This window comes from Heterodontus francisci, chromosome 3 (genome assembly GCF_036365525.1).
Source record: "Heterodontus francisci isolate sHetFra1 chromosome 3, sHetFra1.hap1, whole genome shotgun sequence".
Taxonomy (NCBI): domain Eukaryota; kingdom Metazoa; phylum Chordata; class Chondrichthyes; order Heterodontiformes; family Heterodontidae; genus Heterodontus; species Heterodontus francisci.
The window spans coordinates 174,440,046-174,728,403 of record NC_090373.1 but is presented as its reverse complement, the minus strand read 5'-3'; the positions used below and the strand labels follow the sequence as shown (position 1 = coordinate 174,728,403).

Here is a 288,358-nt window from a genome sequence, read left to right as displayed (position 1 = left end):
GGCCCAGCGTCCTTTTGCACTGCCTGCCTTGCACAGGTCATGAAATGCAGGGCAACTGCGCCATGAGTGGGACAGACCGCACTTACCACACAGCTTGCTTGCTCTTTTCGACCTCGTTATGGTGCCGATACTGTTGGCTGCACTTAGTGCTTGTAGGTGCTGTTGTCCAGCTGCAATGGCTTCATACTTCCTGCCATCTTCCAACAGTGCATCGATGCCGTGTCCTTTCTTTTTCCCCCAAGAGGTCCTTCTGAAATGTCTCAATGGGTGTTGATACGATCACTAACTCCATTATTCAGTCTGACAGCTCAGCTTCTGAGAAATCGCATTCATTGCCTTTACTACAGCATCTGCTGATGAACTGGTCTATTGATTCCTGTGGCTGTTGCTGGTATGACATCAATTCCAGGCGGTGAATTTGAAAATTCACTCTCAATCGGAGCTGATCTTCCAGCATTTTCCATATCTTTGCGGGATCTTTCTGGTCCTGTTCAGATAATCCAGAGGTATTGATTCTGTGCAATTCCTCATTTCCAATCACTATAATTATTTTTACAGCCTGTTTTTCTGGTTCTACAATTATGTGGTCTGTAATTCTTTGTTGGAATAGTTTGAATTCGGATAGGATATCCAAGGCTTTCCAGTTTATGCTGGGACATTTGATATCCATGTTCCTGCTGTTCTTTTTGCTTTAAGACTTGCTTTAATACCTTACACTGTGACTCTGTACTGCTTTCCCTTTTAAAAAATTCTCCTCTTTAGACTGACTGGTTTGATTGACAGGAGCAGCTTGCCTGTTTATCTAGTTTCCAGCACTCTATTCTGTCTGTTTATTCAGCTGTGCAATCAGTATTTCAAGTGCTTTTTTTTGCTAGGATTTGTTTATGCATCCATTCAATTGGAAACATGCTTGAGTGGTTTTATGAGTTTTTTAAAACTCTGGCTGAGTGAATGAAAGCTCTTCATGCTGGAGTGATTTAATGGGTTTTTTATAGCTCTAGCTATGAGCTGCGTGAATGGAGGATTCCCATGCTTTTTGCTGTTGGATGCCTCCTGTAATGGCACGGACCTCATCAGCTGGGGGAGCCTTTGAAAACAATCGATCAGCCCAAGATAGGGAATGTGTTTTTCTGTTTTTTTCTTTTACTGAGCCTTTTTTAAAAGATCAACTTTGCAAGCACCTCAAAGCTTTTTTTTTAACTGGAGGTCCTGAACCGATGGCATACCTACTCACCCAATCACAGTGATTGATTTGCAACCTGTCGTTCTACAGTGGAAGTGAGTTTTTTTCCTTCCTTACACTGTTTGGCCCAGTGTTTCTTTCAATTTTTTCTCTTTCAGCTGTAGGAAGCTTTTAAAGCTGTTTTTCTGTGGTCTCCAACCTTGGATCTTGTCTTCTCATCACAGCTGGCACCATGTAATGAGAAGCTTTTATGTTGGCTGATGCAATATAAATGAGATGCATGGAGTTCAGCTGATTGAAGATCTCAAACAGGTTTATTAACAGCTGACAATTATATACCGTGCAGAGCTAACTATTTACAGGACTTGCCTCTTGGTGTTACAGAGTGAGACTGGCATGTAGTCATGGCCATATCCTGGTACTTAGTGCATTAGCATACTAAGATTTTAAAGATACATTACTCGTAAAGGCAATCACACAACGGTAACAGTGCATTGAATCATGTAACAGGTTTTCAGGCATTACCAGATTATTTTTAACAGTAGGTTACTGGAGGGAAAAAAGCAGGAACTCATATATTCTGCTCTTGCCCTGAAATTATCTCTTACAGATAGTTTTATTTTTCAACCATGTCCTTTATTTATATGTCATTGGTCAAGGTAGTGTAGCAAGATTCAGATTACTCAGTTCATAAACTGATGATCAGGCTGTTGTATGTACAGTAATTAGCTTTGCCTGATCTTCAGCCAGCTACTTAATACAATGTCTGACAAGCAGTAGTGTGTAATGAATGAAGAGAAAGAAAAACTAAATAAGCTGCACCTCAGCAACACCCCGCCACCAACACCCCACCCACCCCAAAAAATGATCTGCTGGGTGAGCAAGGACCTGTTCTGGTTGTAGATGTGGAGGCATCATTTTCCTCAACAGTAAACTACCCCAATATCTATCATCATAGAGCAGCTCCAGCGCTGAACTGATGGATGGTCTGTATTTCAATCTGCATCCTGGTCACCAATACAGCACCAAAACCAACCTCAGCCAGAACACAGCAGACCTGCTTGACCCCAGGCAAGGTTTGCCAGCCTGTAACCATCACCCCCGTCACCAACCCCCCCACCCCTATCTTTATGACTGCCTTTAAGAGTGATGTTGTCATGGTCCTGTAGTTTATTTTTCGGGAATATGCGGCTTGCCTTTAAGGCTTGCAAAGGATCAGTATTGCTTTAAGAACCACCTGGTTCTTCTTCAGCACCTTTTAGGGCGGCACAGTGGCGCAGTGGTTAGCACCGCAGCCTCACAGCTCCAGCGACCCGGGTTCAATTCTGGGTACTGCCTGTGTGGAGTTTGCAAGTTCTTCCTGTGTCTGCGCGGGTTTCCTTCTGGTGCTCCGGTTTCCTCCCACATGCCAAAGACTTGCAGGTTGATAGGTAAATTGGTCATTAGCAATTGCCCCTAGTATAGGTAGGTGGTAGGGAAATATAGGGACAGGTGGGGATGTGGTAGGAATGTGGAATTAGTGTAGGATTAGTATAAATGGGTGGTTGATGGTCGGCACAGACTCGGTGGGCCGAAGGGCCTGTTTCAGTGCTGTATCTCTAAACTAAACTAAACCAGCAAACCTCAGGAGTTATAGGAAGGTGCATTTTCGTTGCCTTAGAAACAGCCATTTGGAGACTGTGATTCAAAGGGTGCATTCTCATTACCATAGATACAGCCACTGGGAGTGAGAATTAAACGATGCATTTGTTACAATTCAATTTTGAATTGGCTTTTTAGTTGAAGACAGTTTGTTCTAACAGAACACAGACTCAGAGGACACAGACAGCTGTGATGACAGCAACTGGAAAAAGAGCTCTCAACCATTTAAACTGAAGGAAGAGAAATTTAAATTGTTTATTATTATTTCTCAAAATTCTAAAAAAAAAGTCAAGCCTAAACAGAGATCTCTGGTAATTTAAATTGAAGAAAGGGAAGTTAGACTGTGACAATCTTTTATCCCTCAAAAACTCTAAAGTCAGCTCGATTCTATTGAAAGTGTTTGCAAGTCATTAATTGTTGAAATTCGTTGGCGAAGGAAAGCATCACCTACTGCTAAAGTTAGACTACAGACTGTTCTACCGTGGAAGAACCTTTTTTCCTGCATCGGACAACTGTGAAGACTTCAAGCACCATTTTCTGAGGGCTTCAAGCAACATTCTGTGAGTACTTCAAGCAACATTGGACTGTAAATTTGAAAGGATTCTATTTTTTCTATTTTAAATGTTGTTTATGCCTTCATAGTGTTTAAGAATTTAGTTCTTCAAGTTAAAGAGTTAATTTGTTGATTTAAAGATACCTGGTTTTGTTAGCCTCATTCAGGGGTTAATAGATGGTACAATTTGGCTGGGTCTTTCTTTAATTTGGAAAGTTTTAAATTATATGTTAGGCGATCTGTGGAGCGACGGGATTGAGTTATCAGTGCATTTCTCCCACCACAATCAGAATTGTATATTTTGATTGGGGGCTTTGACTGGGCGAGCGATCAGTCGTAACAGTGTCACTTTAAGATCTTAGTATACTAATGAGCTAAGTACCAAGAAAATAGTCATGTGACTCCAAGCCTGAGTCACTCTGCAACTGTAACACCTAGAGGAAGGTTCTGTACTGTATGTAACAGTTAGCTGTAATAAACCTGTTTAAGATCTTCAGCATAATTGGCAGCTGTGGTGAGAAGACAAAGTCTAAGTTGAAGACCACAGGTCAAACCGCGCGAAGTTGTCCTGCATTTCAAGACCTGTGTAAGGTGTGCGGTGCAGAAGGATTCTGGGCCCGCCTATGCAAGAAATCTGGCTCCAAAGATGCAGCTAGAAGGCATAGTTGGACATAAACAAACAGACAACAGGTGCAGCAACAGGGGAACGGCAGCAAGGAGAGCACCAGAGACCTGCTTAAATGCAAGCTGATGCACAAAGCCGACCGGAAACAAACCTAATACAAGACTCAGAAAAGAATGATTCTCAGTCAGAAGATGAGCAGGCTTTCCACATTGTGAACCTGACACATCATGTTGATGAAGTCAAGCAATTAGAAGCTTTTGCTGCCATCATCATGATGTACTCAAAGAAAGCTGGCAAACATTAACTGAAGGTTAAGATTAACACCAGAGCTACTGCAAATATCCTAACAGTCCGAATCCTGAAGGATATGGACTCGAGTGGTTGGAAATCAATGATACAACTGATAACTGCAAAGCAATCTGCATACATCAGGTCACCCATCCCTTGCAGTGGCACAATAACAATGCAATGTAGCAATGGCAAGTTGGCATGGAAACCACAAATATTCTACCTCGTAGACACAAGTGGACCAGCAGTGGCAGGACTACCAGCGTGTAAAGACTTCAGTATCGTGACCATCCATGAGGTCACCAAGGTACCCATTACAGCAGAAGAGACCAAGGCTACCCGCATTGAGTCAGTCCACAACCGACAACAAATGTACCTGGACAGGTTCATTGCCACAGGAGATTTCAAAGGCAATGCCGTACTTCACCTCAGAGAGGATGCAATTCCGTCAATCGACCCTCCCAGAAAGTGCAGCGTGCACATACAAGAAAAGCTTAAGCGCAGGTTAGATGACATGGAATGCAATGGCATGATCCATTGTGTGCATCATCACATAAACTGACGCAGCTCAATTATGTGCGTACTGAAGAAGGATGGAGCAATCAGTCTCGTATGCTACAAGTAAAAACACACAACATTAGATAACATCAAAATGAGTTATACAGTATATAGATTATAACATTTATAAGTATAGAAGCTTAAGAGTCCATATATTGTTTCGGTGGTTTGTCAACTCTTCCAGATCTGATCTGGATGTCACCCTTGGCTATTTTGGGTTTTCAGTCATGTTGTCAGTGTGTTGGTTGTTGTCCTGTTGTTCCATTTCACCCTCATCGTTGGAATGTGTTCTTTCGAGTCACTGTGCACAATAGTTGGTGTCAGTTCTTTCTCAACACCGCTCTGCTAGATGTTGTAATCTCATAGTACCTAGGCTCACTGCATACTTTGCATACCTCTGCTGGTAACCATGTTCTCATTGTGGGGTGTATGACCCTGACCTTTTGTTCTATGTGTAGCTGAGGTAGTTCCACTAATAATGCTTATTTGAGAAACTCAAACATATACTTACTTGTAGCATACGAGACTAATCTTTGGAAAGAAAGGGGATGTTGTATGATTGCCTTTAAGAGTGATGTCCCTTTAAGAGCTTAGTATGCTAATGAGTTAAGTGAAGGATGTAGTTATGTGACTCCAAGCCTGAGTCATTCTGCAACTATAACACCTAGAGGAAGGTTCTGTAAATAGTTTGTTCTGTACTGTATATAATAGTTAGCTGCAATAAACCTATTTGAGATCTTCAGCATAATTGGACTCCATGCATCTCATTTATGTTGTAGCATAAAGAATTCATTACACCGCCACCTCCAACATCAACTCCAACCCTATATAAATATGTTGGTACATGTGATTAACCCATGGAAAATCTATATATCAGTCACTTTTAACCTGTTTTTTGGTATCAAGAAATATGGAGCTAAGGTGGGTAAATGGGGTTGATGTAGAGATCAGCTATGATCTATTTGAATGGCAGCTTAGGCTTGAGAGGCTAAATGGCATACTCCTGTTCTTATATTTCTATACTCTTTGTATGCACAATATCATATTGGTGGCAGAGCATATAGTAGTTCACTTCTCACTGTCATTGTATTCTCTTCTGGCCAACTTTGGCAACTTTTTTATTTATTCATGCAATGTAGGGCACCACTGCCAAGACCAGCATTTATTGCCCATCCCTAATTGCCCTAGCTTGGCCATCTCAAAGGGCAGTTAAGAGTTAATCACATTGCTGATTGCTGAATAACAAATTTACCAAAGAAGTCTTACCCCAACCACTTCCAGCTAAACCAGGTTACATGGAAGAGAAAGACAAAGGACAGAAATGAGGAGAGCAGCAGAAATAGTGTGAACGTTAATAATTAAAATGATCCACCATTATAATTAGAGTCTGGAAAAAAATTTAGTTATTACAATGAGCAGTGTCAGTAACATGCCTTTTATTAGAATTAGAACATTACAGCGCAGTACAGGCCCTTTGGCCCTCGATGTTGCGCTGACCTGTGAAACCATCTGACCTACACTATTCCATTTTCATCCATATATCTATCCAATGACCACTTAAATGCCCTTAAAGTTGGCGAGTCTACTACTGTTGCAGGCAGGGCATTCCACGCCCCTACTACTCTCTGAGTAAAGAAACTACCTCTGACATCCGTCCTATATCTATCACCCCTCAACTTAAAGCTATGTCCCCTCGTGTTTGCCATCACCATCCGAGGAAAAAGACTCTCACTATCCACCCTATCTAACCCTCTGATTATCTTATATGTCTCTATTAAGTCACCTCTCCTCCTCCTTCTCTCCAACGAAAACAACCTCAGGTCCCTCAGCCTTTCCCCGTAAGACCTTCCCTCCATACCAGGCAACATCCTAGTAAATCTCCTCTGCACCCTTTCCATAGCTTCCACATCCTTCCTATAATGCGGTGACCAGAACTGCACGCAATACTCCAGGTGCGGTCTCACCAGAGTTTTGTACAGCTGCAGCATGACCTCGTGGCTCTGAAACTCGATCCCCCTACTAATAAAAGCTAACACACCATATGCCTTCTTAACAGCCCTATTAACCTGGGTAGCAACCTTCAGGGATTTATGCACCTGGACACCAAGATCTCTCTGTTCATCTACACTACCAAGAATCTTCCCATTAGCCCAGTACTCTGCATTCCTGTTACTCCTTCCAAAGTGAATCACCTCGCACTTTTCCGCATTAAACTCCATTTGCCATCTCTCAGCCCAGCTCTGCAGCCTATCTATGTCCCTCTGTACCCTACAACATCCTTCGGCACTATCCACAACTCCACCGACCTTAGTGTCATCCGCAAATTTACTAACCCACCCTTCTACACCCTCTTCCAGGTCATTTATAAAAATGACAAACAGCAGTGGCCCCAAAACAGATCCTTGCGGTACACCACTAGTAACTAAACTCCAGGATGAACATTTGCCATCAACCACCACCCTCTGTCTTCTTTCAGCTAGCCAATTTCTGATCCAAAGCTCTAAATCAACTTCAACCACATACTTACGTATTTTCTGCAATGGCCTACCATGGGGAACCTTATCAAACGCCTTACTGAAATCCATATACACCACATCCACTGCTTTACCCTCATCCACCTGTTTGGTCACCTTCTCGAAAAACTCAATAAGGTTTGTGAGGCACGACCTACCCGTCACAAAACCGTGCTGACTATCGCTAATGAACTTATTCTTTTCAAGATGATTATAAATCCTGTCTCTTATAACCTTTTCCAACATTTTACCCACAACCAAAGTAAGGCTCACAGGTCTATAATTACCAGGGCTGTCTCTACTCCCCTTCTTGAACAAGGGGACAACATTTGCTATCCTCCAGTCTTCCGGCACTATTCCTGTCGACAATGACAACATAAAGATCAAGGACAAAGCCTCTGCAATCTCCTCCCTAGCTTCCCAGAGAATCCTAGGATAAATCCCATCTGGCCCAGGGGACTTATCTATTTTCACACTTTCCAAAATTGATAACACCTCCTCCTTGTGAACCTCAATCCCATCTAGCCTAGTAGCCTGAATCTCAGTATTCTCCTCGACAACATTTTCTTTCTCTACTGTAAATACTGACGCAAAATATTCATTTAACACTTCCCCTATCTCCTCTGATTCCACACACAACTTCCCACTACTATCCTTGATTGGCCCTAATCTAACTCTAGTCATTCTTTTATTCCTGATATACCTATAGAAAGCCTTAGGGTTTTCCCTGATCCTATCCGCCAATGACTTCTCGTGTCCTCTCCTTGCTCTTCTTAGCTCTCCCTTTAGATCCTTCCTGGCTAGCTTGTAACTCTCAAGCGCCCTAACTGAGCCTTCACGTCTCATCCTAACATAAGCCTTCTTCTTCCTCTTGACAAGCGCTTCAACTTCTTTAGTAAACCACGGCTCCCTCGCTCGACAACTTCCTCCCTGCCTCACAGGTACAAACTTATCAAGGACACACAGTAGCTGCTACTTGAATAAGCTCCACATTTTGATTGTTCCCATCCCCTGCAGTTTCCTTCCCCATCCTACGCATCCTAAATCTTGCCTAATCGCATCATAATTTCCTTTCCCCCAGCTATAATTTTTGCCCTGCGGTATATACCTGTCCCTGCCCATCGCTAAGGTAAACCTAACCGAATTGTGATCACTATCACCAAAGTGCTCACCTACATCTAAATCTAACACCTGGCCGGGTTCATTACCCAGTACCAAATCCAATGTGGCATCGCCCCTGGTTGGCCTGTCTACATACTGTGTCATAAAACCCTCCTGCACACACTGGACAAAAACTGACCCATCTAAAGTACTCGAACTATAGTATTTCCAGTCGATATTTGGAAAGTTAAAGTCCCCCATAACAACTACCCTGTTACTCTCGCCCCTGTCGAGAATCATCTTCGCTATCCTTTCCTCTACATCTCTGGAACTATTTGGAGGTCTATAAAAGACTCCCAACAGGGTGACCTCACCTCTCCTGTTTCTAACCTCGGCCCATACTACCTCAGTAGACGAGTCCTCAAACATCCTTTCTGTCGCTGTAATACTCTCCTTGATTAACAATGCCACAACCCCCCCCCCTCTTTTACCATCTTCTCTGTTCTTACTGAAACATCTAAATCCCGGAACCTGCAACATCCATTCCTGCCCCTGCTCTACCCATGTCTCCGAAATGGCCACTACATCGAGATCCCAGGTACCAACCCATGCTGCAAGCTCACCCACATTATTCCGGATGCTCCTGGTGTTGAAGTAGACACACTTTAAACCAGGTTCTTGCTTGCCAGTGCCCTCTTGCGTCCTTGTAACCTTATCCCTGACCTCACTACTCTCAACATCCTGTACACTGGCACTACATTTTAGGTTCCCATTCCCCTGCTGAATTAGTTTAAACCCCCCCGAAGAGCACTAGCTAATCTCCCCCCCAGGATATTGGTACCCCTCTGGTTCAGGTGAAGACCATCCTGTTTGTAGAGGTCCCACCTACCCCAGAAAGAGCCCCAATTATCCAGGAAACCAAAACCCTCCCTCCTGCACCATCCCTGCAGCCACGTGTTCAACTCCTCTCTCTCCCTATTCCTCGCTTCACTATCACGTGGCACGGACAACAACCCAGAGATAACAACTCTGTTTGTCCTCGCTCTAAGCTTCCACCCTAGCTCCCTGAATTTCTGTCTTAAATCCCCATCTCTCTTCCTACCTATGTCGTTGGTGCCTATGTGGACCACGACTTGGGGCTGCTCCCCCTCCCCCTTAAGGATCCCAAAAACACGATCCGAGACATCACGAACCCTGGCACCTGGGAGGCAACATACCAACCGTGAGTCTCTCTCGTTCCCACAGAACCTCCTATCTGTTCCCCTAACTATGGAGTCCCCAATGACTAATGCTCTGCTCCTCTTCCCCCTTCCCTTCTGAGCAACAGGGACAGACTCTGTGCCAGATACCTGTACCCCATTGCTTACCCCTGGTAAGTCGTCCCCCGCAACAGTATCCAAAACAGTATACCTGTTGTTGAGGGAAACGGCGACAGGGGATCCCTGCACTGCCTGCTGGTTCCCTCTCCTTCCCCTGAAGGTAACCCATCTACCTACTTCTTTTACCTGAGGTGTGACTACCTCCCCATAACTCCTCTCAATAACCCCCTCCGCCTCCCGAATGATCCGAAGTTCATCCAGCTCCAGCTCCAGTTCCCTAACGCGGTTCTCGAGGAGCTGGAGTTGGGTGCACTTCCCGCAGATGCAGTCAGCAGGGACACTCTTGGCGACCCTTACCTCCCACATTCTGCAGGAGGAACATACAACTGCCTTAAGCTCCATTCCCACTGTTCTAAATTCCCAACAAATCTACTGAAAAACCAAAAAAAAAATGTCAAAACTTGTTAGGTTAGCAATCCAACGGACAGAACTTCTTAAATAAAAGCTTACTTTATCGTGAGTAATTGTGGGGATGGGAGTTCCATTACACCACAGTGTATTTACTTTGGATTGTTTGGTATTTTATTGCTTTTGAGGAAATTAAAAAGGAAAATTCATTATGCAAACACTGATATTTGAGACCATGTTTGATTGGGTGTTGTGTCACATAAACACAAGATATGAAACATTATTCCACTCTACATGTTCTATGTTCTATGTTCTACATTGTACGGTGTGCCACATATATGGCACTTGACACATTGCTTTGTTTTCCTCCCGACATTTGGCTCCGTGGTGGAGGGGAGCGGGTGGGGGTGCCGGAAGATCAGAGTGGCAGCAGCCTGCCACGGAACCCGACACCACGATTGCCATGCCCAATCTTCCCGGCAGAAGGGAAGCTCCACAGCGGGCCTCCGCCACTCTGCAACAAGACCTGACTTTACATATTTAAATTAGCTGTTTGCATTAATTAAAATCTAATCCTCAGCGATCTTACCCGCAATCCTGAATCTTCAACGCGACAGGTGGCACTCACGTGCCTTCACTTTTCCGTCCAGGGAAGGGGCCTCTCTGCATTTGTAGTGTAGTGGGGGGGGATTAGGGTGAACTCTGCATTTTTAGTGTAGTGGAGGGGGGAGGAGTGAACTCTGCACTTTGTGCAGTAGTGGTGGGGGGAAGGGGTCAACTCTGCACTTACTGCAGTTGTGGGGAGAAGGAGTCAACTCTGCATTGGTAGTGTAGTTGAGGGGGGAATGGGGCTAATATGTATTTTTGCTGTAGTTGAGGGGGGAATGGGGCTAATATGTATTTTTGCTGTAGTTGAGGGGGGACTGGAGGAAACTCTGCATTGGTAGTGTAGTTGAGGGGGGAATGGGGCTAATATGTATTTTTGCTGTAGTTGAGGGGGGAATGGGGCTAATATGTATTTTTGCTGTAGTTGAGGGGGGACTGGAGGAAACTCTGCATTGGTAGTGTAGTTGAGGGCGCCAGCACCTGTGCAGAAACAGTTGTCGCCATTGATGGCGTCGACAAGGCCGCCCCCGCCATGTTATGTGGGGGGAGGGTGGGGGGGAGGTGGGTGCGGCCGCCCTGCATATGATAATGAACCACCGGGCAGCATGGCAGTGCGTGGCCTGTGCATACCAGCTGCCATTTTTTATGCCCGCCACCACTCCCGGCGACAGGATTACAAAATCCAGCCCATTATTTCATACGATACTGACTATGAGTTCTTTCAATAGATTTACAGCCTGTTGCAAAATGGTACATTCTACGATCCCACAGTTTCAATGGGGAGCCAATCTAACAGGATACACAGGCTTGGAGAATTGAGCTTCCCACAAAAGCAGAACACTGCAGATGCTGGAAATCAGAAATAAAAAGAGAAAATGCTGGAAATACTCACAGCTGGTGCCTCATCCAGCATTCAATGGCACCATGAAAGAGTGGAGGCATTTAAAGAGGTGATGAGCAGGCCACCATCATGCCAGATTCATGTTCTGCCTCCTTAGACCCTCTGACTGAGGAACCACCATGCAGCAAGGCCCTGTGCCAAAGGCTGATCCTGCAATGAGGGTCGGCATGGACGCGGTGGGCCGAAGGGCCTGTTTCTATGCTGTACGATTCTATGACTCTAATGACACTGGAGCAGCAGCCTCTGGAGGAGCCCCTATGGGCACCTGCACAACGAGGACCAAAGCAATGGACATTTCAGCCGCAAGCAGAGACAGGTGAGCAGGCTGCCTCCACCTCACCCTCAGCCACAAGGGGAGCACCTCGCAGGATGCCAAGTGGTTAAATGAACTTTCTGGGTCACGTGGGTGATGATTGTTGATTGTGTGTGTGTGTATGTGTGTGTGTGCTCTTTGTGTTATCCATTATAACATTAATAATTATACCAACAAGCAGACTTAAGTGTTATCACTGCTTGATGTAAGGCCATGCAGTGAAGGCTGGATGTGTGGGTGTTGTTGTCAAGCTCAGCGAAGGTCTGTTTTGGGGGATACTGTTGGAGACCTGAGGTTCATTCTGTAAGAGTAGCAATGGGATTATTTAGAGGTGTGTGCTTAATGGATTATTTTTCTCACTCATGGAAGGGGAATGACAGAGCCATCTGTCATAAAATCTGAGAGGCACTGAATTAGCGTGGTCCTTGAATCCCTGCCAGCCTGCCGATCGCCGTAAGCCTTGGGATGGCCTTGGCAGACTTTCTCTAATGTCTGGTCACCGGGCTCCTCTGCAGCTCCCCCGTTGTCCTCTTCTTCCTCCTCCTCATCCTCCTCCAAGGAAGAGTGGCATTCCAGGTCCTCTTCATCCAGCTCCAGATCTCTTTGTATTGTCATGTTATGTAGTGCACAGTAGACAACCACAATACAAGACACCCCAATATAAAAGCAAAATACTGCGAATGCTGGAACTCTGAAATGAAAACAGAAAGTGCCGGAAATAGTAAGCAGGTCTGGCAGCATTTGTGTTTTTTCTTTTGTACAGAGCTGCTCATTATTCTGCCATTAGCACTCTCTCTGGACTCATGCTTTGTATTTCGCTACAACTATTTAGCACTCCATTTGCATTCTGCTTCATGACATCTCTGTCATTTAATCCCTCCCCCCTCCAGCCTATCACAGTCCTTTGTTCTTGCTCTTCTTCCGCCCTCCCTCCTTTCACTTGCTCAAAGACGGTTACATTTCTAACTTTTGCCAGTTGTGATGAAAGGTCACAGACTTGAAATGTTAAGTCTGTTTCTCTCTACACAGATGCTGCCAGACCTGCTGAGTATTTCTGGCACTTTCTGTTCTGATATAAGACACCCTGGCTGGTTCATACTGGAGGCCACCACCTGACAAGGCAATGGAAGCGCATCTTCAAGATACCAATGGTCTGTTCAAAGCAGCTCCATGTTAGCACATGACATTGGTTGTAGTGGCTTATTGCATCCGTGGCTGGGGATTGGATGGGTGCCAGTGAGGGATAACCTTTAGCATTCTTCAGGGGATAACCTTTATCCCCCAGCAGCCACCCATGGAGTCTAGATGGTGACCTGATGATTTCTGGGACCTGGGACTGCGGATGACAGTTGACCAGAAAGCGTGCGCATATCTGCAAGATGTGCTTCCTGTGGTCACAGACCAGGGGACATTCATTGAGTGGAAGCCTTTCCTGTTCAGGAATCTGGCTGGCTGGTGCCTTAATGATTACAGGGACAAAATCAATGACCCCCTGGACCTGAGGGAATCCAATGATGTTCTCAAAGCCCAATGCCTTCTGTGCCTGTGCTGGTCCATCTGTCTGAAAATGGATGTAGTACCCCACCCTCTGGAAGAGGGCATCCATGACCTGCCTGATAACGTGATGAGCTGCCACCTGCAAAATGCCACCCAGGTCCATAGCTGATCCCTGGAATGATCCAGATTCACAGAAGCTCAGCATCACAGTGACTTTGATTGTTGCAGGTAGGGGACTGCCATGGGGACTGCAAGGCCTCAGCTCATTGTTGACAAGAGCACAAATGTCAGAGACCAACTGCCTGGATAGGTGCACTCTCCTCAGGTACTGGCACTCTGTCATTTGCAGGTAGCTGACTCTTGAGCGGTATATCCAATGTTGTGGCTAGCGCCTTCCCGCTTGCTCTATTCCCCTGGCCTCCTACTGACCAGGAGGATGTGTCTGCTGATGCTACTCTCTCCAATGTCAGAGTAGTCTGCTCCCATCTCAACAGCTTCACCTGCCGTTCATTGCTTTACCAGGGTTTTCTCAACCCACCTCTGATGCCTAACTGATGCCAGCAGCCTCATGTCCCTCTCAAGAGTCCACGCACTCTCTTCTCATAAAAATCAAATCTCTCAGCTCTCGCGATGGCACCTCTGTGCCAATGCATGAGCAACTGAGTTTAAATGTCCCATTTTATACAACTTTTCCACACGGCAGTCATGAGCACTAATGGCTGTGTTCCTTGCAGCTCTGCTCAAACGTGTCCAAGAACTTCCATGTTCCCCACCCTTGCCATTTGAAAATTCCTAAATCTTGCTCGCCCTTCTCTTAACAAGCTCCACAATGAGATCAACAAGCAATTAATTGGAGACATGCGGGTTGACACTCCCCCCTCCTGCGCTCCCTTTGATAATCTCATTGTGTCACTGTGGCAGCGGGAACCAGTAGTACCTTCTGAGTGCGTGATTTTCCAGGCCTGCACACACCTGAGCTCGCCCACTTGGGCCACTGAAAATTCAGCCCCATTTTCTGCTTCGCACTATGTTGAACTAGAATTTCTAAATTCAAACTAAGGCTGCCTCTTTCTCTCATTAAATTGCCTTGGACAGAGTGAGTGCAGCCGACAATAACATTAACTTCCACTTATATAGACCCTTTAAAGTAGTCAAACATCCCAATGCACTTCACAGGAGCGATTATCAAACAAAATTTGACACGTTACCACATTAGGAGATATTAGGGTAAATGGCCAAAAGTTTGGTCAAAGAGAATCATAGAATGGTTACAGCACAGAAGAAGGCCATTAGGCCTGTTGTGTCCGTACTGACTCTCTGCGAGATCAACTCAGCTCGTCCCACTCCCCCGCCCTTTCCCCTTAGACCTGCAAATCATTTCTCTTCAGATAATTATCTACTTCCCTTTTAAAAGTCATGATTGAATTTGCCTCCACCACATTGTCAGGCAATGCATTCCAGATCCTAACCACTCACTGCATAAAAAAGTTTTTCATGTCGCCTCTGGTTCTTTTGTCAATCACTTTAAATCTGTCTCTCGTTCCGCCAATGGGAACAGTTTCTCTCTATCTCTCTGTCCAGCCCACTATGATTTTAGATACCTCTATCAAATCTCCTCTCAGCCTTCTCTTCCCTAAGGAGAACAGTTCCAGCTTCGCCAATCTATCCACGTAACTGAAGGCCCTCATTTCCGGAACCATTGTCATGAATCTTTTCTGCACCCTCCCCAATGCCTTCACATCCTTCCTAAAGCGTGGTGCCCAGAACTGGACACAATACTCCAGTTGAGGCCACACCAGTGTTTGATAAAGGTTCATCATAACTTCATTGCTTTTGTACTCTATGCTTCTATTTATAAAGCCCAGGATCCCGTATGCCTTATTAATGGCTTTTTCAATCTGCCCTGACACCTTCAACAATTTGTGGACATAGACTATCAGGTCCCTCTGCTCCTAGACCTCTTTTAGAGTTGTATCCTTTATTTTATATTGCCTTTCCTCGTTCTTCCTTCCAAAATGTATCACATAACACCTCTGTGCATTAATTTCATCTGCCATGTGTCTGCCAATTGCACCAGCCTATCTATGTCCTCTTGAAATCTATCACCATCCTCCTCACAGTTCACTATACTTCCAAGTTTGTGTTATCTGTAAATTTTGAATTTGTGCCCTGCACACCCAAGTCTAGGTCATTAATATTGATTAAGCATGCAGTGATCCTAATACCAATCCTTGGGGAACCCCACTACATACCATCCTCCAGTCTAAATGATCGTTCACCACTACTCTCTGTTTCCTGTCACTTAGCCAACTTCATATCCATGCTGCCACTGTCCCTTTTTTTCCATGTGCATTAACTTTGCTAACAAGCCTTTTTATGTGGATTGGAAAATTATGCACAGTGCCTCCAGAATTTCTATCCTTACTTCCCTCAGTATCATTGGATGCATCTGATCCGGTCCTGGTGACTTAACAACTTTAAGTACAGCCAGCCTTTCTAATACTTCCTCTTTATTAATCTTAAGTCCATCTGGTGTCTCAACTACCTCCTCTTTCACTACGATTTTGGCAGTATCTTCTTCCTTAGTAAAAACAGATCCAAAATACACATTATCTCAACTATGCCCTCAGCCTCCATGCGTAAATCGCCTTTTTGGTCCCTAATCGGCTCTGCTCCTCCTTTTACTACCCTTATACTATCTATATAGCTATTGAACACTTTTGGATTCACTTTTTGTTAGCTGTCAGTCTCTTCTCATACTCTCTCTTTGCTGCTCTTATTTCTTTTTTCACTTGCCCTTTGAACTTTCTATACTTAGCCTGGTTCTCACTTGGATTATCAACCTGACACCTGTCATACAGACCCTTTTACTGCTTCACCTCACTCTCTATTTCTTTTGTCATCCAGACAGCTCTGCTTTGATTGTCCCACTTTTCCCCTTTGTGGGAATATGCCTCAACTGTACCTGAACTATCACTTCTATAAAGGCAGCTCATTGTTCAATAGATTTCAAGTTACCTGGGCCAGCTCTGTTCTCACCCCATTGAAATTGGCCCTCCCCAATTATTTTTATGCTAGTTTGCTCCTTGTTCCTTTCCATAGCTAACCTAAACATTTTAATACTATGATCATTGTCCCCTAAATGTTCCCTACTGACACTTGACCCACCTCATTCCCCAGAACCAAATCCAGAAATGCCTCCTTCCTCATTGGGCTGGAAACATACTGATCTAGAAAATTCTCCTGAACATACTTCAGAAACCCTTCTCATTCTGTGCCCTTTACACTATTACCATCCTATTCTATATTAGAATAATTAAAGTGCCCTATTTTAACTACTCTATAGTTTTTGCACCTCTCCGTAATTTCCTTGCAAATTTGTCCCACTAGTTGATAGCCTATAGAATACACCCAGTAGTGTAATGGTACCTCTATTGTTTCTTAGCTTCAACCAAATAGATTCTGTCCTTGACCCCTCTAGGATATTCCCTAATACTGTCACCACTTCTCCTTTTTAACCTTTCCTGAACATCTTGCATCCAGTACCCAGTTTTTGAGCCAACTAGGTTTAGAGGAGCGTCTTAAAGGAAGACAGATGGGGGGAGAGAGGTGGAGAGGTTTAGGGAAGGAAATCCGAAGCTGAGGGCTGTGGCAGCTGAAGGCACAGTCACCATGGTGAAGAGAAGAAAATTGAGGATGCTGAAGAGGCCAAAATTGGAGCAGCACAGATATCTTGAAAAGTTGAAGGACTGAAGGAGATTATGGGATAGGGAGCAGCTAGGCCATGGAGAAAATTGAAAACAAGGAAGAGAATTTTAAAATTGAGAAGTTGTGACTTATTTGTTCAGAAGTTCACTGTGCCCTGAAACACTTAGTAGTGTGAACTGAGGCTTATAGAGTGCCCATTACATTGCAGTGTCAAAAGTATATGTATCAATAAAAAGGGTAATAAAGTCAGCCATTTCATTCTAGTTATTTCTACAAACTTCCCTCAGTAGTAGCAATGAACCTGTAATTGATCTTTTTGTGAGTCTTAAAAGGGCAGGCAGATTAAACACGGGTCTATATTAGCAGTAATTAACATATTGTGCTTTACATGGTATAATGCTCCTGTCGCTAGAATACAGTTTATAATCTCTCTTATTGTGAGCCACACAATTGGAGAACCATATTGACTGACATTTATGCAGTACGGAGCAAGTGTTGCACCATTGGAGATGCTGTCATTCAGATCAGTTATTAAACCTAGGCCCCTCTCATGTGGGCCCAGGAGATCCCACAGTAAAGGCCTACTACCCGAACCGAACCTGACGGGACCCGATGACATGTGTCGGGTTCGGGTCGGGTCGGGTCGCTCTTCCGGGTCTGGCTTTCGGGCTCGGGTCGGGTCAGGCCGGGTCCAGGTCGGACATACAAAGTAAGTATTGCATTTTGCTCTGCTGGTATGTGTTAAAAGTAAAAAACCTACCTGAGCTGGGAGTCCGGGATATCAAGGAGGGAAACACTGAGTGTGGGTAGTGAACGTCTCTACGATATCATCACGGCTCGTGCTGCAGATTTGGAGTTGCAAGGTAGGTAAAGGAAACATTCCAGTGGTTGGGTCGGGTCAGGGTTGGGATCGGGTCAGGTCGGGCTCGGGTCAGGTCAGGTCGGGCAAAGGCAAAAATGGAGGGACTCGGGCCGGGTCAGGCTCGGTTCCAGTGTGGTTTTGTCGGGTTTGGGTCGTTTTTTTTCCCTAACCTAAGCAGGCCTTTATCCCACAGTACTATTTGAAGAAGGGCCAGGGAGTTTTCCTGGCATTCCAGCCAATATTTATTGCCCCAAACAATTCCTAAAATAGATAATCTGGTCATGTATTTCTTTGTTTTTTATAGGATCTTGCTGTGCACATATAGGCTGCTGCATTTCCTTCATTCATTACATTTTGAAAGTGCTTACCAGCTGTAAAGTGCCCTGAGGCTGTGAAAGGTGCTACATAAATGCAAGTTAGGGTAAAAAATTAGTCCCGTTCCTTACTCATTCAATTACATCAATGAAAATACCACTGAATAACACAATATGCAACAATCTGTAGCCCTATATAATAATATATAATGAACTTTTTCCTGTAGTTTGCAATACAAATCAGCCGGCTTGATTGGAACAGAATTCACCACCTTAAACATGCATCCCCTCTACCACAAGCACACCGTGGTTGCAGTGTGTACCATGTACAAGGTACACTGTAGCAACTCACCCAGGCTCCTTCAACAGCACCTTCTAAACCTGCAACCTCTTACCACCTAGAAGGACAAGGGCAGCAGGCAAGTGAAAACACTACCACTTGCATGTTTCCCTCCAAACCACACACCATCCTGAATTGGAAATAGATCACCTTTCTTTCACTGTCACTAGGTCAAAATCCTGGAACTCCCTCCCAAACAGCACAGTGTACCTACACCACATGGACTACAGTGGTTCAAGAAGGGGGTTCATCACCATGTTCTCAATGGTATTTAGCAGTGGGCACATCAAATGAACAATTAAAAATAAATGTAATACTTTGGTAAGGTCTTCTGTCAAACTTCGCTCCTTTTAATGAGATGCCGGAAGCTACAATAGGTTCAGCCTCTGCTAGCAAGATATCAATACTAATATATTTTATATTAAAAAGTCAGTACTCCACAGTAATGTTATGAATAATGTTTGATGCCTGTCAGTGAATTTAATACAGTTACCACTCTTGAAGTTCACAATATTATCTGAACCCCTCAAATGAATCTTGCAATCAACTATCAGGAATTAAGCAATAAAAACAAGAAATGCTGGAACCACTCAGCAGGTCTACAGCATCTGTGGAAAGAGAAGCAGAGTTAACGTTTCAGGTCAGTGACCCTTCTTCGGAATTAAGCAATATCTGTTTATTGTACCGCAAAGTTAAAATGTGGAGCAAGGGTTATAATTGAGTCATCATTTATTTATAATAAGAATGATTAATAAAATAGTTGAGTCATGGACTTTGACCTTTCAGGAGATGTAACTTCAGTCATAAATCTCAATTAGCAACCATTACACATCCAATTGCTCCAAATATTTTTAATGCAAAAGAATTTATGACTGTTTGTGATCCCATTGTGATACAGCTTTTTTGTGCAATAGGGCTTAAGTGAGAATGTGTGGATGTGGGTGTTTAAGCATGTGAGCATGTTAGTGTGTGAGGGTAACATCCCAAACAAAATGACCACTTCTCATAACCTAGCATAATACAGAGTATGTGCAGGTTACAGAATCATAAAATTAAGTTCAACTTCATTATCCATCAACAGATATCAGGTGCATAGAAAGTTAATTTCCTAATTGTAAATCATTTTAGTACTAGCCAACATTATTAAGCGTGGGCCTTTCACTGGCCATTATACCAAACAGCAGCACATATGTGTTTATATCGACAATGAAACAGGCATTACTTTCAGCGGGTACTGAGAAAAATCAGTTAGATACCTCATTTAAGGGGGCCATCATATGAGTGCCATGATGGATCATAAGAGTTGCTTTTCTTTTCATTCTTTCATGGGATGTATGCATCACTGGCTAGGCCAGCATTTGTTGCCACTCCCTAATTGCCCTTGAAAAGGTCGTCGTGCGCCGCCTTCTCGAACCACTGCAGTTGTGTAGGTACACCCACAGTGCTGTTAGGAAGGGAGTTCGAGGATTTTGATCCAGTGACAGTGAAGGAACGGTGATATAGTTCCAAGTCAGGATGGTGTGTGGTTTGGAGGGGAACTTACAGGTGCTGGTGTTCCCATGCATCTGCTGCCCTTGTCCTTTCAGGTGGTAGAGGTCGCAGATTTGGATGGCGCTGTTGAAGGAGCCTTGGTGAATTGCTACAGTGCATATTGTATATGGTACACTGCTGCCACTGTGCGTCAGTTGTGGAGGGAGTCAATGTTGAAGGTGGTAGATGGGATGCCAATCTAGCGGACTGCTATGTCCAGGATGGTGTCAAGCTTCTTGAGTGTTGTTGGAGCTGCACTCATCCAGGCAAGTGGAGAGTATTCCATCACACTGCTGATTTGTTCCTCATAGATGATGGACAGACTTTGAGAAGTTGGGACGTGAGTTACTTGCCTCAGAATTCCCAGCCTCTGACCTGCTCTTGTAGCCAGTATTTATATGGGTGGTTGAGTTCAGTTTCTGGTCAATGGTATCCCCCAGGATGTTGACAGTGGAGGATTCAGCGATGGCAATGTCACTGAATGTCAAGAGGTAATGGTTATGTTCTCTCTTGTTTGAGATTGTCATTGCCTTGTGTGGCACAAATGTTACTTGCCAATTATCAGCCCAAGCCTGAATATTGATCAAGTCTTGCTGCATTTGGACATGGACTGCTTCAGTATCTGAGGAGTTGTGAATAGTACTGAACATTGTGCAATTATCAGCGAACATCTCCACTTCTGACCTTATAGTGGAGGGAAGGTCATTGATGAAGCAGCTGAAGATGTTTGGGCCTAGGACAGAACTCTGAAAAACTTCTGTAGCAATGTCCTGGGACTGAGATTATTGGCATCCAACAACCACAACCATCTTCCATTGTGCTAGGTATGACTCCAACCCGTGGAGAGGTTTCCCCTTGATTCCCATTGACTCCAATTTTGCCAGGGCTCCTTGATTCCACACTCAAATGCTTCCTTGATGTCAAGAGCAGTCACTCTCATCTCTGTCCATTTTTGGATCAAGGCTGTAATGAGATCAGGAGCTGAATGGCCCTGGCAGAACCCAAACTGAGTAACAGTGAGCAGGTTATTGCTGTGTAGGTGGTACTTGATAGCACTGTCGACAACATCTTCCATCACTTTGCTGATGATCAAGAGGAGGCTGATGGGGCAGTAATTGGGCAGGTTGGATTTGCCCTGCTTTTTGTGGGTAGGACATACCTGGGTAATTTTCCACATTGTCGGGTAGATGCCAGTATTGTAGCTGTACTGGAACTGCTTGGCTAGGGGTGTGGCTAGTCTTGGAGCACAAGTCTTCAGTACTATTGCCGGAACGTTGTCAGGGCCCATAGACTTTGCAGTATCCAGTGCCATCAGCCGTTTCTTGAGATCACATGGAGAAAATCGAATTGGCTCAACATTGACATCTGGGGTGCTAAGGACTTCAGGAGGAGGCCAAGATGGATGTATATGTATTACAGATCCATACAAAGCAAGGAGCCCCAGGTTATGTCTCTACTGAGTTAACTGATAGGGTACAGTCATTACCTTCAGAGTCAGGGTTTGGGAGTACAAAACTGTCCAGAGTTTCTGCTCTCCCATGATCACCCCGGAGTTCTTTGTGAGTGTGCAAGTTGAATGAGGACATAATTAGGCTGGGGTGCAATGTTTGTCACAGTAAATAGCAGAATGACAGTGACTTTGTGATGAGATTCCACCAAGGGGTCAACAAGGACAGAAGAATAAAAATAGAACTGTGTAGATTTCAAAAGAAATTGCTGCTTTGAGAATCGAAGAGGAATTAGCTGACTGCAGCATATTGTGATTTTACACACAAATGATGTGATGACTCACAATGACATAAATTACATCTTTGCACCACAAGTGGCATCATTGATGGCATGTTGATGAACAGAGCTCAGAAAGCCAGTAGACACCTTGTTGGTACTTGTGTTACAAAAGTAACAAATCCTAGAGAGAAAGCAGCAATGCAAGAAAGAAGAAATAAAGGACTTGCATTTATATGACCCCTTTCACGACCTCAAGACGTCCCAAGGTGCTTCACAGCCAATGAAGTACTTTTAAACTGTAGTCACTGTTGTAATATAGGGCAGCCAATTATGCACAGCAAAGTCCCACCAAAGGAAATGAAATAAATAATCTATTAAACTGTATTTTGGTGAGGTGTAGACATCAGCCAAGACATTGGGAGACATTCAGTAACAGTATTTATTAAGGAGACTATTACAGTGCTGGAGAGAAAGGATGTCCTAGAGGGGTCAAGGACAGAATGTATTTGGTTTGAGCTAAGAAACAATAGAGATACCATTACACTACTGGGTATATTTATAGGGCATCAACTAGTGGGAAAGATATAGAGGAACAAATTTGCAAGGAAATTACGGAGAGATCCAAAAACTATAAACTAGTTATAATGGGGACTTTAATCATCCTAATATAGACTGGGATAGTAATAGCATAAAGGGCAAAGAAGGAGGAGAGTTTCTAAAGTGTGTTCAGGAGAATTTTCTACATCAGTATGTTTCTAGTCCAATGAGCAAGGTGGCATTGCTGAGTTTTGTTCTGGGGAATGAGGTGGGTCAGGTGGATCAAGTGTCAGTAGGGAAACATTTAGGGCACCGTGATCATAGTATCATAATGTTTAGGTTAGCTATAGAAAAGAACAAGGAGCAATCCTTTGGGGGATGGTCAAGTTCAATGGGGTGAGATCGGATCTGGCCCAGTTAAAATGGCAAAACTGTAACGGAACTATGGGTTGCTTTTCAAGAGTAGATGGTTCAGGTACAGTTGAGCTACATTCCAATGAGTAAGAAAGACAGGACAAAAAAAAGCCAGAAATCCCTGGATGGCAGAAGAGATAGAGAGTAAGATGAAGCAGGAAAAGGATGTGTGTGACAGATTTCAGGTTGATAATACAAGTGAGAACCAGGCTGAATATAGAAAGTTCCGAGGGGAAGGGAAAAAATAATGAGAGCAAAGACAGAGTATGAGAAAAAACTGGCAGCTAACATAAAAGGGAATCCAAACGTGTTCTAAAGGCATAGATACAGTAAAAGGGTAATAGGGACCAAAAAAGGCAATTTACACATGGAGGCATGACTAAGGTACTAAATGAATACTTTGCATCTGTCTTTACCAAAGAAGAAGATGCTACTAAAGTCATAGTGAAAGAGGAGGTAGTTGAGACACCAGATGAGCATAAACATTGATATTACAAAGGCTGGCTGTACTTAAAGTTGATAAGTCACCAGGACCAGATGAGATGCATCCGAGGATGCTGAAGGAAGTAAGGATGGAAATTGTGGAGGCATTGGCCATAATCTTCCAATCCTCCTTAGAACCCGGGTCGGTGCCAGAGGTTTGGAGAATTAAACATGTTATACCTTTATTCAAGAAAGGCTGTAAGAATTAGCCCAACAACTACAAGTCAGTCAGTTTAACCTCGGTGGTGGGAAAGCTTTTAGAAACTATAATCTGAAACAAAATTAACAGTCATTTGGAAAAATATGGGTTAATAAAGGAAAGCCAACATGGATTTGTTAAAGGCAAATCATGTTTAACTAATTTGATTAAGTTTTTTGATGAGGTAGCAGAGAAGGTTTATGAGGGTAATGTGATTGATGTGGTGCACATGGACTTACATACGAACATACGAATTAGGAGCAGGAGTAGGCCACTCAGTCCTTCGACTCTGCTCTGCTATTCAATAAATTCATGGCTGAACTGATTAATCCACATTTCACCTACCCCTGATAACCTTTCACCCCCTTGCTTATCAAGAATCTATCTACCTCTGCCTTAAAAATATTCAAAGACTCTGCTTCCACTGCCTTTTGAGGAAGAGAATTCCGAAGACTCACGACCCTCAGAGAAAAAATCTCTCCTGATCTCTGTCTTAAATGGGCGACCCCTTATTTTTAAACAGTGACCCCTAGTTCTAGGTTCTCCCACAAGGGGAAACATCCTTTCCACATCCACCCTGTCAAGACCCTTCAGGATCTTATATGTTTCAATCAAGTCACTTCTTACTCTTCTAAATTCCAGCAGATACAAGCCTAGCCTGTCCAATCTTTCCTCATAAGACAACCCGCCCATTCCAGGTATTAGTCTAGTAAACCTTCTCTGTATTGCCTCCAACACATTTACATCCTTCCTTAAATAAGGAGACCAGTACTGTACACTACTCCAGATGTGGTTTCACCAATGCCCTGTATAGCTGAAGCATAACCTCCCTACTTTTGTATTCAGTTCCCCTCACGATAACATTCTATTAGAATTAGAATTAGAACATTACAGCGCAGTACAGGCCCTTCGGCCCTCGATGTTGCGCCGATCTGTGAAACCATCTGACCTACACTATTCCATTTTCATCCATATGTCTATCCAATGACCACTTAAATGCCCTTAAAATCATTAGCGATAGTCAGCACGGTTTTGTGAAGGGTAGGTCGTGCCTCACAAACCTTATTGAGTTTTTCGAGAAGGTGACCAAACAGGTGGATGAGGGTAAAGCAGTGGATGTGGTGTATATGGATTTCAGTAAGGCGTTTGATAAGGTTCCCCACGGTAGGCTATTGCAGAAAATACAGAAGTATGGGGTTGAAGGTGATTTAGAGCTTTGGATCAGAAATTGGCGAGCTGAAAGAAGACAGAGGGTGGTGGTTGATGGCAAATGTTCATCCTGGAGTTTAGTTACTAGTGGTGTACCGCAAGGATCTGTTTTGGGGCCATTGCTGTTTGTCATTTTTATAAATGACCTGGAAGAGGGTGTAGAAGGGTGGGTTAGTAAATTTGCGGATGACACGAAGGTCGGTGGAGTTGTGGATAGTGCCGAAGGATGTTGTAGGGTACAGAGGGACATAGATAGGCTGCAAAGCTGGGCTGAGAGATGGCAAATGGAGTTTAATGCGGAAAAGTGTGAGGTAATTCACTTTGGAAGGAGTAACAGGAATGCAGAGTACTGGGCTAATGGGAAGATTCTTGGTAGTGTAGATGAACAGAGAGATCTTGGTGTCCAGGTGCATAAATCCCTGAAGGTTGCTACCCAGGTTAATAGGGCTGTTAAGAAGGCATATGGTGTGTTAGCTTTTATTAGTAGGGGGATCGAGTTTCGGAGCCACGAGGTCATGCTGCAGCTGTACAAAACTCTGGTGAGACCGCACCTGGAGTATTGCGTGCAGTTCTGGTCACTGCATTATAGGAAGGATGTGGAAGCTTTGGAAAGGGTGCAGAGGAGATTTACTAGGATGTTGCCTGGTATGGAGGGAAGGTCTTACGGGGAAAAGCTGAGGGACTTGAGGTTGTTTTCGTTGGAGAGAAGGAGGAGGAGAGGTGACTTAATAGAGACATATAAGATAATCAGAGGGTTAGATAGGGTGGATAGTGAGAGTCTTTTTCCTCGGATGGTGATGGCAAACACGAGGGGACATAGCTTTAAGTTGAGGGGTGATAGATATAAGACAGATGTTAGAGGTAGTTTCTTTACTCAGAGAGTAGTAGGGGCGTGGAACGCCCTGCCTGCAACAGTAGTAGACTCGCCAACTTTAAGGGCATTTAAGTGGTCATTGGATAGACATATGGATGAAAATGGAATAGTGTAGGTCAGATGGTTTCACAGGTTGGCGCAACATCGAGGGCCGAAGGGCCTGTACTGCGCTGTAATGTTCAAAATTCTAACAAAGGTTGGCGAGTCTACTACTGTTGCAGGCAGGGCGTCCCACTCGTGAAAGTATCGATTTAAATTAATTGGCAAAAGAAGCAAAAGCAACATGAGGAGAAACTTTTTTGTGCAGCGAGTGGTTAAGGTCTGGAATGCACTGTCTGAGAGTGTGGTGGAGGCAGGTTCAATTGAAGCATTCAAAAGTGAATTAGACTGTTAGCTACAACGGAAGAATGTGCAGTATTACAGGGAGAAGGCGGGGGAGTGGCACTCGGTGAATTGCTCATTCAGAGATCCGGTACAGACATGATGGGCCGAATGGCCTCCTTCTGTGCTGCAACAATTCTGTGATTCTGCGATTATCGGCAAATTTACCTACAATACATTCGGTCCCTTCATCCAAATCTTTGATATAAATTGTAATTAGTTGAGGCCCCAGTACTGATTCCTGTGACACTCCACTAGTTAGCAGCTTGCCAACCTAAAAAAGACCCATTTATCCCTACTGTCCTTTATCCATGCTATTATGTTACCCCCTACACCATGCGCTCCTATCACACATCATGTCCTGATCAGAGAACTCCTGTAAGCTAATGATGCTGCGCTGGTCACTCATACAGAAACTCAGATACAAAGACTCATGGACTGCCTCTCCGTGCCTGTAACTTGTTCTCCTTGACTATCTCTCTTCTCTCTCTTTGGCCTCCTTGTCTCGAGAGACAATGTGTAAGCGCCTGGAGGTGGTCAGTGGTTTGTGCAGCAGCGCCTGGAGTGGCTATAAAGGCAAATTCTAGAGTGACAGACTCTTCCACAGGTGCTGCAGATAAAATTGGTTGTCGGGGCTGTTACACAGTTGGTTCTCTCCTTGCGCTCTGTCTCTTTTCCTGCCAACTGCTAAGTCTCTTTGACTCGCCACGCTTTAGCCCCGCCTTTATGGTTGCCCGCCAGCTCTGGCGATCGCTGGCAACTGACTCCCACGACTTGTGATCAATGTCACAGGACTTCATGTCGCGTTTGCAGACGTCTTTAAAGCGGAGACATGGACGGCCGGTGGGTCTGGTACCAGTGACGAGCTCGCAGTACAATGTGTCCTTGGGGATCCTGCCATCTTCCATGCGGCTCACATGGCCAAGCCATCTCAGGCGCCACTGGCTTAGTAGGGTGTATATGCTAGGGATGTTGGCCGCCTCGAGGACTTCTGTGTTGGTAGTACGGTCCTGCCACCTGATGCCACGCATTCTCCGGAGGCAGCGAAGATGGAATGAATTGAGACGTCGCTCTAGACTGACGTACATTGTCCAGGCCTCACTGCCGTAGAGCAAGGTACTGAGGACACAGGCTTGATACACTTGGACTTTTGTGTTCTGTGTCAGTGCGCCATTTTCCCACACTCTCTTGGCCAGTCTGGACATAGCAGAGGAAGCCTTTCCCATGCGCTTGTTTAATTCTGCATCGAGAGACAGGTTACTGGTGATAGTTGAGCCTAGGTAGGTGAACTCTTGAACCACTTCCAGAGTGTGGTCGCCGATATTGATAGATGGGGCATTTCTGACGTCCTGTCCCATGATGTTCGTTTACTTGAGGCTGATGGTTAGGCCAAATTCATTGCATGCAGCCGCAAACCTGTCGATGAGTCTCTGCAGACACACTTCAGTGTGAGATGTTAATGCAGCATCGTCAGCAAAAAGGAGTTCCCTGATGAGGACTTTCCGTACTTTGGTCTTCGCTTTTAGACGGGCAAGGTTGAACAACCTGCCACCTGATCTTGTGTGGAGGAAAATTCCTTCTTCTGAGGACTTAGATGCATGTGAGAGCAGCAAGGGGAAGAAGATCCCAAACAGTGTAGGTGCGAGAACACAGCCCTGTTTCATGCCACTCAGGATAGGAAAGGGGTTTGATGAGGCGCCGCTATGCTGAATTGTGCCTTTCATATTGTCATGGAATGAGGTGATGATACTTAGTAGCTTTGGAGGGCATCCAATCTTTTCTAGTAGTCTGAAGAGACCACTTCTGCTGACGAGGTCAAAGGCTTTGGTGAGATCAATGAAAGCAACATAGAGGGGCATCTGTTGTTCACGGCATTTCTCCTGTAGCTGACGAAGGGAGAACAGCATGTCAATGGTGGATCTCTCTGCTCGAAAGCCACACTGTGCCTCAGGGTAGACATGCTCAGCCAGCTTCTGGAGCCTGTTTAAAGCGACACGAGCGAAGACCTTCCCCACTGTGCTGAGCAGGGAGATTCCACGGTCGTTGTTGCAGTCACCGCGGTGACCCTTGTTCTTATAGAGGGTGATGATATTGGCATCGCGCATGTCCTGTGGTACTGCTCCCTCATCCCAGCACAGGCAAAGCAGTTCGTGCAGAGCTGAAAGTATAGCAAGCTTGGCACTCTTGATGATTTCAGGGGTAATGCCGTCCTTCCCAGGGGCTTTTCCGCTGGCTAGAGAGTCAATGGCATGACTGAGTTCCGATTTTGTTGGCTGTACATCCAGCTCATCCATGACTGGCAGAGACAGGGTTGCATTGAGGGCAGTCTCAGTGACAACATTTTCCCTGGATTACAGTTCTAGGTAGTGCTCCACCCAGCGGTCCATTTGCTTGCGTTGGTCAGTGCTTGTGTCCCCTGATTTAGATTTGAGGGGGGCGATCTTCTTGATGATTGGCCCAAAAGCTCTCTTAATGCCATCATACATTCCTCTGACATTTCCTGTGTCAGAGGCCAGCTGAATATGACTACATAGGTGTTGCCAGTAGTCATTTGCACAAAGCCTGGCTATAAGCATTAAGAAAACCATGGACATGGGACAAGTTGTTACATCTCTGCCCCTGATCACACCAAACAACACACCACTGGAAGGGATTAGCAAATTCTGCTACCTTTGGTCCACGGTGACAGACAATCTGTCCCTTGATGCAGAGCTCGATACAGACGTAGGGAAAGCAGCTACCACCTTTGGCTGACTTGTGAAATGCACATGGGATAACACCAAGCTGACCCTTAGGACCAAGCTGATGGTTAATAAGGTCTGTATTATCAGTACCTTGCTGAATGGCTGTGAAACATGGGTGACAGACAACTTTTGGAAAAGTAGCTCCATAATTTCCAACTTCTCTGGCGAATTATGGGTATATCCTGGCAGGACAAAATCACAAATGGGCCTAGGACACGAACTACTCTGAGGAACTCCTACAGTGATGTCCTGGAACTGAGATGGTTGACCTCCAACAACCACAACCATCTTACTTTGCGCTAAGTATGATTCCAACCAGCGGAAAGTTTTCCCCCTGATTCCCATTGACTCCAGTTTTGCTAGGGCCCCTTGATGTCGTACTTGGTCAAATGCTGCCTTGATGTCAAGGGCAGTCACTCTCACCTCACCTCTTGAGTTCAGCTCTTTTGTCCATGCTTGAACCAAGGCTGTAATGGCTGTAAGGTCAGGAGCTGAGTGACCCTGGCAGAACCCAAACTGAGTGTCACTGAGCAAGTTATTGCTGATCAAGTGCTACTTGATAGTACTGTCAATGACACCTTCCATTACTTTACTTATATATACTTTATATATAGTATATATATATATATATACACACATACTTCATCAAAAAATTCAATTAGATTAGTCAAGCATGATCTGCCTTTTACAAACTTTTACAAAGGAGGTTATAGCAGGACACTTAGAAAATCATAATAGGATTATAATGGGAGAGGCAGTGGCGTAGTGATATTGTCACTGGACTAGTAACCCAAAGACCTAGGGTATTGCTCTGGGGTCATGAGTTCAAATCCCACAATGACAGAATTCAATTAATAAAATCTGGACTTAAAAGCTAGTCTAATGATGGCCATGCACTCATTGTCAGTTGTTGTAAAAACTCATCTGGTTCACTATAGTCCTTTAGGGAAGGAAATCTGCTGTCCTTACCTGGTTTGGCCTACCCACAGTAATATGGTTGACTCTTAAATGCCCTTTGAATTGACCTAGCAAGCCACTCAGTTGTATCACACTGCTACAAAGTCGATAAGGAATGAAACCAGACAGACCACCCGACATAGGCACCGGAAACGACAACAGCAAACACAGCCCTGTCGACCCTGCAAAGTCCTGCTTACTAACAGCTGGAGGCTTGTGCCCAAAGTTGGGAGAGCTGTCTCACAGACTAGTCAAGCAACAGCCTGACATAGTCATACTCACTGAATTATACCTTGCAATGTCCCAACTGTCTTTAGCTGCTTCATCAATGTCCTTCCTTCAGTCATAAGGTCAGAAGTGGGGACGTTCGCAGATGATTGCACAATGTTCAATACCACTCGTGACTCCTCAGATACTGAAGCAGTCTGTGTAGAAATGCAGCGAGACCTGGACAATATCCAGGCTTGGGCCAATAAGTGGCAAGTAACATTCCTGCCACAGAAGTGCCAGGCAATGACCATCTCCAACAAGAAAGAATCTAACCATCTCCCCGTGACATTCAATGGCATTACGATCGCTGGATCCCCTACTATCAACATCCTGGGGGTTCCCATTGACCAAAAACTGAAATGGACAAGCCATATAAATACCATGGCTACAAGAGCAGGTCAGAGGTTAGGAAACCTGAGGTGTGTAACTCACCTCCTGTCTCCCCAAAGTCTGTCCATCATCTACAAGGCATGGGTCAGGAGTGTGATGGAATAATCTCCACTTGCCTGGATGGGTGTAGCTCCAACAACATTCAAGAAGCTTGACACCATCCAGGTCAAAGCAGCCCGCTTGATTGTCACTCCATCCAAAAACATTCACTCCCTCCACCACAGATGCACAGTGGCAGCAGTGTGTACCATCTACAAGATTCACTGCAGCAACTCACCAAGGCTCCTTTGACAGCACCTTCCAAACCCGTGACTTCTACCACCTAGAAGGACAAGGGCAGCAGATGCCTGGGAACACCACCACCTGCAAGTTCCCCTCCAAGCCACACACCCTCCTGATTTGAAACTATATTGCCAGTCCTTGACTGTCGCTGGGTCAAAATCCTGGAACTCCCTTCCTAACAGCACTCTGGGTGTACCTACCTTGGTGTACAACTGGGGCTGGTCTCTTTAGAAAAGAGAAGGTTGAGAGGAAATTTGTTAGAAGTGTTCAAAATCATGAGGAGTCTGGACAGTAGATAGGGAGAAACTGTTCCCATTGGAGGAAGGGTCAAGACCAGAGGACACTGATTTAAGGTGAATGGCAAAAGATCAAAGGGTGACATGAGGAAAAACGTTTTTCACAGAGAGTGGTTAGGATCTGAAAAGCACTGCCTGAGAGTGTGGTGGATGCAGATTCAATTGTGGTTTTCAAAAGGGAATTTGATAATTATCTGAAGAGAAAAAAATCCAGGGCTATGGGGAAAGGCCGGGGGAGTGGGATTAGCTGAATTGCTGTTGCAGAGAGCTGGCACGGACACGAAGCACCAAATGACTTTCTTCTGTGCTGTAACGATTCTATGATTCTAACTATCCTGCTCTTCATCAAGAATTGCCATATTCTTGAGAGGGCAGATAGGGCCTCAGTTTAATATCTTTCCAAATGACAGCACTCATGACAGTGAAGCGCTTCCTCACTATTGGACTAAAGTGTCAACCAAAAGATTATGTGCTCTAGATTTTGCAGTGGGGCCTGAATGCATAACTTTCTAACTCCGAGGCAGGAGTGTTACGTGAGCCAAATCTGACACTGAGGGTTAGGCTTTAAGTCAGGATAGGAGATATAAGAGAGAATGATATGGTTTTTTTTTTAAACTTTGAAGCTAGCCAGATGAACCACAATAGTCTTTTGCAGTATTGTGACAATATGAAGCAGCTCCCCTGGCCAGTAATATTTGTCACGTTCATATTCACATTCCCTGGCCTGATGGAGAGACACAAGCAGAATTATGTCAAATACAGCTGCCATTACCTTGTTAGTATCTGTGTTGCTAGGCAACTCCCTTGTATGTCAGAATAAAAAATCTATCTTGAGACCTGATACTGTTTGGCGTAGTACTACACCTGTTGATTCAAGCTAGTATGATACCTACCCGTGGAAATCTGAATACACATCTACGTAGTGTTTGGCACAAAGTAGGTCACGCTTTTACACAAGCCATGGTTACAGAGCAGAAGAAGTACCAAGAGTGACCTATGAGGAGACGGGCATACGAAGTAAGAGCAGGAGTAGGCCATTTGGCCCCTTCGAGCCTGCTCCGTCATTTAATAAGATCATAGCTGATCTGATTGTGGCCTCAACTCCACTTTCCCGCCTACCCCCGATACCCTTTGACTTCCTTGTTAGTTAAGAATTTATCTAACTTTGCCTTAAAAATATTCAATGACCCTGCCTCCTTCGCTCTCTGGGATAGAGTTCCAAAGACTTACCATCCTCTGAGAGAAAGAAATTCTCCTTATCTCCATCTTAAATGGGAGACCCCTTATTTTTAAACTGTGCCTCCTAGTTCTAGTCTCGCCCCTAAGGGGAAACATCCTTTCAGCATCCACCCTGTCAATGCCCCTCAGGATCTTATGTTTCTCATTCTTCTAAACTCCAGTGGATACAGACCCAACCTGTCCAACCTTTCTCTACAAGATAACCCTCCATCCCAGAAATCAGTTCAGTGAACCTTCTCTGTACTGCCTCTAACACATTAATATCCTTTCTTAAATAAGGAGACCAAAACTGTACACAGTACTCCAGATGTGGTCTCACCAATACCCTATACAACGGTAGCAAAACATCTCTACTTTTATTAAAAGCAAAGTACTGCGGATGCTGGAAATCTGAAATAAAAACAAGAAATGCTGGAAACACTCAGCAGGTCTGGCAGCATCTGTGGAGAGAGAAGCAGAGTTAACGTTTCAGGTCAGTGACCCTTCTCTCAGGTCTAACCCCAACATTGTCATCAAACCTGCAGACAAGGGTGGTGCTGTTGTTTGGCATACCGACCTCTACCTTGCAGAGGTTCAGCGCCAACTCTCAGACATTTCTTCCTACCTCCCTCTGGACCATGACCCCACCGAACATCAAGCCACTGTCCACAGGACTGTCACTGACTTCATCTCTTCTGGAGATCTTCCCTCTACAGCTTCCAACCTCATAGTCCCGCAACCCCGGACAGCCCGCTTCTACCTCCTTCTCAAAATCCACAAACAGGACTGTCCCGGCAGACCAATTGTGTCAGCCTGCTCCTGCCCCACTGAACTTATTTCTTCCTATCTTGACTCTATCTTTTCTCCGCTGGTCCAGTCTCTTCCCACCTACATCCATGACTCTTCTGACGCCCTACGTCATTTTGACAATTTCCAGTTTCCTGGCCCCAACCGCCTCCTCTTCACTCTGGACGCCCAATCGCTCTACACCTCCATCCCCCACCGGGACGGTTTGAGGGCTCTCTGCTTCTTCCTTGAACAGAGGCCCAACCAGTCCCCATCCACCACCACCCTCCTCCGCCTGGCTGAACTTGTTCTCACATTGAACAACTTCTCCTTCAACTCCACTCACTTCCTTCAAGTAAAAAGTTGCTATGGGTACCCGCATGGGTCCTAGTTATGCCTGTCTTTTTGTGGGATATGTCGAACATTCCTTGTTCTAGTCCTACTTAGGCCCCCTCCTCCAACTCTTTTTCCGGTACATTGATGACTTTATCGGTGCCGTTTCCTGCTCCCGCCCGGAACTGGAAAACTTTATCAACTGGCCAGTTCTGAAGAAGGGCCACTGACCTGAAACGTTAACACTGCTTCTCTCTCCACAGATGCTGCCAGACCTGCTGAGTGTTTCCAGCATTTCTTGTTTTTATCCCTACTTTTATATTCCATTCCCCTTGCAATAAATGACAACGCTGGTTGGGGAGTCTAGAACCAGGGGACACAATTTCAAAATAAGGGAGAAGTCACTTAGGACAAAGATAAGGAGAAATTTCTTTTCTCAGAGGGTTGTGAATCTTTGGAATTCTCTCCCTCAGAGGGCCGTGGAAGTTCAGTCATTGAGTATGTTTAAAGCAGAGCTTGACAGATTTCTAAATACAAATGATATAAGGGGATATGAGGATATTGTGGGAAAAATACATTGAAGTGGATGATCAGCCATGATCATATTGAATGGCGGGGCAGGCTGATGGGCTGACTGACCTACTCCTGCTCCTATGTTCCTATTCCATTTGCCTTCCTAATCACTTGCTGAACCCGCATACCAACCTTTTGTGATTCATGTATCAGGACACGCAGATCCCTCTGTGCCTGCAATCTCTCTCCATTTAAATAATATGCTACTTTACTATTCTTCCTGCCAAAGTGGATAAGTTCACATTTTCCCATATTATACTCTATTTGCCAAATTTTTGCCCACTTACTTAACCTATCTGTATCCCTTCGCAGACTCCTTATGTCCTCTTCACAACTTACTTTCTTACCTTTGTGTCATCAACAAATTTAGCAACCACACATTCGGTCCCTTCATCCAAGTCATTGATATAAATTGTAAATAGTTGAGGTCCCAGCACTGATCCCTGTGGTACTCTACTCGTCAACCCGAAAATGACCCATTTATGCTACTCTCTGTTTCCTGTTAGCTAACCAATCCTTTATCCATGCTAATATGTTACCCCCAATGCCATGATCTCTTATTTTGCTTAGTAACCTTTGATGTGGCACCTTGTCAAATGTTTTCTGGAAATCTAAGTACAGCACATCCACAGGTTCCTCTTTATCCACATTGTTTGTTACTTCCTCAAAGTAATCCAATAAATTAATCAAACATGATTTCCCTTTCATAAAACCATGTTGACTCTGCCTGATTACATTGAGATTTTCTAAGTACCCCACTATAACCTCCTTAATAATAGATTCCAGTATTTTCTCTATGACAGATGTTAAGCTAACTAGCCTGTAGTTTCTTGCTTTCTGTCTCTCTACTTTGTTGAACAGAGGAGTCACATTCACTATTTTCCAATCTGATGGGACCTTTCCAGAACCTAGGGAATTTTGGAAAATTAAAACCAAAGCATCTACTATCTCAGCAGCCACATTTTCTAAGACCCTCAGATGAAGTCCATCAGGACCAGGGGACCTGTCAGCTTTTAGTTCTAATAATTTTTTTTAGTACCCTTTCTCTGGTGATTGTAATTGTTTTAAGTTCCACCCTCCCTTTCACTTCCTGATTCACAATTATTTCTGGGATGTTATTTGTATCATCTACAGTGAAGACAGATGCAAAGTATCGGTTCAATTTATCCACCATCTCCTTATTTTCTATTATTAATTCCCCACTCTCTCGAGAGGACCAACACTCACTTTAGTTACTCTTTACCTTTTTAAACACCTGTAGAAACTGTAGCTATCTGTTTTTATATTTCTAGCTGGCTATCTCTCGTACTCTAATTTCTCTCATTATTAACCTTTTAGTCATTCTTTGCTGTTCTTTATATTCTGCCCAATCTTCTGACCTGCCATTCATCTTTGTGGAATTATATACTTTCTCTTTAATTTGATACTATCTTTGACTTCCTTAGTTAGCCACGAATGGAGCATCTTTCCCTTAGAGTCTTTCCTTCTCATTTAAATGTATCTTTTTTGAGTATTCTGATATATCTCCTTAAATGTCTGCCATTGCATCTCTCCTGACCTATCCCTTAACCTAATTTGACTGTTTACTTTAGCCGGGTCTGCTTTCTTGCCCTTATTTAAGTTTAAAACACTCGTCTTAGATTCACCCTTCTCTCCCTAAAACTGAATGTGAAATTCGATTATATTATAATCACTGCTACCTAAGGGCACCTTCACTAAGAGTTCATTAATTAATTCTGTCTCATTGCACAGTACCAGATCTAGTATATCCTGCTCCCTGGTTGGCTCTAGAATGTGCTGCTCCAGGAAACTATCCCAAAACTATGAACTCATCATCCAGGCTACTTTTACCAATCTGATTCATCCAATCTATAAGTTGATTAAAATCACCCACAGTTATCATTGTACCTTTCTCACAAACCCCCATTATTTTATCCTGCTTACTGTGTCCTATAGTGTGGTTACTATTATGGGGCCGATAAACCACTTCCACAAGTGACTTCTTACCTTCACTATTTCTCATCTCTACCAAACTGATTCAACATCTTAATCTCCAGAACTAAGGTCATCTCGCTATACTGTACCAATATCATCCTTAATTAAGAAAGCTACCCCTCCACCTTTTCCTAATTTACTGTCCTTCTAAAATGTCATGTACCCTTGAATACTCAGGTCCCAGTCTTTGTCATCTTGCTGCCATGTCTCTGTAATAGCTATCAGATCATATGTATTTATTACCATTTGCGCTGCCAGTTCGTCTGCTTTGTTATGAATGCTACATGCATTCAGATACTGAGCCTTCAGTTCTGTCTTTTTACTATTTTTGTAACCTCTAGTCTTATCTGCTGGTTCACTCTTAGGTTTCTGCACTGTCCCTTCCCGCCACACTCTGATCATCATTTCCCTTATTGCTACCTTGCTCTCTTGCCTTGTCTTCTCTGCTTAATTTATTACTTTGTAGTAGTTTGATACAATTGAGTGGCTTGCTAGGCCATTTCAGAGGGCATTTAAGAGTCAACCGCATTGCTGTGGGTCTGGAGTCACATGTAGTCCAGTCCAGGTAAGGTCCCCAGATTTCCTTCCCTAAAGGACATTAGTGAACCAGATGGGTTTTTACAACAATTGACAATGGTTTCATGATCACCACTAGACTAGCTTTTTTAAAATTCCAGATTTATTAATTGAATTCAAATTCCACCATCTGCCTTGGTGGGATTTGAACCCATGTCCCCTGAGCAATAGCCTGGGGCTCTGGGTCACTAGTGTAGTGACATTACCACCACACCATCGCCTCCCCACGAAGAAGTGAGGTGAGAGTGACTGCCCTTGATATCAAGGCAGTATTTGATCAAGTATGGCATCAAGGAGCCCTAGCAAAACTGGAGTTAATGGGAATCAGGGGGAAAACTCTCCACTGGTTGCAGTCATACCTAGCAGAAAGGAAAATGGTTGTGGTTGTGGAAGGTCAATCATCTCAGTCCCAGGACATCACTGCAGGTTCCTCAGGGTATTGTCCTAGGGCCAACCATCTTCAGCTGCTTCATCGATGTCCTTCCCTCCATCATAAGGTCAGGAGTGGGGTGTTCGCTGATGAGTGCACAATGTTCAGCATCATTCGCAACTCCTCAGATACTGAAACAGTCCATGTCCATATGCAGAAAGACCTAAACAACATCCAGGCTTGGGCTGATAAGTGGCAAGTAACATTCGCATTGCACAATTGCCAAGCAGTAACCATCTCAAACAAGAGAGAATTAACCATCTCCCATTGACATTCAGTGGCATTACGATCACTGAATCCTCCACTATCAACATCCTTGGGGTCACCATTGACCAGAAACTGAATTGGAGCAGCCACATGAATGCTGCAGCTACAAGAGCAGGTCAGAGGCTGGGAATTTTGTGGCGAGTAACTCACCTACTGATTCCCCAAAGCCTGTCCACCATCTACAAGGCACAAGTCAGGAGTGTGATGGAATACTCTCCACTTGCCTGGATGGATGCAGCTCCAACAACACTCAAGAAGCTTGACGCCATCCAGGACAAAACAGCCCATTTGATTGGCACTCCATCCACCACCTTCAACATTAACTCCCTCCATCACAGACGCACAGTTGAAGCAGTGTGTACCATCTACAAAATGCACTGCAGGAACTCTCCAAGGTTCCTTCGACAGCACCTTCCAAACCCACAACCTCTACCACTTAGAAGGACAAGGGCAGCAAATGCATGGGAACACCACCAACTGCAAGTTTCCCTCCAAGCCACACACCATCCTGACTTGGAACTATATCGTCGTTCCTTCACTGTTGCTGGGTCAAGATCCTGGAACTCCCTTCCAAACAGCAAGGAACTCCCTAATACCCCAAGGACTGCAGCAGTTCAAGAAGACAGCTCACCGCCTCCTTCTCAAGGGCAATTAGGGATGGGCAATAAATGCTGGCCTAACCAGCGATGCCCCCATCCCTCAAATGAACAAAAAAATTCACATCTTCTCAATCCTGATTCCTTGCCCCCACTATTTAGTTTAAAGTCCTCTCTACCGCCCTAGTTATACGACCCGCCAGAACACTGATCCCAGCACGCTTCAGGTGAAGACCATCCCAATGTTACTGCTCCCACCTTCCCTACTAGTGGCCTACAAATCGAAACCCATTTCTTCCATACCAATCTTTGAGCCAGGTGTTTAACTCTCTAATCTTATTTACCCTATGCCAATTTGCTTGTGGCTCAGGTAATAATCCAGAGTTTAATACCTTAATATCTGCTTTTTAATTAGACTCCATTCAGGCAGGCCCCGGCAATGGGGGGGGTGGGGGGTGGAAGGGTTGGAATGTGAGGATGGGGGCGGGGCCGTCCGGGGGTGGGGAGTGCAGCCATCACCACCGGAGGTCCCTCCAGGGGCCCTGAATTGCACCCAAAACAACAAACAAAGAACAGTACAGCACAGGAACAGGCCATTCGGCCCTCCAAGCCTGTGCCGATCTTGATGCCTGTCTAAACTAAACCTTCTGCACTTCCGGGGACCGTATCCCTCTATTCCCATCCTATTCATGTATTTGTCAAGATGCCTCTTAAACGTCGCTATCATACCTGCTTCCACCACCTCCCCCGGCAGCAAGTTCCAGGCACTCACCACCCTCTGTGTAAAGAACTTGCCTCGCACATCCCCTCTAAACATTGCCCCTCCCACCTTAAACCTATGTCCCCTAGTAACTGACTCTTCCACCCTGGGAAAAAGCTTCTGACTATCCACTCTGTCCATGCCGCTCATAACTTTGTAAACTCTATCATGTCGCCCCTCCACCTCCGTCGTTCCAGTGAAAACAATCCAAGTTTATCCAACCTCATCTCATAGCTAATGCCCTCCAGACCAGGCAACATCCTAGTAAACCTCCTCTGTACCCTCTCCAAAGCCTCCACGTGATTCTGGTAGTGTGGCGACCAGAATTGCACGCAATATTCCAAGTGTGGCCTAACTAAGGTTCTGTACAGCTGCAACATGACTTGCCAATTTTTATACTCAATGCCCCGACTGATGAAGGCAAGCATGCCATATGCCTTCTTGACTACCTTATCCACCTGCGTTGCCACTTTCAGTGACCTGTGGACCTGTACGTCCAGATCCCTCTGCCTGTCAATACTCCTAAGGGTTCTGCCATTTACTGTATACTTCCCACCTTCCAAAATGCATGACCTCACATTTGTCCGGATTAAACTCCATTTGCCATTTCTCCGCCCAAGTCTCCAACCGATCTATATTCTGCTGTATCCTCTGACAATCCTCATCACTATCTGCAACTCCACCAACATTTGTGTCGTCCTCAATCTTACTAATCAGACCAGCTACATTTTCCTCCAAATCATTTATATAAAGGAGGGACTCCCCAACCCTGCTCGCAGCCTGCCAGGCTTTACCTGGCACCTTCTCCCCATGGCAGCTGGCACCTCTGCCTTCCATCAAGTGGAAGTGGAGCAGCCCTTAAGTGGCTATTAATTGGCCATTTTAGGTTCTCAATTGGCATGGAACGGGATAGCTATCCTCGGCCTTCCCCGCCCCGGTCAAAATGGGCCGGGCAACATTGGGAACAGCACTCCCATTTTGTTTGCCCCCCCGCCTGCCCCCACCCGTGCCAGTCTCCAAGGTCAGCACAAAATCCTACCCATGTCTCACAGCACCTGGGGTGATAGGGGATCTCATGTCCGTAAAGCAAACCTGTCAAAACACTCTCTCAACTCACTTTGGCTTCTACAAGAGTTGCTGCTGAACAAGAGAGAAAGCTACTTCAAGAAGTCAGTCTCCATTAGGCGTGAGCTGGCTTTGGGGTTCAGCTCTGATCTGGTGGTTGTACTGCGAAACAGCAATGGTGTAGCACGCACTATTTAATTCCTACAAGCTCTGCTTTCTCTCCACATTCCAAGAGATGCTGCTTATTTTATCTACCTCTGAAGGATAAAAAGTCAAGTCAGCTTGGAAGTCAAGACTTTGTACCACCAGGTCTATGTACAGCCAACTGAGTTATCCAACTTGCTATCTTGGATACGGGTGAAGCAGAAGCATCATTTTAGGAATCAAAGAGTTAATATCAAAGGAAAATTATCATACGAAACGGGTGCAAAACAGTATGTACCTGAAACAATGGCAATGTTTTCGCAGTAATGGTAATTAGGTTTTTCAAGCAGAAATGTGAGACAGTATCACCAATGAACTGAAATTGCTTTTAATAATAGTGTTTGGTGTATCACAAAGTTCTATGAATAGTCCATTGTGTTTGAGTAATGCATTATTTAGTGGAGAGCTTGAACTGTAAGCTAATTCTCTTCAACAACAACCTACAGAAGATCTGTAAACTTGCTCGCCCTATTTATTGGTGTGAACTAGAAAATGCTTACATTATGTGGTTTGTGGGTTTTTTTTAATCGGGGGTAATTTTAATTTAATTTAACTCACCTGGTGGGAAAAAGATGGGATTGGATCAGTCACCTGTTTTACAACTCCACTTTTCATTATCAGAATGTGAGCAGTGTTGACAATGCTACATATTTTGCCCACTCGTATTACCCCTGAGAAGAACTACTTCCTAACACAACGTGGACAAGTACCTTAGTGCACACTTATTCCTGTGTTCCATGGGGTTAGTGACCGCATTTATTGTATCTATTTGAAGCATTTTGATATTCAAGCAAAACAGTTTGTGACATATTGATAGTGCAATGGGGGTAATAAAATTTTTTCCCCTCTGTCAATAAATCGGCCACTCCTATACCGTTAATACCAGTGAACTGCATAATGTCTACCAAATATTTACAACTATGCCTCTCTTTCTTGCACAGGCAGTAACAGTCACAGCTTGCTCTCACAGCCTGGTAAAAGAACTTGTGCTAAAGCACAAAACCACTATTCATTGTAACCATTGATGAGTCACACAGATTGCAACTCTATTCACATTTGTTCCCTGTGCTATTCGTATCTGTAGTAAAATACAACATAACACTTCTCTTCTTTAAAGTCATGTACACCTATTTACAAAAACTTCATTTGATGCATTGTGTGACAAGAAATAGTATCTAATTCATGTAAGTTTGTAAATCATGCTTCCAATGTCCATTATGTTGTTGAATTGGTAATTCTCAATTCTATTTTACTGTTATTTTAGTTGAAACCTAATTTCAGATGGCCTGATTCTTCTCCCGTATTGTCAGTTAACAATTTGTGACAGTTTTACTGACTTTGAGAATTGTACTAGCCATCAATGTACTTATTAATTTTTTTTGGAGTGCATGGGCAATTTGTTTAAGTCCGTGGCCCCTTTAAATTCTTTTGCGAGGTCATGCACACGCGGTAATTTAAAGGGGCTGAGACCTTGGTTGCTATGCAGCTATGTGGGAACATTGCAGGAAATCATCAAATACTAACAGAATATCCTTCCTTTCTGTTACACTTAAAATGCAATTCTTTTTTTACAAAATTTGTGCAAATACGTTCAAACTGATACTCTATATCGTGCACAAGTCAGGGCTAAAAATCTGACTCTATCAAAATGGAATGAATTGTGTACTTTCACGAAAAGTTGCAATGTTAGAGCAGATTTTCCTAACCCTCAACCAACCAATCACTAAAACAGATTATCTGGTCATTCTCACACTGCTGCTTGTGAGACCTTGCTGTGCGCAACTGGCTGTTGCATTTCCCTGCATGACAGTAGTGGCTACACTTCAAAAGAACTTCATTGACTGTGAAGTGCTTTGGGGTGCTCTGAGGTCATGAAAGCCGTTATATAAATAGAAGTCTTTCTTTATTTTAGTTTCTGATGGAAATCAGCGGCCAGGAAGCTCCCGTTTCTTCTAAAGGCCCTGGGAGTAGGGAGTAAAATCTAAAGTCGAAACTTAACTTCTATCTTTGGCCTATTCCACAAAAACAGGTGGAAAGCTCAGTTGTGATGGAAACAAATCGTAACATAGGAAGTTAATGTGACAAAGAGAGAATACGTGCTAGACCCAAGACCTTTAACACATTACCAACGGATCACCTGTGGTGTTGCTGACGTCCAGTCGGTCTGTCTTAACTAGGTCGGTCATCCTTGTGCTGCTGTCTCCCTATCAAGTTCTTTTCCCCTATCTCATTTCCTTCTTTTGCAGCACTACTATTGGCAAGAGGATATAATTATAGTATGACAAGTCCACAGAGATAGGGGTCGATTTTCCTGGGAACCAGGATCCCTGGGTGACTGCCCAAGGAGGATAGTGCCTACCCCATCCGACTTGCATAATTACTGCTGGAAATATTTAAAGGCTGAATGCACCTTAGAGTCATAGAGTTATACAACACAGAAACAAGCCCTTCGGCCCATCATGTCTGTGCTGGCCATCAAGCACCTAACTATTTTAATTCCATTTTCCAGCATTAGGCCCGTAGCCTTGTCTGCTATGGCATTTCAAGTGCTCATCTAAATACTTCTTAAATGTTGTGAGGTTTCCTGCCTCTCCAACCTCTTCAGGCAGTGCATTCCAGATTCCAACCACCCTCTGGGTGAAAACATTTTTCCTCAAATCCCCTCTAAACCTCCTGCCCCTTACCTTAAATCTATGCCGCCAGAGCTGGCAGGCAGCCATAAAGACAGGGCTAAATTGTGGCGAGTCGAAGAGACTTAGTAGTTGGCAGGAAAAAAGACAGAGGCGCAAGGGGAGAGCCAACGGTGCAACAGCCCCGACAAACAAATTTCTCTGCAGCACCTGTGGAAGAGCCTGTCACTCCAGAATTGGCCTTTATAGCCACTCCAGGCGCTGCTTCACAAACCACTGACCGCCTCCAGGCGCGTATCCATTGTCTCTCGAGATAAGGAGGCCCAAAAGAAAAAGAAAGAATGCCGCCTGGTTATTCACACCTCCGCTAAGGGGAAAAGTTTCTTCCCATCTAACCTATCGATGCCCCTCATAATTTTGTATACCTCAGTTAGGTTCCCCCCTCAGCCTTCTCTGCTCTAAGGAAAACAACCCTAGCCTTTCCAGTCTCTCTTCATAGATGAAATGCTCCAGCCCAGGCAACATCCTGGTAAATCTCCTTTGCACCCTCTCCAGTGCAGTCACATCCTTCCTATAGTGTGGCGACCAGAACTGTACACAGTACTCCAGCTGTGGCCTAACTAGCGTTTTATACAGCTCCATCATAACGTCCCTGCTCTTATATTCTATGCGTCGGCTAATAAAGTCAAGTATCCCATATGCCTTCCTAACCACCTTCTCTATCTGTGCTGCTGCTTTCAGTGATCTATCGACAAGTACACCAAGATCCCTCTGACCCTCTGTACTTCCTAGGGTCCTACCATCCAAAGTATATTCCCTTGTCTTGTTATTTCTTCCAAAATGATCACCTCACACTTCCCAGGATTAAATTCCATTTGCCACTGCTCCGCCCATCTTACCAGCCCATCTATATTGTCCTGTAATCGAAGGCTTTCCTCCTTACTATTTACGACACCACCAATTTTCGTGTCATCTGCGAACTTACTGATCATACCTCCTATATTCATGTCTAAATCATTAATGTACACTACAAACAGCAAAAGTCCTAGCACCAATCCCTGTGGTACACCACTGATCACAAGCTTCCAATTGCAAAAACAACCCTCAACCATCACCCTCTGGCTCCTGCCACAAAGCCAATTTTGAATCCAATTTGCCAAATTGCCCTGGATCCCATGGGCTCTTACCTTCTTACCCAATCTCCAATGCAGGACCTTATCAAAAGCCTTACTGAAGTCTATGTAGACTACATCAACTGCTTTACCCTCATCTACACATCTAGTCACCTCCACAAAAAATTCAATCAAATTAGTTAGACACGATCTCCCCCTGACAAAGCCATGCTGACCATCCCTGATTAATCCCTGCTTCTCCAAGTGGAGATTAATCCTGTCCCTCAGATTTTTTTCCAATAGTTTCCCAACTACTGATGTTAGACTCACAGGCCTGTAATTACTTGGCTTATCCCTGCTACCCTTCTTGAATAATGGTACCACATTTGCTGTCCTCCAGTCCTTTGGTACCTCTCCTGTGGCCAGAGAGGATTTGAAGATTTGTGTCAGAGCCCCTGCTATCTCCTCCTTTGCCTCACATAACAGCCTGGGATACATCTCATCTGGGACTGGGGATTTATCCACTTTTAAGCCCGCTAAAACTGCTAATACTTCCTCCCTTTCAATGCTAATATGTTCAAGTATATCACAGTCCCCCTCCCTGATCTCTACACCAACATCGTCCTTCTCCATAGTGAACACAGATGAAAAGTAATCATTTAAAGCCTCACCCATGTCCTCCGGCTCCACACACAGATTGCCACTTTGGTCCCTAATGGGCCCTACTCTTTCCCTGGTTATCCTCTTGCCCTTAATATACTTATAAAACGCCTTAGGATTTTCCTCTGTCTTGCCTGCCAGTGTCTTTTCATGTCCCCTCTTCGCTCTCCTAATTACTTTTTTAAGTACTCCCCACACTAGTGCCTCTGCTGTTTTCAGCGCTCTGAATCTGCCATAAGCCTCCTTTTTTCCCCTTATCCAATCCTCTATATCCCTTGACATTCAGGGTTCCCTGGACTTGTTGGTCCTACCCTTCACCTTAACGGGTACATGTTGGCTCTGAACTCTCACTATTTCCTCTTTGAATGACTCCCACTGGTCTGATGTAGACTTTCCTACAAGTAGCTGCTCCCAGTCCACTTTGGCCAGATCCTGTTTTATCATATTGAAATCAGCCTTCACCCAATTCAGTACCTTTATTTCTGGTCCATCTTTGTCCTTTTCCATAACAACCTTAAATCCTACAGAGTTATGGCCACTATCCCCGAAATGCTCCCTCACTGACACTTCTACCACTTGTCCAGCTCATTCCCTAGGATTAGGTCCAGTACTGTCCCTTCTCTTGTAGGACTTTCTACATACTGGCTCAAAAGCTCTCCTGTATGCATTTTAAGAATTACGCCCCGTTTAAAGCTTTTGCACTAAGACTATCCCAGTTACTATTGGGGAAGTTGAAATCCCCTACTATTATTAACCTATTATTTTTACACCTCTCTGAGATTTGAGTACATATCTGCTCCTCTATCTCTCCCTGATTGTTTGGAGGCCTGTAGTACACTCCCAGCCAAGTGATTGCCCCCTTTTTGTTTTTAAGTTCTATCCATGTGGCCTCATTTGAGGAACCTTCTAAGATATCATCCCTCCTTACTGCAGTAATTGACTCCTTGATCAACAGTGCAATGCCACCTCCTCTTTTACTCCCTCCCCTGTCACGCCTGAAGATGCTATACCCTGGAATATTGAGCTGCCAGCCCTGCCCCTCCCTCAACCATGTCTCTGTGACAGCAATAATAGCATATTCCCATGTGCTAATCAATGCCTTCAATTTTTTTTAGTTTAGAGATACAGCACTGAAACAGGCCCTTCGGCCCACCGAGTCTGTGCCGACCATCAACCACCCCTTTATACTAATCCTACACTAATCCTACATTCCTACCACATCCCCACCTGTCCCTATATTTCCCTACCACCTACCTGTACTAGGGGCAATTTATAATGGCCAATTAACCTATCAACCTGAAAGTCTTTGGCATGTGGGAGGAAACCGGAGTACCCGGAGGAAACCCACGCAGACACAGGGAGAACTTGCAAACTCCACGCAGGCGTACCCAGAATTGAACCCGGGTCGCTGGAGCTGTGAGGCTGCGGTGCTAACCACTGCGCCACTGTGCCACAGTGGTCATCTGCCTTACTAGTAAGACTCCTTGCATTAAAATAGATGCAATCCAACCTTGCATTTTTCACTTGTGCCTTAACAGGTCTATATTTGCTCTGCCTTCCAGACTGACTCAGTTTCTCTTCTATATTTGACTGTGCCTTTTACTGTATCTCCTCTCTGTATCCCATCCCCCTGACAAATTAGTTTAAACCTCCCCCAACAGCACGAGCAAACCTTCCAGCAAGGATGTTGGTCTTGTTCCGGTTCAGGTGCAACCTGTCCAACTTGTACAGGTCCCACCTTTGCCAGTAACAGTCCCAGTGATCCAGGAAACTAAAGTCCTCCCTCCTGCACCATCTCCTCAGCCACGCATTCATCTGCTCTATCCTCCTATTCCTATACTCACTAGCACGTGGCACCAGGAGTAATCCAGAGATTACAACCTTTGAGGTTCTGCTTTTTAATCTGCTACCTAGCTCCCTAAATTCTTGTTGCAGGACCTCATCCCTCTTTCTACCTATATCGTTGGTACCAATGTGAACCACGACCTCTGACTGTTCACCCTCCCCCTTCAGAATGCCCTGCAGCCGCTCCGTGACATCCTTGACCCCAGCACCAGGGAGGCAACATACCATCCTGGAGTCACGTTTGCGACCACAGAAACTCCTATCTGTACCCCTTACGAAAGAATCCCCTCACACAATAGTTCTCCCACTCCTTTTCCTCCCCTCCTGTGAAGCTGAGCCACCTGTGGTGTCACAGACTTGGCTCTTGCTGCATTCCCCTTAGAAGCTATCTCCCCCAAAAATATCCCAAGTAGAAAATCTGTTATACAGGAAGATGGACCCAGGGGACTCCTGCACTACCTGCCTAGTTCTTCTACTCTGCCTGGCAGTCACCCATTCCCTTTCTGCCTGAGCAGACTTTACCTGTGGTGTGACTACCTCCCTGTACCTGCTATCCACGATGATCTCAGCCTCGCGGATGCTCCACAGTGTCTCCAGATGCCACTCCAGATCTGAAACGCGGATTTCAAGTAGCTGCAGCTGGAGACACTTCCTGCACACATGTTCACCCTGGACACTGGAAGTGTCCCTGACTTCCCATCTTTAAAGGCAAGATTTTGGCAGCTTTGAATTGTGAATCTGCTGGAGCTTTCAGATAGCTGAGAGGAGAGGAAAGGTCACACCCAGATTTTTTGATCTCTCCCCGAAAGTGTTATTGTCCAAGTTAAGGACCAGGATAGATGTGTTTTACAATGTGGGAAGTAGGTGCCCAACAGCTTGATGATGAAAGCATGATTGCGGTAGTTGATCGGGTCTGCAGCAGGAGCATCATCTCATGAACCTAGATACAGTGCCATAAGAAATTTGATGACCATACAAGCACAGCAAAGTAAGTACAGCCACTTCTTTCCCAATTTCTTGCATCGTACCTGGTCAGAGACCCCCTCCTTTCTCCTCCATCATTCAAAACAGTAACCATCCCCATATCATCACTCGTGGCCTTTCACAAGGGAATGCTGCCCCAACTCTCATTATCACTCTTAAAATACACTTACCAGCTGCTTGCTGCCTTTGTCGCTTCCACTAATAGCATTCTCTTCTCACCTGCTTTCAACTCATCTCATGCCTCCTTTCTCAATTCACGTTCAGTCTATCGACTTCCCACTCAATATCTGCCCATTCTCATAGCTTTAGCTCCTTCTCACCTAGTTAACTATATTCAATGACTTCACATAAGTGATTAAGGTCAGTAAATGCATTTCCAAACACCAGAACCCACCAACTGTACATCAGCCTCAGCCACAGCTCAATGCACCACACACCCATCACTCACCTACCAACATTCATGTTTCATACCTAACAGTCATAGCTTCACCTCACCCTTACACTGATTGCAATGCTGCAAGCCTCACACCAACATCTCACACCTTGAAAACAGTGTCAGCTATTCACCATGAGAGCTGCATGACCCAAATACATTGCACCAAGCTCACTGACACACTTCCCTCGCTCTTGCAGGACAAGGTGGCTCACATCCAGAGGTAGCAGCACCTAACTGGTGAGGGGCACACAGTGGCATTAGGAGACAATGCTCACCATCATTGGAGCAGCCATGACTGAGGCCACTGCCAGTGGTGGGGCTGAAGCTATCGAAGATGGTGACATGCTCATATCTAATCCTCCTTCTCACTTCCCACTTCCCGCTCATGCCACATATTTTTCTGCTTTACAAGATACAGATGGTGTAAACATGCACCTCATGCTTTCATCCATTCCCCCTCACTACCATTGTGCCTTTCTCCTTTCAGATACCTAAGAACTGCAACTTAGGACTGAGATGAGGAGAAATTTCTTTACTCAGAGGGTTGTGAATCTTTGGAATTCTCTACCCCAGAGGGCTGTGGAAGCTCAGTCAATGAGTATGTTTCAAGCAGAGATTTACAGATTTCTAAATACCAATGACATAAAGGGATGTGGGGATAATGTGGGAAAAAGGCATTGAAGTGGATGATCAGCCATGATCGTACTGAATGGCAGGGCAGGCTTGGTGGCCTGAATGGCCTACTCCTGTTCCTATATTCCTATATAGATATATATATAAAACCTGGCCAGGCAGTGGTGGAAGAGGAAGCGGTGGAAGAGCAGAAAGACAGTGATGATGAAGTTTTCATATGCACAGCGACCAGCTCAGATACTGACGCTGCTTACTTTAGAGGATAGATTAGAGGCAGGATCAGCATTTAGTGAGACACTGAGCACAAATGGCCTGCAGCCAGACAGGGGGAAAGGATAGCACAGGTGCCTGATCACTAGAGGGTAATGTCACAAGTGAGTTCTGCTGTAGAAGACTCAGATGAGGACCTCGATGGGGCAGCCTACAGAAGAAGCCTGATGCGTACGCACAGTGAAATGCTTAGTGCACTGCCAGGTCTATCAGAAAGCCTGCACAGTGTCAAGGAGGATGGAGGAATCTGGCACCAACTTTGCACAGGGCTATGCGCAAAGCTTGGAGCTCAACCTCTCCAGTGTTGAAGTGATGGTCAACTCTATAAGAACACTTGCAAACTATCCATGATGCAACGTCTGATGGCTGATGTCTTGGCACAAGCAAAAGTCACCCAACATCTTGGTATTGCAGTGGAAACTCAGACTGCTGTCATGCAAGTTCAGCTTATTGCCACGAAGTCTCAGGCGGCTGCCATTATAACTGTGGATACCAGCGTTCAAAGGGGCTTGCAGGGTCTCACAGCAGTTCAGCAACTCTTCCTTCAACACATTGCTAGGATTGCTAAGGCACTGCCATGGGAGTGACAGGAGCGCCACGGAGCACGAACCAGCCGTCCTTTCTCAGGATGACAGCATTCGTTCTCCCACCGCTGCTACTCCATCAGCACCTTTGCTGTTGTCTGTCAGCCAGTTAGCCCAACTGCTGCCACCCACGCCAAGGTGCAGTCCAAAGTCTTATAGGGCCAGAGCTGGTTGAGGTCGTCCTGCAAGGCTATCTGCAGCCTCCTCCACTGAAAATCAGCATCCTTCCACCAGCAATGCTGCAACTACTGGGGTATCCCAGCATAGGAGCATTAGGATAGCCAAAGACACATGGTAGACAAACAATAAGGGCTGGATTTCGTGGAGGAGACAGGGCTCCTGACGCCGGACCAAAAAGTGGGGAGGGGAATCCTTTGCCTCTGGCCTCTGCCTTTTCATGCACCCGGAGCGATCCTCCAGTCCTTTTGAATCAATGTTTTAAGAGGCGGGATCCCCGTCCCTTTAAAGACTTTAAAGGGACAGGGCTCCCGCCTCTAAGAGCTGCTGGCCAATCAGAGGGCCGGCAGCTCAGCAGTATTGGCAGCGCCACTGGGAGCGGCGGGTCACTGCTGGTATACAGGCTCAGTGGTGGAACCCTGGAACAGAGGTAGGTGAGACGGGGTTGCTGGGGCCAGTCGGGAAGGCCCCAGTTAGTGGGGTGTGGGGGTTGGTCGTGCAGTCTAGGGGAGGGGGTTGCTGGGAGGTAAAGTTGTTCCCAGTGGGGGTCCTCTATGGGACACATATTTCCACGAAGGAAGGACCCCCCCCCCCACCTCACAAGCCCGCAGGGAGGGCGTCTCATTTTATGATGCATCCTCCCCATACGACAGAGGTCTTCCTGTTGCTGGTAAGATCCCAGCGGCCGGGGCAGTAAGCGGCTCTTAATTGGCCAGTAATAAGCCACTTAAGGGCCTCAATTGGCCTTTGAGCGGGAAGGCTTTCGTCAGCCTATCCCTTCCCCGGGAAGATCACTAGGTGACAGGAGGCAACAGGCCTTCTGCCCCACCTCCACCCCCACCACCCATCATGATACTCCGTGCCTCCCGCCTCAGAGAGCCTCTCAAAATCCTAGCCAAAGGGAATGAACAAGGGTGAGTAGTTGACTTGTGTATGCAATATGAAAAAGTTTAATTTATAAATTTGCTTTGAAAATGTTGTTTTGTGGTGGCTTTTATTTCAGTATTGTGGCAAATAGGACGCTGTGATGGTCAGCAACAAAGGGATGGTAAGGTATGGGGCTGTTGGTAAATGGGGAATTGGAGTTGTGTACACTGGTACCACAGTTGGATGAGTCGATCACGGACAGCCCAACCAGAAAGGGGCTGTTGGTTGCCTCCTCCCTTTCTCCTCCTCATCTTTCTCCTCCCCCTCAGCAGGCTGCTTTATAACTGGTAGCAAGGGCTGTGCCTTCATCATTGGGAGCTTGTGCAGCTTTCACCAGACCACAACAAACCTTGACACATACTCTGACGAGCACTGCAGAGTTCCTCAAAAGTAGTCCAGGCAGCAAAATGGCTTTTTAAGAAGCCCAGTGGTCTGATCGATCAAATTTTGTGAGGCAGCATGGGTGTTGTTATATGCATGCAGCCGAGGTAAGCATTTTTAAAAATTCATTCATGGGATGTGGGGGTCACTGGCCAGGCCAGCATTTGTTGCCCATCCCTAATTGCCCTTGAGAAGGTGGTGGTGAGCTGCCTTCTTGAACCGCTGCAGTCCATGTGAGGTAGGTACACCCACAGTGCTGTTAGGAGGGGAGTTCCTGGATTTTGACCCAGCGACAGTGAAGGAACGGTGATATAGATCTAAGTCAGGATGGTGTGTGACTTGGAAGAGAACTTGCAGGTGGTGGTGTTCCCATACATTTGCTGCCCTTGTCCTTCTAGTTGGTAGAGGTTATGGGTTTGAAGGTGCTGTCTAAGTAGCCTTGGTACGTTGCTGCAGTGCATCTTGTAGATGGTGCACACTGCTGCCACTGCGTTGGTGGTGGAGGGAGTGAATGTTTGTGGATGGGGTACCAATTAAGTGGGCTGCTTTGTCCTGGATGGTGTCGAGCTTCTTGAGTGTTGTTGGAGCTGCACCCATCCAGGCGAGTGGAGAGTATTGCATCACACTCCTGACTTGTGCCTTGTAGATGGTGGATAGGCTTTGGGGGAGTCAGGAGGTGAGTTACTCGCCACAGGATTCCTAGCCTCTGACCTGCTCTTGTAGCCACGGTATTTATATGGCTACTCCAGTTCAGTTTCTGGTCAATGGTAGCCCCTAGGATGTTGATAGTGGGGGGATTCAGCGATGGTAATGCCATTGAATGTTAAGGGCAGATGGTTAGATTCTGTCTTGTTGGAGATGGTCATTGCCTGGCTCTTATGTGGCGCAAATGTTACTTGCCACTTATCAGCCCAAGCCTGGATATTGTCCAGGTCTTGCTGCATTTCTACACGGACTGCTTCATTATCTGAGGAGTTGCGGATGGTGCTGAACATTGCGCAATCATCAGCGAACATCCCCACTTTCGAACTTATGATTGAAGGAAGGTCATTGATGAAGTAGCTGAAGATGGTTGGGCCTAGGACACTACCCTGAAGAACTCCTGCAGTGCTGTCCTGGAGCTCAGATGATTGACCTTTAACAACCACAACCATCTTCCTTTGTGCTAGGTATGACTCCAACGAGCGAAGAGTTTTCCCCGATTTCCATTGACTTCAGTTTTGCTAGGGCTCCTTGATGCCATACTCGGTCAAATGCTACCTCGATGTCAAGGGCAGTCAGTCTCACCTCACCTCTTGAGTTCAGATGTTTTCTCCATGTTTGAACCAAGGCTGTAATGAGGTCAGTCGCTGAGTGGCCCTGACGGTACCCAAACTGAGCATCACTGAGCAGGTATTGCTTAGCAAGTGCCGCTTGATAGCACTGTTGATGACACCTTACATCAATTTACTGATCATTGAGAGTAGATTGATGGGGTGGGAATTGGCCGGGTTGGACTTGTCCGACTTTTTGTGTACAGGTCATACCTGGCAATTTTCCACATTGCCGGATAGATGCCAGAGTTGTAGCTGTACAGGACCAGCTTGGCTCGGGGTGCGGCAAGTTCTGGAGCACAGGTCTTCAGTACTATTGCCGGAATATTGTCAGGGCCCATAGCCCTTGCAGTATACAGTGCCTTCAATCGTTTAAAAATTCTAACAGGACTTGACTGGGTAGATGCAGGAGGGATGTTCCTGATGGTGGGGGAGTCCAGAACCAGGGGTCATAGTCTAAGGATACAGGGTAAACCTTTCAGGACTGAGATGATTAGAAATTTCTTCACCCAGAGAGTGGTGAGCCTGTGGAATTCGCGACCACAGAAAGCAGTTCAGGCCAAAACATTGTATGTTTTCAAGAAGGAGTTAGATATAGCTCTTGGGTCTAAAGGGATAAAAGGGTATGGGGCGAAAGAGGGAACAGGCTACTGAGTTGGATGATCAGCCATGATCATAATGAATGGCGGAGTAGGCTCGAAGGGCCGAATGGCCTACTCCTGCTCCTATTTTCTATGTTTCTATGTGGAGAGGATGTTTCCTCTTGTGGGTGAGTCCAGAACTAGGAGGCACTGTTTTAAGATTAGGGGTTTCCCTTTTGGGACAGGGACGAGGAGAAGTTTATTGATTTATAATAAATAAATAAAGTCTTTTCTCTCAGAGGTTTGTGCTACTTTGGAAGATGGTGGAGGTGGGGTCATTGAATATTTTTAAGGCAGACGTAGATTATTGTTAGGCAATGGAATCAAGGGTTATCAGGGGTAGATGGGAGTGTGGAATTCAAAACATAAACAGATCAGCTATGATCTTATTGAATGGTTGTGCAGGCTTGAGGGGCCGAATGGCCTACTTCTGCTCCTAATTTGTATGTTCATATTTTACTTTATTTAGAGATACACCACTGAAACAGGCCCTTCGGCCCACCGAGTCTCTGCCAACCATCAACCACCCATTTCTCCTAACCCTTCTCTAATCCCATATTGCTACCACATCCCCACCTTCCCTATATTCCCCTACCACCTACCTATACTAAGGGCAATTTATAATGGCCAATTTACCTATCAACCTGCAAGTTTTTGGCTGTGGGAGGAAACCGGAGCACCTGGCGAAAACCCACGCGTTTCACGGGGAGAACTTGCAAACTCCGCACAGGCAGTGCCCAGAATTGAACCTGGGTCGCTGGAGCTGTGAGGCTGCGGTGCTAACCACTGCGTCACTGTGCCACCCATATGTTTCTTGATATCATGCGGAGTGAATCGAATTGGCTGAAGACTGGCATATGTGATCCTGGGAACTTCAGGAGGAGGCCGAGCTGGATCATCAACTTGGCACTTTAGGCTGACGATTGTTGCAAATGCTTCAGCCTTATCTTTTGCACTGATGTGTTGGGCTCCCCCATCATTGAGGATGGGGATATTTGTGGAGCCACCTCCTCCAGTTACTTGTTTAATTGTCCACCACCATTCACGACTGGATGTAGCAGGACTGCAGAGCTGATCCGTTGGTTATGGGATCGCTTAGCTCTTTCTATCGCATGCTGCTTACGCAGTTTGGCACGCAAGTAGTTCTGAGTTGTAGCTTCACCAGGTTGACACCTCATTTTGAGGTATGCCTAGTGCTGCTCCTGGCATGCCCTCCTGCACTCTTCATTGAACCAGGGTTGGTCTCCTGGCTTGATGGTAATGGTAGAGTGGGGGATATGCCAGGCCATGAGGTTACAGAGTGTGTTGAGAACAATTCTGCTTGCTGCTGTTGGCCCATCACACCTCATGGATGCCCAGTTTTGCATTGCTAGATCTGTTCAAAATCTATTCCATTTAGCACTGTGGTACTGCCACACAACACGATGGAGGGTATCCTCAATGTGAAGGCGGGACTTCGGCTCCACAAGGACTGTGCGGTGGTCACTCCTACCAATACTGTTATGGATAGATGCATCTGCGACAGGCAGATTGGTGAGGATGAGGTCATGTATGTTTTTCCCTCTTGTTGCTTCCCTCACCACCTGCCGTATACCCAGCCTAGCAGCTATGTCATTTAGGACTCAGCCAGTAGTGGTGCTACCGAGCCACTCTTGGTGATGGACTTTGAAGTCCACCTTTAAAGATTTGTGCAAAAATACCCTCAGGTCTTTCTCTTCTTGCACCCCCTTTAAAATTGTACCATTTAAAGGTGGCAGGAGAGGTAAACAAAGCAGTTAATAATGCAAGTGGGATCTTGGGCTTCATAAATAGAGCCATAGAGCACAAAAGCCAGGAAGTTATGCTATCTCTATATGAAACACTTATTCAGCCCAGTTTGAGTAATGTACCCAACTGTTTCCAATGGTCAAAGCATCGATAACCAGAGGGAACAGATTTAAGGTGATTGGCAAAAGAAACAGCAGCAACATGAGGAAAAACTTTTATATGGTTAAGATTTAGAATGCACTGCCTGGTCATCAATTGTACCATGGATGACCTCTTCTCATTCTTCCGACCCAAAATGTATCACCTCACTGTCTTCTGCATTGAATTTCATCTGCCATTCGGCTACCCAATCCACCAACCTGTCTATGTTCTCTTGAAGTCTATCACTATCTTCCTCACTGTCTACTACACATCCAACTTGCTGCTCTTTGTTGGCTTTGTTGTGGGATGACCTTAAGAGTGGACCACCTTAAGGAGCTGTAAGTGAAGATCACCAAGGAAGTGATGTTGTGTCACATGTGACCAGTCAATTGTGGGTGGAGTCTGACATAGTAAGAAGTGTTCAGATGTGGCTCATGAAGCAACTGTTTGTATATATGTTCTTGTTAAGGTATAATAAAACCCACATTTTCTTTGGATATTACTTGTAGTTCTATGAGTCTTACAATAGATCATGCACAAAAGGAACAAGTAAGATTATACAATGGCAGCTATGGGATTTATATTTCTGAAGACCACCAAAAATATTACATTGTGGCAAAATTAGACTTTTTTTTCTGCGAATACACCAACTGAGAAGAAAGAACAGCTGATCGCCCACCTGGAGCAACTGAAGAGACTGGACAGCAGTCAGTGGAGACTCCACAACACTGCAGTGAGGTAAATTACAGACAAGACCCTGGGAAGTGTTGAAACTCTGAGTACAGTAGGCAATTTGTCAGGAGACCAGAGCTTTCACCTATCTGGCAATGGGTCAAAAAATTTGAAAAGTAGTAGCTGAAGCCATTATTGTTTCAGCTTTCCCTGTCTTTTTTGCTTCACATGCAGGACCAAAACCAAAACATATGGGAAAAACTCAACAGCACCACTGGAGGTCCAGCACAAAGTAAAAGGCTGGTTGTGGCAACTGCTGGTACTGCAAGCTCCAGACCTTTTAAAAAAAAACTGCTCTCAATTTTAAAAAAAAAGCAGCTCACAGTTTTAAAAAAACTGACAAGCTGTGTAACAAGCTGCTTCACAGTTAAAATAAAAACCAATGTAGTCTCACTCTTAAAAGAGGCAGGCCCGCAAAAAACGAATCTGTCTTAAAAAGGAAACAAAAAGAAGTGAGCCTGTGAAAAAGCCTGTATTTATTTAAAAAAAAATCAGGATCATTAAGACAATGGCTTTCAGATATCCAGTTATAGATTTGAAGATGTCGAACATAGAGTCTGAATTTAAACTGTTATGACAGCAAATGGAGCTGGATTTCCTGGATCAAGAAGTGAGGGAATCAGAAAAACAAGCGACCAAAATTAAGATCGCACTCGGCAACAAGGGTCTTAAATGGATCAATATGTCAGGATTGTCAGCTGAGAATCAGAAGGACCTGAGCAAAATATGGGCATTCCTGGAGCAGCAATTCAAAGTGAAGGTAAATTTCTGAGTACATAGGCTTGAGCTTATGACCAACCGGCAAAGGCAAGATGAGTCCATTGGCCAGTTTGTTGCAAGGTGCCGAGACAAAGCTCAATACTGTGACGTTGCAGATACCGAATTGTCAGATGGATTATAGAGCTAGTAATCGCGTCTACCCCACTAGATGCCTTTCAAAAAGACCTACTAAAAAAGAAGAAAGGGCACACCATAGATGCACTACTCAATGATGAAAGGAAATGTGAAGCCATCATGGCTGGGCAGCAACAGTTACAAGAGTTGGGGACGGCAATGACAATTGGTCTGATAACCAAGGCTCAGAAGTCTGCTAAACCTTTTCACTAATGTGGCCTGACTCACCCAATTCGCAGTTATCCGGAGTACCAGGACCTGTGCAATTCTTGCAGCATGCAAGAACATTGGGCAAGCAGTGCAGAAGGCCAAGCTCAGATACTGCACACAGGAATGGTGGCAGATCACATGCAGAGAGAATGTCTGCAAGAAAGGATGGCAAACCCAACAAGAGGTATGCCAACACACAACAAAAGCCCAAACAGGTACATCAGGTCCATAGGGAGACAGATTGCCAGGAGGACACAGATGAAGAGTGCACTTGTGTGAAGAGTGAGCAAGCATTTCACGTAGTCAACCTGGATCAAAATGCCAGTGCTATCTTGCAATCTGAGGCGTTCGCCATGATCAGAATGATACGTCCGCATAAGAGTGGCAAGCATAAACTCAGATTAAAAATCAACACAGGAGCAAGTGCAAATAGTCTGCCGTATACTGAAGGACATGCGTCTAAAGAAATGGGAATCTTTGGTGCAACCCACCACAACTAGGCTGACTGCCTACAATGGTTTTCCAATCAAGTGCATTAGAACGATAACAAGTAGTCGTTTAGTAGTACAGAACTTGAGTATTGCCGAAAATAGAGACATGTTGTCGAAGCTTTTCCTCTTGCACTCATCAGCACAAACCGCAAGAATAACCAACGTAAGGGAAAACAACAACTTATACTGCATAAGAAGAGAGTGCTGATTGGTGGCAAGTGAACTCCGATTGGTGGAGGCATTGCCATGGAGAATGCACCAGTTTACCAGTCAGTTGTGGGTGGAGCCCAACATAGTACAATGTGTTCAAATGTGACTTGTGCAGTTTGTATATATATATATATATATATACACATACCTATGTCCTTGTTAAAGTATAAAAAATCCACATTTTCTTTAGCTATTATTGTAGTCCTCTGAGTCTTACAGTAGATCACACACCAAAGGAACAGATATTAAAATCTTGTGGGTCCAACTATTCTTAATAAATTCATGTGAAGGGTATCCTGAATTATGCTAGTTGCAACAGGGAAGTTACTTCCACATGTATGTTGTACCAGTATCCATTTCCAATGAATGAATTAAGACTAAAACACTAATGTAATAAGATTAGCAGAGAGCTTGTTGCAGATATTGCAATGTGCACTAATGTAGCTGAAATTTAACATGTGTTGTGTAAGATGCATCCACATAAAAACAAGAGATTTGTATTTATATAGTTGTTACGACCAGTTGAGAAAGGGGTCCTCTCAGCCTTCGCCTGGTCTTACCTTAACAGGGTTTTATTTTTAACACACTTTTTTTAGCTCCCCCTTAGTGAATCCTTGTTCACTAACTTCCAATTATAAGGCAAAGAAACTGGCCAAACAGGTTTTCTTAGGTTTAAAGAAAAAAGGTTGAACTTTATTAAACTTAAACTCTAATTCGGTTAACGCCTACGGATACATGACTTGCCCACAATAGCATGCGTACACGATACACACATGCAGATCGAAACAGAAAAGAGCAGAAGAAATAAAGTGGAAAAATTTGAGGCAATATCTGAAGATGGTTTTGGTTACTGTTCATTGAACTCGCTGTAAGGTCCTTGATTTTAGGTAGATCTTGCTTTCGATTGGGCCCAGTATGCTTCTTAAACCTTGTTCGATGTCGGAGACCTTTCTCTCTTGAAGTTCATGTGTCCTCAGTGGGTCCAGAGGCTTGTGAGAAAGAGATGGGAGCAAACAGGAGAGGTTTTCTCACTCCAGGAGCCAGCAGTCTTTCTTTTTTCAAACTCTTTGTACAATTCATAAAAACACAGGTTGCCAAGCAGGTTAGTCATAAAACTAGCTGGTCTGATCATATCTGTTTGTGGATTCTCTTGTCTTAGCTGACCCTGGAATGTCTCTTCTTACACACAATACCTGGTGCCCAAAGTCCATTGTGGGTTAGATTGGAGCAGGGAACAGCCCCTTTGTCCCTCCAAGCACTGTCTGTTAGTATGTAAATGTTTTTTCCCTGCCACGGCTGATCTGTTTAAAAAGTCAGTTCCACACTCCAGCAACAGTTTAAAATCAATGTTCATATGACAAAATTAATATGCCTCATTCTTGGCATGACAATAGTGCTTTTCATGACATCAGGAGGTCTCAAATTGCTTTACAACTAATATAGCACTTTTGATGTGTAAGCCACTGTTGTAAGATAGGAACTACATCAATGTGGAAGCATATGCTATCAGATAAACATTGAACATGTATTCAATTTAGTTTGCGAGAACAGATTAAGGCTTTGTCCAAGAATTGCTCATGTAGTGCTGGCATGCTACAATTGAGAACTGACACTGTGACTTAAGTTAATTGGTTCCAGCCTAAATAATGGTTTTAATTGTTGCTATTTATAGTCTGGTAACATAAGCCATTTACCTGTATGTTAAATTTTAAGTTAATATTTCCAAACTTACATTCATATTGTCAAAAAAAGTTTAAACAACTAGATTATTTTCTACACGGTAGTAAATGAATGCAAAAATTAACAGCAGCTGAGATATGAACCCCATCCTTAGTAACTGTGAGAGTGGTCAATCTTAGTAACAGTGTACAACAGCTACTGCTAATGCCTAATGGAGGGGGTAGGGATTCTTATTTGTCAGTTATGTCGGACCTGAGACAGAACTGCAATATGATTGAAATAGCTCAGGTCTCCAGGACTGTGCTGGTACTTTCTGAATACATAATTTTGCTGAAATATTGTTATATAAATAACCAAAATTATGTTCAAATTCAAGCAGCTGGAAAGCAGCTATTTCCAGTCTGAATAATTAACAAGCAGTATTTGATTCCTGGCTTTAGCATTGAAGTAAATGATCTGACACAAGGTTCTGGCTAGAATGCATTTTTCTTTCCAGGATGCCTGGTTCATAAACTGCTTTCATCGAACAAAAAAAAATGAAAGTTACTGGCTTTCTTCTGTGAGATGTCTGGTACAATGTGTATTTCAATAAACATGTTAATTTTATACTCTTGACTCAATATATTGCCTTGAATTCAACAGATTAACAGACAGAAATGATCCCCCTCAACAGTTTAGTACTTGGTTCTGCTCTTTTACTTTCTTACTGCAATGAAATTTTTATTTTGCCAAAAGGAAATAAATGCCAGAAATATATTTTTCAGGAAAGTAAACCAGATGTGGCATTTTTTTTATTTGTTCAAGGGATTGAGCGTCGCTGTCTAGGCCAGCATTTATTGCCCATCCTTAATTGTCCTTGAGAAGGTGGTGGTGAGCTGCCTTCTTGAACCACTGCAGTCAATGTGGGGTAGGTACACCCACAATGCTGTTCGGAAGGGAGTTCCAGGATTTTGACCCAGCGACTGTGAAGCAATGGCAATATAGTTCCAAGTCAGGCTGCTGTGTGGCTTGCAGGGGAACTGGTAGTGTCACCATGCATCTGTTGCCCTTGTGCTTCTAGGTGGTAGAGTTTGTGGGTTTGGAAGGTGCTATTTAAGGAGCCTTGTAGATGGGACACACTGCTGCCACTGTGCATCAGTGGTAGACGGAGTGAACATTTGTGGATGGGGTGCCAATCAAGCAGGCTGCTTTGTCCTGGATGTTATTTATTTAATTTTTTTTAAATTTAGAGATACAGCACTGAAACAGGCCCTTCGGCCCACCGAGTCTGTGCTGACCAACAACCACCCATTTATACTAATCCTACATCAAGCCCATATTCCCTACTACATCCCCACCATTCTCCTACCACCTACCAACACTAGGGGCAATTTACAATGGCCAATTTACCTATCAACCTGCAAGTCTTTGGCTGTGGGAGGAAACCGAAGCACCCAGTGGAAATCCACGCAGTTACAGGGAGAACTTGCAAACTCCAGAACTGAACCCAGGTTTTTGGAGCTGTGAGGCTGCGGCACTAACCACTGCACCACTGTGCCACCCTTCGATGTTGTTAAACTTCTTGAGTGTTGTTGGAGCTGCATCCATCCAGGCAAGTGGAGAGTATTCCATCAAACTCCTGACTTGTGCCTTGTAGATGGTGGACAGGTTTTGGGGAGTCAGGAGGTGAGTTACTCACTGCAGGATTCCTAGCCTCTGACTTGCTCTTGTGGCCATGGTATTTATATGGCTACTCCAGTTCAGTTTCTGGTTCAGTTTCATAAGGAAGTGCAACCATTTAATAAAGTTCAAAAACTGCTGCAGTCAGGCGATTAAAACTGATTTGTAATACGCAGCACAATGCTATAACTTTATGGATTTCCAATGCAGCATACCATGGAGTCAGGCGTGCTGCTGCGTGAAGAAGCCAAGATCGTGCCAGACAATATTGCACAATTGCAGGCTGCCCTTAGGCAACTCTTCCTGACTAATTTTAGAGGGACAGTGAGGGCAACCTGGGAGGATGTTGCCCACCCGTGTTATCCTCAATCAGAGCTGAGACTTACTGTGGGGATTCTCCCTACTGCAGCAGTCTAGGATCCCAAAACATTGAACTACCATGTTGCCTATTACATGGAATTAGATAGAATTTACAGTACCAAAAAACAGGTCATTCTGCCCAACTGTTCTTTGCTGGTGTTTACACATCACACGAGCCTCCTCCCCCCTACTTAATCTAACATTATCTGTATATCCTTCTCTTGCTTTCTCCCTTCTGTACTTATCTAGCTTCCCCTCACAGAATCTATGCTATTCATTAATCTTGCCCTTTATTGTGGTTTGATCTACAGCAGTATGGCTCTTCATCTTAGACTGTTTAACCACAGGTTATGTCTGAGCATTTCCTGAAGTAGCTCTGGGTTAAAGGCAGGGAGAAATCAGATTAATATTATTACCTGTAGCTGGAAGGGGCACCCTTCCATTCTTTAGATCTTTTACTTACATCTTTTAGACCACTAAGAGTCGGTTTAAGATTGTTATAATTTTAGAATTTGGTTAAGTGTAATTCTTTTTAAAACTTTGTTTGTTGCAAACTTTAACCCTGCAAAAGACATTACCAACCATTTGCTGTATGTTTAACATTTCTTTCCAGCTAAAATAAGCTTTCATCTCACTAAAAAGGTGAAAATGCAGGGAAATATACTAACTACTGGGGAGGAAAACATATTCTGATCAACCTGAAACATTAACTCTGTTTCTCTCTCCACAAATACTGTCTGACCTGCAGAATATATGAGTTTTTATTTCAGATTTCCAGCATCAACAGTATTTTGCTTTTGTCTCTAATTTGTTGACAATGCATATAGACAAAGAAATTAACTTCTTTATAAAAAGCTGCTCAGTGCTAGCCAGTATTCTGTGGAATGCCACCAAATAATTATCTGAAGAGAAAAAATTTGCAGGGGAGTGGGACCAGATGAGTTGCTGTTGTGGAGAGCAGGCATGGACACGATGGGCCGAATGGCCTCCTTCAGTGCTGTAACTATTCTATGATTTGTTTTCTCTCTTAGAAGTCTAAATTCCTTCGTGCTCCAAACTAATCATGATTCTGGCAATGCGCAGCTATGGCACTAAGGCGCACCAGAATAAAGAGGCCTGGGGACCAAAGTACATTCAACCTCAGGCCTCATCAGATTAAATCAGACCATCTGTGAGCGCCATTCAGGTGTTCCAATATAGCCCATCAGTTGGGGCCTTACCAATTTCGCCCACCACCAAGGCCCCGAGGTAAGTCTGGGGTTGTGGGGGGTTGGGGTGGGGATGGGGTGGCAGGTGGGATGTGGAGGTGATTGGGAATGGGGCAAGGGTGGGCTGGATTAGCCCACATTTATTTTGTGAAGCCAGAACTCCACAAAATATTAAATATTCTCAAAGTTTTTGAGCTTTTCTTGTTTGGCCTCTAGCGACCATTGAAGACGGGAATTGCAGTCAGAGTTTGCACAAAAAAATTTCGAAGTCAGGATCTGAAATGAGTGCAGAAGCCTTTTTCAATATTGAAATTAGGCCTGTCCTTATTTTAATTTAGCAGCGGTCCAATTGATCATCAGATTGGTCATGGATCAATGCACTGCTAAATTAGCTATTTTTGCATCCGTTTTAGGCCCATAAAATGATGCATTTATATAAATTTAGACTCCATAATCTTTTCTTTCTTGATGAAGCCATTATAAACCATTGGTTAGGGTCAGTTGGAATATTGTGTCCAATTTTTGGCACAATATCTTAGGAAGGATATCAAGTGTTTGGAGAGGATGCAAAGGAGATGTACCAGAATGATTCTAGGGATGAAGGACTTCAGTTATGTGGAGAAACTACAGAGTTGTTCTCCTTAGAGCAAAGAGAGAAGGTTAAGGGCAGATTTAATAGAGCTGTTCAAAATTATGAAGGGTTTTGATAGAGTAAAAAGGAGAAATTATCTCCACTGGCAGAAGCACTGAGATGATATGAACTGGAAAGCACTGCCTGAAAGGGTAGTGGAAGCAGATTCAAAAGGGAATTGGATAAACACTTGTAAAGTTAAAATTTTAAGGCCTAAGGAGAAAGAGCAGGGTGAATGGGACTATTTGGATAGTCAATTAGAGCCAACACAGGTGCAATGGGCAGAGTGGCCACCTTCTGTGCTGTATGATTCCATGATTCTAAGTAATATGCAAACATCCTGCTTGCAAAAGACGCCAGCCATTCTCTCTCTGATGTTGATGGCTCTGCTTGGAACACTGATCTCCACGCTGTCCTGCTTTGCTTGGGTGAGGGCGATGATGTTCTGATCCCTTTACCTGTTTTTCTTCTTTCTTTCACATTATATGTTATACTGTCCTGTAGTAAGAAAGGATGAGAGCTAGTGGGTGACCATTGCAAAGTTAAGTGAAGAGACAATGAAATTTAGAGGAGCAAAGGGACTTGGGATATCAAGGACAACACTGATTGATTGAGGTATGAGGAGAGATTGGATCGACTAGGCCTATATTCACTAGAGTTTAGAAGAATGAGACGGGATCTCATAGAAACCTATAAAATTCTAACAGGACCAGACAGACTAAATGCAGGGAGGATGTTCCCGATGGCTGGGGAGTCCAGAACCAGGGGTCACAGTCTCAGAATAAATGCCATTTAGAACTAAGATGAGGAGAAATTTCTTCACTCAGAGGGTGGTGAACCTGTGGAATTCTCTACCGCAGAAGGCAGTGGAGGCCAAGTCATTAAATATATTCAAGAAGGAGATAGATATATTTCTTAATGCCAAAGGGATCAAGGGATATGGGGAGAAAGCGGGAACAGGGGAACTGAATTAGACGATCAGCCATGACCTTTTTTGAAGGCGGAGCAGGCCCGAAGGGCAGAATGGCCTACTCCTACTCCTATTTTCTATGTTTTTTCTATGTTTCGATGTTTAACTTTTCATCTCGCAACTGACCACAGACATTAGTGTTTTTATTAGAATTGTGTTTTAACCCTTGTGCGTTTTAATGGTCAATAAACAGACAAATGACAGGTTTTCTCGTATGTTTAAAGAAAGATGAATGTTTATTAAACAAAACCCAAACATTCACAACTTTACCCCCACACACACGCACACACACAAGAGAAGATAGAGATTAAAAGATAATATGCATTTAGGTCAGGTGTTTTTAAAAAGAGTTCATTATGATACCTTGTTTATTTTCCCAGGAGGAAAATTTAAATGATGCAGGTCTGTTCTTCCTTTTCTCCTGGTTCATTGGAGTCAAGCTTTGGAGAGTTTCAGGTGGACGGATGCTTGGCTACAGACTTCTTTGGTTAAATCTCAGCTGCAGTCTGATGATGAAGACCCTGTTTCAATCTCTCAGATGAGGAGTTTTCAAAGGTCACATTTTCATTTCTGCCTCTCGGTAGTTTTTTTAACGATGGTATTCGGCAGGGTCTTCTTCTTGGCTGGAAGAGATCTCGCTCAGCCTCCTGGCTGCTGGCTCTCTGCTCTAGCTTTCTGGACAGAAAAGTTCTTTTTTAAAAAGACCCTTATCAGGCTTGGTTCCTGTCAGGTGTCCAAAGTTGCTCTCCCCTGCTGTTTCCAAACAATGTCTCTGAATTTGTGGCTATTGTTAGACAATGGTGTTTGAATGTTGCTCAACCTGATAAAGTGGTGTTTGGTCGCACCTATTACCTGAGTTTGGGTCTGGAGTCTCTGGGGGTAATTTTATGCTGTCTGCCGCAGCAAATTTGGTGGCGTGATATAATTAGGCGAGAGGAGTTTTTTGGATTCCCGATGGCAGGATATTTTAGAGGAATTAAGTTGGCAGCAGGTTTGCGGTGTTCTGGGGTTCCCCCAGTGCGGTGGTGGATTGCAGCTTTGCATTCATTTAACTGACATGAATACTCATTATCCTACTCATAGTTACAATTTAGTTCTACCTGCCAGATTAAGTGAACGGCGAGCGATATTCCCATGCCACCCAGTTTACAAATGTTTTAATGTGGCGTGCAACAGTCGGATTTGTGCATTTGAGTCTCAGGACTGTGCTCTTCTCTCTTTAACTTATCCACTCAACTAATACTGGTATTGGAATGGATGTTTGCCTCCACACAAGCATTAGAATGGATGTTTGCCTCCAGGCTCGGCATTAGCAAGGGTGAATCATCTCAGAGGATGACAGCAACGGCATGGGTGGGGACTACATGGCAGAGCAGGGGAGGGTACTGGGGGAGGGAAGGGTGGGGTTGACTGGGTGCATGGAGGAGCAGGGGAGGGTGGAGTTGAGCATCCAGGTTGTTAACCGTTTGATGTTGATGATGAAGATGCACTTTGTCGGCTGCGGGGGTGGTGGGTGAATTAGATCAGTACTGTGTGAAGATATTTGGCAAAGGTCTAAAGGGAGGGATGAGTGCTGTTAATGTCGGGAAGCTGTGGGACAAATTGAGGGTGCTGGCTAGTAGAGGGAACGATCACAGTCAATGCGGGCAAATGGATTCTGCAGTGGGGAAGGTCAAGACTAGAATCATAGAATCATAGAAAGTTTAAGGCACAGAAAGAGGCCATTTGGCCAATCGTGTCTGTGTCAGCCGAAAAATGATCCACCTATTCTAATCCCACCTTCCAGCATTTGGTCCGTAGCCCTGCACTAATGGGCGGGAATTTGACAACCTCATTTAGAGGGAACGGGACTTGGCAACAATGGTCAGTTCAGTGTGAGGAGGTTCAAGGGTAAGAGTTGGCATGTCAATAGTAACAGGAGTAGGAACGGGGGGAGGGATAGTGCATGGTCCTGTAGTTTTTTTTCCGGGAATATGTGGTTTGCCTTTAAGGTTTGCAGAGGATCAGTATTGCTTTTAAGAACCAGCAAGCCACATGAGTTATAGAAAGGTGCATTTTCAGTTGCTGTTAGAAACAGTCATCTGGAGATTGCAATTCAAAGGGTGCATTCTCATTACCATTGATACAGCCACTGGGAGTGAGTAGCAAGTGATACATTTGTTACAATTCAATATTGAATTGGCTTTTAGTTGAAGACAGTTTGGTCTAACAGAACACACAGAGGACACAGACAGCTATGCTGTTTAGCACCTGAAAAAGAGCTCTCAGCCATTTAAACTGAAGGAATAGGATTTTAGTCTGTTTAATTATTATCTCTCAAAATTCTAAAACATCAAGCCAAAACAGAGATCTCTGGTAATTTAAACTGAAGGAAGGGAAGTTAGACTATGACAATCTTTTATCTCTTAAAAACTCTAAAGTCAGATTGATTCTGTTCAAAGTGTTATCAAGTCGTTAATTGTTGAAATTCGCTGGGGAAGGAAAGCAACATTCTGTGAGGACTTCAAGCAACATTCTGTGAGGACTTCAAGCAACACTGGACTGTAAATTTGCAAGGACTCTAATTTTTCTATTTTAAATGTTGTTTATATCTTCCTAGTGTTTAAGAATTTAGTTCTTCTAATGAAAGAGTTAATTTGTTGATTTAAAGACACCTGGTTTGCTTAGCCTCATTTGGGGATTAATAGATAGTATAATTTGGCTGGGTCTTTCTTTAATTTGGAAAGTTTTAAATAATATGTTAAGTGATCTGTGGTGCGATGGGATTGAATTATCATTGCGTTTCTCCCACCACAATCAGAATCATATATCTTGATTGGGGGCTTTGACAGGAGCAGTCGGTTGAATATATTGATAATTACACTGTGCACAGTAATGGCGTTACACTGTGCACGGTTATGGGGGGAGGCTCAGTGGTAATGGAGGGAAGGGTAATGGTAACATTAGGTAGGTCAAGGGTGAGGAGTTCAAGCTGGAAGTTTGCAGGAGGAGTTTGGGAGGTGGGAAAACTTACCCTGAATTCCACATACACCATTTTCTTCAACGATAATGGAAACCACGTGGACACTCAAAGAGAGTGGGAGGAGGCAAACGACAGTGGGTGTGTCTTCTACCTGGCTGCAATTTGAAGGCAGATATAAGGGAGCTATTCATTGCCTCAATGTTTCAACTCATTGGTAACAGAGAGCTGAATCGCTGCACTTTGCTTATTTATTGTTCAGAAAAGCCACAGCGACATCCTTCACATATACCCAATTTGTCTAATAACATGGGAAGAACAAAGAGAGAGAGTATGGTGGGCTCGTTCCCCTCAACTCATGATGCCTGAGAGCCAGCAACAGGCAGAACAGGAAGGTAAGGATGCTCCGAATGATAACATCCAGGAACTGCCTTATCGAAGGCAGGCACTGGCACGTTATTGCATCCTCAGAATGTAGAATTAGGTCGATTCGCAGAGGCTTCAATTTTCCTTTATTTTGGAGCAGAGATTTATTTTCGTCTCCTGTGTCAATGAAGAACAGGCTGTAATCTGTCTTTTCTGACACAAGATAACTTATCCTCAGGATAAGGACAAATTGCCTACAAATGTCAGAGAGGCAATGCCGGAGACGCCTAAGGATGTCACATGAAATGGTCACAGAAATTTGTAGGTTCCTGCAGCATGACCTGCAGCCGCTCGGCTTCTTCCGTTGGAATCCAATGCCAGTTGCCCTCAAGGTGACTGCTGCACTCAAATATTTTTCCATTAGAGCTCCCTGGGACCAGCCTGCTGTCTTTGTGAATCACAAAGCCTTCCACTCCTTAGATGTACAGTTGGTTTGTGACCACAGGAGAAGAATCATGCATGTTTGTGCAGGTTTCCCAGGGAGCTGACATGACTCATATATTTTGAGGAACTCCCAGTTGCCAGGCAGCTTTTGAGGAAACAGCTGAAGTGAACGGCTGGATCCTGGGTGACAAGGGTTACCCCCTTTATACATGGTTGATGACACCAGAATGTCATCCCCAAAGAGCAGCTGGAGAGAGTTACAATGCTGCGCACGGATCCACCAGAGCCATTATTGAACACACCCTTGGCATGCTGAAAATGCAAAACTGTTGCCTTGACCGGTCTGGAGGAGCTCTTCAGTTTGCGCCACAGAGGATATTATGAATAATTGTTGTCTGCTTGCACAACCTTGCAATTTGACACGGCAGTTAGATTGTGTCTAACTAACTTGATTGAATTTTTTGAGGCAGTGACTAGATGTGTAGATGAGGGTAAAGCAGTTGATGTCGTCTACATGGACTCTAGTAAGGCTTTTGATAAGGTCCCACATTGGAGATTGGTTAAGAAGGTAAAAGCCCATGGGATCCAGGTCAATTTGACAAATTGGATCCAAAATTGGCTTCGTGGCAGGAGGCAGAGGGTAATGGTCGAGGGTTGTTTTTGCCAGTGGAAGCTTGTGACCAGTGGTGTACCACAGGGATCGGTGTTGGGACCCTTGCTGCTTGTAGTGTACATTAATGATTTAGACGTGAATATAGTCTAGTCATAGAATTATACAGCACAGAAACAGGCCCTTTGGCCCATCGTGTCTGTGCCAGCCATCAAGCACCTAACTATTCTAATTCCATTTTCCAGCACTTGGCCTGTAGCCTGATATGCTATGGTGTTTCAAGTGCTCATCGAAATACTTCTTATGTTGTGACGGTTTCTGCCTCTACCACCTCTTCAGGCAGTGCGTTCCAGATTCCAACCAACCTCTGGGTGAAATGTTTTTTTCTCAAATCCCCTCTAAACCTCCTGCCCCTTACCTTAAATCTATGCCCCCTGGTTATTGACACCTCCACTATGGGAAAAGGTTTCTTCCTATCTAATCTATCATTGCCCCTTATAATTTTGTACACCTCAGTCATATCTCCCTCAGCCTTCTCTGCTCTAAGGAAAACAACCCCAGCCTTTTCAGTCTCTCTTCATAGCTGAAATGCTCCAGTCCAGGCAACATCCTGGTGAATCTCCTCTGCACCCTCTCCAATGCAATCGCATCCTTCCTATAGTGTGATTCCCAGAACTGTGCACAGTACTCCAGCTGTGGCCTAACTAGTGTTTTATACAGCTCCATCATAACCTCCCTGCTCTTATATTCTATGCCTCGGCTAATAAAGGCAAGTATCCCATATGCCTTCCTAACCACCTTATCTACCTGTGCTGCTGCCTTCAGTGATCTATGGACAAGTACACCAAGGTCCCTCTGTAATTCCTAGGGTCCTACCATCCATTGTATATTCCCTTGCCTTGTTAGTCCTACAAGAATGTATCACCTCACATTTCTCAGGATTAAATTCCATTTGCCACAGCTCCACCCATCTTACCAGCCCATCTATATTGTCCTGTATTCTATGACTCTATAACATTCTGCAGATGGAGGAACAGGAGGAATATCAGTCCTCCTCAGATGAGGATGACTATGAAGATGGTAAGGAGGAGGACAACAATGACAATGATGCCATCATCGATATGAGGGCCATGGAGAGTCATACAAGGGATATCAGGGAGAACCTCATTTCAACCAACAATAAGCCACATCATAAAGGGACATCGGGAAGAGTGTCACGGACATGTGATTATTTTTCTCCGCGGATTAAAAAAAACAGTGTATGCCTTTAAGACTCTGTTACAAAAGTACACCTTTAAGGGAGAGAAAGTTTTGGATTTCTGAGGCACAGTGTGCCAACAGCTGCACTTGTTACCCTAGGCGACAGCAGGAGAGAGAGAGGTCACATGATTCAATGTTTCGATTTGACTGTGCACAAAATCTGGCAAAAAATGATCTGAACAAGTTAGTTTTGAAAGGTTTTCCAGCGAGGCGTGCTACTGAAGAGATGAAAGCTGTCATTTCTCTCAGCAAAAATTCTACAGGAAGCTACAGGCCGAGTTAATTGCCTAAAGAAAAGAAAGCCTTTTTTCAAGAAACCGTTTGTATTGCTGAAGGAACTGTTGATGCCTACTGCAGACAAAGAGTTTGAATGCCTATTAAGAACAGACTACTGCATCAAATCCATGTGAAGGCTTTGAGTGGCCTTTGACTATTTCCACATTAGAATACCTCATCCATCAGGAACGTCACCTGCAAAGACTTTCTTAATTATTTATTCTTAAAAACACCACTTTTAAAACTGGGTAACTACTGTTATTTTTGAGTGTATGTGTGTGAATGGGGGCGTTAGATTAAAATAAGAAGTTATAAGGTCTTTAGACATAGGTTTATCTTAATAGTGTTTAAGATTTAGTTTTTTACTAAATAGTTAATTTGTTGTAGTCTAAAGATACCTGGTTTGGTCTGTTTTATTCCGGGTGTTACTAGAGAGTTTGATTTGGCTGTTTTTCAGTTGGGTGGAAAGCTTTAAATGGAAGTGAGGCTGGGCAGGTGGTTGATGTATCAGTGGGAGAGCACTTTGGGACCAGTGACCATAACTCTATTAGCTTCAAGATAGTTATGGAAAAGGATAGGACTGGTCCTCAAGTTGAAGTCCTAAATTGGGGGAAGGCTAATTTCGATGGCATCAGACAGGAACTCTCAAAAGTTGAATGGGAGAGGCTGTTTACAGGAAAAGGGACAACTGGCAAGCGGGAGGCTTTTAAAAGTGAGATATGAAGAGTTCAGGGCCGGCATGTTCCTGATAGATGGAAGGGCAAGGCTGGCAAGTTTAGGGAACCTTGGTTGACGAGGGATATTGAGGGTCTGGTCAGGACAAAGGAGACATATGTCAGGTATAGGCAGCTGGGATCAAGCGAGTCCCTCGGAGTAGAGGGGATGTAGGACTACACTTAAAAAGGAAATTAGGAGGGAGAAAAGGGGCCATGAGATTTCCCTGGCAGATAAGATAAAGGAGAATCCTAAAAGATTCTATAAGTATATTAAGAGTAAAAGGGTAGCTAGGGAGAGAGTAGGTCCCCTTAAGGATCAGTGTAGCAATCTATGTGTGGAGCCACGTGAAATGGGCGAGGTCTTAAATAAATACTTCTTGTCTGTATTTACCGTGGAGAAGGTCATGGAAGTTAGTGAGTTCAAGGGAGGGAGCAGCGATATCCTGGAGCATATCAACATTACAAGGGAGAGGTGTTGGAGGTTTTGAAGCGCATTAAGGTGGATAAATCCCCAGGGCCTGACTAGGTGTATCCTAGGATGCTATGGGAAGCAAGGGAGGAGATTGCTGGGGCCCTGGCAGAGATTTTTGTATCATCGTTAGCCACGGGTGAGGTACTGGAAGATGGAGGATAGCTAATGTTGTGCCTTTATTTAAGAAGGGCAGCAGGGATAAGCCAGGGAACTACAGGCCGGTGAGCCTTACATCAGTGGTGGGAAAGTTATTGGAAGGGATTCTGAGAGACAGGATTTATATGCATTTGGAAAGGCAAGGTCTGATTAGGGATAGTCAGCATGGCTTTGTGCTTGGGAAATCATGTCTCACGAGTTTGATTGAGTTTTTCGAGGAGGTGACCAAGAAGGTTGACGAGGGCAGGGCGATGGACGTTGTCCACATGGACTTTAGCAAGGCCTTTGACAAGGTCCCGCATGGTAGGCTGGTCCAGAAGGTTTGAACACATGGGATCCAGGGTGAGCTAGCCAATTGGGTACAAAATTGGCTTGGTGATAGGAGGCAGAGGGTGGTAGTGGAGGGTTGTTTCTCAGATTGGAGGCCAGTGACCAGTGGTGTGCCGCAGTGATCGATGCTGGGCCCTCTGTTGTTTGTCATATATATTAATGACTTCGATATGAATGCAGGGGGCATGATTAGTAAGTTTGCAGATGACACCAAAATTGGTGGTACAGTGGACAGTGAAGAAGGTTGTCTAAGGTTACATCAGGATATAGATCAACTGGGAAAGTGGGCAAGGGATTGGCAAATGGAATTTAACACAGACAAGTGCGAAGTGATGCATTTTGGGAAGCTAAACCAGGGCAGGACATACACAGTTAATGGCAGGGCCCTGGGGAGTGTTCTTGAGCAGAGAGACCTTGGGGTGCAAGTACATAGTTCCCTGAAAGTTGCAACACAGGTAGACAAGGTGGTGAAGAAGGCGTATGGCATGCTTGCCTTCATCGGCCGAGGCATTGAGTACAAGAGTTGGGACGTCATGTTACAGTTGTACATAACGTTGGGTAGGCCGCATTTGGAGTACTGTGTGCAGTTCTGGTCGCCGCATTGCAGGAAAGATGTGATTAAGCTAGAGAGGGTGCAGAAAAGATTCACAAGGATGTTCCCTGGTTTGGAGGGCTTGAGTTAAAAAGAGAGATTGGATAGGCTGTTTTCCCTGGAGCAAAGGAGGCTGAGAGGGGACATGATAGAGGTATATAAAATTATGAGAGGCACAGATAGGGTAGATAGCCAGAGTCTGTTTCCCATGGTAGGGGTGACTAAAACTAGAGGGCATAGATTTAAGGTGAGTGGGAGGAGGTTTAAAGGGGATCAAAGGGGTAAATTTTTCACACAAAGAATAGTGGGTATCTGGAATGAGCTGCCAGAGGAGGTGGTGGAGGCAGGAACAGTAGCAACATTTAAGAGGCATCTGGACAGGTACTTGAATGAGCAAGGCATAGAGGGATATGGAATTAACGCAGTCAGGTGGGATTAGTATAGATAGGCATTATGGTCGGCATGGGCGCGGTGGGCCGAAGGGCCTGTTTCTATGCTGTACGACTCTATGACTGTAATATGCTGCCACCTATGGAGTGAAGGGACTGAATTGACAGTGCGTTGCTCCCGCCGAGGTGGTAACAAGGGCAGCACAGTGACGCAGTGGTTAGCACCGCAGCCTCACAGCTCCAGCGACCCGGGTTCAGTTCTGGGTACTGCCTGTGCGGAGTTTGCAAGTTCTCCCTGTGTCTGCGTGGGTTCCCACAGCCAAAGACTTGCAGGTTGATAGGTAAATTGGCCATTGTAAATTGCCCCTAGTGTAGTTAGGTGGTGGGAGAATGGTGGGGATGTGGTAGAGAATATGGGGTTAACGTTGGATTAGTATAAATGGGTGGTTGTTGGTCGGCACAGACTCGGTGGGCCGAAGGGCTTGTTTCAGTGCTGTATCTCTAAATAAATAAAATAAACATAACAATTCTCCAGAGAGATTCCCTTTTGCAAGAGGTCTTATTCATCGCTGCAATCTTAACGAAGTGATGCTGTAGTTTAATGTGATTGGCATCTGAAATCATCTATGGGCTACGATGAATATGACACACCACTGCAAACAGCATTAAGTTATGACCGTAGAAAACAAAAGTAAGGCATGACAGTATTGGAAAAGTTATTTATCATCAATAGAAAAACAGCCATCATTGAAGAGTGAAGGCTCAAATTTTAATGAGGTATGGACACTGGACATTTCCTGAGATCATTGCGTACCTGCCATAGACCTCCAAAAAACCTCTTTGTATCCATCTGCAACTAAGCTAAACACTACCAATTGGATCAAATTTTGCATGAAATAAAAATGTATTCATAAATCTTTTTAATCGTGACAATTTGTACAGCACCTGTGCCACCTTCATGATCAAAACTCTTTCAATTTCCTTTATCTCCCACGACGTCTAGGTTCTACCCTGACATTAGCAGCTGAGGTGGAGGCAGCCTGCTCAGTGTGGTAATCGGGTCAATGTCTGGGGGGAGGATAAGACACAGCTTACCCTGGGGGTGTCCTGAGAAGAAGACGCTGGGGCAGCTGGTATGCGCTTCTCCTCCATCTGTGTGTACGATGGCACCTGCCTGTCTCCCTGAAGGGCAGGAGCACCTGAAGGGAGGTCCAGGTTCCTTGTCCCCCTCTCACTTAGACTCTGCTGCATGGAGCCCACGGCAACAGTGATGTAGTGCGGGTCAGATCGCATATGTCTGGTCAACCAGACTCACCACAGAGCTCGCCAGATTCTCAACTGAGGAAGCCTGGGACATGGCAGAATCATGGCTTGCATGGTCTTCTCCATGGTACATGCAAAGCCACGTAAGACCTCAGGCATCTCCGACATGTGTTCCACATGGGTTTGCTGCACATCCAGCAGACTTCTTGTAGCAACAAACAGAGGATCATCATGAGCGTGGGGTTGATCAGTCCTCCGATTGTCAGGGGACCCGGCTGGCACACACTCCCACAGCTGCTGTGACGTGTCTGTGTCATGCACACCAAGTTGTGACCCACATTCTAATCTTAAACCCCCCCCGCGGACCATGTGGATTTATCTGCGCTGGTGGAGGTGGAAGAAGAGGCAGTTGACGGTGCACCCTCTGGGGCATTGGCTTCTTCTTCCTCCCCAGAGGAGGATACTTGGGCCACGCGACATTCTGCGACTCGTGTTCAGACACCTGTAGTGGAGACACAACCTGAGGCACTATCAGCATGTGCTTCACATGCATTCACACAATTTCCTTCAGTTTCCACATATGCAAGAGCAGAGATGATACTTCATGCATGCCTCCATCCTCTTGCATGATCTCAGATGCATCCTCCTCAGCTGTGGTCAGCAGCCTTATGTGAGGGACCCCTACGCCCATTTTAGCATGCTCAAGCTGGTTGTGGCTTCGTTCATCCTGCAGCAGACAGTGTCAGTTTAATGACATGGCAAATGATGCATCACAACCATTGCATACATGCATCAACATCACTTATTCCGCAGTGGCTTTCGCACGACATATCCAGTCACATAAACAATGTCAATGTTCATCTTGGCACAACATCATTTAGTGAATGGCACCAAGGTTGCTCACGCATTACACTGCATTCCTCTGCCTTAAAGACACGGAGCGATGGAAGAAAACAATGGAGCAGCTTCGCCAGGACCACCAACCCTCATGATCTGAGCAAGTCATTGATGTGCTTGTGTCACTGCACGAGTGACCGCACGGTTCGAGAACTCCTCTGCTACCTCCATCCAGGCTGCCTTGGTTCTGCTACCTCCATCCAGGCTGCCTTGGTTGAGACGGGAGGATCTCCGCATTCCATCTGCAGGGAAGAGGACATCCTGCCTTTCCCTGATGGAAGAGGAGAACCTGCAGGGAGGCATCACTGAACCATGGGGCAGGATGCTGTCTGTTGGCTGCCATTTGATTCACTTTGGTTGTAGGGAAAATAAATCATATGAAGTTGGTGGTGATTTCTGCAAAATAAGGGAGGCAAAAACATTTTGATTTAAGTAAAATCTTCAATTTTAGTTATTCTGAAGATACTTTCATGAAAAGAAGGCTGCTGATCCTTGAGGCTGCAAACACAGAATGTTTTATATGTGTGATGATCATGCTGCTTGGGGCAGTGATGGCTGGTTCCACCAATGAAAGACCATCCCCACCGCACGATCCCACATGTTCCCGTGCCCGTCACCGCATGGCTAATTTAAATACAAAATCCCGTGGGAAACGGGATTTGTGGTGGAAGCAGAAGTTACGACAACTTCCGGTTGTGCTGTTGGGAATGTCATGGCACTCACAAGATTCCACCCTCTATCTCTACAAAGGTATTGTTTGTCCAACTGGTTGAAAAAGGTAACCATTAACATTGATGGTTCATCTGTGTACTTCATTAAAAATTTGCAATGCAGAAGTTGTCCGTGCTGGTCGACGAAGAGCTACCCAACCTCATCCCACCTTCCTGAACTAGGTTCGTAGCCCTGCAGGTTACAGGTCTTCAAGTAGACATCAAAGTACTTTTCAAATATGGTGAGAGTTTCTGCCTCTACCACCCTTTCAGGCAGTGAGTTCCAGGTCCCTACTACCCTTGGATGAAAAATTGTTTCCTCATCCTCCCTCTATTCCTTCTACCAATTACTTTAATTCTATGCCTCCTGTTTTTTGACTCCTCTACTAAGGTAAATAGGTAAATGCAGAGGGATCTGGGTGTCCTAGAGCATGAATCACAAAAGGTTAGTATGCAGGTACAGCACGTAATTAGGAAAGCTAATAGAATGTTATCGTTTATCGCGAGGGGAATTGAATACAAAAGTAGGGAGGTTATGCTTCAGCTATACAGGGCATTGGTGAGACCACATATGAAGTACTGTGTGCAGTACTGGTCTCCTTATTTAAGGAAGGATGTAAATGCATTGGAGGCAGTACAGAGAAGGTTTACTAGACTAATACCTGGAATGGGTGTCTGTCTTATGAGGAAAGATTGGACAGGCTAGGCTTGTATCCGCTGGAATTTAGAAGAGTAATAGGCAACTTGATTGAAACATATAAGATCCTGAGGGGTCTTGACAGGGTGGATGTGGAAAGGATGTTTCCCCTTGTGGGAGATTCTAGAACTGGGGGTCACTGTTTAAAAATAAGGGGTCACCCATTTAAGACAGAGATGAGGAGAAATTTTTTCTCTCAGAGGGTCGTGAGTCTCTGGAATTCTCTTCCTCAAAAGGCAGTGGAAACAGACCCTTTGAATATTTTTAAGGCAGAGGTAGATTCATTCTTGATAAGCAAGGGAGGAGAAGGTTATCGGGGGTAGGTGGAAGTGTGGAGTAATAAGTTCAGCCATGAACTTATTGAATGGCAGAGCAGGCTCGAAGGGCCGAGTGGCCTACTCCTGCTCCTAATTCATATGTTCATAGGTCATCCCAATTGACTCTATCTAGGCCCCTCATAATTTTATACATCTTATTTTAGCCCTCAGCTTCCTCTGTTCCAAGGAAAACAACTCCAGTCTATCCAATCTTTCCTCATAGCTAAAAGTTTCCAATTCTGGCAACATCCTTGTAAATCTCCTCTGCACGCTCTCCAGTGCAATCACATCTTTCCTGTAATTTGATAACTAGAACTGCACGCAGTACTCAAGCTGTGGTTTAATTGGTGTTGTATACAGTTCTAGCATAACCTCCATGCTCATATTCTGTGCTTTGGCTAATAAAGGAAAGCATGTCATTTGCCTTCCTAACCACCTTATCAACCTGTCCTGCTACTTTTAATGCTCTGTGCACATACACTCCAAGGTCCCTTTGTTGCTTGACACTACTCAGTATCCTCCCATTTATTGTGTATTCCCTTGCCTTGTTGCACCTCCCAAAATGCATTACCTCACACTTTGGATTGAATTCCATTTGCCGCTTTTCTGCTCAACTGACCAGATCATCTATATCTTCGGTCTAAAGCTTCCCTCCTCACTCTCAATCACATGGCCAATTTTTGTATTATGTGCAAACTTTGTTATCACACCCCTTATATTTGAGTCTAAATCATTAATATAAACTACAAAAAGCAAGGGACTGAGTACTGAGCCCTGCAGAACCCACTGGTAACAGCCTTTGAGTCGTAGAAACACCAGTCAACCATTACCCTTTGCTTCCTATCACTAAGCTAATTTTGAATCTAATTTGCCAGTCTCCCTTGAATCCTAAGGGCTTTTACTTTTTTGACCAGCCTGTGGGACCTTATCAAATACCTTGCTAAAATCTATGTAGACCGCATCCACTGCACTGCGTTCACCAATCCTACTTGTCACATCCTCAAAACATTCAATTAAGTTCGTCAGACATGACCTTCCCTTAACAAATCCATGCTGACTTTCCTTGACTAATCTGTGCCTTTCTAAATGAAGGTTTATACTGTCCCTCAGATTTGATTCCAATAATCTGCTCACAACCGAAGTTAAGCTAACTGGCCTATAATAACTTGTTATCCCTTCATCCTTTTTAAACAACAGTACAATGTTGGCAGGGAGTATTAAAATATGATGGTCAGAGCCTCTGCAATTTCCTCCCTTGCTTCTTTTAACAACCTGGGTTATAATTCATCTGGGCCTGGCATTTTATCTACTTTCAAAGACATCAAACCTTTTGATACATCCTCTCTTACAAGGTTTGTCCCATCCAATATTCCACAGTCTTCCTCCTTAACCATTATGTCATCATCGACCTCCTCTTTTGTGAAGACCATCGCAAAGAATTTGTTAAAAACCTTACCCACATCCTCCACCTCCAAACATAGGTTACGTTTTTGGTCCCGAATAGGCCGATAGGCCGTACTCTTTCCTTAGTTATCTTCTTGCTCTTTAAGTACCTATAAAACATCCTTGGATTTTCCTTGATTTTACATGCCAGTATTTTTTTCACGTCCTCTCTTTGCTTTCCGAATTTCCCTTTTAATTTCACCCCTACACTTTCAGTACTCTTCTAAGCTTTATAGAACATAGAACATAGAACATACAGCACAGAACAGGCCCTTCGGCCCACAATGTTGTGCCGATCCTTTGTCCTCTGTCAAGGACAATTTAATCTATACCCCATCATTCTCCTTTATCCATATACCTATCCAAAAGCCTTTTGAAAGTCCCTAAAGTTTCTGACTCAACAACTTCCCCGGGCAAGGCATTCCATGCCTCGACCACTCTCTGGGTAAAGAACCTTCCCCTGACATCCCCCTTATATCTCCCACCCTTCACCTTAAATTTATGACCCCTTGTAACGCTTTGCTCCACCCGGGGAAAAAGTTTCTGACTGTCTACCCTATCTATTCCCCTGATCATCTTATAAACCTCTATCATGTCACCCCTCATCCTTCTCCTTTCTAATGAGAAGAGGCCTAGAATGTTCAGCCTTTCCTCGTAAGACTTATTCTCCATTCCAGGCAACATCCTGGTAAATCTCCTCTGCACCCTCTCCAAGGCTTCCACATCCTTCCTAAAATGAGGCGACCAGAACTGCACACAGTACTCCAAATGAGGCCTTACCAAGGTCCTGTACAGCTGCATCATCACCTCACGGCTCTTAAATTCAATCCCTCTGCTAATGAACGCTAACACCCCATATGCCTTCTTCACAGCCCTATCCACTTGAGTTGCAACTTTCAATGATCTATGCACATAGACCCCAAGGTCTCTCTGCTCCTCCACATGCCCAAGAACCCTACCGTTAACCCAGTATTTTGCATTCATGTTTGTCCTTCCAAAATGGACGACCTCACACTTTTCAGGGTTAAACTCCATCTGCCACTTTTCAGCCCAGCACTGCAACCTATCCAAGTCCCTTTGCAGACGACAATAGCCCTCCTCGGTATCCACAACTCCACCAACCTTTGTATCATCTGCAAATTTACTGACCCACCCTTCGACTTCCTCATCCAAGTCGTTAATAAAAATCACAAACAGGAGAGGACCCAGAACTGATCCCTGCGGCACGCCACTGGTAACTGGGCTCCAGGCTGAGTATTTACCATCTAAGACCACTCTCTGCCTTCTATCAGTTAGCCAATTCTTAATCCAACTGGCCACATTCCCCACTATCCCATGCCTCCTGACTTTCTCCATAAGTCTACCATGGGGGACCTTATCAAATGCCTTACTAAAATCCATGTACACCACATCCACTGGTTTACCCTCATCCACTTGCTTGGTCACCTGCTCAAAGAATTCAATCAGGCTTGTGAGGCAAGACCTACCCCTCACAAAACCGTGCTGACTGTCCCGAATCAAGCAGTGTCTTTCCAGATGCTCAGAAATCCTATCCCTCAGCACCTTTTCCATCAACTTGCCTACCACCGAAGTAAGACTAACTGGCCTGTAATTCCCAGGGTTGTTCCTATTCCCTTTCTTGAACAGGGGCACAACATTTGCCACCCTCCAATCACCTGGTACCACCCCCGTCAGCAGAGAAGATGAAAAGATCATTGCCAGCGGCTCTGCAATTTCATCCCTTGCTTCCCATAACATCCTTGGATATACCCCGTCAGGCCCGGGAGACTTGTCTATCTTCAAGTTATTCAAAAACCCCAACACATCTTCCCTCCTAACGAGCACTTCCTCGAGCTTACCAGTCTGCTTCCCACCGTCCTCTTCAGTAATACACCCCTTCTCATTCGTAAATACCGAAGAGAAGTACTCATTCAAAACCTCACTTATCTCTTCCGGCTCAACACACAGTCTCCCGCTATTGTCCTTGACCGGACCTATGGTCCCCCTAGTCATCCTCATATTTCTGACATACGCGTAAAAGGCCTTGGGGTTTTCTTTTATCCTACCCGCCAAGCATTTTTCATGCCCTCTCTTAGCTCTCCTAATCCCTTTCTTCAGATCCTTCCTGGCCAACTTGTATCCCTCCAGAGCTATGCCTGTGCCCTTTTTCCTCAACTTTATATACGCATCCTTCTTCTTCCTAACAAGACTCTCAACCTCTCTTGTCAACCACGGTTCCCTCACATGACCATCCCTTCCCTGTCTGACAGGGACATGCTTATCAATGGCCCCTACTATCTGCTCCTTGAAAAAGTTCCACATTTCGACCGTGCCCTTCCCTGCCAGCATATGCTCCCAACTTATGCTCCTCAGTTCCTGCCTGACAGCATCATATCTACCCTTCCCCCAATTGTAAACCTTGCCCTGTTGCACATACCTATCCCTCTCCATTACCACAGTGAATGCTACAGAATTGTGATCACTATCTCCAAAGTGCTCGCCCACCAACAGCTCTATCACTTGCCCTGGTTCATTACCTAGTACCAAATCCAATATTGCCTCCCCTCTGGTCGGGCAGTCTACATACTGAGTCAGAAAAGCTTCCTGGACATACTGCACAAACACTACCCCATCCAAACTATTCGATCTAAAGAGTTGCCAATCAATATTTGGGAAGTTGAAATCCCCCATAATTACTACCCTGTGACTTCTGCTCCTTTCCAAAATCTGTTTCCCAATCTGCTCTTCCACCTCCCTGCTGCTATTGGGGGGCCTATAGAAAACTCCCATCAAGGTGACTGCTCCTTTCCTGTTCCTGACCTCAACCCACAGTGCCTCAGTCGGCAGATCCTCCTCGAAAATTCTTTCAGCAGTTGTTACACTATTTCTAACTAACAATGCCACCCCCCCACCTCTTTTACCACCATTCCTAATCTTATGAAAACATCTATAACCAGGTACCTCCAAAAACCATTCCTCCCCCTCACCTATCCACGTTTCAGTGATGGCCACAACATCGTAGTCCCAAGTGCCCATCCACGCCTTCAATTCACTCACCTTATTCCTGATGCTTCTTGCGTTGAAGTATACGCACTTTAACCCTTCTCCGTGCCCATCTGTCCTCTGTGACAGTGCTACCTTCCCCAATACCTCACTACACTCTTTGTCTTTCTGAGTGGACCCACTGGTCCCTGGATTACAAGTCCGGTTCCCATCCCCCTCCCAAACTAGTTTAAACCCTCCCGAACAGTACTAGCAAACCTCCCTCCCAGGATATTGGTGCCCCTCTGGTTCAGATGCAGCCCGTCCTGTTTGAACAGGTCCCATCTTCCCCAGAATGCAGTCCAATTATCCAAGAACTGGAAGCCCTCCCTCCTACACCATTCCTGCAGCCACGTGTTCAGCTGTGCTCTCTCCCTATTCCTAGCCTCACTATCACGTGGCGCCGGCAACAAACCAGAGATAACAACTCTGTCCGTCCGAGCTTTCAGTTTCCAGCCTAACTCCCTAAACTCACTTCTAACATCTGTGCCACCCTTCCTTCCTACGTCGTTGGTGCCAATGTGCACCACGACCTCTGGCTGCTCCCCCTCCCCTTTAAGGATCCTGAAGACGCGATCACAAACATCACGGACCCTGGCACCAGGGAGGCAACAAACCATCCGTGCGTCTCGCCCACGCCCACAGAACCGCCTGTCCGTACTCCTCACCATCGAGTCCCCGATGACTAGTGCTCTCCCATTCTCCCTCCTTCCCTTCTGAGCCACAGTGCAGGACCCCGTGCCAGAGGCCCGGTCACTGCAGCCTGCCCCCGATAGGCCGTCCCCCCCAACAGTATCTAAAACTGTATACTTGTTGTTGAGGGGAACGACCACAGGAGATCCCTGCACTGACCTCTTCCCACCTCTAACTGTTACCCAGCTGCCTTTGATTTGTGGAGTAACGACCTCCGTGTAGCTTCTATCTATCAACCCCTCAGCTTCCCGAATGATCCTCAGTTCATCCAGCTCCAGCTCCAATTCCCTAACACGGTCTGATAGGAGCTGGAGACGGATGCACTTCCAGCAGGTGAAGTCGGCAGGGCCACCGGAGGTTTCCCTCACCTCGAACATTCTGCAGGAGGAGCATTATTAAGCTCTTGGTGTCTAAAATAAGTTTCCCTTTTTTGACTTATCTTACCCTCTGTGCACCTTGTTATCTAGGGGCTCTAGATTTGGCTGACCCACCCTTTTCTATGTGGGAGCATGTTTAGCTCTTTCTTGAATGCCTCCCATTGCTCTGACACAAATTTACCTTAAATCGCTTCTCAGACTAGTAAAATTGGCCTTCCCCCAATTTAGAACTTTTACTCCTGTTTTGTCTTTGTCCTTTTCCATAACTATGATAAATCTAACTAAATTATGATAACTACCACTAAAGTGCTTTCCCACTGATACTGCTCCCACCTGGATGGTTTCATTCCCTAAAACTAAATCCAGAATTACCCCCCACCCCGCTGTTGGGCTTGCCACATACCAGATAAGAAAAGTTTCAATTTAGGAATTCTGTGTTCCCTGTATCTTTTACACTGACTGTATCCCAGTTAATATTAGGGCAGTAGAAATCCCCCACTAAAATTATTTTTGCATTTATCAGAAATTTGCCTGCACATTTGCTCTTCTATCTCCCTCTGACTGTTTGGGGGTCTATAGTACACTCCCAGCAGTGTGATAGTCCCTTTTTTGTTCCTTAGTTCAACCCATATAGCCTCATTTGATGATCCTTCTAACATTTCATCCCTTCTCGTGGCTGTAATTGTTTCTTTCATCAATATTACCACCCGACCTCCTTTTTTATCCTCCTCTATATCGTCTGAGAACCCTGTATGCAGGAATGTTAAGCGGCCAATCCTGCCCCTCTCTAAGCCATGTCTCACCAATAGCCAAAAAAATCTTGCTTCCACATGTCAATCTGTGCCCTCAGCTCCTCTGCTTAATTCACTATACTCCTTGCATTTACGTATGTACCATTGAGAACAACCGGACTCCTGTTTTGCCTATTTTCGAACCTTTGTTTGCTCTGCCTTCCAAACTCTTTTGCTAATTTTCTGCTTTCCATTTCCTGCTCTGCTTTTCTCCCTTCTGAATCTATGCTCAGTTTCCCACCCTGCCTATACCCTTTTCAGTCACGTGAACCCGAACCATCAAAAGTGCTGTAGTTAGCACTTTCCCAGTTCCATCTTCCCCTATCAGGCAGTGTGTATACTGTCTGTTTCCTGACTTGGCTGCTTGATCAAGTTAACCTTTCCTTCCTTTGGCGTATTAAAAAAGCATGAGATGTCTCACTCATAGCCCAGACATTTAATGTGATCAAGGGCCATGTGCTTACCAGTTCTGCCTTTCTCACTGTTGCAGGTAATCAGAAATACTAGCATTTCCTTATTTGATGATAACCTCCTGCTGTGATTATGCAACTTTCAATAGTTTTGTTTTCATTTAATGCATTTACAGTGATTTTATGTTTTTGGCTATGTAAGGCATGATGGTAAAGTAGGCAGCAAAAGATGTCGCTGTCTAAATCATTGCAACAGTGATAAGTACCCAAGTTGAGATAGTGTGTGATTAGGAGAAGAACTTTCAGGTAATGGTGTTCCCATCTCGTTGCTCCTCTTGTCCTCAGTTGCAGAAGGCATGAGGCTGGGAGGTGCTGTCAAAATAATCTTGGGGAATGACTGCATCCTGTAGATGGTACATAATACAGCCATGGTTTGGCGCAGGGAGACAATCAAGCAAATTGCTTTGTCCTGGATGTGTCAAGCCTCTTGCAGGTGCATCCATCCAGGTGAGTGGTCAGTGTCACATGTTATACCTGACATAGCATTATAGATAGTAGAGAGACTTTGAAGGTCCAGAAGGTGAGCCACTTATCGCAGAGTAAAAAGGAACAGTAAGACTTGCACGTCTATAGCACCTTTCACAACCTCAGTTCGTCCCAAAGTGCTTCACAGCAAATGAAATACCTTTGAAGTGTAAACACTATTGTAGTGTAGAAAACGTAGTAGTCAATTTGCGCACAGCAAGCTCCCACAATTGGCAATGTGATAATGAACAGATAATCTGTTTTCAATGATGTTGGTTGAAGGATAAATATTGGCTAGGACACTGGCAGGGAACTTCCCAGTTGTTTTCAAAAAAGTGCCTTAGGATCTTTTGCAACTTCCAGAAAGGGAAGACAGGGCTTTGTTTTAACGTCTCATCCAAAAGATGGCACCTCCAACAGTGCAGCACTCCCTCAGTACTGCACTGGAATGCCAGTCTAAATTTTGTGCTCAACACACCAATCAAAGGTTGGTAGCTCTTTAACTGAGTTGCACCACTGTGGAGGCGATGACTGCTGCTGGTACTGGACTCATCCGAGGCCCTGGAACCAGGCCACCAGTAAATCACATCAGGAGGGGTTTCACAGGGTGGGGGTCAGGGAGAGGGAGTAGGTGTAGGTGGGTTGCAGGGGAGGGTGGGGGGTGGCTTTCAGCGGGTACCTCCTTTCCGATGCCAGATCCCTCATTCAGGCACTAAGTGCTTTTTAATGAGGCACCCCACCCCACTCCACCATGAAGCTGGCAAGCAACCCACATGGGTTTGCTTGGCATACTCCCTGTGCAGTGACAAGCCCACCTGCTGCTGGGCTAATTCCGGAGGCAACAGGATGAGGCCCTTAATTGGGCATTAATTGCCCATTTGAAGGCCTCAATTGGTGGTGGGGGTGGGAAGACTTCCTGCCCCGGACTTAATTTGGGTGGAGGAAGGAAGGTGACGAGGTAACCCCCCTCCCTGCCACCATCCCGCCTGATTATATGCTCTCCCTGCCTTCAAATCCAATGTAGGGGAGAGCGTAAAATTCCCCCTTGATATGTATGAAGGGTCTGATGGGGAGGGCCCTTCTCACCATCAGTCAAGCTATGTCTTGGTTCTTGTTTGAAAGTTCTGGCGATGAGGCGTTCTGCCAAATGACTTTGACAGTCTGCTTGGAGAACCAATTGACAGGATCCACCATTGGATCCGTCACAGATTCTCAAGGACGTGACATGTAGACCATTACCTGGTCAACTTATGGCCAAAGCTGTTTCTCTGTACAATCTTTTCTATGAGGGACAGGTGGTATGGCATGATCTAACTGATGTGACCAGACCCATCCTTCACAACCCGAAAGCTGGATAGAACCTCAGCACATAGTGACACTTGGTGCTTGTATACCAAAGGTCTACACACAGCTTGATTCTCCGGATAAACTGGAACTTGGCTTGGGTGCCTGTCACGGTGCAGGAGCTTGGTATAGGCCAGACCTGCGCCACATACAGCAACACCAAGAGCACCTCACACCTGATGACCAAGTTCTTACCCGCAATTGAGAGGGGGAATCACTCCTGGTTTTCTTCAACTTTAACTATGTGCTCCTCACAGTTCTTGATGCCTCTCCAAAATATATTCCCAGCATCTTCAGGTAATCTAATCTGTTGGTGAAGGAGCGAAGGATCAGTCAGCCCAGTTCCCAAAGCACATGGCCTTGCTTTTACTGCAATTTACTCTGGTTCCTGAGGCCAGTTCGAACTGGTCGCAGATACTCATTAGTCTGTGACTGATAGCAGATCCGAGCAGAAGATGGTGACGTCATTCATGTACAGGGAGGCACTGACCTGAGTGCCTCCGCTGCCTGGGACCATTACCCCTCTTATGTCCGTATCCTTCCTGATGGACTTGGTGTCCTGATGTTCAATACAACACACAAACAAGACAGAGGACAGAGAACTGCCTTGCCTGACTCCAGATTTGGTCGGAACACTTTCCGATTTCCACCTGTTGATTAAAAGTGTGCTACTGATACTTATGTGGAGCAGTTGAATTCAATTGCGTATTCACTCCCCAATTCCCATTTTGGAGAGCATGCCCATTGAGCATATGTGCAATAGTCCATCAAAGGTCTTTTCCTGGTCCAAGATAGGTGTCTATCTCCTTAGGCATACTTAGGTACACAGGCAATCGCAAGCCTGAGTAGCAAAAGGCTATCAGAGCTCTTCCTGCCGGGTAAGGCACAGGTCTGATCCAGGTGGATCACCAACTCCGTAGAATCATAGAATGGTTACAGCACAGAAGGAAGCCATTCGGTCTGTTGTGTCTGTGACAGCTCTCTACAAGAGCAACTCACTTGGTCCCACTCCTCTGCCTTTTCCCTGTAGCCGTGCAAATTTATTTCTCTTCAGATAATTATCCAGTTCTCTTTTGAAGGCCTCAACTACACTCCCAGGCAGTTCTTCCTAGATCCTAACCACTTGCTGTGTAAAAATGTTTTTCTCCAGATCAGACTTGACCCGATTGGTGATGACCTTGGATAGAATTTTGTAGTCAACATTAAGCAGTGAAATGGGCTGCCAATTTCTGATCTCTTCCCTCTTTCCCTCCTGTTTGTAGATGAGAATGATAATTCCTTTCCTCATGGATTCTGACATGCTGCCAGTCAGAAGCATACCCTCCTACACATTCTGCAGGTCTGAGCTGATCCAGTTGCACAGAGCTGAAAACAACTCGGCCGGTAAAACCATCGCTTCCGGGAGTTTTACTTATCTTGAAGGACTGGATGGCCTTTGTCAACTTGTCCAGAGTTAGCGGTTTATCTAGACTCTCCCACTTGCTGTCACCTAAAATCCGTGAGATAGAGGACAGGAAGAACTGGAGGACTGTGCTGTCTTTAGACTTCACATTGTATAGCTCGGCGGAAAATGATTTGCTGATTCTTAGTATATCTGGCTGCGAGGATGTTACCGAGCCTTCAGGTTGCTGATCACAGAGCTCTCTCTCTCTGTACTTTTCGGAAGAAGAACAAGAGCACATCTCTTCCTACTCCACAAAGTGGACCTTGGACCAAATCTTAGAAGACTCTGAGGCAAAGAGCAGGGCCTGCTGTCACTTCACCTCTTGGAGTTCCTCTCTGACACTTGACTCCCATCAACTGTAGCTGAAGCAGATTTTGCATGCTTTTCTGGAGTTGGGACATTTACCTCTCTCTTTCTCGTTTCTCACCTTTGGAACACCCTTGAGGATGAAGAGCCTCTTAATGTTCGCCTTGATCGCTTCCCACCAGTGCATCAGGGAATGAAAGAGGAGTTTCACAGTTCTCCAACCTTTGTAATCCCTTTTGAGTTCCTCGATATTTTCTGGGGTCAACAGTTTCACATTCAGATTCCACATCTCCCTGCCAACCTTCTAGTCTTCCTGTAGGTGACAGCCAGTGGTCAGAGAAGGACACTGGCGTTACATCGGTGGATCTAACCGTGAGTGCTGTCCTGGAATGGATGGACCTGCCTGGTAAAAATATGGAACACTTCTGAACTTTGTGTATCATCCTTGCACAGGGTCCATACTAATCTTCTTTGTATCATTCCAATTTTTGTATTATTTGCTGCTGAAGCATGTTTCTTCATAACTTGTCTTTGGCACTAGGGGTCAGCCTCATCATGGCTCTTCTCTTCATTGCCTCGAGTGCTTTAATGTCTTCTTTACGTTGTGGTGATCAGAATTTGACACATTACACAGATGTAGTCTGATCAGATCAATATGGATAGGAACAGGAGAAGGTCATTCAGCCCCCTGAGCCCGTCCCACCAGCCACCATAGATCTTGAATGATCTGTACCTCAACTCAATTTATCCACCTTTGCTCCATATCCCATAAATATCCTTGCATCAGAAAAATCTATTGACCTATCTTTAAAATTTTAATTGACCCAATATCCCAGGTTTTTTGGCAAGTGAGTTGCAGTTTTCTACTATCTTTTGTATGAAAAAGTGTTTCTTGATTTCACTCCTAAATGGCCTAGCTCTAATTTTAAGGTTATGCCCTCTTGTTCTGGATTCCACACCAGATGAAATAGTTTCTCTGTATCTACCCTATTGAATCCCTTAATCATCTTAAATACTTCAATTAAGCCACTCTTCTAAACTCAAGGGAATATAAACCAAGTTTATACAATTTGTCCTCATATTTGAAACCTTTGAAACCCTGGCTTCAGCAGGAGATGAGCTGAAGCAGGGGCAAAAATGTGCAGTCACATGGACATAGTATTGATTGAAAGAGATTTATCGGTTTTGAATCCTGCATTTGTTTAGGTTTTGTTACGACCGACCGCTCCAGTCAAAGCCCCCAGTCAAAATAAACAATTTTGATTGTGGTGGGAGAAACGCACTGATAATTCAATCCTGTCGCCCCACAGATCGCCTAACATATCATTTAAAACTTTCCAAATTAAAGAAAGACCCAGCCAAATTGTACCATCGTATTAACCCCCGAATGAGGCTAACCAAACTAGGTGTCTTTAAATTAACAAATTAACTCTTTAATTAGAAGAGCTAAATTCTTAAACACTATGAAGATATAAACAACATTTAAAATTGAAAAAAATTAGAGTCCGTGCAAATTTACAGTCCAATGTTGCTTGACGTCCTCACAGAATGTTGCTTGAAGTCCTCACAGTCGTCCGATGCGGAAGAAAGGTTCTTCCACAGTAGAACAGTCCATAGTCTAACTCCAGAAGTAGGTGATGCCTTCCTTCTCCAGTGAATTTCAACAATTAACGACTTGCAAACACTTTCAATAGAATCAAGCTGACTTTAGAGTTTTTGAGGGATAAAAGATTGTCACAGTCTAACTTCCCTTCCTTCAGTTTAAATTACCAGAGATCTCTGTTTTGGCTTGACCTTTTTAGAATTTTGAGAGATAATAATTAAACAGACAAAGATCCTATTCCTTCAGTTTAAATGGCTGAGAGCTCTTTTTTCAGGTGCTAAACAGCACAGCTGTCTGTGTGTCCTCTGTGTCTCTGTTCTGTGAGAACAAACTGTCTTCAACTAAACAGCCAGTTCAAAACTGAATTGTAACAAATGTATCGCTTAATACTCACTCCCACTGGCTATATCTATGGTAACGAGAATGCACCCTTTGAATCACAGTCTCCAAATGGCTGTTTCTAAGTCAAGGAAAATGCACCTTCCTATAACTCCTGAGGCTTGCTGGTTCTTAAAGCAATACTGATCCTTTGCAAGCCTTAACAGCAAACTGCATATTCCTGGAAATAAAAACTACAGGACCATGACAGTTTTTACAATTGCTGTCATGAAAATTAATTAGAGGACTTCCTATGTTAGTTGACATACAACTAGTGTTTTTTCTAATGAAAGCTTTGAGGATTTGGGGGGGGGGGAAATTTGATTGCTCCCGTTATCAGGCATTGGGGGCGCAATTGCCAATTAGCCCGTACCCAGTCCTGTTGAGGCAGGGAGCACGCAATCTTCATGCTGCCTCCACATTTCAATGATTGCAGCATGTAGCCCAGTGTTGAACATGCTGCTGGCTGAACGTTTAATGGGAGACCCAGCAGCGTGCATGGCTAACAGTGTTTCAGCTAGCCTGCACCTCTTAAAGGCAGCTTGCCCCTATTAAAGGGGAACTTCACTCATTTTGCAAAAGGTGCAACTGATTGTCTGTGTAGGAATTGGCTACAAGGAAAAGCACATCAAATGGAGCAAAAGGGAAAAAGAGGGCTCCCAGGTTTTCGCTTGCGATGCTGGAGGCATTAGAACAAAAGATGGAAAGGATGAAAGAAGCAGTTTTTTCGCAGGGGTCCAGGAGACCCTCAAGGCAAACCTGGAGAAAGGAATGGGAGGAAGTGGCCAGGGAGGTCAATTCCAGGAGTCTGGCCCCGCGGACGTAGCAGCAGTGCCGCAAGAAGTTCAATAACCTCACATGGGTGGACTGCATCTTCATAGGACATTTCCTACCCACCCCATCACCAACCTCTCACACTGCTCAATGCACCACACCCCTATCACTCACCCATCAGCAATCTCTAGTAATCAAGACTCAGGCCTAACATTTAGAAAGTCTCACACACCTTGCAATGCTGCCAGCCTCACACCAACTTCTCTCTGCTTCTACATACATCCAGCTATTCCTCGATGGCAGGCACTCATCCAAATACATTGCAACACAATCACTGGCATTCTTACAAAAGCAAAATACTGCAGATGTTGGAAATCTGAAATAAAAACAGAAAATGCTGGAAATACTGAGCATCTATGGAGAGAGAAACAGAGTTAACGTTTCAGGTCAACGACTCTTCATCAGAACTGGCTGTTGTGAATCTTTGGAATTCTCTACCCCAGAGAATTGTGGATACTCGTTGAGTATATTTAAGGCTGGGATACATAGATGTTTGATCTCTCAGGGAATCAAGGAATATGGGGAACAGGCAGGAAAGTGGAGTTGAGGCAGAAGAACTGCCATGATTGTAACGAATGGCAGAGCAGGCTCGAGGGGGCCATGTGGCCTACTCCTGCTCCTATTTCTTATGTTCTGTTCATCTGTGATGCAGCCATCTCAGCATCTCAGCTTCCTTTGCAGCAGAGGCAGAGGCCACCAAACATCTCAGTTCTATAGTGAAAACTCAGACGGAGGTCATGAGCTCCATGCTTGCTGCCGTGCAGGCTCAGGCTGCGGCCATCATAGCTGCGGATGTCAGCACTCAAAGGGATTTGCAGGCTCTCACAACAGGCCAGCAACTTGTCATGCAACACATTACTGCACAAATCTAGCCCTCTCTCAGGATAACAGCATTCATCCTCCCTCCACTGCCACCCGCCAATGTCCTTGCTATTGCCTGTCATCCAGCCAGCCCAGACAGCTGATGCCCACGTCGAGGTGGTGCAAACCAAAGCTGGACCCTCAAGGCCCGGAACTGCTCAAGGTTGCCCTGCAAGACCATTTGCAGTCTCCTCCAGTTAAAGTCAGCAGCCATTCACCAGCTGTGCTGCAGCCACTGGGGTAGCACTGCGTAGGAGCACTAGGCAGGCAAAGGCACCCGCAAGACAGGCAGTAAGGGAATGCACAAGGTTGAATAGTTCAGTTTTGTATCTATTATTAAATGTTTTGTTGGATAAAGTTGTTATGGAAAGGTTTTTTGTTGGTGGCTTTATTTCAGGATTTTGGTCAAGAGGATGCTGTGATGGGAATTAACAGATGATTGAAACGTGGGGAATTATGGAGCAATGGTGCTGATGGAATGACATCTTAAGAGAGTCGGATCTCAGTAGGTGCTTATGGACAGCCCAACCAGAGCAGGTGCCTCCCTACTGCATCCTCTTTCTTCTCTTCCTCCTCCTCTTCTTGATTTGGCCTTCGAATGCCTGGTGGCAAGGGCTGAACCCTCATGATAGCGAGGATGCAGCAGACCACCATGAACTTGGATACCCGTTTTTACGAGTACTGGAGGGCTCGCTCTGAGCCATCCAGGCAGCATAACCATTGCTTTAGTATGCCGATGGTCTCATCCATGGTGTTCCTGGAGGCAGCATGGCTCTCATTGCAAGCCATTCTCCATCCATGTGCTATGTGTACGGGGGAATCCCCTGTCTCCAAAAAGCCAGCCTCTGATTTGTTGTGGTGGCCCAAAGACAGCGGGAACGGCAGATTGCATCAGGATGAAGGCATCGGGGCTGCTGCCAGGATAGCAAACATTTACCGACATGACGTCCTGGGCATTGTCATGCACAAAAACTGCACATTAATGGAATGGTAGCCCTTGAGGTTCCTGTATCTCTCCCTGTTTATACGTGGAGCCTGCAGAGCCACTTGCATGCAATCAATGGTACTCTGCTTCATTGGGAATCCCACTAGCCTGATAAAGCCATATATCCACTCATCCTGCTTCTCTCTGGTAGGATAGAAGATGATGAAGTCCCCTCTCCTGATGTACAGGACCTCTGTCATCTCCCTGATGCAACGGTGGATGACAATTGGAAAATGTTGGCTATATCGCCTGCTTTGAAGTGGAAGGATCTGCTTCTGTAGAAGTTGAGGGAAATGGTGACCATTATGCGCTACTGTGCAGCTGTAGGTCCTGCTGAAGGAGGTGGTACAGTTCAGTGACCACCTTCTTGCTGAATCACAGGCGGCTCAAACATTGCAGCTGGCTGAGGTGGAAGTGCTCCCTGAAAACCCTTGGTGGTGAGGGCCTTCTAGGGAGAGCCCTCCTCCTTTTTCCTCGACACACAGCTTCCCCTCTCTGCAGTCTGTGCTCCAGGTCCATGTTGTGTTGCAGTCCAAGAGAGACAGAAACAATAACTCACATATTTCTAGCAGGCATTCTGTTGAAAGGGTAGAATATTCGTCTGACCTCCCTGTCAGGATGCAGTAATACTCCCTTCAAAATAACAAGTGACTAAAACTCCTGCAAGAACACACCATAGTACTTCTACAAACTATCTGCTGCTGCTCTGTGTTTAGTCCAGTACTGACAGGGTTACTCTGTTAATTTGCTGCTCTCCTCTCTCACATTTCCCTCTCTGCTGCTCTGTGTTTAGTCCGGTACTGACAGGGTTACTCTGTAAATTAGCTGCTCTCCTCTCTCACATTTCCCTCTCTGCTGCTCTGTGTTTAGTCCAGTACTGACAGGGTTACTCTGTTAATTTGCTGCTCTCCTCTCTCACATTTCCCTCTCTGCTGCTCTGTGTTTAGTCCAGTACTGACAGGGTTACTCTGTAAATTAGCTGCTCTCCTCTCTCACATTTCCCTCTCTGCTGCTTTGTGTTTAGTCCGGTACTGACAGGGTTACTCTGTAAATTAGCTGCTCTCCTCTCTCACATTTCCCTCTCTGCTGCTTTGTGTTTAGTCCGGTACTGACAGGGTTACTCTGTAAATTAGCTGCTCTCCTCTCTCACATTTCCCTCACTGCTGCTCTGTGTTTAGTCCAGTACTGACAGGGTTACTCTGTAAATTAGCTGCTCTCCTGTTAAAAGACAGGACCTCGAGGGGTATAATCTCGGGATTACTCCCTGTGCCACGTGCCAGTGAGGCTAGAAATAGGAAGATAGTGCAGCTAATCACGTGGTTGAACAGCTGGTGTAGAAGGGAGGGTTTCAGATATCTGGACCATTGGGATCTCTTCAGGGACAGATGGGACCTGTACAAGAAGGACGGGTTGCATCTAAACTGGAGGGGCACTAATATCCTGGCTGCGAGGTTTGCTAGCGTCACTCGGGAGGGTTTAAACGAGTGTGGCAGGGGGGTGGGAACCAGAGCAGTAGGACAGCAAGTCCTAAATGAGGGGGAACTAGTAAATAAGGCCAGTAAGACTAAGAGGAAGAGCAGGCAGGGAGATGTTGCGGAGCACAGCGGGACTGGTGGTCTGAAGTGCATTTGTTTCAATGCAAGAAGTATAACAGGTAAGGCAGATGAACTTAGAGCTTGGATTAGTACTTGGAACTATGATGTTGTTGCTATTACAGAGACTTGGTTGAGGGAAGGACAGGATTGGCAGATAAATGTTCCAGGATTTAGAAGCTTCAGGCGGGATAGAGGGGGATGTAAAAGGGGTGGGGGAGTTGCATTACTGGTTAAGGAGAATATCACAGCTGTACTGCGGGAGGACACCTCGGAGGGGTCATGCAGCGAGGCAATATGGGTGGAGCTCAGGAATAGGAAGGGTGCAGTCACGATGTTGGGGGTTTACTACAGGCCTCTCAACAGCCAGCGGGAGGTAGAAGAGCAGATATGTAGAAAGATTTTGGAAAGATATAAAAGTAACAGGGTTGTAGTGGTGGGTGATTTTAACTTCCCCTATATTGACTGGGACTCACTTAGTGCTAGGGGCTTGGATGGGGCAGAATTTGTGAGGAGATTCGAGGAGGGCTTCTTGAAACAACACGTAGATAGTCCAACTAAGGATGGGGCCATACTGGACCTGGTATTGGGGAATGAGCCCAGCCAGGTGGTCGAAGTTTGAGTAGGGGAGTATTTCGGGAACAGTGACCATAATTCCATAAGTTTTAAGGTACTTGTGGATAAGGAGAAGAGTAGTCCTCGGGTGAAGGTGCTAAATTGGGGGAAGGCTAATTATAACAATATTAGGCAGGAACTGAAGAATTTAGATTGGGGGCGGCTGTTTGTGGGTAAATCAACATCTGACATGTGGGAGTCTTTCAAACGTCAGTTGATTAGAATCCAGGACCAGCATGTTCCTGTGAGGAAGAAGGATAAGTTTGGCAAGTTTCGGGAACCTTGGATAACGGGGGATATTGTGAGCCTAGTCAAAAAGAAAAAGGAAGCATTCGTAAGGGCTGGAAGGCTAGGAACAGACGAATCCCTTGAGGAATATAAAGACAGTAGGAAGGAACTTAAGCAAGGAGTCAGGAGGGCTAAAAGGGGTTATGAGAAGTCATTGGCAAACAGGATTAAGGAAAATCCCAAGGCTTTTTATACATATATAAAGAGCAAGAGGGTAACCAGGGAAAGGGTTGGCCCACTCAAGGACAGAGAAGGGAATCTATGTGTGGAGCCAGAGGAAATGGGCGAGGTACTAAATGAGTACTTTGCATCAGTATTCACCAAAGAGAAGGACTTGGTGGATGATGAGCCTAGGGAAGGGAGTGTGGATAGTCTCAGTCATCTCATTATCAAAAAGGAGGAGGTGTTGGGTGTCTTGCAAAGCATTGAGGTAGATAAGTCCCCAGGGCCTGATGGGATCTACCCCAGAATGCTGAGGGAGGCAAGGGAAGAAATTGCTGGGGCCGTGACAGAAATCTTTGCATCCTCATTGGCTGCAGGTGAGGTCCCAGAGGACTGGAGAATGGCCAATGTTGTTCCTTTGTTTAAGAAGGGTAGCAAGGATAATCCAGGAAATTATAGGCCGGTGAGCCTTACGTCAGGGAAATTATTAGAGAGGATTCTTCGGGACAGGATTTACTCCCATTTGGAAACAAATGGACTTATTAGCAAGCGGCAGCATGGTTTTGTGAAGGGGAGGTCGTGTCTCACTAATTTGATTGAGTTTTTTCAGGAAGTGACGAAGATGATTGATGAAGGAAGGGCAGTGGATGTTATCTATATGGACTTCAGTAAAGCCTTTGACAAGGTCCCTCATGGCAGACTGATACAAAAGGTGAAGTCACACGGGATCAGAGGGGAGCTGGCAAGATGGATACAGAACTGGCTCTGTCATAGAAGACGGAGGGTAGCAATGGAAGGGTGCTTTTCTGAATGGAGGGATGTGACTAGTGGTGTTCCGCAGGGGTCAGTGCTGGAACCTTTGCTGTTTGTAGTATATATAAATGATTTGGAGGAAAATGTAGCTGGTCTGATTAGTAAGTTTGCGGACGACACAAAGGTTGGTGGAGTTGCGGACAGTGATGAGGATTGTCAGAGGATACAGCAGGATATAGATCGGTTGGAGACTTGGGCGGAGAAATGGCAGATGGAGTTTAATCCGGACAAATGTGAGGTAATGCATTTTGGAAGGTCTAATGCAGGTGGGAAGTATACAGTAAATGGCAGAACCCTTAGGAGTATTGACAGGCAGAGAGATCTGGGCGTACAGGTCCACAGGTCACTGAAAGTGGCAACGCAGGTGGATAAGGTAGTCAAGAAGGCATACGGCATGCTTGCCTTCATCGGTCGGGGCATAGAGTATAAAAATTGGCAAGTCATGCTGCAGCTGTACTTTAGTTCGGCCACACTTAGAATATTGCGTGCAATTCTGGTCGCCACACTACCAGAAGGACGTGGAGGCTGTGGAGAGGGTACAGAAGAGGTTTACCAGGATGTTGCCTGGTCTGGAGGGCATTAGCTATGAGGAGAGGCTGGATAAACTCGGATTATTTTCACTGGAACGACGGAGGTGGAGGGGCGACATGATAGAGGTTTACAAAGTTATGAGCGGCATGGACAGGGTGGATAGTCAGAAGCTTTTTCCCAGGGTGGAAGAGTCAGTTACTAGGGGACATAGCTTTAATGTGAGAGTGGCAAAGTTTAGAGGGGATGTGCGAGGCAAGTTCTTTACACAGAGGGTGGTGAGTGCCTGGAACTTGTTGCCGTGGGAGGTGGTGGAAGCAGGTACCATAGAGACGTTTAAGAGGCATCTTGACAAATACATGAATAGGATGGGAATAGAGGGATACGGACCCCGGAAGTGCAGAAGGTTTTAGTTAAGGCGGGCATCAAGATCGGCGCAGGCTTGGAGGGCCGAATGGCCTGTTCCTGTGCTACAGCACACACTGTTGTTTCTCCTCTCTCACATTTCCCTCTCTGCTGCTGCTCTGTGTGTTTAGTGCAGTACTGACAGGGTTACTCTGTAAATTAGCTGCTCTCCTCTCTCCCATTTCCCTCTCTGTTGCTCTGTGTTTAGTCCGGTACTGACAGGGTTACTCTGTAAATTAGCTGCTCTCCTCTCAAATGTCCCTCTCTGCTACTGCTCTATGTGTTTAGTCCGGTACTGACAGGGTTACTCTGTCAATTAGCTGCTCTCCTCTCTCACATTTCCCTCTCTGCTGCTGCTCTATGTGTTTAGTCCGGTACTGACAGGGTTACTCTGTAAATTAGCTGCTCTCTTCTCACACATTTCCCTCTCTGCTGCTCTGTGTGTTTAGTCCAGTACTGAAAGGGTTACTCTGTAAATTAGCTGCTCTCCTCTCTCACATTTCCCTCTCTGCTGCTCTGTGTTTTCCGGTACTGACAGGGTTACTCTGTAAATTAGCTGCTCTCCTCTCTCACATTTCCCTCTCTGCTGCTCTGTGTGTTTAGTCCGGTACTGACAGGGTTACTCTGTAAATTAGCTGCTCTCCTCTCTCACATTTGCTGTTCTGTGTGTTTAGTCCAGTACTGACAGGGTTACTCTGTAAATTAGCTGCTCTCCTCTCTCACATTTGCTGTTCTGTGTGTTTAGTCCAGTACTGACAGGGTTACTCTGTAAATTAGCTGCTCTCCTCTCTCACATTTGCTGTTCTGTGTGTTTAGTCCAGTACTGACAGGGTTACTCTGTAAATTAGCTGCTCTCCTCTCTCACATTTGCTGTTCTGTGTGTTTAGTCCAGTACTGACAGGGTTACTCTGTAAATTAGCTGCTCTCCTCTCTCACATTTGCTGTTCTGTGTGTTTAGTCCAGTACTGACAGGGTTACTCTGTAAATTAGTTGCTCTCCTCTCTCACATTTGCTGTTCTGTGTGTTTAGTCCAGTACTGACAGGGTTACTCTGTAAATTAGCTGCTCTTCTCTCTCACATTTGCTGCTCTGTGTGTTTAGTCCGGTACTGACAGGGTTACTCTGTAAATTAGTTGCTCTCCTCTCTCACATTTGCTGTTCTGTGTGTTTAGTCCAGTACTGACAGGGTTCCTCTGTAAATTAGCTGCTCTCCTCTCTCACATTTGCTGTTCTGTGTGTTTATTCCAGTACTGACAGGGTTACTCTGTAAATTAGCTGCTCTTCTCTCTCACATTTGCTGCTCTGTGTGTTTAGTCCGGTACTGACAGGGTTACTCTGTAAATTAGCTGCTCTTCTCTCTCACATTTGCTGCTCTGTGTGTTTAGTCCGGTACTGACAGGGTTACTCTGTAAATTAGCTGCTCTCCTCTCTCCTGCTCTGTGTTTAGTCCGGTACTGACAGGGTTACTCTGTAAATTAGCTGCTCTCCTCTCTCACATTTCCCTCTCTGCTCCTAGCTGTTGGGTGAAGAGTGTTTGCTGTAAAATGGCGGACGGAGAGCTGAATGTGGACAGTCTGATAGCTCGGCTCCTGGAAGGTGAGTAGCGGGATCAATTTAAAGACGGATTTTTCCTCATTATTTTTCTCTGGAGGGACAGCTGAAGTTAGAAAGCGGAATTTTGTTTCCCCCCCCCCCCCCCCCCCGGATTTAGAATTCGCAATTTGAGGGGCGGAATCACTGCTTTAAAAGAAAGGACTGACAAGCAAACCCCGTTTTTGGTTTTGGATTTGGCGTGTCGGCTGAAGGAAAAGAAAACCTAATAATTAAAATTGTGGAGATGGAAGGGAAGGGTTTACCTGTGGCGGCGGAGGCCTGTTCCGGCTCCCGGCCTCGTTGCTGTGGTGTTGGCCGTCCCGGGCCCGGGCTCCCCGGTGCTCGGGGTGGGGGAGGGGGGAAGGGGGAACCCGGGGTCTCTGCGGCCGTTTAACCGCCGACATATTCAAAAGGGAGAATCGTGGCCAAGCGCCCCTCGTGAGGGCGGGAGTGGAGTTACTGACAATGTTTAAAAAAAGAAAACCGGTTTTATTTTAATATCCGAGGGGTCATTTCTGTAACCGAATGAATACTTTTCCTGACTGCTTTTTGAGTAAATACAATTATCTCTCTTTTATACAAATGAGTGCTAACATTTCTTTCAACTTTAAGATTTCTGTACATCGCAGACTTTAATTTCTGTTTTTTTAAAGCTTTTTTTTTTAGAATCTCAATCACTTTTTTTGGGAAGATTTAGCATTCAGGCAGGAAAGGCCTGAAGGAGCTCTGTCTCTGCCTCAGTTCATATTTGCTGCAGGGTAGTTTTTGATCGGTGATTTTTAATTGTTTTATCCATTTTTTGTGAGAGAAACTTTTTAGATGTAAATCACTGAAATGTGTTTCTGGGATGTTTTTGTTTACTTTTTTTATGGTAAGGAGAGCTATGGTTGTGGAGCTCCTCAGTCCGTTCCTTACAAGGAGACTTTCTCTGGGTCTGCCTGGTGTCAACTCTCTAGAAATATTTAATGTGTCGTGCTTGTGGGTGTGTTTTTCCCTCCCAGTGGCAGCTGGGTTGCATTCACCCTTTGGATTTCATTCCAAAGAAAAAGGATGTGCTCTTTAGGGATTTTGTGGAGAATTTGTTGAAATAAAGTAAAACCTTGGCATTATGAAATTAATCTGTGCTTTTTGTCTTGACATTTCTGTGGGGAAGATGGAATAAGTACGAGAAGCATTCATAAATTAGGTGCTGAATAAAGCTGGTATGACCTTACCAGCAATGTAGTAATTATCTGCATAAGTGAAGTTGCTTAAATAACTCATGAAGGTAGTCTCTTTGTGCGTGGTGGTTACTAGGACCTTGGAGAAATTTGTTTGGTTTTATTGCATTGTAGGTAGTGTATAATTTAGGGGACTGCTTCAATTCAAAGTTTACGGTATTTGGAAAAATATGCTGAGGAAATATTATCCTCGCCCATTTTTTTTAAAAGAGAAAAGTCATCTTTAGCTCCCAAGACCCACAAGGTTGGGTAACCTTGGCAGTCAGATTTTTTTGTGGTATCATCAATGGGGAAGTGTAAAGTGGAGAGCAGTGAATTCAAATTGGCCTACGAGCACACTAGCAGCTGTCTGGAGCTCTTGTTGATTGGGTATTTGCATATCTGGCCAATTTTCTGCTTTAGTTCTGATGTAGTTCCCTTGCCTTTGGTGGAGTTGCTCTGGGACACTATCCTGTTGGTAAATTCAAGGATAAATTTTCTCTATATGTATTTAAAAAGAATGAGAGTTTTCTTGCCTTTTTATCCCATCGATATTCCTGCCAATTTTCTCTCCCCTTTTCTGAAAGATATTGATGCCAGGTTAGGGTTCCTTGGATCCAGATTCTTTTCTGACACGTCACCCAATGTCATTTTTGCATACATGCACATTTCCAGCAGAGCATAAAAGCTGACTGATCTTTACCGTTCCAGGATGCTAAACCCAATTCTAGTGCCTTTACCAGTGACTGTGGGTGGCATAACTAACTTAGCACAGACAGTAGACTGAACCTGGGGCCTTCCCAGTATCTCTGGCTCATCTCACTTTATGAAGCAACTGATGAATGAACTGAAGTAATTACTGTTTCCTTGCTGCTGGTTTTATAAATCTTGACAAAAGTGAAATTCTTTGGTATGCTGGAGATGTCGTGGCTAGCAATTTAATATAAATATCATCATCACAAAAATCATTGGTATGCTAGACAGTATTGTGTACAGTATTAGACAAAGTTCTACACTATAGCACCATTGTGGTAAATGGGTAATGCACGCTGGAAAAGCCTAAAGGAATACAGCTGCTGTTCAAGACAGATGTATCACTTTATTGAACACAGCTCAAAATAATGATTCTTAATAACAAGTTCAGTAAAAAGATGGTGGATGTTTTTCTCTCATTTCTGCCAGTACCTTTTTTAATCTAAACTTCTGCGCAGTTAGAGTTTTGAATAAAACACACCAAGGTCAGTATAACCTGGTCATTTTTTGTTCTGTGTTATAAACTGGCAAATTTTAAAATTCTAAATTGATGTTTCTTCATAATACTTTGAAATTATTTTATCTTAAAATTAATACATTTTTTAACAATAAGTATAATTATGTCATCCACTCAGTCCCATCTCTGATCACCATGTTCCTTGGTTGCTGGACTGCTCGTTGCAACGATTTGCTTCTGTCTGCTCCTGTACCTTGTGTTAAAATATCACCCAGCTGCATCTTACCCAGTGTAGTCGATCAATATGTAAAATGGCAGTCCTAATGAGAGCAGTTGTGCTAGTCTGCTTGTACTTAATTTTAATTTGGAATTTTGTTTTCATCTTTTATCTGAAAGATAGATAGGGTTAAGCTAAAGCATACCTTTTGAGGGTTAAACAAAAACATATTCTTGAAACTATAACAAGTTAATGTAGAAAAGGGGGTAGAGGGAAGAATTACATCTCTAACAATGGAGCAATCTCTCAGTATGGCACTGAAGTATCAGCCTAGATTATGTAGTCTGAGAGGCCTAGTTTGAAAACAACATTTACTGAAAGTCACCTGTCTTCAGATAAATACACAGCAGGGGCTTTTTGACTTGGGGAAGATGTTTACAGAGAAGTGACAGGTCAAGATTTATAGGGCTCAAGAGGCTTGACTCTTGATATTGTTTCTGGTTTTGCTTTGGACAGTGTGTTGGGGTGTGAACTGTTTTGAAGGCAGTTGGAGAAAACCAGCCAAGAGAGCAGTCACCAGAGTTGCATAAAATGGCGCATGTCATGAATATCCCCATGATTGGGATAAAGCGTTTGAATTTCTTTTGTTTGCCACTAGGGATTCACCTAATGAGTCTACCGGTTTTGGTCCTTTTGAATTAGTTTATGGACATGCGATAAGTCCTCTAAAACTAATTAACTAAAAGTAGTGAAGTCTTGCTTCAATTGTATAGAACCTTGGCTAGACTGTACCTGGAGTACTGTGTGCAGTTTTGGTCCCTTTACCTTAGGAAGGATATTATTAACCATAGAGGGAGTGCAATGAAGGTTCACCAGACTTGTTCCCGGGATGGCGGGGCTGTCCTATGAGGAGAGATTGGGGAAACTGGGCATGTATTTTGGAGTTTCAAAGAATGAGAGGTGATCTCATTGAAACCTACAAAATACTTAAAGGGATAGCCAGGCTAGATGCAGCTAAGATGTTTCCCCTGGTTGGGGAGTCTAGAACCAGGAGAGACAATTTCAAAATAAAGGGGAAGCCACTTAGGACAGAGATGAGGAGAAATTTCTTTCCTGAGAGGGTTGTGAATCTGTGGAATTCTCTACCCCAGAGGGCTGTGGAAGCTCAATCATTGAGTATGTTTAAAGCAGAGTTTGACAGATTTCTAAATACCAATGATATGAAGGGATATGAGGATTGTGTGGGGAAAAAGGCATTGAAGTGGATGATCAGCCATGATCGTTTGAATGGTGGGGCAGGCTCTATGGGCTGAATAGCCTACTCCTGTTGCTATGTTCCTAATTAAAGGTTTTTAGAACACAGGGACGAATCTTCTGTGTTAGATTATGTATCCGTGGTCCGGTAGCAGCTCACAAGAACCTGCAAAGTGGCTCAGGAGCACCTTAAAGCTTTCCAAACAACCATGAAGAAATGGGCAGACAAGTATGCTAAGACCTGAAAATTTCAACCAGGGGATGAGGTGTTAGTAATCCTGTAAACATGGTACAGTGGTTCATATAAAGTGGTCAAAAGAATTGGTAAAGTAAATTAAATGATTGCATCCCAGATTGCTGGAAAAAGAATCGGCTGTGTCACATCAATATGTTGAAACAATAACATCGCCGAGAGGAGGATAAGCAAGCACGGGTATATCAGGTAGTAGAGACAGCGAAGGATGAACGGGATCATGAGTATGAGGCAGAAGGAGACCTAGAGAATTCTTAAATTGAACTTCTGGTTAGCTAATACTGAATTGTTAGCAAAATTGTACACTATGTTTTCATATTTAGATGCAGAACAATGAGAAGACCTAACCAGGCTACTCACAGCATTTAAAGAAGTCTGTAGGGACAAGTCAGGATGTACAACCTCAGCCACACATGATGTGGATTTAGGGGAATCCTTTCCTATAAAACAGCATCCTTATCGCTATGAGTGAGGCAGGTAGAGGGATCCAGTAAGTAGTGCTGCAGGAGCCTCAGCCGTTGTCCTTGACCAACAGGTTCGAGATTCTTGCTCCCTGTGTGGACGAGAGCAGGGACTGTAGGGAGGATGAGCAAACTGACCACAGCACTGTGGTACAGGGAGCCATTCAAGTGGGGGGAGAAAAGAGAAATGTAGTCGTAATCGGGGATAATATAGTTAGGGCATAGACACTGTTCTTTGTGGCCAGGATCGAGAGTCCCGAAGGCTCTGTTGCCTACCTGGTGCCAGGGTTCGGGATATCTCATCTGGGCTGCAGAGGAACTTGGAGTGGGAGGGGAAAGATCCAGTTGTCTTGGTCCACATAGGTACCAACGATATAGGTAGAACAAGGTTAGAGGCTCTGCTGAGGGAATATGAGCAGCTCGGGGCTAAATTAAAAAGCAGAACCAAAAAGGTGGTAATCTCTGGATTACTACCTGAGCCACGAGCAAATTTGCCAAAGGGTCAGTAAGATTAAAAAGTTAAATGCATGGCTCAAAGATTGGTGTGGGAGAAATGGGTTCGAATTCGTGGGACATTGGCACCAGTACTGGGGAAGGAGGAAGCTGTTCCGATGGGACGGGCTCCACCTGAATCATGCTGGGACCAGAGTCCTGGCGAATCGCATAACTAGGGCTGTAGATAGGGCTTTAAACTAAATAGTGGGGGGGAGGGTTCAGTTGAATCGAAAAACAGGAAGTTAAAGGAGAAGGTAGGAGTGCAGGTTAGTGGTGAGGCTGATTGGTGCCAAACTGCAAGAAGTATACTGGTTAAACCAGAAGAGAGAAATAATAAACAGGCGAATAAAGCATCAGTGCTGAGGGACGGGTTAGGGTGTGTAGCCCAAATAAGAGTTCTATATACAAATGCACAGAGTGTAAGGAATAAACTAGATGAGCTGCAGGCGCAAATTCAAATGGAAGATTATGATGTGGTGGCCATTGCGGAGATGTGGCTGCAGGATGGTCAGGACTGGGAACTAAATTTCCCTGGTTATAAAGTTTACAGGAGGGACAGGGAAAATGGCAGAGGGGGTGGAGTAGCCTTACTGATTAGAAATAATATCACCTCATTGAGGGAGGATATCATGAGGGGAAAGCATCCAGTGGAGACCTTATGGGTGGAATTGAGGAACGGAAAAGGATCTAAAACTGTAAGAGGTGTTGTGTATAGACCCCCTGGTAGCAGTTCTGAGGTGTTAGATTGTATAAATGCACAGATTAGGCAAGTGTGTAACAAAGGCAGAGTAGTATTAATGGGGGATTTTAATTTACACATAGATTGGGAGAGGCAGACTAGCACCTGTCAGAAAGGTAGTGATTTTCTGGAATGTGTCCGGGATAGTTTCCTAAGCAACATGTCCTAGATGTAACAAGGGGACAGGCAATGTTAGATTTAGCCAAATTTAATTGGTAGCCTAACTCTGCGTGAACATTTATCAAATAGTGATCACAACATGATCGAGTTCAAGGTAGCATTTGAAAGTGAAAAGCACGAATCAGCTACTAGAATTTTAGACTTGGGTAAGGCTGACTTTACTGGGATGAGACAGAGACTGTCCACAGTAAACTGGGTAGATCTGTTAACGGGTCAAATGACTGAAGAACAGTGGAGAATATTTAAAGAAACATTTAACGAAGTACAGAGCGAGATACCCCTGAGAGGAAAAAGCTCCACTTCACAGAAAAAACAGCCATGGACAACTAAAGGGATTAGGGATAGCATCACACAAAAAGAAAGGGCTTACAAAAATGCAAAACGCAGCACAGATCTGGCCAAATGGGATCGATACAAAGACCAGCAAAGGGTCACAAAGAGGCTTATAAGAGCTACTAAAAGAGATTATGAAAGGAAACTTGCAAGGGACATCAAAATCAATAAGAAGAAATTTTATAGTTACATAAAGGGAAAGCGGGTGGTCAAGAGCAATGTAGACCCACTAAAAGCTGTAAATGGAGATATTGTCATTGATAATGGGGAAATGGCAGACAAGTTGAACAATTACTTTGCCTCAGTATTTACAGTTGAAAAGGAGGATAACTTGCCGGAAGTCCTGAAAAAATTAATAGCCAATAGGGGACGGGGACATAATACAATTAACGTAAGTAAAACATCACATATAAGATAATCAGAGGGTTAGATAGGGTGGATAGTGAGCGTCTTTTTCCTCGGGTGGTGATGGCAAACACGAGGGGACGTAGCTTCAGGTTGAGGGGTGATAGATATAGGACAGATGTGAGAGGTAGTTTCTTTACTCAGAGAGTAGTAAGGGCGTGGAACGCCCTGCCTGCAGCAGTAGTAGATTCGCCAACTTTAAGGGCATTTAAGTGGTCATTGGATAGACATATGGATGAAAATGGAATAGTGTAGGTCAGATGGTTTCACAGGTCGGCGCAACATCGAGGGCCGAAGGGCCTGTACTGCGCTGTAATGTTCTAATTCTAATCAGTAACAAGAAAATTAATGGAACTAAAGAGTGAGAAATCCCCAGGACCTGACTGTTTCCATCCGAGGGTGTTAACGGAAGTAGGGGAGCATATTTGTAGATGCCCTAACTATAGTCTTTCAGAGTTCCCTAGATTCAGGAGTGGTCCCTTTGGATTGGAAAGTTGCACACGTCACCACTGCACTTTTTAAGAAGGGTGAAAGGGGGAACCAAGGAAATTACAGACCAGTTAGCCTGGATTCTGTGGTGGGTAAGTTGCTGGAGTCTGTAATCAAGGACAGGGTGATTGAACACCTAGAAAAATTTCAGTTAATCAGGGATGCATGGATTCATGACGGGAAGGTCATGCCTGACAAATCTCATTGAATTTTTTGAAGAGGTGACTAAGGTAGTGGACAGGGGAATGTCTATGGATATTATTTAAATGGACTTCCAGAAGGCATATGATAAAGTCCCACATAAGAGACTGTTAACTAAGGTAGAAGTCCATGGAGTTGAAGGCAGATTATTGACATGATTAGGAAGTTGGTTGAGTGGTAGGCGACAGAGAGTGGGGATAATGGCTAAGTACACTGATTGGCAGGAATGTAACTAGTGGTGTCCCGCAGGGATCTGTGTTGGGGCCTCAATTATTCACATTATTCATTAATGACTTGGTTGATGACATAGTAAGTCATATATCCAAATTTGTTGATACAAAGTTAGGCGGCATTGTAGACAGTCTAGATGATAGCATAAAATTGCAAAGAGATATTGACAGACTAGGTGAGTGGGCAAAACTGTGGCAGATGAATTTCAGTGCGGGCAAGTGTGAGATTATCCATTTTGGACCAAAAAAGGATAGAGCAGGGTACTTTCTAAATGGGAAGAGGTTAAGTACAGTGGATGTCCTAAGAGACTTGGGGGTTCAGGTGCATAGATCTTTAAAATGCCACGAGCCAGTACAGAAAATAATCAAAAAGGCTAATGGAATGCTAGCCTTTATATCTAGAGGGTTGGAGTATAAAGACACAGGTTATGCTGCAGCTGTACAAAACCCTGGTTAGACCCCACTTGGATTACTGTGAGCAGTTCTGGGCACTGCACCTTAGGAAGGATATATTGGCCTTGGAGGGAGTGCAACTTAGGTTTACAAGAATGATACCTGGACTACGGGGTTAAGTTATGAGAGATTACACAAATTAGTCCTGTTTTCGCTAGAATTTAGAAGGTTAAGGGGTGATCTGATTGAAGTCTTCGAGATATTAACAGGAAAAGACAGGCTAGATAAAGATAAACTATTTCCACTGGTTGGAGATTCTAAAACTAGGGGGCATAGTCTAAAAATTAGGACCAGACTATTCAGGAGAGATGTTAGGAAGCACTTCTTCACGCAAAGGGTGGTGGAGGTTTGGAACTCTCCCACAAACAGCAGTTGAAGCTAGAACAGTTAATTTTATATCTGAGCTAGATAGATTCTTGTTAAGCAAGATATTAAGGGATATGGACCAGAGGCAGGTATATGGAGTTAGGCCGCGGATCAGCCATGATCTCATTGAATGGCGGGACAGGCTCGAGGGGCTGAATGGCCTACTCCTGTTCCTATCTTCCTAAGTCCAGAGAAACAGGCCCAGGTAAAAGCAGAATTCTAATACATGCTGGAAAACCACCTAATTGAACCCAGTCAAAGCAGCTGGAGATCCCCAGTGGTATTGGCACTTAAACCTGATGGTTCAACTAGATTCTGCATAAACTACAGAAAAGTTAAAGCAGTAATAAAGGCAGACTGCTCCCCAATACCTTGCTTAGAAGACTGTATCAACAGTGGGCAGTGTCATGTTTCTTACAAAAACAGATTTGTTAAAGGGATACTGGCAGGTTCCTTTAACATCCCAAGCTAAAGAAATATCGGCCTTTGTCACACCAGACAGTCTTTTCCAATGCCGAGTGATGCCATTCCAGTTAAAAAAAAAATGCCGCAGCCACTTTTCAGAGCCTAAGAACCAAGTGCTGGCCAGTGTTCCTAACTGTGTGGTTTACCTTGATGTGCTGGTATACAGTGACACTTGGAACGATCACTTGGAACAACTAGAAGCTCTGTTTGTAAAATTACAGTCATCTGATTTCATGATAAACCTTGCCAAAAGTGAATTTGCAAAAACCAGAGCAACCTACCTCAGGCATATAGTAGGGCAAAGACAAGTGTTGCCAAGACCAGCAAAAGTACAAGCATGGATGGAGTTCCCCACCCCTAGGACTAAGTGAGAAATCATGAAATTCTTGGAAATGTGTGGCTTCTAGTTGTTCCAAGTGATGACTACAGAGAGACAGTGATATATATTGATCATAACCCCCAGCCTCTGTGGAAACATTCAAAAACCAGATTGCTAGACTATTCCGATGGAGTTTACTATTGCAACCTTATCACTTTAAGATTATCCACATTGCAGGAAAAAATAATGTAATTGCGGATGCTTTGTCTAGGATTTAACTTTGCTTTGAGTGATGAGTGTAAAGATGGTACAAAGCAGAACTGCATTAGCTACAGGTAAAAGAGTGAATGAGTATGAGTGTGAAGATGCGTCTTAAAATATTTTTCATCTTTTTCCCCATTCGTTGTAAAATGGCAATTCATTTCTCCAAGAATGGAGGTGTTATGACAGTGCTTCTATATTTTTTGTTAAGTACTTTTTTTGAGGACTCATTATGAGCATTGTTTTTGTTTGGGGGAAAACTGAAAAGGATTCAATGGATATTTTTTCCACTGGGGTCATTGAAAGGACACAGGCTTTTTTGAAAAAAAAATTAGTGGAAGTCTGAAATAAAAACAAAGTGCTGGAAATACTCAGGTCAGGCAGCATCTGTGGAGAGAGAAGCAGAGTTAACATTTCAGGTCTGTGACCTTTCATCAGTTCAGATTTCCAGCATCTGCAATATTTTGCTTTTGTTTACTGGATGTCACCTGTCTTCAGATACATACCCAGCAGGGACCTTTTGACTTAGGGAAGATGTTTACAGGGAAGTGACAGGTTAAGATATATAGGGGTCAGGAGGCTTGACCCTTGAGGTATTGTTTTTGGTTTTGCTTTGGACAGTGTGTTGGGTGTGAACTGTTTTGAAGACAGTTGGAGAAAACTAGCCAAGAGAGCAGTCACCATCAGCACCCTGTTCCATCTCTGAGAACTTCCTGAGAATCAAGCGTAAGGAGTAGAAGAACTGATAGTGTATTTCTCCTGAAAAGCCTGCCAGAAACCCCTGTTGCCACATTTCTCCTGGAAAGCCTGCCAAATTGATCTTCGGTGTCCCCTGAAAAGAACTGTTCTAGAAAGATCCCAGTGACAGCCGGGATATTTGGGACGCCAAACCAAAAAGGGACAACTGACATCTTTACTTATCTTCTCTTATTATCTTCAAGAATTAGCAAGTATTTGGCCAAAGTATTCTATTTTTGTCTCCTTTTTTGTAAAAGAGCTCTGAAGAGAAAACCTCTATTTTTCGGTTAGCTGGTGTGTGTGAGGGTGAGGGGCTAAGGTTTGGAGATTACTTCAATGTGTGAATGGTTTTAGGAGATTTAAAAAGTCATTTTCAAATTAAAAATAAAATTCTTTTTCTGTCTTTCTCTCCCTCTGTCTAATTTATCTTCCCCTTTCATAACATTAGAACAAGGAAGCAGGAGTAGGCAATTCAGCCCCTCGAGCCTGCTCCGCCATTCAGTACGATCATGGCTGATCTCCTCTCGGCCTCAACTCCACTTTCCTGCCCGTTCTCCATTATCCTTCAACCCATTATTAATTTAAAAATCTGTCTTTCTCCTCCTCAAATTTACGCAATGTCCCAGCATCCACCGCACTCTGGGTAGTGAATTCCACAGACTCACGACCCTTTGAGAGAAGTAATTTCTCCTCATCTTTGTTTTAAATCTGCTACCCCTTATCCTAAAACTATGACCTCTCGTTTTAGATTGCCCCACCAGAGGAAACATCCTCTCTCTCTCTACTTTGTCAATCCCCTTAATCATCTTATATACCTCAATTAGATCTCCTCTCATTCTTCTAAACTCCAGAGAGTAAAGGCCTAAACTGCTCAATCTCTCTTCATAAGACAAACCCCTCATCTCTGGAATCAATCTAGTGAACCTCCTCTGAACTGCCTCCAATGCAACTACATCCCTCCTCAAGTAAGGGGACCAAAACTGTATGCCATACTCCAGGTGTGGTCTCACTAATACCTTGTACAGTTGCAGCAACACTTCCCTACTTTTATGCTCTATTCTTTTAGCAATAAATGCCAAAATTCCATTTGCCTTCCTTATTACCTGCTGTACCTGCATACTAGTTTTCTGCAATTCATGCACAAAGGCACCCAGATCCCTCTGCACTGAAGCACTCTGAAGTTTCTCTCCATTTAGATAATTGGCCTTTCTATTCTTCCGACCAAAATGGATAACCTCACATTAAACTCCATCTGCCAAATTTTGGCCCATTCACCTAACCTATCCATATCCATTTGTAAATTTCTTTATTGCAACTTACTATCACACCTATTTTAGTGTCATCTGCAAATTTGGCTGTAGTACCTTCTATCCCTGCATCCAAGTCATTAACATAGATTGTAAATAGTTGGGGCCCGAGGATCGAGCCCTGTGGCACTCCACTAGTTACATCTTGCCAACCAGAAAATGACCCATTTATTCCGACACTCTGTTGGTTATCTAATCCTCTATTCAAGCTAATAAATTGCCCCTAACCCCATGTGGTGTATTAACCTTTTGTGCAGCGCTTCATCAAATGTCTTCTGGAAGTCCAGATATACTACATCTACAGGATCCCCATTATCCACTTTACTTATTGCATCTTCGAAGAACTCTAGCAAATTAATCAAACATGATTTACCCTTCATAAAACCATGCTGACTCTAATGCATTCCATTTTGACTTTCTAAATGTCCTGTTATTACTTCCTTAATAATAGATTCTAACATTTACTCAATGACAGATGTTAAACTAACTGGTCTATAGATTCCTACTTTCTGCCTCCCTCCCTTTTTGAATAAGGGCGTTATATTAGCATTTTTCCAATCCACTGGAACCTTTCTCATATCCAGGGAACTTTGGAATATTATAACCAATGGATCCACTATCTCTGCTGCCACTTCCTTTAAGACCCTAGGATGTAGGCCATCAGGCCCTGGGGACTTGTCTGCCTTCAATCCCAATAGTTTGCTCAGTACTTTTTCCCTAGTGGTGATTGTTCTAAGTTTCTATAACCTCTGCATTACCTGTTACTATTGGGATGGTACTAGTGTCCTCCACCGTGAAAACTGAGGCAAAATACTGATTTAGTGTATCTGCCATTTCTGTGTTCCCCACTATTAACTCCCCAGTCACATCCTCCTAGGGACCAACATTCACTTTAGCTACTCTCTTCCCTTTTATATACTTATAGAAGCTTTTGCTATCTGTTTTTATATTTTGCACTAGTTTTCTTTCATAATTTACCTTGACTCCTTTTATTACTTTTTTAGTAACCCTTTGATCTTTAAAAGTTTTCCAATCTTCCAGCCTGTCACTGGCCTTTGCAATATGGTTTGCCTTAGTTTTTGTCTTCCTTGCTTAGCAATGTATGTTGTTTCCCCCTCTTACAATATTTCTTCCTCTCTGGAATATAGTTTAGTTGGGAGGAATTGAATATCTCCTTAAACATCTGTCACTAGTCTTCAACTGTTCTACCTTTTAGTCTTCCTGCCCAGTCCACTAGGGCCAAATCTGTCTTCATGCCTATGTAATTATCTTTGTTTAACTCCAGAACGCTAGTGTGGGACTCTAGTTTCTTGCCCTCAAATTGAATTTGAAATTCTAGCATGCTATGATCGCTCTTCCCTAGAGGATCCTTAACTATGAAATCATTAATTAATCCCACCTCATTACATAATACCAAATCTCGAATAGCCTGCTCCCTGGTTGGTTCCACAACATATTGCTCCAAAAAACAATCTCTAATACATTCAATGAACTCTTCCTCGAGGCTACCCTTGCCAATTTGAATCATCCGGTCTATATGTATATTGAAATCACCCATGATTATTGCCGTACCTTTCTTACAAGCCCCCAGTATTTCCTGGTTTATACTGTGCCCCCCTGCAGAACTACTGTTTGGGGACCTATAGATTACTCCCACCAGAGACCTTTTTCCCTTGCTGTTTCTTATTTCTACCCAGACTGATTCTTCGTCTTTACCTCCAGTGCCTATATCATTTCTCACTACAGCACTGATCTCTTCCTTTACTAACAAAGCTACACCACCTCCTTTTCCTTCCTGCTTATCCTTCCGAAATACTGAATACCCTTGGATTTCCCTGCAACCACGTCTCAGTAATTGCCATTAAATCATACCCATTCGTCTCTAATATAAAATAATAAGAAATGCTGGAAATACTCAGCAGGCCTGGCAGCATCTGTGGAGAGAGCAGCAGAGTTAACGTTTCAGGTCAGTGACCCTTCTTCAGGACTGACAAATATTAGAAATGTGAAGGATTTTAAGCAAGTAAAGCAGGGGGTAGGGCAAGAGATAACAAAAGAGAAGGTGTTGATAGGGCAAGGTCATAGAGAATAACTGACCAGAAGGTCATGGAGCAAAGGCAAATGGTATGTTAATGGTGTGCTGAAAGACAATGTGTTAGTACAGAGAAGGTGTGAATAGACTAAAGCACAGAGCACTCCAAGCACAAACATTAAAAAAAAATTTTAAAACAGAAACACTAAAAACCTAAAATAAAATAACCAAAGAAAAAAAAAAAAGACTAAACATAAAAAGGTGGGGTGGGGGGGGGGGGGGGGGAGGTGGTGGGCCGTCATGCTCTGAAATTATTAAATTCAGTGTTCAGTCTGGCAGGCTGTAGCGTGCCTAATTGGTAAATGAGGTGCTGTTCCTCGAGCTTGCGTTGATGTTCGCTGGAACACTGCAGCAATCCCAGGACAGAGATGTGAGCATGAAAGCGGGGCTGGGGTGTTGAAATGGCTAGCAACTGGAAGCTCAGGGTCATTCTTCTGGACTGAGCGGAGGTGTTCCGCAAAGTGGTCGCCCAATCTGCGTTTGGTCTCCCCATTGGAGAGGAGACCACATTGTGAGCAGCGAATACAGTATACTGAATTGAAAGAAGTACAAGTAAATTGCTGCTTCACCTGAAAGGAGTGTTTGTTGCCTTGGATTGGAGGAGAGAGGAGGTAAATGGGCAAGTATTACACCTGCGATTGCAGGGGAAGGTGCCGTGGGAAGGGGACGAGGTGGTGGGGGTAATGGAGGAGTGGACGAGGGTGTCGTGGAGGGAATGATCCCTTCGGAATACTGACGGGAAGGGAGGGGAAGATGCGTTTGGTAGTGGCATCACACTGGAAGTGGCAGAGGATGATCCTTTGGATATGGAGGCTGGTGGGGTGGAAAGTGAGGACCCTGTCGCGGTTCTGGGAGGGAGGGGAAGGGGTGAGGGTCGAGGTGTGGGAAATGAGGCGGACATGGTTGAGGGCCCTGTCAACCACAGTGAAGGGGAATCCTCGGTTGAGGAAAAAGGAAGACTTATCAGAAGCATTGTCGTGGAAGGTAGCATCATCAGAGCAGATGCGTCTGAGACGGAGAAACTGGGAGAGTGGAATGGAGTCCTTACAGGAGGCAGGGTGTGAAGAAGTTGTGTCAAGGTAGCTGTGGGAGTCGGTGGGCTTATAATGAATATTAGTAGACAGCCTGTCCCCGGAGATGGAGACAGATAAATCGAGGAAGGGAAGTGTCGGAGATGGACCATGCAAAGGTGAGAGAAGGGTGGAAATTACAAGCAATGTTGATGAAGTTTCCTAGTTCTCGACGGGAGCAGGAAACTGCACCAATGCAGTCATCAATGTACTGGAAGAAGAATTGGGGTAGGGGGCCTGAGTAGGACTGGACCAAGAAATGTTTGACATGTCCCACAAAAAGACAGGTATAACTAGGACCCATGCGGGTACCCATAGTAACACCTTTTACTTGAAGGAAGTGAGTGGAGTTGAAGGAGAAGATGTTCAATGTGAGAACAAGTTCAGCCAGGCGGAGGAGGGTGGTAGTGGATGGGGACTAGTTGGGCTTCTGTTCAAGGAAGAAGCGGAGAGCCCTCAAACCGTCCTGGTGGGGGATGGAGGTGTAGAGAGATTGGACTTCCATAGTGAAGAGGAGGCGGTTAGGGCCAGGAAACTGGAAATTATCAAACTGACATAGGGTGTCAGAAGAGGCACGGATTTAGGTGGGAAGAGACTGGACTTTGACTTTCGAATTTACCATAGAACTGAATCCTCTTTTTTTCTCCCTCCCCCCACCCAACTATCTAGTTTAAAGTCCTATCTACAGTCCTAGTTATGCGGTTCGCCAGGACTCTAGTCCCAGCATGATTCAGGTGGAGCCCATCCCATCGGAACAGCTCCTTCCTTCCCCAGTACTGGTGCCAATGTCCATGAATTCGAATCCATTTCTCCCACACCAATCTTTTGAGCCACACATTTACCTCTTTAATCTTTCCTTCTGTACCTGATTTGACATTGAGTTCACTCACTTTTATTCACCCGCCTTCTCAGTCCTTTCTCTGTTTGTTTCTCAATTCTTTAATCTCATTTGTTCAGGAGATACTTGCTGGTCTCATTGTTTACTAAAGCCCCAGGTGTCCCTTTGCCTTCGCCAGGCTGGAACTTGTAGCAACTTTGGCAAAATATTTTAAGATCTCTATGTGCAATTGTGATCTTAATTAATGGGGCATGCCAAGTGATGTCCTGTTGCAGAAAAGATTGGCCAATGTGCTTTTTGGAATTGAGCTTGTCCAGTTTTAGTTTGATTACAACTGACAAGTTTGTCAGGAGGCTGAGTTGAAGCTCTCTGCTGTAACAACGTCTTGAGCAAGTTCTGAATGAGGAGAAACTGCCTTAAAAGGACCTTACCCCAGAACAGAGATGTGACATGCTCTTGTATAGTACAAAAGGTGATTTGGGGGGTGTGGGATCACTTAATGAACAATGTAGTATAACTTTTGTAGCAGGTGCCATATCCTTCCAGTGACCATGCTACTGAGAATCATTTGAAAAATTGAAAAGTTCTGAAAGTGTGGTATGATCACTGGTCTGTGCTGAGTTAACTGGTCTCGTTCAGGGAAGAAGGTAGTAGACTACAGTTGGCCTCGGTGCCCCTGGGTAAGGGAGAGTTGAAAAATCAGTCATGTTTCCATACTCCTGATTGCTACCTCTTGACTCTTGCTAGAAACTGACGATAGGTTTTGCAGTTGGCTGTGATGCCCTCTATGGCTAGACAATCCAGTTGGCACTGGAGGAGGTACCAGAGAACTTCTGGCATTCTTGGAACTATAGCCGAGGATTAGTCAGCACCTTTTTAGAATAGGAAAACTTGGAGGAAAAAAAAATCAAATCTAGCTGTATGTTTGAGGACCTGATCTGAAATCAGAAACAGGATGGTAATGTTTGGGGTTGCACTCCTTAGAACAAAGAAGATTCAGAGGAGGTTTAATAGAGCTGTTCAAAGTTGTGAATGCTTTTAGATTGAGTAAAGAAAAACTTTTCAGTGGCAGGCGGATTTCTTTATGGGGGGGAAAAAGCTGGGGTGTGGGACTAAATTGGACAGCTTTTTCGAAGAGTTGTGCAGGCACAACTGGCTGAATGGCACCCCCCCCCCCCCCCCCCCCCCACCCTGTCTGTGCTATAAGATTTGACAGGTTGGTAACCAGAGGGTATAGACCTTTTGCTTGCTCTTCATAAATTATCAACCCCATACAACCTCCATTTCCATGCTCTTTAATTTTTGCTATTAATCTCTTATGTTGAACCTTATTAAATGCCTTCTGGAATTCCATATAAGCAACATCCATACGCTCCCCTTTCCACCATTCTACTGATTTTAATTCACCTAGATTTGTCAAGCATAACCTACTGCTCAAATCTATGCTGACTCTTTGATCTTGTCATTTTTTCAGGTGTTCAGTGACTCTTTAAATTCTAGTAACTTCTCCACAACTGTTTATAAGTCTATAGTTACTTGATTTTTCCCTCTTCCTTTGCAGTCTTCCAATCCAAAGGCACAATTCTGGAATTTAGAGAGCTTTGAAAAATGTATGACTAATGCATCTGTAATTTCCTCACCTATTTTCAGGTGGAAACTCAGGTTCTGGATAGTTGTGTATCATAAGTTCTATTATTTTCTCCAGCAGGTTTATCCCCTTGCTTTCTTTATAGGTTCCCCTGCATTGCTGGTATTGTCTTTTCCCTGTACATCCTTAAGTTTCCTTTGTCATATTTCCTTTTTACACATCTTAGTATTTCTCGTTATTTGCGATCTATTAAATGCAACAATTGGTTGCATTTCCACTTTTCCTTGCATTTGTGTAAGTTTTTTTTAGCTTTGAGTAAAAGGGTAGCTAGGGAGAGAGTAGGTCCCCTTAAGGATCAATGTGGCAGTCTATGTTGGGAGCCACATGAAATGGGCAAGGTCTTAGATGAATATTTCTCGTCCGTATTTACCATGGAGAAGGTCATGGAAGCTAGTGAGTTCAAGGGAGGGAACAGCGATATCCTGGAGCATATCAACATTACCAAGGAGGAGGTGTTGGAGGTTTTGAAGTGCATTAAGGTGGATAAATCCCCAGGGCCTGACCAGGTGTATCCTAGGATGCTATGGGAAGCAAGGGAGGAGATTGCTGGGCCCTGGCAGAGATTTTAGTATCATGGTTAGCCATGGGTGAGGTACTGGAGACTGGAGGATAGCTAATGTTGTGCCTTTATTTAAGAAGGGCAGCAGGGCTAAGCCAGGGGGCTACAGGCCGGTGAGCCTGACATCAATGGTGGGAAAGTTTTTGGAAGGGATTCTGAGAGACCGGATTTATATGCGTCTGAAAAGGCATGGTATGATTAGGGATAGTCAGCATGGCTTAGTGCGTGGGTAATCATGTCTCACGAGTTTGATTGAGTTGCTCGAGGAGGTGACCAAGAGGATTGACGAGGGCAGGGCGTTGGACGTTGTCTACATGGACTTTAGCAAGGCCTTTGACAAGGTCCTGCATGGTGGGCTGGTCCAGAAGGTTCGAACACATGGGATCCAGGGTGAGCTAGCAAATTGGATGCAAAATTGGCTTGGTGATAGGAGGCAGAGGGTGGTAGTGGAGAGTTGTTTTTCAGATTGGAGGCCGGTGACCTGTGGTGTGCCGCAGGGATCGGTACTGGGCCCTCTGTTTGTCATATATATTAATGACTTGGATGTGAATGTAGCGGGCATGATTAGCAAGTTTGCAGATGACACTAAAATTGGTGGTATAGTGGACAGTGCAGAAGGTTGTCTAAGGTTCCAGCAGGATATCGATCAACTGGGAAAGTGGGCAAGGGATTGGTAAATGGAATTTAATGCAGACAAGTGTGAAGTGATGCATTTTGGGAAGTTAAACCAAGGCAGGACATATACAGTGAATGGCAGGGCCCTGGGGAGTGTTGTTGAGCAGAGAGACCTTGGGGTGCAAGTACATAGTTCCCTGAAAGTGGCAAGACAGGTCGATAGGGTGGTAAAGAAGGCGTATGGCATGCATGCCTTCATTGGCCGAGGCATTTAGTACAAGAGTTGGGACGTCCTGTTACAGTTGTACATAATGTTGGTTAGGCCGCATTTGGAATACTGTGTGCAGTTCTGGTCGCCACACTACAGGAAAGATGTGATTCAGCTAGAGAGGGTGCAGAAAAGATTCACAAGGATGTTGCCTGGTTTGGAGGACTTGAGTTATAAAGCGAGATTGGATAGGCTGGGTCTATTTTCCCTGGAGCGAAGGAGGCTGAGAGGGGACATGACAGAGTTATATAAAATTGAGAGGCATAGGGTATAGATAGCCAGAGTCTGTTTCCCATGGTAGGGGTGACTAAAAGTAGAGGGCATAGATTTAAGGTGAGAGGGAGGAGGTTTAAAGGGGATCAAAGGGGTAAATATTTCACACAAAGAATAGTGGGTATCTGGAATGAGCTGTCTGAGGAGGTGGTGGAGGCAGGAACAGTAGCAACATTTAAGAGGCATCTGGACAGGTACTTGAATGAGCAAGGCATAGAGGGATATGAAATTAATGCAGGCAAGTGGGATTAGCATAGATAGGCATTATGATTGGCATGGACGCGGTGGGCCGAAGGGCCTGTTTTTATGCTGTACGACTCTGACTCTTGATACTGTCCCTTGCTGCATTTGTTGATCCTGGTTACTTAACTACGCAAGTGGTACCTTTGCCTTTTAAAAGAAAACAAACTTGAATTTATTTAGCACCTTTCACAACCTCAGTGTTTAATAGCCATGTAAGTAGTTTTAAAGTAAAGCAGCTCCCTCACTGCTGCACTAAGGTGTCATCCTAGATGCTGTTTCACTCTCTGGAGTGAGACTCGAACCCACAACCTTGTGACTCAGGTCAGAATACTATCACTGAACCAAGATTGACACTAGGGGGTACGCACTAGTTTTGTATCATACCAAATATTCTTTCTCGCTGACTTACATTGCGTCCTGGTCGAGCGGCATCTTTATTTTAAAATTCTCATCCTTGTTTTCAAATGCCTCCATGACCTCATCCATCCCTGTCTGTATAATCTCCTCCAGCCCCACAACCCTCTAAGATATCTGCGTTCATCTAATTCTTGCCTCTTGAGCATTCCCCATTTAATCGCCGCTGGTGGCCATGCCTTCAACTGCCAAGGCCCTAAGCTTTGGAATTCCATCCCGACACCTCTCTTGCTTTCCTCCTGTAAGACACTCCTTAAAACCTGCCTCTTTGACCAAGCTTTAGACCTAATATCTCCTCATGTAGCTCAGTGTCATATTTTGTTTTATAACGCCTCTGTGAAGCACTTGGGATGTTTTATTCTGTTAAAGGGGCTATATAAATATAAGTTGAACACTTTCTACTGTCTGTAGGTTTGCCATTAACTGTCTGCTCAGTTTACTGTGGTTTATTCATTTCTCATCTCTTAATTTGAATTATGACTTTTTTTTATATTTCATGGCATGTAGGCATCACTGGCAAGGCCAGCATTTGTTGCCCATCCCTAATTGCCTTTGAGAAGTTTGTGGTGAGCCACCTTCTTGAACCACTGCAGTCCATGTGATGCAGGTGCACCACAGTGCTGTTAGGAAGCAGTTTCAGGATTTTGACTCAGTGACAGTGAAGGAATGGTGATATAGTTCCAAGTCAAGATGGTGTGTGGTTTGGAGGGGAACTTGCAGGTGCTGGTGTTCCCATGTTCTGCTATCCTTGTTCTTCGAGATGGTAAATGTTGTGGGTTTGGAAGGTGCTGTCAGAGGAGCTTTGGTGATTTGCTGCTGTGCTTCTTGAATATGATGCACACTGCTGCAGCTGTGCGTCGGTGGTGGAGGGATGTTTAAGGTGTTGGATGATCTTTGTCCTGGATGGTGTCGAGATGTTGGAGCAGCACTCATCCAGGCAACTGGAGTGTATTCCATCACACTCCCGATTTGTGCCTTGTAGATGGTGGACAGGCATTGGGGAGTCAGGAGGTGAGTACTCGTCTTGGAATTCCTAACCTCTGACCTGCTGTTTTAGCCACAGTATTTATATGGCTGGTTCAGTTAAGTTTCTGGTCAGTGGTAACTCCCAGGATGTTGTTGGTGTGGGATTCAGTGCTGGTAATGCCATTGAATGTCAAGGGGAGATAGTTGGAGATCGTCATTGCCTGGCACTTGTGTGGCATGAATGTTACTTGCCACTTGTCAACCCAAGCCTGAATGTTGTCCAGGTCTTCCTGCAGATGGACATGGACTGCTTCAGTATCTGAGGAGTTGCGAATGATACTGAACATTGTGCAAGCATCAGCAATCGTCCCCCCCCCCCCCCCCTCTGACCTGGAGGGAAGGTCATTGATGAAGCAGCTGAAGATGGTTGGGCCTAGAACACTATCCTGAGGAACACCTGGGATGACTGAGATGATTGGCTTCCAACAACCACAACCATCTCCCTTTGTGCACGGTATGACTTCAACCAGTGGAATGTTTTCCCTCGATTCCCATTGATTTTAATTTTGTCTAACATTAAGTTCAATCATGTGTTATTTTAACAGAAAATGTTGAAAATACTCAATTCTGGCAGCATCTGTGGAGAAAAAAAAAGTTAACGTTGCAGATGACTTTTTGCAACTGGAAAATGTTAGATACGTAATAGGTTTTAAGCAACTACAGAGGCAGGGGAGGGGGGCAAGAACAAAAGGAAGATCTGTGATAGGGTGAAAGGTAGGAGATACTAAATGACGAAAGAGATGATGCAAGGCAAAAGGCATGCCCTGTGCACACCCTGGACCTTTCTATAGTAGCACCGACTCTCTTGATCTCTGTCCTACCCCTCACTGACCCCAACTGATCAGTCCTTCGCTAAGGCCTCAGTTTCATTCCCTATGCCCCACATCATGGAATTTTGAACTTCTTTGCCTACTTTGGCCAGGAGTCTTCTCTCCTCTCCCCACCACACAGTGGATTCTTTTTCCTATCTTCAGAATTCTCCTTCTGCCTGGACCCCTCTGTGTGGCCTCTTGCCCTCTAGATTTTTTCATAGAGAACTGCTGGCATGACATCGACCTTTTCAATTTCTCTGCTTCCCTCACTTACTCTAACCTATCTCTGTCTGAACTTGCAGCTCTCTGTTCTCAGGTCCAACCCTAACATTGTCATTAAATGTGCTGATGTGTGTGGCACTGTTGTTTGGTGAACTGACTTTTTCACTGAGCTGACTCCTCTTGCCTTCCCACTGAACACAGGCCATTGTTTCCAAGACTGTCACTGACCTCAGCCTTTGGAGATCTTCCCTCCACAACTTTGACTTCATAGTCCCCCAACCCAGTACAACATTCTACCTCCTTCCTAAGATCCATAAATAGGATTGCCCTAATAGACCAATCATTTCATCCCATCCTTGCCCCATGGACCTGTTTTTTATTCCTCTGTCTTGACTTTTTCTCCCCTTGTCCAGTTTCTTCCTAACTACATCCGTGACTTTTCTGGCAACCCATTACCATCTCCTTTTGCCTTGCACCATTATTCCATTTGTCATTTAATCTCTGCCTTCCATCCGGTTGACACCTTTCGCTTTGTTCTCCCCTCCCCCTTTTCCCTGCTTTTCTCCTTGTTTAAAATCTGTTGGATTTCAATTTTTTCTAGTTATGACAAAAGGTCATAGATCTGAAAGGTTAATTCTGTTTCTGACTCCATAGATGCTGCCAGAACTTCGAGTATTTCCAGCATTTTCTGAATTTTCTTCAAATTCCAGTATTCACAGTATTTTGCTTTTGTTAATGTTAAACTAAGTTTATTCCTCAAGTCAATTATAAATAAAAATCTAATCAATTTAACTGAGATCATTGTTCAAATTGCTGATGCTCATTTATTGCTGCTGGTTTCAATTTACAGTGAACAACAGACAGTATTGTTTACTTTGAGCATCTTTACAGCATTTTTGTGCTTTTGCTCTCCAGTGCTGCACTCTTGAGGTGCTGACTGGCTGAAATGAAATTGTTCAAGCTACAGTGAGAATTTGGTTTATGCAGGCTGGTAGGGAAATTTAGTATCTCTTTCCTTTTATGATTTGCACATAGTGTATAATTGGATTTGTAGTGCCATTGTCCTTGGAGTTGTAACAAACTGGTACCAATAGCCAAGGAAAATATTGAACTTGAACTAATATGCTACCAATAGAATCATGTTAATTTTGATTCAAAAAGTGATGTTTGGCTGATCATTCAAGTGCTAGCTGTCCCAATCTAGTCCTGCTTTCCAGACTTTCATCCCTCCCCTTACCCTTTATCTATCTTTCCTTTGGATATCATGATTTGATTTTTTGACTTATGTGATGCATTTAAATTCATCACCCCCAAATTGCACCGACCACACCAGTAACAAACCTGCTAGTGTTGCACCGCTCTCTACAGCCACAACTGAGATTGGAAGGGCAAAATTTCTAATTGTACTGCTGGGTGTTTTCACATTTGAAGTGGTCATATGAAAATGTTGCACGTTCACCATTGTGCTTTACAGCAGTCTCGGGGATGACGTTGCAGTGATGCCATGCTGTAATAAGTTAGTAGCTGATTTGAGTTCAGTTGTCAGTAAAGAGATGCTACAAAAGGCTTTTTAGTATGTGCATATCTGGTTCATTGTAGCTTTTTCCTTTCAATTTTAAGTATGGAACTGGAAAGTGGTTTTGAATGCTGCATAGAGTGGAATTTATAACTTCAAGCAGGTTACTGCTAGGCTATCTGGCAATCAGTAATTGAGGTGTTTGCTGAAGGGCTTGATAAATGCTGTTGTCTATTAATAGTAATGAATCTGTACAGCCCTGAAATTGTAGCCAAGAGAGAGAGCAGGTGGAGCTTCCAGGTTTTGAGAGAAATTTTGTCAGCAAACTGACTATGAAGTAGCTCCTCACTAAATCGTTCTGGCAAATTGCGTGCTGATTCAAACTAGATTTATGAACCTTAATTTGCGAAAGATGAGAGAGGAAGAAAACATTCTAATTACTGCACAGTGTTTGTCTCTTTCAGCTTCTATTTTATTGTCTCCTTGCTCAATGCTATTGAAAAAAAGTTGAGCGTTTTGAACACTTATCCAGTTCAAAGTCAGTTCATTTGCCCACTTTACAATTTGAGCAAAATAGCAGTAAATAAATGAGTGCTTAATGTCGGACACGGCGGGGCGGTGGGGGGAAGGTAATTAAGATGAACACATTCGAAAAATAGGCCATAAAAAAGCAGGGGTGGTGAAATGAGACACAATAATGAAAGGAGAAAAATGAAAAGATGACCTGAAGTAATGAAGGAATACTTTTTACAAAAAGGTGGATAGAATGTGATCTGCAAAATCCAGGATTCCATGCAGTGAAAGCAGAATTTGATTTTATTTAGTCATCAATCACTGGGGTCTAATTATAAGTGTAAGCACTTGGGGAATGTAATCTCCAAAACAGCAGCATAAATCCTGGAATGTTATTATAAATGTCTTATTCCCTCACTGTGAAACTGGCCCTGCTGATGGTAATGTATAAGTTCTAATGTTAAAGGAAAACTTGCTGATTATTCTTGCTAAAGAAGTCAGAGGTTCTTAATTAGGATAACAGGTGGTTTGTGGTTATTGTTTGAATATTAGTATCCCAATACTCAGAATTTTATAATGGTTTCTTTTTAGCATAAGTATCAACTTGATGCCAGTGCAAGTTAGGTTTTAGAATACACAGGTTTTTCATGCCATTTGTGTTATAGAAAAGTTACCTCTGAACTAAATGCCATATGAACTAAGCAAACCAAGAGTACGCAATCCGATTTACTCTATGATCAGCGGTTTTCTTTCTTGGAAGAATTTGTAAACTGTAGTTTTTTTTTTCCTCTTTGTTTCCTACCGCTGGTCATTACTTTTGCTTGTCCTGGTCCCAGCCCTTTTCTTGGCAATAAAAGAGACCAGGCTGTGTATAAAATACTCTGTGATGCCATAATGCCTGTCTTTTGTTCGTTGCTTTCCCATTTTAGTGGTTTTCAAACTTTTTTTTAATGGGAAATCACTTGTAAGTACTGAAACTATCAGTGGGCCCACCTCCATTCTAACTTCCAAAGGACATGCCAGCAGTGCATCCAATGAAGATAATGTGTCTTCATGTACTGGAAGACCACATTCTTAAGTCAGCAAATCCAGAGAACTGATGACCACGGGTCCCATCTGCAATTCCCGTTCCGATTCTCCATGCTTTGAGAACCAAAGTTTGAAAACATTTTTCCTACAGCAAGTGGATATGTAAGGGGTGTTGCGCACGCAGTTTAGTTTAGAGATACAGCACTGAAACAGGCCCTTCGGCCCACCAAGTCTGTGCCGACCATCAACCACCCATTTATACTAATCCTACACTAATTCCATATTCCTACCACATCCCCACCTGTCCAGTGGGGTGGTTGAAAGTGTTCCCATCTATGTTACAATATATTGGTGCTCCAGTGTGCTTGTTTCTGATCTCACTGTTGAGTTGGTCACCTGCAGGGCTAAAGGCTGGCTACCTGACCTGGACCCGATGACGTGTTGGGTTTAGATCGGGTCACGCTTCCGGGTCCAGCATTTGGGCTTGGGCTGGGTGGACACGCTCTATTACAACCTCAGGTGTTAATGTATTTTTTTTGGGGGCTTGAAAGGTGGTTTTGTTAGTTATTTTACTTTATACAGATAAGCAACAAAGTGAAAAACTGAAGATAGGTTCACTGGTCGGGTCGGGCGCAGGAAAAAATGGAAGGACTCCAGCTGGTTCGGGTTCGGGGTTGGATGTGGTTCTGTGGGGCTCGGATTGGGTTTCATTTGTAGACCCAAGCCGGCCTTTGCTGCAGGCAAGTGTTAATGAGACAGGTTGATTCAGCCTTGATAGTTTTCTCCGTTTTGCCTGCTCTGTGGGTCAGCCTGCCCCTACAAAGGTCCTCCCTCACCGCCATGACCAAGTTTGTGACTCTCCTCATATCACTCTAATGTTGCATATTGGAAAATCAATCTAAAAATTCATACAGATTCAACTGACAGCATATTTATGGGCCTTTTTTAATGTGCTTCACCTTGTAAAGTATTCATATCAGCAATTGTTTCAGCTGAATGAAGTTGTTTACTTGGCATACAGCTTCCCAAAAATAAAATTTCCTGACTTTTTTTTAGGTTTATTGAATTAAAATCTTAAGTTATAAATATATTATTGCAGTTCCCAAGATGTATACAAATGAGGGAGGCAACCCAAGCTATATTAGCTGCTCCATCCAGAAGAACAATACAGACTCCATCATGGTATCTGATAGCTTTGTAAATGATTTCAGGATTTTCCCCTCCACTGTTCTATATGGAGATCTGTTCTGTGATTACTCTTTGAGTGAAGAAGTCCACTAAAGCCCTTGGATCACTTTCAGCTTAGTGCACAGTATTATTCATGGAAGATTTTTGGTGCCCATTTTTCTTTTTTCTGTGTTGAATTTCATCTGCCATTGATCCAGCCACTTGTCTTTTTTGCTTAACTTGGTAACTATGAAAGGAGTTATCTTAGATTTAACTGCCCCTTGTTTGATGTCTGTAAATTTGACCAGTTTACATTGAGATTACAGATGCTAACAAGTTTGAAGGTTTTGAGCAAGCGATGCAGGGGGAATATGAAGAACTTTTTTTACACAGCGGGTGATAATGACCTGGAACATGCTGCCCACAAGGGTGGTGAAAGCCGCGAAAATCAATGACTTCAAAGGAATATTGGATGGACACTTGAAGGAAAGCGATTTGCCGGGCTATGGGGATTGAACGGGGGAGTGGGACTGACTAGACAGCTCTGTGGAGAGGTGGCATGCACTCAATGGCCTCCTGCAGTAAATAACTCTACAGATCTTATTTCAGATCATATTTCCTGTCCATTCCATTTGGCTCCCCTCAGTTAATGTGATGGTGTTCTCATGCTGTTGTTGAAGAATTGTAGGAGTTTGACTCTGCTCCAATGAAGGAATAATGATACATGCCCAAGTCAGAAAGGGGTATCACTTGGAGCTGATCCCACAACATTGCTACTCTTGACCACTACCACAGACGACAAGGGGTGGGAATATTCTCCTGAAATGAGCTTGGGTGCTGTTGCAGTGTATCTGCAGTAAAAACAGAAAGGCAGAATATTATCTGAATGGTGGTAGATTTGGAAAGAGGGAGGTGCAGCGAGACCTAGGTGTCCTTGTACACCAGTCGCTGAAAGCAAGCATTCAGGTGCAGCAAGCAATTAGGAAGTCGAATGGTATGTTGGCCTTCATTGCAAGAGGATTTGAGTACAGGAGCAAGGATGTCTTACTGCATTTATACAGGGCCTTGGTGAGACCACATCTGGAGAATTGTGTACAGTTTTGGTCTCCTTATTTGAGGAAGGATGTTCTTGCCATGGAGGGAGTACAAAGAAGATTTACCAGGCTGATTCCTGGAATGGAAGGATTGATGTATGAGGAGAGATTGGGTTGACTAGGCCTATATTCACTAGAGTTTAGAAGAATGAGGGGGTCTCATAGAAACCTATAAAATTCTAACAGGACTAGACAGGCTAGATGCAGGGAGGATGTTCTCGATGTTTGGGGAGTCCCGAACTAGGAGTCACAGTCTCAGGATACGGGATATGCCATTTAGAACCGAGATGAGGAGAAATTTCTTCACTCAGGGTGGTGAACCTGTGGAATTCTGTACCGCAGAAGGCAGTGGAGGCCAAGTCATTAAATATATTCAAGAAGGAGATAGATGTATTAATGCCAAAGGGGTATGGGGAGAAAGCGGGAACTGGGTACTGAATTAGATGATCAGCCATGATCTTTTTTGAATGGAGGTGCAGGGCTGAATGGCCTACTCCTATTTTCTATGTTTCTATGCATCCTGTAGATAGGACATATTGCAGCCACAGTGCATCCTAGGTAGAAAAAATGTATAAGTTGCCCATTAGAAGTGGTGCTTATCAAGTGCACTGTGTTTTCCTGGATGCTGGAGTTTCTTGAGTGTTTTGGCTGCACTCATCCAGTAAATGTATTGTCGCCATCACAATAACTGAAGGGAGGCAAAATGGAATGGACAGGAAATATGATCTATAGAGTCATTTACCGCATAGCAGACCATTCAGCCCATCGAGTGCATGTCGCCTCTCCACGGAGCTATCCAGTCAGTCCCATTCCCTCGCTCAATCCCCATAGCCCTCAAATCAATTTCCTTCAAATGACCATCCAATTTTCCTTTTTGAAGTTATTGATTATCTCTGCTTCCATCACCTTTTGTGGGCTGAGAGTTCCAGGTCATTACCACTTGCTGTATAAAAAAAAAAAAAAGTTCTTTCTCATATTTCCCCCTGCATCGCTTGCCCAAAACCTTCAATCTTATCTGTAATAATGTAAACTGGTCAAATTTACGGACATCAAACAAAGGGCAGTTAAATCTGAAGATAACTCCTTTTGTAGTTACCAAGATCAGCAAAAAAGACAAGTGGTTGGATCAATGGCAGACGAAATTCAACATAGAAAAAAGAAAAATGGGCAACAAAAACGTCGATGCATAATGATGCAATAGCTAAGCGCTAAGTTGAAAGTGATCTAAGGCTTTAGTAGACTTCTTCACGCACAGAACAGATCTCCATATAGAACAGTGGAGGGAAAAATCCTGAAATCATTTCCAAAGCTATCAGATACCATGATGGGGTCTGTGTGGTTCTTCTGGATGGAGGAGCTAATATAGGTTATATAAACCTATATATTATCATGGCTTGGCCATGTGAGCCGCATGGAAGATGGCAGGATCCCCAAGGACACATTGTACAGTGAGCTTGTCACTGGTATCAGACCCACCGGCCGTACATGTCTCCGCTTTAAAGACGTCTGCAAACGCGACATGAAGTCCTGTGACATTGATCACAAGTCGTGGGAGTCAGTTGCCAGTGATCTCCAGAGCTGGTGGGCAGCCATAAAGGCGGGGCTAAAGCGTGGCGAGTCAGAGACCCAGCAGTTGGCAGGAAAAAAGACCGAAGCGCAAGGAGAGAGCCAACTGTGTAACAGCCCCGACAACCAATTTTTTCTGCAGCGCCTGTGGAAGAGTCTGTCACTCTAGAATTGGTCTTTATAGCCACTCCAGGCACTGCTTCACAAACCACTGACCACCTCCAGGCGCTTACCCATTGTCTCTCGAGACAAGGAGGCCAAAGAAGAAGATATTATCTGTAATATAAATTACAGATCATCGGGGTCCCAATTCTGACCCTGGGGACACCTCACTTGGCTCTTGCTTTCTACTCAACTTATCCATTCCCAATTTTATCAAGTCCCCACTACTTTGTAGCTTAATTAGTAGCCTTCTGTAAATCACTATAATGCTTTTTAGAAGTTGTCATTTTTTTGAAAATGGCCACCACTGAAGCCTTGTATTAAGTCAATGGCTCTCCCTTGTAGCTTGAGGGTGAATATTTTCCATGGCTGGATTTGAGCTCTTTTAGCATGATTAGGGCTTCCTTCTCATTGCTGAAGTTATTCATTTTACTTGGATTATTGCTATTAAAAGCTGTTTGTGTCTTCATTAGTGACTACTTTGAGGAGAGTTAATCATTCAGTATAAACTGTGTTAGGTTAATCCTCTGTTTTTCAGTCTGATATAGAGCAATTGGACTGAATCAATCTAAACAGAAACTCGCCAGTGTAATTCTCTGGTTCCTGGCATGTTTTGTATCTACAGCTATATTTTTCCAGGTCTCACTGTCCCTCTGATAACCTTATTAACATGTTTGTAAATGTTCTTAAGCTCACCCCATTGAACCCCTTCACCTACCACCTTGCAGGAATTATGGAAGACATTTTGTGTCCTTAATTGCATCAGATTAATTTGTTAATGTACACTTGCTTTGTCTGCGTTTGCTAATCTCTGATGTGCATTTATCCTCTAAGTTCTGCTTTATGGCTTTCAAGGTGTTCCACATTGAACTGTAGATGCAAAAAATTCTCAGTCTGCTTAAGATCTTCCATCATATCCTTGAAGTTGATTGTTTTAAATTACTTACTGGCTTTTGCTCTTCCACTGATCATGCTAAACTGGACCATTCTGTAGTTTACCCCCTAAAAGTTCCTCAACTTCTGTCTCTTGTGTGCCACTTGCAATGCCTCTGGTAACTCCTTATTCACTGTAAACTGCATACTCCGAGTCTGTCACTTTATTTTGCAAGTTAGCTAATAAATGATTGAATAAAAGTAAGGTAGAAATACCAGTACATCATATGAACAGGAGTATGCCATCCAGCCAGTTGAGCCTGTTCCATATTGCAGTTAGAGCTTGGCAGATCACTGTGTGCAGTTTTGGTCTCCTTATTTAAGGAAGGATGTGAATGCATTGGAGGTGATTCAAAGGAGGGTTACTAGATTGATGCCTGGAATGGGCGGGTTGTTTTATGAGGAAAGGTTGGACAGACTGCCTTGTTTTCACTGGAGTTTAGAGTGCGGAGAGACTTGATTGAAGTATGTAAGATTCTGAACGATCTTGACAAGGTGGATGTGGAGTGGATGTTTCCTCTTGTGGGTTAGTCCAGAACTAGGGGGCACTGATTTTAAATTCGGGGTCGCCCTTTTAAGACTTAGAGATGAGGAGAAACTTTTCATGAGGATTGTGCTAATTTGGAACACTCTGCCTCAGAAGGTGGTGGAGGCGGGGTCATTGAATATTTTTAAGGTGGAGGTAGATAGATACTTGTTAGGCAAGGGAATCAAGGGTATCAGGGTAGATCGGAGTATGGAATTCAAAACACAAATAGATCATCCATGATCTTGAATGGCGGAGCAGGCTCGAGGGGCTGAATGGCCTACTTCTCCTAATTTGTATGTCCGTATGATTTGTACCTCAGCTACATTTACCCACCATTGTTCCATATCCCTTCATACTCTTACTTAGCAAAGTTTTATCACTAAAGTTTTCAAGGCTGAAATTGGCCCAGCATCCAGAGACGTTTGGGGGAGAAAATTCCAGATTTTTGCGAGCTTCTGTGGAAAATGTGGTTCCTGATTTCACTGCTGAATATCTTCGCTCTGAATTAAAAATAATGCTCCCTTGTTCTGGATTTCCCCACCAGAGGAAATAGTTTTCGGCATCTAGCCTATTGGGTTCCTTTTACCAGTTTAATAAGCTTGACCCTTTCCTCAATCTTTTAAACCCAAGGGGGAGACAAACCTTGTTTATATAACCTGGCCTCATATTTAACCCTTTAAGCCCTGTTATAAAGCTGGTGTATCTCCACTGTACACCTTTCCCCACACTCTCACCCCCTCCTTCGCTAAGCACCCTGCCAAGGAAAATGTTTCATTCCCAAGGTTCACTGCCTCAGGTGAACTCAGTACTGTAGGTATGGTCTGATCAGGCTACTGTACAACTGAGGCAGTGCTTCCTCACTTTGAATTCCAATCCAGTTTGAGCCGAAGGTCAGCATTAGTCTTTTTGATTACTTTTTGTCCCTGTGCGCTAGGTTTTAATAATTTGTTGACATGGACACGTCCTTTTGCTTCTCCACAGCTCCTAGTCTCTCTCCATTTAAGAAAATATTCCCAGTTGTCTTAGATCCAAAGTCGATGACCTCACTGCCCCCCCCCCCTCCCCAACATTGAACTCCAACTGCCAAAGTTTTGCCCACTCTCTTAACCCCTCTATATCCCTTTATGTCTTACTCCTAGCTTGATATCATCTACAAACTTGAATGTACAGCTCGCTCTCTCTCTCTCCCTTCATTCTAGTCACCCATGCTTATAATGGAAAGCTGAGGACCCAGCACACTTCTCGGGAACAGTGTGCCAAATATATAATGGGGAGAGCTTTGTAGTAATTGCTGCAAAGAAAGGCAATCCCAACCCCCTCATAGAAATCTTCCGAGCTACGGCCCTGCCAGGAAGATCACTTGCTGAAGTGAGCCCTGGTGAACCAACAGTATCAACCCTGAACTTTAAATTCCTGTTTACCTTAAAGACTCGAACTCAATACCTCCAAAGCCTTCATCTGTAGACCCCTTGCCACTTATTTAAACCTGCCGAGGCTCCAAACACCCCCCCCTCGCCACCATGTGGCCTTCGTGTGCAAAATGGCACAGGCCATGTAAACTTGAAGTCTGTTGCTTCTTTTCTGAATTGGCCTTTAATTGGATTTAATCAAAGGGTGAGTGGTGTTCCCATTTTGACTGCCATCTGATGCGTGAAAAATTGCGTTCTGTGTCATTACGTCAGGGACTTGATCCGACGTCATGACTTGCCATTTTATGGTCCCCCCCCCCCCTTCGAGGACGGCCACTTTCTGCAGGTAAAGTTCCAATCGGTCAGTGACTTCAAGAGGAAGTTGATGGCCACTTGAGTGAAATAGACTTGCAGGGCTACAGAGATCGAGTGGGGAAGTGGGACTGACTGGATAGCTCTGTGGAGAGCGGCATGGACTTGATGGGCCGAATGATGGCCTCCTGTGCTGTAATTGACTCTGACTCTATGATCACGTGTCACATCCTTCCAATCAGAGCTGTCTCTTTATCCTTGCTGCCTGTCTCCTAACCCTAATCACTTACCAATCCAGGTCACAAAGATATCTCCAATTCCATGCACTTTGATGTGAAATTTCTTTTTGGTTGGTCAAGTAGTAAACTGCAAGATTTAAGTTTCATGGTGCCTCCATCAAAAGAGGCTAACTGGATATGTGACATTTCCAGTTTAGCATGACTTTTACAGAAATTTGTTCACAAGGAACACCGTTAAGCTCTGCAGTCACATTGTATAGTGTTTCAGTTTGCTTGCTTTTAAATTAAAAGTGCAAATGGACAAGGTCAGATTAAGTTCTAGGTATATTTTTAGTTCCCAGCAGTGCCAAATCAAATTTTTAAAAACCAGTGTGGTACTGTGGAAATTATCCTCAAATTTGTCCAGGATGGTCTCCCTTTCTAAATTGTTGTAATATCCTTCTTTGATTACCTTTTCAGTGAAAACTGAGGCAAAGCATCTATTCAGTATTCCTGCCTTTTAGGTATTTACTTCTGACTTTATTTTGCTCTTCCTGTTGTGGTTCTGTATCTAGTTTAATTCTCTTTTGTTACTTGTGTGCCTGTATTACTGATACTATAGTAATACTATATTTTTATATTCTTTGATATTTCACTCCATATATTCTGTCTTCCTAACCCCTCTCCCCTTCTTCATTCTCTCCTTTATTGTTTATACCTTTTCTGCAGATTCAATTTTATCCATCACATTTCATCCTTAGCTTTTTTTTTATTGGAAAAATTTCCTCCTGAAATCTAGTCATCTCTCCTTTTAAATATTGTCCGCTGTTCTTCAGTTTTGCAGATATTTTTCTCTAATTTATCTTCCTTAACTTCTTACTCATTCCCATGTAGTTGGCTACTTTCCAATCCAGAGTATGACTTTGGTCTTTATACTATCTATATCCCCCCTCAATCATTATCTTAAACCTTATATTGTGATCCCTACTCCTTTGATCTCCCACCCTTGCTACTCTTATCTACTCTGGTTCATTTTTCCATTACTAGCTCTAGCAGGGTTCCTTGCATATTAGGTCAGAAACAAGTAGTGTGCAAGCTATAATTCCCCTCTCCCAGTTGTTTAGGGGTAATTGAAATCCAACCCCCCCCCCCACTCCCCCCAATGATTGTTTTCACTCATTTCATATGTTTGTCTACATGTAATAGTTTTTAAAGTTAGGGTGTAGCAGGTCAGCTCGGCCAAGTACATGCTGCGGTATATGGGAAGCCATGGACGCACCATGTGTCCTAGACTAACACTTCTGCAGGAAGTGTCACTGGCTGCAGAAGCTTGAGCTCTGGGTTTTGGAACTTGACTGGCGGCTGGAGTCACTGTTGTGTCTCTGAGACAGGGGACTATGTGGAAAGCACATTTAGGGAGGTGGTCACGCCGCAGGTTAGGAGCATGCAGGCAGAGAGGGAATGGGTGACTGCTGGGCACTCAGAACCAGGCAAGCAGTGCAGGAGTCCCCTGGGTCTATCTTGCTTAATCGGTTTTCCATTTTGGATACAGGTGAGAGCAATGGTTCAAAGAGAACAAAGAAAATTACAGCACAGGAACAGGCCCTTCGGCCCTCCAAGCCTACGCCGATCCAAATCCTCTATCTAAACCTGTCGCCTATTTTCTAAGGGTCTGTATCTCTTTACTTCCTGCCCATTCATGTATCTGTCTTGATACATCTTAAAAGACGCTATCGTGCCCGCGTCTACCACCTCCGCTGGCAAAGCGTTCCATGCACCCACCACCCTCTGCGTAAAGAAATTTCCACGCATATCCCCCCCCTAAACCTTTCCCCTTTCACTTTGAACTCGTGTCCCCTTGTAATTGAATCCCCCACTCTGGGGAAAAAGCTTCTTGCTATCCACTCTGTCTATACCTCTCATGATTTTGTACACCTCAATCAGGTCCCCCCTCAACCTCCGTCTTTCTAATGAAAATAATCCTAACCTACTCAACCTCTCTTCATAGCTAGCGCCCTCCATACCAGGCAACATCCTGGTGAATCTCCTCTGCACCCTCTCCAAAGCATCCACATCCTTTTGGTAATGTGGCGACCAGAACTGCACGCAGTATTCCAAATGTGGCCGAACCAAAGTCCTATACAACTGTAACATGACCTGCCAACTCTTGTACTCAATACCCCGTCCGATGAAGGAAAGCATGCCGTATGCCTTCTTGACCACTCTATTGACCTGCGTTGTCACCTTCAGGGAACAATGGACCTGAACACCCAAATCTCTCTGCTCCTCGGGGGAGTGTAACCAGAGCAAAGTCCGTGGCACTGCAGGTGGCTCAGCTGCACAGGAGAGGCGAAGAAGAGTGAAAGAGCAATTGTGATAGGGGATTCAATCGTCAGGGGATCAGACGGGCGTTACTGCGGCAGTAAACATGACTCCAGGATGGTGTGTTGCCTTCCTCGTGCCAGGGTCAAGGATGTCACTGAGCGGCTGCAGGACATCCTCATGGGGGGTGGGGTGTTGAACAGCCGGAGGTCTTGGTCCACATTGGTACCAATGACATAGGTAGAAAGAGGGATGAGGCCCTGAAAGCAGATTTTAGGGAGTTAGGAAGGAAATTAAAGAATAGGATTATTCCCAGTGCCTTGTGGCAGTGAGCATAGGACTAGGAGGATTGATCAATTGAATACAACGTGGCTGGAGAACTGATGTAGGAAGGAGGGCATGAGATTTCTGGGACAGATGGGACCTGTGCAAGATGGACAGGCTACACCTTAATGGGACTGGAGCTAATATATTCGCAGGGAGATTTGCTAATGCTGTTGGGGAGGGTTTAAACTAACTGGTAAGAGGGATAGGAACCTGAGGGGTAGCTCAAATTGGAAGGAAGTAAAACTAGTAACAGGAAGTAAAAAGAGACTTTAGAAGCCAGGCGAAAAAAAGATGAGCATCAACTAGGCTTAGAATGCAGAATAATGTCAAGAAGACAAGGTTAAGGGCACTCGACCTGAATGCACACAGCATTCGCAACAAGGTAGGTAATGTAAAGGCACAAAGAGAGGTAAATGGGTATTATCTAATTGCCATTACAGAAACGTGGCTACAGGATGACCAAGTCTGGGAACTGAATATTCAAGGATATTCGACATTTAGGAAGGACAGGCAAAAATGAAAAGAAGAAGGAGGTGGTGGTGCGCTGATAAGGGATGGGATCAGTATATTAGTAAGGGAGGATTTCATCAGAAGAACAAAATGTGGAATCTGGGTGGAGCTAAGAGACAGCAAGGGGCAGCAAACATTGGTAGGAGTTGTTTTATAGGCCACCAAATAGTAGTGGTAGTGTGGGGCATGGTATTAATCAGGAGATTAGAGAAGCATGTAGCATGGGTAATACAGTAATCATGGGTGACTTCAACCTGCATATAGACTGGGTGAAGCTAATGAGCACTAATGCTGTTGAGGACGAGTTTCTGGAGTGTATTGGGGATGGTTTTCTAGAGCAGTATATTGAGGAACCGACTTGAGAACAGGCTATTTTAGATCTGGTATTATGTAATGAGAGACAGTTAATAATGTTGTAAAAGAATCTTTATAGATGAGTGACCATAATATGATAGAACTTTACATTATGTTTGAAAGTGAGGTAGTTCAATCTGAAGCCAGGGTGTTAAATTTGACCAAAGGAAATTATGAAGGTATGTTGTGCAAATTGACTGAGGTGGATTGGGAAAATACATTAAAAGGTATGATAGTACATAGGCAATGGATAGACTTTAAAGAAATATTACATAGCTTGCAGCAACTATACATCCCTTTGAAGGCATAAAAACCCCAAAAGAAAAGGCAGTCAACTGTGGCTAACAAAGGAAGTTAAGGATTGTATAAGATTAAAAGAAATGGCCTATAAAGTTGCCAGAAAGAGTAGTAAACTTGAGGATTGGGAGGATTTTAGAATACAGCAAAGGAGGACCAAGAAACTGATAAAGGGAGAATAGGATATGAATGTGACCTAGCAAAAAAATAACATAAAAATGGACTGTAAAAGCTTCTATCGGTATGTAAAAAGGAAACGTTTGGCTAAGACAAATGTGGATCCATTACAGGCAGAGTCAGGAGAATTTATAATGGGGAATAGAGAAATGGCAGAGAAGCTAGATGATTACTTTGTGTCTGTCTTCACTAAGGATGATGCAAGTAATCTCCCAGAATTAGAGATCCAAGGGACTAGGGGGAATGAGAAATTGAAGGAAATTGGTATTCGTAAGAAGGTTGTATTGGAGAAATTAATGGGGCTGAAGGTTGATAAGTCCCTGGGACCTGATATTTGACATCCCAGAGTGTTGAAAGAGGTAGCTGTTGAGATAGTGGATGTATTGGTTGTCATCTTCCAAAATTCTATAGATTCTGGAATGGTTCCTGCAGATTGAAAGGTAGCAAATGTCACCCCACTGTTTAAGAAGGAAAGGAGAGAGCAAACAGGGAACTACAGACCTGTTGACCTACATCAGTAGTAGGGAAAATGCTAGAAACTATTCTAAAGGATGTGATAAATGAACACTTGGATGATCTGATTGGGCATAGACAGCATGGATTTATGAATGGTAAATCATGTTTGATGAACCTGTTGGAATATTTTGAAGATGTTGTGAACAGAATGGATAAAGGGAAGTCGCTGCACTTATTATACTTGGATTTTCGGAAGGCTTTTGATAAAGTCCCCCACAGGAGGTTGGTTCGTAAAATTTAAAGCACATGGGGTAGGAGGTAATATGCTGGAATGGATTAAGGATTGGTTAACGGGCAGAAAACAGAGATTAGGAATAAATGGGTCAATCTCACATTGGCAGGCTGTGACTGGTGGGGTACCACAAAGATCCGTGCTTGGGTCCCAGCTGTTCCCAATGTGTATCAAAGATTTGAATGTGGGGACCAAATGTAATATTTCCAAGTTTGTGGATGGCACAAAACTAGGTGGGAATGTGTGTTGTGAGGAAGATGCAAAGTGGCTTCAAGTGGATTTAGATAGTGGACAAGAATGTGGCAGATGGAATAAAATGTGGAAAATGTGAGGCTATTCACTTTGGTAGGAGGAATAGATGTGCAGAGTATTTCTTAAATGGTAAGAGATTAGAATGTGTAGATGTACAAGGGACCTGGGTGTTCTTGTCAATAAGTCACTGAAAGCTAGCATGCAGGTACAGCAAGCAATTAGGAAGGCTAATATGTTGGCCTTTATTGCAAGAGGATTTGAGTATAGGAGTAGTGAAGTCTTGCTTCAATTGTATAGAACCTTGGTTAGACCGCACCTGGAGTACTGTATTCAGTTTAGGTTGCCTTGCCTTAGGAAGGATATCATTGCCATGGAGGGAGTGCAACAAAGGTTCGCCAGACATGTTCCCCAGGTGGTGGGACTGTCCTATGAAGAGAGATTGGGGAAACTGGGCCTGTATTCTCTAGAGTTTCGAAGAATGAGAGGTGATCTCATTGAAACTTCAAAATACTTAAAGGGATAGACAGGTAGATGCCGGTAAGATGTTTCCCCTGGTGGGGAGTCTAGAACCAAGGGACGCAATTTCAAAATTAAGGGGGAAGCCACTTAGGACAGAGATGAGGAGAAATTTCTTTACTCATGGTTTTGAATCTTTGGAATTCTGTACCCCAGAGGGCTATGTAAGCTTATTCATTTGAGTATATTTAAAGCAGAGATTGACAGATTTCTAAATACTAATGACATGAACTGATATGGGGCTAGAGTGGGAAAAAGCATTGAAGTGGATGACCAGCCATGATTGCATTGAATGGCAGAGCAGGCTCGATGGGCTGAATGGCCTACTCCTGTTCCTATGTTCCAACATGTTTCTCCCTCAACTTTCTTTGGACTATTTGGTGCTCTGTAGTATTGCACCTCTAATACTGTGACTGATTCCTTCCTATGCTTTATCTCAAGTGGTGTGGATTCTGTTGCTGTCTCTTTTATTATCCTTTCTTGCTGCTGCCATTGTTGTTTCTGATTCACACAGATACCCCACCATTCCATCTTTTCCTATCAAATATGTTATAACCTGCAATATTTAACTGTCAATTCTCTCCTGTCTGAAGCCACATTTGTTTTCTCTATTTGTTATTTGGCAAAAGAACCAGAGTGAAGATTAGTGTTTTTTTTACACACTGAACTGTTATGGAATGCACTGCCTGAAAGGATAGTGGTAGCAGATTCAATAATATCATTCAATGGGGAATTGGATAAAGATTTGAAAAGGAATGATTTCTGTTGCTATGGGGAGATAGTAAGGGAGTGGGGTAAAAGGATAGCTGTTTCAAAGAGCCAGGCAAGGGCATAATGGGATGAGTGTCGTCCTTTGCTGTATAATTCTGATTCTATTTCCTGTCTTACTGCCTCCAATTCCTGTTCTGTTGCTGATGCTCTGAACAGGAAACTTAATCTTATTTTTCATAATGCTTGCTTTATTTTTGTCACATTTTATTCCTATAAAATTTTCTGTTCCCTGATTGCTGCTTTTGTTTCTTGGGGCACTGATGTTTGCTGTCATTTTTTATTTAGGTTGCCATTATATCCACTGAACCTGAACTATCCCTACCCTGTCAACTAGTTTAAAGTCCTCTCCAATGTCCTAGTCATCCTTTCTGCAAGCCCTTGGTCCCAACCCAGTTCAAGGGCAGCCTATCCCCCCGGGGTATGGCTCTTTCCTGTTCCAGTGCTGCTGATACAATCCGAGCAACTAGAACCCCTTCCCAGAGCACAGTTTTTCTATTTTCCTTGTAGCATTTGATTTGTAGAATTGAATCACTTCAAAAGCAGTTGTATTAAGTGCAACAACTTTTTTTTAACACAATGTGAAATGAATTTCTGATAATGAGTTTGATTGCCACAATGTATCATAGATGAGCACTCTGGAATGCAATGGTTTCTGTCTTACTGTGACTATGGAAATGTGATCCCTTCAATTCAGCTGGTCAAGACTGAAAATAAATTGCATATTTTGAATTGATTCCTTAAAATTAAGATATACTGCACATTTCACAATGCTTTAAAGTAATTTGATTCGAAATGAAGTATATAATCCAATCAAACTGGCACCCCTTCAGCATTTTGTGCTGGTTGGTAGCTGGAGGAGGTTCATGTTCAACCATACCAGTTTGGTTTCATACTAGTTGTAGTTAATGTATATTGCAATAAATACAGTTTAAAAATTATCTAAACAATTTACTGATTTGATTTTCTAATCAAATAAGCGTCTCTGGTCTGGGCCTTTAAGCAAAGGATGATGGTTGAAGATGGGATTGGACTTGGCTTTTAATACCACCTAGTGGACTAGCCTGCTAGCACTGTCTCGCATATGAAGCATGTCTCCTTGGGTGAGAAAGGACTGGTCTGCAATGCAACTGTATCCCAATAGGAGTCCGTGCCTTCGGGAAAGCAATCTGCCAGTGATTCCAGAGGGGCAGTTACGCTTAAGCACACTTCTCATTTCAATGACTAGAAAATGGTGCAAATGGGGAGAAGTTTCATGATATCGTCTCCCCTTGTACTATTTCCAAGGGAGGTAAATAATTGCAAGTATATAAATTGAGGAAATCTACACCGGCCAGAATTGTACGTTGGAGGGAGAAGGTTTGATTGGCCAAATGGCCCTTTCTAATTTCATGCTTTAATTTCTTATTTTTATAATGTAACTGTTTAGCATTTTTGCATGCCGTCTCATCTACTTAGGTTTGAACAAACAAGTCTTGCATTGGGGAAAGAGTAGGAGGTGGATAAAAAGGAGACATTGTGTGAATTAGTTGCTTGTAAATTGTATGCAATTCCAGCAACCGTTTTTGTTAGCTATCTGTGAAAATAGGAAAAAAATGCATGCATGACCTTCTAACAGCTTAAATCTTTGCACCAATTACTTCTGCAGAAGGCTGCTGAAAAGGTTAGTTTTTAAGTTTTGCAGTCTAAAAGTTCAGTTCTCGACGTCGCTAATATGAATCTGTTTGTTGGACTAAATCTAGAAAGTACTCTAATCTTGTGCTGCAGGTTGAAACTTTAAATTGTAACTAATAATCCCCCAATGTTCCTGTCATAATATCCTCTGTGACAGAGGCAGATCAGGGACTTGATAAAACCTGCAACTGGATGACCATGTCTCATTTGAAATTTGAGAAATGCCTTGTTGCCCCTCTGCAATACTTAATTCAGACGTGAATATTCACGTTCATTGTGAGAGCATTTCTCTATAAGTATATGCTTGCTAGATGAGCAGAAATCTAGCATATGTACTTAAAGTTTTGTGTAAATTGTACCCTTTACAAATAGCTAGTGCCTGTTTTAAAAACAAAAATCAGGATTATAAATTGAACCAATAGATTTGGAAGTTTAACAGTATGAAAACGTTTTCCTATTTTCTTGGGTGTGGTACTCATACTTTTTATATAGTTATTACGTGTTGCAGTACATTCACATTTTAGAACTATTTTATATCTGCATAGGCACTGTTACGACCTTAGTGAGACTGATAATGTTAAAAACACGAAATATGAACACCCCAGACCAAATGAATAAATTACCCAACAAAGTTTCACCTTTTAAGACTTTTATTATAACTAAAGTAAAAATATTCCCATTAACTAAATAGTATTTAATAGCTGATGGCCCAAATTACAGAGAAAGGTATTTTCTTCACTTATTAAAATGCTTGAAAACCTCAATCACATTTATATGTTACACACTCCTCCTTGATGGTGAAATCTTTGCAGCTAATAATCCCAAATTCCACCCAGTTGCAGTCATTTGGATCACCCAGACCTTTCTCAGAGTCTGCTGCTGCTGATGGCGCACAGTGCCTCATGGATGCCCAGTTTTGCATTGCTAGATCTGTTCGAAATCTATCCCATTTAGCACGATGATAGTGCCACACAACACGACAGACGGTATCCTCAATGTGAAGGCGGGACTTCGTCTCCACAAGGACTGTGCGATGATCACTCCTACCAAGACTGTCATGGAGAGAAGCATCTGCAGCAGGCAGATTGGTGAGGACGAGGTCAAGTATGTTTTTCCCTCGTGTTGGTTCCCCCACCACCTGCCGCAGACCCAGTCTAGCAGCTATGTCCTTTAGGACTCTGCCAGCTCGGTCAGTAGTGGTGCTACCGAGCCACTCTTGGTGATAGACATTGAAGTCCCCCACCCAGAGTACATTTTGTGCCCTTGCCACCCTCAGTGCTTCCTCCAAGTGGTGTTCAACATGGTGGAGTACTGAGTCATCAGCTGAGGGAGGGCGGTAGGTGGTAATCAGTAGGAGGTTACCTTGCCCATGTTTGACCTGATGCCATGAGACTTCATGGGGTCCGGAGTCGATGTTGAGGACTCCCAGGGCAACTCCCTCCCTACTGTAGACCACTGTTCCGCCACCTCTGATGGGTCTGTCCTGCCGGTGGGGCAGGACGTACCTAGGGATGGTGATGGCAGTGTCTGGGACATTGTCTGTAAGGTATGATTCCGTGAGTATGACGATGTCAGGCTGTTGCTTGACTAGTCTGTGGGACAGCTCTCCCAACTTTGGCACAAGCCCCCAGATGTTAGTAAGGAGGACTTTCCAGGGTCAACAGGGCTGGGTTTGCCGTTGTCGTTTCTGGTGCCTAGGTCGATGCTGGGTGGTCTGTCCGGTTTCGTTCCTTTTTATTAACTTCGTAGCGGTTAGGTACAACTGAGTGGCTTGCTCGGCCATTTCAGAGGGCATGTAAGAGTTAACCACATTGCTGTGGGTCTGGAGTCGCATGTAGGCCAGACCAGGTAAGGACAGCAGATTTCCTTCCCTAAAGGTCATTACTGAACCAGATGGGTTTTTACAACAATCGACAATGGTTTCATGGCCATCATTAGACTAGCTTTTAATTCCAGATTTATTAATTAAATTCAAACTCCACCTTCTCCTGTGGTGGGATTCAAACCCATGTCCCCAGAGAAATACCCTGGGTCTCTGGGTTACTAGTCCAGTGATAATACCACTACGCCACCGCCTACCCCAGCCTTTTGCTGTATCAGTCTTCTGAGAGCAGGTGCTCCCCTTCCCCCCCTCTCTCTCTCTCTCTCTCTCTCTCTCTCTCTCTCTCTCTCTCTCTCTCTCTCTCTCTCTCTCTCTCTCCCCCTCTCCCCTCTCTGAGGCTGGCACTGCTGGTCTTCTCCCAGTCTTCCTTACAGCCTGCTTGCCTTCTGAAAATCTGTTGTATTTATAGTCATAGTCACAGAGATGTAGCACTGAAACAGGCCCTTCGGCCCACTGAGTCCGTGCCGACCAACAACCACCCTTTTATACTAATCCTACATTAACCCCATATTCCTACCACATCCCCACCTTCCCTCAATTCTCCTACCACCTATCTACACTAGGGGCAATGGCCAATTTACCTAGCAACCTGCAAGTCTTTGGCTGTGGGAGGAAACCGGGGCACCCGGCGGAAACCCATGCGGTCACAGGGAGAACTTGCAAACTCCGCACAGGCAGCACCCAGAACGACACCCCGGTCGCTGGAGCTGTGAGGCTGCAATACTAGCCACTGCGCCACTTAGCTGCCGCACAATATACAATATCTGGAATCAAACGTCTATATCCCTTTATCTTTTCCACTAATCTGGCTACAAAGCTGCTTGGGCTTTCCGTTGTTTCCAAGCAATGCAATTCACATGTACCTTCTCAGTCACTGACTCCTGGTTTGCGATCTGAAAGTCTGGGAGTGTGAAACCTATTGTTCTTCAGGTATTACACTCCAGGCGTCTCTGCTTTTCAAAAAGATCTGGGTTTTTTGTTGCCCTGGTAACCAAGATTCCTGTCTTGTCTTCAATTGGAGTTAATGTGAGGTCGCTCTGACTCCATCCTAAACTATATTAAAAATGTCAGCTTTTAAAACATAAATATGCTATAAAGTCACAAACATCTTTTGTACAAATAATGACCTCAATCACATGCATTTTAGTTATGGAATCCTTGTGCATACTAGCCATAAGTTGCTCGAGGAGCATCACCAGTTATATTGGGCTGCCTTGTTTGGGGTGAGGTCAAGGAGCAAGGCAGCTCCTTTGTCCTGAGATTTTAGTAGTTATTTAGGCTTAGGGATAGTTGGGTTGGTGGCCTGGTATTCCCCCAGTTCCAGACCAGGCCCAAACACCACACATTGACTGACATGTGTCATTGTCATTTACTGCACAGACCCACAGGTGTTTTACAAATTGGTTTTAAACTTTAAAAAAAAAGCCCATGCAACTCGGATAACGCTGCCAAGCGCAGAAGATTCAGCACATGCAGCAGGACTAGCAATCTGCTGTTGTCTGTGAATGAACCAACTTAGGTCAGCTGCAAGTATATCCCTGAGAGCGAGCTGGGCTTCGATGAGAGTTCTTTTATGGGCTGTGTTTTGACAGTGTATTCTGATTTAATTTCAGACCTGCTCTGCAGACTTTGTGCACTTCATTTTCCTTCATTTTCTGGCTTTTATTTACTTGTACCTCTTGCTGCCTTAGCTGTTCATATGTTTGTTTAAAGTCTTTTAGTATCTTTAATAGCTTTACATTCTTTCTTGAGATGTTTTACATCTAACAATCTGTTTTGTTTTAAGTAAGCTGCTTCCTCTAAGCAGAATCCACTTGTGTTTTTCTCTTTTTTTTTTGCTGATTTTCTATTTTTGTTTATAAAGGACCCTGCCTGTTTTCTCCACAGGTGCTGTTATCAGAATTTGCAGTTTATTACATTTTTAAAAATGATTTATTATGTCTGTTTGGCCCATTGCTTATTTGTAATCTCTGCTTATTATCTTGAATAATGCACAGTATCCTGTCAAGGGTTTGAAGTGATAGGAATACTTGTTGCTATTTATGGCATCTTCATTGGCAAATAATAAGGAAGGCTAATGGAATGCTATCCTTTATTCTGAGAGGAATTGAAAAAAGTAAGGATGTTATGCTCCAGTTATACAGGGCATTGGTGAGACCACATCTTGAATACTGTGTGCAGTTTTGCTCTCATTTAAGGAAGGATGTGAATGCATTGGAGGCGGTTCAGAGAAGGTTGACTGGATTGATGCCTGGAATGAGCGTGTTGTCTTATGAGGAAAGGTTAGACAGACTGGGCTTGTTTTCACTGGAGTTTAGAAGAGTGAGCGGAGACTTGATTGAAATATATAAGAGCCTGAACGGTCTTGACAAGGTGAATGTGAAAAGGTTGTTTCCTCTTGTTGGTGAGTCCAGAACTAGGGGGCACTGTTTGGAAATTAGGGGTCGTCCTTTTAGGACAAAGACGAGAAGAATTTTTTTCTCTGAGGGTTGTGTGACTTGGAATTCTTTGCCTCAGAAGGTGGTGTAGGCAGGGTCATTGAATATTGTTAAGGCGGAGGTAGATAGATTCTTGTTAGGCAAGGGAACCAAAGATTATTGGGGGTAGGTGGGAGTATGGAATTCGAGACAGAAACAGATCATCCATGATCTTATTGAATGGCAGAGCAGGCTTGAGGGCCCGAATGGCCTACTTCTGCTCTTAATTCGTGTGGCCGTATGGATTCTGCAATACATCTCTTGAAGCACATTTAGATCTTGTTTGTATACAGTCCTTAAGAATATTTCTGTATGTTATAATTTTTGTTGGTAGGATGTTCTGCTAGACAGTGATATCCAGCAAACAGTTGCTGTTGAGTTGTGTCATGCAGGCCCCCACCTGCCAAGAATGAGGCGCACATTAAAACTTAAAATTGCTGCTAGGAAGAAAAGAGGGCCTATCACAAGGAATTGCCAGGCCCCTTGCTGGACAGACCTTTTTTTTGCATAGTAATAGAGAGTACTTGGAACAGACAAAGGGGCCACTCCCTGCTCCAATTTAATCCGCAATGGACTTTTGATTACCAGACATTGAAGGTGGAGAGGCTAGCATTCCAGGTTAACTGCTAAGATGGCCGAATACACAAACCGATGTGGTCAGACCAGTTTAGTCACATGACTAACTGGCTGTTTGAATTTGAACTTGCCACAGAGTATTTGAAATTAAGATTAGATTAGATTAGATTAGAGATACAGCACTGAAACAGGCCCTTCGGCCCACCGAGTCTGTGCCGAACATCAACCACCCATTTATACTAATCCTACACTAATCCCATATTCCTACCAAACATCCCCACCTGTCCCTATATTTCCCTACCACCTACCTATACTAGTGACAATTTATAATGGCCAATTTACCTACCAACCTGCAAGTCTTTTGGCTTGTGGGAGGAAACCGTCTCTCCTGGACTGAGAACACCTTTCTCCTGTCTGCTCCCATCTCTTTCTCACAGAATTGAAGACACATGAATCCCAAGAGAGAAGTCTCCTACAGTGAACAAGGCTTAAGAAGAATACTGGGCCCCAATGGAAAGCAAGACTACTTACAAAAGGACTACAGTGAGCTCGAAGCATAGTAAACAAGAAACTCTTCTGATATTGCCTCAAACCTCTGTACTTTATTTTTCTTCTTCTGTCCCTATTGCGTGTGTGTGTCGCGTGTGCATGTCGTATATCCATGGGCGTTAACCGAATTAGAGGTTAAGTTTTAATAAATTTCACTTTTCTTTAAACCTCAGAAAGCCTGTTTGTGCTCATTTCTTTGCCTTATAATTGGAAAGTAGTGAACAAGGATTCACCAAGGGGGAGCTCAAAACTCTGTTTAAAAAATAAATCCTGTTATAATAAGACCAGGTGAAGACTAAAAGGCATCCCGAGACATCTTTCTCACCTGGTCGTAACAAGTTGTATGATTTTTTTTTCTTCAAAGAAGCAAATATCTGAATTTTTCCTAAATGGAATATATAGCTCACATCCTTGGAGAGGTAATGCTGGGTCAATATTGAATACTTGAGCAGTTCGATCCACTAACTGTTGAAGATGTTGGTATGGTAAGATTGTTAGCAGTTTTTCAAGGTTCAAGAAGTTATCTGGTGGTAATTAAATACTGATCAGAGGCAAAATGAAGCTTTGTCAATATTGCAATTTGAATTAACAGCACAAGGGCATGAGATTGAAAAGTAGTGCAGTATCCTGGAAGCTGTTAGAATGAAGCAAAAACCTAACTAAAAAGCTGAATGCAGCGCATCAGTATTCAGCTGTGCTATGCCCTTTCATTAACTCTGACCCTAATTAGATTAGTTCTTTGACTCTGGAGCTTGAATGTTGTAACTGAATTGTGGATGTTTTGGACAAATAACTATCGCATTGGAGCAGTGAATTATGACAGAACAGTAAGAGTGGAATAGACTGTGACCAGGCTTAAAAACTAACACTTTCAACCATCCACTTCCACAAATAGTTATTATCTTCCTTGAATTCTTTGACGCTATCTACTATCTTTTCCATATGTTCGCTGCCCTTTATCGAACAGTTAAGCTCAAACTGTGCATTTCTCCTCTAAGATCCCAAATCCCCTGTTTCTGGTGTTTTGACAATCTCAAGTATTTAATTGAGACTTAATTTATCAAGATTTTTGAATATCACCCCCGAGTCTTCCTTTTAGAATAAACAATCCCAAGCTCTTCAACTCCTTATTGTTCAGACACCGTAACCTGGGTGTCTGTTTGCTTGCCCTTTTCTGTAATGCATGAATATTCTTGCTGCAAGACAATGGCCAGAATCTTCCCATACCAATATGTTACACCGACCTTATCGCCACCTGGATTTATGCTCTACAACTGATTAAAATTCCAAGATTGGTTAGCCATCCTCATTAATGTTGCATATTAGATTTTGGTTAACTTTGAGATGTTCACTGATAATTCAAGTTCCTTGCGTATTTGATTGCCTAGAGCTGTTAATTTACATTCTGACTATTTTCCTTCTCTCATGTTGTTAACCCACATTTTCCATATTAAATGCCATTTGACACATTGCACCTGGCTTGATAGTGTATAGCAAATACCCAGTTTGATTCCCCTTGCATCTCGTCCCTAATCATGTGACTTGCACCAAAGCCATACTCGAGGCCCATAAGAATGGGAGTAGGCCATTCAATCCCTTGAGACTGTTCTGTAATTCGGTTAGATGGGCGGCGCAGTGGTTTGCAATGCAGCCTCACAGCTCCAGTGATCCGGGTTCAATTCTGGGTACTGCCTGTGTGGAGTTTGCAAGTTCTCCCTGTCTTAGCGTGGGTTTCCTCCGGGTGCTCCGGTTTCCTCCCACATGCCAAAGACTTGCAGGTTGATAGGTTAATTGGTCATTAGCAATTGCCCCTAGTGTAGGTAGGTGGCAGGAAAATATAGGGACAGGTGGGGATGTGGTAGGAATATGGAATTAGTGTAGGATTAGTATAAATGGGTGGTTGATGGTCGGCACAGACTCGGTGGGCCGAAGGGCCTGTTTCGGTGCTGTATCTCTAAACTAAACAAGATCATGGCTGATCTTTATCTAAACTCCATCTGCCCACCTTGGTTCCATAACCCTTAATATCCCCTCCTAACAAATCAATCAATCTGTTCTGAAATTTTCAATTGGATGAATCTCAACAGTTTTTGAAGGAAAGCGTGTTTAAGATTTCCACCATCTTATATTTCAGTTCCATTTGTGCAGATGGTTATACCTCTTCCCACTTTATTTTGTAGAGATAGGAAAGGTTATCTGTGTCCCTGTGTTTATTCAGTTAGTCATTGTCAAATCTGATCTCTGCTGATAATATTATGGCCTGCCTCTTCAGCAAGGGCCTTCAAAAAAAAAAGTCTCATTTTATTCCTGCATTAATTTACAGAATTTAGAGGCACCCATTTTCTCCACTCCCTACAACTGATGTTTAATTGAATTTCTCTCTCTTTCCACCCTCCTGCACATCCGGGCCCTGTAATCATATCTGTACACAGTGCATATTTACCTGCTATGTCCGTGTTTGTCCATCATATACTAGCCACTGTTATGTATTATAACATCCAGCTTTCATTTTGCTTCAAATACATAATGGCCTGGATTTTGCTGTGTTAATGACAGTGAAACTGTCAGCAAATTTGGGAGTTTGCATATGCACAGAATAACATGGAAATCATAAGTTGCTGTCAGTGAGTCTATGCTCCTCCATAGAGTGTGCTGTGGAGATTCTCTGCAGACATTATTTGACAAAAATTTGTATTTATATAATGCTTTTACTGTAGTAAACATCCCAAGGCACTTCACAGGAGCATTATCAAACAAAATGACACTGAGCCACATAAGGAGATATTGGGTCAGATGATCAAAAGCTTGGTCAAAAAGGTAGGTTTTAAGTAGTATCTTAAAGGAGGAAAGCAAGGTAGAAACATGGAGTGGTGTGGGAAGATAATTCCAGAGCTTGGGGCCTAGACAGATGAAGGCGCAGCCTCCAATGGTGGAGCGATTTAAAATCCGGGATGCTCAAGGCCAGAATTAGAGGAGCACAGATATCTAGAAGGGTTGTGGGGATGGAGGAGATTACAGGGATAGGGAGAGGTAAGGCCACAGAGGGATTTCAAAACTAGGATGAGAATTTTAAAATCAAGCCTTTGCTTGACTGGGATCAAAAGTAGGTCAGCAAGCATAGGGGTGATAGAGGAATGGGACTTGGTGCTGGTTAAGGCACAGGCAGCAGCGTTTTGGATGACCAAGTTTTTGGAGGGTAGAATCTGGGAGACCAGCCAGGAATGTGTACTAAGTTCATAATTACTGCTGAACAGCCTTACTAGCTCTGAAAGGCTAATTTGTGGAATGTCAAATTTCTCCAATTATAAAAAATTATACGTTAATATTTTTTTCTAAGTTATCTTGGCTCCCTGGGGTTTGTTGTGTGCAAATACTTCAACATGACTGGTTCCTTACCTGATTGCTGGCATCACTACTGCTGCACATTAAGACATCCCATTGTCTTGGCACCAGATTTAAACTGCAAGTCTTCAATAGGGTAGGTGAATTACTTGTATCTTTACATGATATCTTTTAATGTTCCCAATTATTTGCTGATGGGTGCATATTTCTTTGGAGTTGTTGGGCTTGATTGCACAGAGTATATTAGGTTTGCTGACATGGCTGTGTTGGGGCTGGTTTGTGTTTCATACCTTGGTCCTCAGGTTTAGCTGGGATGTGGGGCAGAAAATATTGCATAAATTCACTGGGAATACTTTGTTTTCCCATGTAGTGTTTTAGTTGTATCTGATTTGGATCCTGCTTGGCATTTGATCATTGTCCTCAAGTGAAATGCCATAGGAACCCAATTAGTTTACACAATTTCAAAAATTGTACTTGGCCTTTGCGTGCATCTGAACTGCCAGTGACCGTGATTCATTAAGTGCTAGTGTGGTATCTTTCTTGCACACTTTGAAGACAAAGAAAAGCTGAGAATGGTAGGGATCAAAAGAGAAAATAACAGAAATACATAGCTCCATCAGCATCTGAAAAACAGTTTAACCTTTCAGGTTGAGATCCTTTGTGAATTCTCATAATCTTGTTGAATGTAAATATAACCAGCTGTGTCTATGCAAGAAGACAAATGCATCTGTCCTTGAAGCTTTATCTCTCGTAAGTAGTTTTTTTTTTACCTGATTTGGCACTTTTCCTCCATATACAATTTTTAACTGCTGATGCCACTATCCATACATGACATTCTGTGCTGTTCTGGCATTAAAATCCTAAAATAAAATTAAGATTTTTTAAGATCTACATTTTAAGTAAGATTGCCTAATCGATCCATCCTAATTCAATAGGATATATCCTTGAGGGAGTTCTTATTTCTGATATGTAGCCAATCATTTAATGTAGTTCCGAATTTCAGCAAATCCAAAAAGCCTCTGGTTGTGTCTCTACCCAAATTACTACAAAAGAATGGCTGAAGGGAACCCTGTTGAAAATGAGATTTATTGATGACCTAATAGTTTGGCCTTTTTGTCTGTTACATTATCTTAGTTTTGGTAAGCATGGTCTGGTTTCTTACCCTGGTGATCTATTTCAGGATGCCTGGCAGGCTAGCAGGCAGTGCTACTAGGTGTGCTACTAGTATTGCACAGTTCCAACTAGAAGAGGCTTTGCCACCTATTTCAGATGCTGAATGTTGTCTGATCATAGGACCTGTGTGCCAATTATTTGTTGTGCTTCTTAAAGTAGTGACTACACTTCAAAAGTACTTCATTTGGTATAAAGCGAAAGATGCTCTAATTTCTTTTTCTGTCTATCCCTCCTTCTCTAAGCTGATGACTTTGGTAAGTATCTCTCTTGCTGTTTTTGTCCGCTCCAAAGAGTTACCATTTGTAATCCAGCTGCTATTGCCACAGGAGTCCTTTTTAACTTGACTTCACTCAGAGGGTAAGCTAAATGTTTACTGTTCTTTTGGTAAACTCAGTGGAGAGGCAGGCAGAGAATGAATGGATGACTATATGTACTATGTTTTGAAAACAAAAAAAAAATCAGTTATGAGTGCATGTGATGAAGAAGCGACACCACAGCTATGCTTGGTTGTAGCTCCATCAGTGGAATCATACTGGTGGAAACCAGGAATCTATTTCACATCTTGTACAGAGATGTTGGAGTTGGAATCTAGTTTGTTGAACTTTAGCAACAAACAGCTATAACAAACTAGGGCAATAACCACTGCATGTAAATGCTCATAAGAGCCTGAAGTCAGCATGAACTCTAATCTCTATTGAGTCAGCATGTTGGGCGAGTAAATAATTGCAACAGCAGATAAAACAGCTATGAATAGTCTCGCATTTGATTATATTTTGTTTGCTTTCATCTCAATTGGGGTAGCAACTGGGAAAAAATGAAGATTGATATGATTAGTCAACAACCCTATTATCCTAACATCTTTGTACGACTGTGAGCGTAGCGTCAGCCTGGAGGACGCTGATATCGAGGAGGACTTGCAGGCTGTGTGCTGGCCTGCTCTCCAGGGTCGCAACTCCCACCGGATGCCTTCCCCTCTTTTTTTTTCCCCCTCACCCCCTCGCACCCTCCTCCCCTGCACCCCCTCTTCCCAGCTCCCCCTCCCACCCCCTTCTCCTGCACCCTGTGCCCCCTTACCTCTCCCTCCATGAAATCTCTCAGCTTACTTGATAGGCCCTATCCATGAGCAGGGGTCCTAACAACCCCACTGCCTGGTGGACGCCTCGAGAGAGACCAAGGCTAAGGGAGTAAACCCTAACTGTAAATCCGGTGCAGAACCCCGAAGGCGGGCATGTTCCCGGCAGTTCCTTCAGCTGTACTGGTGCCAAACTTCGTGCTCTGCACTCCTTTGGACCCCCCAGGAAGGCCGAGAGGGGGGTTTTGATGCTTGGGCAACTCTCAACCTCCATACATCCGCCCAGGCATGCGCCATGGAGAGGTCACTCCACAGTCTCCTCACAGTGACCAAAACAACATGGAAGGCAGCAGGTACAGGTGATAAGTCCAGCTCAATTGGCATAGAGATTGGGCGCCATGGGTTGCCTTAGTCGGTGGGAGAGATCATCGCATCTCACTGGACAGCTTCCGCCTGCCTCAAACTGGACAGCCCCCGGTCAGTAAGGTTCTGTCACGCCATAGTTCACCTGCTCCAATGAGTGCTTGGAGCTCAGGGTCATTGTCTGACAAATGGACTAACACCGCACCAAACAGCACGACAAAAAAAGGAAAGAAGGTACCAGGCTTTTGTTTTGCAAGCTGGAATGCCAGAATTTTGTGTTCTGGCCTGTCGGAAGACCTTACACGAATCAACGATTCTCGGATGACCGCCATCATTAACAATGAGCTCAGTAGACTCAATGTGGACATTGCAGCACTTCAGGAGACACGCCTCCCTGCGAGCGGATCTCTGAGAGCAAGACTACACCACCTTCTGGCAGGGAGGAGATCCTGAAGAACCAAGACAGCTTCGCCATCAAAAACTCTTTGCTCAGCGTGATAGAGCCATCTTCAAATGGCTCGGCACGCGTACTGTCTATCCGACTGCTCACCGCCTCTGGTCCAATACACTTACTCAGCATCTATGCTCCAACACTCTGCTCCCCACATGAAGTTAAAGACCAGTTCTACAAGGAACTCCATAATATCATTAGTAACATTCCCAATACCGAACATTTGATTCTGCTGGGGGACTTTAACGCCAGGGTTGGGGCCGGCCATGACTCATAGCCCGCCTGTCTTGGGCGCAATGACATAGGATGAATGAGAATGGACAGAGATTGCTGGAGTTGTGTACCTATCACAACCTCTGCATCACCAACTCGTTCTTTCATACTAAACCCTGTCACCAGGTTTCATGGAGGCAAGATCATGTTGGCACCAGCTGGACCTCATCGTCACAAGGCGTGCCTCTTTAAACAGCGTTCAAATCACATGCAGCTTCCGCAGTGCGGACTGCGACACCGACCACTCCCTGGTGTGCAGCAAGGTTAGACTCAAACCAAACCAGCTGCATCACTTCAAGCAGAAGGGCCGCCTGTGCATCAACACGAATAGAATTTCTTATCCACAGCTGTTACATAAATTCACTTGAAAAAGCCCTTCAAAACACTCCTACAGGGAATGCAGAGACCAAGTGGGCCCACATTAGAGACGCCACCATCTATGACTCAGCAATGACCACCTATGGCAAATGTGAGAAACAGAATGCAGATTGGTTTCAATTTCACTTTGAAGAGCTGGAATCTGTCTTAGCCGCTAAGCGCGTTGCACTGTTTAACTACAAGAAAGCCTCCAGAGAGTAAACATCCGTAGCACTTAAAGTAGCCAGAAGTGCTGCACAAAGAACAGCCAGGCGCTGCGCAAATGACTACTGGCAACACCTATGCAGTCATATTCAGCTGGCCTTTGACACTGGAAACATCAGAGGAATGTATGATGGCATGAAGAGAGCTTTTGGGCCAACCATCAAGAAGATCGCCCCCCTAAAGTCTAAATCAGGGGATAGAATCATTGACCAACACAAGCAAATAGACTGCTGGGTGGAGCACTACCTAGAACTGTACTCCAGGGAAAATGTCACTGAGACCACCCTCAATGCAGGCCAGTCTCTGCCAGTCATGGATGAGCTGGACGAACAGCCAACATTGATTCTCTAGCCAGCGGAAAAGCCCCTGGGAAGGACGGCATTACCCCTGAAATCATCAAGAGTGCCAAGCCTGCTATACTCGCAGCACTACATGATCTGCTTTGCCTGTGCTGGGATGAGGGAGCAGTAACACAGGACACGCGCGATGCCAATATCATCGCCCTCTATAAGAACAAGGGTGACCGCGGTGACTGCATCAACTACCGTGGAATTTCCCTGCGCAGCATAGTGGGGAAGGTCTTCGCTCGAGTCGTTTTAAACAGGCTCCAGAAGCTGGCTGAGCCTGTCTACCCTGAGGAACAGTGTGGCTTTCGAGCAGAGAGATCCACCATTGACATGCTGTTCCCCCTTCGCTAGGTACAGGAGAAATACCGCGAACAACAGATGCCCCTCTACGTCACCTTCATAGATCTCAACAAAGCCTTTGACCTTGTCAGCAGACGTGGTCTCTTCAGACTACTAGCAAAAATTGGATGTCCACCAAAGCTACTAAGCATCATCACCTAATTCCATGACAATATGAAAGGCACAATTCAGCATAGCGGCGCCTCATCAGACCCCTTTCCTATCCTGAGTGGCGTGAAACAGGTCTGTGTTCTCGCACCTACACTGTTTGGGATCATCTTCTCCCTGCTGCTGTCATATGCGGTTAAGTCTTCTGAAGAAGGAATTTTCCTCCACACAAGATCAGATAGCAGGTTGTTCAACCTTGCCCGTCTTTGAGCGAAGACCAAAGTACGGAAAGTCCTCATCAGGGAACTCCTCTTTGCTGACGATGCTGCATTAACATCCCACAGAGAAGACTGTCTGCAGAGACTCATGGACAGGATTGCGGCTGCCTGCAACGAATTTGGCCTAACCATCAGCCTCAAGAAAACGAACATCATGGGACAGGACGTCAGAAATGCTCCATCCATCAATATCGGCGACCACGCTCTGGAAGTAGTTCAAGAGTTCACCTACCGAGGCTTAACTATCACTAGTAACCTGTCTCTCAATGCTGAAATCAACAAGCGCATGAGAAAGGTGTCCAATGCTATGTCCAGACTGGCCAAGAGAGTGTGGGAAAATGGCGCACTGACACAACACAAAAGTCCGAGTGCATCAAGCCTGTGTCCTCAGTACCTTGCTCTATGGCAGCGAGGCCTGGACAACATATGTCAGCCAAGAGCGACGTCTCCATTCATTCCATTTTTGCTGCCTCCGGAGAATCCTTGGCATCAGGTGGCAGGACCGTATCTCCAATGCAGAAGTCCTCGAGGCGGCCAACATCCCAAGCATATACACCCTACTGAGCCAGCGGCGCTTGATATGGCTTGGCCATGTGAGCCGCATGGAAGATGGCAGGATCCCCAAGGACACATTGTACAGCAAGCTCGTCACTGGTATCGGACCCACCGGCCGTTCATGTCTCCGCTTTAAAGACATCTGCAATCGCGACATGCAGTCCTGTGACATTGATTACAAGTCGTGGGAGTCAGTTGCAAGTGATCGCCAGAGCTGGCAGACAGCCATAAAAGCGGAGCTAACGTGTGGCGAGTCGGAGACTTAGCTGTTGGCAGGAAAAAAGGCAGAAGCACAAGGAGAGCCAACTATGTAACAGCCCCGACAACCAATTTTATCTGCAGCACCTGTGGAAGAGTCTGTCACTCTAGAATTGGCCTTTATAGCCACTCCAGGCGCTGCTTCACAAACAACTGACCACCTCCAGGCGCTTACCCATTGTCTCTCGAGACAAGGAGGACAAAGAAGAAAAGATATATAATATAAATGTGAACTTGATGGACCCTGTTCTTTTATATTTTATATTTAGAGATACAGCACTGAAACAGGCCCTTTGGCCCACCAAGTCTGTACCAACCAAGACCCACCCATTTATAGTAACCCTGCAGTAATCCGTTATTCCCTACTTACACTAGGGGCAATTTACAATGGCCAATTTACCTATCACCTGCAAGTCTTTGGCGGTGGGAGGAACCGGCACCCGGCGAAAACCCACGCGGTCACAGGGACAACTTGCAAACCCCGCACAGGCAGTACCTGGAACTGAACCCGGGTCCCTGGAGCTGTGAGGCTGCGGTGCTAACCACTGCGCCACTGTGCCGCCCCAGCAATTCCTATATTTTTATGAAGATCTGACTTGTTACCAGGGTTTTGACCAGGAATATACACACACAGATCTCTCAAACATCCCAAAGCACTTCATGTGCAATAAATCTGTTTCAAGTGCAGTGACTTGTGCAGGTGAACATGGCAGTCATTTAAGGCACATGGTTTTGAAACAACAGTGCAATAAATGATAATTGCAGATGGTTCAGGAAGAATATTGCCGGTACAAAGCAGCACCAGCTTGCATCTACGTAATGCCTTCCATGTAGGAAAATATTCCACCTTGCTAGCATAAAGAAAAGGTCATGCTTTTCAAAAATGTCGTGGAACCTTGGTCACAGGCAGATACCATGGGCTGTTTGCGCCCACAAATTTTTTTCTACAGTAATGCACAGTTTCACACATACAATTCTTTGAATTCCACATCACATCATTTGCTTCTAGCCATCATGCCTTCCAAAAAAAAATACATCACTAGGTTATAAGGGCTGACTGAGTCACTCCAGTGCATCAGGTTGCTGCAAGGTCAATCTAACATTAAGTGAAATGTGTTTTGGCAAATTAAACCCAATTTCTGCTCTGAGTGTCCAAACCCACAATTCTGCCTCTGGACGCAAGGATGGCTAGTGTTGGAAGTGGAACTCTGGTTCGGGTATAATTGGGTAGACTCCCCTGCGATTGGAAATGGGCGAGGTGCTAAATGAGTACTTTGCATCAGTATTCACCAAAGAGAAGGACTTGGTGGATGATGAGCCTAGGGAAGGGAGTGTAGATAGTCTCAGTCATCTCATTATCAAAAAGGAGGAGGTGTTGGGTGTCTTGCAAAGCATTAAAGTAGATAAGTCCCCAGGGCCTGATGGGATCTGTCCTAGAATACTGAGGGAGGCAAGGGAAGAAATTGCTGGGGCCTTGACAGAAATCTTTGCATCCTCAATGGCTACAGGTGAGGTCCCAGAGGACTGGAGAATAGCCAATGTTGTGCCTTTGTTTAAGAAGGGTGGCAAGGATGATCCAGGAAATTATAGGCCGGTGAGCCTTGCGTCAGTGGTAGGGAAACTATTAGAGAGGATTATTCAGGACAGCATTTACTCCCATTTGGAAACAAACGAACTGATTAGCGAGAGGCAGCATGGTTTTGTGAAGGGGAGATCGTGTCTTACTAATTTGATTGAGTTTTTTGAGGAAGTGACGAAGATGATTGATGAAGGAAGGGCAGTGGATGTTATCTATATGGACTTTAGTAAAGCCTTTGACAAGGTCCTGCATGGCAGACTGGTACAAAAGGTGAAGTCACATGGGATCAGAGGTGAGCTGGCAAGGTTGATACAGAACTGGCTTGGTCATAGAAGACAGAGGATATCAGTGGATGGGTGTTTTTCTGAATGGAGGGATGTGCCTAGTGGTGTTCCGCAGGGATCAGTGCTGGGACCTTTGCTGTTTGTAGTATATATAAATGATTTGGAGGAATATGTAGCTGGTCTGATTAGTAAGTTTGCGGATGATGCAAAGGTTGGAGGAGTTGCGAATAATGATGAGGATTGTCAGAGGATACAGCAGGATATAGATCGGTTGGAGACTTGGGCGGAGAAATGGCAGATGGAGTTTAATCCGGACAAATGTGAGGTAATGCATTTTGGAAGGTCTAATGCAGGTGGGAGGTATTACAGTAAATGGCAGAACCCTTGGGAGTATTGACCGGCAGAGTGATCTGGGCGTACAGGTCCACAGGTCGCTGAAAGTGGCAACGCAGGTGGATAAGGTAGTCAAGAAGGCTTACGGCATGCTTCCTTCATCGGTCGGGACATAGAATATAAAAATTTGCAAGTCATGTTGCAGCTCTGCAGAACCTTAGTTAGGCCACGCTTAGAATATTGCGTGCAATTCTGTTCGCCACACTACCAGAAGGACGTGGAGGCTTTGGAGAGGGTACAGAGGAGGTTTACCAGGATGTTGCCTGGTCTGGAGGGCATTAGCTATGAGGAGAGGTTGGAAAAACTCTGATTGTTTTCACTGGAACGACGGAGGTGGAGGGGTTTACAAAGTTATGAGCGGCATGGACAGAATGGATAGTCAGAAGCTTTTTCTCAGGGTGGAAGTGTCAGTTACTAGGGGACATAGGTTTAAGGTGCGAGGGGCAAAGTTTAAAGGGGATGTGCGAGGCAATTTTTTTTTACACAGAGGGTGGTGAGTGCCTGGAACTTGCTGCCAGGGGAGGTGGTGGAAGCAGATACGATAGCGACGTTTAAGAGACACCTTGACAAATACATGAATAGGAAGGGAATAGAGGGATATGGTCCCCGGAAGTGCAGAAGGTGTTAGTTTAGGCAGGCATCAAGATCGGCGCAGGCTTGGAGGGCCGAATGGCCTGTTCCTGTGCTGTACTGTTCTTTGTCCTTTGGAGTTAAAGTATATTGCTGAAGTTGGGGTTCTACTCTGCATCTTTAGCTATTTGATCTGGGAATGTTTAATACAACACTAGCTGTAAAAGTAGAAGAATGTTTGTTTCACACATACTATGACCATTTATAAAAACATTGAGTTTCATGAATTTCATAGCTACTGCTCCAAAGATGAACTACTTTGCCCTCTCAAACAAACTTCCCTAATATTGACTGGGACTGCCTTAGTGCTAAGAGGTCAGATGGGGCAGAATTTGTGTCCAGGATAGTTTTCTGAAGCAGTATGTGGATGGCCCTACTAGAGAAGGGGCTACACTTGACCTCCTCTTAGGAAATGAAGATGGGCAGGTGGTTGATGTCAGTGGGGGAGCCCTTTGGGACCAGTGACCATTACTTATTAGCTTCAAGATAGTTATGGAAAAGAATAGGACTGGTCCTCAGGATGAAGTCCTAAATTGGGGGAAGGTTAATTTCGATGGCATCAGACAAGAACTCTCAAAAGTTGAATGGGAGAGGCTGTTTACAGGTAAAGGGACGTCTGGCAAGTGGGAGGCTTTTAAAAGTGAGATATGAAGAGTTCGGGGCTGGCATGTTCCTGTTAAATGGAAGGGCAAGGCTGGCAAGTTTAGGAAACCTTGGTTGACGAGAGATATTGAGGGTCTGGTCAGGACAAAGGAGACATATGTCAGGTATAGGCAGCTGGGATCGAGCGAGTCCCTCGGAGTATAGGGGATGTAGGACTACACTTAAAAAGGAAATTAGGAGAGAGAAAAGGGGCCATGAGATTTCCCTGGCAGATAAGATAAAGGAGAATTCTAAAAGATTCTAAGTATATTAAGAGTAAAAGGGTAGCTAGGGAGAGAGTAGGTCCCCTTAAGGATCAGTGTGGCAATCTATGTGTGGAGCCATGGGAAATGGGCAAGGTCTTAAATGAATATTTCTCGTCCGTATTTACCGTGGAGAAGGTCATGGAAGCTAGTGAGTTCAAGGGAGGGAGCAGCGATATCCTGGAGCATATCAACATTACAAAGGTGGAGGTTTTGAAGTGCATTAAGGTGGATAAATCCCCAGGGCCTGACCAGGTGTATCCTTGGATGCTTTGGGAAGCAAGGGAGGAGATTGCTGGGGCCCTGGCAGAGATTTTTGCATCATGGTTAGCCATGGGTGAGGTACCGGAGATTGGAGGATAGCTAATGTTGTGCCTTTATTTAAGAAGAGCAGCAGGGCTAAGCCAGGGGACTACAGGCTGGTGAGCCTTACATCAGTGGTGGGAAAGTTATTGGAAGGGATTCTGAGACAGGATTTATATGCATTTGGAAAGGCATGGTCTGATTCGGGGTAGTCAGCATAGCTTTGTGCGTGTGAAATCATGTCTCACGAATTTGATTGAGTTTTTCGTGGCGGTAACCAAGAGGATTAATGAGGGCGGGCAATGGATGTTGTCTACATGCACTTTAGCAAGGCCTTTGACAAGGTCCCGCATGGTAGGCTGGTCCAGAAGGTTCAAACACATGGGATCCAGGGTGAGCCAGCAAATTGGATACAAAATTGGCTTGGTGATAGGAGGCAGAGGGTGGTAGTGGAGGGTTGTTTTTCAGATTGGAGGCCGGTGACCAGTGGTGTTCCGTAAGGATGGGAATGGGCCCTCTGTTTGTCATATATATTAATGACTTGGATGTGAATGTAAAGTACGTGATTAGTAAGCTTGCAGATGACACCAAAATTGGTGGTATAGTGGACAGTGAAGAAGGTTGTATAAGGTTACAACAGGATATAGATCAACTGGGAAAGTGGGCAAGGGAATGGCAAATGGAATTTAACAGACAAGTGTGAAGTGATGCATTTTGGGATGTTAAGCCAGGGCAGGACATATACAGTGAACGGCAGGGCCCTGGGGAGTGTTGAGCAGAGAGACCTTGGCATGCATGTACATCGCTCCCTGAAAGTGGCAACACAGGTAGATGGTGGTGAAGAAGGCATATGGCATGCTTGCCTTCATTGGCCGAGGCATTTACTACAAGAGTTGGGATGTCATGTTACAGTTGTACATAACGTTGGTTAGGCCGCATTTAGAGTACTGTGTGCAGTTCTGGTCGCCACGCTATAGGAAAGATGTAATTAAGCTAGAGAGGGTGCAGAAAAGATTCACAAGGATGTTGCCTGGTTTGGAGGGCTTGAATTATGAAGAGAGATTGGATAGGCTGGGTCTGTTTTCCCTGGAGCGAAGGAGGCTGAGAGGGGACATGATAGAGGTATATAAAATTATGAGAGGCATAGATAGGGTAGATAGCCAGAGTCTGTTTCCCATGGTAGGGGTGAGTAAAACTAGAGGGCATAGATTTAAGGTGAGAGGGAGGAGGTGTAAAGGGGATCAAAGGGATACATTTTTCACACAAAGAATAGTGGGTATCTAGAATGAGCTGCCTGAGGAAGTGGTGGAGGCAGGAACAGTAGCGACATTTGAGAGGCATCTGGACAGGTACTTGAATGAGCAAGGCATAGAGGGATTTGGAATTAATTGCAGGCAGATGGGATTAGTATAGATAGGCATTATGGTCGGCATGGACACGGTGGGCCGAAGGGCCTGTTTCTATGCTGTACGACTCTATGACTCTAAATAGCTGACAGAAATGAAATAATTACAGCAATGTTCTTTTATGGTAACAGGACCTTGTGGAGTTAAAAATGTTAATATCAGTTCGGCTTTGTTGCTATCATTTTTGCTTCTGAGTTAATAGGTTGTAATTTTTTAATTTGATGCTTTTAACTTCTGAAACAACTCCCAATCTGAGAGAATGACACTCCACACTTATTCACTTTCCGAGTGAGGGCTTGATTGGCAGATTAACAACTATCATGTAGTTTAAAAGAGTAAGTGTTATGTTAATCATTAGATTTACTTCCTGTAGCAAGTTTAATGTGCAATTATAGCAGCTTCATGAAACTCATGGGGATGTTGATCACGAGATGCCGTTTTCAAAAGGCTAACAGCGGAGCGACGAGTTGCTGGCTATGTTGTACAGAATTAATGTGCGTCATTTAGAGGCAATTATTTCTTCAGTACTATCTGGTCCATTTTTCATTGGAAGAAATGAAGCAATATATAAATGCACATTCTTGTCATAATTGAAGTTTGGGGATCCGCACTGGGTATATGCAAATATGTTTGTAAAACACATTTACTACCTGGTCCTGGGACAAGTTTGAAAAGTCCAGATTTTTATGTGGCACAAAAGCATCCAGATTTCAAGAACTTCCATTAACTATTGATGAGATCTAGCTTCATTTCGTCTTCTCTCCCCTATTAATTTCTCCTCATTTCCTGAAGATTCTGAGGTACACTCCAGTACGGTTCCACAAACATTGGCAGCAGTCTGTTTACTCCCGCCTCTCCCTTGGCTCTCACCTATGGAGGACAATTGTGGTACCATAACTGCCACCTCAGATAAGCTAGCGCATTACTATGGATGAATGCGAGATCTTGTTCACATGGCTCAGATACACACTGTGTTTAATAAGTTATATTTGTAGAATAAAAAAAATTGTTATTGCTGAGTCTGTTGGAAGGTGGCCTGTTGTTGAGGTTTGCCTCCTTATTGGATCAAAATAAGCCGATAGCAAATGTCATGTATTCAGCTGCAAATATCTCTGCTTGATATTTACTCGACTAGATCACATACATTCTAATTTTCATGCATTCAGAGATCACTTTCTCTTCCCTTTTTCCCCATGACTATGCCCAACTCCTCTTTGTAGCTTTGGAACAATCACTGCTGTGCTGGAAATGGAGCAATGGTGTCTGTAATTTATACTGAATGGTTCAAAGGTTATTAGACTAAACTTGACATTGCTTCGTTCATTAGCACCCCAGGGAGCACCAGAGACTTGAAATGGGACAGATTGCATTGGAAAGGGAATGTTTATCTTGGATCCATTCCATCAAAAGTGCTGCTTTAGTGATAATGGGACACAATGGGATAATTTTCCTGGAGAATGTTCCCAAAAGTGCACCCCATTAAAGTTTGAACAACATATAATATTGTAGATAACATTACATCAGTTATGCGATGCAGCACGTAACACCTGTTCTGGCTGATTCATCTGGAGTCTGTATTTAAAAACAGAATTTTATTTCATCTGTGAATGGAAGATTGGAATGAATGTGTCCTGCTGATGGCTACCATTTATACTCCTCTCTCCTCAACTGCCCCACCCACCTTTGGCCCTCCTTGCACCACCCCAAACACTTCACCAGCCAAAACAGTGCTCTCCTTTGAAAGTGGTGTGGGAATAATCTTGATTTCATAGATTTGAAACCAACTTCTCATCTGCTGAGTTGCATCATTTTTTTGATTCTTCTCCACTGTCTTTATCCTGTACAATCAGATTTAATTTTGACCAGTATAGATGACCTTTGAAATCTTCAGTAAGTATCAAACGGTGCTTGATATCCCTGCTGAGGGGCAAGGTACCTTTGCTGGTTTACAGCCACCATGCTGGGAGGGGTAAGGTCACAGGCAAAGGTCCCTCATGTTTTGTGTGTGTGTGTGTGTCTCTCTCTCTCCTGCCCTCTTTCCCCCCCCCCCCCCCCCCCCGAAAAGAAAATTAAGGATAAACGGGAAACTTGATTCCAGACAGCCATATCTACAGTAAGTGTCTGCATCTCTGAACTTCAGCTTACAATTGTTGAGCTGGAGTTTGAGGTGCAGGCACTGAGGGGTGACATGGAGGGGGAGAGTTACTTTGATCCAGGAGGCAATCGCAGGTAGTGCTACAGGTCTGGTTACTGGTCAGAGACAGGAGGGTGTAACTGAGAGTCAGGCAGGTAAAGGCATCCTAGGTGCGGTGCTGGCAGAGCCTCAGCTGTTGGCCTTATCCAACAGGGATAAGATTCTTGCTGCCTGTGTGGATAAGGACAAACGATCCGTGGCACCAGAGAGCTGTGATTGCTCAGTCATTGAGTATATTCAAGTCAAAGATCGATAGATTTTTGAAAACTAAACACATTGGGGGATGAGAGGATAGTGCGGGAAGGTGCAGCTGAGGTAGATCAGCCATGATCTTAATGAATGCAGGAGTAGGCTTGAGAGGTTGAATGGCCTATTCTTGCTCCTCTTCTGTTCGCAACAACGAGGCAGTGTGCAGAACAACTCCCAAACAATATATTTATATTCACATGAGAAGGAGGCTTCACAGCAAATTGTATGTACTGCATAGTGCTTTTAATTCGTCTTTCACATTGATATGGCACCAGTGGTGTATTGCCATATATATGATTTACGTAATTATAGTGTTTGTGTATAATTACACTTTGTCAATAACTAATTATTGTTAAGCAGTTATTACATACGGCTGTCCCCACTGCAATCATATAATTGTCTGAATGCTGTTGTGAAGTGGCATTAAGAAGATTGACGCCCATTGTTCTGTCCTGCATGTGTTTCAAGTGTGAGCAGGGAAGGTGGGCAGAAGCAACTAACCATTTTAAAAACAGTTAGTGAAAAGTGTGTATGTTTTCAAATGTCTGAAGTTACCATGGTGTAAAAGTGGGAGAACAAAACTGTTTTAGGAAAAAAATGGGATCTTGGGTTCTATTTTAAAAAGGTATTGAGCACAAAAACAAAAGTAATGCTGAACTGTACTCATTTGCAATTAGAATATTGCATCTAGCTTTGGGATACCCTTCTTTATGAAGGTTGTTGAGGCCATGGAGAGTGTGAAAGACAGATTCACCAAAATGATAGTGAAGATGTGAGGATTTAGTTGTGGAAGATTAGGGAAACTGGGGCTCTTTTGACCAGACCGGGGAAATTTGAGGAGATATGATACAGGTGTTCAAATTTGAAGAATTTTATTAGCTAAATAGCAAACACTTATACTAGTCAGTGAGGCATAAATTGAACATGAGGAAAAGAGCAAAATAGTGAATTTTCTTTTTACACAGAATTCCATGTCCTAGCAACCCTGTGTGTCAAACAGTAGTGTAAGTGGAATCTATAACTTTTAAATGATGCAAATAAGTTTTTGAAAGAAAACTGAGTAGTCTCCTCCGTGCTGTAAAATTCTGATTACATAATTTATTTTCTTTCAGTGCGAGGATGCCGCCCTGGAAAAATTGTACAGATGACTGAAGCTGAAGTACGAGGTCTGTGTATCAAGTCAAGAGAGATCTTTCTCAGCCAACCGATCCTTTTGGAATTGGAAGCACCATTAAAGATTTGTGGTAAGGAGATACTTACTGTTACTTTAGATCTTAGTGCAGTGATCTATCACTCCAGATAGTGTTACGACCGACTGCTTCGGTCAAAGCCCCCAATCAAAATATACGATTCTGATTGTGGTGGGAGAAACGCACTGTTAATTTGTTGATTTAAAGACACCTGGTTTGGTTAGCCTCATTCGGGGGGGTAATAGACGGTACAATCTGGCTGGGTCTTAACGCACTGTTAATTCAATCCCGTTCCTCCACAGATCGCCTAACATATAATTTTAAACTTTCCAAATTAAAGAAAGACCCAGCCAGATTGTACCATCTATTACCCTCCCCACCCCCACCACCCCCCCGAATGAGGCTAACCAAACCAGGTGTCTTTAAATCAACAAATTAACTTTAATTAGAAAAACTAAATTCTCCTACACTACTAAGATATAAACAACATTTAAAATAGAAAAATTAGAGTCCTTGCAGATTTACACTCCTGCCGGATGTGTAACAGTCCAAGATTGCTTGAAGTCCTCACAGCTGTCTGATTGGGGGGGGGGTGGTGGTGAGGTTCTTCAACAGAAGAATAGTCTGTAGTCTAATCCAGAAGTTGAAGTTGTTGCTTCGTCTCCAGCAATGAATTTCAACAATTAGCAACTTGCAAACACTTTTTAATGTATCAATTTGGCTTTAGAACTTTTGAGGATAAAAGATTGTCACAGTCTAACTTCCCTCCCTTCAGTTTAAATTATCAAAGATCTCTGTTTTGGCTTGACTTTTTAGAATTTTGAGAATAATAAATAAACAGACTAAATTCTCTTCGTTCAGTTTAAATGGTCTGAGAGCCCTCCTTTCAGGTGCTAACACACACATGTCTGTCTCAACTAAAAAGCCAGTTCAAAAGATAATTGCAACATTGTATATCCAGTCCTTGGTCTCTGGCTGTTGCCGGGTAACCAGGATGCATTCTTTTGAAGCTGGTTGGTTTTCTTTCTGGTTGTATCCAATGGCAATCAAAATGCACTTTCTCTAACTCATGAGGCTTGCTGGTTCTTAAAGTATGCCTCCTTTTCCAGCCTTAAAGGCACACTGCATTCTTCCCGGAAAAAAAAACTACAGAATCATAACAATAGGCTTTGTGCACTCTAATCTGACTTTACTGGGAAACTAGCCAAATTTATTTGACGTTAGATAAAGATCTATACACACAACTTGCCACGGTTCAGTAAAATTCAGCAGTGTCTGAAACTCTTATGGATAGTATGCAAAATGGAAATATCCCATTTGAAGCTCAGGCAGTAATACTCTGAGGCTGGTTAAGGCATGTTATTGTGCCCGGGTGAAAGTGAGCTTTCATTAGGCTTGTGCTATATTAGACCTGGCAATATTTCATAATGTGTGCAAAAGGTGGATTTTGTTCTCTTTCTCCCAAGCATTTACCCCCGTTACCTTGAGTACGTGACATCACCTTCAGAAATCTGGATAGGTAAGATATATATCAAAAAGGAGAGTGAAAGCTAATTACTTACCCAGTGTTCTTGACGTTTGTTTTAAAATTGATAATTAAAAGCAGCCATCAATTTTGTCGGTGATTTTTTACTGCATAGTTGGTTTCATCAACCAGGAATACATATTCCCCGCACCCCCCCCCCCCCCCCCCCCCCCAAGAATATTGGAAAGGATAAATTAAAGAAAGTGAACCAAGACAGCTCTCGTGGGTCTCTTGGGTAAGAGGAGTGTGTCCTGGAAGCCGATTGTTGGCCGCCTTTGCAGTTGAGGAAGGTGAAGTGACAATGGTGACTTTAGTATGTCACCTTCCTAGATAGCCTTTTTTTTGTTGCAGTTAGTACGGTAACAACTGTTGCAGTGTAAACTGTTACAGTATGGCTTTTTTAAACAAATTTAGCACATGCTCCTTCTCAACTTTTTTCAATTACTTATTTTGCCAAAACAAGCCTTTTTGAAAATGTATACATAAGTAGCACCTAGAAGGACAAAGACAGTAAACGCAAAGGAACACGACCACTTCCAAGTTTCACACCCGGTTGCACATCATTCTGACTTGGAAATATATCATCGTGACTTGGTCAAAATCCTGGAACTTGCTCCGTAACAGCACTGAGAGTATCTTCACTATACGGACTATAGCGGATCATCACTATCTTTGGAAGAGCAATAAATGCTGGCCTTTCCAGCGATGCTGACATCCTGTGAATGAATATATTAAAAAAATTCTGACTTGCTTTTCAAGTCCTAATAGGCTACCTATCTTATTTTTATATATCAGTGAAACAACAATGCTGTTCATCACAATGCCAAACAACAGGTCAGGAAGACCAGACTGCAAATTTATTTATTTGGTGTTGCCCTGTACATCTGAGTTAGGTTCTTAGTTTTTTTTAAAACTAGAGCTGCATTTAAGCTTTGTATATTAAGGGGCAGAATTTAGGTTTAAAACTAGCTTTCAATTTCAGAAATTTCCTTTTGGATTTTTTCAATAACCATGTGATTAGATCATTTGGGAGGAGCCTTTAGGCAACCATGAGGGAACCAGATTGTGGGCTCAAATCAATTTCAGGAGCTCAACATGCAAGTGTGCTAGAGAGCACTATTCATCATTTGAGAATTGAGTTTGAGTTAGAGTCTACCAGGATCAAAGAACAAAGAAAATTACAGCACAGGAACAGGCCCTTCGGCCCTCCAAGCCTGCGCCGATCCAGATCCTTTATCTAAACATGTCGCCTATTTTCTAAGGGTCTGTATCTCTTTGCTTCCTGCCCATTCATGTATCTGTCTAGATACATCTTAAAAGACGCTATCGTGCCCGCGTCTACCACCTCCACTGGCAACGCGTTCCAGGCACCCACCACCCTCCGCGTAAAGAACCTTCCACGCATATCCCCCCCTCAACTTTTCCCCTCTCACTTTGAACTTGTGACCCCGAGTAATTGAATCCCCCACTCTGGGGGAAAAAGCTTCTTGCTATCCACCCTGTCTATACCTCTCATGATTTTTGTACACCTCAATCAGTTCCCCCCTCAACCTCCGTCTTTCTAATGAAAATAATCCTAATCTGCTCAACCTCTCTTCATAGCTAGCGCCCGCCATACCAGGCAACATCCTGGTGAACCTCCTCTGCACCCTCTCCAAAGCATCTACATCCTTTTGGTAATGTGGCGACCAGAACTGCACGCAGTATTCCAAATGTGGCCGAACCAAAGTCTTATACAACTGTAACATGACCTGCCAACCCTTGTACTCAATACCCCGTCCGATGAAGGAAAGCATGTCGTATGCCTTCTTGACCACTCTATTGACCTGCGTTGCCACCTTCAGGGAACAATGGACCTGAACACCCAAATCTCTCTGGACATCAATTTTCCCCAGGACTTTTCCATTTACTGTATAATTCACTCTTGAATTGGATCTTCCAAAATGCATCACTTCGCATTTCCCCTGATTGAACTCCATCTGCCATTTTTCTGCCCAACTCTCCAATCTATTTATATTCTGCTGTATTCTCTGACAGTCCCCTTCACTATCTGCTACTCCACCAATCTTAGTGTCGTCTGCAAACTTGCTAATCAGACCACCTAAACTTTCCTCCAAATCATTTATGTATATCACAAACAACAGTGGTCCCAGCACGGATCCCTGTGGAACACCACTGGTCACACGTCTCCATTTTGAGAAACTCCCTTCCACTGCTACTCTCTGTCTCCTGTTGCCCAGCCAGTTCTTTATCCATCTAGCTAGTACACCCTGGACCCCATGCGACTTCACTTTCTCCATCAGCCTACAATGGGGAACCTTATCAAACGCCTTACTGAAGTCCATGTATATGACATCTACAGCCCTTCCCTCATCAATCAACTTTGTCGTGTAAGGAATTTTCATACTGTTTCCTCTATTCCTGGTAAATCTGGCCTATATCAGTGCTTTTGGAAGATCTATTCACTGCTTTTTAATTGGGGTCATTAAACAGATATAATGTTGCTGCACTTGCTATTAAGGGAACCAATTTGGAGTGGCTTTAGTTTTGGGCAGGTTTAATCCCATTCCAAGTGCAAAATAACCATAGCTGTAATTTTGCATTCTCTTGCAATTTTTCATTGATTCTGGACAGTGGAAGGATTACACGGAACAATTAATAGTGTCCTTATGAACTGAGTTGGGCTAAAAGTCTTAGCAATATCGTTTGTGTTCACAGTTCGGTATTCTGTTGCAATAATTGTGGAAGGAATTTTTGTTGAGTCTGGAAATGTTAATCTGAGTTGCTAAGTCTGCATTAAGAATGTAATTTATTTCTTCCCTTTTTCTGCCTTTGGAGTTTGGTAAAACTTTTAATTAAAAAATCTTTAATATTTAAGGCAGGGAGTGGCTGTTATAATGGTGTACTTGCATAAAATACATTTTCCTGGCATCATGCCAGTAACACAGTCCAGAACATGCAGCGCTCAGCTTGAATGCTAATCTATAGTCACTAAAGCTCTATTTATAGTCACTTGATGTTTGTTTGTGTGTGTGTGTATCAGTATGAAATCCCTCCTTTCTCCTGTGGTTGCATAGTATTTTGTTAATACTGCTGTCATCTGGCTAGAAGGTCAGCAACCCTAGATACTTAGTCCAATCTGCTTTGTTTTGTCTCCTCATGTTAGCCTAGCTAAGATCACCAACAGTGAATTTGGAGGTGAATAGTGAAACCTGTATCCTGCAGACACAGTTGGGAACACATTGGTACTACAACATGATGTGCCAGAGTGCTGCCACCTCATAAAAACAGAAGGGAATATGAACGAGTGAAGGCCTTTTGGCTTGTCAAGCCTGTTCTTCCATAGACTGTTGGCCCGTCAGGGAGATGAGGAAAACACCTGGAAAACACTGCAACATATGTTTGATCCTCCACTGATTACATTTCCATTGTCCTTGCTGTTCAGGATCAGTCATATTATATAAATAATATCATCACTGCCTATACTTGGGACAATCTTTCATGTATTTTTGTTCAGTAATTTTTACTTCTATCCTAATTCTGTAGTCAAACTAAAGTCTTAGTTAAGCACCCTGCTTATATCTACATTATTTGTGCCTTGCAGCAATTGAAAGACCAAGAATTTCACTGGTAAAAAAATTTCAGTTCTTTATGACTTTGTTCTGATTTATTTTTGTTCAGTAACCATCATACTATGTCTTTAAGGTGGGTTTCCCTCAGTTTCATACTGTACTAATACAGAATCATTAGAATAGTTACAGACAGAAGGAGGCCATTGTGTCTGTGCTGGCCCTTTGCAAGAACAACTCAGCTAATCCCATTCCCCCACCCTTTCCCCGTAGCCCTGCAAATTTTTTCTCTTCAGCTTTTTATCCAAATTCCCTTTTGAAAGTCACGATTGAATCTGTCTCCACCACACGCACAGGCAGTGCATTCCAGATTCTAACCACTCTGCATTTAAAAATAAGTTTTTCCTTGTGCCTTTGGTTCTTTTGCCATTCACCTTAAATTGGTGTCCTCTGGTTCTTGACTCTTCTGCCATTGGGGGCAGTTTCTCTTCTCTGTCTAGGCCCTTCGTGATTTTGCATATCTCTATCAAATATCCTCTTGGCATTCTCTAAAGAGAATAACCTCAGTTTCTCCAATCTATCCTTGTATCTGAAGTCCCTCATCCCTGGAACAATTCTTGTAATTTTTTTTCTTCACACCTTCTAAGACCTTCCTCAAGTGTGGTGCTCAGAATAATACTCCAGTTGAGGCCGGACCAGTGTTTTATAAAGGCTTGTCATAATTTCCTTGCTTTTTTACTCTACGCCTCTATTTATAAAACCCAGGATCCCAATGTCTTTTAACCACTTTCTTAACCTACCCTACCACCTTCAGTGCTTTGTGCACATATATGCCCAGGTCTGTCTGTTTCTGTACCTTATTGAACTGGAGCCTTTTTTATATTGCCTCTCCTCGTTCCTACTAAAAGTACCACTTTTGTTACGACCGAGGATGGAGGGGTGTACTGTCTTTCTCTAGTTCCACTTCTCCACGTGTCACAACATATATTTAAATTTTTTACCCAATTACCGATACAGCCAATTATATACTTTTATCTATTCTAGTTTCAGAATAAAAATCCACCAACCAGGTTTCTTTATTAAACAACAAAATTATTAATTTATTATCAAACAGGACTCATTCAATAAAGATGCAAAGCTTATTAACATACAGGCTGAAATATGAAAGTATAAATACATTCCCTTTATAAATAACCCAACGTGCGTGCACACACACACAGCGGTTAAAGGAAAATAAAGAACTTTTCTCTGCCGAGATCAAATTTACAAAAAAAAAGTACTTTGGCCAAGTACTTGTTAATTATTGAAGAAAAAGGATAAGATATGGATTGTTCCAGATGTACCTGGATGCCAGACCAAAGATTCGTGTAGACGGGCATCACTAGACTCATGCGGTGGTCACTGCGATCTTTTCAGAAGCAGTTCGTTCAGGAGATGTTGAGAGTAAGTCTTGCAGAAGCTTCTCAGGAGAAATGCTGCATCAGTTTCTCCAGTTCTCACTCTGGATTCACAGGGTTTTTCAAAGAGGTGGAACAGGGTGAGCTGGCGGTAGCCTCGCTCTCTTAGCAGGCTTACATTCCAACTGAACTCCAAACAATATCCAAAAATGAAACCAACTCATGACCACCATAAATCTAGACAGGTCACTTCTCTATAAACAACTCCGATAGTCAGCAAGGCTCCTGCTGTTTACTTAGCTTAAGACATGTGACATCCAGTAAATGTTTTTAAAGAGTCCCAAGTGTCCTTCTAATGACCCTTTTTTTTAAAAGAAAAATCCAGCATCTCAGGTATTTCCACAGTCTTTTGAGCATGAATCCTCAAAAAATATTAAAAATGGAAGCACCTTCAGAACACTTTGCATTTCTCTGCATTAAATTGCTCCTGCTATGTGTTCACTCATTCCACCAGCCTGTCTGTCCTCTTGAAGTCCATCACTATCCTCACAGCTCAGTGCTTCCAAGTTTGGTCATCTGCAAATTTTGAAATTGTACCCTGTGCACCCAAGTCTAGGTCATTAATATATATCAAGAAAAGCAGTGGTCTTAATACCAAACCCCCCACCCCACCGCCGGTATATCTTCCTCCAGTCCAAAAAAACAACCGTTCACCACTGCTGTTTCCTGTCACTCTGCCAACTTTGTATCGATGCTGCCACTTTCCCTTTTATTCCATGATCTTCAACTCTGCGAGCAAGCCTATCCAGTGGCAATTTTTCAAATGCCTTTTGGAAGTCCATGTACACTACCTCTATCAAGTTTTTATTTCAAGGGATGTGGGCGTGGCTGGCTATGCCAACATTTATTGCCCCATCCCTAATTGCCCTTGAGAAAGTGGTGGTGAGATGCCTCATCAACCCCCTGTTCATCAAAAACCTCAACCATTAGTTAAACTTGATTTGCCTTTAACATATCCATCATGGCTTTAATTAATCTACACTTGTCCAAGCGACTGTTAATATTGTCCTGGGTTATCATTACTAAAAGCTTTCCCACCACCGAGGTTAAACTGACTGGTCTGCAGTTGCCGAGCTCATCCTTATACCCTTTTTTGAACAAGGGTGTTAGATTTTCAATTCTCCAGTTGGCTGGCATAACCCCTGTATCTGCTAAGGAGGGTTGGAAGACTGTGGCCAGTACTTCCATAATTTCCTCCCTTTACTTCCCTCCACATCCTCAGATGCACCCCATCCGGTCCTGGTCACTTATCAACTTTTAAGTACAGCCAGCATTACTAATACCTCCTCTTTTTGACCTTCCAGGTTCAACAAATAAATGCCTTGAATGTGCACCCCAAACCTTAATTAATTAATTAATTACACCTACTCTTATTTTCTATATTTCTATTACCTTCAGTGAATGATTAGTTGCACTCAATTATTTTCTTTTTGCCAAAAACAGGCAAAAATAAGACCAGTTTGTTAGCCTTTGTGCTTTTAGGCACTTTGAATCCATCTACCATTTCCTTAATTCATCCACTAAATTACGCTAATCATCTGGCCAAGGGCTTGGCTAATCTTACAATATTCCTGGGTACCCTGATATTATTTAGGGGAGGCGGTGGCATAGTGTTGTCACTGGGCTAGTAACCCAGAGTCCCAGGGTATTGCTCTGGGGACATGGGTTCAAATCCCACCACAGCAGAAGGTGGAATTTGAATTTAATAAATCTGGAATTAAAAGCTAGTCTAATGATGGCCATGCAACCAATGTCAATTGTTGTAAAAACCCATCTGGTTCACTAATGTCCTTTAGGGAAGGAAATCTGCTGTCCTTACCTGGTCTGGCCTCCATGTGACTCCAGGCCCACAGCAATGTGGTTAACTCTTATATGCCCTCTGAAGTGGCCTAGCAAGCCCCTCAGTTGTATCTAACTGCTATGAAGTCAATAAAAAGGAATGAAACCGGACGGACCACCCAGCATCGACCTAGGCACCAGAAACGACAACGGCAAACCCAGCCCTGTCGACCCTGGAAAGTCCTCCTTACTAATATCTGGGGGCTTGTGCCAAAGTTGGGAGAGCTGTCCCACAGACTAGTCAAGCAACAGCCTGACATTGTCTGTCAGGTATGATTCCGTGAGTATGACTATGTCCCAGACACTGCAATCACTATCCCTGGGTATGTCCTGTCCCACCGGCAGGACAGACCCAGCAGAGGTGGCGGGACAGTGGTCTACAGTAGGGAGGGAGTTGCCCTGTGAGTCCTCAACATCGACTCCGGACCCCATGAAGTCTCATGGCATCAGGTCAAACATGGGCAAGATAACCTCCTACTGATTGCCACCTACCGCCCTCCCTCAGCTGATTAATCAGTACTCCTCCATGTTGAACACCATTTGGAGGAAGCACTGAGGGTGGCAAGGGCACAAAATGTACTCTGGGTGGGGGACTTCAATGTCCATCACTAAGAGTGGCTTGGTAGCATCACTACTGACCGAGCTGGCCAAGTACTAAAGGACATAGCTGCTAGACTGGGTCTGCGGCAGGTGGTGGAGGATCCAACACGAGGGAAAAACAAACTTGACCTTGTCCTCACCAATCTGCCTGCCGCAGATGCTTCTGTCCATGACTGTTGGTAAGAGTGACTACCGCACAGTCCTTGTGGAGACAAAGTCCCGCCTTCACATTGAGGATACCGTCCATCAAGTTGTGTGGCACTACCACCATGCTAAATGGGATAGATTTCGAACGGATCTAACAATGCAAAACTGGGCATCCATGAGGTGCTGTGGGCCATCAGCAGCAGCAGAATTGTACTCAACGACAATCAGTAACCTCATGGTCTGGCATATCCCCCACTCTACCATTACCATCAAGCCAGGAAACCAACCCTGATTCAATGAAGAGTGCAGGAGGGCATGCCTGGAGCAGCACCAGGCATACCTCAAAATGAGGTGTCAACCTGGTGAAGCTACTACCCAGGACTACTTGCATGCCAAACTGCATAAGCAGCATGCGATAGACAGAGCTCAGCGATCCCATAACCAACGGATCAGATCTAAGCTCTGCAGTCCTGCCACATCCAGCCGTGAATGGTGGTGGACAATTAAACAACTAACCGGAGGAGGTGGCTCCACAAATATCCCCATCCTCAATGATGGGGGAGCCCAGCATATGAGTGCGAAAGATAAGGCAGAAGCATTTGCAACAATCTTCAGCCAGAAGTGCCGAGTTGACGATCCACCTCAGCCACCTCCTGAAGTCCCCAGCATTACAGATGCCAGACTTCAGCCAATTCGATTCACTCCGTGTGATATTAAGAAACAGCTGAAGGCACTGGATACTGCAAAGGCTATAGGTCCTGACAATATTCCGGCAATAGCACTGAAGACCTGTGCTCCAGAACTTGCCGCACTCCTAGCCAAGCTGTTCCGATATAGCTACAACACTGGCATCTACCCGGCAATGTGGAAAATTGCCCAGGTATGTCCTGTACACAAAAAGCAGGACAAAACCAACCCAGCCAATTCCTGCCCCATCAGCCTACTCACAATCATCACTAAACTGATGTAAGGTGTCATCAACAGTGCCATCAAGCAGCACTTGCTTAGCAATAACCTGCTCAATGATGCTCAGTTTGGGTTCCGCCAGTTCCACTCAGCTCCTGAACTCATTTGAGCCTTGGTTCAAACATGGACAAAAGAGGTGAGATGCGAGTGACTGCCCTTGACATCAAGGCAGCATTTGACCAAGTATGGCATAAAGGAACCCTGACAAAACTGGAGTCAATGGGAATCAGAGGGAAAACCCTCCGCTGGTTGTAGTCATACCTAGCACAAAGGAAGATGGCTGTGGTTGTTGGAGGTCAAACATCTGAGCTCCAGGACATCACTGCAGGAGTTCCTCAGAGTAGTGTCCTAGGCCCAACCATCTTCAGCTGCTTCATCAATGACCTTCCTTCTATCATAAGGTCAGAAGTGGGGATGTTCGCTGATGATTGGTGCTGAACATTGTGCATTCGCGACTCCTCAAATACTGAAGCAGTCCGTGTAGAAATGCAGCAAGACCTGGACGATATCCAGGCTTGGGCTGATGTGTGGCGCAAATGTTACTTGCCACTTAAGTGCCAGGCAGTGACCATCTCCAACAAGAGAGAATCTAACCATCTCCCCTTGACATTCAATGGCATTACAATCGCTGAATCCCCCACTATCAACATCCTGGGGGTTACCATTGACCAGAAACTGAACTGGAGTAGCCATATAAATACCGTGCCTACAGGAGCAGGTCAGAGGCTAGGAATCCTGCGGCGAGTAATTCACCTCTTGACTTCTCAAAGCCTGTCCACCATCTACAAGGCACAAGTCAGGAGTGTGATGGAATACTCTCCACTTGCCTGGATGGGTGCAGCTCCAACAACACTCAAGAAGCTCGACCCCATCCAGAACAAAGCAGCCCACTTGATTGGCGCACCATGCACGAACATTCACTCCCTTCACCACTGACGCACAGTGGCAGCAGTGTGTACCATCTACAAGATGCACTGCAGCAACGCACCAAGGCTCCTTAGACACCACCTTCCAAACCCACGACCTTTGCCACCTCGAAGGACAAGAGCAGCAGATGCATGGGAACACCACTACCTGCAAGTTCTCATCCAAGTCCCACACCATCCTGACTTGGAACTATATCCCCGTTCCTTCACTATCGCTGGGTCAAAATCCTGGAACTCCCTTCCTAATAGCACTGTGGGTGTACCTACCTCACATTGACTGCAGCGGTTCAAGAATGCAGCTCATCGCCACCTTTTTGAGGGCAATTAGTGATGGGCAATAAATGCTGGCATCGCCAGTGATGCCCACATCCCATCAACAAATAAATTTTTTTAAATTTAAAGTTAAATATCATTGTGAATATTGGAAATAGTGGGGGAGCAAGAACAGGTCTCGACCTGCCAATGCCACCTGACTATTTTCTTTTTATTATCTCCTGCTTTGTAGTCAATCCAATTGTCAGTGTGCTAATTAGTTTCATCAATGTATTTAAGAGTGTCGGAGTTTTGTATAAGGCAATCTTGCTTTGAGTAAACACTACTTTGGTGTATGGCCTGAGTTGGCTAATTGGTAACCTCGGGACTTTCATTCCAACTATGTTAGGTACTGTGCTGTATCCTTACGCCATCCTAACCAGGAATGAGAAGGCTCATGTTTGCTACAACATATGAATCTAGTTCTAGTATATGAATGGAGTAGCAATACGTAAAGATGATCCAGATCTCCTTGGGGAAACAAAGCCCAAATAGCGCATCCTTCCTTTCCTGACACAATGGGCCCAACTCACATAATGTCAGCAAGTATTTATAAGATGTAGCGTGGGTGCTCATATCAAGGGTACGATGCATGACAAATCTTAAGGTCTGACTTCTGTTGAGAAAGCAATTTTGGGGGCAGGGGTGCACAATTTACTGAAATGTGGGAGGAAATTGTGCTGAAGTAAAAATCTGGGAATTTATCAAATTAAGAACTGATTTGAGTGGTCTACAAAATGTCCCAGTTATTGACCTTTCAAGGCTTGCTCGCTTGATATTGAAATTTAACTTGCAGTTCATGACTTTTTTGCCTTTTGGCCTACATAGTATTGTGAGCTGTTCTTTTGTATCTTTGATCTATATTAGAAGTTATTCCACTGTTACACTGCAATTTTTACTCCTTCTGGATTAAGATTAATTACTAACGAGCATTTCAATATTTTTTTCTTTTGAACATATAAATAGTAACTTGAAGACTCAAATATGTGTCTTGTGCTTTCTCAAACCCTGCCCCCAGCTTCCATTCTCTGTATGTGATACGTTAGGCATTTTGACTGGAGCAGGAGTCATGCTGGTAGTACTTAGATGATTGAAGCCACTTTAAACAGGCTTCATTTTTCTAAGGAGTAAGAAAAGAAACCATCCAATCACTAGTTCCCCTCCAAGTGACATGTCATCCTGACTTGGTTCTTCCATCATTGCTGGGTCAAAATCCTGTCAATCCCTACCTAACAGTACTGTGGGTATGCCAACACGACACCGGCTGCTGTGGTTCTAGGAGGGCCAAATAGCAGCCTTATGTGCTGTTATGACTCTATGATCGTTCATCTCCGCCTTCTCAAGTTAGGGATTGACGATAAATGCTGTCCTTGCTAGTGCTGCCCATATTCCATGAATAAATAATAAAAACTTGGTGTGCAGAATGAGTGACTACCTGCTCAATTGCAGTGTGCTGGCACCTTCCTAAGTGAGCAAGCCTAGTTATGATGTGGTGTGCTGTCACACTGCATTTATTTGGCAATTAATTTACAAAGCTAACAAATATGCACATCAATAGATTCTCTTATAAACAAAGTGCCTGGTATCTAGTAAGAAATTACTTTCCACAGAACACTCCTCTTCCCTGTCCCAAGACATTTAGTACCTTTTTTTTGTTGATGAGAATACTCTTAAGTACTCTTAATTCTATGTCAGTCATTGATCAGACTCTAATGTAGATCATGATGCATTTGGAAGCTTTTCAGCAGAGCTGCTCCTCTCTCAAAGACTTCTACAAGCTACTTGCTGTTTCTTGTGCTGGTTAGGCATCCCAGTGTTGGCAACAGAAGACAAGTACCAAAGCAAAAAGTCAGTGGTCACATTACAATGCTGCATATCGTAAAGCGATTTGTGTTTCCTGCAGTTAGCTAAACAAAAAAATGAGATGGGAGATTTATTCATGGTGCTTCCTTGGGTGATTGTAGTTCTGTACAATTGTATGCAAATTTGGACACGAGTATATCTCGAGCAATGATTCACTTGATTCAATCTTGTGATTGAGACAGGAAAAAGCTTGAGATTTGAATCATTCTGTCAATTTAAAGATAAATATGTATTTATATATATATCTCATTTGACAGACACAAGGCTGAGTTGCAAGGTAACCTTTTTGATTTTAATATAGACATGCCTTACTTACATTTCGCAAACAAACACATTTAGAAAATCTCCTAACCAGGCTTATTGGTTGAATCTATTGTCAGTACTCTATTTGGCATGCAAGAGAGCCATCAATTGCAAGGCTATTTTTGAAATTTCAACTGGACACCATTTGTCCAAGGCACAGTAGCAAAGTTTGCTGGTGAGAACTCTGCCTGCAGTGCACACCCACCTAATGAATGAACACAGCATGCTATTTGTAGTCCTTTTGTGGACATGCACCAGTGCATAATCAGGTCACATTGAAACTATAAAGGACTGAAATCTAGGCTTGGGAGGGAGCGAAGTGGAAAATAAAAATAAAGTTGATTTTGCATTGATTCAGAAGGCAGAACCAACAAGTTCACTTACTGCAGGTTATTGAAATAAACAAAACCATACCAAACCTAAATTGGATAATTCTGACAAAATTGCCAAATGAATTTCGTAGGACATACGAAAAGGATGGGAAAGGATCATCTGTGCATTTAATCCAACTCCATCAGATACATTGCAAACATATATATCATTTACACAACCTTTAACTACATCATCTCCAGAGATGGGCACAAAAACAGGAAAACAATCTGCTACCAACTTAAGGAAAACTTCAAAATTCCTATCCGACTATGAGCTAATTGAATAAAGTTCCACAAGGCCACAAATAGCCCTTACTCTTCAACTCAGTTAATTAACAACTTCTACAGAGCTTGCATCGTATAAGCTTCAAAGGTTTTTAAAGTTCCAAGGTGCTTCACACACACAAGTGAACAGAGATAATGGAATCCAAAACATAGAGGGATAGATTGGGAAGAATAACTGATGGCTTTTTGGTTTCCAGAAACCAGGTTGAGTCAGGTTGTAGAAGGGCATTCTTGAGAGCCAAGTCAACTGGAGGCTCTGCCATTCTGCTAACAAGGGGCAGTGGGAACTCACAAAATGCCAGATTCAGAGAATCAAAGGGTCTTGTTGGGTTGTGTTTAAGACATGGTACATTTGAAGATGATTTTCAATTTAACGTTGAAGCACAGATAACCAATGTAGAATAGCGACGAAGGAAGTGATGTGCACATGGAGCTTCAAGTAGGGGAGAGTATGTGTAGTTGCATTTTGGCTTAGTTTAGTTTAGAGATACAGCACTGAAACAGGCCCTTCAGCCCACCGAGTCTGTGCCGACCATCAATCACCCATTTATACTAATCCTACACTAATTCCATATTCCTACCACATCCCCACCTGTCCCTATATTTCCCGACCACCTACCTATACTAAGGGCAATTTATAATGGCCAATTAACCTATCAACCTGCAAGTCTTTGGCATGTGGGAGGAAACCGGAGCACCCGGAGGAAACCCACGCAGACACAGGGAGAACTTGCAAACTCCACACAGGCAGTACCCAGAATTGAACCCGGGTCGCTGGAGCTGTGAGGCTGTGGTGCTAACCACTGCGCCGCCCGCGACCCGGGTTCAATTTTGTTGATGCATGTGCAACCTGGAAGCCAGAAAGAAAGGTTAATCTCTCTGGAGTTAATAGAGAGCTGCTGTCTTTCAAATGAGACACTAAACCAGGGCCCATCTGTCCTCGTGAATGATCCCAAGACGCTATTTTGAAGAGCAGGGGAGTTATCTCTGTTGTCCTGGCCAATGTTTGTCCTTCAACCAGCATCACATTATTAAAATAATAATTATCTGGTTATTATTACATTGCTGTTTTTTTGGACCTTGCTGTTGGCAGATTGGCTGACATGTTTCCTATAATACAACAGTTTCAAAATTTCAAAACTGCTACTTTGGCTGTAACTAGCTTTGGGATGTCCGGACGTTGAGAGAGGGACTATATATGTGCAAGTCTGTCTGTCTTTTTAAAACTGCCTAGGACTTCCATTTTTGTTCATATCAGAGTTTTTATTCTGCTTGGGTTAATGCAATGAATTATAGTGGCAGACTGGATTTTGGAAAAGGTTCTTGCTTGCTATCTCTTTTTATGTAGCTTCCTTGTGCGTTGTCATTTGCTATATTATAAATCATTCTGATGCTTGAAATGGTCCTCCTTGCTTGAAGGACACCCCTTGAACAAATGAGTATTATTGACCGTTTCAAGTTTAATTTTGCAAATACTTTCATTAACAGGAATTTCTCTACTCTTGTACTCAACTGCTTAACAGCTGTAAGATGAAGCAGCATAACTACTAACAGACCAGAAAAGGAGGCGTGCTTAAGTGGTTAATTGAGCAGAGGCTGCTGATTACAAATGGACATGCTTCGAAGGACTTGAAACTACACTAAAATTTCCCTTGTGAACATAATCTATTTGTGTTCATCTATGGGGCCATGCTATGTAACGAACACTCATTGGGGTCCCCTTGAATAAGATCTCTATCCAACAATTCCACATTACAACAGCAACATTTTGTATGGTGTATTTAAGTACCTGCCAGATGAGCTGCAATGGTCAACATGATAATTGTTGTAGGAGCATAGGCTCCTGCTGATTTATATGGGTCATTAGCTACTTATAAATATACTAGATAAAAGTTGTGAATCAAGGCCCATTTCAATTGATGGTGTAAAACCCATTACTGTTTTTCATTAAAAATCTTAAAACATCCTCAAGCTTGATGTTCCACACTCAGCATCACATTCATTTACGGCACAGAAGAAGGCCATTCAGCCCATCGGGTTTATGCCAGCTCTCAACGGAGCTGTCCAGTCAGTCCCATTTCCCTATTTGATCACCGTAGCCCTGCAAGTCTATTTCCCTCGGGCCATCCAACGTCCCTTTGAAGTCATTGATTGTCTCCTCTTCACCAACCTTGTGGGCAGCAAGTTCCAGGTCATTACCACTTCTGTGTTTAAAAAAAAAAAATTCTTCCACATATTGCCCCTGCATCTCTCGCCAAAAAGCTTCCATCTGTATTCCTTCGTCCTTGCACCATTAGTTAATGGGACCAGCTTTTCCTTGTCTAACTTTTCTAAGCCTGTCATAATCTTGTGCGCTGATTGATCCAACCTTACTTTAACACCACTTCAAAAAACATGCAATATTTGCAACTGTAAAGACAACTTATAATAAATACTCACTGTGCAGGAGAATGTCTCTTCAGTTGATAAATAATTGAAACCAGAGTGTCCAGTTTAATCGGAACGGTAGAATTAAATTAAAATGGGCCTTCTGAATTGGTTTTATTTTTCAACATTAACGTCAGTTAAACCATGTAAAGAGACCTATTAACTGCAGTTATTGTTTAAAGCTTTCAAACTTTTACACCTCTGCTCAGAGGCGGCGCAGTGGTTAGCACCGCAGCCTCACAGCTCCAGCGACCCGGGTTCAATTATGGGTACTGCCTGTGTGGGGTTTGCAAGTTCTCCCTGTGTCTGCGTGGGTTTCCTCCGGATGCTCCCATTTCCTCCCACATGCCAAAGACTTGCAGATTGATAGGTTAATTGGCCATTAGCAATTGCCCCTAGTATAGGTAGGTGGTAGGGAAATATAGGGACAGGTGGGGATGTGGTAGGAATATGGGATTAGTGTAGGATTAGTATAAATGGGCGGTTGATGGTTGGCACAGACTCAGTGGGCCGAAGGGCCTGTTTCAGTGCTGTATCTCTAAACTAAACTAAAAAAGTGAACAGAAATTCCTTCAGTTTCAACATTATTATAGCATTTAAACTGTAAACTTTGCCATTGAGGCATGCAAATATCACTATTTACTTCACAGATTAAAAGGTTTTTTTTATATATATAAAATTCCCCATTTATATGCTTGTCTGATACCAGCCTGGAGGAATCTTAACTTCCTCTGACTCAATTCTGAGGAGACCAAAGCCATTGTCTTTGACCCACACCACAAACTGTGCTTCCTTGGCCTTCCAATGTCTCACTCTTGTTTGCAATGGTGCAGTAGTGATAATGTCACTGGACTAGTAATCCAGAGGCCCTGGGGACATGCCAGGGACATGGGTTCAAATCCCATCACAGCAGCTAGTGGAATTTAAATTCAATTAAGTAAAGAAAAAATCTGGAATTGAAAGCTAGTCATTGGTGCCATGAAACAAAGAACAGCACAGGAACAGGCCATTCGGCCCTCCAAGCCTGCGTCGATCTTGATGCGTGCCAAAACTAAAACCTTCTGCATTTCTGGGGACCATATCCCTCTATTCCCATCCTATTCATGTATTTGTCAAGATGCCTCTTAAACGTCATTATCGTACCTGCTTCCACCACCTCCCCCGGCAGCAAGTTCCAGGCACTCACCACCCTCTGTGTAAAGAACTTGCCTCGCACATCCCCTCTAAACTTTGCCCCTCGCACCTTAAACCTATGTCCCCTAGTAACTGACTCTTCCACCCTGGGAAAACGCTTCTGACTATCCACTCTGTCCATGCCGCTCATAACTTTGTAAACCTCTATCATGTCACCCCTCCACCTCCGTCGTTCCAGTGAAAACAATCCAAGTTTATCCAACCTCTCCTCATAGCTAATGCCCTCCAGACCAGGCAACATCCTGGTAAACCTCCTCTGTACCCTCTCCAAGGTATGTAATCGGCCATATCAATAACTGGGTAAAACATTTAAATATATGTTGTGATATATGTATGTATATTTAAATATATGTAGGGGAACTAGAAAAAGTGCATTCCTCCAACCTCGGTCGTAACACTCCTCAACAGTCTCTGCTACCAGCTCTGCTGCAAGAATCGTCTTCTGCTTACCCATCACCCCAGTAGTCCATGGCCTCCGCTCCCCAACATCTGAAGTTTTTAAAACTCTTGCCCTTGTTGTTCAATCCCTGCATTGAGACACCTGGGGCTGGATTTTACCTTGGGCGGACGGGAATTTGCACGAACCCACTTCTGCCTAGCCTGGGGATCTGTCCTGCATTTTACGGGTCCTTGGGCTTTAATTGTCCAGAGGCAGATCTTCCACCCGCTTGAGGGAGGAAGTCCCGCCTCATTGAGCTGCTGGCCAATCAGCGGGCTGGCAGCTTAGTCTCAGCAGTGCCACCAGGAGTGGTGGCCACTGCTGGGACTGCAGCCAGGCTGACGCCATGGAACCAGGACCTCCGGTAACTTGGGCATGCCTCACCAGTGAGATCAGCCGTGCCCTAGTGAGGCTAGAGTAGTCATTTGAGGGAGGGGTGGGCGTCTTGGGTCCCGGGGGTGGGTTGGGAGGCGGGAGCAACCCTCAATCGGGCACCCTGTGCCCAACCCTTCTGGCGCGCAGAAAAGCTGGCAGCTATCGTCGGGCGGCCTTTCACGTCCCCAGCTTGCCATGGGTAAAATACCCTGGTATTTTGATTGGCCTCGGGCGGGCGGGCCATTTTCGCCAGCCGCCCGACTGCCATAAAGTTGACCGAAGGCGGGAGTGGTGCGGGTAGGCCTCCCGGAACTTCCCACTCAATTTTACGCAGTCCCCATCCTCCCCCACGCCACATCCGACCTGCTGGGGTGGCTTAAAATTCAGCCCCTGATCTCTGAATCTCCTTCAATAACACATTTATCCTCTTTGGAGAGAGAAGCAGAGTTAATGTTTCAGGTCTGTGACCTTTCATCAGAACTGGCAAAGGTTAGAAAAGATTTAGGTTTTAAGCAAGTGAAGGAGGGGTGGTTTTGTAGGGATTAGAACAAAAGGAAAGGTGTGTGATGGGGCAGAGGGGAGGATAGATTAAACAACAAAGCTGTCATGTGATAAAGGCAAAGAGTGTGTTAATGCTTGTGTTGAGAGACACTACAGCCTCGCGGACTCGACCTTGAGTTCAACAATTTCAGAGCATGACTGGCCTTTTTCTATTAATTTTATTTTTCAACCACGTACCTGTTTTTTTCATATGAACAGAGTTGTTCATTGCTCTGCTGTTAACACGCTCTTTCTGGACTAATGCTTTCTTTCACTGCAAGCATTAACATGCTCTTTGCCTTCGTCCCATGACAGCTTTGTCATTTAATCTCTCCTGCCCTATCTCTCAGCTTTGCTTTTGTTGTCTTCCCTACCAAACCCTGCCCACCCCCCCCCCCCCCACTTTCACTCAAAAGCTAATTCTTTTCGAACCTTTGCCAGTTCTGATTAAGGGTCACAGACCTGAAACGTTTACTCTGCTTCTCTATCCATAGATGCTGCCTGACCTGAGTATTTCCAACACTCTCTTTATTTCAGATTTCCAGAATCTGCTGTATTTTGCTTTTATTTTACATTTCTCCTCTTGCCTGCCCCACCCAAACTCAGATCCTCTAACAACAGCCTCGTTCCTATGTCCCATCAGTTGTGGAAGAGCCTTTAGGCACCTGGATATTAGTGTTTGGTCCTTAAACCTCCACCCGCTCCTCTTTTTTAACAAAACCATCTCTGACCAAGCTTCTTCTGGTCACAGCTCATAATAGTTTATGATATGCCATCTAATTTGCTTGGGCTTTTTTTTAAGCATTAAAGGTACTATAGAAATGCAGTAAGCTGTAGGAGTTGTGGTGTATTGCAGTCTTTGCTACCTTTCCACTTCTGTGCTGCTGTTCGCTAGCTTGGGAGAACCAGATTATTAAGCCACCATTCATGCCCCTTGTAAGAAGGTTGTTGGTTTAAGCCTTACCCAGGGCTTGAGCACATAATCTAGGCTCACACTTCTATGCTATACTCAGTAAGTACTGCATTGTCAGAGATGCGCTCTTTTAGATGAGAGGTTAAACTGATGGCTTGATCAAGTAGCCATTAAAGTATTCCATGACCTTATTCGAAGGAGATCAGGGAATTATAATGGAATGCTGACTAAAATGTATCCTATGGACAGCAATGTAAAAGATTCCATGGCACTCTTTTAAAGAGATACTTCCAATGACATGGACATTTCTCCTTCAAGTTATACAGCCAAAACAACTCATTCTTATTTGCTGTATGAGAGAGCCTGTGTACAAAAATGTGTTGCTTATATAATTGAACACACTTCAAAAGTAATTTTATTAAACGTGAAGTGCTTAGGGACATCATGAGAGTTTGATAAGGTGCCTTATAAATAGAAGCTATTTTTTCCCCTCTCTAAATTACAGGCATTTTTCAAACGCTGTTTAGTATTCTGGACTGGTGACATTTTGACTGCATTCAGAACTGGTTGCTGAGGGATAAGGGAAACATTTAGTCCCTAGAAGCGATTAGCAGTGCCACAAAGCTGATCCCAAATGTCTGCAGAATAACTTGTTTAAAAAAAAAAATGCATGGGCTTAAAAAGAAGTAAATGATCCAATTATAATACGCTTCTATAATATTTGAATAGCAGGTTGATCCAAAGCACAGTTGAACCACAGCCATAAGACAAGTAGATACATGCAACAAGTTGTTGAAAGCAAGTTTCAGCAGTGAAGTTGAGGAACACTTAATACAAAGTGTGACTAATGCCTAGTGTTAGTCTTGATGGGACAGCAGAGGCAAAACTAGAATAATTGAAGAGGTAGTTACATGATTGATATACGTTTGTATGGCTGGATAAGCTTAGTGACACGCACTGCCTCATTTGAGAGTAGAAATGTGTTAATACTGTGATAGGTTAGTTAAAAAGCTAGGAAGATTGTTCATCAATTATGATCTGGAATACACTGCCTGAAAGGGTGGTAGAAGCAAGTTGAGCAATAACTTTCAAAAGGAAATTGGATAAAAATGTGAAAAGGGGAACATTGTAGACCTATGAGGAAGAACAGGAGTGTAGGTCTAACTGGATAGTTCTTTCGAAAAGCAAGCACAGTGCTCTGAATGGCCTCCTGTGCAGCAAGATTCTATGAAGTATACATTCTCGGGAATGTGCAAGAAAATATTTTCCTTTAATGGCAGTAATTGTAATCATTTTAGTCATTGGCATTGCACAGACAGCGATAACACTTTCTCCTATCACCACCTCCCAAAAAACATCCGAAACATTCTGCAAAAGCTTTTGAATTTTTTTTCATAAAATCACCCGGCATGAAAAGCTGAAGGGACACCTGATTTAAGGATAGCTATCAAATCTTCTGCAACAAAAGAAATGTGAAGAGTTCTTCCTTAGCCTTTTTCTAAAATATCTGCTTTGTCTATAAAATATGCATACCTATTTGTCAATTGAGGGAGCTGGGTTAGCTCTAGAGGGATGGAGACAGCTAGTTTTTCTACAATTATCTTTTAACATTGGGGCCTAAGTAAAGTAGTCCTAGAATATAGGAACTATTGGTTGAGATTTCGCTCAGTACTTGGAATGATCTTCTGGTTTGGGTGGTGCCAGGAAAACTTTTGTAATTTAAAGAGAGAGTTCCTGAGAAGTGCAACAGCAGGTTTCTAAAAAAGTATGATAAATTAACCAAATGGACTACTTCCTATGCTTATCTTTGCAACTGGATTCTAGTGCTGCAATTGTTTGCTCCAAAGGTTTTTTTCCTATTGGCAACAATTGTACAAGGTTTAACATTTTGATCCAATTAACAGACTGGTTTGAATCTCTGCAGTCTGAACTGAGTTAACATGACCTCAACCAATTCAACACTGAAATGCATCAATTAGTTTAATTAGCTGGGAAAGGGAATAAATCATTCAAGGTTCCTTCTCCTGATCATTGTCCAATGGCCATGCTGAAAAATGGCCTTTTCTCATTCTTGAAGCTTGTTGAAATACCCATGTAAATTGGATGTGAATCTTTCTTCAACGCTAGTTTCCCACTTGCTGCATTTTTTCACATGTGTTGGTGAGGGTGGATGTCTTGCAGGAGCCAGAGATTTCAGTACAGTGCTGTGCACTTAATCTAAGTTTCTTCTCTTCAGTCTTAACTGTTCACTGCTACTCTTGGGTTGTTTTTCTCCTAATAGTGAAATATGCTTTTACAGTGCTAAAGTTCAATGACATTTTGAAGAAGTGACTGAGGGACAGGAAAATTTTCAACCGTTTCAGGTTGCTTCAGTCAATTAATGAATTGCAATAGTAAAAGGAAGGAAAGGGAAAAATATCCGGTAGCACCAAAAATACGAAACATTCAGCGCGAATAGGATGCGGCAATGCAACTTAGGCCATATTTATTACTCCTTCCTGACAATGGAGTAGCTTGCTAGGCTACTTTAGAGGGCATCAAGAGTCAATTACATGATGAGTGTGTTTGGATTCGCGTGAGGATCAGATGAGGTAGAGGTGTTGGGTTCTCGTGCCTGAAAGATGTTCGTGAAACAGCCTCATTTTTCATGACAAAATGGCAGCTTTCATGGTTATTTTCTGATGCCAGCCACAAGTTACCAAAAGTTCCCATACCTTTCATTTTATCTTGGCTAGATCCCTTCTCATCGCATTGAAATTAGCCTCTTCCAATCTAGCCTTTCTACCTCATATCATTACTTGTTCTGCATTACGAGTCTAAATCTGATGATCTCATGATCGCTTTTACCCAAGTGCTCCCCCAGAGACACTTGGCCCACCTCATTTCTCAGCACCAGATCCAGCAATGCCTCCTTTCTCGGTGGGCTGAGAACATACTGATCAAGGAAGTTCTCCTGAACACATTTCAGAAATTCCTCCCCCTCCTTTCCCTTTATTCTAAAATTCTCCCAATCAATACAAAAGTCTCATGGCATCAGGTCAAACATGGGCAAGGAAACCTCCTGCTGATTGCCACCTACCGCCTTCCCTCAGCTGATGAATCACTGCTCCTCCAACACTTGGAGGAAGCACTGAAGGTGGCAAGGGCGCAGAATGTACTGTGGATGGGGGACTTCAATGTCCGTCGCCAAGACTCAGCTGGCTGAGTCCTAAAGGACATATCTGCTAGACTGGATCTGCAGCAGGTGGTGAGGGAACCAACAAGAGGGAAAAACATACTTGACCTTGTCCTCACCAATTTGCCTAGCGCAGATGCATCTGTCCATGACAGTATTGGTAGGAGTGACCACCGTTCCGTCTTCACATTGAGGATACCCGCCATTCTGTTGTGTGGCACTACCACTGTGCTAAATGGAATAGATTTCGAGCAGATCTAGCAATGAAAAACTGGGCATCCATGAGGTGCTGTGGGCCATCAGCAGCAGCAGAATTGTACTCAACCATAATCTGTAAGCTCATGGCCTGGCATATCCCCAACTCTACCATTACCATCAAACCAGGAGACCAACCCTGGTTCAATGAAGAGTGCAGAGGGCATGCCAGGAGCAGCATGAGGCATACATCAAAATGTGGTATCAACCTGGTGAAGCTCCAACCCAGGACGACTTGCTGCGTAAGCAGCATGCGATAGACCGAGTAGGCCTTTCGGCCCTTCAAGCCTGTTCTGTCATTCAATAAGATCATGGCTGATCATCCAAACTCAGTACACTGTTCCCGCTTTCTCCCCGTATCCCTTGATCCCATTAGCCCTAGGAACTATAACTCTTTCTTGAATATATTTAATGATTTGGCCTCAACTGCTTTCCGTGGTAGAGAATTCCACAGATTCATCACTCTCTGGGTGAAAAAAATCTCTCCTCATCTCAGTCTTAAATGGCTTACCCCTTATCCTGAAACCGTGACCCTTGGTCCTGGACTCCCCCACCATCGAGAATGTCCTTCCTGCATCTCGTCTGTCCAGTCCTGTTAGAATTTTGTCTTTCTATGAGATCCCCTCTCATTCTTCTAAACTCTAGCAAATACAAGCCTAATCGACTCAATCTCTCTCCATATGTCAGTCCTGCCATCCCAGGAATCAGTCTGGTGAACCTTTGCTGCACTCACTCCATAGCAAGAACATCCTTCCTCAGATAAGGAGTCCAAAACTGCACACAATACTCCAGATGTGGTCTCATTATTTTCAAAGTACTCTGTTATTACATCTTTTATAATGGACTCAAGCAATTTTCCCACTACTGGTGTTTTTTTTAATTCAATCATGGGATGTGGGCGTCGCTGGCCAGGCCAGCATTTATTGCCCATCCCTAATTGCCCTTGAGAAGGTGGTGGTGAGCTGCCTTCTTGAACTGCTGCAGTCCATTTGGGGTAGGCATTCCCACAGTGCTGTTCGGAAGGGAGTTCCAGGATTTTGACCCAGCGACAGTGAAGGAACGGCTATATAGTTCCAAGTCAGGATGGTGTGTGGCTTGGAGGGGAACTTACAGGTGGTGGTGTTCCCATGTAATTGCTGCCCTTGTCCTTCCGGTTGGTAGAGGTCGCTGGTTAGGCAGGTGCTGTCTAAGGAGCCTTGGTGCATTGCTGCTGTGCATCTTGTAGATGGTACACACTGCTGCCACTGTGCGTCAGTGGTGGAGGGAGTGAATATTTGTAGATGGGGTGCCAATCAAGCGGGCTGCTTTGTCCTGGATTGTGTCGAGCTTCTTGAGTGTTGTTGGAGCTGCACCCATCCAGGCAAGTGGAGAGTATTCCATCACACTCCTGACTTGTGCATTGTAGGTGGTGGACAGGCTTTGGGGAGTCAGGAAGTGAGTTACTCGCCTCAGGATTCCAAGCCTTTGACCTGCTGTTGTAGCCACGGTATTTATATGGCTACTCCAGTTCAGTTTCTGGTCAATGGCAGCCCCTAGGATGTTGATAGTGGGGGATTCAGCGATGGTAATGCAATTGAATGTCATGGGGAGATGGTTACATTCTCTCTTGTTGGAGATGGTCATTGCCTGGCACCTGTGTGGCACGAATGCCACCCGCCATCTATCAGCCCAAGCCTGGATATTGTCCAGGTCTTGCTGCATTTCTACACAGACTGCTTCAGTATCTGAGGAGTCACGAATGGTGCTGAACATTGTGCAATCATCAGCGAACATCCCCACTTCTGACCTTATGATTGAATGAAGGTCATTGATGAAGCAGCTGAAGATGATTGGCCCCAGGACACTACCCTGAGGAACATCTGCAGTGATGTCCCGGAGCTGAGATGATTGACCTCCAACAGCCACAACCATCTTGCTTTGCGCTAGGCATGACTTCAGCCAGCGTAGGGTTTTCCCCCTGATTCCTATTGACCTCCGTTTTGCTGGGGCTCCTTGATGCCATACTCGGTCAAATGCTGCCTTGATGTCAAGGGCAGTCACTCTCACCTCGCCTCTGGAGTTCAGCTCTTTTCTCCATGTTGGAACCAAGGCTGTAATGAGGTCAGGAGCTGAGTGGCCCTGGCGGAACCCAAACTGAGCATTACTGAGCAGGTTATTGCTCAGCAAGTGCCGCTTGATGGCACTGTTGATGACACCTTCCATCACTTTACTGATTGAGAGTAGGCTGATGGGGCGCTAATTAGCCGGGTTGGTCTTGTCCTGCTTTTTGTGTACAGGACATACCTGGGCAATTTTCTACATTGCCAGGTAGCTGCCAGTGTTGTAGCTGTACTGGAACAGCTTGGCTAGGGGAGCGGCAAGTTCTGGAGCACAGGTCTTCAGTACTATTGCCGGAATATTGTCAGGGCCCATAGCTTTTGCAGTATCCAGTGCCTTCAGTCGTTTCTTAATATCACACGGAGTGAATCGAATTGGCTGATGTCTGGCATCTGTGATGCTGGGGACTTCAGGAGGCGGCTGAGATGGATCATCAACTCGGCACTTCTGGCTGAAGATGGTTGCAAATGCTTCTGCCTTATCTTTTGCACTGCTGTGCTGAGCTCCCCCATCACTGAAGATAGGGATATTTGTGGAGCCACCTCCTCCGGTTAGTTGTTTAATTGTCCACCACCATTCACGGCCTAATGTGGCAGGACTGCAGAGCTTAGATCTGATCCGTTGGTTATGGGATCGCTTGGCTCTGTCTATCACATGATGCTTACGCAGTTTGGCACGCAGATAGTCCTGTGTTGTAGCTTCACCATGTTGACACCTCATTTTGAGGTATGCCTTGTGCTGCTCCTGGCATGTCCTGCTGCACTCTTCATTGAACCACGGTTGGTCCCCTGGCTTGATGGTAATGGTAGAGTGGGGGATATGCCGGGCCATGAGGTTACAGATTTTGGTTGAGTACAATTCTGCTGCAGCTGATGGCCCACAGTGCCTAATGGATGCCCAGTTTTGCATTGCTACATCTGTTCGAAATCCATCCCATTTAACACGGTGGTAGTGCCACACAACACGATGGAGGGTATCCTCAATGTGAAGGCGGGACTTTGTCTCCACAAGGACTGTGCGGTGGTCACTCCTACCAATACTATCATGGACAGATGCATCTGCGGCAGGCAGATTGGTGAGGACAAGGTCATTTATGTTTTTCCCTCGTTGGTTCCTCCACCACCTGCCGCATACCCAGTCTAGCAGATATGTCCTTTAGTACTTGGCCAGCTCGGTCAGTAGTGGTGCTACCGAGCCACTCTTGGTGATGGACATTCAAGTCCCCTACCTAGAGTGCATTTTGTGCCCTCGCCACCCTCAGTGCTTCCTCCAAGTGCTGTTCAACATGGAGGCGTACTGAGTCATCAGCTGAGGGAGGGCGGTAGGTGGTAATCAGCAGGAGGTTTCTATGTCAATGTTTGATCTGATGCCATGTGAGTTCCTGGGGTCCAGAGTCGATGTTGACGACTCCCAGGGCAACTGCGTCCCTACTGTATACCACTGTCCCGCCACCTCTGGTGGGTCTGTCCTGCTGGTGATGGGGCATACCTGGGGATGGTGATGGCAGTGTCTGGGACATTGTCTGTGAGGTATGATTCCGTGAGTATGACTGTCAGGCTGTTGCTTGACTAGTCTGTGGGACAGCCCTCCCAACTTTGGCACAAGCCCCCAGTTGTTAGTAAGGAGGACTTTGCGGGGTTGACAGGGCTGGGTTTGCCGTTGTCGTTTCCGGTGCCTATGCCGATGCTGGATGGTCCGTCCAGTTTCATTCCTTTTTGTTGACTTTGTAGCGGTTAGATACAACTGAGTGGCTTGCTAGGCCATTTCAGAGGGCATGTAAGAGTCAACCACATTGTCAGGCTAACTGGTCTATCATTCCCTGTTTTCTCTCCCTCCTTTTTTAAATAGTGGGGTTACATTAGCTACCCTCCAATCTGCTGGAACTGTTCCAGAATCTATAGAATTTTGAAAAATGACCAGCAATGCATCAATTATTTCTAGGGCCACTTCCATAAGTACTCTGGGATGCAGATTATCAGGCCCTTGGGATTTATCGGCCTACAATCCCATCAATTTCCCTAACGCCATTTCCCTACTGATACTGATTTGATACAGTTCCTCCTTCTCACTAGACCCTATGTTCCCCAACATTTCTGGGAGGTAATTTGTGTCCTCCTTTGTGAAGTCAGAACCGAAGTCTGTATTCAGTTGGTCTGCCATTTCTTTGTTCCCCATTATAAATTCCCCCGTTTCTGACAGTAAGGGACCCACATTTGTCTTCACTAATCCTTTTCTCTTCACATATCTAAAGAAGATTTCACAGTCAGTTTTTATGTTCTCTGCAAGCTTACTCTCATATTCTCTTTTGCCCTTAATGGATCCCGTTGTCCTCCTTTGCTGATTTCTAAACGGCTCCCAATCCTCAGGTTTGCTGCTTGTTCTTGCCATTTTATATTTCTTCTCCTTGGATCTAATACTATCCCTAATTTCTTTTGTAAGCCACGGTTGAGCCACCCTTCCGTTTTATTTTTGCGCCAGACAGGAATGAACAATTGTAATTCATCCAAGCGCTCTTTAAATGCTAGCCATTGCCTATCTACTGTCAACCCTTTAAGTAACATTCCCCAATCTATCATATCCAACTCGTGCCTCATACCTTCATAGTTTCCTTTATTTAGATTCAGGACCCTAGTCTCGGAATCAACTCTCTCACTCTCCATCTTAATGAAGAATTCTCTTGTTCTGATTCCTCTTCCTCAAGGGATCCCGCACAACAAGATTGTTAACTAATCCTTTCTCATTACACAGTACCCAACTCGAGATGAGGTAAGAGTGACTGCCCTTGACATCAAGGCAGCATTTGACCAAGTATAGCAGCAAGGAGCCCCAGCAAAACTGGAGTCAGTGGGAATCGGGGAAAAACTCTCCACTGGTTGGAGTCGTAGCTGCGCAAAGGTAGTTGGTTGTTGGAAGTGAATCATCTCAGCTCCAGGACCTCACTGCAGGTGTTCCTCAGGGTAGTGTCCTAGGCCCAAACATCTTCAGCTGCTTCATCAATGACCTTCCTTCAATCATAACGTCAGAAGTGGGGATGTTCGTTGATTGCTCAATATTCAGCACCATTCATGACGACTCAGGCACTGAAGCAGTCCATGTAAAACTGCAGCAAGACCTGGACAATATCCAGGTTTGGGCTGATAAGTGGCAAGTAACATTCGTGCCAGGCAATGGCCATCTCCAACAAGAGAGAATCTAACCATCTTCCCTTGACATTCAATGACATTACCATTGCAGAAGCCCCCCTTTCAACATCCTGGGGGTTACCATTGACCAGAAACTGAACTGGAGTAGCCATATAAATATTGTGGCTACAAGAACAGGTCACAGGCTAGGGGTCCTGCAGCAAGTAACTCGCCTCCTGTCTCCCTAAAGCCTGCCCACAATCTACATGGCACAAGTTAGGAGTATGATGGAATGCTGTCGACTTGCCCGGTTGGGTGCAACTCCAACAACACTCAAAAGTTCGACACCATCCAGGGCAAAGCAGCCGCCTTGATTGGCACTCTATCCACAAACATTCACTCCCTCCTCCACCGACGCACAATTGCAGCAGTGTGTACCATCTACAAGATACACTGCAGCAATGCACCTTCCGAACCCGTGACCTCTACCACCTAGAATGACAAGGGCAGCAGCCACATGGGAACACCACCACTTGTGAGTTCCCCTCCAAGCCACATGCAGTCCTGATTTGGAACTATATTGCTGTTCCTTCACTGTCGCTGGGTCAAAATACTAGAACTCCCTTCCTAACAGCACTGTGGGTGTACCTACCCCACATGGACTGCAGTGGTTCAGGAAGGCAGCTCACCACCAGCTTCTCAAGGGCAATTAGGGATGGGCACATCCCATGAATGAATAAAAAATATATAAATATGTTTACTTTGCACAACTCTGATTTTCCTGCAGATTTGCTCCTCTATCTCTCTCTCTATTTGGAGGCCTGTAGAATACCTCTAGTAGTGTGATCATGCCCTTTTGCTTCTCAACTCTAACCAAATTAATTCTGTCCTTGCTCCCTCGAGGACATCCCCTCTTTCCAACACTACAGTGTCGTCCCTAATCAGTACTGCCACCTTATCTCCCTTTTTTCTTTATCTTTTCTGAATACTTGCTATCCATGAATATTAAGCGCCCAGTCCTCACCATTTTTAAGCCACGTTTCTGTTACTGCCACTACATCATATTCCCATACTGCTATTTGTGCTCTTAGCTCGGAAGCCAACCTTATTCACCACGCTTTGCACGTTTATGTACAGGCATTGTAATCCTGTCTTTGCATTTCTCGTAACTCTCCTCACTTTGCTCCTATCTGATTCCTTCTCTCATGCTGTCCAACGCACTCACATTATGCACCTTATTCCTCTTTTTTTCTTCTATGCACTGGTTCTCATTTCCCCAGCCAATTTAGTTTAAACCCTCCCCATCCACACTAGTGAATCTCCCTGTGAGAACATTGGTCCCAGTCCTTTTGAGTAGGTACAATAGGTGGAATAGTATCCTTCTATAATAGTTGGTCCCAGTGTCTAGGAAAAATCCTATCACAAGATAGCTGTCCGTATCTCTCTATCAGCATTTGTGTTATGTATATAACGAAATTTCTTGAATTTGCTAATAGTCATTCCCCAGTATCATCTTGGCAGTCGGTTCCATATGTTGTTCTTCCTCTGCGTACAAATCTTTTTATCCTCCCTTATAAATGCTGGGAAGCCAATGATGAAATGCCTACCAGTATGGTTAAAGGGGGTCATTTGTGGATGTAGGTCAGAAAGGATGACTTGGGCCAGGAAATTCCTTAGAGCTGCTCCTGCTCCACCTCCGTTACTTTGCTCGACATGTCGTGGAAATCTGATTTAAGGGTGTGAACAGGGTGCGTGCATCATTTTGGCAAAGTAATGGTGATGGAGTGGGAGCAGCTTAAAGGAATTTTCCTCGCGTAATAAGAAGAAACATGCGAATTAGGAGCAGGATTATGCCATTCGGCCCCTTGAGCCTGCTGCGCCATTCAATAAGATCATGGCTGATCTGATTGTAACCGCGACTCTACATTCCTGCCTACCCCCAGAACCTTTCACCCATTGCTTATCAAGAATCTATCTACCTCTGCCTTAAAAATGTTCAGAGACTCTGCTTCTACCGCCTTTTAAGGAAGAGAATTCCAAAGACTCATGACCTCTGACTTAAATGGGCGACCCTTATTTTTCAGTAGTGGCCTTTAGTTCTCTATTCTCACAAGGGGAAATGTCCTTTCCACATCCATACTGTCAAGACCCGTCAGGATCTTTGATGTTTCAATCAAGTCGCTTCTTACTCTTCTGTATTCCAGTCGTTACAAGCCTAGCCCGTCCAATCTTTCCATAAGACAACCCGCCCATTCCAGGTGTTAGTCGAGTCAACCTCTGTACTGCTTCAACGCATTTACATCCTTCCTTAAATAAGGGGACTAATACTGTAAACAGTAGTCCAGATGTGGTCTCACCAATGCCTTGTATAACTGAAGCATAACCTCCCTACTTTTGTATTCAATTCCCCTCGCAATAAACGATAACCTTTTATTAGCTTTCCTAATTACTTGCTGAACCTGCATACTAAGGGTAACACTGGTAGGAGCTGTTCATAAGTAAAGATTTTGGGTAAAATGGTAGCATGTAAATTACTCTGACTCTATCTGTTAGGACCGGGACTTGGTGTCTGATCAAAAAGTGAGATTAGTAGCGTCCCATCTTCATTTTTCCATAAGGAAATTGTTGCAAAGCACTCACTCTTGATCCCCTCCTCAAGTGAGCTTTGTATGCAGCATGAATGTTTGTTTTTACTTTGGGTTAGAGCAGGATTATTTTCAGGCATTGTAATAAATAGATTACTTCGAAGTCTATATTATTAATACAAAGTCTTTAGGTATTAAGACATTACTAAGATGCAGTCATTGTTTTTAGTTGTACTATATATATATATTAACTAAGCTCGCTCTGTAAATGGGCAATGTAAAATAAATGTTAAATATATAACTGTTATGTGCTGTTCAGGATGAACATGTCAAGAGTGAGCTGCACGCAAAACTGAATTTCTTTTTTTAAAAAAATTAAAATGAAATCATTCTGCTCAGATGCCTCAGGATTTGGATCCAGTAAGGTTGGATGTGCTTGCTGCTGCAGAAATATTTCTCTTCCTTCCCCAACTACTACCATCACCACCGCCACCCGCTTCCTGTCTTTGCCACTTAGCCTGCCAGCACTGTCTTTAGTATCGCATGTGAAAAAGGTCACTTGGGACTAGAGGGCTGCTGCTGCTCTTAGAACCTGTACCTTTAATTTAAAAAAAAAAGAAAATTGCATAGCGTGTGGAATCAAAACATGCCACCCCAATAAGTTACAGTTTTTCATTATACATCATTTGAACAGAGTGTACAGACTGTCCACAACAGATGCTTACATCAGTTCTGTATTGCTCAGATTGTCTTAAAATGGTGGCTTGGTGATGTTAGTACCTCACATTAGCTTTGCAATGGCTCTGATTTATAGTGCTACCTCTTTGAAACAATGAATACTAAGTATTTAGTTTCTGAACCGGTTTGACACAACAATTTGCAGTTAAGCAAATAATATCCAATTCTGTGCTAAAAGTGTCCAGGGTTAGTCATTTGCATATATAGCATTTTAAAAGCACTGAAGAATCTCCATCTGGCTGCTTATCTTTTATAAATAGCTCACTAATGCAAATTATAAAATAACGCAATGTAAACAAGCATTGATGTATGTCTATCCAGAATGACACTAAGTTATGACAGGCCAGTCCAAGCTTCGTGCCTTGTATTTTATTTACATGTTCCCCTTTTCCCACGTCCACTGGTACAAACTCAGATCAAGCATACCATCATTGAAGAAACACAAAAAGGAGTGCGCTATTCAGATATTCCGCTATTCAATTAAATAATTGCTGTACTGTACCTTGACTCCATTTACCTGCTTGTATTCCATATCTAACAAAAGCTCCATCAATCTGTCTTAATGTCAATTGACCCAGTACTCCAGACTTTTGGTGAAGTGTGTTCCAGATTTCCACTACTCTTTCGGGGGGGAAAGGAACATACTTCCAAATTTAACTTCTCTTTTTCTGAATTTCCCCACAAGAAGAAATAATTTCCCTGTATTTATCCTGTATCTGTATCAAACCTCTTTTAAATGCCTCAATTAGATCATCTCACAGCCTATCATAACAAAGAACAGTACAGCACAGGAACAGGCCATCTGGCCCTCCAAGCCTGCGCCGATCTTGATGCCTGTCTAAACTAAAACCTTCTGCACTTCCGGGGACCGTATCCCTCTATTCCCATCCTATTCATGTATTTGTCAAGATGCCTCTTAAACGTCGCTATCGTATCTGCTGCTTCCACCACCTCCCCCGGCAACCTGCATGCAACCTGTTCCTCGTAAGTTAACCCTTTAAGCCCTGGTATCATTCTGGTGAATCTGTGCTGTACCCCTTCCAAGGCCATCGACCTGAAACATCAACACTGTTTCGCTCTCCGTTTATGCTGTCTGACCTGAGGTGTTTTCAGCAATTTTTGTTTCTAGTACTTCAGAGAGCGTCTGACCAAGACTGTACAACTGAAGCAAAACTTCCTCACCTTTTTTTAAAAATTCCAACTCGTTTGATATAAAGACCACCATTCCATTAATCTTTTTGATTACTTTTGTACCTGATCACTAGCTTTTGCTTCCATGGGCACCTAAAATCCCTTTGCTCCTGCATAGGTTCTAATCTCTCATCATTAAGAAAATTCAATTTATCTTTTTCAGATCTGAAGTGGATCACTTCACACTCCACATTGAATTCTATCTACTATAGTTTTGTCCACTTATGTAGTCATTTCTATATCCCTTTGTAACTTAATCCTTCCATTCACACAATTTACTGTGCCTTTTAACTTGGCGTCATCTGAAAACTTGGATAGACAGCTCTCTATTCCTTTATCCAAGTCACTATATATAGTGAAAAGCAGTGGCCCCAGTACACATGATTGTACAACACCTGTCGCATCCTGCCAATCAAAACAAACCCTTTATGCCTACTCTCTCTCCTACTCAAACGATACCAATTCATAACACAAGATTATTTGCAACTCCATAGATTCTCATTTTTGCTACAAATCTCTTGTGCACTACCTTATCAAATGCCTTATTAAAGTCCATACAACAGCACCCATAGATAATCCCTTATCCACCATTGCTAGTGCTCCTCAAAAATTTGAAAAAAGTAATGACCTACCCTCCACAAAGAACTGTAGAATTTTTCTGACCTTTCTTAGTACTGTTTTGTGTGACTTCTATTCACCTTCTGGTTTATTGGCTCTGCAAGAGACTTTCTATTTCTGTACTTGGAAGAATTGGAAAGTAAGGAATGGTTCACTTGGCATTAATGTTAGTGAGCTAGCATTTGGACCGGAAGATGATGTAGCTGCTTCAACATTCCTACCTAGATTTTTAAAAATATATAAATCCTGTTTAAAGCATCTCCATTTTAATCTAAAAATGCTATTCTCTAAAACTAGTTATTGTTTCCCTGCATTAGAACTTGTATCCCAAAACTTTTTTGACATTCTTCTCCAAAATAGGACCAAATTACTTCAATGTGGATGATAAAATTTAAGATGGTTGGTAGGTGTACTCCATGTGGATAAAATGATGTAGAATGTTGCATAGACATTGTGGAAGCCATCATAGTTTTTAACTTCCTATTCCATTATTTTAGGTGACATTCATGGGCAGTACACAGACCTCCTGAGGTTGTTCGAATATGGAGGGTTTCCACCTGAGGCAAACTACTTGTTCTTGGGAGATTACGTAGATCGAGGAAAGCAGTCTTTGGAAACTATTTGCCTCCTACTAGCATATAAGATCAAATATCCAGAAAACTTCTTCCTTTTGCGGGGAAATCATGAGTGCGCCAGTATCAATCGCATCTATGGCTTCTACGATGAGTGTGAGTACCCATCTTCTTCTTTACTGTTTAACTTATTGGGTATCATTATTGGGATCTTGTATGATGTTTTCAATGGGCAAATAGCCATATTAAATCAAATTAGTGTCCTTATCGGAATTATATGTAATGTAATCTCTGGCTTTAACAGCCAGACACCATGTCCAACTTGGGGAATAGCTTAAAATAAAATTCTTTTGAAAAAACAGACTTTTTTGAAATACTCAGTTCTGTTGCTCATTTGCATACATCTTGTGTAACCAAGAAACATTTAATGGACAGTTTTATGTAACTTGATTTATAATATTTCTTGATATTTACTGTATATCAAAGGTATAAACTGCATTTGTTACCAGCTGCCACATACACCACGTCACCTAACCAACTTCAGAATGGCGAACCATACTCCTGCTGCAGGTTTAGTTGAGAGCTAGGATAGTCTCACTCGCCATCCCTACTGCCCTCATCCAAAACTATGTGCGAATGAAAATGTTTGTTTTTTTTTTTAACAAAAGTAATATACTCTGGTTATTTTTGAGCAACTTTGCCCTTTACAATTGAGTTTGTTTTTAAGATTAAAGATGTGATATTTGGATATTCAACAGATCAACCAGGTTATTTGAATAGGCGCTCTCATGCCCGAACCACAATCTCATACCTCACCACCCCCCCCCCCCCCGCCCCCCCCCCCCCCCCCCCCCCCCCAAACTCCAGTTCAGAGATACGTGACCCCTTCCAGACATGATTGATAAGTGACACTGCACTCTTCCTAATTTCCGATCTTTTCATCTGAGGAAACGCTTATTCCCACCCTTCCAATTCACACTGGCACTCTTGTTCTTTTTATTATTTGTTCATGGGATGTGGGCGTCGCTGGTTAGGCCAGCATTTATTGCCCATCCCTAATTATCCTTGAGAAAGTGGTGATGAGTTGCCTTCCTGAATCGTTGCAGTCCATGTGGGGTAGGTACTCCCACAGTGCTGTTAGGAAGGGAGTTCCAGGATTTTGACTCGGCGATATAGTTCCAAGTCAGGATGGTATGTGGCTTGGAGGGGAACGTCCAGGAGGTGGTGTTTCCATGCATTTGCTACCCTTGTCCTTCAAGGTGGAAGAGGTCACAGGGTTGGAAGGTGCTGTCTAAGGAGCGTTGGTGCATTGCTGCAGTGCATCTTGTAGATGGTACACACTGCTGCCACTGTGCGTCGGTGGTGGAGGGAGTGAATGTTTGTGGATGGGGCACCAATCAAGTGGGCTGCTTTGTCCTGGATGTTGTCAAGCTTCTTGAGTGTTGGAGCTGCACCCAACCAGGCAAGTGGAGAGTATTCCATCACACTCCTGACTTGTGCCTTGTAGATGGTGGACAGTCTTTGGGGTAGAGGTGTTGGAAGTCCGAGCCCCCGACACATGTCGGGGTCAGGTCGGATGGCAGGGCTTTACGTCAGTACATGGGTAAAGGCCTGCTACCCAACTTGACCCCGACCGGATCCGATGGCATATGTCGGGTTCAGGTCGGGCTTCTGGGTCCAGCATTCGGACTTGGGTCAGGTTTCCTTTGCACACCTCTACTTTGGGGCATCAGGAGGTGTTACCTGCCTCAGGATTCCTAGCCTCTGACCTGCTGTTATAGCCACTGTATTTATATGGCTATTCCAGTTCAGTGTCTGGTCAATGGTAACCCTGGGGATGTTGATAGTGGGGGATTCAGCGAATGGAATGTCATGGGGAGATGGTTAAATTCTCTCTTGTTGGAGATGATCATTGCCTGGCACTTGTGTGGCGCAAATGTTACTTGCCACTTATCAGCCCAAGCCTGGATGTTGTCCAGGTCTTGCTGCATTTCTACATGGACTGCTTTGGTATCTGAGTCGTCATGAATGGTGCTGAACATTGTGCAATCATCAGCGAACATCCTCACTTCTGACGTTATGATTGAAGGAAGGTCATTGATGAAGCAGCTGAAGATGGTTGGGCGTAGGACACTACCCTGAGGAACTCCTGAGTGATATCCTAGAGCTCAGATGATTGACCTCCAACAACCATTATCATTGTCCTTTGCACTAGGATGACTCCAACCAGCGGAGAGTTTTCCCCCTGATTCCTATTGACTCCAGTTTTGCTGGGGCTCCTTGATGTCAAGGGCAGTCACTCTCTCCTCACCTCTTGAGTTCAGCTCTTTTGTCCATGTTTGAACCAAGGCTGTAATGAGGTCAGGAGCTGAGTGACCCGGGCGGAACCCAAACTGAGCGTCAGTAAGCAGGTTATTGCTAAGCAAGTGCTGCTTGATTGCACTGTTGATGACCCCTTCCATCACTTTACTGATTGAGACTGGACTGATGGGGTGGTAATTGGCCAGGTTGGATTTGTCCTGGTTTTTGTGTACAGGGCAATTTACCACATTGTCGGGTAGATGTCAGTGTTGTAACTATACTGGAACAGCTTGGCTAGGGGCGCGGCAAGTTCTGGAGCACAGGTCCGGAATATTGTCAGGACCCATGGCCTTTGCAGTATCCAGTACTTCCTGGTATCCAGTCCACCACCTGGTTTTTCATTCTGTTTTTTTTTCCCATCGATCAGTTATATTCACTGTGCCAGCTCCTCAATATAATATGGCACTCTTCCAGTTCTCCAAGTCAACTGGTATTCTTCTGTGACCTCATTCTAGCCTGCAAGATCTTTCCATGGCTCTGCTGTTTAAGACTGCCACCCTATCTCTGCCTCGGCCCTATTCTCCTAATTTTCACTCTGTCACCCTCACCATACAACCCAGCAGACCTTGGCATTCTTCTTCCTCCCATACTGCAAAGCACTGTCCCCTTCCCTTTTTTGCCCCTTCAGTATTGTCCACCCTCCCTCTCCGTTCACTGCCACTCCTACCTGAATACTGTTGTGAAGTGATCTGTGGTTGGTATACTGTATGGAATAGTTATTCTCAAGAATTCTTTCCTACAGTATGCAACAGCAAGAATTACCATAGTCAGTCTTGGGTAGAAGTGCAGTAGGAATTTGATCTAAGTTGATTTTGGTCACACACTGATAAGTGGATCCCCCTTTGTGCTGCAGAACTGAATGTGTGATAGTTGGCAGTATTCTTGAATTTAGAGATTCAGTAGGCTTTCAGATCTGAGATTTATTTTGCTATTTTTGTTTTCGGAGGTCGTTCAGTTTTCTTTGATCTGGCGGCCTGGATAAATGCTAATCCTTGGTTATCTGGTTCGTAAAGGGCTGTGCTCATTTGACACATTCTGAAGACTACATGCATTAGGTCATTAGATTACCATATTAAGACCTTTATCTATCTATGTATCTATATTTGTGAACTCTGATATTCTGCATTGCTGTTCTGATGTCAGTGACCGAGAATGTCATGGGGAGAGATTAGCCAGATGGCTGGCACCCAGGTCTCTGCTGATGGTGCTGTGGAACCAGCTGCTGAGAGATGAATTAGAGTGCATCGGGGTTGCCTGCTCGCTCAAACTTTACCCCTACTTCTTTCAGTAGAAAAGGACAAGATTTTGCTAAGTACCAAGAAGTGACACATCAGATAGGGAAATAGAGAGGATGGACTTAGTGCAAGGGACATATTTGATCATTATATTCATGGCTAGATGCAAGCAATATAAATCAACCTCTCAAGTGGGTGTCTTGTGCTGCTTTTGATCTGAAGGATATTTGAATATATATTGCATTTCAAAGGTTAGATTTGTTTGATTAGATGTCCAGCTCAACCTCTGAAATACCATATCAGTATGGCAGGTGGTACTAATAGCCTTTTTAGTTTTGAAAGTGCAGGAGGGAGGTGGTGGCTTAGTGGTATTATCACTGGGCTAGTAACCCAGAGACCCAGTGTATTGATCTGAAGACATGGGTTTGAATCCAGCCACAGCAGAAGGTGGAATTTGAATTTAATTAATAAATCTGGAATTAAAAGCTAGTCTAATGATGGCTATGAAACCATTGTCCATTGTTGTAAAAACCCATCTTATTCACTAATGTCCTTTAAGGAAGGAAATCTGCTGTCCTTACCTGGTCTGGCCTACATGTGACTCCAGACCTACAGCAATGTGGTTGATTCTTACATGCCCTCTGAAATGGCCTAGCAAGCCACTCTGTTGTACCTAATTGCTACGAAGTCAATAAAAAGGAGTGAAACCGGACGGACCGCCCAGCATCGACCGAGGCACTGACAACGGCAAGCCCAGCCCTGTCGACCCTGCAAAGTCCTCCTTGCTAACATCTGGTGGCTTATGCCAAAGTTGGGAGAGCTGTCCCACAGACTAGTCAAGCAACAGCCTGACAGTCATTTTCACGGAATCATACCTTACAGACAACGTCCCATACACTGCAATCCCTATCCCTCGGTATGTCCTGTCCCACTGGCAGGACAGACCCAGCAGAGGTGGCAGGACAGTGGTCTACAGTAGGGAGGGAGTTGCCCTGAAAGTCCTCAACATCGACTCTGGACCCCATGAAGTCTCATGGCATCAGATCAAACATGGGCAAGGTAACCTCCTACTGATTACCACCTACCGCCCTCCCTCAGCTGATGAATCAGTACTCCACCATGTTGAACACCACTTGGAGGAAGCACTGAGGGTGGCAAGGGCACAAAATGTACTCTGGGTGAGGGACTTCAATGTCCATCACCAAGAGTGGCTTGGTAGCACCACTACTGACCGAGCTGGCCGAGTAATAAAGGACATAGCTGCTAGACTGGGTCTGCGGCAGGTGGTGGGGGAACCAACACGAGGGAAAAACATACTTGACCTTGTCCTCACCAATCTGCCTGCTGCAGATGCTCCTGTCCATAACTGTACTGGTAGGAGTGACCACTGCACAGTCCTTGTGGAGACAAAGTCCCGCCTTCGCATTGAGGATACCCTCCATCGTGTTGTGTGGCACTATCACTGTGCTGAATGGGATAGATTTCGATCTAGCAATGCAAAACTGGGCATCCATGAGGTGCTGTGGACCATCAGCAGCAGCAGAATTGTACTCAACCACAATCTGTAACCTCATGGCCTGGCGTACCCCCCACTCTACCATTACCATCAAGCCAGGAGACCAACCCTGGTTCAATGAAGAGTGCAGGAGGGCATGCCAGGAGCAGCACCAGACATACTTCAAAATGAGGTGTTAACCTGGTGAAGCTACTACCCAGGACTACTTGCATGCCAAACTGCATAAGCAGCATGCAATAGAAAGAGCTAAGTGATCCCATAACCAACGGACCAGATCTAAGCTCTGCAGTCCTGCCACATCCAATCGTGAATGGTGGCGGACAATTAAACTACTAACTGGAGGAGGTGGCTCCACAAATATCCCCATCCTCAATGATGGGGGAGCCCAGCACATGTGTGGGGCAGATAAGCCAGAAACATTTGCAACAATCTTCATCCAGAAGTGCCGTGTTGATGATCCATCTCGGCCCGCTCCTGAAGTCCCCAGCATTACAGTGCTTCAGCCAATTCGATTCACTCCGTGTGATATCAAGAAATGGCTGAAGACACTGGATACTGCAAAGGCTATGGGTCCTGACAATATTCTGGCAAAAGCACTGAAGACCTGTGCTCCAGAACACAGCTGTTCCGGTATATTTACAACACTGGCATCTACCTGGCAATGTGGAAAATTGCCCAGGTATGTCCTGTACACAAAAAGCAGGACAAGTCCAACCCGGCCAGTAAAGTGATGTAAGGTGTCATCAACAGTGCCATCGAGCAGCACTTGCTTAGCAATAACCTGCTCAGTTTGGGTTCCGCCAGGGCCACTCAGCTCCTGACCTCGTTACAGCCTTGGTTCAAACATGGACAAAAGAGCTGAACTCGAGGTGAGGTGAGAGTGACTACCCTTGACATCAAGGCAGCATTTGACCGAGTATGGCATCAAGGAGCCCGAGCAAAACTGGAGTCAATAGAGATCAGGGGGAAAACGCGCTGCTGGTTAGTCATACCTAGTGCAAAGGAAGATGGCTGTGGTTGTTGGAGGTTAATCATCTGAGCTCCAGGACATCACTGCAGGAGTTCCTCAGGGTAGTGTCCTAGCCCCAACCATCTTCAGCTGCTTCATCAATGACCTTCCTTCAATCATAAGGTCAGAAGTGGGGATGTTCGCTGATGATTGCACAATGTTCACCATTTGCGACTCCTCACATACTGAAGCAGTCCGTGTAGATCTGCACAATATCCAGGCTTGGGCTGATAAGTGGCAAGTAACATTTGCGCCACGCAAGTGCCAGACAATGACCATCTCCCCTTGACATTAAATTGAATTGCCATTGCTGAATTCCCCACTATCAACATCCTAGGGGCTACCATTGACCAGAAACTGAACTGGAGTAGCCATATAAATACCGTGGCTACAAGAGCAGGTCAGATGCTAGGAATCCTGCGGCGAGTAACTCACCACCTGACTCCCCAAAGCCTGTCCACCATCTATAAGGCACAAGTCAGGAGTGCAATGGGAATACTCTCCATTTGCCTGGATGGGTGCAACTCCAACAACATTCAAGAAGCTCGGCACCATCCAGAACAAAGCAGCCCGCTTGATTGGCACACCATGCACGAACATTCACTCCCTCCACCACCGACGTACAGTGGCAGCAGTGTGTACCATCTACAAGATGCACAGCAGCAACGCACCAAGGCTCCTTAGACACCACCTTCCAAACCCACGACCTCTACCACCTCGAAGGACAAGAGCAGCAAATGCATGGGAACACCACCACCTGCAAGTTCCCGTCCAAGTCGCACACCATCCTGACTTGGAACTATTTCAACGTCCCTTCACTGTCGCTGGGTCAAAATCCTGGAACTCCTTTCACAACACTATAGGTGTACCTACCTCACATGGACTGCAGCGGTTCAAGAAGGCAGCTCACCACCACCTTCTCGAGGGCAATTAGGGATGGGCAATAAATGCTGGCATAGCCAATGACGCCCACATCCCATGAATGAATTAAAAGAAAAACTACCGGATTATGTTGGGGTTTTTTTTGTTCTGCCACTTGGCAAACCAAAAAGCATTCATAGTTTCATTCAGTCACTTCAATATTTTCGGACTCTTAACATGAAATAAAATACCCTTTTAAACTCCTCCAGTAGGTGGGAGATGAATTCTAGGCTATGAGAGATCATCTCAAAATATGAGGTGACTGAAAAGCAGAGTCACGGCATGTCCAACTAGAATAAAATCCAGGAGTCAAAGTCAAGCTAACTTGTTTTTTTAGTAAAGCTATTCAAATATAGGAATATAGAGTCATAGAATCTTAAAGCTATTACGACCAAGGCGGAAAGTGTGCACTGTCTTTTCTAGTTCCACTTCTCCACAGGTCACAAGATATATTTTAAATGTTTACCCAGTTACCGATATGGTCAATCATATACTCTACTCTTGATCCCAGAATAAAATGCACCAACCAGGTATATTTAAACAAACGGGTCACTGGAATCCTTTCTGGCGCAGTTCGTTCTGAAGATGTCGAGAAATAGTTGGGAAGCTTTCCAGGAGAAATGTGGTGTCAGGGGTTTTAATTATCACACTCTGAATTCACAAGGGCTTTTCAAAGAGGTAGAGAAAGAGATGATCTGGCTTTTTTTCTTGGCAGGTTGATCTTTTAACCTGCTTTTAAACACAGTCCACACCTCAACTGAACCAAAAACAATATCTCGGAAGCAAAACCCCAAACAGCAGGTCAGAACCTCCTGACCACTCTCAAATCTTGACATGTCATTTCTCTAAACATCTCCCCCGAGTCATCAAGGTTTCTGTTTATTAAGGCACGTGATGTCCAGTAAAGGTTGTTTTCAAACACAACATCTCAAGTGCCCTTTCAGTGAATCAACCAAAAACAAGAGTCCAACATCTGTGAAATCTTCAGCCTTCCAAAATGGATCCATTTCCACAATTTAAATAAATCCTCAAAAAATATTTAAAGCACTTTCGTAACACAGTGCAGAAGGAGGCTTTTGAAAGAGCTGTCCAATTTAGCTCCAGATAACCCTGCAAATTAGTCCTCTTCAAGTATGTATTTAGTTGCATTTTGAAAGTTCTTGTGGAATCTCGTTCCACCACGCTATTTCACGTAGTGTGTTCCAGCTCATCTTCACCCTCTGTGTAAAGAAATTTTTCCTCATTTTTCCCTCTAGTTCTTGTATTAATTATTTTAAGTCTGACCTCTAGTTACTGACCTTGCCAGAGGAAATAGCTTTTCCCTCCTTGCTCTATCAAAACCTCACATAATTTTGAATACCTTTAGTGATTCCTCCTTGATGTGCTTTAAGGAAAACAGTCCCAGCTTTTTTTGTCTCTCCAAATAACTGAAATCCCCGGTATCATCCTCGTCGGCCTTCTCTGTACACTTTCTAGGTCCATGACATCCTTCCTAAAGTGTGGTGCCCAGAATTGTGTACACTATTCCAGCTGAGGCGTAACCAATGATTTATAAAGGTTTAACGTGACTTCATTGTTTTGTATTCAGTACCTCTATTTACAAAGTCAAGTTTTCTATACACTTTCTTAACAACCTTATCTGCTTGTCCTGCCACTGTCAAAGATTTGTGAATATGCACCCCCAGGTCTTTTTGCTCACACCACCCACCTCTTCAGGCGTGATAGTGGAGGGGATAAAAGAGGAGGTGGTATTGCACTGTTGATCAAGGAGTCAATTACTGCAGTAAGGAGGGATGATATCTTAGAAGGTTCCTCAAATGAGGCCATATGGGTAGAACTTAAGAACAAAAGGGGGGCAGTCACTTAGCTGGGCATGTACTACAGGCTTCCAAACAGTCAGGGAGAGATAGAGGAACAGATATGTAGGCAAATCTCAGAGGTGTAATAATAATAGGTGATTTCAACTTACCTAATATCAACTGGGATAGTCTTAGTGTGAAAGGCTTAAAGGGGGAGGAATTCTTAAAATGCATACAGGAGAGCTTTTTGAGCCAGTATGTAGAAAATCCTACAAGAGAAGGGGCAGGACTGGACCTAATCCTAGGGAATGAAGCTGGACAAGTGGTAGAAGTATCAGTGGGGGAGCATTTCGGGCATAGTGACCATAACTCTGTAAGATTTAAGGTAGTTATGGAAAAGGACAAAGACGGGCCAGAAATAAAGGTACTGAATTGGGGGAAGGCCGATTTCAATTTGATAAAACAGGATCTGGCCAAAGTGGACTGGGAGCAGCTACTTGTAGGAAAGTCTACATCAGGCCAGTGGGAGGCATTGAAAGAGGAATAGAGAGTTCAGGGCCAACATATTCCCACTAAGGTCAAGGGTAGGACCATCAAGTCCAGGGAACCCTGGATGCCAAGGGATATAGAGGATTGGATCAGGAAAAAAAAAGGAGACTTATGGTGCATTCGGAGCACTGAAGTCAGCGGAGGCATTAGAGGAGTAAAGAAAGTGTAGGGGGGTACTTTAAAAAGTAATTAGAGTGAAGAGGGGACATGAAAAAACATTGGCGGTCAATATAAAGGAAAATCCTAAGGCGTTTTATATTAAGGGCAAGAGGATAACCAGGGAAAGAGTAGGGCCCATTAGGGACCAAAGTGGCAATCTGTTTGTGGAGCCGGAGGACATAGGTGAGGTTTTAAATGATTACTTTTCATCTGTTTTCACTGTGGAGAATGACTATGTAGGTGTAGAGATCAGGGAGGGGGATTGCGAGATATTTGAACATATTAGCATTGAAAGGGAGGAAGTATTCGATGCTTTAATGGACTTAAAAGTGGATAAATCCCCAGGCCCAGATGAGATGTATCCCAGGCTGTTGTGTGAGGCAAGGGAGGTGATGGGGGCTCTGACACAAATTTTCAGATCCTCTCTGGCCACGGGAGAGGTGCCAGAGGACTGGAGGACAGCGAATGTACCATTATTCAAGAAGGGTAGCAGAGATAAACCAGGTAATTACAGGCTGTTGAGTCTAACATCAGTGGTTGGGAAATTATTGGAAAAAATTCTGAGGGACAGGATTAATCTCCACTTGGAGAGGCAGGGATTAATCAGGAAAGTCAGGACGGCTTTGTCAGGGGGAGATCATGTCTAACTAACTTGATTGAATTTTTCGAGGAGGTGATTAAGTGTGTACATGAGGGTAAAGCAGTTGATGTAGTCTACATGGACTTCAGTAAGGCTTTTGAAAAGGTTCCCACATGGGAGATTGGTTAAGAAGGTAAGAGCCCATGGGATCCAGGGCAATTTGGCAAATTGGATCCCAAATTGGCTCAGTGGCAGGAGGCAGAGGGGGATGGCCGAGGGTTGTTTTTGCGAGTGGAAGCCTGCATACCAGAGGGATCGGTGCTGGGACCCTTGCTATTTGTAGTGTACATTAATGATTTAGACATGAATATAAGAGGTATGATCAGTAAGTTCCCAGATGACACGAAAATTGGTAGTGTCGTAAATAGTGAGGAGGAAAGCCTTAGATTACAGGACACTATAGATGGGCTGGTAAGATGGGCGAAGCTGTGGCAAATGGAATTTAATCCTGAGAAGTGTGAGGTGATGCATTTTGGGAGGACTAACAAGGCAAGAGAATATACAATGGATGGTAGGACCCTAGGAAGTACAGAGGGTCAGAGGGACCTTGGTGTACTTGTCCATAGATCAGTGAAGGCAGCAGCACAGGTAGATAAGGTGGTTAGGAAGGCATATGAGATACTTGCCTCTATTAGCCCAGGCATAGAATATAAGAGCAGGGAGGTTATGATGGAGCTGTATAAAACACTAGGCCACAGCTGGAGTACTGTGTACAGTTCTGGGCACCACACTATAGGAAGGATGTGATTGCACTGGAGAGGGTGCAGAGGAGATTCACCAGGATGTTGCCTGGGTTGGAGCATTTCAGCTATGAAGAGAGACTGAAAAGGCCAGGGTTGTTTTCCTTAGAGTAGAGAAGGCTGAGGGGGTACATGACTGAGGTATACAAAATTATGCAGGGCATTAATAGGTTAGATAGGAAGAGACTTTTTCCCTTAGCAGAGGTGTCAATAACCAGGGGGCAAAGATTTAAGGTAAGTGGCAGGAGGTTTAGAGGGGATTTGAGGAAAATTATCACCCAGAGATTGGTTGGAATCTGGAATGCACTGCCTGAAGTGGTGGTAGAGGTAGGAACTCTCTCAGCATTTAAGAGGTATTTAGATGAGCACTTGAAACACCATAGCATATGAGGCTATGGGCCAAGTGCTGGAAAATGGGACTAGAATAGTTAGGTGCTTGATGGCTGGCACAGACACGATGGGCCTGTTTCTGTGCTGTATAACTCTATGACCTCCCACCAACCAACCCCATGTCAAAATACTGTCATTTAATTGTACTGGCTTGCCACGTTGTTCCTACCGAAGTGCATCACTTCATACTCGTCCACATTAAATTGCATCTGCCATGTGGCTGACCATTTCACCAGTCTGTCGACATCCTCCTGAAGTCTGTTACTATCCTTTCCGCTATTTACTACACTGTCAAATTTTGCATCGTTGGCAAATGTTGAAATTGTACTCCCGATACCCAAGTCCAGGTATTTTTATCTACATCAATGATCCTACGATTGACCCCTGAGGGACCCCACTGCATAATACCCTCCAGCTGGAAGACATCCGTTCACCACGACTGTCTCCCTCCTGTCCTTTCGCCAATTTTGTGCCATCGTACCTTTTCAAATGCTTATATTTTCCAAATAAATCTGTCATCACTTGGGCAAATATGGATTAATTAAGTAAAACCAGCATGGATTTGCTAAGGGCAAATCATGTTTAACTTGCTTGAGTTTTTGATGAGATGACAGAGAGGGTTGATGAGGGCATTGCTGTTGATGTGGTTTACATGGACTTCCAAAAGGCATTTGCTACTGTGCTGCACAACAGACTTGTGAGCAAAGTTATAGCTTGTGGAATAAAAGGGACAGTAGCAACAAGGATACAAAATTGGCTGGCTGACAGGAGACAGAGAGAAGGGTTAATGGGTATTTTTTGGGCTGGAGGAAGGTTTGTAGTGGAGTTCCCCAGGGATCAGTATTGGGACTCTTGCTGTTCCTGATATATAGTAATGACCTAGACCTTGGTGTACAGGATGCAATTTCAAAATTTGCGGATGGTGCAAAACTTCTGGAAGCATTGTGAACTGTGAGCAGGATAGTGTGAAATTTCAACAAGACATAGGTTGCAATGAGCGGACAAGTGGCAGCTGAAATGTAATGCAGAGAAGTGTGAAGTGATTCATTTTGGTAGGAAGAAAGTGGAGCCAACAAAAAATAAAGGGTGTCATCCTAAAAGGGGTGCAGAAGCAGAGGACCTGGGTGTATCTGTGCATAAATTATTGAAGACGGCAGGACAGGTTAAGCATGGTTAATAGAGCATACAACATCCTAGGCTTTATGAACAGGGGCATAGAGTACAAAAGCAAGGAAGTTACGTTGAACTTGTAGAGGACATTGGTTTGGCCTCAACTGGAGTATTGCGTCCAGTTCTGGGCGCTGCACTTTAGGAAAGATGTGAAGGCATTAGAGAGAGTGCAGGAAAGATTCACGGGAATGGTTCCAGGGATGAGGAACTTCAGTTACGTGGATAGATTGGAGAAGTTGGGACTGTTTTCCTTAGAGAAGAGAAGACTGAGAGGAGATTTGATTTGAGGTATTCAAAATAGTCGGGCTGGACTGAGTGGATAGGGAGAAACTGTTCTAACGCATGGATGGATTGAGAACCAGAAGGCACAGATTTAACAGAATTGGCAAAAGAAGTAATGGCGACATGAGGAAAAACTTTTTCAGCAGACGAGTGGTTAGCATCTGGAATACACTGTCTGAGAGTGAGGTGGAGGCAGGTTCAATCAAGGCATTCAAGGGGGAATTGGATTGTTATCTGAAAAGGAAGAATATGCAGGGCTATGGGAAGAAGGTGGGGGAGGGACACTAGGTAAATTGCTCCTTCGGAGAGCCAGCACAGACATGACAGGCCGAATGGCCTCCTTCTGTGCTGTAACAATTCTGTGATTCTGTGAGCTCAGTCAGGTTAGTCAGACATGATTTGCCTTTTTAAAATAGAATCTCTGTGCTGGGTATCCCTTATTAATTACATAGACTTTATGGCAGAGAAAGAGGCCATTCAGCCCAACCAGCCCATACCAGCATTTATGTTCCACTTGAGCTTCCTCATCTAATTCTCAGCATAACTCTATTCCCTTCTCCCTCATATGCTTATCTAGCCTCCCTTTAAATGCATCTATACTAGCCAATCTTTGGTAGTGAGTTCCACATTCCCACCACCCTCTGGGTAAAGAATTTTCTTCTGAATTCCCTGTTGGATTTCTTGATGACTATCTTATATTGATGCCCTCCAGTTGATAAGATAGCTCTTATCAAAGTCACAAATCACATGCTGTGTGACTGACAAAGGCCAGCTTTCCCCCCTCGTCCTTCTTGACTTGTCCGCAGCTTTTGATGTGCTTGATCACATCATGTTCCTCCAGCTGGGTGGGACTGCCCTTGCCTGGTTCCATTCTTATCTATCTAATTGTAGCCACAGAATCACCACCAATGGTTTCTCTTTCCATCACCGCACAGTTATCTCCGGTGTCCCCCAAAGATCTACTCTTGCCCTCCCCCCACCATTTCTCATCTTCATGCAGCCCCTTGGTGACGAGAAAACAGGACGCCAGTTTTCACACGTATGCTGATGATGCCCACTTCTACCTCACTATCAACTCTCGCGACTCCTCTACTGTCTCTAAACTGTTAGACTGTTTATTTGATATCCAGTACTGATGAGCAGAAATTTCCTCCAATTTAACATTGGGAAAACTGAAGCCATTGTTCTCACCACAAACCCCAATGCCCTGCAACCAAATCCATCCTCTCTCTGGCAACTGTCTAAGGCTGAACCAGACCCTTTGTAACCTGTTAGATTTAACCCCGAGTTGAGCATTCGACCACGCATCTGTGCTGTCACTAAGGCAACCTACTTTCCCTTCCGTAACATCACCTATCTCCACTCCTGCCTCAGCTCATCTGCTGAAACCCTGATCCAATCCTTTTTTGTTTCCATACTTGACTATTCTAATGCATGCCTTCCAGCCTCCCATATTCTGCCCTGCGTAACTTAAGGTCATCCAAAACTCTACTGTCCGTGCCTGAACTTGCACCCAAATACCATTCACCATCACCCCTGTGCTCGCTGACCTACACTGACTCCTAGTGAAACAACACCTCGATTTTAAAATTCTCATGCTTGTTTTCAAATCCCTCCTTTGCCTTTCGCCTCTCTTATCTCTGTGATCTCCTCCAGCCCTACAACCCTCCGCCATATCTGCTCTCCTTTAATTCCAGCCTCTTGAGCATCCCTGGTTTTAACTGTTCCGTTATCAGTGGCCGTGCCTTCAGTTGCCTTGGCGCTAAGCTCTGTAATTCCTTCCCTAAACATCTCTGTCTCTCTACTTCACTTTCCTCTTTTAAGATGCTCCTTTAAAACCTAGCTCTTTGACCAAGCTTTTGGTCATCTGTCCTAATATTTCTTTACGTGGCTTGGTGTAATATTTTATTTTATAATATCTCTGTGAAGCATCTTGGGACGTTGTATTATGTTAAAGTTGCTATATAAATACAAGTTTTTGTTTTGTTCTATGTCTACTCTATCAAAACATTCTGTAATTTTAAAGATCTCTCTTAGATCACCCCTCACCCTTCTCTCTGCAAGAGAAATGAGACTCAGCCTGTTCGTCCTTTCCTGATGGGTATAATCTCTTGTTTCTGGTGTCATCCTTGTTGATACTTTTTGCACCCTTTCCAGTGCCTCTAATCTTAAAATATGGTGACCAGAACTGCTAACAGCACTCCAAGTGTAGTCTAACCAAGGTTCAGTGCAAGTTTAGCATAACTACTTTTTTATTCTACCCCTCTAGAAATAAACCCTGGTGCTTGATTTGTGTTTTTTTAATGGTTTTATTAGCCTCTTGCTACTTTTTGCAATTGTTGTATTCCCAGATCCTTTTGTTCCTGCACCCTATTTGAATTATTTTCCAAGTAATATGTAACCTTACTTTTATTTCCAAAGTCATCCTTTGTCCTTGACCGTGGTCTCAAGTAGCTTTGTGCTTGTGATAGGATATTTTTCAGTATCTGCATGAACCCATTTTAAAAAATAGACGGGCAGTAACAACAGAATTTCTAGAGTTGCTGCCAGTCTTGAAAGTTACTATGCTTCACCAGATCTAACTACAGTTTAAACGTGCTAACTCCTCCTTTCCACCTTTTTAATAATGCACTGATGCTAAAACCCATAACATACACAGAAACTGAATTCATACTTTTACTGCAGCATTTGCATATTCTGATTAAGATCTGAACTTGTTTTCCACAATGTATAAAATTATATTAGCAATACATGCTGGTATAAAAGAACAATAGAGTCTTTCAATTCAGTGTCAATGGGTACTTATTTATGTGCAAAATATTTAAAGTGTTGCAGGATTTAGGGCTTAGGGTTCACATTTCAACTTGTGAACCAAATATATTTGTTGTATACAATTGAGTTTTTCTGTTAATTCTATGTCCAGTTATAGCAGAAATCAATACTAAAAGGCATATCAAATGATTTAGGTTTAGGGACTTGTGGGGTGTGGAGGAGGGATTACAGTTGGTGATGCTGATTTTTTGAGTGCTCGAATGTACTGGTCAATTTTCTAGCCTTGAATTGTCTATATCCTCATACAAAATTAACAATATTGCAATGCCTCAGATCTGAGAGTCAGCCTGATTATGAAACACATTGATTTAATATTCTACATCAGGGAACAGTCGAGTGAGAGCCTGGAGCAATGAGTTCCTTATCTCAGCCAGGCTGTCAAATGGTGATAGTTCCTCACTGCAGGTGGGGGTGGGTGCAATTATTGAAGACTTGATTCCCCATAATGTTTTATTGTTTGCGTAGGCAAGAGGCGTTTTAATATCAAACTCTGGAAGACGTTCACAGACTGCTTCAACTGTCTGCCAATTGCAGCCATTGTGGATGAGAAAATTTTCTGCTGTCATGGAGGTGAGTTTCCATCATTGATGCTTTGCCACAGATTTTTTAATTTGTTCAAATTTCAGCTTTGCCTCAGGTTGGAACTTTGATCATTTCAAAAAATGTCCATCTCCTATCTTGGAAATTCACCTGCAGTAGTGAAATTAAAAATGCACTGGTTCGTGAAAGCTTTGATGTTTCAGATTGTGTGACTGCATTACTGGTACTAGGAGCTAATTATTTAGGAATATATCAAGCATTTCGGACAAGGAAAAGCCATTTAGCCGATAGCTTTTAAAATTGTAGCTCCCATTGCAGCATCCCATTATATTTTGAACGTCCATAATCTTTTTTGTTTCTATGACCATACCTGGCAGATTATTCCAAATGTATCATTCAAATTGATAAAGGTGGAGCGTGATGTGAATTATGTTTTTTTTTAATGTAATATTCTTGGGAGCCTTAAAATGTAATGCATTCAGACTTCCTCCAGTTTATTTCCAATTAGGTTGCAACATTGAAAAATTTGTTCAACGTTAGCGCAACTCAAATGTTTGGAGAACTGAAAGCTCCATTAATATTTTAAAAATGATTTATTTCCAAGTCCTGACAGGGAGTTTAAAGAGCTTGATATTATTGAATAAGTTGCAGCTGCATACATTGTGATTGGAAATGATGACCTATATATAAGTACATAGTTACAGTCAATCTGTAATTTAAGCAGCCTTTTAAGCTGTCACAAGAGGATTTTATTTACTTAACTACAGTTTCCTGGTGTGCAGGTTGTTTCGTCCAGATGGAGTTATAGAAGTAGGTTAATGTGTACAGGAATAAGATGGTCAGCAAACTGGATCAGAGGGGTTGCTTAAACTTGCAATGATACTAGACATTGAGCATGTTTTGCTCAGCAAACAGTTAAGCAATTTTAAATGCTGCATGTGCAAACAGCAGATAATCAGTATAACAGTGGTAACTAGATAATAGTCACAAAACAACATTTGTCTGTCTCCTTTTCCTACAACCAAAGGTTGGAGGTGATTCCATATGGTGGGGCAAAGGCAGAAAAAAGTTAATTGGTCATTAATATGACATTGGTGATCATGCTGGCAGCTCTCTGGGGCAATTGGAATTTTGTTTTTGAACAAGTTACCTGATGGCTATTAACAAAAAGTGTTGTAGATGCTGGTGAATTAAACATTTGTTCACTTCTGAGTTGATTTTGAACTAATTTTGATGCAGCCAGTATGTGGGCTCTATAATTCCAGCAATATGTGGATAATGATGTCAGGTTGGTAATACAAATGAGAACCAGACTGAATATAGAAAGTTCAGAGGGGAGGTGAAAAAGGAAATGAATCAAATAGAGTGTATGTGACGAGACTGGCAGCTACATAAAAGGAAATCAAAAAGTTGTCTTTCGGCATATAAATAGTGAAAGGATAGTAAGAGGAAGGATGGGACTGATTAGGGACCAAAAAGGGGATCTATGCATGGAAGAAGAGGGCATGGCTGATCAACTACCTGAGTACTTTGCATCTGTCTTTGCCAATGAAGACGATGCTGCCAAAGTCATAGTGAAAGAGGAGGTAGTTGAGATACTGGAAGGGATAAAAATTGATCGAGGGGATATTAGAAAGGTTGGCTGTGCTTGAAGTTGATAAGTCACCAGGAGCAGATGGGATGCATCCGAGGATACTGAAAGTAGTAAGGGTGGAAATTGTGGAGGTACTGGCCATAGTCTTCCAATCCTCCTTAGATGCAGAGGTGCTGCCAGAGGACTGAAGAATTACAAATGTTACACTCGTGTTCAAAAAAGGATGCAAGGATAAATTGACCAGCTGCAGGGCAACCAGTCGAACCTCAGTGGGACAAAATTAAGTCACTTGAACAAGTGTGGATTAATTAAGGATGTCCAGCACAGATCTGTTGAAGGTAAATAGTGTTTAACTAACTTGATTTAAGTTTTTTGATGAAGTAACGAGAGGGTTGATGAGGGTAATGCAATTGATATGTATATGGACTTCCAAAAGGAATTTGATAAAGTGCCACATAAGAGACTTACCAGAAAAGTTAAAAGCCATGTAATAAAAGGGAAAGTGACAGCATGGATACAAAGTTACAAATGGCAGATGGAGTTCAATCAGGGCAAATGCGAGGTGATGCATTTTGGAAGATCCAATTCAAGAGTGAACTATACAGTAAATGGAAAAGTCCTGGGGAAAATTGATGTACAGAGAGATTTGGGTGTTCAGGTCCATTGTTCCCTGAAGGTGGCAACGCAGGTCAATAGAGTGGTCAAGAAGGCATACGGCATGCTTTCCTTCATCGGACGGGGTATTGAGTACAAGGGTTGGCAGGTCATGTTACAGTTGTATAAGACTTTGGTTCGGCCACATTTGGAATACTGCGTGCAGTTCTGGTCGCCACATTACCAAAAGGATGTAGATGCTTTGGAGAGGGTGCAGAGGAGGTTCACCAGGATGTTGCCTGGTATGGAGGGCGCTAGCTATGAAGAGAGGTTGAGTAGATTAGGATTATTTTCATTCGAAAGACGGAGGTTGAGGGGGGACCTGATTGAGGTGTACAAAATCATGAGAGGTATAGACAGGGTGGATAGCAAGAAGCTTTTTCCCAGAGTGGGGGATTCAATTACGAGGGGTCACGAGTTCAAAGTGAGAGGGGAAAAGTTTAGGGGGGGTATGCGTGGAAATTTCTTTACGCAGAGGGTGGTGGGTGCGTGGAACGCTTTGCCAGCGGAGGTGGTAGACGCGGGCACGATAGCGTCTTTTAACATGTATCTAGACAGATACATGAATGGGCAGGAAGTAAAGAGATACAGACCCTTAGAAAATAGGCGACATGTTTAGATAGAGGATCTGGATCGGCGCAGGCTTGGAGGGCCGAAGGGCCTGTTCCTGTGCTGTAATTTTCTTTGTTCTTTGGGACAGAGGAGACTTATGAGCATGTTGCCTGGACTGAAGAATTTTAGTTTTGATAAAGATTGGATAGGCTAGGGTTGTTTTCTTTGGTAACAGAAGAGCAAAATACTAAAGATGCTGGAATTCTGAAATGAGAACAGAAAATGCCAGAAATATTCAGCAGGTCTGGCAGCATGTGTGGAGAGAGAAACAGAGTTAACGTTTCAGGTCTGTGACCCTTCATCAGAACAGGCAAAAGTGAGAAATGTCTTTGAGCAAGTGAAAGAGGGGAGGAGGTAGAAGAAGAAGAAGGAAGGACTGATAGGATGAAGGGAGGAGAGATTAAATGACAGATGTCATGGAACAATAGCAAATGGAGTGTTAAATAGTTATAGAACAGTACAGCACATGAACAGGCCATTCAGCCCTCCAAGCCTGCACCGATCTTGATGCCTGCCTAAACAATAACCTTCTGCACTTCCGGGGTCCGTAAGCCTCTATTCCCTTCCTATTCACGTATTTGTCAAGATGCCTCTTAAACGTCTCGATGGTACCTGCTTCCACCACCTCCCCCGGCAGCAAGTTCCAGGCACTCACCACCCTCTGTGTAAAGAACTTGCCTCGCACATCCCCTCTAAACTTTGCCCCTCTCACCTTAAACCTATGTCCCCTAGTAACTGACTCTTCCACCCTGGGAAAAAGCTTCTGACGATCCACTCTGTCCATGCCGCTTATAACTTTGTAAACCTCTATCATGTCACCCCTCCACCTCTGTCGCTCCAGTGAAAACAATCCGGGTTTATCCAACCTCTCCTCATAGCTAATGCCATCCAGACCAGGCAACATCCTGGTAAACCTCTTCTGTACCCTCTCCAAAGCTTCCACGTCCTTCTGGTGGTGTGGCGACCAGAATTGCACGCTTGGAAGGCCGAAGGGCCTGTTCCTGTGCTGTAATTTTCTTTGTTCTTTGTTAGCTAGGTTACTGTTAAGAGTAGTGGTGAGCAGTTTTTTCAGACTGGAGGAAGGTATACACTGGGGCTCCCCAGGTACTCGGCCCACTGCTTTCTTGATGTATATTAATAGCCTAGACTTGTGTGTACAGGGTTCTATTTCAAAATTTGCAGGTGACTTGCAGACTTGGAAGTATTGTGAACTGTGAGGAGGATCGTGATAAACTTCAGGAGGATATAGACAGGATAGTGGAATATGTGGACACCTCATAGATGAAAGTTAATGCAGACTAGTGTGAAGTGATGAATTCTGGTAGGAAGAATGAAGAGAGGCTATATAAAATCAAGGACACAATTCTAAATGGGGTGCTGGAGCAGATGGACTTAGGGGTGCAGAAATCGTTGAAGGTGTCAGGGCAGGTTGTGGAAGTGATTGAAAAGGCTCGTGGTATCCTGGGCTTTAAAAATAGAGGCACAGAGTACAAAAGTTCTGGTGAGCCTTTATAAAAAAAATTGTTCCATTCTGGGCACCACGCTTCAGGAAGGATGTGGAGGCATTAGAGAGGGTGCAAAACAGATTTGAGAATAGTTCCAGGGGTGAGGGTCTTTAGTTATGTAGATATAGATAGGTTGGAGAAGTTGGGATTGTTCTTCAAGAAGAGAAGGTTGAGAGGAGATTTGTTAGAAGTGTTTAAAATCATGAGGGGTCTGGACAGAATTAATAGAGAGAAACTGTTCCCATTGGTGAAAGAGTTGAGAAGCAGAGAACACCAATTTAAAGTGGTTGGCAAAAGAACTAATAGCAACATGAAAAATTTTGATGCAGTTAGTTAGGATTGGCAATGTATTGCCTGAGAGTGTGGTGGAGCAGATTCAATTGTGGCTTTCAAAAGGGAATTGGGTAAGCAACTGAAGAGAGAAAATCCTCAAGGCTATGGGGAAAAGGCTGGGGAGTGGAACTTGCTGAGTTGCTCTTGAGAGCAGGCACGATCATGTCGAGCAAGTGGCCACCTTCCATGCGCTAACTATTCTATGAACCAAGGGGAGATGGTAGATTAGTGGTAATGTCACTGGACTAATAATCCCAGTCGCCCAGGCTAATGCTCTGGGATTGGGTTCAAATCCGACCATGGCAGGTGGTGAAATTTGAATTCAATTAATAAAAAAAATGTGGAATTAAAAAGCTAGTCTAATGGTGACCATGAAACCATTGTCGATTGTTGTAAATAAAAACCCATCTGGTTCACTAATGTCCTTTAGGGAAGGAAATCTTCTGTCCTTGCCTGGTCTGGCCTACATACGGCTCCAGACCCACAGCAATGTGGTTGACACTCAGTTTCTCATGGGCAGTAAATGCTTGCCAGCTAAGCCCACATCCCATGAATAATTTTTTTTTAAATGGTGCCTTTTGATATACTTTCTTTAATATTACATTAGCTAATATCTTGCGGCATTTTGCAGTGGCAGTTCTTAGATTGCACCAAATGGCTAGGATATCTACTGTATCCTGTGTGCTTCTATAAAATATGAAGAATGCAAATGTATTTTTAACCTAATAAGTATGTTGTCCTTTACAAATTAGGTTACAAATAAATGACTCATCATATCTACCCTATTGTGAGGTTTAAATTAAAACAGGTGCAAAATGAATTGACAGATGTCTTCAAACCTAAGGAATTAAGCTTTTCTTTTCAGCTTATTCTCAGAACAAAAATGTCTGCTGATGGAAACTTTGCTTCCAGCCACATTATAGTATGATTGTAGGTGACTCGTCAAGTTGACTAAATAATTGAAATGCTGGTTGCCTTTTCTTGTATTGGCCAGTGTTGGGCAACCTTTTAAGGAAGTTAAATTAGTGATATTCCACTGTTCATCATTGGTAGAAGTGACACATTGAAACTTTTATTGTAATTGTCCCTTTTCTGTAACATCGACAGACTTTAATGAAGAACTAGTGGAAGACAGCACCAGTGTTGAACAGAGTAGGCAAATCAATAAGTACGGATTAGGTGACACAAAGCACATGTTTGAAATGTCTATATGTTCTAGGAGGAAGAGAGTAAAGGGGAGTGTCACACAGGTTTGATGTACTGAGAAGGAATTGGTTTGATTAGGAGACATTACTGACCATACGAACTAGGAGCAGGAGTAGGCCACTCAGTCCCTCGAGCCTGCTCCAGCATTCAATAAGATCATGGCTGATCTTGATTGTAACCTCGACTCCACATTCCTGCCTTGCCCCAATAACCTTTCACCCCTTTGCTCATCAAGAATCTATCTACCTCTGCCTTAAAAATATTTAAAGACTCTACCTCCACTGTCTTTTAAGGAAGCGAGTTCCAAAGACTCATGACCCTCAGAGAAAGGGTTTCTCCGTCCTAAATGGGTGACCCCTTATTTTTAAATTGTGACCCTGAGTTTTAGTTTCTCCCACAAGAGGAAACATCGTTTCCATATCTGCCCTGTCAAGACCCCTCAGGATCTTGCATGTTTCAATCAAGTTGCCTTTTACTCTTCTAAACTCCAGCGGATACAAGCCTAGCCTGTCCAACCTTTCCTCATAAGACAACTGCCCATTCCAGGTATTAGTTTAGAAAACCTTCTCTGAACTGCTTCCAACGCATTTACATCCTTCCTTAAATAAGGAGACCAATACAGTACTCCAGATGTGGTCTCACTAATGCCCTGTAGAAGCATAACCTCCCTACTTTTGTATTCAACTCCTCTCACAATACACAATAACCTATTAGCTTTCCTAATTACTTGCTGAACCCTCAAACTAACCCTTAGTGATTCATGCGTGAGGACACCCAGATCCTCTGCATCTCAGAGCTATGCAATCTCTCACCATTTAGATAATATGCTTTTTTATTCTTTCTGCCAAAATGGACAATTCCACAATTTTCCAAATTTTTTGATTTTCCAGATCTTTGCCCACTCACTTAACCTATCTATATCCCTTTGTAGCCTCCTTATGCTCTCTTCACAGCTTATTTTCCGAACCTATCTTTGTGTCATGAGCAAATTTAGCAACCATACCTTCGGTCCCTTCATCCAAGTCATTTATTTAAATTGTAAAATGTTGAGGCCTCAGCACTGATCCTTGCAGCACACCACATGTTACATCTTGCCAACCAGAAAATGATCCATTTGTGACCCATTACTCTCTGTTTCCAGTTAGCTAAGCCAATCTTCTATCCCAAAATCAATACAGTGAAGTGTTCGAAGCACACCTGGCCTACATCCTAGGGTTCTAAAAGAGATAGCTGCAGGTACAGTGGATACGCTAGCTTTGATTTTCCAAAGTTCCTTTGACTCAGGAATGGTCCCATCAGATTGGAAGTTGGAAAATGTTACACCACTTTTCAGGAAAGGAGGGAGGGAGAAAACGGGGGAACTACAGGCCAGTTAGCCTAACATCAGTTGTTGGGCAAATGCTGGAATCTATTAAGGAAGTCTTAACAATACACTTAGAAAAGTACAGTATGATTAGAACAAGTTAGCATGGTTTTATTGAAGAGAAATCCTGTTTGACAGATTGGAGTTTTTTGAGGATGTAACTATTAGGGTAGATAAGGGGGAACCAGTAGATGTAGTATACCTGGATTTCCAAAAGGCATTCGATAAGGTGCCATGCAAAAGGTTAATTGACAAGATTGGAGTTTTGGGTAATATATTAGCATGGATTAAGAGACAGAAAGCAACGAGTGGGAATAAATGTGGCATTTTCAAGTTGGCAGGCAGTAGATTGTAGAGTGCTGCAAGGATCAGTGCTGGAGCTGAGTATTTACAATCTATATGAATGACTTGGATGAAGAGACAGAGAGTAATGCATCTAAGTTTGCTGATACAAGGTAGGTGGAGACGTAAGCTGTGGGGAGGACACAGAGGCTGCAAAGAGATAGACAGGTTAAGTGAGTGGGCAGCAAGATGGGCTGAAAACAGGGGAGGCCCTAGAGGAGTATAGAAAGTGTAGCGGGGTACTTGAAGTAATTAGAAGAGAGGGCACGAAAAAAGCTGGCGGGCAAGACAAAGGAAAATCCCAAGGCGTCTTATAAGCATATTATGGGTAAGAGGATAACCAGGGAAAGTGTGTGTGGAGCCAGAGGACATAGGTGAGGTTTTAAATGATTACTTTTTATCTGCCTTCACTATGGAGAAGGACGACATAGGTGTAGAGATCAGGGAGGGTATTGTGATATACTTGAAAAAAATTAGCATTGGAAGGGAGGAGGTTTTAGCGGGCTTAAAAGTGGATAAATCCCCAGGTCCAGATGAGATGTATCCCAGGCTTCTATGTGAGGCAAAGGAGGGGATAGCAAATTTTCAAATCCACTCTGGCCAAAGGAGAGGTGCCAGAGGACTGGAGGACAGTGAATGTGGTACCATTATTCAAGAAGGTTGGTAGGGATAAACCAGGTAATTATAGGCCAGTGAGTCTGACATCAGTGGTAGGGAAACTATTGGAAAAAATTCTGAGGGACAGGATTAATCCCCACTTAGCGAGGCAGGGATTAATCAAGGATAGTCAGCATGGCTTTGTCGGGGGAGATCATGTCTAACAAATTTGATTGAATTTTTCGAGGAGGTGACTAAGTGTGTAGATGAGGGTAAAGTAGTTGATGTAGTTAACATGGACTTCAGTAAGGCTTTTGATAAGGTCCTGCAAGGGAGATTGGTCAAAAAGGTAAGAGCCCATGGGATCCAGGGCAATTTGGTAAATTGGATTCAAAATTGTCTTAGTGGCAGGAGGCAGAGAGTGATTGAGGGTTGTTTTTGCGAGTGGAAGCCTGTGACCAGTGGTATACCGCAGGGATCAGTGCTGGCACCCTTGATGTTTGTAGTGTGCATTAATGATTTCGACGTGAATATAGAAGATATGATCAGTAGGTTCACAGATGACACGAAAATTGGTGCTTTCATAAATAGTGAGGAGGAAAACCTTAGATTACAGGACGATATAGATGGACTGGTAAGATGGACGGAGCAGTGGCAGATGGAATTTAATCCCGAGAAGTGTGAGGTGATGCATTTTGGGAGGACTAACAAGGCAAGGGAATATACAATGGATGGTAGGACCCTAGGAAGTACAGAGGGTCAGAGGGACCTTGGTGTACTTGTCCATAGATCAGTGAAGGCAGCAGCACAGGTAGATAAGGTGGTTAGGAAGGCATATGGGATACTTGCCTTTATTAGCTGAGCCGAGAATATAAGAGCAGGGAGGTTATGATGGAGCTGTATAAAACACTAGTTAGGCCACAGCTGGAGTACTGTGTACAGTTCTGGGCACCACACTATAGGAAGGATGTGATTGCACTGGAGAGGGTGCAGAGGAGATTCACCAGGATGTTGCCTGGGTTGGAGCATTTCAGCTATGAAGAGAGACTGGATAGGCGAGTGTTATTTTCCTTAGAGTAGAGAAGGCTGAGGGGAGACCTGATTGAGATGTACAGAATTATGAGGACCTAGATAGGATCGATAGGAAGAAACTTTTTCCCTTAGCGGAGGTGCCAATAACCAGGGGGCATAGATTTAAGGTGAGGGGCAGGAGATTTTGAGGGGATTTGAGGAAAAATATTTTCACCCAGAGGGTGGTTGGAATCTGGAACACGCTGCCTGAAGGGGTGGTAGAGGCAGGAACCCTCACAACATTTCAGAAGTATTTAGATGCGCACTTGCAACGCCATAGCATACAAGGCTATGGGCCACGTGCTGGAAAATGGGATTAGAATAGATAGGTGCTTGATGGCCAGCACAGACACAATGGGCCGATGGGCCTGTTTCTGTGCTATATGACTCTATGGCAGATGGAGTATAATGTAGGGAAGTGTGAAGTTATGCACTTTGGTCGTAAGAATAGAAAAGCAGAATATTTTTTAAAAGGTGTGCAACTTGTAAGTGTTGATGTTCAAAGAGACTTGGGTGTGCTCTGACAAGGAACGCAAAAATTTAACATGAAGGTACAACAAGCAATTAGGAAGGCAAATGGCATGTTGGCCTTTATTGCAAGAGGATTGGAGTAAGGAAGTATTGCAACAGTTGTACAGGGTTTTGGTGAGACCACATCTGGAATACTGTGTGCAGTTTATGGTCTCCACATGAAAGAAAGGATATACTTTCATTGGAGGCAGTGCAGCGAAGGTTCACTAGATTGGTTCCTGGGATGTGGGGTTGTGCTATGATGAGAGACTAAGTCATTTGGGCCTATATTTTCGGGAGTTTAAAAGAATGAGAGGTGATCTCTTTGAAACATGTAAGATTCTAAAGGGGCTGGATAGGGTAGACACAGATTATTTCCACTGGTTGGGGAATCTAAAACATGGGGCACAGTCTCAGGGTCAGGGGCTGATCATTTCAGACTGAGATGTGGAGAAATTACTTCACTTAAAGGGTTGTGAGTCTTTGGAATTCTTTACCCCAGAGGGTTGTGGATGCTCCATCATTGCATACATTTAAGGCTGAGATAGACAGAATTTTGGTCTCAAAGAGAATCAAGGTGTATGGCAAGTGGACAGGAAAATGGAATTGAATCCTAAGATGAGCCATGATCGTTTTGAATGGCAGAGCAGGCTCGATGAGCCATATGGTCTACTCCTGCTCCTATTTCCTGTGTCCTTGTGTTACTTGCACAAGGAATTTTATTTGACTGTTATTAATCTACTGTTTTCCTTTCTGTAGGACTGTCACCAGATTTGCAATCAATGGAACAGATTCGCAGAATCATGAGGCCAACAGATGTTCCTGACACAGGTAAAGCCTGTCATTAAAAAAAAACACACTGTAGCCTTAATATTTTGTCTTGAAATTTTCCATTAGTGTTTTGGCAGTCACTTTGTCAAAGGCCAAGGATTGAGCATAGAATCATAAAAACATAAATAGGAGCAGGAGTAGACCATTCGGCCCTTCAAGCCTGCTCCGCCATTCATTATGATCGTGGCTGATCATCCAACTCAGTAACCTGTTCCAGCTTTCGCCCCATACCCTTTGATCCCTTTCGAGCCAAGAGCTTTATCTAGCTCCATATCCATATCTAACCAGCATAAGTGCGAATGAGGTAGACTGACTTCAGTAACAATTATTTGTTTAAATGAGTGCTTAACTTTGTACTATGTGATAGGTACTTATCCCTCGATGCCTCGGCTACTTTAGTTTAGTTTAGAGATACAGCACTGAAACAGGCCCTTCGGCCCACCGAGTCTGTGCTGACCATCAACCACCCATTTATACTAATCCTACACTAATCCCATATTCCTACCACATCCCCACCTGTCCCTATATTTCCCTACCACCTACCTATACTAGGGGCAATTTATAATGGCCAATTAACCTACCAACCTGCAAGTCTTTTGGCTTGTGGGAGGAAACCGGAGCACCCGGAGAAAACCCACACAGACACAGAAGACACTTTGTCTTCACTCAGCATGACTTCATGACACAAAAGCAAATTTTTCAAACTTGGGTGGCAAAAATAGTGTCCTAAAAATGAATTACTTATTTAAAAATGAAACACAGTAAGTCCACTACTCAAGCCATTTGACTAGCTTTGAGGTGAACACTAAACGAAGGCTAATATGACTATCCCACAACACAAATGGTTTAAAAATCTAGACCATTCGATATCTTCATTAGATTTGCACAAACATCCTCTCTCAGCATTGCTGTTTAATCTCAGTTAAACAGCTGTTCTTATTCTTCGTAATTGAAGTGTAGGAAAAGACATGTTATTTGCTAAAACTTCTGACTATTTACAGTTTAGTGCTGCTTTTTAAAAAGTAAACTCTACATAATTTCACTTAATTCGTGGTTTCAACTTAAGCTTTTCAGTAAATATTGTCTGAAAATTAATTTTTGTAGTCTTTCATGGTATTTTCAGTTTTACAAATGTACTGGCCGTCCTAAACTTAATTATTTTAATTTTTAAAATAAATTTTCCCCCTTCACCATGTAAACCATTCCAACACAAGGTGGGCAGGCAATCTTACTCTTCCTTGCTCAAACCCACTTGCCTGACTTCGTGCCATCATACTATACCAGTAGTACTATCTTTTAAGGCTGGTATTACTGCAAATAATGCTGATTTAATGAATGAGTTTTTTGATCCATTAATAACTCGTCGTGCTTTGGTCTCAACCATTTTCTTGAGTCTTTGCTGAAATTGACGTAAATATATCTTGCCATTCATGGTCATTAGGGGAAACATAATTGCAGCTTGCCCCTTGTAATTGGGAACCGGTGACATCGCTCGTGTCCAGCTTATTAAGGGGTAAAATACTCTTAAATAAGATATGTTACACTAAAGGCTGTCCTTAGTACTTATTTTGCTAGTATCTGTTGCTTCAGAGTGCCTCTTTTAAAATGTAAAATATTTTGAACTGCCCTAGTGTCTTGTATTTTATAGTTGTCCATCATTTGAGAGTCCATGGGACCAGGTTTCAGTGTATAATTAAGATGTGCACTTGGTAGCCTTTTTATAGGGCATTTTTATCTCAGAAGTGCAACTAACATCAGGTGCATTATTCTCCAACCATTGTCTACACATCTTGAGTATGAACTATTCGATTAGCAAAAAAAAGCCCCATTATAAATGCACATAACATCTTAATCTGCTGGCAGATTCGCACAATTACATTTTACATGAGCGTTGGCATCCAGTGGACTGACAGAGGTAGGCATCCACTGAAAAATTGAAAGTGGCGCATGGAAATTACTCTCCGATGTTACGGCCAGGTGAGAAGGGAGTCACAGGCTCCCTTCTGCCCTTCCTTTTTACTTGACCGCTTATTTGACCATAACAGGGTTTATTCCTTTTTGAACGGTGGTTTTGCTTACCACCTCAGTTAGTGTTTTACCCTTTACTTTTAATGTGATTGTGAAAGAACCAAGCGGACAGGTTTTCTTGAGTTTAAGCAAGAAAGAGGTGAGTTTATTATACTTAATCTAAACCCAATCTAGAAAACATAATACGCTACACGTTTATGCACACAATCACGCAAGAATCTCTCACACACAAGTAGATTACAGAATGAAAAGTAGATTTTGTGGTTGGATTAGAATCCAGAATAAATGGAAATTAAATACGTAGTCTGTGAGGTTGGATGATTCGGTCTTCCGGCTGACGTATTCTTCAAGTGTTTGGCTGGTCAATGTGCACTTTGTGGCTGGCCCACTTGGCTCACGATTTTCTTGGAAGCAGACGTAGGTGGTTCTCTTCCCCTGGTCTCTATCTGAAGCAGTCTGTAGGCTTGGAGGATCCACAGTTGCAGACGGTTTACAGACTTGTGTTATCTGGAGACAGAAAGAGAGAGGGAGGCATACAGCCTTGCTGCTGCACAGTCTGAGTTCCTCGCTTGACACACTTTTTTTTTCAAGGAACCTCCCAGCTTTCACACAGATGGACAGACAGTCACATGACTGCCTCTGTGTGTTCTCTGGAACCTTCTAATGAGATTCAAGGTTTGGAATTGGTGCCCCAGGATGCTAATATTTACACTTGGAGGGGTTTGCTTTTTCAATGTCAAGGCATTGGGATTTCCTTGAATGCTGTGCTATTGAAGCAATCTTGGGTAATTCAGTCACTTGGAGCAAGCCATTGTTCTGGGTCCATGGTCCTCTGGCTCTGGTTGGGGCCTTTGAATGTGAAAAGGTGTTCCAGATGCAAATTGCAGTGGCCATCTTGGCTATTAGTTTTTAAAAGTCATCCGCAGGATTTTTTTTCATTAAAAGTTTAATGTAAGTTTTCAACCAATGAATTAGTATTCCTTGTTTGGTATATTGTTTTTCTTGACATCTATTATAACAAAAAAGATAACTTCATGAAAACGTCTCTTCAGTTTGTGCTCACCTTTTTTAAAACAAACAAACACAAAATTAAATTTATTTTGCTTCTCAGGAGACTGTTTATTTAACTTGACAAACAAAGTCTTGATTTTTTTTTTGTCCTGTGTTTTATCTCCAAAGGTATCAGTAAAATAAAAGCAACTGCTCATTGTCTGCATTGCATGCTACCTAGTCAGCAATGCTCATAAAACAGTAAATGTCTTATAATTTTCATTCATGGAAAATCTTCACCTTGGAGGAGACTTTTTTTGGAAATTGTTTGAAAGAGCATGAAACAACATTGTTACAGATGACATGCCAGTGATTCCATCTGTTCTATGCAGAACACGTGGATTTTCCCATTTAGGGTGATGTAAAGCTTAGATTACTCTGTAGGAATACATCCAAGAAATGAGATCATTGAGAAGCACAGGCCTCCCCAAACAATCTCATTCACACCATGGCGACATGCATCACTGCTTTCAAACATGAATAAAATTCTTAATAGAACATTGTACAGTGACAGGAGAACAGTAAACATGTTAGATGCTATTTTCCTCTCCTGCAGTTAAAAGTTTCAAGCCTGTGACCTTTCATCAGAACAGGTTCAGATGAAAGGTCACAGACAAGAAACGTTAACTCTGCTCTCTCTCTCCACAGATGCTGCCTGACCTGAGTATTTCCAGCACTTTGTGTTTATTTCTGATGCTCCCATATGTTGGTTCATTGAAAAGCGACCCCAGAAAAGTCTAATGGCTGCATAATTCTGTGACACTTGGAAATTACATCAAGTGCTGGATGCTAAGTTGCCCCTACTTAGTTGAAAGAAAGCTTTATTGCAACAGTACACTGTCTTTCCAGAGGGACTGTCCTTCTACCCTTTTGGTTCTTTGATGTGCATTTGCATTTTTTAGGTTTGCTGTGTGACTTGCTGTGGTCAGATCCTGACAAGGATGTTCAAGGCTGGGGTGAGAATGATCGTGGCGTGTCTTTCACCTTTGGAGCTGATGTAGTCAGCAAGTTTCTCAACCGGCATGATTTGGATCTGATTTGCCGTGCTCATCAGGTAAAAAAAAAATCTTGACAAAAATATTCTATGAATGGAAATTATCTTTACCTGCAGCTGTGAAATGCTCTTGCATGTTCCACCAGGACCACTCTGCTCCAGATCTCATTAGAGATCTGGTCTAAATATGGACAAAAGAGCCGATGAGTGATTGCCCTTGACATCAAGGCAGAATTTGACTGAGTGTGGCACCAAGAAGCCCAAATAAAATTGAAATTACTGGGAATCTGGGGAACCTCTCGACTGACTGAAGCCATACCTATAAAGACAGTAGGAAGGAACTTAAGCAAGGAGTCAGGAGGGCTAAAAGGGGTCATGAAAAGTCATTGGCAAACAGGATTAAGGAAAATCCCAAGGCTTTTTTATACGTATATAAAGAGCAAGAGGGTAGCCAGGGAAAGGGTTGGCCCACTCAAGGACAGAGGAGGGAATCTATGCGTGGAGCCAGAGGAAATGGGCGAGGTGCTAAATGAGTACTTTGCATCAGTAGTCACCAAAGAGAAGGACTTGGTGGATGATGAGTCCAGGGAAGGGAGTGTAGATAGTCTGGGTCATGTTGATATCAACAAGGAGGAGGTGTTGGGTGTCTTGAAAACGTTAAGGTAGATAAGTCCCCAGGGCCTGATGGGATCGATCCCAGAATACTGAGGGAGGCAAGGGAGGAAATTGCTGGGACCTTGACAGAAATCTTTGTATCCTCATTGGCTGCAGGTGAGGTCCCTGAGGACTGAAGAATAGCCACTGTTCCTTTGTTTCAGAAGTGTCGCAAGGATAATACAGGAAATTATAGGCCGGTGAACCTTACGTCAGTGGTAGGGGAATTATTAGAGAGGATTCTTCGGGACAGCATTTACTCCCATTTGGAAACAAACGGACTTATTAGCGAGAGGCAGCATGGTTTTGTGAAGGGGAGGTCGTGTCTCACTAAGTTGATTGAGTTTTTTGAGGATGTGACGAAGATGATTGATGAAGGAAGGGCAGTGGATGTTGTCTACATGGACCTCAGTAAAGCCTTTGACAAGGTCCCTCATGGCAGACTGGTACAAAAGGTGAAGTCACACGGGATCAGAGGTGAGCTGGCAAGATGGATACAGAACTGGCTCGGTCATAGAAGACCGAGGGTAGCAGTGGAAGGGTGCTTTTCTGAATGGAGGGATGTGCCTAGTGGTGTTCCGCAGGGATCAGTGCTGGGACCTTTGCTGTTTGTAGTTTATATAAATGATTTGGAGGAATATGTAGCTGGTCTGATTAGTAAGTTTGCGGACGACACGAAGGTTGGTGGAGTTGCGGATAGTGATGAGGATTGTCAGAGGATACAAGAGGATATAGATCGGTTGGAGACTTGGGCGGAGAAATGGCAGATAGAGTTTAATCCGGACAAATGTGAGGTAATGCATTTTGGAAGGTCGAATGCAGGTGGGAAGTATACAGTAAGTGGCAGAACCCTTTGGACTATTGACGGGCAGAGAGATCTGGGCGTACATGTCCACGAATCACTGAAAGTGGCAACGCAGGTGGATAAGCTAGTCAAGAAGGCATACGGCATGCTTGCCTTCATCGATCAGGGCATTGAGTATAAAAATTGGCAAGTCATGCTGCAGCTGTACAGAACCTTAGTTAGGCCACACTTGGAATATTGCGTACAATTCTGGTCGCCACGCGACCAGAAGGATGTGGAGGCTTTGGAGAGGGTACAGAAGAGGTTTACCAGGATGTTGCCTGGTTTGGAGGGTATTAGCTATGAAGAGAGGTTGGATAAACTCAGATTGTTTTCACTGGAACGGTGGAGGGGCGACATGATAGAGGTTTACAAAGCTATGAGTGGCATGGACAGAGTGGATAGTCAGAAGCTTTTTCCCAGGGTGGATGTCGGTTACTAGGGGACATAGGTTTAAGGTGCGAGGGGCAAAGTTTAGAGGGGATGTGCGAGGCAAGTTCTTAACACAGAGGGTGGTTAGTGCCTGGAACTTGCTGCTGGGGGAGGTGGTGGAAGCAGGTACGATAGCGACGTTTAAGAGGCATCTTGACAAATACATGGGGTGGGAATAGAGGGATACGGATCCTGGAAGTGCAGAAGGCTTTAGTTTAGACAGGCAACATGATTGGCGCAGGCTTGGAGGGCCGAATGGCCTGTTGCTATGCTGTACTGTTCTTTGTAGTACAAAGGAAGATGGTTGTGGTTGTTGGAGACCAATCATCTCAACCTCAGGACATCTGTGCAGGGGTTTCTTAGGGCAGTGTTTCAGGCCCAACCATCTTCAGCTGCTTCATCAAAGACCTTCCCTCCAGCATAAAGTCAGAAGTAGGGATGTTTGTGCAATGTACATTAATAATTCAAATGTGAATATAGGCGGTATGATCAGTAAGTTCACAGATGACACGAAAATTGGTCATGTTGTAAATAGTGAGGAGGAAAGCTTTAGATTACAGGACGATATTGATGGGCTGGTAAGATGGGCAGAGCAGTAGCAAATGGAATTTAATCCTGAGAAGTGTAAGATGATGCATTTTGGGAGGACCAACAAGGCAGGGGAATATACAATGGATGGTAGAACCCTCGGAAGTACAGAGGGTCAGAGGGACCTTGGTGTACTTGTCCATAGATCAGTGAAGGCAGCAGCACAGGTAGATAAGGTGGTTAGGAAGGCATATGGGATACTTTATTAGCCAAGGCACAGAATATAAGAGCAGGAAGGTTATGATGGAGATGTATAAAATGTTCATTAGGCCACAGCTGGAGTACTGTGTACAGTTCTGGGCACCACACTATAGGAAGGATGTGATTGCACTGGAGAGGGTGCAGAGGAGATTCACCAGGATGTTGCTGGGCTGGAGCATTTCAGCTATGAAGAGAAACTGGATCGGCTCGGGTTATTTTCCTTAGAGCAGAGAAGGCTGAGGGGGGACCTAATTGAGGTATACAAAATTATGAGGGCCATTGATAGGATAGATAGGAAGAAACTTTTTCCCTTAGCGGAAGGGTCAATAACCTAGGGGCAGGAGGTTTAGAGGGGATTTGAGGAAAAATATTTTCACCCAGAGAGTGGTTGGAATCTGGAGTGCACTGCCTGAAGGGTTGGTAGAGGCAGGAACCCTCACAAAATGTAAGTATTTAGATGAGCACTTGAAATGCCACAGTATACAAGGCTATGGGCCAAGTGCTGGAAAATGGGATTAGAATAGATAGGTAATTGATGGCCGGCACAGACACGATGGGCTGAAGGGCCTGTTTCTGTGCTGTATAATTCTGACTCTATAATGTTCAGTCTGTATAATCGTAAAGCATCATAGAAATTTACAGCACGGAAGGATGACGTTCGAACCACTGTGTTCACGCCAGCCAAAGAGCCATCCAGCTCAATCCCACTTTCCAGCTCTTGGTCTGTAGCCCAGTCGGTTATAGCACTTCAAGTGCATATCCAAGTACTTTTTAAATGTTATGAGGCCTTTACCACCCTTTCAGGCAGAGTGTTTCAGATCCCCACCAACCTCTGGGTGGAAGAAAGTTTCCCCTCGAATCCCCTCTAAACTTCCTACCTTGTACCCTAAATCTATGCCCCCTGGTTATGAACCTCTCAATTAAGGGGTTGGCGGTGGCGTAGTGGTATTATCACTGGACTAGTAACCCAGAGACCTAGGGTATTTCTCTGGGGACATGGGTTCCAATCCCACCACAGCAGAAGGTGGAAGGTGCACAGTGGCGCAGTGGTTAGCACTACAGCCTCACAGCTCCAGGGACCCGGGTTCGATTCTGGGTACTGCCTGTGTGGAGTTTGCAAGTTCTCCCTGTGTCTGCGTGGGTTTTCTCCGGGTGCTCCGGTTTCCTCCCACAAGCCAAAAGACTTGCAGGTTGATAGGTAAATTGGCCATTATAAATTGTCACTAGTATAGGTAGGTGGTAGGGAAATATAGGGACAGGTGGGGATGTTTGGTAGGAATATGGGATTAGTGTAGGATTAGTATAAATGGGTGGTTGATGGTCGGCACAGACTCGGTGGGCCGAAGGGCCTGTTTCAGTGCTGTATCTCTAATCTAATCTAATCTAATCTAATCTAATCTGGAATTAAAAGCTAGTCTAATGATGGCCATGAAACCATTGCTGATTGTTGTAAAAACCCATCTGGTTCACTAATGTCCTTTAGGGGAGGAAATCTGCTGTCCTTACCTGGTCTGGCTTACATGTGACTCCAGACCCACAGCAATGTGGTTAACTCTTAAATGCCCTCTGAAATGGCCTAGCAAGCCACTCAGTTGTACCTAACCGCTATGAAGTCAATAAAAAGGAATGAAATCGGACGGACCACCCGGCATCGACCTAGGCACCGGAAACGACAACGGCAAACCCAGCCCTGTCGACCCTGCAAATTCCTCCTTAGTAACATCTGGGGGCTTGTGGCAAAGTTGGGAGAGCTGTCCCACAGACTAGTCAAGCAACAGCCTGACATAGCCATACTCACGGAATCATACCTTACAGACAATGTCCCAGACACTGCAATCACTATCCCTAGGTATGTCCTGTCCCACGGGAGTCCTCAACATCTACTCCGGACCCAATGAAGTCTCATGGCATCAGGTCAAACATGGGCAAGGTAACCTCCTACTGATTACCATCTACTGCCCTCCTTCAGCTGATGACTCAGTACTCCACCATGTTGAACACCACTTGGAGGAAGCACTGAGGGTGGCAAGGGCACAAAATGTACTCTGGGTGGGGGACTTCAATGTCCATCACCACGGGTGGCTCGGTAGCACCACTACTGACCGAGCTGGCCGATCCTAAAGGACATAGCTGCTAGACTGGGTCTGTGGCAGGTGGTAGGGGAACCAACACGAGGGGAAAAACATACTTGACCTCGTCCTCACCAATCTGCCTGCTGCCGATGCTTCAGTCCATGACTGTATTGGTAGGAGTGACCACTGCACAGTCCTTGTGGAGACCAAGTCCCGCCTTCACATTGAGGATACCGTCCATCGTGTTGTGTGGCACTATCACCGTGCTAAATGGGATAGATTTCGAACAGATCTAGCAATGCAAAACTGGGCATCCATGAGGCGCTGTGGGACATCAGCAGCAGAATTGTACTCGACCACAATCTGTAACCTCATGGCCCGGCATATCCCCCACTCTACCATTACCATCAAACCAGGCGACCAACCCTGGTTCAATGAAGAGTGCAGGAGGACATGCTAGGTGCAGCACCAGGCATACTTCAAAATGAGGTGTTAACCTGGTGAAGCTACTACCCAGGATTACTTGCATGCCAAACTGCATAAGCAGCATTCGATAGACAGAGCTAAGTGATCCCATAACCAACGGATCAGATCTAAGCTCTGCAGTCCTGCCACATCCAGCCGTGAATGGTGGTGGACAATTAAACAACTAACTGGAGGAGGTGGCTCCACAAATATCCCCATCCTCAATAATGGGGGAGCCCAGCACATCAGTGCGAAAGATAAGGCTGAAGTATTTGCAACAATCTTCAGCCAGAAGTGTCGAGTTGATGATCCATCTCGGCCTCCTCCTGAAGTCCCCAGCATCACAGACGCCAGACTTCAGCCAATTCGATTCACTCCGTGTGATATCAGGAAACGACTGAAGGAACTGGATACTGCAAAAGCTGTGGGCCCTGACAATATTCCGGCAATAGTACTGAAGACCTGTGCTCCAGAACTTGTGTGCACCTAGCCAAGCTGTTCCAGTACAACTACAACACTGGCATCTACCCTGCAATGTGGAAAATTGCCCAGGTATGTCCTGTACACACAAAGCAGGACAAATCCAACCCGGCCAATTACCGCCCCATCAGCCTACTCTCATCAGTAAAGTGATGGAAGGTGTCATCAACAGTGCCATCAAGCGGCACTTGCTTAGCAATAACCCTGCTCAGTGACGCTCAGTTTGGGTTCCGCCAGGGCCATTCAGCTCCTGACCTCATTACAGCCTTGGTTCAAACATGGACAGAAGGCCTGAACTCGAGGTGAGAGTGACTGCCCTTGACATCAAGGCAGCATTTGACTGAGTATGGCATCAAGGAGCCCTAGCAAAACTGAGGTCAATGGGAATCAGGGGGAAAACCCTCCGCTAGGTGGAGTCATACCTAGCGCAAAGGAAGATGGTTGTGGTTGTTGGAGGTCAATCATCTGAGCTCCAGGGCATCACTGCAGGAGTTCCTCAGGGTAGTGTCCTAGGCCCAACCATCTTCAGCTGCTTCATCAATGACCTTCCTTCAATCATAAGGTCAGAATTAGGGATGTTCACTGATGATTTTGCACAGTGTTCAGCACCATTCGTGACTCCTCAGATACTGAAGCAGTCCGTGTAGAATTGCAGCAAGACCTGGACAATATCCAGGCTTGGGCTGATAAGTGGCAAGTAACATTCGTGCCACACAAGTGCCAGGCAATGACCATCTCCAACAAGCGAGAATCTAACCATCTCCCCTTGACAGTCAACGGCATTACCATCGCTGAATCCACCACCATCAACATCCTAGGGGTTACCATTGACCAGAAACTGAACTGGAGTAGCCATATAAATACCGTGGCTACAGGAGCAGGTCAGAGGCTAGGAATCCTGTGGCGAGTAACTCACCTCCTGACTTCCCAAAGCCTATCCACCATCTACAAGGCACAAGTCAGGAGTGTGATGGAATACTCTCCCCTTGCCTGGATGGGTGCAGCTCCAACTACACTCAAGAAGCTCGACACCAACCAGGACAAAGCAGCCTGCTTGATTGGCACCCCATCTACAAACATTCACTCCCTCCACCACCGACGCACAATGGCAGCAGTGTGTACCATCTACAAGATACACTGCAGCAATGCACCAAGGCTCCTTAGACAGCACCTTCCAAACCCGTAACCTCTACCAACTAGAAGGACAAGGGCAGCAAGTACATGGGAACACCACCACTTGCAAGTTCCCCTCCAAGTCACACACCATCCTGACTTGGAACTATATCGCCGTTCCTTCACTGTCGCTGGGTCGAAATCCTGGAACTCCCTAACAGCACTGTGTGTGTGCCTACCCCAAATGGACTGCAGCGGTTCAAGAAGGCAGCTCACCATCACCTTCCCAAGGGCAATTAGGGATGGGCAATAAATGCTGGCCTGGCCAGCGTCGCCCACATCCCATGAATGAATAAAAAAAAAAATAGGGCCTTCCTATCCACTGTATCTGGACCCCTCAGAATTTTAGACGCTTCAATTGGGTCTCCCCTCCGACTCCTACTCCAAAGAAAACAATCCTAGCCTATCCAGTTTCTCCTCATAACTAAAATTCTCTAGTCCAGGCCACATCTTCGTAAATCTCCTCTGTACCCTCTCTAGTACAATCATATCTTTCCTCTCGTGCCATGACCAGAACTGCCCGCAGTACTCTAGATGTGGCCTAACTAGTATTTTATACAGTTCCAGCATAATCTCTCTGCTCTATATTCTGTGCTTCGCCTGATAAAGGCAAATATCTAATATGCCCTCTTGACTGCTTTATCCACCTGTCCAGCCATCTTCAGGGATCTGTGGCCGTGCTGTCGAAGATACCTTCCTGCAGTCTACAGCTTTTTTCTTCGTTATCAACCACACACCCAATTTTTGTATCGTCTGCAAACTTCTTAATCATACCCTTTACATTCAAGTCCAAGTCCTTGATATAAAGCACAAAAAGCTTTATAAAGCTCTGGTTAGGCTCCACCTGGAATATTGCATCCAGCTCTAGTCACCACACTTTAGGAAGGATGTGAGGGTCCTTGAGAGGGTGCAGATTCATCTACCTGAATGGTTCCAGCGATGGAGGATTTTAGTTACAAGGTTAGATTGGAAAAGCTGGGTTTGTTCTCCTTAGAACAAAGGAGATTGAGGGGAGATTTAGTAGAGCTGTACAAGATTATGACAGGCTTAGACAAGTTAGTTGAGGGAAAGCTGTTCCCATTAACAAATGGTACATGGACTAGGGGATACAGATTGAAAGTTTTGGGTAAAAGATGGAGGGAGAATATGAGGAAACACTTTTTTCCGCAGCGGGTGGTAATGACCTGGAATTCGCTGCCCACAAGTGTGGTGGAAGCAGAGATTATCAATGACTTCAAGAGGAAGTTAGATGGTCACCCGAGCGAAATAGACGTGCAGAGCTACAGGGATTGAGCCAGGGAGTGGGACTGACGCCATAGCCCTGTGGAGAGCCGGCATGGACTCACTGGGCCGAATGGCTTCCTTCTGTACCATAACTGACTCTATCATTCTGTAAAGCAAGGCACCTAGTACTGAGCCCTGCAGAACCCCACTGGAAACAGCCTTCCAGTCTCTCAAACACTCTTCGAACATTACCCTTTGGTTCCTGCCTCTGAGCCAATTTTGGATCCAACTTGCCACTTTGTCACTCGTAACTGCTCAGATAATGAAGCAGTCTGTGCCAGCATGCAGCAAGAGCTGGACAACAGCATTCGGGTTTGGGCTGCTGTGGCAAGTAACATTCATGCCACACAAGTGCCAGACAATGACCATCTCCAACAGGAGAGAATCTAACTATCTCCCCTTGATCAATGGCATTACCATCACTGAATTCCCCACCAACATCATCTTGGGGGATACTATTGACCAGAAACTTAACTTGACTGGCTATATAAAGACTGTGGCTACAAGAGCAAGGCAGAGGCTGGGAGTTCTGCACCTCCTAACTCCCCAAAGCCTGCCCACCATCCACAAGGCATAAGTCAGCAATGTAATGGAATACTCCCCACTTTCCTGAATTCGTGCAGCTCCAACAACACTCAAGAAGCTTGTCACCATCCAGGCCAAAGCAGCCTGCTTGATTGGCAGCCAGTCCACTACCTTAAACATTCACTCCCTCCACCACTGGCACACAGTGGCAGCAGTTTGTTCATCTACAAGATGCACTGTAGTAACTTGCCAAGGCCAGTTCAGCAGTAACTTCCAAACTCACAACCTCTAACACCTAGAAGAACAAGGGGAGCAGTCACATGGGAACACCACCATCTGCGAGTTTCCCTCAAAGTCTCACCATCTGGCTTGGAAATATATCGCTGTTCCTTCACTGTCGCTGGGTCAAAATCCTGGAACTCCCTCCAAAACAGCTCTGGGTGTACCTACACCACATGGACTGTAGCATTTCAAGAAAGCAGCTCATCACCTTCTCGAGGGCAATTAAGGATGGGAAATAAACATTGGCCTTGCCAGTGATGCCCACATCCCATGAATGAATTTTAAAAAGAAGCCATTGTTGTTTTTCTGAGGTGATTAAGAAGATTCTGCATCTTCATATTTGGCTACCTTTCTGAGGCTTTTCAAAGCCTTTCTGACTTGTATGGAATTTCTGCAGTGTATTCTTTTCCTGATGTGATGGAAAACGTTCACAGATCTGGAAAAGGTGTTTCAGACATCACAATGGAACAGCCTTGCCCACAGTTTCCTCTGTTGCTGCAGCAAGGGCGGGAGTTTACTTAATGGCGTCACAGGTTTCCAGGTTATTTGTACGTTTTTGTGACTTGACTGATTATATATAGGCCAAAGAATTTGACTGACTCTACTTGCTAATCTTGGTGCAGTGCTTTTGCATGACTGCATGTCTAGTTGGGGAATACTTTGGGGGCATGGGACTGAAAATAACAATCCGAGTGTAAAATTAAAATCTTGCTCATGTATTAAACTTTGTTTTGCAGGTGGTTGAAGATGGCTATGAATTCTTTGCAAAACGCCAGCTGGTTACTTTGTTTTCTGCTCCAAACTACTGTGGCGAATTTGATAATGCTGGAGGAATGATGAGTGTTGATGAAACATTAATGTGTTCTTTTCAGGTACATGATGGTCAAGTATTAACAAAATTCTTACTTGGTAGTGTGAAGTTCATTGTATCGGTTGATTCAGATAGTACAACACACACATCAAGAAAAATAATTTGAGTGTTTTCTTGGAGACGAAATGGGCATACCTTGTGTCACTTGAGAGATGACACCCTTCATTTAACCTCTTAAGAATTAGCTGTGCGCTTACCCATTTTGCCAGTTGGAGAATAATGGAGCTGCTGCAGAACAACAGACATCACGATGAGATCCATGTAGCTCGTTTTACTGTGATAGTGAGTTGGTCAGCAGTGTCCATAATACTAAGTTATGTTATTGAAAAGGCTCCAGCAGCCTCATCTTCCAATTTCAATCTTTATTTGGGACAAGGTGGAAAATGTACACCCAAATCCAGTGACATTTATTTATTTATTTTATTTATTTAGAGATACAGCACTGAAACGGGCCCTTCGGCCCACCGAGTCTGTGCCGACCAACAACCACCCATTTATACTAATCCTACATTAACCCCATATTCCCTACCACATCCCCACCATTCTCCTACCACCTACCTACACTCGGGGCAATTTACAATGGCCAATTTACCTATCAACCTGCAAGTCTTTGGCTGTGGAAGGAAACCGGAGCACCCGGTGGAAACCCACGTGGTCACAGGGAGAACTTGCAAACTCCGCACAGGCAATACCCAGAACTGAACCCGGATTGCTGGTGCTGTGAGGCTGCGGTGCTAACCACTGCGCCGCCCTTCGAAGAAGCCACAAGTTATTACAGAAACATGGCTTAAGGAGGGACAGGAATGGCAGCTCAATTTTCCTGGTTACAGTGTTCTCAGACGCAATAGGGAGGGGGATAAGAAAGGAGGGGGAGTGGCAATTTTGGTCAAGGAAACTATTGCAGCTGTGAGGAGGGATGATATGTTGGAAGGTTCATCAAATGAGGCCATACGGATTGAGCTAAGGAACAGGAAAGGGGCAATCACACTGCTGGGATTGTACTATAGACCCCCAAACAGTCAGAGGGAGATAGAAGAACAGATATGGAGGCAAATCTCTCAGAAATGTAAGAAGAATAGGGCAGTAATTGTAGGGGATTTTAATTACCCCAATATTTACTGGGATAGTCTTAGTGTGAAAGGAATTGAGGGAGCAGAATTCTTGAGGTGCATTCAGGAGAACATTTTTGCCCAGTATGTAGCAAGTCCACCAAGGGAGGGTGCAGTTTTTGACTTAGTTTTAGGAAATGAGGATGGGCAGATGGAAGGGTGGCAGTGGGAGAGCATTTTGGTGGTAATGATCATAATTTCGTCAGTTTTAACATAATTATGGAAAAGGACAGCGATAGAATAGGAGTGAGAGTTCTCAATTGGGGCAAGGGCAAATTGGGGCGGCCAAATCTAGAGCCCCATGGATGTCAAGGAGCCTGCAGGGTAAGATAAGGCAGAAAAGGAAAGTTTATGTCCGACATCGAGAACCCAATACGACAGAAAGCCGAGGGGAGTATAGACAGTGGAGGGGTGAAATCAAAAAGGAAATTAGGAAAGCAAAGAGAGGGCATGAAAGAATATTGGCAAGCAACATCGAGATGAACCCAAAGATGTTTTAGGGTAAGAGAATAACTATGGAGAGAGCAGGGCCCATAAAAGACCAAAAAGGTAACCTATGTGTCGGAGCGGAAGATATTGGTATGGTTCTTAGTGAATACTTTGCGTCTGTTTTCGCAAAAGAGGTGGGGGGGGTGGGTGCGATGCAGATATAGTAGTCAAAGGGGAAGTGTGTAAAGTGTTGGATGTGATAAACATAGGGAGAGAGGAAGTATTAATGGGATTAGCATCCTTGAAAATTGATAAATCACCAGGGCCAGATGAAATGTATCCCAGGCTGTTAAAAGAAGTGAGAGAGGAAATAGCAGAAAGTCTGACCATCGTTTTCCAGTCCTCACTGGATACAGGTGTGGTACTTTTTTACCCAGAGGGTGGTGACGGTTTGGAATGCCCTGCCTGGGAGGGTGGTAGAGGCAAGTTGCCTCGCATCCTTTAAAAAGTACCTGGATGAGCACTTGGCACGTCATAACATTCAAGGCTATCGGCCAAGTGCTGGCAAATGGGATTAGGTAGACAGGTCAGGTGTTTTAATGCATCGGTGCAGAATCGATGGGCCGAAGGGCCTCTTCTGCGCTGTATTATTCTGTGCTGGAGAATTGGAGAACTGCTAACGTTGTACCTCTGTTTAAAAAGGGGGCGAAGGATTGACCAAATAATTACAGGCCAGTCAGTCTAACCTCGGTAGTGGGCAAATTATTGGAATCTATTCTGAGAGACAGGATAAACTGTCACTTAGAAAGGCACAGGTTAATCAAGGATAGTCAACATGGATTTGTTAAGGGAAGATCTTGTTTGACCAACTTGATCGAATTTTTTGAAGAAGTAACAAGGAAGATAGATGAGGGTAGTGCAGTTGATGTGGTCTACATGGATTTTAGCAAGGTTTTTGACAAGGTCCCACATGGGAGACTGGTTTAAAAAAATAAAATCCCTTGGGATCCAGGGAAATGCAGCAAGGTGGATACAAAATTGGCTCAGTGGTAGGAAACAAAGGGTAATTGTTGACGGCTGTTTTAGCGACTGGAGGGCTGTTTCCAGTGTTGTTCCGCAGGGCTCAGTACTGCTTTTTGTAGTGTATATTAAAGATTGGGGCATGAACAAGACGTTTGCGGACGGCACAAAGATTGGCCGTGTGGTAGATAGCGAGGAGGATAGCTGTAGGCTGCAGGAAGATATTGATGGTCTGGTCAGATGGGCAGAAAAGTGGCAAATGGAATTCAGCTTGGAGAAGTGTGAGGTGATGCATTTGGGGAGGTTAAACAAGGCAAAGGAATACGCAATTAATGGGAAAATACTGAAGTGTAGAGGAAGTAAGGAATCTTGGAGTGAATGTCCACAGATCCCTGAAGGTAGCAGGACAGGTCGATAAGGTGGTTAAGAAGGCATATGGAATCCTTTTTCTTTTTATTAGCCGAAGTATAGAATACAAGAGCAGGGAGGTTATACTGGAACTATATAACTCATTGGTTAGGCCACAACTTGAGTACTGTTACAGAGGAGATTTACGAGGATGTTGTCAGGACTGGAAAAATGCAGCTATGAGGAAAGATTAAGTCGGCTGGGGTTGTTCTTGGAACAGAAAAGGTTGAGGGGAGATCTGATTGAAATGTACAAAACTTTGAGGGGCCTGGATAGAGTGGAGGTGAAGAGTCTCTTCACCTTAGCAGAGAGGGCAGTGACGAGGGGGCATAGATTTAACCTGATTGGTAGAAAAATTAGAGGGGAGATGAGGAAAACGTTTTCACCCAGAGGGTAGTGATGGTCTGGAACACTCTGCCTGAAAGGATAGTTGAGGCAGAGACCCTCAACTCATTCAAAAGGAGTCTCAATATGCATCTCAAGTGCCGTAAGCTGCAGGGCTATGGACCAAATGCTGGAAGGTGGGATTAGAATAGTTGGATTGTTTTTCGGCTGGCACAGACACGATGGGCCAAGTGGCTTCTTTCTGTGCCTTAAACTTTCTATGATTCTATGAAAGTGTCTGGCTTTCCGATTTTATATTGTCTTTTAGCAGTTATGTTGTACGGAAAGGTGACACTTTATTTCTTAGCCTTGAATCCCAGCATTCTTTCTTGGTTAAGGGAGGGAATTATGTTAGCGTAATCAGTGCAAGCTCATAGTAAAAATCCAGTTACGTAAGGGTTCTCCAGTTGCCTACCTGTTTGAGGACAGTTCAGGCAATCAGTGTGTGGCTGCTGATGCTAGTTGAAATATCTGCCTTCCAGTAGCAGAAAAAACAATTAATTTTTAATATACAATATAAGGTAAAACAGTGACTGCATAGAATTACAAGAGTAGTAATCCGAATTCCACGTACCTATCCCTGTGCCTATAGCCATTTATCTCTTTCCTTCAACCATTCGGGGCAGCGCAGTGGTTAGCACCGCAGCCTCACAGCTCCAGCGACCCGTGTTCAATTCTGGGTACTGCCTGTGCAGAGTTTGCAAGTTCTCCCTGTGACTGCGTGAGTTTTCGCCGGGTGCTCCGGTTTCCTCCCACAGCCAAAGACTTGCAGGTTGATAGGTAAATTGGCCATTATAAATTGCCCCTAGTATAGGTCGGTGGTAGGGGAATATAGGGACAGGTGGAGATGTGGTAGGGATATGGGATTAGTGGAGGATTAGTATAAATGGGTGGTTAATGGTCAGCACAGGCTAGGTAGGCCGAAGGGCCTATTTCAATGCTGTATATGAAAAAAAATGAATCAAGTTAACCCATCACAGAGTTTACACTGCACAAACAGGTCATTTGGCCCAACCAGTCTACGTAGGTGTTTTTGCTCCACCTGAATCTCCTCCCACTCTATTTGCTTCATTTCATTTCACCTTACCTCACCCTTCTATTCCTTTCTCCCTCATGTACTTATCTAACTTCCCTTTAAATGCATCTATGATATTTACCTCAAGTTCCACATTCTCACCACTGAGGAAAGAAGTTTCTTCTGAATTTCTTATTAGTGACTATCTTTATGGCCCCTAGTTTTGGACTACCTCACAATTCTTAATTGTTGATGTGGTGTCTGCTTCAATAACTCCTGCAGATTTCACAGCCACAAAAACAAAGTTCAATCTTGCAAAATGTTCCATCATTTTAAACCACTACCCTCTCCCATCCCTTCATAATTTTAAGTCATCTCTGTTGTAATAGCCAAAGTTTTTCCAAGTATTTCTTTGTATTTGTAGTTCCCTCATTCAAGGTTGTATCCAAGTGAACCTGTGCTCTACTTTCACTCGTACCTCAAAATCCTTCGGAGCCCAAAACTAAACACAGTACCCCAACTGTGGTCTTAATGATTTTCACCATTATATCTTTTAATTTTATATTCCAAATCTCTTGCCATAAAACCCAGTATTAGTTTTTATATGTCATAATCGATTTCAGGTGCTGCTCAATGTTTTGTGAACTGAATGCTCCAAATTCCTCTACTCATCCACCTCATCTAGCTTTCCCTGATTTAAAGAACTTTGTTTTTTTTAGCACAAGTGTATCACCTCACACTAATATTGAATTCCATCTGCTACTTTATGTCCATTCTGCCATCTCATCAATATTCCCTAGGAGCTTTCTTTGGTCCAGTGGAATTATTTGCCACGTCTTAACTTATTTTACATTAATTTATTAATTAGTGCTAAAAATGACAGTTAAAGGGGTGACGTGCTTCAGCAGCAGCCAGAGCAGTGGCACCATGGCTGGCACTGTTGTTCAGCAGGGAGGGACAAAGCGCAGAGGAGCAATAGTTATAGGGGAATCTATAGTCAGGGGCACAGATAGGCGCTTCTGTGGATGTGAAAGAGACTCCAGGATGGTATGTTGCCTCCCTGGTGCCAGGGTCAAGGATGTCTCTGAACGGACAGGGGGCATTCTGAAGGGGGAGGGTGAACAGCCAGAGGTTGTGGTACATATCGGTACCAATGACATAGGCAGGAAGAGTGATGAGGTCCTGCAGGGGGAGTTTAGGGAGTTAGGTAGTAAGTTTTAAAAAAACAGGACCTCGAGGGTTGTAATCTCTGGATTACTCCCTGTGCCGCGTGCCAGTGAGGCTAGAAATAGCAAGATAGTGCAGCTAAACACGTGGCTGAACAGCTGATGTGGAAGAGAGGGTTTCAGATATCTGGACCATTGGGCTCTCTTCCGGGACAGATGGGACCTGTACAGGAATGATGGGTTGCATCTAAACTGGAGGGGCACTAATATCCTGGCTGCAAGGTTTGCTAGCGTCACTCGGGAGGGTTTAAACTAGTGTGGCAGGGGGGTGGGAACCAGAGCAGTAGGACAGCTAGTGAAATAAGTGAGGAGGACATAGTAAGGCCAGTAGGACTAAGAGGAAGAGTAGGCAGGGAGATGTTGCGGAGCACAGCGGGACTGGTGGTCTGAAGTGCATTTGTTTCAATGCGAGAAGTATAACAGGTAAGGCAGATGAACGTAGAGCTTGGATTAGTACTTTGAAATATGATGATGTTGCTATTACAGAGACTTGGTTGAGGGAAGGGCAGGATTGGCAGATAGATGTTCCAGGCTTTAGAAGCTTCAGGCGGGATAGAGGGGGATGTAAAAGGTGTGGGGGAGTTGCATTACTGATTAAGGAGAATATCACAGCTGTACTGCGGGAGGACACCTCAGAGGAGTCATGCAGCGAGGCAATATGGGTGGAGCTCAGGAATAGGAAGGGTGCAGTCACGATGTTGGGGGTTTACTACAGGCCTCCCAACAGCCAGCGGGAGGTAGAGGAGCAGATATGTAGACAGATTTTGGAAAGATGTAAAGGTAACAGGGTTGTAGTGGTGGGTGATTTTACCTTCCCCTATATTGACTGGAACTCACTTAGTGCAAGGGGCTTGGATGGGGCAGAATTTGTGAGGAGCATCCAGGAGGGCTTCTTGTTGTAGATAGTCCAACTAGGGATGGGGCCATTCTGGACCTGGGGAATGAGCCCGGCCAGGTGGTCGAAGTTTGAGTAGGGGAGCATTTCGGGAGCAGTGACCATAATTCCATAAGTTTTAAGGTACTTGTGGATAAGGATAAGAGCAGTCCTCGGGTGAAGGTGCTAAATTGGGGGAAGGCTAATTATAACAATATTAGGCAGGAACTGAAGAATTTAGATTGGGGGCGGCTGTTTGAAAGTAAATCAACATCGGACGTGGGAGTCTTTCAAACGTCAGCTGATTAGAATCCAGGACCAGCATGTTCCTGTGAGGAAGAAGGATAAGTTTGGCGAGTTTTGGGAAGCTTGGATAACGCGGGATATTGTGAGCCTAGTCAAAAAGAAAAAGGAAGCATTTGTAAGGGCTGGAAGGCTAGGAACAGACGAAGCACTTGAGGAATATAAAGACAGTAGGAAGGAACTTAAGCAAGGAGTTAGGAGGGCTAAAAGGGGTCATGAAAAGTCATTGGCAAACAGGATTAAGGAAAATCCCAAGGCTTTTTATATGTATATAAAGAGCAAGAGGGTAACCAGGGAAAGGGTTTGCCCACTCAAGGACAGAGATGGGAATCTATGTGTGGAGCCAGAGGAAATGGGCGAGGTGCTAAATGAGTACTTTGTATCAGTATTCACCAAAGAGAAGGACTTGGTGGATGATGAGCCTAGGGAAGGGAGTGCAGATGGTCTCAGTCATCTCATTATCCAAAAGGAGGAGGTGTTGGGTGTTTTGCAAAGCATTAGGGTAGATAAGTCCCCAGGGCCTGATGGGATCTACCCTAGAATACTGCGGGAGGCAAGCGAGGAAATTGCTGGGGCCTTGACAGAAATCTTTGCATCCTCATTGGGTGAGATCCCAGAGGACTGGAGAATAGCCAGTGTTGTTCCTTTGTTTAAGAAGGGTGGCAAGGATAATCCAGGAAATTATAGGCCGGTGAGCTTAACGTCAGTGGTAGGGAAACTATTAGAGAGGATTATTCGGGACAGGATTTACTCCCATTTGGAAACAAACGAACTTATTAGCGAGAGACAGAATGGTTTTGTGAAGGGGAGGTTGTGTCTTACTAATTTGATTGAGTTTTTTGAGGAAGTGACGAAGATGATTGATGAAGGAAGGGCAGTGGATGTTAACTATATGGACTTTAGTAAAGCCTTTGACAAGGTCCCGCATGGCAGACTGGTACAAAAGGTGAAGTCACACGGGATCAGAGGTGAGCTGGCAAGATGGATACAGAACTGGCTCGGTCACGGAAAACAGAGGGTAACAGTGGATGGGTGTTTTTCTGAATGGAGGGATGTGACTAGTGGTGTTCCGCAGGGATCAGTGCTGGGACCTTTGCTGTTTGTAGTATTTATAAATGATTTGGAGGAAAATGTAGCTGGTCTGATTAGTAAGTTTGCGGACGACACAAAGGTTTGAGGAGTTGCGGATAATGATGAGGATTGTCAGAGGATACAGCAGGATATAGATTGGTTGGAGACTTGGGCGGAGAAATGGCAAATGGAGTTTAATCTGGACAAATGTGAGGTAATGCATTTTGGAAGGTCTAATGCAGGTGGGAGGTATACAGTAAATGGCAGAAACCTTAGGAGTATTGACAGGCAGAGAGATCTGGGCGTACAGGTCCACAGGTCACTGAAAGTGGCAACGCAGGTGGATAAGGTAGTCAAGAAGGCATACGGCATGCTGGCCTTCTTCGGTCGGGGCATAGAGTATAATAATTGGCAAGTCATGTTGCAGCTGTACAGAACCTTAGTTAGGCCAGACTGAGAATATTGCGTGCAATTCTGGTCGCCACACTACCAGAAGGACATGGAGGCTTTGGAGAGGGTACAGAGGAGGTTTACCAGGATGTTGCCTGGTCTGGAGGGCGTTAGCTATGAGGAGAGGTTGGATAAACTCTGATTATTTTCACTGGAACGACGGAGGTGGAGGGGGTGACATGATAGAGGTTTACAGAGTTATGAGCGGCATGGACAGAGTGGATAGTCAGAAGCTTTTTCCCAGGGTGGAAGAGTTAGTTACTAGGGGACATAGGTTTAAGGTGCGAGGGGCAAAGTTTAGAGGGGATGTGCAAGGCAAGTTTTTTTTTACACAGAGGTGCCTGGAACTTGCTGCCAGGGGAGGTGGTGGAAGCAGATACAATAGCGATGTTTAAGAGACATCTTGACAAATACATGAAAAGGAAGGGAATAGAGGGATATGGGCCCCGGAAGTGCAGAAGGTGTTAGTTTAGGCAGGCATCAAGATCGGCGCAGGCTTGGAGGGCCGAATGGCCTGTTCCTGTGCTGTACTGTTCTTTGTTCTTTGTCTCTTATTTGTTGTTTGTAAATCTGGACACTATTCCCTTAAGCCCTTAACTGCATCATTGATGTGCACAGTGAACAGAAGCAGTCCTATTACATAACTCTGGGGAACACTGCTTTCAATTCCTAATCTCTGTCTCCTCTATCTAACCAGTTTTAATCCAATTTTCTACCCTTCTCCTAATTCCATCTCCCTTAATCGTCTCCAGCAGACTGCCATGTCTTACCTTGTCAAAGGCTTTTTGAAAGTATATTACAATCCTGCATTTTTCTCCATCCACTATATCTGTCGCCTACGAACTCGTAACAGGTTTGTTAAGCACAATCTTTTCTGAAATAAGTGTTGGATCTTTTTCATTATTTTATCCTTCTGCATATTTAGCCATTTTATCTTTAAAGATTTTCCATAGCACAGATGTTAAGCTAACTGGCCCTTCATTCTCCAAGTTACTTATGTCTCTGTTTTTGAAAATCCCCCTCCCTGCCAATCTCCAGTCCTCAATAGAGCCCTGAAAGATTAACCCTGATTTTAACCTAGTCTAACCGACCTGGTAAGAATAGGGTGAGTTAGGGTTCCATGCCCAATTTTTACCCTGCCTGATTTCCTGCACAGCTGAAAATTGAGCTGGATGTAAACTGGCCGTCTGACCCAAATGTCCCTTATTTTTAGCAGGTAGGCTAGGATTAAATTGGAACATAATTTCTATGGCTTCTATTTCTTCTCCCTTTCCCTCAGAATCTTTGGATGTATCTTGTATGATCCCAGCACCTTTTTCCTCCTTTTAGCGAACTAACTGCTGTAATACTTTTCACTTCTAATCTCTCGTCTTTTAACCAATTAAGGATTTACCTCCTCTCCCCAGCCCCCCAAATATCCTGTTTCGTGAATACTGATGCAAAGTATTTAAGTATTCCAGCAGATTGGTGTTCAACCTCTACAAATTTCCTCTCTCCTCACAGGGATTGGGGAATGTGGTCCCCCTCATATTTAACAATTCACTATTGTTGGAGCTGCGGCTGACAGGTCCCCAGGTCCTGATGGACTTCATCCTAGGGTCTTAAAAAAAGTGGGTAGTGAAATAGTTGATATTTTGGTTTTAATTTTCCAAAATTCCCTCGATTCGGGGAAGGTTCCATTAGATTGGAAAATAGCAAATGTAACTGCTTTATTCAAAAAGGGAGGGAGACAGAGAGCAGAAAACTACAGGCCAGTTAGCTTAACATCTGTCTTAGGGAAAATGTTGGAAGCTCTTCTGAAAGATGTTATAGCGGGCACTTAGAAAAATTCAAGGTAATCAGGCAGAGTCAACATGGTTTTAGATTAGATTAGATTAGACATACAGCACTGAAACAGGCCCTTTGGCCCACCGAGTCTGTGCCGAACATCAACCACCCATTTATACTAATCCTACACTAATCCCATATTCCTACCAAACATCCCCACCTGTCCCTATATTTCCCTACCACCTACCTACACTAGTGACAATTTATAATGGCCAATTTACCCATCAACCTGCAAGTCTTTTGGCTTGTGGGAGGAAACCGGAGCACCTGGAGAAAACCCACGCAGACACAGGGAGAACTTGCAAACTCCACACAGGCAGTACCTGGAATCGAACCCGGGTCCCTGGAGCTGTGAGGCTGCGGTGCTAACCAGTGTGCCACTGTGCCGCCCTCGCGCGTTTTGTGAAAGAGAAATCATGTTTAACCAATTTTGTGGTGTTTGAGGAGTTACATGTGTTGTGGAAAAAGGGAAACTGTACTTAGATTTCCAGATGGCATTTGATAAGGCACCACATCAAAGCTTACTGTGAAAAATAAAAGCTCATGGTGTAGGGGATGACATGTTGGCATGGATAGAAGATTGGCTAGCTAACTGGAAACAGCACGTAGGCATAAATGCTTTTTTTTCTGGTTGGCAAGATATAACGAGTGGTGTGCCACAGGGATCAGTGCTGGGGCCTCAACTTTTTACAATTTATATAAATGACTTGGATGAAGGGACCAAAGGTATGGTTACTAAATTTGCTGATGACACAAAGATAGGTAGGAAAGTAGGTTGTGAAGAGGACGTAAGGAGGCTAGACAGGGATATAGATGGGTTAAGTGAGTGGGAAAAGATCTGGAAAATTGTCCATTTTGGCAGGAAGAATAAAAAGAAGCATGTTATCTAAATGGTGAGAGATTACAGAGCTCTGAGATGCAGAGGGATCTGGGTGTCCTGGTGCATGAATTACAAAAGGGTTAATGTGCAGGTTCAGCACATAATTAGGAAAGCTAATAGAATGTTATCATTTATTGCAAGGGGAATTGAATACAAAAGTAGGGAGGTTATGCTTCAGCTATACAGAGCATTGGTGAGACCACATCTGGAGTACTATGTACAATACTGGTCTTAGTTAAAGAAGGATGTGAAGGAAGCAGTTCAGAGAAGAGTTACGAGACTAATACCTGGAATAGGCGGGTTGTCTTATGAGGAAAGGTTGGACAGGCTAGACTTGTATCCGCTGGAGTTTAGAAGAGTAAGAGGCGACTTGATTGAAACATCTAAGATCCTGAGGAGTCTTGACAGGGTGGATATGGAAAGGATATTTCCTCTTGTGGGAGAATCTAGAACTAGGGGTCACTATTTAAAAATAAGGGGTCGGCCATTTCAGACAGAGATGAGGAGAAAGTTTTCTCTCAGGGTCTTAAGTCTTTGGAATTCTCTTCCTCAAAAGGCGGTGGAAGCAGAATCTTTGAATATTTTTAAGGCAGAGGTAGATAGATTCTTGATGAGCAAGGGGGTGGGCAGGAATGTGGGATAATCAGTTCAGCCATGAACCTACTGAATGGTGGTGCAGGCTTGAGGGGCCAAGTGGCTTACTCCTGCTCCTAATTCATATGGTATGTACTAAACATTGCTGTGCTCTATTCAGAATTCTGCCGCTGGAGAATAATCCTGGCCTATTCACCCTGTTTTATGAGGTTTTTTTTCCCCTTCCCTTACCCCCATTTATTTGTAGCACAGATTGTGCTTTTTAAATCCGAAGAGTTCGGTTTCCAGTAATTGTTTTCTCTGATGCCTTATAGTAATATTTAAAAACCAGCAGAGACCCACAAAACATTTGCAGTGAAGTTAGGTCTTTATTGCAATATAACTTTTTTAATTGCTGGATTTCTGGTTATTCTTTCACCAGAGACTTAAACAAAATCAAAACTTCTCACTATGGAAACAGCTATATAAAGCTGCCCATGTGTAAAAACAAGTCTAGGAATATAAAATAAAAACAAAAACTGTTGGAAATACTCAACAGGTCTGGCAGCATCTGTGGAGGGAGAAGCAGAGTTTACATTTCAGGTCAGTGACCTTTCATCAGAACTGGCAAAGGTTAGAAATGTAATAGGTTTTAAGCAAATAAAGCAGGGATGGAGGAAAAGAGAACAAAGGGGAAGTTGTTGATAGGACAGAGAGATTAACTGACAAGGAGGTCATGGGGCAAAGGCAAAGAGTGTGCTAATGATGTGCTGAAAGACAAAGCATTAGTGCAGAGAGGGTGTTAAATGACAGAATAATGAGCAGCCTTAGCCAAAAGCACTGACATGAAAAAAATAGTGGGCAGGCACATGGTAAAAAAAGTGAATGATGAAACAAACTAAAATAAAACAAAAATAAAAAAGGGCCAGTCATGGTCTGAAAATTATTGAACTCAATGTTCAGTATGGTAGGCTGTAGCATGCCTGATCAGTAAATAAGGTGCTGTTCCTCGAGCTTGCGTGATCATTAGAATACTGCAGCAAGCCCAGGATAGAGGTGTGGGCATGAAAGCAGGGGGGCATGTTGAAATGGCAAGTGACAGGAAGCTCGGGGTCATGTCAGACTGAGCGGAGGTGTTCCACAAAGCGGTCACCCAATAGAAATATAAATACAAATTTGTCATGATTCTGGCATTGTGACTTGTTTATAGTCATAGGATATGAAAGTCTAAGACCTGTTTTCTCTTGAGTTGAAAAGGCAAGTTTTCATCTGATGGGCTCAATATAATTTGAGGAATTATTTCCTTCAAATCTGCCTGCTATAATTTCAGCATCTGTTATCAAAGAAAACCGTCAAGGCTGTTGCTGAGCAGCTGCAGAGCACCCTGAGTGGAGAGGGTGAGCCAGCAAGCAGTCATGGTCCACATTGGTACTAATGATATAGGTAGAAAGAGGGATGTGGTCCTCCAGAAAGAGTTTGCTGAGCTAGGTAAGAAATTAGCAAGCAGGACCTCAAAAGTAGTAACCTCTGGATTACTCACAGTGCCACGCGCAAACGAGTACAAGAATAGAAGGATAAGACAGATGAATGCGCGGCAGGAATGTTAGTGCAGGAGGGGCGGCTTTAGATTCTTGGGACATTGGGACTGGCTCTGGGGGAGATGGGACCTGTACAGGCCGGACGAGTTGCACCTAAACAGAGCCGGGACTGAGTTCCTTGCTGGATGTTTTGCTAGTGCTGCTGGGGAAGATTTAAAATAGTTTGGCAGGGGAATGGGGACCTGAGGGTAGTTTCAGTTGGGACGAAATGAAAATGGAAGGCAGAAAATTAGTGGATGAGTCTGGAAGGCAAATAAAACAAAGGTTAGAAGATTTTAAAAAAAGGTTTGCAGTGCTCAAAGGTATCTATTTCAGTGCAAGGATTATAGAAAATAATGCAGATGAACTGAGGGCACAGATAGACACGTGGCAGGATGATATCGTGCCTAGTACAGAAACATGGCTTAAGGATGGGCAGGAGTGGCAGCTCAACATTCCTGGTTACACAGTTTCAGACCCGATAGAGTGGGGGATAAGAAAGGAGGTGGTGTGGCAGTTTTGGTCAAAGAAACAATTACAGCTGTGAGGAGGGATAATCTGTTTGAAGGTTTGTCAAATGAGGCCATATGGATCGAGCTAAGGAACAAAAGGGGGCAATCACACTGCTGGGAGTGTACTATAGACCCCCAGTCAGAGGAAAACAGAAGAGCAGATATGTAGACAAATCTCCGAGAAGTGCAAAAACAATAGGGATGTAACAGTAGGGAATTTTAACTACCCCAGTATTAACTGGGAGATAGTTTTCGTGTGAAAGGAATTGAGGGAGCAGAATTCTTGAGGTGAATTCAGGAGAACTTATTTTGGTCGGTGTATACCAAATCCAACAAGGGAGGGTGCAGTTTTAGACTTAGTTTTAGGAAATGAAGATAGGCAAGTGGAAGGGGTGGCAGTGGGAGAGCATTTTGGTGATCGTGGCCATAATTCAGCCAGTTTTAACATAATTATGGAAAAGGACAAGGATAGAACAGGAGTTAGAGTTCTCAATTGGGGCAAGGCCAATTTTATTAAGCTGAGGAGTGATTTAGTGGAAGTGGACTGGAAACGACTACTTGAAGGTAAATCAGTGTCAGAGCAGTGGGAGGCATTCAAAGGGAACATTCAAGGGGTTCAAAGTAAACATGTTCCCACAAAGAAAAAGGGTGAGGCGGCCAAATGTAGAGCCCCACGGATGTCAAAGAGCTTACAGGTAAGATGAGGCCGAAAAGGAAAGCTCATGTCCGACACAGAGAACTCAATACTGCAGAAAGCCGAGGGGAGGATAGAAAGTGGAGGAGTGAAATCAAAAAGGAAATTAGGAAAGCTAAGCGAGGACAAGAAAGAATATTAACAAGCAAAATCAAGGTGAACCAAATCACAGAATCCTTACAGTGCAGAAAGAGGCCATCTGGCCCATCGTGTCTGCACTGGCTCTCTGAAAGAGCATTCCCTCAGTTCCATTCTCCTGCCTTCTCCCCATAACCCTGCACATTCTTCCTTTTGATATAACTGTCTAATTCCCTTTTGAATGCTTCAATTGAACCTGCCTCCACCACCACACACAGGCACAGCATTCCAGATCTTAACCACTCGCTGCATGTAAAAGTTTTTCCTCATGTCACTTTTGCTTCTCTTATCAAAAACTTTAAATCTGTGCCCTCTCGTTCTCGATCCTTTTCACAAGTGGGAACAGTTTCTCTCTACTCTGTCCAGACCCCTCATTATTTTGAATACTTCTATCAAATCACTGCTCGGCTTCTCTTCCAAGGAAAACAGTCATAGCTTCTCCAATCTATCTTCATAATTGAATCCAAAGATGCATTATCAATACATTAGGAGTAAGAGGATAACTAAGTAAAGAGTAGGGCCTGTAAAAGATCCGAAAGGTCACTTATGTGTAGGGGCGGAAGATGTTGATCAGGTTCGTCTTCACAAAAGAGGGGGATGATGCAGATATTCTAGCCAAGGAAGAGGGGTGTGAAGTATTGGATGTGATAAACATTAGGAGGGAGAGAGGAAACATTAATGAGATTAGCATCCTTGAAAGTGGATAATTCACCAGGGCCAGATGAAATGTACCCCAAGCTGTTAAAAGAAGCAAGAGAGGAAATATCAGAAGGTCTGTCCATCATTTTCCAGTCCTCATTGGATACAGGTGTGGTGCTGGAGGATTGGAGGACTGCTAATGTTGTACCTTTGTTTAGAAAGGGAGTGAGGGATAGACCGAATCATTACAGGCCAGTCAGTCTAACCTCAGTCATTGGCAAGTTATTGGAATCAATTCTGAGAGAAAGGATAAACTGTCACTTAGAAGGGCCAGATTAATCAAGGATAGTGAGCACAGATTTGTTAAGGAAGTTCTTGTCTGACTAACTTGATACTTCAAAAAATGTAGGGAAGATTGATGAGGGTAGTGCAGTCGATGTGGTCTACATGGATTTCAGCAAGGCTTTTGATAAGATCCCACATGGCAGACTGGTTTTTAAAAAAAATAAAATAAAAGCCCATGGAATCCAGAGAAATTGGCTTGGAGGCAAGAAACAAAGGGTAATTTTTGACAGGTGTTTTTGCAACTGGAAGGCTGTTTCCAGTGGTGTCCCACAGGGCTCAGTACTAGGCCCCCAGTTTTTTGTGGTATATATTAATAATTTGGAAGTAAATGCGGGGGGCATGATCAAGAGGTTTGCAGATGATAGAAAAATTGGTCACGTGGTTGATCGCGAGGAGAATAATTGTAGGCTGCAGGAAGATATCGATGGACTGGTCAGGTGGGCAGAAAAGTGGCAAATGGAATTCAGCCCGGAGAAGTGTGAGTTGATGCTTTTGGGGAGGTCAAACAAGACAAAGGAATACACGATTAATGTGCGAATACAGAGAGGTGTAGAGGAAGTGAGGGAATTCGGAGTGAATATCCACAGATCCCTAAAGGTAGCAGGACAGGTCGATAAGGTGGTTAAGAAGGCATATGGAATCCTTTCCTTTATTAGCCGAGGTATAGAATACAAGAGCAGGAGGTTATGCTGGAACTGTATAAGTCATTAGTTGGGTCACAACTTGAATACTATGTGCAATTCTGGTCACCTCATTACAGAAAGGATGTAATTGCACTAGAGAGGGTACAGTGGAGATTTACGAGGATGTTGCCAGGGCGGGAAAAATGCAGCGATGAGGAAAGATTCAATAGGCTGGGGTTGTTCTCCTTGAAACAGAGAAGGCTGAGCGGAGATTTGATTGAAATGTACAAAATTGTGAGGGGCCTGGATAGAGTGGATGTGAAGGGCCTATTTACCTTAGCAGAGAAGTCATTGACTAGGGGGCATAGATTTAATGTGATTGTTAGAAAGATTAGAGGAGAGGGGAGACTAGAAGTGTTTTCACCCAGCGGGTGGTGGGAGTCTGGAATTCACTGCAGAAAGGGTAGTAGAGGCAGAAACCCTCTGGATGTCTGGATATGCACCTCAAGTGCCATAACCTGCAGGGCAACGGACCAAATGGTGGAGGGTGAGATTGGGCATGGGTGGATTGTTCAGCCAGCGCAGACACAATGGGCCAAGTGGCGGCCTCCTGTGCCGTAAACTTTCTATGATGCTAACTACCAATTTTGTTCTGTGACAAAGTCCTTGCTTAGGATTCAAGTTCTGTTGTAACTTAAGTGCTTCTTCCTTAAGTCTAAGGTTGTGTGGTGGCGTGCCCGTTGGAGTTGGACTGTGTAAAAACTTAGGAGGATATAGTCTGTTATCATCCTCGTTTATAGAGTCAAGGCTGATGTATTCTTTCAATTCACCAAACAGCTTTTCTGAAACCTTTTCATTCAAATCTAGTGCATCTTCATCCTTTGCACAAAGAATTGCTCTGGAATAATAAGTTGTATCAAATGCTTCAATGCATTTACCAAATGGGGAATCCGTGCAATGTGACTCCTGGGAAAAACAATTCTCAGGTAGTTCAATTGAATCTCTCAAATTTCCATCCCCTTGTTTAAGAAGTCAATCTGCAAGCGCATTTTGTTGGGTTTTACTCTCATATTTTCTTCGACTTTGAATTTCCTCAATTGTGGCCAAATATTTCTTTGTTCATACAGCTGCCTATAGTGTATCCTCTTGACACTTTAGGCATAAACTAATAAGAGCTGTCAAAAATCACATCCCAGCAAAAGAATTTTCTCTCCAAATATAATATCGTTATTCATCCCATCCTTGCCATACCACGCCATCCTTACCGTGCCTTGTCATCAGTGTCTCAGTCTTTTGTTTTAAATTCTGTGATGTCGAACCATTTTTATCCCAATCTGCCTCCAGATCTTTCCAGTACCAATCGCCATAGTCTTCTTGTGCCAGGCACTGCCCACCAAAGATGTCTTCCCCATTCACCAGGTGCCTTGTATTGAATCAATCAAAAACCTGTAACTCAACACAAGCTGTAATTTAATGTTACAACAAAATGTTACAAATCTAATTAACCAACTGTCAGCCTACAGGTACAAAGCTTCACTGGATCTTATAAAACGCTCCACAAACTAAGACCTACAAACCAACCGAAGTTGTCCTCTTTTTAAAACGGGCCTTCCTCTGTGATTCCTATATTACATAGATCATAGTTTACCTCAGCCTCTCTCCATTTTTTATTGGCTATATTTAACCTCAGTCTGTCTCTCTTTGACATCTCATTGATTAAATTTTACCTTCTGCTCCCTCAATTTTAAATTAGTCTCGTAACTGGGTACCAAACTCACTGTATGTGTGAAAACCTTGAGCATATCCACTGTGGACCTGATCTCTCATTTGGAGCCAAATCTGAACACCAAAAAATGTTTTCATTTGTACAACTTGCTTCCCTCACAATGCAAAATGTGGCTGGTAAACCTTCTGCAGTGTGCTGTCTCCGCCCACCAATTCAGCCCACTGATGAATCAAAAAAGTCCGAACAGACGGAAACTATTGCTATTATATAGGTTAAGATGATGCTTTACTTTATGATCGCAATCTCAATGGTGTCACCCCCTAGCTAATACAGTTCCAGGGATATCAAAGTTTAATTTTGTCACAGTTGATTTTTGCTCCAACTGCAATTTAAGTTGAACGTGGGGAATGCTTGCTGAGATGAAGGCCTTGACTAAATGAGCCACCTGACCATCATCTTCCCATCTTGAGCAATTTTGTGTTATAAGCAATGGTATTTCCTAGAGCATTTTGTTACTGTAGTCTGTGTAAATGAGCTCTCACTTATGTTCTCTTCGTGTCTAAATTTTATTTGTGGGTGAGACATGTTCTGATAGCACAGTCTGGACTCCTAATTCATCCATCTTGGGTGCTATTTCTGGTTAGAAAACCCTTTGAGAGGTTTTCTTTTAAATATCTCCTCTGTACGTATGATTCTGCAAAGTGGTTGAAATACATGCCGAGTCTGTGTGTCAAAGCTGGGAAGATCCAAGAGAAGCATCTTTCCCACTGGAGACATGGTCTTCCTGGGGGCCAGATTTGAAGATGTTTGGCTTATGTTATTTTGGGTTCCACACACTCCTACATTAAAATAGTGCTCCCCTCATTTTGACTTCTTACAACAGAAATTTTCAGTTTATTTTAGTGTCCTTTGTACCTCATTATACCAGTTTGAAGCACCTTGTGACGCTTTTTATGTTCAGGGTACAATTTTAATGTTCAGTATTGAATGTACCACATACTCAACTTTGAAGTTGTATTTAAGCTCCCTGAATTGATCAGATTATTGTATCAGATTCATTCAATATGCTTTTTACATCTATTTTTAGATTCTAAAACCTTCTGAAAAGAAAGCAAAATACCAGTATGGAGGTCTGAACTCTGGCCGCCCTGTTACGCCCCCTCGCACGGCAAACCCGCCCAAGAAGAGGTGAATAGCAAAGACAGCCCCAAACACCTTTATCATTTGTACACACACAAAGTTACAAGTATACCAGTTCATATTCTAAAGTATGTAACCTGTAAGCACCGTTCAACCATCTGCTACTGTCTTTGTGAGCCTCAATGCTTGTAAAAAGAAATTAAATAACTAAGTCTTTTTGAAAGAACGTTTTCCAGTAAATACGCAGGTGTGGCATATTGTAATGTAAATCAATGTAGTACAGTAACCAGTGCATTTTATTATTTTGTTTGGGCTGGGATGAAGGTTAATAGGTCTAACTAAGGCTGGGACGAAGGCTATCTTTTCAACCTTCAAACTTTATCTGGCAATCCCCTTGAATCTTACAATGAAATTTCCTGCTTGTGATTTGGTTATTTATTTGTGAAATATGTACCTACAGATATGGTATGGGCACCATCAAGGCCTGTTGCAAAAATTATAAAAGCAGTCTGGTAACTCGAAGCTCCATACAAGGAGTAGTTCACAGTTAACTGGTACTTGGGGTGCCTCATGTTGGTACCAGTCTGGTTCTATTACGTGGCATAGCTACAGCAGTACCAGTCTGGTAATCATACCAATTGATTGTTGCTTATTGTTACCCGCTGGTTTATTTTGCACTTGCATCGCATGCTAGCTTTTATGCAGGGGCATTTATTTTCCTTATGGTGATTCTCCAAACTAACGTCCATGTAGTCTATACAGTAGTTAATGTATGAAGGCTTTGGTGGGGTGGAGGGAGGGGAAATTAAGTATCAAGCGTAGAAAGTAAATTTAATGAAACTTAGCAGCAAGCCTGATGAATTAAGTTTTTTGCAATGGTTAAAAGCCAGAGGAAGCTTTAAGGGAAAAAGAGTTTTTCCCAGCTCTAGAATTAAATGTTTTAATATGGTTTTGTGTAGAGCTCCATGCAACTTCTGTCTCCCATAATTTCCTGATTTCAGTTAGACATGAACGACCCATTCAGTATCTGAACTGTTGCACATGATCTTGTGTCATCATCCGTAATGGCCCTCAACAGAAAATTAGCCAAGGACTCCAAGTCACAAATCTTTTTTAAAGTTCTAAAGATTCATCCCATTCCTGAGAATTGACATCATTGTAGGTGTGTGAGGAGGGGAGGGTGGTAGCTGAAGTTTGCTTGCCATAATTTGGGATGCCAGTAAATTTGAATGTACACACTACATAGTCTAAAGGTCTGTTTTCTTTATTAAAACCACAATGGCATGATCTATTCATAAATATAGCAGCCCTTGTTTTCATGAGTTTGTGTTTATAATCTGAAGATTGAAACTGTAGCTTTTCAAAGGCAAAAATCTGAAGTGCACCGTCTTTGAGGGCTATTCCCTTATTTATGTAAATCAGTTATAATGACGCCTGAGGGCATTATTCTGTTGAGATTGTTTTGTTCAGGATGCCTATTTCTGCTGTTTTCAATACAATCTTGTACCTGATACGATGATTTTATTGTTTCTTTTCTCTGCGACGTGTTGCTGTTTCATGTGTTAACCCTTGCACAGTCATCTGTTGCATCACGAAGTCTCCAAATAGGTAATACTTAAAATAACGGACTAATTTTGGATCATTATCGAAAAGGCAAATTTTCTTATTCTGTTAGTGCTGAAAGCTCATCATGCCACTCGTGATAGACTGAATTGCATAAAGTGGTGCTTCCTTCTGTAGTCCTTTTTTCTTCTATTTCATTCCTTCCAATGCCAGATACTGATAGAGCCACATTCCTTTAGAACAAAAGACTCCGATGTTGCTGGTGCTCTGGCTTTTCACCCTACCAGATGGTGTCATGAGCTTAGGAAATGTATCATAATATTTCACCATTTACTGTTCTGCACTGTGTGAGGGTGGAAGAGTGAGATTTTGTAATCTGTTTATGAAGAGGGTATTATATGGAAGTTGTAGATAACAGTATTAAGTTCTTAAAATCATAGAAATAAACAGGTGAGGATTAAAGAAAAGGGTATTCGGCTTGAAACTCAACCCTGTAGTGTCCCAGCTCTTTCATTTTAGCATCCAGACTCGTTTTGAATATAATTTTAATGTTTCTGCCTTTGTCTAACAGATTATTCTAAACAGTTATAAGACTTTAAAGAAGTTCATGTTTTAAGTTTACTTTTTACTAAAATTTACTTACTCTGGTCCCACTCTCCTGACTTATTGCAAGGAGTATCTTTGCCATTTTACATATCTGTGCGATCCATCTTAAGTTGAAACTTGAGCTCTCACCGCATATAATTTATCTCCCTTACCCTCAGGATCACTCTTCGTACATTCTCTAACACAGCACCACAAGTGTGGTCTGAGCGATGCCTTGTAAATTCCTCCTCATAATTTTTGAACTTGTATTTTACTGTCTGGCTTTATATCCCCGCGCTCAGTTAGCTTTTAAATTATTTCCCCATGTTACTTGGGTATTAAAAGTGAGTTTATGATTACCCCCATGTATTTTTCCAAGTATCCTTGTGTAAATTTAATTCCATTCATTATATATTTGTGATATTTTTGGAATAACATGCAATGCTACTTACACCTATTAGTGTTAAATTTCAGTTGCCAATTGTCTGACCCATCCATATCCTTCGGATCTTTTGCTGCATCTTGCTCTGCTGCTCTTCCTGTTTTACTGTCATCAGCAATTTGATAGCTTACATTTGGCTTTGTAGGTCATGGACAAATGTCCAAACATTAACCCCTGCAACATTCTGCTCAGTAGTTTTTCTCTCTCTTTCTTTTCTTCCCCTCACGTCTACAGTCTGACATTATGCCTCACTTTTCTATTTTCTCGCTAATTTATTGCCCCGTCTCATGTTTTACCCTGTGCTTTTAATTTTGTTTTAAATCTTTCTTGTGGAACATTTTCACTTCTCTTGAAGTTCAAATAAACTGTTACTTGGAGTTACATGGTCTACTATTTCTGTAATAACCTCAGGAAAAGTTAAGAAAACTTACTGGACAAGATTTTCCCTTTCTAAATGAGTGCTGTGCTGGCTGTTGATTTACTATATAGATATTCCTCTGGCTTGTGCCTTATGGTTTTGAATCTGATTCACTGACATTTTTAAATACTAATTTACTGTTTTAACTTTTAACTGCTTCACCTCATTGTGCAGCATGAATTCTTCAAAACTCTGTTAGCTTTATTCATCAAATGTTCAATTCATGTCCACTTTTAAGTCTTGCCAAATATCAGTTAAGATTTACTATGGTGACGCTCTAGCTGGGTTGAACAACCCTCAACCATAAATGGGACTGTGCCTATGTTTAAAAAAAAACTCCCTTGGAGAATTTGGTAAATTTATCTCCAATATAGGAGCCTATACGAGATTTTGCATCTGCTGGGCTTGTTTTGGGCCCATTCATTCACCGGGATCAATTATTTCATGACAAAAGACTATTTGGACAGTCAAGCTTCTCAAAAGAAATCCATGTGTCTGCTCCTTGTTTTGATTCCTGGAGAGCTGCATACATAATATTGGTAGAAACTTGTTGACAGTAAATTAGATGATAATAGAAAACAAAGTTAAAACATTGTATTAAAATGTACAAATGTCACAGAATGGAATACAGTTGGTGGAGACTCTTTGTTTTCAACTACGGTGTTAGTTGCGGGGAAAAAAATGAGTGTTGTTGAAATTAACTTTTAAGCCTTTTTTTAAAAAGAAAATTGCCTGTTTTTGATTGTTTGCTTTCACCATTAAAATTCTTAGGATTAAAAGTTGCACCTTTTTTCTTCAAACCATCTTCCAAAGCATCGTGCAACAAAACTTTGTTCAGTGCAAAATTGTTCAGGCTACAAATTTTCAGAATCCACTTTGTAATCTTTGAATAAATGTATAAAAACTCACTGCATTTTGTCAAATGTTGTTTGTATGTGATCGAAGATACTGCATGATGGGAACAAACAATCCAGTCCTTTAGAGATGCAATTTATGTGGGCTAATAAAATGGCTATGATTGTGTAACTCTGATTGTAAAATTAGGAGCCACGGTGATTAACTGAGAATTGGAATACTTTGTTTGTCATCATTCTGGATCTTTTTGCTTAGTTTGATTGAAGTGCGTTGTGACTTTTGAATTGCCAAACCTTTTGTGTTTTATAAACAGGAATAATTGTGTGCATTTTAGTGTTTTGCATTTATTTCATAAAATAGACCAATGTTCTGCAGATGTATGTGTGCAACACTACAGCATTGTCCATGTAAAATCCTACCAGTTGTAATTCTGGGGAGTCTTTCCTAGCAGGTTGATTTGCATAATTTTGATTCAGTGCACTTCGAGCTAAATTGCATGTGTGCATTATTAAATTAATTTCAAAACAGGACTTGGGAGTTTCAAAATATTGAAGAATAACCTGGTGATTGATCTTTGATCTAACCTTTCAGAATCTCTTTGATTTAAGTGTTTTGTTAAGTAGCTGTGGAGAATGCCATGTGTTAGTGTTCAGATTGCTTTGAGAGATTAGGAGCTGAATGATTTAGTTTGCCAAATATTCTAACCACTTCATGTTTCTAGTATTTGAATATTTATTCGTAGATAGCACTTAGTCTGCTAACAATTACCAAATTTGGAAAATATTTAATTTTCTTAAAGAATATTACAGGTAGCTACTCTTGGAAAGATGCAAACCCAAATCATACTGTTGCCTTCATGCTTCCTCTGTGATAGGGTAAAGTGGAGTTGTGTGCATGCATGCAAGTCAAACTGCTTTGTGCCCACACAAAGATTGAAGTATAACCAACTGGTTGGTAAAAGTTGACAGTTCAGTATAGTTTAAAAATTATATTGAACATACAGGACAGAAACAGGTCATATGGTCCAACTGGTGTTTATGCTCCATACTAGCCTCCTCCCACCACTTTTTATTCTGTGCTGTAAAATTCTGTTACACTAAACCTCTTTTAAAAAAAAAATCTCTAGTCCTGAGAGAATTTGTGTCTAATTCTGGGCACCATGCTTAAGGAATTTTACCAAGGACAAGATGCAGAGGAGATTTAGTAGAATGATGCTAGGGATGAGGGAGCTTTGTTTTGTGGAAATACTAGAGCAGCTGAAATTATTCTTGGGCCAGAGAAGATTATGGGAAGATTGAATAGTAGTGTCCAAAATTATTGGGGGTTTAAAGTAGATGAGAAACTGTTTCTGCTGGGTGGGTTGGTAACCAGAAGAAACATTTATGGGACTGTAGGGAAATAGTTGGGGGAGTGGGATGAATTGGATAGCTCTTTTAAAGAGCCAGCACAGGAAAGGTGTGCCAAATGGCCTCCTTTTGTGCTCTGTGAATTGCCTAATCCCATCAACATACATTTTTATTCCTTTCTCGTATTTGTCTAGCTTTCCCCTTAAATGCATCAATGCTATTTGGAACAACTGCTCCACATAGTCATGGTTCCACATTCTAGCCACACTTTGGGTAAAGAAATTTCTCCTGAATTTTCTATTGGATTTATCAGTAGCTACTTTGTATTTATGGACTCTAGTTTTGGACCCACCTCACAAGTGGAAACATCTATCTACCCTGTCAAACTCTTTCATAGTCTTAAAAGACTGTGTCAGATCACTCTCTCAGCTTTTCTAAAGAAAAGCGTTCCAGCCTGTTCAATCTTTCCTGATGGGTGCAATCTGTCAGTGCATTAAATCCTCCTGAGCTTTAATTGGCCAAAGAAAATTTCCGTAGAAACGCCAATCGTGATGAGGAATCAACATCTGATGGAAAATTTGAGGCTGTCTAGGGAAGCAAACTGAGCCCTTGTTAAACATGTGTATGATCAATTGTTGTACCTATGTTATGTAGTGGTTTGCTTAGTGCTCCTGTGCATGTTAGTATGATATCCTAATTTATCTCAATATCCTGATTACGTAGTTAGTAGAAAACATATTAACAGAAACTCTAGTGAGTGACTCTAAAACAACTTGTGGACATGTAATAGCTTAAAGCAAGTGTTTTGCCACTATTATAAGCAGCCAGTTTCCTTGTTCTCTAATGTTTTCTCACCCAATAAGTTTATGGAGAATGGTACCTACCTTGGTCAGTCTAACGTCATAAGGAAAATAATCATACTGGGAATGTTGCAATACTATCGTAGGATAGTAGGATATTAGACTCCTTTGTATCAGCATGTAAAATGATTAACAAAGTGTTAAGACCAAGGTCCTGTATAGTTGATCTTTCCATATAAAGAAAGATTGTTTTCTTAGCAATATTATATTGTGCTAGTTTGTGAAATATTCATACACTAATGCCCTACGAGAACAATATTGTTCTGTTGTACTAGTTACCGCTTTTGTCCGAAAGCTGAAAGGATTCAGTTGTCTTTACAGAAGCCACAGTACAACCTTTGCAGAAATAAAAATCAGCTGCTGTACTTGAAGGCAAAGATGATTATACATAAGGTTGCAACGGATACTAAAGAAAATAGGAGAGGGTCCAGTATTAGTTGTCCAAGTAGGAGTAAATGACATAGGGACTGTTAAATTTAAGTAGAATTGGTTTTAGAGAGGATCTGCAGTAATGTTCTCTGGAAAGGAGAGGGGTTCACAAAGCAAAATTGAAGCAGTAAATAAGTGGCGTATGTTGAGGGAGCAGGGACAAAGAAACCTGCAAGGAGTATTTGAGTCAGCAGTAGAAAATCGTATCAACTAGATTGTTGTTTAGGTAAGACAGATTATGGGATAATAGGCAGTCAACAAGTAGATATGGACAGAGACCCAGGAAGAAATTTATGAAGCAGAGACCAGGAATAAACAGGCATGGAGTGAAATAATGTGGCAGATCAATAATATGAATACGTATAGCATTAGAAATATTGAAAATAGGAAGCTGGAATTAAAGGCTATTATGACAGTAGGGAACTACGGTGTGTTGGGAATGGTTGAATGATGGGACTAAATCTAGAAGATGGAAATGACTATAAACATACAGGGGTACAGAGAATTTAGATAACAGCAACACCCCCTTCCCCAAGATATCTCAAGCAAAAGCTGAGCTTTATTTTAAACAAAATGGAGTTTTCAGGCAAGCTGAATGGACTCAAAACCAAAATCCCCAATGATAAATGAATTGATGCCACTGTGCTGACACTCACTCGGGAAGATTTATGAGGTACTGATGATTGAGGTATTCATTAGATGCTGAAAATGATCAACCAATTAAAAACCAGTTAATGTATATGTGCATATTCTAAAAGGATGACAAAACTGACTAGGGCAACTTCAAGCCCTTTAGTCTTGAGCAAATTCATTATTTTGCATGAAGTGGAAAAATTGGGAGTAAAATGAAAAATCATCTGTTTAACAGTAGCAGTCAACATTGTCAAGAAAACCCGAAATGCCAAATGAGAAATATTAATTTCATCAGTTGGAAACTTACTTTAGGCTTTTAATGGGAAAATCTTACATGTTAACTTCTTTTTAAAAAAACTAGCAGCCACAATGGGCACTGCAATTTACATCAGAAATACCAGGAGATTGAACTGGAGACAAAAAGTCTGGCTTGATCTCAGTGATTGAATTACCTAAAATGGCTTCATTAGCATAGCAGCCAAGGCCATCCTCACGCATTGATTTTGAAAGAGCCAACCCCCTCCCAAGTGTGAATGGGCCTCCTGGGGCATGTAAAACCTTGAATTTCATTAGAAAGTTCCGACAAACCTCCTTAGAAACAAAGGGGATTGAGAGAACCATGTGACACTCTGGTCATCTCTGAAGAAACTGGGAGCTGTTGCACAGATAAGAGACTAGCAATAACTGTGCAGCAGCAGATAGCTGGGTGCTTCTCTCTTTTTCTCTCTCTCCCCCAGAAAACATCAAGTTTGAAAATCGTCTGCGACTGGGGATCCTCCAAGCCTACAGACCACTACAACCAGCAAGTAGGGGAAGAGAGCCAACTACAGATTCTGTCTTCAGGAAAACCCTGAGCAAAGCAGGCCAGCCAAAATGCACTCTGACCAACCAAGAACTTCAAGAATACAGCTTCAGCTAAGGACTACTATATCATCCACTTTACAGATTGTATTTAAATTCCATTTATTCTGGACTTTAATCCAACCACCAAATCTATTTGTGTGTGTGTGATTCTCGTGTGAATGTGTGCATGATGTGTAGTGTATTTTTAAATCGGATTAGAGTGTTGAGTTTAAAGAAGAGGTAAGTTTATTATACTTAAGAAAACCTGTTTGGTTCTTTTGCGATCACAATAAAGGAAAAAGGTAAAACGCTCACGGAGGTGGTAAGCACAACCACTGTTTAAAAGGAATAATCCCTGTTGCCATCAAATAAGAGGAATGGGCAAGAAGGGAGACCTCCTCCTCACCTGGCCATGACAACGTGCATTCAGAAGAGGAATTTCCTGCCTGACCAACCTCCTCAACTTTAAACAAATGACAACCCATAGACTGTCATGGCACGGTATATCAGAACTGCTAAAAGGCTTTTGATAGTCATGTATAAAAAGCTGATTAAACTCAGCTGAGTTGTTTCAGGGTAAACCCTGTGAATGGATAAGAAACTGACTACTTCTTCTTTGGCCTCCTTGTCTCGGGTGACAATGGGTAAGTGCCTGGATGTGGTCAGTGGTTTGTGGAGTGGCTATAAAGGCCAATACTAGAGTGACAGACTCTTCCACAGGTGCTGCAGAAAAAATTGGTTGTCAGGGCTGTTACACAGTTGGCTCTCCCCTTGTGCTTCTGTCTTTTTTCCTGCCAACTGCTAAGTCTCTTCAACTCACCACATTTTAGTCCCCCCTTTATGGCTGCCCGCCAGCTCTGGCGATCGCTGGCAACTGACTACCACGACTTGTGGTCAATGTTACAGGACTTCATGTCGCGTTTGCAGACATCTTTAAAGCAGAGGCATGGACGGCCGGTAGGTCTGATACTAGTGGCGAGCTCGCTGTACAATGTGTCCTTGGGGATCCTGCCATCTTCCATGCGGCTCACATGGCCAAGCCATCTTAAGCGCCGCTGACTCAGTAATGTGTATAAGCTGGGGATGTTGGCCACCTCGAGGAATTCTGTGTTGGAGATGCGGTCCTGCCACCTGATGCCAAGGATTCTTCACAGGCAGCGAAGATGGAATCAGTTGAGACGTCGCTCTTGGCTGACGTACGTTGTCCAGGCCAGAAACTGACTGAAGTGTAGGAAACAGTACTTGATGTAGGAGATGGGTCAGAGTATGGAAGGAGTACTGAGTGAAATGCCTCGGGGCTCAGTGCCAGGACCATTTGGCCTAGTCAGCATCTAAGATGGGCTGACTGGCTACCTCTACTGTATGATTCTATGATTACTGTTTCTCATGCATATACGTAATCCTGATTCAGAACTCGATGCAAAGTTATTAGATTTGCAGATGATGCTAAACTAGAAGCGACTGAAGAATCTGAAAATATAGCTTAGATTATGGAATGAGTTGGACCAGATATGTAAATAGACAACAATGACAGTTGAAATTTAATAAAAACATTTAAATTGCTACACTTGAAAGGAAAAATAGATGACAACAGATATGTGTTGAAGTAGCCATGGTCGAAGCTGAAAAACCTAGGGGTTTTAGTAGACCAGAAGTTAAATATGTCCAACCAATGCAGAACAGAAATCAACAAAGTCAGTTGTACCTCCAGAATCAAAATAATAGAATATAAATGAGACAAGGTAGAGATCAAATTTTATAATGTTCTGGTCAAAATTCATCTCGACAACTATGTCCAGTTTCGGTTATTTGAGAAAAATTGAAGGACTGGACGCAGTGCAGAAAAGAGCTAAACGGATGACCTCCAATATTAGGTATCTGAGCTTTGAAGAAAGACTAGTAAAATTTAGGCTTTTCAGCCAAGAAAGGGAGTGACTGAAAGATGATCTAATAGTTAACAGTGTACGAAAATTAACCCAGAATACTAAAACAGTAGTATTAGGATTGATAACTGGAAATTCTTCACTTAGTGATGAATGTTTTATTCTTTCTTGGAATGTGGGAATTGCCGGCAAAGCCAGAATTTGTTGCCCATCCCTAATTACCCTTGAGAACTGAGTGGCTTGCTAGGTCTTTTCAGAGGGCAGTTCCGAATCAACTACATTGCTATGGGTCAGGAATCACCTGGCAGATTTCCTTCCCTAAAGGACATTATTAAACTTAAATGGGTTTTTACGACAATCAATGATAGTCTCAGTAATGGTGCCATGGAACTAGCTTTCAATTCTAGATTTTTTTTTATATACATTAATTCATTGAATTAAAATTCCACCAACTGCCATGATGGGATTTGAACCTGTGTCCCCAGGACATTAGCCTGGGCCTCTGAATTACTAGTTCAATGGCATTATAACTATGCCACCGTCTCCCCTGTGATGAATGCGTGGAATGGACTTCCAGAGAGAGCAGTGGAGGCAAAACCCTGGAATCCTATTAAACATTGGATGCAATAATGGAAGATGTTGAGATCTCGCAGATGGATGAATTGAGATGGATCAAATGGTCTTCCTCAGCTGTAATTATCTTGTGATTTACAACTATGAAGGGTTAAGCATCATGAGATTGTTGATATTTAAGGTTGACTTGTGTATTCAATAATTTCTGCTGATTAAAACATGTAACGTAGTTCATGAACACTCAGAGCATATGTGCACAGGAAATTAGAGTTCACTCATAGAAGGGTGGCAATATCATTAGGCAGCATCAAGATTTTTGAAAGCCACACAGATTTTGTTCCTGTTTGCTTTTTCCATCCTTTCCCTACCAAAAAGAGGATGTAATATTGACTGTTTTATAGTTACAAAAGTGTTAAATTTTACAGTGTGGAAGCAAGGAAATGGGTTACAGTAACATTTAGCAGTCTAGTCACTGGCACCTAACTGAGTCAAGTCATTTATTTCCCTCCTGGCTTACTATCATGTCGCTATTTCTAAACAAACAAAAATCTGTAGAAGCAGAGTTTTTTTTTATATGCAGTACTTGTGTATGTGTTCTCCCCCTCATTTCCCATTGTACCATATTTCAAATGTTCCATTTTTTAAAAAAAACTTTCATGTTCTCAATCACCCTCAACCCCAATAGAAGGAGGAACATGTGAAACAAGTTGTGTCGTGCTTTTTTTCAGAAAATAGAAGTAGCCAAATGTTCATTCCAAGTGTTCGCGGACTTCCAGTTTTCCATTGTCGTCCTGCCAAATGTCAGAATATCTGGTTGGAAAATGCATAAATCAGAACTTTCTGCAAAATAAAACATAATGACAAAGTGTAAAGTCTGTTGATCTAAAAGATGCCCTTCCAATGAACTAACAAAGTAATTCACAAGCAGCAGGCACGTAATACACCTTGCCAAAATAACATGTTTGGTAAGTAACCAACTTGACCTGTAATGTAATACTTTCAATTTGTACTCAATATAATGCATGCATTCCAGATTCCTTAGAAGGTGGAGAGACACAGAGCAAAATTACTAATTTACTAAGCCTAGAAACTAAATTCTGAGTGCAAGATTTATGTTGTTTTGATGGGTTGAGGGGTTGTGGAGAGATAAAGGGACAGGAGGTGAACTCTTGAACTCAAAATGAAGACGTGTATAAGATTTGCATTTTGAAACATTATCTCCAATATGATCAGTATTTATTCATAAACCACTGAGCGAACCAATTAAAACAAACTACTGCAGATAACGGAAATCTGGAATAAACAGTTGAGTATTTCTAGCATTTTCTGTTTCTATATTCGAGCAATATTATCTTGTCATCTTGTGTGAGAGATCAGTTTTACTAAAAGCAGAAGGACTGAACCCATTCCAATAAATGCTGCAGTCATGCATTTCCTATTGGTGTTAAATCTGCTGCAATAGTTTGCAGTTGTATTCTGTGCACTGTCTAGTATTATGCCAATGCTTGCGTGCTTTTCTGTTAGAATCTGAACGTCGAGGTATTTCTGTAAATTTAAAGCATGTTAGTTTGTAAAGTTACTTTTGATTTGAACAAGATGATCATGAAATAGAATGAGGTTCCAACTAAATCCATGTCATCACTAAGGCTGCCTTTTTCCACCTCTGTAATATTGCCTATGTCTGCCCCTGTCTCAGCTCATTCACCATCATATTTTGTTACCTCTGGACTTGACTATTTCCATGCATTCCTGCCTGGTCCCTCACATTCTGCTCGCATTAAGTCCTGTTTACCTCTTACACATAGGAAGATGGTTCTGGTTGTTGGAGGCCAATCATTGCAGCTTCAGGTATTCCGTAGGGAGGTAGCCTAGGCCCAACCATCTTCCACTGCTTCATCAATGATCTTCCCTTCAATCTAAGGTCACAAGTGCGGATGTTTGCTAATGATTGTATAACTCCAGCACCATTTGCAACTCCTCAGATACTGAACCAGTGTGTTCCTGCATTCAGCAAGACCTGGACAACATACTGGCTTGGGCTGATGAGTGGCAAGTAACATTTGTGCCACACAAGTGCCAGGCAATGACCATCTCCAACAAGAGAGAATCTAAGCATCTCCCCTTGACATTGCTGAATCCCCCCATCAACATCCTGGGGATTGTTGTTGATCAGAAACTTAACTGAATCAGCCATATAAATATTGTGACTACAAAAGCAGGTCAGGGTTTGAGAATTCTGCACCACGTAACTCACCTCTGGACTCCCCAAAGCCTGAATGCCATCTAGCAAGCACAAGTCAGGAGTGTGATGGAATACTCTCCACTTGCCTGAATAAGCACACTCAAGAATCTCAGCACCATCTAAGACAAAGCAGCCCACTTGATCAGCGCCCTGTCCATCACCTAAATCATTCACTTCCACCTGTGGCAGCAGTGTGTACCATCTACAAGATGCACTGCAGCAATGCTTCAAGGCTCCTGCAATACCACCTTCCAAACCCTTGATATTTGCCACAAAGAAGGACAAGGGCAGTAGACACATGGGAATACGAGCTGCACGTTCCCCTCCAAGCCACACGCCATCTTGTCTTGGATTTATGTTGCCGTTCCTTCGGCATCACTGGGTCAAAATACTGATCTCCCTCCCTAACAGCACTGTGGGTGTAACCGATCTATGTAAAGTAATAAACTGTGCTCCAACTTTCACACACGCACAAAAATAGTTTATAAAGTAGGGAAGGATAGATTGGTCAAATTAGAGCCCACAGAAATAGAAAGGTGTTTATAGTCTGTGGAGGTTGGTGACTCGGCTGGCTTCAGGCTGCATTTTATGGTCCTGAGGCTTCTGGTTTGAAGATGTGGACAGCTGATTTGGTGCTTCTGGAGCTAGTGATGTGGATGATTTCCTTCAGGGGGTCTCTGTCTGTAGCAGTGATAGGCCTAGGTGGTTACAGCCAGCAGGCAGGGTTTGAAGCTTACAAGGCGGATTCGAGAGGGAGGAGGGACGCCACTTGGGTCTTTTCTTGTCAGTGTCTAGCTGGTTGTCTGGTTGCTGCAGAGAAAACACCAGCTTAAACACACAGGTGATGGTCCTGACACATGATCTTCACCCAGTGATTCAACATGTTGGTTACCAGTGTGTATTCCCTCTTACGACTTAATCAGTCCATGTCTAGGAATTTCCTTCTCACAACCAGCGTCCCATTGTTCGTGATTAGGTTTGAGTGGTTTGTCTCCACCAATTTAATGTCTATTTGATGGCCATAATGTCTTGCTAATGGTAACAGGATAGGTTCCTCAGATTTCCCAGGTCATTGTTGAGGAGACTGTGTAGATAATTCATCTCCACATCCGTGCATTGATGTGTAGTTTTGTGATGCAAATTGGGTGTGGCCATCTTAGCTGCTAGTAGAGTCACCTTTTATCTATTTCTTTTCCTTTTAAATTTAATTCAGGTTTCCAGCAAGTAGATTAAAAATTCATCATTCAACATAGAACGTTTTTGTGACATTGTTTTCAAATCCCTCCATGGCCTCGCCCCTCCCTATCTCTGAAATCTCCTCCAGCCCCACAACCCTCCGAGATATCTGTGCTCTTCTAATTCTGGCCTGTTGAGCATCCCGATGTTAATCGCTCTACTTTTGGTAGTCACGCCTTCATCTGCCTGGGCCCCGAACTCTAGAATACCCTCCCTACACCTCTCTGCCTCTCTATCTCCTTCTTTGGCAAGGTTTTGGCCATCTGCCCTAATATCGACTTATGTAGCTTGGTGTCAGAATTTTCTTTTAACACTTTTGTGAAGTGCCTTGGATTGTCATATTCCATTAAAGGTGCTATATCAATACAAGTAGTTGTTCTTGTTGAACCTCCAGTATGTGGGGCCACTACTTAAATTAGCAGAGAAAGAAATGGTTAGTAACGCTTCCTCCTTCAAGGTAGCAGAAGTTCTTTCATGAAAGGAGTTTGAGCAGCCCTAACCTAGTGCTTGAAGAATGACTCCCAGCATAAATCTAGGCACTAAGTTGGCAATCTTGTTCAATGGAAATAAAGGAAGGGAGTGATTAGTACAAATGGGAAAGTTGGCCATTTTTTATTTGTTCGGGGATGTGGGCATCACTGGCTATGCCAGCATTTATTGCCCATCCCTAATTGCCCTTGAGAAGGTGGCGGTAAGCTGCCTTCTTGAACTGCTGCAGTCCTTGGGGTGAAGGTACACTCAATGCTGTGAGGAAGGAAGTTTCAAGATTTTGACCCAGTGACAGTGACGGAACAGTGATATAGTTCCAAGACAGGATGGTGTGTAGCTTGGAGGGGAACTTGCAGATGGTGGTGTTCCCATGCATTTTCTGCCCATGTCCTTCTAGGTGGTAAAGGTCGCGGGTGTGGATGGTGCTGTCGAAGGAACCTTGGTGAGTTGCAGCAGTGCATCTAGTAGATGGCACACACTGTGCATCAGTGGTGGAGGGAGTGAATGTGAAGGTGGTGGATGGGGTGCCAATCAAGCAGGCTGCTTTGTCCTGGATGTTGTCGAACTTCTTGAGTGTTGTTGGAGCTGCAGCCATCCAGGCAAGTGGAAATTATTCCATCACACTCCTGACTTGTGCCTTGTAGATGGTGGACAGGCATTGGGGAGACAGGACGTGAGTTACTTGCCGCAGAATTCCCAGCCTCTGACCTGCTCTTGTAGCCGCAACATTTATGTGGCTGGTCCAAGTTCAGTTTCTGGTCAATGGTAGCTCCCAGGGTGTTGATAGGGATTTAGCAATGGTAATGCCATTGTTTGAGATGGTCATTGCCTGGCATTAGTGCATTAGAATTTTCTTGTGTGAAGTTAGGGCAGGCGCATTTTGTTTGACTTAACTAGTGCAGTCGTTCTCAACTGGGGCTCCACGGTTTACTCGGAGTTCGCGAGAATGTTTCAAGGAATTCACTAAAAATAAAATTCTATCTGTCACTGGCCTCTGCCCAGCAGCACCTCTTATCACTGACTAAAAGCGATGCCCTTTGCATCATTATTTATAGCAGGAGGGCACAGCTGTGGAAATACAGGCTCTGTGTTCCTCTCCCTCAATTCTTATTGGTTGCACTGAGTTATCAGAAGTTGGGAGTACCTCAGCTGCTACAGTATAGCTCATGTACCAGCTCACAGAGCCTAAGCCCAATAGCAGTGCAGCTGCAACATATCCCGTAGACTTGCCCAATTGATCAGGACCATTCACCAAGGTGGGTGAAAAAGCAGTGCAGCCCCTCCATGTCAAATATGACAACACAGACTCAGACTATGCTGAGTAAGGTACTGACTGCAGGAACCATTAGAGCCTGGAGCCTGCAACAAGAGGCAAAAAAAATTAATCTGTGTGTAAAGTGCCTAATGACGGGTGTGGAGAAATCAAGTCAGTTGCTGGATATTAATAATACTGGTTCCAGGGGAGGACCACTGTCAGGCTGACATTGGGCTACATGTTTTTTTTTTATTATTCATTCATGGGATGTGGGCGTCGCTGGCCAGGCCAGCATTTATTGCCCATCCCTAATTGCCCTAACTGAGTGGCTTGTTAGGCCATTTCAGAGGGCATGTAAGAGTCAACCACATTGCTGTGGCTCTGGAGTCATATGTAGGCCAGACCAGGTAAGGACAGCAGATTTCCTTCCCTAAAGGACATTAGTGAACCAGATGGGTTTTTACAACAATCGACAATGGTTTCATGGCCATCATTAGACTAGCTTTTTAATTCCAGATTTATTAGTTGAATTCAAATTCCACCTTCTGCTGTAGTGGGATTAGAACACATGTCCCCAGAGCAATACCCTTAGTCTCTGGGTTACTAGTCCAGTGACAATACAACTACGCCACCACCTCCCCATGTGTGCTGTTGTATCACTTTCAACTTGTGTTGTTATTAGAACTGGATTTCAACTTAATGCTGTTGGAAAGCAAACTGAATAAATGCTGAACTATTTATTTAAGTACCTGCAGCACATCTATTTTGCTGCTGCAAAGCTGGCTGCTATCTTCTTATACCACATCTGGGTCAACAGCATGATCCCGTTCGACTGTTGGTTGCAAACTTTCCAATGATTTAAAAATTAACAAACCCCTTTATAATAGGATCATAGGAAATAGGAGCAGGACTAGGCTATTCGGCCCATCGAGCCTGCTCTGCCATTCAAACAGATCATGGCTGATCATCTACCTTATGCCATTTTTTCCCCACTATCCCCATATCCCTTGATGTCATTATTATCCAGAGATATATAGCTTTCTATCAATGATAGAGCTTCCACCACCCTCTGCGGTAGAGAATTCCACAGATTCCTCCTCATCTCAGTCTTAAATGGCCTGCCCCTACCCCAAATGTAGCTCCACTACTTAAGAAGGGAGCGACAGAGAAAGTGGAGAATTACAGACCTGTTAGTTTGACGTCAGTAGTAGGGAAAATGTTAGAATCAATTATAAAGGATGAGATAACTGGACACTTGGAAAATAATGATATGATTGGGCAGAGTCAACATGGATTCGTGAAAGGGAAATCATGTTTGACAAACCTGTTGGAGTGTTTTGAGGATATTGCTTGTAGCATTGATAAAGAGTCAGTGGGTGTGGTGTATTTGGATTTTCAGAAGACTTTTGATAAGGTCCCACATAGGAGGTTAGTAAACAAAATTAGAGCACATTGGGGGCACCAGCCAGAGGAAACATCCTATCTACATCCACTCCGTCACGTCCTGTAAGAATTTTGTAAGTTTCAATGAGATCACTTCTCATTCTTCAAAACTCGAGAGAATACAGGCCCAGTTTCTGCAATATCTCCTCATAAAACAATCCCGCCATCCCAGGTCTGAGTCTGGTGAACCTCCATTGCACTCCCTCTACTTTAGAAATGTTGATACTTTTACCTAACTTTTAAAAAAAAAAATAGCATTTATTACTTTTACCAACATCTCCCCTTATGTCCAATTCTGTGTCGGTTTAGAAACATGTAGTTTTTAGTGGAATTATGTTACTTGATGAAATCTTGGGCAAATTCCTCAGGATATTTATTCGACCTGCCGCAAACTCAGAAATTTCCCAGTGGCAGTATATCAGAATTGCTCTGCAGCTGGTCTCTTGGATACCTTGGGACCACCACTTACAAGTCTGACTAAACTCATTTATCCCTAACAAAATGTCCTAGGGCCTTTCCACAGGATCTTGATAATTACAGATGAGGGAGGGCAAGAACAGTACAGCACAGGAACAGGCCATTCGGCCCTCCAAGCCTGCGCCGATCTTGATGCCTGCCTAAACTAAAACCTTCTGCACTTCCGGGGTCCGTATCTCTCTATTCCCATCCCATTCATGTATTTGTCAAGATGCCTCTTAAACGTCTCTGTGGTACCTGCTCCCACCACCTCCCCCGGCAACTAGTTCCAGGCAATCACCACCCTCTGTGTAAAGGATTTGCCTCGCACATCCCCTCTAAACTTTGCTCCTCTCTCCTTCAACCTATGTCCCCTAGTAACTGACTCTTCCACCCTGGGAAAAAGCTTCTGACTATATCCACTCTGTCCATGCCGCTTATAACTTTGTAAACCTCTATTGTGTCGCCCCTCCACCTCCGTCGTTCCAGTGAAAACAATCCAAGTCTATCCAACCTCTCCTAATGCCCTCCAGCCCACTTGAATTGAACCAACCAAATTTCACTTTAAGTAAATAAAAGAAAAATAATACCTGTTTTATACACATTATTTTTTATACACAAGGGATCTTTGGAATTTTTATAACAAGGTAGTGGGGGGTGGGGGCCTCAGAAGCAAAAGGGTTGAGAATCCCTGAACTAGAAGGAATTTGGTCTGCTACTGTACCTGACTGGGGAGTGCTTGATGCTGATGCTTGTTGCAAAAATATACCATTATCATAACTAACTTTCTTCACTTTAAGCCTTCAAATTTGCAAAGCAGCATTGTGTTATTTTATAAATGGTCACTGCCTGATAGTCCGACATCCTTATATATACCCATAATTCTTTACTTTAAAAAAAAAAATTCTTTTCATGGGATGTGGGTGTCGGTGGCAAGGCCAGCATTTGTTGCTCATCCCCAATTGCCCTTGAACTGAAAGGCTTGTTAGACCATTTCAGTGGGCAGTTAAGAGTCAACCATATTGCTGTGGGTCTGGAGTCACATGTAGACCAAGTAAGGACAGCAGATTTCCTTCCCTAGAGGACATTAATGAACCAGATGGGTTTTTACAACAATGAATGATACTTTTATGGCACCATTACTGAGATAAGCTTTGAATTCCAGATTTTTTAATTAATCCATTGTTTAAATTCTACCTGCAGCCATGGTGGGATTTGAACCTTTGTCGCCTGGGCATTATTAGTCCAATGACATTCCCACTATGCCACCATCTCCCCGTCAAAGTAGCTTAATAAGTGTGGTGAATTATTTGGGGTAACCTGGGCCTCCCGAAGATGACTTCTATTCCATTTACACTGGTGATCCAGCCTGTGTCATCTTCAAAAAGGACCTTCTGCTAGGCAACCAGGTGGTAGGCCACGTTAATATGTAAATCAATGACCTATGAGGTACATTGGATGATAGCAATTTTGATGGACAACTCGATGGATCAGGTGCTGTGCCCAGCTTTACTGGGTCATGTGCCAGAAGAAGTATTATAAAAGTACGTTTAGAATTATTTCTGTACAGGGCAGGAGTGTTTCTCCATCTTCCTAAGAATAGTGTGGGCCTTACAGCCAATGTTCCAGCTCAGCTGGGCAGGCGCGCGGCTGCACAGCAAGCTAGAAGGCTCGTTTCATGATAGATGCTGCACGTGGCAGTCATGCCAAAAAATTTAAAGGGATCACACACTGAAAAAACTGGCTGTGCACAACAACTCAGTTTTAAAGGGAATATTGCTTACAGCCCTCCAAGATCTATTTGCTTGGCCAATTATGGCCTCTTGAGCGTTCCTGAGTTTAATGGGATTAGTATATATGGGTGGTTGATGGTCGGCACAGACTCGGTGGGCCGAAGGGCCTGTTTCAGTGCTGTATGACTAAAACTAAAACTAATCGGTCCACCATTCGCAACTCTGGATTTCCTTCCCCAAATCTCTCTGCCTCTCTCTCCTCCTTTAAGATGCTCCTTAAAGCCTACCTCTTTTCCCAAGTTTTTGGTCATCTGTTCTAATATCTCCTTATGTGGCTCAATGTCAAATCTTTGTTTGATAATGCTCCTGTGAAGCACCTTGGCTGATTTTGTTACATTGAAGGTGCTATATAAATGCAGGTGGTTGTTCTTGTAGATGCTGAAAGGAAGCTGTTGCTCCCCACCCTACTTTAGTTTAATATTTTGACAATGAAAAAAAAATCACAAATCAAAGTCATTACAGACCACAAAATTATGTAAGTAGTGAATTATTGTTATTTGATAATGAAACAGCAACAATACTCTTATCTGGTACACTAATATACTGCTTATGCAAAAGTAAGGTTTTTATTATTCATTCTATCAGCTAGGGTTGAGTAATAGATGCAGCCTTACCAGCTTTGCCCATATCTCAATAACAAATTATAGGAAAGTGTCATTTGGTAGCAATGACTAATGTCTCTGGAATAGGCAAGATTACAAACTCATCCAAAACTTTAATGGGGGGTGTGGAGGAGTTAAACTGTATTATACACAATAGGCAACAACTGAAAAGTACTTTAAAGATGACATTTCATGAAAGCATTTGAGCTTTGTTCTTGTATCTGAATCCTTGATCAGATTACAGCCTTGTAACGAGTTTCTATTATTCAGTTTGACTATAAACAAAAAGCCACTTCCCCATTACTCTTATCAGACAGGATTCCTAAAATAAATGTCCTGGAAAGTTTTCATGTTTCCCATTCACCTGTAAACACCTTTTAAAAGCTGACAAAATTTTCATCATGCCTTGCTAAAAGCCTATTGGAAAAGTGCCATTAATGTTTCACCTCAGTAATTTAGTATTCAATCAGGTTCTCAAAAAACTTGTGACTGAGTCAAGTGGACATAATGAAAATGACTCATCAGTCCATAAAGCTTACAGCACCTATTTTCCATTGGCCATTTGCACCCGTCACCAACAAGATTGTTTCTATTTTAAAAATCACTCTGAAGCAAAGGCAATAATCAAAGAACAAAGAATAGTACAGCACAGGAACAGGCCATTCGGCCCTCCAAACCTGCGCTGATCTTGATGCCTGCCTAAACTAACACCTTCTGCAGTTCCGGGGCCCATATCCCTCTATTCCCTTCCTATTCATATATTTGTCAAGATGCCTCTTAAACGTCACTATCGTATCTGCTTCCACCACCTCCCCTGGCAGCAAGTTCCAGGCACTCACCACCCTCTGTGTAAAAAAAACTTGCCTCGCACATCCCCTCTAAACTTTGCCCCTCGCACCTTAAACCTATGTCCCCTAGTAACTGACTCTTTCACCCTGGGAAAAAGCTTCTGACTATCCACTCTGTCCATGCCGCTCATAACTTTGTAAACCTCTATCATGTCGCCCCTCCACCTCTGTCGTTCCAGTGAAAACAATCCGAGTTTTTCCAACCTCTCCTCATAGTTAATGCCCTCCAGGCCAGGCAACATCCTGGTAAACCTCCTCTGTACCCTCTCCTAAGCCGCCACGTCCTGGTAGTGTGGCGACCAGAATTGCACACAATATTCTAAGTGTGGCCTAACTAAGGTTCTGTACAGCTGCAACATGACTTGCCAATTTTTATACTCTATGCCCCAACCGATGAAGGCAAGCATGCCGAATGCCTTCTTGACTACCTTATCCACCTGCATTGCCACTTTCAGTGACCTGTGGACCTGTACGCCCAGATCTCTCTGCCTGTCAATAGTCCTAAGGGTTCTGCCATTTACTGTATACCTCCCACCTGCATTAGGCCTTCCAAAATGCATTACCTCACATTTGTCCGGATTAAACTCCATCTGCCATTTCTCCGCCCAAGTCTCCAACCGATCTATATCCTGCTGTATCCTCTGACAATCCTCATCATTATCCGCAACTCCACCAACCTTTGTGTCGTCCGCAAACTTACTAATCAGACCAGCTACATTTTCCTCCAAATCATTTATATATACTACAAACAGCAAAGGTCCCAGCACTGATCCCTGCGGAACACCACTAGTCACATCCCTCCATTCAGAAAAACACCCATCCACTGTTACACTCTGTCTTCTGTGACCGAGCCAGTTCTGTATCCATCTTGCCAGCTCACCTCTGATCCCGTGTGACTTCACCTTTTGCACCAGGCTGCCATGCGGGACCTTATCAAAGGCTTTACTAAAGTCCATATCGACAACATCCACTGCCCTTCCCTCATCAATCATCTTCGTCACTTCCTCAAAAAACTCAATCAAATTAGTAAGACACAACCTCCCCTTCACAAAACCATGCTGTCTCTCGCTAATCAGTTCGTTTGTTTCCAAATGGGAGTAAATCCTGTCCCGAAGAATCCTCTCTCATAGTTTCCCTACCACTGACGTAAGGCTCACCAGCCTATAATTTCCTGGATTATCCTTGCCACCCTTCTTAAACAAAGGAACAACATTGGCTATTCTCCAGTCCTCTGAGACCTCACCTGCAGCCAATGAGGTTGCAAATATATCTGTCAAGGCCCCAGCAATTTCTTCCCTTGCCTCCCTTAGTATTCTGGGGTAGATCCCATCTGGCTCTGGGGACTTATCTACCTTAATGCTTTGCAAGACACCCAACACCTCCTCCTTTTTGATAATGAGATGACTGAGACTATCTACACTCCCTTCCCTAGGCTCATCATCCACCAAGTCCTTCTCCTTGGTGAATACTGATGCAAAGTACTCATTTAGCACCTCGCCCATTTCCTCTGGCTCCACGCATAGATTCCCATCTCTGTCCTTGAGTGAGCCAACCCATTCCCTGGTTACCCTCTTGCTCTTTATATATGTATAAAGATTTTCCTTAATCCTGTTAATCAGTGTTCTGTATTTCTTATAATCGACACTTCATGGTGCGTTGTAAGTCATTGTTCGATGTTGACTGATGTGTGACCCCAGACCCAGAGCAGCAATTTATTTAAATTGATGATACAGTGCTAAATGTGTATGTAAGACTGGATCATTCTGAGGAGTTTTGTAGCTTAACCTTCAGGAATGAAGATTTTCTCCTTTTCCCCATGATTGGACCATGAAAATATTTTAAACCTTTAAAAATATTACATAAGCCAGATAGGTATATCATTTCCTATCTTGGATATCTTGGGCCATCTTGGAATGCTGTGAAAGAGGTTTCTCCTTAGTAATTGATCAGTTTGCCAAACGGGAGATTAGACCCATAAGTAATCTTACTGAGAATCATACAGAGTCATAATTTCACATGTTAACATACTTTTTTTTATTCTCTATATGTTGGAGACACTGGCAAGACCACATTTGTTATCTGTCCCCAGTTGTGCTGAGGAAAGTGCTGGTCTACCGCCTTGAAATAGCGATTGGTTTGGTTGACTTGGACACTACACAGGAAGTTAAGAGTCAACTCATGTAGAGTGGGTTGGAGTATTAAAGGAGTGCTGCACTATTGCAAGTGCCAGCTTTCTGATGAGAAGTTAAACCTTAGTTCTATCTGCCCTGTCAGGTTGACATAAAAGGTCCTATGGCACTATTTGAAGGAGAGCAGTGCCATTCTCCCCAGTGTCCTGGCCAATATTAATGCCTCAACGAAGATCACTAAAACAAATTCTATTCCATTGCTAATACAAAAGCAAAATACTGCAGATGCTTTAAATCTGAAATAAAAACAGAATATGCTGGAAATACTCAACAGATCTGGCAGCCTCTGTGGAGAGAGTTAGCATTTCAGGTCAGTGACCTTACATCAAAACTCATATACTGGTGAAAGGTCACCAACCTGAAACATTAACTCTGTTTCTCTCTTCATCGACGCTGCCAGATCTGCTGAGTATTTCCAGCAGTTTCTGGGGGTTTTTTCTATTTCATTGCTGTTTGTGGGACTTTTGCTGTGTAAATTCATTGCTGTATTTCCCTACAATAGGAAAATACTTCATTGGCTGTAAAGTGCTTTGGGGCATCCTGAGGTTGTGAAAAGCACTAAATAAATGTCTTTCAATCAAATATAATTCAGGAATGATGCTGCCTGGAAGGAAACAGTCCAGTTTTTAATTAGTGCATTTCGACCATCCAAGTTATGTACAGATTTTTTGGGAACAATAAAGAAATTTATTAAAAATCTGTTTTTGGCCCCTATTCTTAGATTTTTTATGCTTATATCCTTTCTCCTGATTGTAAATTAAAGTGAGAGAGTGGTGCAGATCTACTGTCAGGCTCCTCTCTGTTGCAGCTTTAAAGCCAGCCATTGGTTTTTGCTTCTATAAAAACAAGAAATGCTGGAACCACTCAGCAGGTCTGGCAGCATCTGTAGAAAGAGAAGCAGAGTTAACGTTTCGGGTCAGTGACCCTTCCGATGAAGGGTCACTGACCTGAAACTTTAACTCTGCTTCTCTTTCCACAGATGCTGCCAGACCTGCTGAGTGGTTCCAGCATTTCTTGTTTTTATTTCAGATTTCCAGCATCTGCAGTATTTTGCTTTTATATTGGTTTTTGCTTATTGTGAGGATGTGTAATGGGAAATGGTCTACTGAGGTCGGAATTAAGATACAGAGACCATTACTCTACAGCTCTAACCTGCGCTGTATATGATCTGGGCATACTTGATGCTGACACTAATCTGCCCAAAAGCAAAGTAAAAGGGAATATTATTGGCTGATGAAGCCTACTGCCAGCTTACCAACTCTAACTCTGTTTCCCACCATCTTGGTGGACCCTTTATTGGCTGCTCTTTCGCCAGCCACCCCAGAAAAGGGGGAGAGTGAGGTTGGATATTTCTGCTGATTGCCAAGTGATTCTTGGTAGCATCAGCACTGGTGCACATATAGCAAAAGGAGAGAGCCCTAGGGTGACCTCGCCTTCCAAGTCGATCTCCAGCTTTCTGCTCCTGAGGGTGTCAGTGGGCAATGCTTTGAAGTCTGCGGGGATCTTTTACCCTTCAATTTGGCTCCCACTTTTGCTGGTGCTACACCGCCCAGATATTCCTGTTGGCTATTGATGAGCTTCCACTTGCTGACCTGATCTAGGAATAATAGCTGGAGTCGGGATGGCAGGTAGAAACCTTGCCCTGACCCCCGAGGGTGGAAATTCCATCCTGTCTCTACAGGGTCAGGAACAGCAAAATTCAGTCCCAGGTGATTGAAATGGGAACTAATTCCAAGTGCTACCATCTTTCACCAGAAATGCAAGCATAGTTGCCAAAGAGCTGTTGCTTTCACAGTTTTGAATAGCTAACACAATAAATACATGCTGCACAGCAGACATACATTAAGAATACTCATAGGCATGAGTGGATTATAACAAAAAGCCAAGTACTGTACATACTGGAAATCCGAAATTAAAACAGTAAATGCTGAAAGTGCCCAGCAAGTCAGGCACAGCATTTGTGGAGAGAAGTGACATAACTCTTTATTGTGAGGCTGCATATTCACAAATCTTTGAAGGTGGTAGGACAAGTTGAGAAAGCTGTTCAAAATAGCATAAATGATCCTTGGATTCCTAAACAGGCATGGAGCACAAAAGCAAGGAAGTTATGCTAAACCTTTATAATAACACAGGTTTGGCCACAGCTGGAATATAACAGGAAGGACGTCAAGGCCTTACAGAGGGTGCAGAGGAGATTTACCAGGGATGGATATACTTCAGTTGTGAGGAGAGACTAGAGAAACTCGGGTTGTTCTGCTTAGAGCAGGGAAGGTTGAGGGAAGAATTGATAGAGAGTTCAAAATCTTGAAGGGATTTGTGAAGAATAAATAGGGAGTAAGTGTTTCTAGTGGCAGAAGGGTCAGTAACCAGATGACACACATTTAAGATAACTGGCAAAAGAAGCAGAAGTGAGATGAATTTTTTATGCAGTGGATCAGGAATGCATCGCTTGAAAGGGTGGTGTAATAGATTCGATAACTTTTAAAAGGGTTTTGGATAAATATTTGAAAGATAAAACTTTGAAGGGCTATGGGGAAGGGCAGGGTAATGGGACTAATTAGATGACTCTTTCAAAGAGTCTACGAAGCCCACTTTAGGCCACAGCTGGAGTATTTGGAGCAGCACACATTAGGAAGGATGTTAAGGCCTAAGAGAGGGTGCAGAGGAGATTTACTACATATGCAATACTTCAGTTACATGGAGAGAATGTTTATTACACTTAATCAGTCACCTTAAATATTCACTCCCTCCACCATCAACACATAGTGGCAGCAGTGTGTACCATAGCATTGCAGCAACTCACTTAGGCTCCTTCGACTGCACCTTCCAAACCTGCGACCTCTACCATCTAGAAGGACAAAGGCAGTAGACACACGGGAACACCACCACCTGCAAGTTTCCCCTGACTTAGAACTATATCGCCGTTCCTTCACTGTCGCTGGGTCAAAATCCTGGAACTCCCTTCCTAACAGCATTATGCGTGTACTTACACCACATAGACTGCAGCGGTTCAAGAAGGCAGCTCCCACCACCACCTCAAGAGAAATTAAGGATGCACAAAAACTGTTGTCCTTGCCAGCAGCTCCCACATCCCATGAATAAATAAAGAGCTAGCACAGGTGTGATGGGCTGAATAGCTTCCTTCTGTGCTTCATTCTATGATTCCAGGACAGCTGAATTTCTAAGGAAGGATTATTCCTGCACAACAGCTTGCATTTATATAGCACCTTTAACATATTATGATGTCTCAAACCACTTTACAGGAGCATTATCAAACAACATTTGACACTGTTCCACATGAGGAGATATTAGGACAGGTGGGCAGGTTTTGAGGAGTGCCTTAAGGGGGAAGAGAGAGGAAGAGGTTTAGGGAGGAAATTCCAGAACTTAGGGCCGAAATAGATGAAGGAACGCCCACCAATGGTAGAATGATTTAAAATCAGAGATGTACAAGAGGCCAAATTGGAGGAATGCAGAAATCTCGGAGGGTTGTGGGGATGGAGGAGATTACAGAGATAGGGAGGGCTCGGGTAATGGAAGCATTTGAAAACGAGGGCAAGAAGTTTAAAATCGACCAGTTGCTAATGTCGGTCAGCGAGCTGATGGGTGATGGGTGAATGGGACTTGTGCAAATTAGGATAAGGGCAGCAGAGTTTAAGATGAACTGAAGATACTGGAGGGTGGAGGATGGGACGTTGGCCAGGCAGGCATTGGGATAGCCGTGTCCGGGGTAACAAAGGTATGGCTGAGCGTTTCAGCAGCAGATGAGCTGTGGCAGGGGCAGAGTTGGGTAATGTTACGGAGGCTGAAGTAGGCTGTCATCTTGTCAAACATTAACTTGTCACTTCTCTTCAGAGCCTGTTAGCAGCATGTGATCTTTATATACCACACATGAAATATATTAACCTTAATTATAACGACAGGGGCATCTCACTCGTTAGCATTACGGGGAAGGCCTTTGCAGGGTCATACTTAAAAGACTCCATTTCCTTGCAGACCGAGTGTACCTGAAAGTACAGTGCGGTTTCCATCTGACAGATCTGCTGTGGACATGATCTTCTCCATACGCCAGCTACAAGAGAAGTGTAGGACCAGAGTATACCTCTTTACCTTACTTTTGTAGATCTCACTAAATCATTTGACAATGTCAGTATTGCAGGGCTGTACAAGATTTTGAAAAACTTGGCTGTCCATCGAAGCTCCTCCGTCTCATCTGCAACATGCACCACTGTACAGTTTGATGTCTCCACTTCTGACAATTTCGGAGTGAAGAATGGAGTGAAACAGGGTTCTGTCCTCGCCCCCACTCTGGCATCTTCTTCTTCATGCTCCTCACCTTCACCTTCCCTGCAGATATGGAAGGAATCTACTTGCACACTATGCTGGATGACAAGCTCAACAATCTTATTAAGGCTGAAATCAAAGACAAAAACACATTGTGTCCTGATCAGAGAACTCCTCTACGCTGATGATGCTGCACTAATCGTTCACACGGAAACTCAGCTACAAAGAATCATGTACTGTCTCCCCCATGCCTGTAACTTGTTCTTCTTGACTACACGCGTCAAGAAAACTGTGGTCATGGGACAAGGTGTTGCATGTCTGCCCCTGATCACATTAAATAATACCCCATTGGAAGAGGTTAGCAAATTCTGCTACCTTGGGTCCACAGTGACAGACAATCTGTCCCTTGATGCAGAGCTCGATACATGCAGAGGGAAAGGAGCTACCACCTATGGCTGACTTACAAAATGCGCATAGGATATCACCAAGCTGACCCTTAGGACCAAGCTGATGGTTTATAAGGCCTGCGTTCTTAGCAGCTTGCTCTATGGCTGTGAAACATGGGCGACTTACAGCTACCAGGAAAAGAAGCTCTTTGACATTCTTTGAAGAAGTAACATGTGCTATGGATAAAGGGGAACCAGTGGATGTACTGTACTTAGATTTCCAGAGTCGTTTGAATAGGTGCCACATTGAAGTTTATTGCGGAAAATAAAAGCTCATGGTGTAGTAGGTAACAGATTGGCATGGATAGAAGATTGGCTAGCTAACGGAAACAGAGAGTCAGCATTAGTGGATCATTTTCTGGTTGGCAAGATATAACGAGTGTTGTGCCACAGGGATCGGTACTGGAGCCTCAACTTTCAACAACTTATAGGGACCGAAGGCATGATTGCTAAATTTGCTGATGACACAAAGATAGGTCGGAAAGTAGGTTGTGAAGAGGACACAAGGAGGCTACAAAGGGATATAAATAGGTTAAGTGAGTGGGCAAAGATCTGGCAAATCAAGTATAATGTGGGAAAATGCAGAATTGTCCATTTTGGATATTTTGGAATAAAAAAGGACATTATCTAAATGGTGAGAGATTGCAGAGTGATCTGGGTGTCCTAGCGCAAAAGGTTAGTATGCAAGTACAGCAAGTAATTAAGAAAGCTAATAGAATGTTATCATTTATTGTGAGGGAAATTGAATGCAAAAGTAGGGATGTTATGCTTCAGTTATACAGGGCATTGGTGAGACCACATCTGGTGTACTGTATACCGTATTGGTCTCTTTATTTAAGGAAGGATGTTGGAAGCAGTTCCAAGAAGGTTTTCTAGACTAATACCTGGAATGGGCGTGTTGTCTTATGAGGAAAGATTGGACAGGCTAGGCTTGTAACAGCTGGAGTTTAGAAGAGTAAGAGGTGACTTGATTGAAACATATAAGATCCTGACGGGTCTTGACAGGGTGGATGTGGAAAGGATGTTTCCTCTTGTGGGAGAATCTTGAACTAGAGGTCACTGTTTAAAAATAAAGGGCCGCACATTTAAGACAGTGATGAGGAGAAATTCTTTCTCTCAGAGGGTCGTGAGTCTTTGGAACTCTCTTCCTTAAAGGGCAATGGAGTCTTTGAATATTTTTAAGGCAAAGGTCGATAGATTCATGATAAGCAAAGGTGTGGAAGGTTATCGGGGGATGGCAGGACTGTGGAGTTGAGGTTACAATCAGATCAGCCATGATCTTGTTGAATGGCGGAGAAGCATCAAGGAGCCAAGTGGCCTACTCCTCCTCCTAATTCCTATGTTTGTAAGCTCAATAATTTCCATCTTCGCTGGCTGCAGCACAGTATGGGTATATTCTGGTGGGACAAAATCACAAATGTGGCAGTTCTCTCAAAGGCAAAGCTCCCAAGTTTGTTGGCACTAATCAAACAGAGGCAGCTTCAGTGGATCAGACACATCTGCAGGATGGAAGGCGGTCACATGCCCAAGGACTTTCTGTATGGTGAGGTAGCCAGGGCCAGATGACCAGTGGGGCACACAAAGCCTCCACTTCAAGGATGCTGGCAAGGGTGACATGAAGGCCCTAAATGTCGACTATCACAAGTGGGAGTCACTGGCTGGCGAAAGAGGGAAATGGCTACACATCCTGTTGACTGGTGTGCATTACCACGATGACCAGTTGCTGTAGCAAAAGGTGCCAACGTCAAAAAAGTCAAAAAGCTTCATGTGAGGCATGTGTGACAGAACTTGCCTCTCAAGGATTGGCTTTCACAGCTATCAGAAAAGGTGCACCAAAGAGCTGACACCCCACCTAAATGGAGTGTTTGCTGCATGTCCATGCACGTTCATAGATGGAAAGATGCCAACCAGAATGCTAATCATTTTAAAATTAATATTTTTGTTGCCACAGATGCCATCTGGTGGCTATTGCATGGTATAGTTTCACTTTCCTGAGTCAAGGGGCTGAATTTTGTTCTGCCAGTGGGTGTGGGAGCAAGTGTGTGCACAATTTGAAAATTACATTCTCAGAGGTCGTCACCGGGTCCTGCTGCCTCCGGAATGCAAAGCAATTTTGAAAGGGATGCTGCGAAGGAGGGAATGGGAAGCCCGCACATCTCTAATTAATTGGCAGTTGAGCTCATTGAGGAGCTCGTTGAAAGGCTTGTCAGGAGAATTTTCTGTCGGTTTCAATCGGAGGACACGGGACAAACGTAATGTCTGGAATATGGTAAGGTATAGAAGTCGTGAACACTGCAGGGGGCCAAAAGGGCTATTGGAAGGGCTGTTTAACATATTGTCGAAGTACAGCTGTTCAAACGGTGCCACAGAGTAGCCTTTACTGGAGCTGAAAGACTTGCATTCAGCAGTGGTGAGCGGCAGGAATCTGGAGAGGGATGTGAGGCCACTGGCATCTCTTGGGCAGCTGGGGTTGGCAAGGGAAAGCCTAGTGAACATACATGCTCCAGCTGAGGGAGTTCAGATGGAAACAGGCTACTCGGACGTTGGACAGAGCAGCCAGAATGAACTTCAGCAGATTCAACCTCCTGGACAGCAGGAGGCCAGAGAAGCACAGCAGAGAGGGGCAGGGTGGAGGCAGGAGGGGGGCTGCAAGGGGAAGAAGGTGCTAGCCAAGACATCGGATCTATAGCCTAAGTGTCAGCTACTTGCAAATGACAGAGTGCCAGTGCCGTAGGACGCTGCGCCTATCCAGGCAGATGGTCTCGGACATTTGTGCTCTGATCCATAATGACCTGAGGCCTCACAGCCCCCATGGCAATCTCTTAACTGCAGCTGTCAAGATCACCAGGGAGTTGAATTTTTATGCGACCAGGTCGTTCCAGGGATGAGCTGTGGATCTCACAGTCGGCAGTTCATCATGCTATCAGGCAAGATACGGATGCCATATTCCGAAGGGTGGGGTACTACATCCATTTTGATAGCGATGGTCCTGTGCAGGCACAGGGTTTTGCCGCCATTGCTGGTTTTCCTCAGGTCCAGGGGTTCATCAATTGCACCCACGTAGTAATCAAGACACTGACAGAGCAGCCACTCATTGAATGTCCAGCTGGTCTGTGACCACAGGAAGTGAAATTGCAGGTCTGCACTTGGTTTCCAGGCAGCTGTCATGACTCCTTTATCCTGCCAGAGTCCCAGGTGCCACACCTCTTCAGGCCCTCATCCAGACTCCGTGGGTGGCTGCTGGGGAATAAGGGGTCTCTGACACCCATCCAGGACCCAAACACAGATGGAGACAGGGACTACAACTAAGGCCACCTACTAACACAGACCTGCATCGAATAGACCATTGGCATCTTGAAGATGCGTTTCTGTTGCCTTGACTGGTCGGGCGGTGCCCTCCAGTATGAGTCTTCCAGAGTGTCTCATATCATGGTCATCTGCAGCACCCTGCACAACACGACAATACAAAGAGGACTGGAGATAGATGAAGCAGAGAACCTGGATCGCCATCTACCTCAGAGGAGGACTGGGAGGAGGAGGAGGAGGAGGGATCTCTGTGGAGGTGGCACCCAGGTATTGGAGGATTCCCACCAATGCCATCCCAGACACCAGGGTGAACGGCAGGCTGGGAACAAGGGCCACACTGATTCAGCAGTGTTTCACCTGATCACCTCCAAACCCTTATGACAGATGATCCCAAAACTCACCTTCCAGCATAGAGAGCAGTCATGCAGCAATGACCCACATCAGTGAAGTCCCATTGCCAACCAGGACCATGGAGAATGGGGCTTCCACTGCCAACATTGTCCGATTTCACAGAGCTTGGAAATACAGCAAACCCAGGCCACCCCACACCGCACCCCCCAACCCCCGCCAACCCACCCAACAAAACTCCATTCCCCTTTTGACCTGAAACATTAATAACACAAATCATTTTCAACACATAAACAAGTGGCATGGCAATGAAAACAAAAGAGCAGACAAATGTGGACAACAGTGCCCGGGTGACCCATTAAGTTAAATCAGTGGCCTGGTGTCTTTCTTTCCCTACCACCTCCACACGGTGTTCCCCCTGTGGCAGAGGATGAGGTGGAGGCAGCCTGCTCCCTAGTTTCTGCCTCCAGCTGAGATGCCCGTTGCTTCCGTCCTCGGCTTGGAGGTACCCCTGGGGGATCCTCTACAGGCTGTCGCGTCTGCATTATAGGCAACCTCTGTCACAGAGCCTTGGCACACAGATGATTCCAGAGTCGCAGGGGGCGAGGGGCTGAAGGGTGACACCAGTGCCCCCTGAAAGGTGGCCCCTTCATTTGCTTCTTCGACTGCCTTAGCCCTTTCCTGGCACCCTTAGATGCAGGTTGAGGCCACTGACTGGGGCGCAGCTGGCATCCACTCTGAGCATCTCAGCACCATCAGTGACACTGAGTGGTCTATGCTGCGAAGAGACTCGCTATTTCTGCGCATATCAGTGCGCTGCACCTGCATCCACTCAGAATGGTGCTGCATATAGCTCTCCAAGAGGTTGCCAATCTCTCAATGGAGAAGCTCATGAAATCGAATCCCTAGGTCATGACAGAGTGCATGTGCTGCATGGACTCCTCCATTACCTGCCCATGGCTCCTCAGAACTTTAGGCAACTCAGACAAATGGGAACTTATCCGCCTAAGATTTTCGAGGAAAACACTCCTTGTTTATGACACCCAAGGCTGAGTATCTTCGCCCAGTGAAGCATTGCTGTGTCTGTCCTCCATCCTCTGAGGGGGACTGACCACAGCTGACTCTGCCTCATCCTTCTCCTCCTGCTCACGTGTGATGTGAGGTTTACCCACTACTCCCTGTTCTAAGCTACTTTGAGGTCCAACCAGGATGAGTATCTGTGCTGATGGAAGTTGTGGAGTTGTGATGTGACAGTGCTGACTCTGTTGAGTTTCCTCTCGCCGAGGAGGGTGGAGATAGCTGTGCTTGTGCAGTCTCCTCACCCTCTGCAACTGACCCTGTGGGTGACAAAAGAAAGTGGAACTGAGAAGTCGGCCTACTCAACAAGTGCCCCAGCACAACTAACCTCTTAGATGACAGCAGTCTGTGACGAAACCACACCTGCCAAATGGAAACATATCAATTTTGCCATATGGAACACTATTTGAACTTTTATTGGACATTGAACATAACTTGTTTAAAAAGACCACAGAGCTGAATGGCTGAAAACATGGCTGCACATTTGCATTCTGAAAGACAGTTGCATAGAGAGATAATGGGAGTGCTCCCTGATTCAATTAGCCAGATGTGTTTTGTCAATAGTGACAATCAAAAGACATTAAGAGCCCACTGTCTGTGTAAGAGCCAGCACTCCACACCCCAACCCCGCCCCCACCGAGTGTGTCTAATAAGCTTTGAAGAATCAACAACCCTCACAGGCGATGCTGTTTCAAACAAAGAGCTAGTCACATGACTAACCTGCTGGCCAACCTGGGAATTGATTGAATTGTGCCTCACAAAAGGTTTGGGGCAGACTACAATTGAACTTCAAGAAGAAAGCACCACTCTGCCTCTCTCTCTCACGCAAAGTTCCAGGGACCCACAGAAGCAATTTAAGCCTCAAGACCGAAGACCCCCGCAACCTTCTAGTACCAGTGGAACAAGTTTAAAAGTGTGCACTGGGCCCCAGCAAGAACTGCAAGACTTAACTCCAATCAAGGTATTTACATCCAAACTAAAAACAGTAACTGAATTCCATCTACTACTCCAAACCCTCCCTCTTTCATTCTTTCACCTCCTCTGTATCTATTTGAGTGTGTGTTTATCATGTATGCATGCTAGCAAGGTTGCATTGCGTATTTTTAGTAACTTTAACTGAGTTAGAGTGTTAAGGTTAATAAACTTACACCTGTCTTGTTTCAACCTGAGAAAGCCTGT

General features: G+C 43.8%; 1 protein-coding gene and 1 non-coding gene across 3 annotated transcripts; one reads left to right on the top strand and one right to left on the bottom strand.

Annotated features, from left to right (window-relative positions):
* Window positions 1-86,610: 86,610 nt before the first annotated feature.
* On the bottom strand, window positions 86,611-86,714 carry LOC137368127 (U6 spliceosomal RNA). Its single transcript, XR_010974356.1, has one exon. It is a non-coding gene; the product is annotated as a U6 spliceosomal RNA (small nuclear RNA).
* A 9,899-nt stretch (window positions 86,715-96,613) lies between these two features.
* Window positions 96,614-258,651, top strand: ppp1cb (protein phosphatase 1, catalytic subunit, beta isozyme). 2 transcript variants are annotated; one of them, XM_068027696.1, is made up of 9 exons: window positions 96,614-96,861; window positions 142,279-142,384; window positions 160,587-160,718; window positions 194,994-195,224; window positions 211,137-211,241; window positions 221,758-221,829; window positions 225,810-225,961; window positions 235,639-235,773; window positions 254,683-258,651. In XM_068027696.1, exons 2-9 carry the CDS (start codon window positions 142,291-142,293, stop codon window positions 254,785-254,787), a joined length of 1,026 nt encoding a protein of 341 aa, XP_067883797.1. In that variant the 5' UTR covers window positions 96,614-96,861; window positions 142,279-142,290; the 3' UTR covers window positions 254,788-258,651. The 2 variants fall into 2 exon arrangements, with proteins under 2 accessions (XP_067883797.1, XP_067883798.1); XM_068027697.1 differs by lacking the exon at window positions 142,279-142,384 and having other exon boundaries at window positions 96,620-96,861.
* The last annotated feature ends 29,707 nt before the right edge of the window (window positions 258,652-288,358 follow it).

Coding starts and splice junctions, on each gene's coding strand:
- ppp1cb (XM_068027696.1), top strand. CDS start 142,291: ATGAATCCCAAGAGAGAAGTCTCCTACAGTGAACAAGGCTTAAGAAGA. Junction 142,385..160,586: donor CTACTTACAAAAGGACTACA/GTGAGCTCGAAG, acceptor ATTTTCTTTCAG/TGCGAGGATGCCGCCCTGGA. Junction 211,242..221,757: donor AATTTTCTGCTGTCATGGAG/GTGAGTTTCCAT, acceptor TCCTTTCTGTAG/GACTGTCACCAGATTTGCAA.